This window comes from Heliconius melpomene, chromosome 16 (assembly GCF_056956725.1).
Source record: "Heliconius melpomene rosina isolate 202511_hmr_F chromosome 16, ASM5695672v1, whole genome shotgun sequence".
Taxonomy (NCBI): Eukaryota; Metazoa; Arthropoda; class Insecta; order Lepidoptera; family Nymphalidae; genus Heliconius; species Heliconius melpomene.
In genome coordinates, this window is record NC_140404.1 from 2,803,645 (window position 1) to 3,053,346 (window position 249,702).

Here is a 249,702-nt window from a genome sequence, read left to right on the forward strand (position 1 = left end):
ATTGTAAGGTATAGTGGGAAGTTCATATATTTTGATATCCATATATAAACGTTTTAAATAAGTAATATATAAAGATATTTTTTAACAATTATTATCGTGCTAGAATTCATGTCACGTTCTTTGTTATTTGTAGTAAATATTTTTGTATTAAAAAAATATAATAATATTTTTTAATAAAAATATTTTACTTTATTGAACTAGACAACACTCCGCTAGTAACGTAACAATTTAAACCTAGGATATATTTTGATCTCTCGCGGTTTAATACTTAAGAGGCTTTACGTAAGTCGTATTTTTCCGTAGCGATTTGCTAAGATAAAATCACGAGCTACAAATTCGCGTATTTAGGCTTAACAAATTGGAACAAACAACGTTTTTCGTTTTTTCATTATTATAAAATTCTATAAGAGGCCAATCGGGGCAAATTGTGGGTGGTTGTATGTTCGATTCCCACTGCGGAATAAAATATTGAATATTTTAATTTACATAATTAAGTTATTGATGGATAGATAGATGCATATAAAAAGGGTATTAGTGAAAGAAGAAAAAAATACAGTATCGAAAAAGAGACAACGGGAACTAGATGACAAATAGAATTTAAAATGACTTAATCCTCATATATCTAACCACAAAAATATATATATGTTACTTTTATTCAAAAATGAAAACTAAAATATCATATAGTACTAAATGATAAAAAAAACTAAACTTATTTTATGTAGTGTATGTTGGTACAGCACAAAGCCACGGAACCCTGTGAGCGTTGAATGGCAAAGATAAACAAAAAATTTAAGCCAGATTATCCTACATCTGCGGGCTGGCCGGGTCGTAGGCGGCGCAAATTAAAATCGAAAATTCTAATCCACTTTTATAGTAACATAAAAGTTAGGAATTCAGAAATTGAATTAAAAATGTTACTGTATTTTTTTTTAGTTAAACTAGCGTCTAAATTTGGCTTTATTTTTAAAACTTGTATAAGATGTGGATTTTGAGATATCTATCTATCTATCTAGTGCGTTAAATTTAAAAAATATATTAAAACAACATATTTTAACAGAATCGTGATATGGCAAATTGAGAATTACTAAAAAAAAAATATTTTTGTATGTTTTTCAAACGTTTAATTAGTAATTTATACTATTAAATTATCATAATAATTTTTCTTTTAATTTTCGGCGAACACTTGCAAAAAAATATAGCATAAAATATTTTATCATAAAATACAAATAAGAAACGCTACTAAATAACATTTTAAAAAATATATTAATGAATTCTTACAAAAGATATTTTGGGGTATATTATGTTATGCACACCAAAATAATAAATAATTATATTATTCCACATTAACATCAAAAATATCGACAAAAAAAAATATCATTAATACTCTGCAAATACAAAAAATAATGAATTATTGGAAACGTCAAAAGATTTATTTATACAGCGCGACACTAAGGCTGATGAAATGTTATTGTAATTATTTATCTGTGCACACCGTGGGCGTTAATCACTGGGAGCTGTTAAGGAAAATGGTGGAAAAAATCCCCGAAGTCGACTAAAGCAATTTATTTGGGGATCGATAAAACAGATTAGTTGGTTAGAAATGTCTATTCTCTTTATGTATGGAGTAACGAGCGTTGGGCGTAGGAAGTATTTAGTGGACATAGAAAATAATGTTTTACTTAGCTGTGAATAGAATTTTTGTGCTATAATTATTACTTTTATTTGTATTTGTTTTGATTTGCTTATTAAAAGAAAAAAAATATGTCTATATGAAATATTGGCAAAAGAAATACCGAAGGTCGATTTATATTTTGCGTGCATCTTTTACTAATATTAATTTATTTATTCGGCAGAAAGTGGGGAACGAAGTGTATTAACACTAGGTTCCCTCTGCCTACCCTGCTGTGAAGCTGATTTTTTAATTTAATTTTTATATATATAGATTTATGTATTTATTTATTTAATAGAGAAGATTTTATAAAATTAAGATTTTATAAAATTTGTCTACAACATAACAATAAACTTAACCAGGCGAAGCCGCGTTTCGCTACTAAAATAAAATAAAAGTTAAACTTCATCGCTAGTATCGCTAAAGCTTTATAAAAGCGTATAAATTAATCCTTTTGAGTGAATGAAGAAATTAACGCGATATACTATGTAAAATAAGAACAAGATGGAGTTCTTTTCATAGTACATTAAGCCACAGCAAACTTAATTAAACCTCTTTGACCATCAAAGCGGGTTCAAAAGGCGAGGGAAAAAACTGTGGAGTTAAAAAGCGTGATAGTAACAAACGCCGTTATGGAGGGTATATTTATATGGCAATGGCGATTACGTAAGGTAATATATTATATATTTAAATAAATTATTTATACTCTTTAAATATATATACTCTTTATTTATACTATTTTTAAATAAAATATAAAAGCATGATTTACTGTCGGTAAAGGCCTGATTTACAACCGGGGGAATTGCCTACATGTATTTTCATTTCATCACTCTGGTAAGTCAAAACGCGGTGTTGAATATAGCTGGCCAACACTCAATGTCTCGAAAATAGGACGAAAATTAGGGTACGAAATGTCTTAATATTAGGCTTCCTGCCTGCCTTGCGTATAGTGTGAAACTAACAAAATAAAGACATAATTGTGAAAATTTACATTGCTCCTTTTTTAATCGACTTCTTTAAAAGGAGTAGATCCTCAATTTGATTATATTTTTCTCGCAAAGGTAACGCTATTTCATTATATAGAGATAGATATATCGCAGATGTAAAATAAAATTAATTTAGCTTTATTTTAGTGTAGAAAAAAAATAATTACGACAAAAGATAATTATTATACAAAAATGTAATAAATCCATAATATTAACAATAAATCAGATCGATAAAAATGTATAAAAAAATAAATTTCTCATCTCTAAACTGTCAATATACCTGACAATAACAATAAATTTCGGTTTCATAACATAAAAGAAAATCAAATAAGGACGTCGCATAAAATAATAATTCTATATAATATATATGTTTAAATTATTTAAAACAACCAGTTAACCAGTTCAATGACTGGTTAACTGGTTACTGTACCATAAGTACAAAATTTTACAAAAACTATACTTTCTATATGCGACATATACGTAGATAAAAAGAGATATAAAGATATATATAAAAGAAATATAGAGATATAAAGGTAAACTAACAATATACATATTTACCTTTCGTTTTTAAGTTATCATTCTTTCATAATTAAAGTATAATTTTGATGAAGAACATCTCTAGCGGTGAAGATAATGAAGATTAACGTACCTCGTACTTTTATCAAGAGTAATTTGAGACGCGCTATGCAAATCACTGTCTTGAACCAAGTTCTAAGTTTAACCGCAATCTGAGTAAGATCTATTAGTTTTATAATTTAAAATTTGAATATTCATATCATTATACAAAAGAGTTTTAATATATTTTTTTTTTCAATTTACACGTGAACACCGCGCTTTCCCTCGAGTGGGAATCGAACCATAACCTGTCGTGTTTACAGTCACACGCTTGCACTTCTGCGACTGGCGTCTGGACTGTTTTATTATTTACTTAAAATATGTATAATTTTATTTATTTCTACTAACTGACGTCATGGAGCAGAGGCATATATGTTTTTCTCCATTTTTAAATCTAAATACATTTTATAAAAATATAAAACCCGTAGAGTAAGGAAACCTTAGAATAATTATATAACCAAATAAGCAGTAAGTTCATAATTATTTTTCTTTAAGGAACTGCAAAATAATTTCTCTTGGATTTTTTGAAATACCGCCATAGCAAAGCGTACAAATTCCTGTTTTACATAAAGCTCACAACCAACGCTCATATAAGTGTTTAAAACAATTAATAAAAGAGAGTCACTTGCCCTCAATCACGTTAAAATATTAAATTTAATTTTTACTTCACCATTTTTCTAAACAATAATCCGCATTATAATACCGATTTTCAGTGATTTTTGTTTACTATAAAAAATCTATTGCTATATTCAACAATTTTTTACGATCTTTTGGTTTATTTTATTTTTTAGAGTGCCAAGTTCAATATTTTTAATTTTTTTTTCTTAAAATATTTAGCATAAAATAAGCATTAATTATGGTTATTTTACACACAAATGTATTCGCATCTAAGCCTGATAATGAAGAAAACAAATTGTATAATATTTATAAAGTAATAAAATAATAAGTAAAAGTAGAGCACCGTTTGAATCAATGCTCAGGGCCAAAAATATTGATTCTGTCAATCATATGAATTAATGTAAGTATATGACAAGGCTATTTCGTATTTACATAATTTATAAAGTTGTTTACTATAATTTAATATATTTTTATAAATCTATACTAATATAATAAAGCGGAAGAGTTTGTTTGTTTGTTTGTTTGTTTGAACGCTAAGATCTCTGGATCTACTGGTCCGATTTATTTTGTTTAGTATGAAAGCTGCATTCTTCAGAAGTGCTATAAGCTATATAATAATACATTACACATATATACTAATATATTAAAATATTTTCTAATTTGACATGCAATTTATTTTGCCATGTTAATATCAACCGTCGCTAGGCGACCGTTACCGCGACATTTTGATATTTATCCTTATGAAAATAAATATAATAGTCCCTTTTAGCATTTTATCTAGATTGAAATTATAGTTTACTGTATAACATCTAATAAATAATTAAGGAGATGTCACTGATTCGAAATGACCTAGCCTTCGGGCGGCATAGTATGAGTATGACCGACGCGAAAATATTCATATAGTTGAAGCAGGCGTAGCCGCGTCCGGGTCCACTAGTATTTAATATTAGTGTCGTATGAGAACTATATAGACTAAAAAAATTACATTTTCATTAATTAAAAAAAATCTATAACCACACCATACAAATATTTGAACAAAATACCCTAAAGTGTTACGACACTTCGTTCCCATTAAGACAATTCGGTTTTTGATATATTAAAATATTAGTGGCCTGTAACGATGGTACAAATAAAGTACATCTGGCTTAATCTGGCATGCAGCTTAATCTCTGAATTCAAATTACCCAGGCTCCAGGCACCTAATTCCGCCTCCTCTGTCCTCTTGAAGTAATTTATATCATCAAAATAAGTAAGTACAAGCAGTTGTAACTGATAAAATAATTCACACGATTATCTTCCATATTCCCATTTAATAAAGGTCTAAATTATATACAAGATTCTGAATATCTCGTTAGTGGGCCCACCGTGCATCTTATTCCTTAAGCATCTTAAATAAAATACTTTACGTTGAACGTAACTCCGTCCAGCTCTCAAATGCAGCATCATTATGTTATAACAAGATACTGAAATATGTATTTCGAATAACTTAAATTTATATTTTACGTGTATAGTTTCTAAGTAGACGTTTGTATTGAATTAGTTAGTGCATTAAAAAAAATCTGCTTCACGCTGTATCCCGCACACGGCAGGATAGGCAGAGGTGAGCTAGTGTAGTGTAGGTAGAGACACTCCGTTCCCCACTTTCTGCCGAATTCTGAAGGCATTGCATGTTGAGTGCCAGAACTCAATCGCTGCAATAAAAGTAAGTAAATTATTATAAGAATTGTAGCAAAAATTACTTCAACGATATGAGACAATTATGTAAATATCTAAATGCTGTAAGAAGATGTACGTAAAATAATTTTAAAAGTAAGAAGACATTTTAAATTTTTCAATAAATTGGGGAACAAAGTTTCTTAATATAGGTTCCCTTAGCCTACCTTGCTATATACAGAATACATCGAAACTAAATACTATAAAATTTAGGACTACAATAATCACACGTCTTGGAATTTTCCAAAACACTTCAAATGTAGCCAAATTTGAATTTCAAATTAAGTTGCAAGTAGTTTGCATAATAAAGTAGATGAAGTTAAAAGAGACTTTTAATTTATTTTAAGCTTATTAGTTCTGAATTATGCTTTATATTTACTAAAACTAATGTAAAACTTCAGATCCTATTTAACCTTAAATTTGGCGGGCAGGTTCATTACGAATATATAAGTTGTAAATCGACCGACGGATCAAAGGAAGGCTATGTATTGGAGACCTCAGTTCCTATTCTTTTAACCACCATGTAGTATATTCAGTGATTTTTAGTGGTACAGCAGACATTAGGGAATTTGTAATTATTTGGAAAAAAATCGGATTCTTGAACCAACAAGATCGTTGAAAGAAAATCAAGCGAAATCATTGTTTTGGGTTCTATTAAGCTGATAGATACTTCTTAACAAGACACTTGCTAAGGCACTCTGTTCTCATCTCTCTGGTTTCCACCTGAATTGAATACAATAAATCGTGACTGGTATAACTTAAAGCAGCCCTATGTCTTACATTTTTATTTCACCATAAAAATAAATGAATATCCCTTTACCTCCAAAGTAATAAATTCCTATATTTAATTGTATATAATTGGAACAAGCTCCGATAGACTAGTTAGCCTGTAGACTACCTATAATTATTCTTGGAACAATCTCGTGTTAAACATGAGAGGTCTAGTAACCCCAAATTAGTTTCTTGACTTTTATTTATGTTATATAATATAATAATGGCCAGTAGTGGCACAAGGGCACAAGGTTCAATCCCCATTCGAGGAAATTAAATATTTATTTAAATTTATAATTTTCATTTCTTCGCTCTGGTGTCGAGTCGGCGTTAAGCTTTGCTACTCAACACGCAATGCCTTAAGAATTCGACAGTAAGTGGGGGAACGGTGTGTCTTAACACTAGGTTCCCTCTGTACAGCGCGAAGTTGATTTTTTTTTTTTTTTAATAATATCCCTTGATGGATACTCCTTAAAAGGAAAATCTCTCTAATACGTACAAATACGCTTCACACACACAAGAGCGTCTTGGTAAGCAGAAAGAGCTTAATAAGCTTAATAAGGAAAAAATGTTTTTTTCTACGCTCTATTAGAAGGACTGTAATAGAGCGAGGTAAAAGAAATATTTTCCGAGTAGGAATCGAACACACAACCGTCGTGCTTACAGTCACGTGCTGTGCGCTCCACTGAGATATAATATACGAATCTTCTTCTTCTTTTTCTTAATGTGTCTCTCCAACTAGTGAAAGTTGGGAGTCAACATTGCATCCTTAGTCAAATTAATCAAATCTACGGCGTTTTTAATTCCAGTCCATTCCTTGATGTTCTTTAGCCATGACTTTCTTCTACCGCCTGTTTTCCTTTTCCCAGAAACTAATACGAATATACGAATACAGCTAATATAATAAAACATTTCCCTTTACAGAAAGTCATCAACATATAAAATATGTTCTTAGTAAATAACGCGGCACTACCTCTGAGCTCCGTGCCAAACGATCCGCCAGCTTAGACATTAATATTTCTTAAACGTATAACAGAATGTTAATTTAATTTCATTATCGTTTACGGCTGCTCTCGTCTTTCGCACTTAGAAGTCACCGATATTAACATAATTTCCTTTATTATTTAACATTTATTTCTCTTGCATACATTTTGTTTTTCTGTAAACAACAATAGATCTAGCACTAGAATAGCCTTCAGGCACAGTCAGCTAGGGTTCACTTGCAAATGCTATTTAGATGTTTATTTTTACTTTTATTTTTCTGCGGTGACATCCTTTTACATCGAACAAAAGTATAATATTGTATAATTATTAAAAATATAATATTATATAGAGTTCAGGCCGTCACGATGGTTGTGAGTTCGATCCTCACTCGGGGGAATTAATTATTATTTATTAAGACAAAAGCCGGGGGTTGAGTTTCGCTACTCGTTACGCTATGCCTCGAAAAATTCAGCGGAAAATGAAGAACGGAGTGTCCTAACTCTAGGTTTCTCTGCCTACCCTGCAATGTGCGGGATACATCGTGAAGCTGCTTTTTATTTATTTGATTTTATGATAGTAAAGTTACGCGTTTATACTCACCTGGGACATTATGAAAATTGATTGAATATATGGTTTTATTTGATACGTTTTGGGACAAGGAAAGCTGGAATTGCGACTTTTGATGTGTAAAATTAAGGAAATTGGTGAATGTTGAAGAGTTGTGGGATATCTGTGTCATGTTTTTTTTTTGTATTTTTAGAGATTATTATTTTGCTGAGAAAAAAAATATTTTTAACAGTTTTAAAGTGTACGAAAGAAAAATGTAAAAAAACGAAATATCAATATTGTTTAATATTGTTAAGTGGTGGAACTCAAGTCAGAGCGCAGAAATAAAAATATTAATTGAACCCACGACCTGTCGCGTGCCAGTCACACAGTTGTGCCAGGGTCCCACGAATGGCCTCCTATTCACCATTCCGATTAGTTTACCTGAACTTTAATAATTAACAAAGCATTTATAGATAAGGTAATTGCTTACATTTAAACTCTAATTACACGAAATATGGCGCTGATTAACGCTTTTGCTGTCTAATAAGTCTTCTTGAACGAAAACCCACGAATTATTACCGACTATTCTAAGCGCATCTAATAAGACACATAAATAGAGAAAAAAAAACAAACGCCAACTACAAAAACACGTAACTACAAAAAACTCAAAAGTCAACTATAAAAAACAATGCTACATAAACAAAATAAACTGAATAAGTTCGTTTCGAAATAAAAATCCTAATAAATTGTAGAATGAATAACGTGACAGCGTATATAACTGCAACCCCAAACAATTATGCAACTGAGTTAGTATTGGCCGCGGACCAAAGAGCAGTAAATAATATGAAAATAGTCGAAAGTTTATAAAATAAATATGACCTATACTGTTTGAAAAAAATTCTTCTTTCAGAATGATTTTTGGGTTAATTAATGAAGTTATTGGGTTATTTAATTGATAATTTGTTATAATACTAGTGGGCCCCACGCGGCTTCAGTCGCTTGTAATTTGCTCGTAATATTGTCGTATTTGATAGAAAAATATTTAGTTATTTCACATATATTTTTCGGTAGGTATATGTAATTATATAATTGTTTACTTTTACACTATATCTATAATATTATCTCAAAACATATACTATATAGAATAAGTTTTATTTAATCAACTTTACGCTTTATCCCGGAAATAGTAGGGTAGGCAGAGGGCACCTAATATATAGACATTCTGTCGCCTTCTTTCCTCTGCTCAAAGCATCGCGTTTCGAGTGGCGGAACCCAACACCGCGCTTTACCTTGTCACCGTCGTAGTTTTACTTAAAATTCAGTATTTTTTAAATCTTATTCGTTATTTTACATGGAATTTCTATTTGATACATTACTCTAAGGCTTCGACAGACCGATTTAAAATGACAAACATCATCCAAAACCCTTTCCATGAACCGTCACAAATCTCAACTTGATCAACAAACGGGTAGCGCTCAAAAGTGTACAAAAAATATTTGATGAATGTAACTGGCCCGTATATATTTGTGGTTTGGTGCTTTTGCAATTCTGTTGCCTATAGTTTTTAAATGTATTAATGATATATTTTCATTATAATTTTTAAATTTTATTTCATTGAATTATATTGTTGTAAAAGCCGGTTAACCGAACCGGAACCTAGTGTTAAGACACTCCATTCCCCACTTTCTGTTGAATTCTGAAGGCGGTGTTGAATGGCAGAACTCAACGTCGCGTCGACTCGACACCAGAACGAAGCGTAGCGTAGTAAATTAAAGATTATTATAAAAAACCAATATTTTTATATTATAATACATATAATATATGTTTATTTTATCAGTCAACTATGTTATAAGATAACATCAAACATCAATTGTATGAGCCGTCACATTTCCCGGACACCCATCTCGACATCTCTATTTCCGGAATTAAAATGACTATAATGTTGTATCATGATGACCTCGTCTACTGAGATTGTACATATAATGTAGTAGAATATTAAACAAAACTCATATTTTAGGGCCATTATGGCGCAGCGGCACAAGGGTGTGTCTGTAACGCGGTAGTTGTGAGTTCAATCTACATTCGAGGAAGTGAAATATTTTTTTACGTTTATATTTCCATTTCTTCGCTCTGGTGTCGAAGCAAAACGCAACGTTGAGTTCTGCCACTCAACACGCAATGCCCTCAGAATTTGGCAGAAAGTGGGGAACGAAGTGTCTTAACACTGGGTTCCCTCTGCCTACCCTGCTGTGTGCGGGATAAAGCGTGATTATACTAATACTTTAAGGCCGTTGTGGCACAGTGTCCGGACGTAAGCACTACGGCCGTTCGTACTGGTTCGATTCCTACTCGCGTAAGGCTTAATTTAATTTCACCCACTCAAATATGTAAATTATTTTCTTCGATTGAATAAGTTTAAATATCATATCGTTATTTTGTTAATTTAGAAATCTAGTTAAGCTAAAGAGGCTTCCATGGTGCAGTGCGATAACGTTTGATAGTAAACACTACGGTTGTGAGCCCGATTCACGCTCTGGAGGGAACGGGTCTTAACACAAGGTTCCCTAAGCCTGTGCGGGATACAGTTTATATTAATTGTTAGTATATATTCCCAATTTACTACCTCAAAAAAATCTTTTAAATAAAACATTTAATAGTCCCCTATCATAGTATTATAACATTTTTGTCTAAAAGTTTCCAACACACGGCGGCGGTACACACTGTTTTTTATGAAAGGTCACAAAGCGGCTCACCTGAATATTAACAAACTTTTATATGTGCGCTACAAACTTTCCGGTACAAAGAAAACCCGCAAATACATTTTGTTTATTACACCATTCATTTTTTTGTTCCCTATTATTATAATATAATATTTTCATTTTCATTTTCTTTCTATATTTATTATTATTATAAAGGGATCTTCTGTAAATAACGTTGCCATATTTGGTAACGGTTGTAATGATATTTACAGCTCTGACTGAATAATAAATAACAAAAAAATATATTTAAAATATATGCTTATTTTTATTTTTTATATGACTATATTATTTTAAAGATAATACGATTATTAACTTAATACGTCTGAAATATAGTTTATTAAATTACAAAAATATAGACTTAGTGGATTTTTAAAAGCAGTGACGAGGTATATGTATATATTAAAAAGATATTCAAGTAATTAAAAAAAATAACTTTAAATACCCGTCAAGTATCTACCCGTATATGTACCTATATCATATATAGGGTGGTATCACATATAACCTATGTGAAATTCGGATGTGATACGTAAATATTCATATCTAAAAAATACTGAACCTATTTTGATGCAACTTGGACTGTTCCTTTATTTACAATATACCACACTTAAATCACAAAGGATTGAAATAGAATTGTTCGAATCAAGTAGTCCAATAAGTACATCTATCTCCAAAAAGACAATCAAAAACAAAGTGTCTGGTCACTACGCTCTCTCAAGCTATACCGCAAAATAATGAATGTATGAAGACAAAAAAATCCAATGCACAATTTTAAAATATATTTGTTTTCAGTAAAGTCATATAAAGCCATTATTTTGAAAAAGCTACTATAACTTACTTCAATTCTGTAGCGAGTATTGGCTGCTAATGGTCGTTATATAAATTATATGAACAGAGTTGCTCGAAACCAATTAAATTGAATGATTTTGTTGATCATTTTCCTTAATATAGATCATTAACGATAATTTCAAGAGTAAACATTTCAAATAGGTGTTAGGTACAGTGAAATATGACCCACTTTAAATGAACTTCACAGTGAATCCCGCACATTAGTAGGGTAGGCAGGGGAACCTAGTGTTAAGACGACGAAAAAATGAAAATATTAATATATAATAATTCATCTGTACACCGACTGGTTGCGGCTTCGATCCCCACTCGAGGAAGTGCAATATTTATTTAAAATTTATATTTCCATTTCTTCGCTCTGATGTCGAGGCAAAGGGCGGCGTTAAGTTCTGACACTCAACACACTATGCCTCCAGAATTTGGCAGCAAATGGGAGAACGGAGTGTCTTAACACTAGGTTCTCTCTACATACCATGCTGTATGCGGGATGCCGCGTGACCCAATAACACATACTAACCTGTAAATATAACATTTTCTTTAGAACTGTAAGTTCTTTTAACACTTAAAGAGGCGCAATTATCGCAACATCCAATCCACGATACAGGTGCAATTAAAAGTCGAATCCTACTAATTTCACGTTCTTTTATACTGTAACTCGATTGTGCAGAGATAAAAGGAGGTTAACTCTTTACATATGTTAAATGTTTTTATTTTCATCTTTAAGCTGTTTTTCGCACATAACAGGGTAGGCAGAGGGAACCTAGTGTTACTATATACTTCCTACCCATTTAGAAATTTCTGTTCCCTATTTTCCGCCGAATTCTCCAGGCATTCCGTGATGAATTTCGGACCTCAACGCCGTATGTTAACACAATATTTTTTTAATATTCACGTCTAATCTCGCATAAAACGCGGAAGGTAGAGGAAGCCTAATGTCATTGATATGCCTTCTTGCTTATTTTTCCATTTTCCGGTTAATTTTTGAGATAGGTGTTGAGAGGTGTACTCATTGCTGTCCTTTGTCTTGTTACTGGAGAGGGAAAGTAAAAATAATTAATTACCTTGAAAATGAATTGGAATTGAATCCACTACCGCCGCGTTTATGATAAAACTCTGTGCGTAGCGGCCGTCACTGCTACGCTGTGCCTCATTACCAGAGAAACTAAAAATTTTACATTACATTTCCATTCTGGGAATTGAACCCACAGCCGTCGCGCTCACAGTCACATGCCTGCGGCCTTTTTAACATTTTCTTGTTAAATATTTATATGTTTTCTTTTAATAAAAAATGGCTATTTTATAACAAAAATATTTAACTTAAGCGATGTAGGCGGTAACTGTATGGGATGACATAAATAACTGGGGGAGGACACCAGGCGGCATTGGGGGGCTGTGAGGGTGTGGGGGCTAATTTGAATTCAGAGATTAAGCCATATGCCAGATTAGGCGAACAAATTTTATTTACTCCGTTTTGTATCGTGTTAAGAGTTTTTTGATTAGGGTTCGTTGTATATTTTAACTGAAATGTCTAATTTTTTTTTTGCTAATTTAAAATATAAGAATAAATTGTTATTACAATTCTTTTTTATGACAATTCTTAACAATCTTCTCATGAATTCACTTAAAATTATTATACAGTTGCTGCGTCAACCAACAACGTATAATAGAGATTTATATTATATATTATAGAAGAACTGAAAATTATTATTATCATTGTTATGATATTTATTGATTAGAATAAAGATGTTGATGAGTGATAAGTCACTCCTCTTTCAACTTTCACTTATCTAAAAACATTATTTGCAGAACAACGGGACTGATTGTTGAATATTATCTAACTAAATCTGGGAAACTATTTGTGACCATTTTTGTGGTCCAAGTCTTTCTATTTTCCTACAGAACTAAAAGAAATGAATATATTACAATAAAAAAAGCTTTACCCTATATTCTACGATAAACAATCTAGGCAAAACACCTATTGTTAAAACTCTCTGCTCCCCATCTTTCTTCTAATTTTAGAGACAGTATATTAAGTGGTGGAACTCTACGCCACGCTCTACCATGTTACCAGACAATAAAAAAAAATAACAAAACATGAAAAAAAAAGCTTAAAAAAGTCATAAATTAATTATACGTGGTTAGCGGTCCACGTTTCATGTTGTAATTTTGTTTACTTTTATTCTCTGGTGATATTAAAATGCAAATATTTTCGTTAGCACGACTCGTTTCTGTTCCTGCATCCATGTAAATTGTTCGCTTCCAGTCGGCACGTATTTTATTTAGTTATTACTAAGTGTGGAATATGTAGTGTGAAAAATGTGAAGAAACTAAAACTGGGAGTTATTTTTAGTTTCCGTGTAGGATTTATGTAAAAAATATAATGTTGTTACGTCGTATTGCATAGGTAATGTTTGTAAAATGATTTATTTTTGTTTCCCCGCTCTAGCAAGATATAGCGCGGTGTTGAATTTCTCCGATTCGAGTGAAATATAGAGAAAAGGGTGTTTTGACATTAGGTTCTCTTGTCTACCTAAACCTTAATTTAAATAGTATTTTCGTCATGTATATATGTTCGCAAGCTTCGAATAACTGAAAAAGGCTAAAAAGACTAGTGGTACAAATCTTATTTTGTCAAAATAACAAGAAACTAAAATTTCGTAATGCAAATCGTTCAGATGTATTTGATTCTAGAACTATTTGTGCAACATTAAAACATAGCAAAAGTCACTACGGCACACTTGTATAATATTTCAATATTTTTACTCAGAAATCGATAATGAAATTTAACTAATAATAACTTAGTTATAAAAACAACAAAACAAAATACACTGTACCATTCAGTGCTAAGTTCGATGTAAACACATTTCAGTATCGAGTTTATCGTATCGCAACGTAAATAACGCGCTCCCAGAGGAACAACAAACTTTGATAAAACGGAACGGGACGATCTCTTTTTATTCTCACGATAAAACTTAGTTCATCGAGTTGGAGAATAATTTTTAATTGCACAAATGGGAGAAGCGAGCTTTTACAGTCATAAGAATGGCAGTGGAAGTCATTCAACGCGGACCTTGTCTCGTAGACTTCATAGAACTTCGCTTTACTGAAAAATCTTATTTAAAACATGTTTTTTTCAATTTGTATAGTATTTTTAGGCTATATTTTATTATGTTCTCGTACAATAATGTTTACAAACTCGGTATTTTCATTCGCAATGCTGTACATTGACCTAATTAATGTTGCTATATTCACTTTTAGCGTAGTATTGTTTTAGCATCCACTATGGAAGCTGTTCTCGTCTACAAAGAAGAATGTCTAGGTTTGTATTATTATTTATTATTGAAAATCTTCTGTGTTTTGCTTATTGATACAATAATTCTTTTTTTTTTACTAGATAGTTAAATTTTAAAAAAATGTAAAAAGAATATAATTTAATAAGAAATAAAAAAGTTCAACGTCATTGTTCGTCTCGGTATCAGTGATAAATCATTTTAGTTAAGAACTAGAATGTGACTAATATATCATAAAGTTTCGTGAGTTCGTCCCTACGAATACTTCAAGACTTCAAGTACATGAATCACTTTTGAATACTAAAATAATAATTTATGTATAAGTTTCATTTTGAAAAACAAAATAGATGGTTTTAATAGATATACATGTCATATATAGCAGAATAGGCAGAGGGAACAAGGTAATCTAATACTATAACATTTCGTTCCCATCAAGACAATTCCGTTCCCCACTTTTCTCTAAATTCAAAAAATATTGCAATGGAACTCACGCCGCGCGCCTCGTTACCAGATCAAGGAAAATAAAGATACTAAACGTCAAATCAAGGAAAATAAAGTCATTCCCGCGAGAGGGAATCGAACGCACAACCGTCACGCTCACAGTCACACGGATGAGCCCTTGCGCCACCACGATCTCTACGTGCCATATAATCGTAACATTTTTGAAGGACAAAAATAATTTTTAGAAAACGAAAATTTTAAACGTAGCGGGACTTGAGTCCTTCGTAGACGTTAAAAAATATATAACGTAAGCTTAAAAAAATAATACCAAATACAAGTAAATTATTATAAATACAAGTAAATTAGTATAATCATTTTTACGCAAACTAATAGAAATACCTGCAGTCCAAGTTCCCTGGGAACCATCTCATATAAATAATTATAATGCATATTTTTGTTCCTATATTTAATTTTATAGTGTCTATAAAAACGTATATAAATAACAAGAAGGAAGCTGAAAATTTTATTAAAATTACTTGCTCTATTTCTAACAGAGTATATTTCCAACTTCATTGTTACTGCGTAGCATTGTTCGAGAGTTATGTCAAGAAATCTCATATATAAATTTGAAAAGCACATTTTACCATATAATATGACATAGACAATATTTTGTATGATGAATACAGATTTTTGGGGATTTAGCGTTTATGGATTTGAAAAGTTTCTGTCATTTTTCATATTGGAGATTTGTGGATATCTATTTCAATATAGTTTTTAAATTTAAATTTCTTATTGAAATATAAATGAGATTGTAAACTGATAGGTTCGATGCAAAGAGATGCTTTAAGTTTCGCAGAAATTTGGCAGAAATAGTGTCTTCAAACTAGGTTCCCAGGTTCCCTCCACCTGTCCTGCTATATGCGTGATTACGATTCCTGCATAAAAATATATAAAATATTAGTATATAACAGATTATTAGTACATATTAAGGCGAATGCTCGGCTGCACGCTTCGCAACGAGTAGATACTTCGTCGGCACTAAATCAAATGACGTAGCGCTAGCGTAGCTCTCTCATACAAGTTAGTTATTTTGAAATGTATTTATGTTGGTTAGTTCTCATATAACAGGATTTTGGTTGCGGATCTATAAAAGTATTAAAGTCCATGTGGTTGTTCTTTAACATGTAGAATAAAAGTTTGACTTTGAAAATAATATTAAAATAATTGTAAAAATTAGTGGAGAACGGTGTGTATTGTCACTGCGTTCTTTTAATAGAAATTGTATTATGGTGATATTAAAAAAATATATTATTCAATTCAAATGTATTCAAAAATAATGATTCTAAATGAAAAATATCTAAATATGTACCGTAACAGATCAAAATATGTGTGTATGCAAACCACCCAATGCTCAATGTTTATAAATAAACAAAACAGTTTAAATACTACATATAAAATATACACATATTATACAAAAAAAGAGTGTAAATGTACTCTGTTGCCAATCCCTTTAGTCTTTGAAAATGAAATGAAATAAGGGCATATCATTATTTCAATAATTTCAGTACAATATCAATACAATTGTCTCTAAGCACACGGTAAAGCTATAAGAAAGACTAGAAATTTAATAAATATGTCATATGTAAGTATGTCATCATAATAAATCAAATATCCAGTAAAAGGCTTTTTATAACCGAGATCTTTATCGATAGTAAATCAAATGTCGTAGCTCCGTCGTAGCACTTCCGTAGCACTTGAGTACTTTGCAATTTACAAACGCACAATACGTTTTTCTTCATATTATTTTATATCTCAGGTATTCCTTTAGAAATAATACTTTTAGCTTTGTTTTTAACTTCTAGGTAATCTTTTATTTATTACTTGTTTTTCTAGAGTTTTCTTTAAATCGTTTTTATAGTCACATAAATCAAATTTAATACACTCGTATATTTTATAACTGTGAAAATAAAATTTTCATTTTAAAATTTTATATCCGACTAAAGCTGTAATACATTTCAATAAAAATGAAAATACAGTGCAATTTAAGTATTCCACTATATCATACTTCTTCTTATTTAGCTATTCCGGTGAATGTTAGAATTATTTCTATAAAAGTAAAATTTAAAGCTGTTCTGTAATATAAATAAAGAAAACCTTATATTATCCATACGTATTTTTAACTTTTTAAAATTTTAATTATAAAATTATTATATTATTATTAAAATGATAAGAATATTGTAAATTACAAAACAGGAAACAAAAATATCCTCTATAACTATGCATATTGCATTATAATACGAGTAAAACTAAATCGCAAAAGTAAGCGATACGTACAGTTAAAGCTATCTCCATTTCAAATGAGGCTTGGCTAAATATGTTAATTGTAGTTTAAACGATTTAAATCTAGAGCAGTTTCTTACATTCGAGTAAATTTACAATACAACACATAAATTTTAATTGATTTTGTATATTTTATGTCTGAGCATCTTCAGGAATATAAACGCAAAGGAAATTTGTTTATTTATTTATTCTTGTATTTATTGCATTGTCATTACTTCGTTAATTTTGAATGTTAATAATAAAAATACTATAGTATATAATAATAATTATTATAATATATAATAGCAGTTTATATTTTTAATAAAATATCGATAATTTAACATTAATTGTAATAGTGTTTCGTATATATATTTATAAAAACTATCCAAGAATTTTTAATTGCAATGCCTCCAGAAATCGGCAGAAAGTGGAGAACGGAGTGTCTTAACACTATGTTCCTGCCTACCCTGCTGTGTGCGGGATACAGTGTAAAGTTAAAAAATATATATTTGATTTCATTGAAATATTTTAAAACGTACGCCTTTATTTTTATCAGTAAAAAATATTCTATATTATGTCTATCTATATTATAATTACAATTACCTACGAAAATCATACTCAAAATTACCTTCTGTCGAATAAATGTCGCGGCCAGTACGTTTTGTGGCACCGAAACAATCACACCGCCCAATTAGTGGTTGAAAGTTCAGTGCAGATAATGAAAATAAAAATAAAATAAGCCTTTACGACATATATAATTATATGAGCAGTATTTGTAAAATAAAATATATTTTTTGTAAGGCACTTTGAGCATGTATATTTAGACAACGATGAAAAAGTATTTTAGATACATAAAAAATCAATTAGAATTTGGACCCAGAGACCATCAGTTGTATGTGAAACGTCTTAGCTGCATCATCAAGGCGATATTGTTGATATGTAAAAAAACCTGACTGTAAATGCGACGGTTGTAGCTTCAATTAGCACTCCAGAGAATGAGTTATTTATTTTTTAATATTGGAAAACGGAGTGTCTTAACACTAGATTCCCTTTGTCTACCCTATTTGTAGGTAAAAAATGCATATTTAAATACAAGCGGCAACATTTTAAAAATTTTGTTTTATTGTAGACAAAGCCAGACAAAATCAAATTTGTAAAGAAATACAGAATTGAATCTAGCTATTTTTTTTATTTGTTAAAAGCCGTTTCCCTGACAGGTCTACCATAGACAGAGTGTCATCGAGCGCGCAGCTTTTAATTCTTACAATGTCATCATTCCGTTAGCGGACCATTTGAAACTTTCAACGTTTGAACAGTCGAGATTTGGCTTGGTTTCAGTTTTTATACAGAAATTTTTACCTTTATTTGTGTTTTTTAGTTTCAATATTTTATTACTTTTGTGTTTTCACGCAGTATAACTCACGGGTGAATTAATGATAAACCGTTAACTAAGCAGGGAGGTTCAAGTGAAAATACAGTTCATTTTCTAGTTTTAATGTTAAGTATAAAAAATATAAATTTAATTTCATGAACAGATTTTTGAATTAAAAAATTAAGTAAGAAATATTCATACAATAACTACATTAAGTGGTTTAATATAGTTAAAATGAATAATTGATTGAATTGATATTCATGATTTTCATATAAGACTATTCTAATTTCACTGTATCTAAAGTATTTCTCGATTAAGCACTTACCTGTAATAAGTCCTTGTTTCAATGTATTTTCCAAGTGTCAATTACATTAATTCACACCCTGACGCCCGATAAATTAAGTTTTCGTTACGTTGCATTACCCTACAATTTATATTATGACTTCACCGATGAAATTTTTTTGAAAATTTTCACAGCAGGCACGGACCCTAGTGTTAAGATACTGAGTTCCTCATTTTCTACCGAATTCAGACGGCATTAGCGGATTTCAATGCACTTTGCCTCGACAGCAGAACAAAGAAAAGAAAAGAAAATATTTAATATTTAATTTCCTCGACTGGGAATCGAACCCACAACTTTTCACGTTTACAATCAACATTATACAACATAAAAACATAATAAAAATTATAATTTATGATCTGTGAACTGGTGGACCATTACGCCCTAGCTATTGTACCCCGGCGCCTGCGAGCCCGCAGATAAAACCAGCTGTTTCATTTGCCATTCCATCTCAGTCCATACTAAATAGTTACAGTGTTAAGTTTGTTGTCCACTAACCGCAGCTATAGAAAACGGTTACCGAAAAAAAAAAAACTTCTGTTTACTAGTAAAAAGACATATTAGATAAAAAGAAACTATATTTAATTATACTAAATAAAAAACTCTAGTTCCCAGTTGGCGCTAGTCGTGGCGAATGGGCACAAGCATGTGACTATAAACGTGGCAGGTTGATATCAATCAGCTGCCTTACATCGACAGACAAAATCTATTCGAATTAAGGTACTGTAGGCCTAGCTTGACAACCAACATCACATGCGAGTTGCCTTGCACACATCGGAGCCCAATGGACGTCGCCTATGCCCTCGCCGGAGTATATAACAGCATTTACTCCGCAAGCCCCATTGTCCACTCCCTAAAGGTTCTCGGATATACCGACGCGCGAATACCACACTGTAACGACGGCACCCTATATCTGGTCCACACGCAGGAGGAGAAGAGGCAGCTGAAAGACCAGGGATATGGAGCTGGAGCAGGTTCGCGAGTCATGACTATCCATGAGGCCCAGGGGCAGACCTTCGCAGACGTCGTCATCGTCCGAACCGGACGCGCACGGATCCGAGTACATGAGAGCGTCTCTCACGCAGTCGTCGCAGTGACGAGACACACCAACACCTGTGTCTATTACTCTGACGATGGCGGTGACGCAATAGGCAACTTCATCAGCCGAGCGGCGGGCGCTTCATTTACGGAGGTGGTGGAGGCGAACCTAAAAGGGGCAATGTCACAAAGAGACGATAGGGTGATAGAGGCACTGATCCAAAAACTTAAGGAAGGCGTTCTGCATAAGCCAGGCCAAATCTAAAATTCCATATACATATACATATATACATAATAATTATACAAAAGACTATAATAATTATACAAAAGACTATAATAATATATGTTAAAAAAAAAAAAAAAAAAATGTCGGTAGGGGTCTCATCCAACCCTTCTAGTATAAGCTCTAGATATAAGTACAGTTTAAATTGTCCCAAAATTAAGTACGCCACATTAAAAGAACTTTCTTAAAATAAAAAAAGGCACGGGCAACTATGCGCCCGTGGATGTAGTTTTTAAAATAAAAAAAAAAAAAAAACGTGGCAGATTGTGGGTTCGATTTCCACTTGATGAAGAGAAGTATTTAATATTTCATTTTACTCTAGTGTCGAGGCGAAGCGCCTCCAGAATTCGGTAGCAAGTGGGGAGCGAAGTATCTTAACACTAGGCTCTCTCTGTCTACCCTGCATGTTGAATACAGCATGAAGCTGTAAAAAATTAATTATTTATATGAAAGATAACAAGAAAAGTAAGATTATTTTTTTACCACAAAGTTTAAAATATAGCTTCAAGTCTTGAAGTGGACGACAGTAACAACGGATTGAGTAGAATTAAATATCAGATACCCTTTATTATTGATGCTGATTGGCCTATTAAGCTTTTGCTCGGAATTTTGTTGGATAAACTGAGCAGACAGTTTAAAACGGAATGTTTATTTAGTTACTTCATTATGTAATATTATACTGGCTCGCTTTGGATTGGAGATTTTTAGGTCATATTACTTACAGCGCACATATCACGGTAGGTAGGGAACCTTGAAGATACTGAAGTGGAAAATTAATTATAATTTCAATTTACCTAAGTTTGCTTACAAATTATGTAAAAAATAGATTATTAGATGTTAGAGTTAGAGCAGTGTTTCTCAACGTGGGGTCCACGCCCCACAGGGGGGCAATTTGATAATTAAGGAGGGCAATTAAAAAATGGACTCGACATGACTTTAACCCTTTCGCTTTAGGTTAAATGCTAAATATCGGTGACGATATAACACAACGTGGAGACGATGTTTTGATAACAATTTCAAAGTGATTTCTTCCTAAAACTTATTTATACAACAAAACAAACAAAACAATTTTTAAAGGTTAAAAATTATGTATGGGGACATAAAAATTTTAGAAATGTTAAGGTGGGGGCACGGGCTAAAAAAGGTTGGGAAACACTGAGTTAGAGTGACGTTGAGTATCGCTGCTCAACTCGCAATGCCTCCTGAATTAGGTGGAAAGTGAAGAATGGAAATTTCTTAATGGGAACGAAGTATTTTAACACTGAGTTACCAAGTTTTATCTGTCCACCCTGCTACAAATTCATACACATCTTAATAAAAACACATTTAGAAATTTTATTTTTAACTTAAAAAACAAAATAAAAAAAAGTTTTTAGTTATTCAATTCATCAATGGTTAAGCAAAATGGTTAAGCTGTATAAATTGTAGAGTTATAAACTGCAATAAAAAAATATTCAAGGGCGTAAAGGGCATAATCGTCAAGGCGTGAAATTACATTAATAATTGACACTTAAAATATACATCGAAAGTCCCAACGAACGTAATATTCTGTTCGATTATTTGAAACCAATCTACTATAAGCTTGTATATAATTCTGATTAAGCACTTATGACAGATAATTATCGAAAGATACCTGAAATACATTGAAATTGGGGTAATCTTATATGAAAATTATTACCTGATTTCAAAAAGAGCATCTGGTAAACAAATAAAATTTCGAATATCGTCTGAGAGATCTTAGAGAAATACTCGACTACCCCTTAAAAAAATAATTAACTTTTTAACTTCAATATTCAATCAAAATGAAAAACCATTGTAACGCTAAATGTACGTATATATATAAATTACCCTTTTCATAAGAAATAATTAAAGTGCATTTTCTGCACTGTAGAGCTTGTAAAAGAGCACTCTCTCTGAGATCGTGTCATCTCGCAATGAGGTCACTGAATATTGACTTTTTTTGGAAAAATCTACAAACAATGTCTCGTTGAAAAATATTTCCCTTTAATTAAGCACTTAATTATACTCCATGTGGCCAGTTTTGGCACAGGGGTAGAAGTGTGTGATTGTAAATGCTACTGGTTATGGGTTCCATCCCCACTTGAGGGAATAAAATATTTAATTTAAATTTGTACTTTCATTCCTTCGCTCTGGTGTAGAGGCAAAGGGGGGCGTTGAGTTTTGCCACTAAACAAGCGATGCCTTCAGAATCCGACGGAAAATGGGGATCGGAGTGTCTTGACACTAGTGACGAAGCGTGAAGCTGTTATATTTGTACGAAAATACTGTAAAAAACCTTTTGTTTTTATTTGGACAGACGAAATGAGTGTTGTAATGAATTTTTGAAATGTAAGGATTAACTGATCCTGTGGGATTGTACTTTATTTCGTTTATACGTCCATTGTACCGCAGACAGGAACATCAAATATGCAAGGGCATTTCCACACGACAAGTGTTAAATAATAAATGTGATATTATGAATGGTTTGTGAACCTATACGTATAGAATAAATATTTATAGATTAAATATTAAATTTATAATTTGATTTATATGGAAGGAAAATTCTAATCGTATATAATATACGATTTGAAATAAAAATAATTTTTATAAGTTTATTTTGAAACGGTCATTTGAACTGTAATTATTAAATATTGTTTTAATTACAAAAAAAATATAAAATGTAATATATTTATATTTTTTTATCCTGCAAAGCACGTTAGGTAGAGGGAACCGTGGAACCTAATGTTAAGACTCCCTTTCCTTAATATAATTATTTTTACAAGCAATAATCGAAACTAAAATCATCGCGTTTATAATTAAAAACCATTAGTTCTAAAGTACTGCCTGTTTGCATTAGTGCTGATGTGTGATTTGCAGTAATTGTTTTAGAACTATTATATATATAGTGCTCCTATAGGTCCGATCTTTTGTCTGAACTCTATAATGTTTTTGTCTCTAAATAGGACTATTAATATAAATGGACAGTGAACTAGCTCGAAAAAAAGATAATTCTGAATAGGATAATGTGCCTCTATTAGACAAACGATAGCTATTCAAATAAATACTATTTAATGGTTGTAGGAAACTTTATTTTTGTTGGAAAACAAATTCACGCTGTATCCCGCACATAGTAGAGTAAGCAGAGGGAACCTAGAGTTAAGACACTCCGTTCCCCACTTTCTGCCGAATTCTAGAGGCATTGCGGCCTCAATCATAATAGAGAATTAAAATGTCAAAGTAAACAAAATCTAATAATCATTTTGCCTCAACACAAAAAGAAATATGAAAAACATAATAATTAGCTTATACTACGTTCATAGTACATAAACCATTTAGTAATGCTAACCATTATTGTTTTAACGAAAACAGCGTTCGCCTTCATAATAAGCAAAAATGAACAAAATAAATTTAAACGTGTAACGAGAGAGACGTGATAAGAATACTGTATTGCAAAGTGAAATTTAGCGTAAAACTAAAAAATTGTTTCATCGCCCTCTTTCCAGGATAAGGTCAGAGCTTCGATTCTTAACATTCCGGATGAGTACAGCAGGCAAATACTGGCGGGGCATAAATAACGTTTTGGTGCAAGTTGTAAGCATATTGCTAAATATGTTCATTTTAGCAATATATATATAGCACAGCAACCAGGGGGAACCTGGTGTTAAGACAGTTTATTCCCCAGTTTCCACCTAATTTGGTAGCATTGCCTGTTGGTTGTCAGAAATCAACGCCGCATTTTGTTTTAGGACCTCTAAGTGGGAATTGAACCCACAAGTGTTCTGTTCACAGTCAAATCTTGTACCGCTGCGCCATATAAAAAACCACATTTTTGATTGATATGATATCGGAATCAACAATTCTTGAAAAATAAGCGTAATTCGTACGTAAAAGGTGTCAAGTTCCTTTTTAGACAGCGCGTGTGATATTATTATATAAAAAAAATAGTTTTTATCATCCTATTATATTATTATACTTGTATATACAGTACTTATGTATACTTGTAATTGTGAACATGGTACAGGTAATTAATACCTATACAATATTTTTAAAATTAGTTTTCATTAATAATATTCTGTACATGTACGAGTATCTTAACAAAGTTTTAGCGTACTTTAGCAAAATCAAAGAGAATCCTAGTCTAATTTAATATATTTATACTTTAGGCCAATCTTAAAAGCCACCTAGGAACAGATATCTAAGTGCTTAAATTACCCGCGTCCTGCAAAAGAAGCGTGACTACTACAGTAAATCTTTTCTGGAGCTAAGAATGAATCATAGCGCTGCAGTAATATTTTAAGTTTTATGGCATTACACCGCTTTCGACCACGCTTTAACTCTCTATATCATCTTATTATTATATTATTTTATGTGATAAACTTATTTTTCTTTTAAGTTATTTAAGAAAAACAGGTTAGTCAGTCAGTCAGCTTCACGCTTTATCCCGCAAGTATCAGGGTAGGCAGAGAGACTCTAATCTCTAAACGCTTTCCGCCAAATATGTGAGGCATTGCATGTTGAATGGAAGAACTCAACACCAGAGCGAAGAAATGAAAATATTAAATATTTTACTTTCTCGAGTGGGAAATTGAACCTACAACCTGTCGCATTTACAAATGGCCTCGAAACTAATAGGTTTATTTTAAACTATACTATAAATCACAATTTTTAATATTATTTTACAAAAAAAAATCGCTTTCACTAGCAATTTGTATTGTATACCAACATTCCAGAGGCGTCAAAGAAAAATCGTAACAATTTATTTGCCGCGACCGGGCCCCAAATGAATGGACTGTTATTACGCTGTCCTAGCATTAACGTTTGTTTCTACCGCAGCCTATATAACTGCTTAGTCCTAATTTTATTATTATGGCAATTATATTTTATTATATTATAGTGTAATGTAATCTCGTTTTTATTATATACTAGCGACCCTATTGCGGCTTCGCCCGCTTTTACTACTGGATTATTCATATAATGTATGTTTGCAAAGCACTTAAGATAATGTGAACATTAATTAAACCCTAATGCAACCCGCATTTTCGTAGTTTCAATAAGGATTTTCCAATTGTTTTACACAGCAAGGATTTTTTAGTAGGTACCGTAATTTTAAATCTGTGCTACTAATCTTTTCAAGTACTTATTAAAATATATTTAAATTACTACTTTTAGATAGTTAAATGACATTGGCATCTAAATATTCGTTGCTATAAAGGCAGGCGGGTTTTTTTTTTCGAGCTTGTGGTTAATGCTGAAGAGGGTATTCTGTCCCTGATGAAAAGCAAGCACTACGTGGCTGCCTGTGACGAAAATTAAATAGAATGCATCGGCCGGGAATTGAACCCGGGCTGCCCGCGTGGCAGGCGAGCATTCTACCACTGAACCACCGATGCGTGTAAGGCAAGCGGGCGCGGCGGACTCGCTTGTATAAGCATAACGTCGCGAGGCGCGTTTCGCAGCAAGGATTTTTTGTTATTGTAACAACTCCTAAAGTACTTATTAAAATGAAAAACAGAAAAGACAGTTTTGATCTACATTAAATGGCCAACGTAACTAATATACTTATTTATATGCTGAGAGTAAGGGATAAGTGAAACTTGACTCGATACAGTGAACGGCGTGATGTGTCAATAATTAAATGCGTTTTTCTCTAAAACTATTCGCAATTTCGAAATAGTTTAAAAAGCAAATTTTATTTTCGTTTAATTTAGAAATTTAATAAAGTATTTTAAAGGATAAGGATTAATACCATTATGGAAAAATATCCCTCACAATAAAAAATATATTGAAATTACTATTTTTAGACAGAAATATGATCACTACACGTTATTCTTAAAAGATACGAATATGCTATCGCGGACTTTTTTGTAGATCTTATTAAGAGGAACAATACTCCAGTACATTTTTTTCATGTAGTATTTACCATTAAAGCAGCGCATGCGCCAAAGCGTCTCAGCGGGTAGGACTTTATACACATTTATCGCATTTATGTTAATTTACATAAGAATGTACAAATAATAAACTATATATAAACCTTCCCTGAGAAATACTCGACCTAATGTTGAAAACCGCATCCAAATCCGTTGGGTGGTTTAGAAGAAGAAGAGTTAGAAAGTTCAGACAGACACAAAAAGCGACTTTGTTTTATAAGATATAGGATATATTTATAAGTTAATGTTTATGTTTAGTTTATGTTCCGAAAAAGATTTGAATGTAATTTAGTGATATTACTTTTTTAAAAGCCAAAGCCTATCTTAGTTATCATATAAAGAACGGTATATATCCTCCATTTTGCTCTACGGGGATCCTTGTGTTAATTATATGATTTTCCTCCGGTATCGTTGATAGTGTATTTTTTAAATCATAACCGAGGTCTCCCTCTGCGTCTCTTACGAGTTGTAAGTAACTCGTGTTTCATATACCTATCATTTTTTTCGTAATTCTTTCTCATTTTCGATTCCCACTCAAAAAAGTAAATATTTAATATTTTCATTTCTTCCAGTGAGAAGGCAAAGCGCAGCGTTGAATTCCGCCACTCAACACGCAATACCTCGAGCGACGGAAAGTGGAGAACAGATATTCTTAACACTAAGTTCTCTCTGCCTACCCTGCTATTGGCGGGAAACAGCGTAAAATTGAAAAGAAGAACATTATTAAAAACTTCTGCTTCACTTGAATACGCTGTTCTCAGGCTTATAAAATACGGGACTTTAAATAAGAAAATATAAATTTACAATATTTCATAGCACTTTCTAAATATTAAGCTTAAGGCTTAATAATATAATAACTTTAAGTTATTAAATTATTACTGTTACTTGGTTAAATTAAGATTAGAATTCTTAGAATCTAATACTGATATAAATAAGTAAATCACAAGTAGTTTCGTTAATTTTCCGATGTCTTTCCTACTTATCATTTTAAAAAAAAAAAAACAAAAATAACATTTTTATTTAAATTTAATTAAAATAATATCTTCAAAAGGCAGTAAGTAAAAGATATTCCTATTTGACTTCTTGAGCTCTTCTTGGAATTTCCCCAGAGCTATTTTAGGCTAAAAATTGTATGTTATCAAAAGAAAAATAGTAAAACTGTAGTTTGAAACGGCCGTGTTTGTACGAGGTAAGGCTTTATACGATGTGTTTCTCGCTATTTTAGCTATACACTTATTTTAAAAAGAAACGAATACGTACGGCTGTTTTACCTTAGCTATTTGCAATATTAAAACATTTGAATGTTGAAAGATTTTCAACTTATTTCTAGCAGCATTGAAGGGGTAGAAGCTTTTCTTAATATTATACAGCTTTATGCTATATCCCTCATACAGCATTGTAGGTAAATGTTTCATTTCTTCGAGTGGAAATCGAACCTACGATCTGTTGCCTTTTCAGTGCCACGCTTATTCAGGCCTCTTAATATTATTATTAGGTCGAGTTATCCAGTAATTGTTTAAAATGTTACTATATTTTTATATCTTCCTATAATAATTAAAAGCCATCATGGTACGGCGCGCTCTGCCCTGGTACCAGAGCGAAGAAATAAAAATGTTAATAAACAATAATTAATTCCGTGGGAATCGAACCAACGACCGTCGGATTTACGACAACCTCAAGTTATTAACATAATTGTAAAGATACGTGGCACCACCTGGATACGTGGCACTCCACTACTGTGCGGTTTCGTAGAAATTTCCTTCTACGCGCCACGTAACTGTGGAATGGCCTACCCGCGGCAGTGTTTCCAGGTCGTTACGATATGGGTACCTTCAAAAAGCGGGTCTACCTCCACCTCAAACGGACGAACGTCGTGGGCGGCGGTGATCACCATCAGGTGACCCGAACGCTCGTTTGCCTTGTCCTTTTTCCATAAAAAAAAGAAAAAGAGAATAGTCTAAGCAATTCCCATAACGGAATCCATGGAAATATTCTTATGTAAAACCTTAGAAAACATATCGTACTCCGTTTATTTTGGCGCGGAGTGACGCGGGTGCGACAGCGGTCCGCACAGACGCTCTTGTTTGCTTCGCTAATTAACTAAGCTTCTTACTGTCGACTTGTCCTTATTCCGTTATAGATCAGAATGGGGGCTAAATGTTGACATTGTTTTGATGATGAAGTTAATATAGATTGATTTTCTATAGAAAGCTTCGTTCTGATACCAATGCGCGGCGTTAAGTTTCGCCACCTATACATATAATATGTGTTAAGACACTAGAGGCTCTCTGTCTATCCTGCTATATGCGGGATATTGCGTGAAGGAAGCGAAATACTTACGTTACTTTCAACGAAGATATTTTACGAATTAATAGTAATAATTTACTCTTTAGGAATTTCAAATAGATTTCAGCTTTCCATATTAATATTAGAATACAAGTCTATTATAATCTAGTAATATATGTATGTACGAGACATTACGTTCTTATCTGAGCCTCAGGTGATCTTGTGAATGGACGTTCAGCCTACAAATTGGTTTAGCTATTGAAAGGGGTAATTTAGTTTACTTTATAGACTGGCTCTAGATGTTGAGATTAAAATATTCAATGCTTGAGAAACATTTCAAACAATTCCTAAAATAATATTTTACCAGTTGATGGGTGAAGATAGTAAATCATGTATCATCATCTATCAGCATCATCATATATCATCATCTTTTGTATAGCTTAGAAGAGACAAAGAAAGACTGGGACCACTGCAGTTATACAAAGATAGAAGTTTAGAACCATGAAACTCTCTGTGAATGGACGATCCTCTCATTTATTATTTAAATTTTATTTGCTGTGAATTCTTCTTAAGATATTTTTTTAATAAATACAACAAAAGCTTTAAATATTTTTTAAAAACCAATATCAACAACCTCATCATTTAACGAGAAATAAATCTCTAAATGTTATTAAATAATTCCCCTAGACAAATGAATCGTAACTGAGAATCGAACCCCTGCTGTCCTAAATTTGTCTCATTCCATAAGTACATTTAACATAACGAGTGCGATGCAAGCATGTATTTCCACCATTTCCCAGCATTTCTGCGGTCGCTAGTAGTGACCTGTGTGAACGTGCGGAAATTCACAAACACCGTAATAATGTTGTCGCAAGCAAAGAATGTTGCTTAATTAAATTATTTGGCGCTAATGAAGATTTATATTTGACATTACCTTTGAATTTCTTTAACTTTCTTTTTTGTATTTAAAGCAACTTAACGACGAAACTTCGAAGAATATAATGAGAAAAGAAAAATACACAATATAAAATTTCTATTATTAATCAGCTTCACGGTGTATCCCGCACACAGCAGACATAGGGAACCTAGTGTTAAGACACTACGTTCCCCAATTTCTGCCAAATTCTGGAGGCATAGCGTGTTGAATGGCGGAATTCAACGCCGCTTATATTGAACTTGTACTTATTTGAGGAGATTTGAAACAAACACGATTGAAACAATTAGTTGGCACAAAGGTTATGAATTTCATATCAGTGATTACTATTTAGTTTTTGTATTTACTTAGTATGCTTTATATATTTTTAATTCTCTACAAGTTATTTTTTTTAGCTTCACACATAACAGGGTAGCAAAGGAAACATGGGAATCCAGTGTTAAGGCATTCCGTTCCCATTAACACACTTCTGTTCTTGACGTTCCGTCGAATTCTGGAGGAACTGTGTGTTAAATGGCGGAACCCAACGCCGCACTTTGCCTCGTTACCAGAGCGAAGAAATGAAAGCATTAAAATATTTCTAACTTTTTATTCCATTGTCATTAGTTCCGTTAATTTTATATCCAATAAAAATTTCACAAAACTCCCCCCAATATACTTTAACATATAAAATTACAATATGTAAATGTTGCCAGCATCCTTTAATTACCCAATTCGTCCATTCGTACATTCGATGTTGGCAAAATGCGCAATTTCGTTGGAACTCATTCATTTAAGTAAATAACTGACTTTTGTACCGCATTTCAACAGCTGAAATGATTCATATTTTGCAAAAAGCCTACTTTTCTCATAATACATTTTGTTTCGAGGCCAAGTGTGGCCCAGGAGAATAAAGTGTAACAATAAATGCGATAGGTTGTGCGTTCCATTCTCACTCAAGGAAATTAAATTTTCAATATTTCCATTTTCTTCGCGGTGATGTCGATGTGATGCTTATAATATTAGGAACTGATGTCATGTTTAAGGTTCCGTACTTCAAAAAGAAAAAAGTGAATCCTTATAAAACCATTTTGTTGCCCGTATTTCCGTCGATGAAGACCATTTATTTAGAGTATGAGTAAAGATATTGGTCTAAAATCAATATCAAATCAACGCTACCAAAAGATATAAGCATTTATGTATCTACAGTACAACTACAGTTATGAAATTTGGAACGAAGTGACAACTTACAATACAAATAAAGGAAAAAATTCAAAAAGGGGAGGTGACAAAACCGAAAAAATAATTCGTAAAAAAACTTAAATTGACCTTCAACCTTAAATCTTGAAATTTGTACTGAACCATCATTGTGCTATTCCGACTCGCACTTGTCCGGTTTTTAGTTCTACCCTACATTTCTTTTGGTGGTTTTTTGTTCTAACCCCAACCCTATATTTCTTAAACATTTAATATCATTATCTAGAATTGCGTTTAACAATGTTCACTATTTTCTCTAATAGAAAATGGTCTTATAAAAATAATATATATTTTATTGTTCTTTCATATCTCTTAACCTAATTAATTCTATTCTCGGAGGCAATCAGGGATTTCTTGATAACTTGCAGTTGCTATTGCTCATTTAAATGAGATAATACTCACTATATTTGTTCAAGAAAATGTTCAGTAAAATGAAAATATCATCTTTAGTATCGAGGGGATATTTTATTATTTTTTTTATAATAAAAAACATTTTACTACTATATTTGCAGCTATTGCAAAATGTTTAACATTTTAATATTATAAATGTTTAATTTTTTTAGGCAGTCGTGGCCTATGGGCACAATTGTGTGACTGTAACGTGACGGTTTTGAGGTCAGAGTTCGATCCCCAATTCTCTATTCGGCAGAAACTGGGTAACGGATTTCCTCGGGTTCCCTCTGCCTACCCTGCTGAGTGCGGCATACAGCTTGAAGCTGATATTTTTATTTTTATCTAAATCCACAACATTATGACTAGCGATTACAACCAAAACAATTATTTTTAAAAAAACTAAACTGAAAACTACACCATAAACATAAATCTCCATAAACACCCAGTAATTTAATTAAGCTGGATTCCTTGCAAGTGGGCGGTGGCGGGACAAACTTATCACGCTGCCTGAGAATTCCCGTGTGCTTCCTTAACGGCGACTAACAGCTACCGCAGCGACGCTATTTAGTTATGTTGCCAAAGTAAGCTTTGTATGCTATAATTATACTACTAATATGTTTATATATAACTAATAACTTAGATTAGGTATTTTGTCAATTTTCGTGTTAAAAAGAAAAGTTAAGACACTCTCTTATCAATTTTAAAGATTACTTCTTGTGTTGATATCTAAATGTCGTCTCAGGTTGACTAATAAAACTGAGAAAATGAAAATAATTTTATATAAAATATTCCTGTGAGAGTACTGTTTTATGTACTGAACAAGTAATGTTCCTATAGGAATGGTAGAAAAAAAAGCTAAGTGAGATTTGAACCTACAACTGTATATGAGCAGGAACAGGTTTAGTGTTAATTTTATGCCTAATAAAATTTAAAAAATAATCTGTCTAGAGTTTGTTACAAGATCTCAGTCTATCTAGAGCTATCATCAGTTCATTTCTGTAAGGTGGAGAGGAGTATGGAAGGAGGAGGAGGCGAGCATTACAAGCTTCCTCTGCAACGCTTTGAGTACATTGAATTCACGGAATTCTAAGAAGTTTCTTCTCTTTCTATATATAACTAGCGGACGCGCGCAGCTTCGCCCGCTTATTTGCACCCTTAGGGGTGAATTAAAATAAACCACGAAACATGTGTTCAATGAAATATTTTTAAGACTCTAAATTTCAAATTTTATAAAAATCGGTGGCGATTTAAAGATTTTTCCATACAAACTTTCACCCCTTATTGGCACCGTTAGAGGGTAAATACTAAAAAACTGTGAAACACGTGTTCAATTAAATACTTTTAAAAATCTAAATTTCAAATTTTATAAAAATCGGTGCCAATTTGACTTGTTTTCCATACAAACTTTCAACCCCTATTTTACCCCTTTAGGGTTAAAATTTTTCAAAATCCCTTCTTAGTGGATGTCCAGATTAAGAAAGTAAATATCTGTCCAAATTTCACGTTTCTTCCATGAGCGGTTACGGCTGTACGTGCGTCTTACCTCAGTCAGTGAGGACAAGTCTTTTTATATATATAGATAGATAATAAATACAACATATAAAATACGTAAATTGGCATTTTGATATAATTTTGGTTAAAAATATAAAAATAACGTTTTTATCGAAAAGTTTACAACATAATATTCTCTGGCTTCTTAACAGATTTTTTTAAAATTAATATATTAGCTTAAGCCATACCACGTAGAAAGGGTAGTATTGTTTTTTAAAAAACTTTAATAACATGCAAAAGCTGTGTTATAGACGGAAGCTTGTATGAAAATTCTTTGAGAATATGAAAAATATAAAAATATTTTATAATATTTGGTATACCATATATTCATATATAAAACATTTTGAAATATTATCTGAATAATGTCTCGAAAATTGAACAGAGTGAGAAGACTACTCAGTTCAAGGAAAATTTACATTTTTAACACTGTATTCTGCTCATAACAGGTTAGGCAAAGGGATCCGAAGTTAACCGCGTTTATCTCATTACCAGAGCGAGGAACATGAAAATACTGAATATTTCACTACCCAGAGCGGGAATCGAACCCAGAACCATTGCACGACCATCGCGTTACAATATACCTACCTGTTTTCTAAATTTATGAAGCAAAAAGAAAAGAACTATCAACCAAAAAAACGAAATCAAATATTTTTACAGATATTTCATTGTCACATTCAAAACACTTAGCACTATGAACTTAAAAAACCAATTCAAAACGGACGTGAAAAAAACTATTATACCTCATGTATGTCAATACCATGTTTAAACGACCCAAATACAACTTTGGTTCTATAAATGTGGAAGCCATTAGGGCTATTTTCTGGGCTCGCTGGCAAAACCATATCTGCTTGAAACATCGCTTTATTTGCGAGTGGATTCAACGATAGTGAGTCTAGAGTGAATATGCTTTTCTATTAAGCCAAAAGCCAACATCTCGATTAAGATTTGAAAAGCCTGAATGACTTCGCTGAGTAAAATAAATTTTGAAATAGCTTCGCATAATGTTATTTAAGTATAGCTACATGTTATTATTTACCCCACACGCGCGGCTTCGCCCGCTTAATATAAATTATATTTTATGTATTATTCTAATGTATAAACTATATTACAGTAATGTTTAATCTAAATCTGTTCAGTAATTTTTTGCGTGAAAATGGAATGAATTTTTGTTCCATTCTCCTCACAAACTTTCACATTTATTATATTAGTAGGTTAGAATGAGTTAGTACGTTATCGTGATATAATATTAACGTGTCGGATTGAACGCAGTAGATGTGGATTTAGATTTTGCTTTTCGAGAAATTTTATATTAATGACGAAACAAAGCAACTTGAACCCATCGTGGTGCAGTGGCACAAGCGTGAGACTGTATAGCGTTGGTAGTGGGTTCGATCCTATTCGATGAAACTAATTATAATTTATTATTATTTTCCTTTCTTTCCTTTGGTACCAAGAAAAAAGAGCGACGTTGAGTTCCGCCACTCAATGCGCAATGCATGGAAAGTGTGGAACGAAGTGACTCGACACTAAGTTCCCCCTTCTGTTGAATGCGGGATACATCGTAAAATTGAAAAAACGGAATACATTTTTGTTTTATATTCCGCGTTGGTTAACTTAAAATAAGGTGTACATAGAGAAAGATTGCAATTTTCTTTTGAATAAATATATTCCACTCAATACTCAATATATCGATTTGGAATGAGGAAAGAAGTGAGTTCCTTCACTCTTGTCGCTTCCCACTGGTGCTTTTTGTAGAAAATACGTCAAAAAGATATACACATACTAATATCGATTACTTCGCACTTACTATATTACGCGAACTCGTTAATCCAACTACATACATTCGTCTACATACATAAAGTAGGTACTAGTGAAACCATTTCTGAAATGGTCAAGCAGTTAGCTTCAGATTCATACATTTATCTTCTAAACGAGTACATTCTTTATCGTTATTGGTCTTTAAATGTCTATTGACTGTGGTTCTAAAATAGTCCGTTTACAAGTATTCTCCTTTGTGTGTACTCGTATATTTAAAAAACAATTTGAATAGTTTATTTCTGGAAGGTTCTGTTTTTTTTACTTTCAGTTATATTCTGTAGATTTTTTCTTATTTTTTTTATTTAACAAAAGTAAATAAAAAATATAAATAGTGCATTTTATTTTATAAAAAATGCTTTTTATAACAAACTATTGTACAATTTTAATCTTTAAATCTTGTTAGTATCAGTGCTAATTATTCCATATATCATTATTAATTATTTTATCATTACATTATTAGCTATGGTAAACCATCGACCTCGATGACGACCCCTCGATCAAATACAACCCTTCACATATACAACCCTTAGTTAACCACAATCTTTGTGATTGTACGCTTTATTCCGTACGTATAGCAGGGTAGGCAGAGAGAACCTGGGAACTTAGTGTTAAGTCACTCCGTTTCGCATTTACAGGCACACTCTTGTGTGTGAATTAATATAAATTAGAACATGGCAGGCCAACCAACGCCTTTTGGATACTATCCAAGCGCACAAGCCAATTAGGGTGCGTTCACGTCCTGCTATGTCTAAACCTCCATACAATTTATATGTGGTTATAAATTTTGTTAGAATAACTAAAAATATTCTACAAAACAAATACAATATATTATAATACATTTTCTATTGTATTTTCTGTATACATCAAAATTATTAAAATACATAACAAAACTAAAATATTTACAATTTTCTCACAATTAAGAAGTTAATATTCCTGAAGCGTACTTAGAACTGTAGTATTTCGGGCTCGAACTTCTAGCATCTTAATTATTATATTCGACTCGGCCGCTGAGACGTTAAGCTCTTAAGCTTTTTCCACTAAACGCACAATAAATTACTGAGATTTGTTTGGGAGCTTTTATAAAAACAAAAGATTAAATTGAACTTTGGAATATTTTTTTTGTGATTTAATATTTTAAAGATTTTAAGATTGATATGGATTACCAAAAATAACAACAATGACACAGTAAATGAAAATTCTTGTGTAAGCCCCCAAACAATTTCTTTTATTTTATTAATAGATCCCTAGTATAAATATGTTTCTACTTTTAATTGCATGTGTAGCAGAAAATGCAACTTCAAGAGTTTTTCCGAACAATACGGTTTTTTATATTAAACCAAGTGTTAAGACACTCCGTTCTTCAAACAATCGAATCGAATTCTTAAGACATTTAACGTCACGTTTCACATACCAGATCAGAAATGAAAATAAATTAAATATAATTATTCCTCCGAGTACGGATCGAACCTACGACTGTTCCTACGATGCCCTTTAAACGACAAACTATTAAAATTTATTAATTATAATTAAGCAACGTTATAAAGAAAAATTAAAGTTCAGCAGTTTAAAGTAATATGAACATTTTATTGATAAAATTAAATATACCCACGAAAGCGGGCCGCAGTAATTGGTAACGCGCGAACGAATAATCTGGTCACATTCAGAGCAAGTATTGTTAATAATTGTGTGCGAAATTAATTAATATCAATGAAACGTCCTAATTGTTGGGAGTTCACTCGTTCGGAAATATCAAAATATCACATATAACTTAAACTTTATATGTTTATGAAAGTTTTCTAATATAAATATGTATAATGGCTGTATACGATTCAATTCAAAATAAAGAAAATTTAATATAGAAATTTTTTATTTATTCAAGTTAAGGACTGCTCTGAAATTACTAAATACTAAAATTAAAATAAATTAAATTACTCTCTTTCTTAATACGGAATGCCTCCAAAATTGAGCGGAAAGTGGGGAACGCGTGTGTCTTAATGGGTACAGAGTATCTTAATGCTAGACGAAACGAAAGTTAAAATTTAACATCATATTTTAATATGCCAAAAAATTTTTTTATGACATTACACAAAAAAAAACAGTAACCTAACCAACGCATCATATATACAGTATACACAAATACTTTAATAAAGAAAATAATATCTGAAACTTATCTTAATAGGTAAAGTTAAACAGCAGGCTTGTGTTTTCCAAAGCAGCCATTTAATCCAAAATGAGCGACTTGCCCAACACACATTGACGTGATGTCTTTAATAAACTCTAATATTAGCAGGTGGGTAGTTTTGAAACAACTTTATATACTCAAACAGAATTTATGAAACTAATAATGTCAGGAAAGAGGAGGTCCGTTATTAAATTCGTTTATGCTTATTACTATATTCTCAACCAAGGCTATATTCTCAGGCAGTGACGCAGCGGCACAAGGGTGTAACTGGAACGCGACGGTTGTGGGTTCAATTTCCACTCGAGGGAATGAACTATTATTTGTTAATATTTTCATTCGTTCCAAACCAAGGCAAACATCCGGCGTTGAGTTCCGCCACTAAACACGTAATGTCTTGAAAATTTTGGCGGAAAGTTTGGAATGTAATGTCTTAAGACTACGTTCCCTCTATCTGCCCTGCCCTGTGCGGGATACAGCGTGAAACTGAAAAAAATATATAAGAAATCCTAAAATAATCATTAAAAAAAATGTAATGCAGGATAATAAATCACTGCGTTCCCTTTATCCGCCTCACAAAAGAGCAAAGATTAAAAAATCACGACTAAAAATGAACGTTTCCCCAATCTTACTTCACCATATGAAACTTTCATTCGCCGAACAAGCGAACCAGTATTTACATAGCTCAAATTGCAAACATTAAGCTTATTTCACATTTCTAAAGCAGACTTCATACCAGGGTCTTTCATTTCATCCACTACATGAAGTCAGATGGCCAGTTAAGATAGCCGACGTGTCCATTCACTCGTCAATGCGTACTATTCAGTACGAATAGAGCCAGTGTAGCTCGAGCGTAAGTGTTCCTTTAGTGGTACATGTATGCAAATATGGGGTTGACCTTGGTGATGGCATCAAAGGGAATGAATATTCATATGTAAGGGCAAATACTGGGCTATGTTTATGTTAAACTTGTACGTCAGGGTGTTGGAACACCATCATTATTCAATTATACGAGTATATTCTCGCCTTTGACTCCGTTTTGGTTCATGTTTTGGTTGTCTTTCTTGGTGAACTATTTGAATATTATATTAAAGACTAGCAACCGCCAGCGGCTTCGCCCGCTTGAACTACATAATTATTTATTCAATATACTGAATTACTTTATGTTCTAATATTTCATGTTTGCAGCGCACTTAGTTATTTCTAATATGAATATTTCAATAACTTTGGTACCATATTAGCATAATTGTTATAAGATTTTTTAATGATTTAAAAGAATGCAACCTACATTACCTAAGATTTAATATCGGTTATAAGTATTTTTTTGTAAATACATATATTAACGATTAGGGATTAAGATACGATTAGAGCGCTTTGCAATATGGTTAGTTTTTTTTTACTTTCTTTTACTTTCACTATATGTTAAAAACAAATATAAGTATTAATTTGAACTATTCATATAATATACACTTGCATAAACAGACTTAAAGATGAAATAACTGGCCTTGACAGGGATTCATTCCTGATAGGGCTCTTATCATTTTTATGTAATTTTTTGTTATAGAGCATTATTAATTTAAACAAAAAAAAAATATTTTCATATACTCCCAGTATCAACATGTTGGGCTTTAACGTTTCGAGTAACTATCAGTTAATATCGCGATCATACGGAAAGCAAGAGCATCAAAGACACTGGGAGTCACCGGCAGAGCGAGACATTACTTTACGTCAAAATACCGATTGGTAATGTAAAGATCCCAAGATCGACCTCAAATGAAGTACTGTTCTCATCTCGAGGCATGCACCCGAGTATCATTTGGAACCATATGTTTGCATACAACTTAGAGCCATTTGTATCGGCGAGCATCCAATATTCTGTAAAAGGCTTGACACTTTGGTTTTGCCAGCATCCATCATACCATTTTTGCATGATTCGCGATCGGAGACAAAAATTAATTAATTAAGTAATTTTAAGCCTATATTACCGATATATTAATGGACCTAATTCTTAAGTTTTTATAGCTTTATAATCAACTTCACGCTGTATCCAGCGCACAGTGGGGTGGGCAGAAGGAATCTAGAGCTAAGATACTCTGTTCCACATTTTCCGCCGATTTCTTCATTCATTGCGTATTAAGTGGTGGATCTCAACGTCACGCTTTGCCTATGAAAATATTAATTTAAATAAATATTTCATTTCGTCGAGTAGACATAAAACCTACAACCACTCGCATTTACTATAACACTTTTGTGCTTCTGCACCACGACTGGCCTCTTTATCTTTCTTTTTTCAGCTTCACGCTGTATCCCGCACAGAGTATAGGCAAAGGGAACCTAACGTTGAGACACTCCTTTCCCCACTTTTCACTAAATTTTTCGAGGCATTGCCTGTTGGGTGGCCAAACTTCACGCCAGCTTTTGAATTGCTGCTAGAGCGAAGAAATAAAAAATATTAATGTACAATAATGCATTACCTCGAGTGGAAATCGAACCCACACCCTTGTGCCCCTGCGCCACGAAGGCCTATACTTTTCATGTGCAGATTTCGCTTTCATATCCTTTAATTATGTGTAGAATATGAAATACATTATATAGTTAATAGATGTTATAACTTATATCCCGAAAAACACATCCTTAGGGGTCGAATTTCGAAAAAAAAACTTGTTTCAAAATCCCATCTAGGGTAGAACGTAGACACTAAAATAATTCGTATGTAAAATTTGAGACTTTTGACCAGCACTTGTCATTAAGAAATTGCATATACAATATCAACCCCAAAACTACATGCTTAGGTATCAAATTTAGCAAAATCTCGTCTTAGTTAACAACTACTTCCTATAAGTAACGCTCATGCAAAATTTGAGACCCCTAGCACTTATAGTAACGAAGTTTCATGCAAACTACCAACCCTAAAAACAACCCTTTAGGGGTGGAATATTGGAAATTCCCGTCTTCGTGTGTACTTGCGTCCTATAAGTGACGTCCATAGAAAATTTAAGACTCCTAGCGCTTATAGTAACGAAGTTTCATGCAAACTACCAACCCTAAAAACAACCCTTTAGGATTGGAATATTGTAAATTCGCGTCTCCGTGTGTACTAACGTCTTATAAGTAACGTCCATAGAAAATTTGAGACTCCTAGCACTTATAGTGACGAAGTTTCATACAAACTATCAACCCTAAAAACAACCCTTTAGGATTGGAATATTGTAAATTCGCGTCTCCGTGTGTACTAACGTCTTATAAGTAACGTCCATAGAAAATTTGAGACTCCTAGCACTTATAGTGACGAAGTTTCATACAAACTATCAACCCTAAAAACAACCCTTTAGGATTGGAATATTGTAAATTCGCGTCTCCGTGTGTACTAACGTCTTATAAGTAACGTCCATAGAAAATTTGAGACTCCTAGCACTTATAGTGACGAAGTTTCATACAAACTATCAACCCTAAAAACAACCCTTTAGGAGTGGAATATTGGAAATTCCCGTCTTCGTGTGTACTTGCGTCCTATAAGTGACGTCCAAAGAAAATTTAAGACTCCTAGCGCTTATAGTAACGAAGTTTCATGCAAACTACCAACCCTAAAAACAACCCTTTAGGGGTGGAATATTGGAAATTCCCGTCTTCGTGTGTACTTGCGTCCTATAAGTGACGTCCAAAGAAAATTTAAGACTCCTAGCGCTTATAGTAACGAAGTTTCATGCAAACTACCAACCCTAAAAACAACCCTTTAGGAGTGGAATATTGGAAATTCGCGTCTCCGTGTGTACTTACTTCCAATAAGTAACGTTCATAGAAAATTTGAAACTCCTAGAACTTATAGTAACGAAGTTTCATGCAAACTACCAACCCTAAAAACAACCCTTTAGGGGTGGAATATTGGAAATTCCCGTTTCCGTGTGTACTTACGTCTTATAAGTGACGTCCATGCAAAATTTGAGACTCCTAGCATTTGTAGTAAAGAAGTTTCATACAAACTTTCAACCCCAAAAACATCCCCTTAGAAGTCGAATATTACAAATTCCCGTCTTAGCGAGCACCTACGTCCTATAAGTAACTCCTATGCAAAATTTCAGATTCCTAGCACACGTAGTTTCTGAGATTTCGTGATGAGTGAGTGACCTTTCGATTTTATATATATAGATGTCAGTATATTTATTTTGTACTATAGAGTATTATATTATTCTATAGGTTCAGGGTTCGATTCCCACTGGAGGAAATGAATTATTTAATATTTTCATTTCTTCCCTCTGGTGTCGAGACAAAGCGCGGCGTTGAGTTCCCGTTCTCGGCGTTGAGTGGCGTGCCTCTAGAATTTAGCGGAAAGTGGGATACAGATGAAATGGATTCCTCTGCCTACCCCGCTTCTAATGGGAAAAAAAAAAAGAAAAAAAAATCTTTCTTATCGAATACATGAATATTTAAAGAAAGAATATCTATTTCTCTTCTTTGTTAAAGCTATAATTATCAGAAACATTGGACTATAATCTTATAGTTAAACGTTTTCTAACGCTCTATAGTGCTAACTTGGTTACCATCGTTTTGCTTGTATAATGCATAGTTCTATAACGAAACTTACCATCTATTCAACTGTAACATGTTAATTAGTCGATTATGCTTCAAAGTTACAGATGCATAATACCTTTTGTTTATACAAACAATATGATATCGCTCAATTGTATGAACTCGAAAGTGAACTCGAAGGTATGACATATTTAATAATATCATTTGTTTAGTTCCGCCATTCCGCCATTCAGCACGCAATGCCTCCAGAATTCGGCGGAAAGTGGGGAACGTAGTTTAAATTTAAATAAATATTTCATTTCCTCGAGTGGGAATCGAACCCACGACCAGTCCCTACGCCACCACTGGCCTCAATTGAATGAATGAATTGAATGATAACATTGAATTGAAATTGGCAGAAATTCTGAGCAGAACAGCGATAATTAAAATGTGCTTGTAAAGTCTTGCCGGAAACAAAGTACCGTATGTATATATCACAGATTATATCTACTACAGAAAATGTGAGAAAATAAAAAATATATCTTAAAGAATTCTAAAAACTTAATAACGTGTGGGTTTTCCCATGTTTGAATTTTTAAACGTGAAAATACTAAAGTTAAATATATAAGATATTATAATAAAATCTTATAAATATCATAACTTAGTTGAAAACGAAGGCATATAGAGATTATTCGGATTGAAACAAGTGCTAATTGAAAATATATTATTTTTATATGACTCTTTGGTTTTTAACCCCAAAGTTTGCTATTTTCATAAATTTTAACTACGAAAAGTTGCGATTATTTCGAATTTCGCAAAATAAAATTACAACAACTCGGACTGGTTGAGTTTGTTTGAATTTTAATTAAAAACTTATGTTTCGCCAAAACACGGTGGGTGCATTTTACAAAAAAGTTACTTCTGCCATGAGTTATTACAGCTAACGTCGAATAACTATAGGTGTTGAAAATATTTTATATACATTGATAAATGATAAAATTTGCATATTGGTTTCTTGATAAAATAATGCATTGCCATATTTTTATATAAATATTGTTAGCGTACTCGTGTGGAAGTGGGTAGATGTAGGTGAAAGCAGCAAAACATGAAAGCAGCAGTTGACAGCAACGGCCCTGATTGGAAGGAAACTAGTGTGAAGTATTGTTATTGGGTGACTATTATCAATTATTGCAATTACCTAGAATTTCTTTCCGATAAGAAACATATAGACTATTGTCCATATGTTTATTTTGTTTTTTTAAAAAACGTTACCCGCTTCCTATTTCTAACAATTTAATATATGTTAGAACATTTTAAGATCTAAAGAAATGGCACATAAGCAATATTCGTTAATTATCAATAGGTACTCTTACAATCAAACAAAAAGTAAATAGAAAAATTCTAAACAGTGTTGCCAGTGCTATTTAACACGTAATAAAACGAATCTTATAAAATCTTATAAAACAAATTTACTTGCAACACATGCTATAATTTAATGTAACAAGATTGTACGCGAGACGACAAACGTATTAAGCGGAGAGTATTTACTCACGCATAGTTGTTGGTAACTAACTATGTATACTCGTATACCGCAGTACAGTTTATGTTGCAAAAGGCAACCAAGTTTAAGGAGAGTTAGCACAGAAAGTATGTACTAACGGTAATTAAACAATTTTTTTATGGAAATATGTACTTTAGCTTCAATCTACGAAATATAGAAGCAAATCATGGTAAGCAAAAAGAATATAGTGACAAGATATTCTATTCTCCTTGTTCCTTCTGAATTCTGAAACATTGAGTGTACCCATAATAATTATTGTGCATATAGAGCGAAACAAGCAAGAACTTCGGCATCGATTATTGAATATTGCGGAAATAGAGATATTAGTAGAATTTATACTTTATTCGTTATTCCCCTACTGAAGACTTATGATATTAATATACTACTTCAAAAGACGTAGGGTAAAAGAAAAATTCCAGTTCAAGCACAAAAAAAAACCTTCAAGCTTACACAAGTTATCCTGGCTACAGATCCCAACTAACGAAGCTGTTAAATGAAACTTTTACAAAGAAAGATACAAAAATGTTAAGTTTATATTTTCAAGTAAATATATAGAACAAGTACTGTGTGTGTTTCATTTGGACTCATCACCACATACCAGAGTTAATAAATAGTTATCCTAGCGCGCTCTACAATTACATTTTCTACAGTCAGCCAGTTAGACAGCCATATAACAAGAGTACTGTTGTGCTTAAAAGTATATTAGTAATCGTAATTTCGGTCGTAATTTCTCAGGACGAAAAAAAATTAAAAATAATCTGTTGCCTGACTAGGAATCGAAACTAGACCTTCGCGTTTGTAGTGAGAACTGTGCTACCATGCCCTGATCATCAATATAATAAATTTTGTAAGCTATATATATAAAATCGAAAGGTCACTCACTCATCACGAAATCTCAGAAACTATATGTGCTAGGAATCTCAAATTTTGCATAGGAGTTACTTATAGGACGTCGGTGCTCGCTAAGACTTTGCAATATTCGATTTCTAGGGGGTTGTTTTTGGGGTCGAAAGTTTGTATGAAACTTCGTTACTACAAATGCTAGGAGTCTCAAATTTTGCATAGACGTCACTAAGACGTAGTCATGGAGACAGAAATTAATAATAACATAGTTCACACGGGTGAAACCGCGGGCCGCTAGTATAATATATAAATTGATGTATTTTATTCAATATAGGTGCGATTTTTTATTGACTATCATAACATTTGTTTAAAAAAAATGTATAGTTTATGCTGTCGTCTTGTTTAAATAAAAACGTGGACGTGACAAAATATAAAACCGTATAATTTCGACATATTTTCCCTTGTTTGTATTATAATTTTTTGTTATAGAGATAGGAGGACTAAAAAAATAGTTATGGTAAATTTACCTATTATATTTACATAGGGAGTTGCTATTTTTATTATATAAAAATTTAAAAAAGCGAATTTTCAATATCATAACTGTTTTACGAGCGAGACTGTACCAAAAGCGCAGTACACACAGTCACAGTTGCGTCTCATGGCTTAAATTACTCGTCCAGGACATGTCGGCCGCGGCAGCTGGCGACTGATCGAAGTAGACTTACTTGTGGATAGTCGACTTACTGATATATTCTATTTATTTTATGTTAGCCTGCTTAAGTTTAACGAATATTTATTTAGTTTTTTTTTCATATTCTGTCCAGATAGACACGCACACGACAAACGCGGTTTTCTGGGTCAATCCCGATTTCGTGATAAATAACTTTATGCATTTAAAAAAACATTTTTATTTTGAAATCACAAACAGACACTTCAATTTTATTTATATATATATATAGCTGTATAGATTTTTTATTTTTCCTCCTACTTAAGTTTTATTATGTAGATGATTTTTCTAAAAAAAAATAGTAGAAATGTAAAACTCTTAACAATTAGAACTAACAATCATCTCGTCCATTTAGGAACAGCCTTGAACCAGCCAGTAATCGAATTTTGTTTTTTCTTTGGGTTTACATTCTGCACGTTTTCTCATATATGTATGTAGATTGTAGCTTATTCAGAGACCCAGTGCCGAATGCTCCATTCCCTGATTGGTGGCCAAATTCAAGACATTACTTGTTGAGAACCAGAACTGTATGCTTTTTACTAGAGCGAGGAATGGAACGACAAACAATTGATTGTTCTACTGAAAATTGAACCTACAAACATTGCCTTTACTTACAGACAGACGTTGACATGGTCATGGCTGGATGGTATATATTCTTTTAACACTGATATTTATTTGTTCTTATGTGATTTTTTTATCATCACGCTGTAAACGGGCAGGGGAAACAAAGGGAACCTAGTGTTATGACACTACGTTCCGCACTTTTCATCAGTTTCTTAACTGTCATATCGAAAAATCATTACGATCTAATAACTTTTTAAAAGTTAGTTAAGTTAATTTATATAAGTTACACTCATTTTATATTTTACATAAAAACAATATTTGCATACAGAAAAAAAATACCTATTTGATAAAAAAATATAAAAAAATGACAAAAAAATAATAATATATGTACCGGGATAAAAGAAATGTGAAACGCGTCTCTTTTGTTCAAAATTTTTAATTTAAATTTCGACGTGAAGCTCCGTACTGGGAATGTTCAAACGATTGTATGATGATAGTGAAAATTCGCTTAGTTCATATTTTGGTCACAATGCAGCATGCATATACCTACATGCATATGTGGATTTAACATATTTGACATTTTATCGTCCATGTTCTGGCCTCGCGCAGGCATGTGGTATGTCATTATTACATTAACAGTATTTCTAGTTAGTCATTCGTGTAGTTTTACCATATTTTCTAATTAATATATATAGTTATTTTTTAACTTTTACTTAGTTTATAAAAAAGTAGGCAAAAAATAGTAAATACACATAAAAATAACATTATTTTTCATAATAGCGTACCTGTGACCCAACCTGGACGGTATATGGGCAATCTCCTTTAAGAATATTACAATAAATTATAACTGTACTGTATTAACTTTTTAATATAAACTAAAATAGAGCTTTTCATCAAAACAACTACCTGTGCCTCATTTCAAAAGGCACGTAAGCTCAAAATTGCGGTCATCCAGGTATTTAAAAGTTTCCTTCAAGAAAATCTAAGAAGCATGCTATATGCATAGTTGGTGTGTTAGCAACAGCTGCAGTGGCTGATTAACTCATAAATATGCAGTATGGGCACCGAGAACACCCAACTCGTCCGAATAGTTTACGCCTAACATTTTATTAAATCTTTATGTTGATAGTTGAGACGTTGGTTTCATAGTTAGAATAACTTTATGAGAAATTTTCAATGCCTCTAAAGACCGTCGTGGCGCAGCGGTACAAGGGTGTGACTGTAACGCGACGGTTGCGGGTTCGATCCCCACTCGAGGAAGTGAAATATTTACTTACGTTTATATTTCCATTCCTTCGCTCTGGTGTCGAGGCAAAGCATTGAGTTCTGCTACTCAACACGCAAAGCCTCCAGAGTTCGGCAAAAAGTGGGGAACGGAGTGTCTTAACACTAGGTTCCCTCTGTCTAAAATTTCAATACTATAAATACTATAAACTAATTGGAAGCAAAACCGCGGTCCACATATAGTCTACTATAGACGTAGCATAAATTGTTTTAATATCGTTTGTAATAATTCACTGCATTACTTAATATTTAATTTTCAATTTCGAGTGCTTTCAATAAAAGCTGTCGCGCGGAAACTTTGTTAGGCTATTGTACTGTTTAATGGCATCGACGTGTTTCATTAAATTTTAAATGACATTAAACCCTAATTGAAATTTAGTAACTGAGGTAAATAAATGTTTGACACGCGGTATTTGTGTCGGAATGAGAATTAACATGTAAGAGGCAGAGTAAATATGGAATTGATTTAATATTTAATACTGAATGGGTGTATTAAAAGATTAAATTATATTGTTATTTTATTTGCTAATATCATAACTGGTTATTGTTATGATAGGTTTGTTATTTTGCGGTTATTGGTTGGGGATAAATTTTATGTAAACGCTGTTGGAATACGGAAGGAATCGGAATGTTTATTGGAAGATTTTAATATTCCGATTCTTCCATGGAAGAGTTGAATCCACATCTATATAGGTTGACTATACCAGGTTGCTTACTTAACACGCGGGGAACGTATAAAGGCTAAAATTTTCATGTTTGAGATTTTAATTTGAAATGTTTAAAATTTTAAGTGTCCGAAGAGCATTTTATGAAAATGTAATTTTGAATATTTAAAGTTAAAATTTAATTTAGTGCCTTAAAACTTTTCATGGTTTAAAATGTATTATTCAATCCTTAAAATAATTTTATAACATTTTCTTAAGTTCACACATCAGCTTTATTTTCTTTATTCGTGTTTTATAGTATTTTTATCTATATTTAATATAATAATAATTATATATTTATCAATTTATTATTAATAATTATACCGCTTTCCATATTTACAATGACAAACATTTCAAAGTAGCATTCAGTTTGAAGTCAAACGCCAGTAGCCTTAAACACGACCTGCCTTGAATGACAAATGTGTATAATTAACGAAGTCCATAATTATTTCCATTCATTTAATATGAAAACAATTAGGTGGAATTGCTTCTCGTCAGCAAATATCATCATTAAAACGAGAGCGGTCCGATATTAATTTCTGTGTATTTGTTCCTGTTGCGAAATTTCATTATTTAAATCATGTAATACTTAATGAATACTTTAATCAATGAGTACATTACGCTTAATGAAATATTTCTTATCTGTATTTATCTTATTTTGTTCCTATGCGAGTATAATAGGGAAAGAAGAGAAAATCTAGTGTTGAGACACTGTGTTACGCACTTTCCCCCAATGGTACGAAATGTCTTTGCGCGTTGAGTATTGGAATCCAACTCCACGCTTTTTTCAGTTACCAGAGGCACAAATGAAAATAATTTATTTACCTATTTGAAAATCACCCCCCCCCCCCCAAACTTTATAGTCCAACATTCCCCCATTACGAAATGATGGTATCATTTATTTACAATCGATTCACATGTAAAATGTAAAGCAGCCTGTTTGGTTCTCATGATTATACAGAGATCTTACAAGCGTACTCGAACGCGTTCAGATATAAGTAACTCTATAGGGTACATAGATCCATCTCAGAGTGCGTAATTAGCTGTCAATTACACACAGTCTGTCCTTAATTGACGTTAACGTTTTATTATGTTATTTGATTAGCTTCTGATTTCATACTCAGAAATAGGTTTACTTTAGTTTTTACTATAATAAATCATAATTTAAAAAGTCATTCTCAGTTTGTTATCGTATAAAAAAATTTCAATGATTTCTAAAATATTTTACACAGAACACGCCAGTGAATTGCTTCACGCATCATCCTCTAGTGTCAAAACATTCCATGCTCCACTTTTCGCCTGAATTTGTCTTGCCAGAGTGTGGAAATGTAAATAATTAATTCCCCCAAATAGAGATTGAACCTACAACCACCATTTTACAGACGCTGCCACTACGCCACTATGGCCCATGTGACAATGAATTATATCTATTACAATATAAAGTAAACAGGCTAAGTCCTCATATATTTAGTACTCGTACTGTAATGGTTTTCAGAATGCGATATTAAGTAAGCCATTACTGTATATTGCCATTTTATTCGCAAATTAGCTTTTACGGACGGCGTTTTCATTTACTTTATATTTTGTGTAGGCTTTAGTTTTTTTTTTGGATAACACTTATTTCAGGTCATTTGAAATAATTTTATATAAATAGATTAAATAAAGCTAATATTAAAATTGATAGGACAGTTGCTCGTTTATTTTCTCAATCTGTCAATAACCCTTAACGAAACCCGTCTTTTCGCTTCGACGCATGAAGAACGGAAAAGCGTTGGGAGCTGACGATATTCCAATTGTGCTTTCTCTTATTTTGCCTAGCATATTTCAAGAATCAATCGATCAGAAAAGCTGGACAGCAGCTACAAATATCTCCTCCATCCTCCACCACATACATATATGAGAAAATCCAAATCCTCAATACTAGTCTACACTGTAAATAAATCCAACGTAAATCTATTCGTTATGCAGGTTCTCAGGTATTATTGCATGCTTAAATCCTTTGGCAGCACCGCATTCAGTAAACAATGTTGATTCGTGTGCAACTCCAGTCGTCAAAAGGCTTATTGGACGAGCTAAGGATTGCGCTTTAAAGTTTGTTGTTATTTTGAAGTTTGAACTAGTACTAGTGGTGCCTGTTTAAGGCAGTATGTGTAGAATAGTATAGTTGTTAGTTACATTATAGCGATTGTCTAGATTAAATAGTGAAATTGCTTGATTTCGCTTTTTTTTGGTTAAAAAAATAGCTTTTCCTTGTATCTCGTATATATGTACTAATAAGGTGGTAAGTAACCATTTTTTAAAACACTTCATTTCCCATTTTTTTTTCAGTTGTTTTTTTCTGTCATTCTCAGATTATATACATTTAAGTTGTTATATTTTTGTTTATACATATATTGTATATATTTTTTTCCTATATTGTTATAGGTGAAGGCAGTATTTTAACTGGATCTCTTTTAAACGAGCATTTTTCTGTTGTATAATATTACTTCTTTTTTTACCGTACAACTTCTTGCGTGAGTTCTCCATTCAACGTGACACTGGCGAAGAGATTTTGTGCTCAACTGACACGCTCGGAACGCCATATTAGAAAGAACAGAACAGGTTTAACTAACAATTAGGCAATCCTCTTAAAATATTATTTGGGATTATCGTAAATATCCTCTATCCTCTATTTTTTTCTATTTTGTTGTCGTATTTACCTTACTTGTATGTTAATCAGTGAAAATATCACTTAAAATTATGTTTCTCTTAAAAAATATATAAGAAAAAGGAAAAAAGCCCCCTTTATTAAAAAAAATTGCCTGTTTTCTGTACAAAATTGAAAAACAATCTCTGGCCCGGATATAGCTATCTCGCGATCGATCGTCAAAACTTGATACCTAGCTTCGTTGCTACACCAAGTTTGTGAACAAGTAGGAAAACAATTAAGATAAGATATTATGATTAATTCAAAAAATATTTGAAATAAGAGTATCAAAAGTCTTTGGACACTTTTAGGGTCCCGCACTTTAAAAGGTAGAAACGGAACCCTTATAGATACACTTTGTTGTCCGTCTGTCCGTTTTTCAAGACGTACATATACCTTGACATATATAACAAATAGGTAATATTTTAATTAAATATTTGATTTATTATAATTTTTATGCCCTTGGCTATGCGGTGCATGTAGAAAATATGGAGAATCTAATAAACACTTTCACTTCAGTTATAATTCCATATTATCAGAGAAACCTTATTATTTAAAGGTAACTTAAGTACTTATTTTCAATATTAAGCCAATTTTCGTTACTAGTTTTTTCAAGGCTTTAAAACAATATAAACGGTATTTAAAATATTTACACCATTTCTATTACACTTTCGCCAAACCAGAACTATATTCCCTCTTATAGGATTTGAACCCACTAAAAGAATCTTCGATAAACAATATCCATAAGAATCAAGATCCCCACTAGGTACCAAATATATACCTGCGTAGGTACCATAGAACTTAATATTAAGTTATAACACAATGAGCTACGTAGCGTAATGGGGAAACCGCAAATTTATAGTGACCTTAATGCGTGTAACTCCAATGTATGATATTGGCCAAATGTAATCTCCCCATTTACATATAGATATGTATTGCATCATTTGCATCCTAATAGCAAAGCTGACATGTATAGAAAATTAATGTTAATTAGATATTATTTTGTCTATTTATGTTTTTACTAAGCAAAAACAGATTTTTCTTTTTTCCAGTATAGCAGGGTAGAGAAAACCTGATATTGAAACAAGGAGAATGGAGTGTCCATTCTCCTTTTTCTAAAAGCATTATGATATTTTTTTACCAAGGTGGAAAAATTAAAATATTTTTATAATTTAAGAATATATCGTTCTGAACGTTATTTCTATTTTTTCGATTTTAAATCACAACTTTGCTTTCTTTTGAAATGCTCTCCCATTGCAATGAAGATTTTTTTGTATTTTATCCCGTATATGTAATAGAGTGGGTAGAGGGAACCCAATGTTAATATACTCCGTTCCCTACATGTCTCCCAACTTTCGAGAAATTGCGTATTATGTAGTGAAACTCAACGCCGCATTTTATTTTTTACCTGAGCCGTGAAATAAAAAAAATCCCCCAAGTGAGAATCAAACCCACAGCTGTCATGTTTACAGTCAGATGTTGTGCTGATACGCCATGACGACCTTATTCTTTTGTTAATATCTATTTTCACAATACGCAGTATAAGCCTACAAATCTATAATGTTTTATAAGGAACATTTCCTTTTATTTTCATAAGAAAATAATGAATTCCCCTTCCTAACAACAAACGATGCTAAGCTCTTGAACTACTAGATTGCTTGAAAACTCCATAGTTTTAATCTGTAGAAAATTCCGTAAAGTACTGAAACGGATAGTAAAAGCTATTTTTAGCTTTAACGAGTTGTTATTTTTTGCAGATTTAATATTTAAAAAGAAAAATGTTTTGAAAGTAGTTTTAAAGTAATCAGTAATTACGTTTAATATAAATCCTAATTTAAAAAGATTGAATTACGTTAATAGAGAGGTACGTACAGAGAATATGGGGGCCTAGTGTTCTATTTGTTTCCTCAGAGCTAGGAAAGGAAAATATAAAATTTTTAATTTCCCCGAGTTGGGAATCGAACCCACAACTTTAATAAACTCTTATAACTAATTATGTTTATAGAAATATATTTAATAATTTATATTTCTGTTACACATATATTTTATATGTATAAATATAATACAAGTAAATAGCATTTGTATTAATGGTCCAGCCCTCTTGCTCGTGACAGCCAGTCCAAATACTATTTCGAATTTACCCATTTGAATATACATATATTTCGTCGATAATTATTCTCTAATAGACTGGAACCAGCTACGGTTTCCCATTTGATAATAGTTAATACCTCGCTAATGTATAACTGCAAAATAAATTAATATTTGGTTACGAGGTTAGTTAAATTATTTCAAAGATATTTATCTAAAAGTTTCTTTTTTCTTTATATGGAAAATGAAAATAACAACATTCTAAAATATATTTCTAGCTCCTACAAATTTAAACGTTTTCAAATATCAAAAAATATTAATTAAAAAAAATATATAAAAATAATTCAACAAAAACAAATTAATTACAGCAACAGCAAACACAGATTTAAATATGAAGAGCTTAAATCATTTTCTTTTATTTCATCATAACAATAAAAGGAACAAAGAAAATGAAATAAATTAAAAAAAACGTATATTGTAATTACGTGCGTTAATTAGGGACCGGGCCACTCTACGTCACGGCTTTGTCGGTTTTGTTATACATGTATAATATACGAATATTCACTTAAAAAATATACATACTAATTAAAAGTAATGATATTCATATAAAAACGCTTTGCCGATAAACATAAAATTCTAGAATATAGATAAAATATATTTTTTAAACGTGAAGTTTTTTTTTGCGACTCTAGTGTCAAGACACTTCGTTCTCCGCTTTCCGCAAGAATTCGGGACACTGCGTATTGAATGTGTGTAAATGAGGAAATGAAAACAAATAAGTAAGGATCGAACTCACAACCGTTGGTTCTGAAGTCCCATAGAATCCCATATAAATGAATTCATGAATTTGTATTCATAAGTGATAATGATAAATCAAATCTGGGCACCTAATTAAAGAATTCTTCTGCATGCAAATAGTAATTCAATAAAATTATACCTTAGTACAAAAAAAATCTTTTATTAAAAAGTCTTTCACTAGAGCTTTTGTCTGTGGCTTCAATTTTATCTCCATTATATTAAACTTGTGGAAATAAAAAAGTTCATCGCTTATCGGTGCATATTAGAAATTACTTCAACTATGATCTTTTTTTTAACCTAACACTGTACCCCACGTAAGGTAAGGTAGAGGGAACCTAGGAATAGGACGAAATTCTTCCTTCCTGCCAAATTCCGAAGATATTACGTGTTGAAGAAATGAAAATATAACATTATATTTTTAAATTCCTTGAGTGAAATTCGAACCCACTACCTACCGCATTAAGAACCACGCCACGCGCCACAACTGGCCTCTTGACATTGTGACATTTCAATACAACATTGCTATATATAGTACTGTTGCTTAAGCGCTGCCAATTCCCAGTATAATTTGATCAGGTCCTTTATACTCCAGTGTTCATTAGTACCAGTTTCAGCTAGCTCTAACTAATTTGTCTCCAGCACTACCTGTCTAAGCCACATGAATAACTAGGATTACCATCGACGATGTGGTCATTTGTTATTATATATAATTATATAATTTGGTTAGGTTTATATATAAATGTAAATTTAAATAATTAAATATTTTTTTATAGATTAAAATCTGTTTATTATTATTATTGAGAAGTTCAGCTGTAAATATTAATAAAGAATAATAGATACAGTCTACGAGGTCTAAGTTGAACTTTGCATCTGTGTGAGTGTTCATATATAGGTAAAGTAAAAGTCACTTGCCTAGCCTAAACTGGTTTATATAATACTTGCATCGTGGCGCAGCGGCACAAGGACGTAACTGTAACGCGACGTATGTGGGTTCGATCCCCAATCGAGGAAGTGACATATTTATTTACGTTTTATTTCCTTTTTTTCGCTCTTGTGTCGAGGTAACGCGCGGCGTTGATTTCTGCCACTTAACACGCAGTGCTTCCAGAATTTTGCAGAAAATGGTGAACGGAGTGTTTTAACACTAGGTTCCCGCTGCCTAATAGTATTTTCGTAATGCCTACCTTGCTATAAACGTAATACAGCGTGAAGGTGAAAAATATATATTTTGAAAAGTTTCACTTCACACTAGCGTCATGTTTTTCAAACTCCACTGATTTATGTTAAACATATTCATGACTATTAGCAAGGGAGCTAATTTCCATTAGAGGAGCTCTTGTTGCTTCGAATAATGTAATTCTTCTCGCGGTCCGGTCAATTAGCCGGAGTACAGAGTACTGATGGACTTGCAGAGTAATTGTGTTGATAGAACCTTGGTTCAGGTTCCACCTGATGGGATATTGTGGATATCTAATAAATTAAATTTGTTTTTAAGGTTCCGTACCTCAAGAGGTGAAAACGAAATCCTTATACTAAGACAATCCACTCTCCGCGTAGTGTCTAAATTTAATGCAGTCGTTGTGACGAAATTAAACTGCATATAAAATATACTTTCAAATTTCACGTTTGTCAAGTTTTAAGTAGTTTTAGTTATACGACGTTACAATGTTCCAAATTTCGCTGCAACACAAATTATATTATAGTTTCAATCTTAGCCATTTTATTTTTATGGCTGTCAAATCGTACAACTTAATTCTAAAGATTATACATCTCTGGTTGTAAAATACAATGACTTTTAGTAGCTTTAAACAAATTCGTTTAGAATTAAATATATTATTACTATACTTTCTGCAGAGTCCCTCTGCCCTCTTCCCAGTGTTAAGAAATTCCGTTCCCCACTTCCTGCCGAAATCTGGAGGTAGTGCTTGTTGAGCGCTTTGCCTCAACCTGGCACCAGAGCGAAGAAAACGAAAACATTAAAAAAATCATTTCGTCGAGTGGGTTCGAACCCCCAACTAGTCGCCTTTACAGTAAAACACTTGTGCCCCTGCGCCATGAATGGCCTCAAGCCAGTTGTAGTAGCTCAATTATATCAAAAAATATATGTTCCCGAATTTTTCAAGGTGATATCACAGCCTGTTACCGAAATCGAATTAAGATTCCCTACCCTAACTTATTCTTATAGATCACTTACTCTGTGGCACCAGCACTCAGAGCACGTAGCAATTACCCCAGTAATTAAAATGAAAATACAAAACACCAATACGAAAAGTAATTTTTTATACAATCTTTTGTTTACTTCTTTAAGCTTAAACGTGAATTTTTTTTATTTTAATCTTGTGAGAGCCCAACATGAATAAGTAAGTGAGAGATCGTAAGTGATTTTCTTTTTGGTCTGATCTTTTATTTTAAGGATTAATCGTTATAAAAGGCCCGTTATGGTATAGTAGTACATGCGTGGCATCATGGGTTCGATTTATACTTGAGGAAATGTAATATTTAATATTTTTATTTAGCCTCTCTTGGTAACGAGGCGAAGTGTGATGTCGACTGTCGATTTCCGCTACTTCTCCAGAATTTGGCAAGTATTCGTAGTTAAGAGTTTTAACACTAGGTTCCCAGGCTCCCCCTACCTGATTCTAAAATAAAATGTTACAAGAGTTTTATTAAATGCAATGCAACAAAAAAAAAATTCTTTCATTAAGAGTTACTTACGCTGACCTCAATTTTTTTTTCATTTCATCTCTCTGATGTCGAGGGAAACAGCGGCGTTTAGTTCCGCCACTCAACACCTATTGCCTCCAGAACAAAAGTTGGGAATAGAGTGTCTTAACACTAAGTTCCCTGTCTACCCTACTAAGAGCAGGATACAGCCTGAAATTGTTTTTTTTTTTTATTAAGATTAAAAAACAAAAGACATATAACAATTTGAAAACAAAATTTTGAATGAGTAATTATTTAATGAAGCAAACAGCTAGCAAGTTAACCCGACACGGTACATTCGCCATCAACTTGGCAATTCATTTCACAATGTTATTTACGCACGAAGAAAATTTTCTCTCATAAATTAGAAAACGGCTGAACAAGTAATCGTAAATCTAGCTGGCGTAGTCTTATTTTAGTTATTTAAATGTCTTTTTGGAGTTTTTGCGTGGGACATTGGAAGCCAAAATGATTTTTATTTGTTTATTATAATTATAAATAACCCATAATATATTTTTTAGTATAGGTTTTTAGAAAGTAACCATTACGACTTCAATAAAATAATACATACAGATACTATACACATTCCAAATACATATTTTTAAATTCAATTAATTATTAATAGTTTAAAATTATTAATTAATAGAAATTTCTTATTATAAATTGAAATTTTAAGGCAAATGTATTAGGCCATCGAGGCGCAGTAATCCAATCGCGCTACGGTTGTGGATTCGATACCCACTCAAGGGAATAAATTCTAATTTATTAATATTTTCATTTCCTCGCTCTGTTAATGATTGATGATACTTAATGATACTTGATTAATGCTTAGGTTCCCTCTGCCTACCCTGCTGTAGGCCCTACCCTGATACAGCCTGTATGTGGAAACAATATATATATATATATTAAAGATACATAATAGTTATAAATTGACTGTAACAGTACGTCAGTGGACGACGTTTATTAAAAAACTAAACAAATCAAAGCACTCTGTCGTCCACGCGGCGTACCGTGCACCGACGTTTGATGCAGTTTCTAAACAGCTGAAACGTGAAAATTCCACAGAGACAAAAATAGGTAGGTACAAAAATTGCAACTCTTCCAAAATAAAAGCGAAAAACCTCATGCGAAAATAGAGAAAACTGTCGAAAATTCGACGGTGTTTGTTTTGTCATCGACACACACTGTATAAAACTTTGTATACAAGACTTTTTTTGGAAAAAAAAATAGTATTTATAGCACCGTAAACTGCGCGGTGGATAAAAGTTTATAATTGTTAAAAAATTCTTTTATTTGGTTGTTTTATTGCACCAGTTACTACAGTTATTTGAAAATAACTTCGAAGCAACTAAGCTATCGCAAACCTAAAATTTTGAAGTTAATTAAAGTTGATATCATTTCGTATGTTGGAAGGGAATTCACTTTTGAAGCTACAAAGATAAAAGATGAAATTAGATTTTAAGAAAAAAAAGTCCTTATTTTTGATATTGAATATTTAATATTTTCATTTCTTCGCTCCTTAAGCTCGTTAACTTCCGCCACTCTACACGCAATGCCTCCAAAACTCCAACACTAGGTTCCCTTTGCTTAACCTGCTATATGCGGGATACAGCGTGCAGTTGTAAAAAATAACTTTTATATGAAACATGATAGTACCCATATATAATTAAAAAATCTTTTCCATACTCGTCCTTTGTATTTACTAATCTCCTTACGTCGTACAAAGCAAGGCGAACTGTATCATGCAGAAGTAGAATAATGCTTCTATCAATATACGACTTCAACTGTAAGCTCGGTGATATCTAAGCTTACTTATGTCATTTAGTCTATATTGTTGGAAGTTTGTTTGGAGTAAAGTTTATTATTTTAGTTATCTAAATATCATTTATTTTATGCTAACAACAACAATAGGATGCATGGGAAGTTTGCCTTTCTTTAGCTAGACTTGTGCTACTTTCAACAATATTAATAAATATGAACCAATTAATTCAAAAATATGTCATAATTAAATTTGGCACGATATATAAAAGGACTATTTCGAGAAAAAATGAATCACCAAATAGACTGGGATCCGACCGTTGAATCCTGCATAAACGAGTTTTCTTAATTAAACCTATATTAATGAATAATACATGATTAGTAGAACAGATTACACCTGGGTTGCCTGGAAGAATCCTGCCGCAATCACCTTTAATTACATTTTTTCGTAACTCATTTTTGGAGAAAATTGCACCCATACGTTTTTTATATGAATCGCACATCATTTGAAAGATAATCGCATAAGGAATTGGAAAATTAAGGGTTGCCAGCTCTCAGTCTGCCGCAAGTCTAGGGCTGCCTGGTTTAAAGTTGTCACTAAATGTTAATAATTTGCACTCATGTGTTTTTTTAATGAATTATATATCAAATTAAAGCTTATTTTTTTCTGAACACTATAAAACAGGGTTGCCTGGAAAATTCCTGCCGCAAACAGGGGTTGCCAACGTTTGAAATATTTTATTCCGGTTCCGTTTGATTCTGAGAATAGACGATGAAATGCGCGGTCTGCCTTATGTTTTAAAGTAAAATATTATATAATAGAAGATCAATCTTAAAATCAATGTTTATTCTAATTGTTCACCTGTTAAATGATGATTTTAATCATATTAAGTACACGGAGAAAACTATTTAAAGATCATAGGGCAGAAGAAATCATCCTTATTTTTCAAGTAAAATAATGAATCTATAATATTGAGTCTTTGCAAAATCTATTTTCTAAATACTAATATTTATTTATTAATTTAAATAACCCTTTTAAAACAACTAAATTATCTAATTAAGTAAATGTTTACAAATATCGATCTTCTATAAACTATTAATATACATACATATACATCATGTTCCCTTAATATAATGAAGGGTGACCATTATTGCGGATATTTTTTTTATTGATTATATTGAAAAATACATTTCAATGAACTCTCTCTCTCTCTCTCTTCGTCCTCTACTTGTTTGATTTGATTTGATTTGATTTTTTCTCACGCAATTTTTAATAATTTGCATAGGAAAGAAATATATATAATAGAATTATAATAAACAAAACTAAGTTAGCAAAATAAATTCGAAGAAAATCCGACAGTAATGCCGACTAATAAACGCTATTTACGGTTTATGACCAAGAGTCGGCAAATATCAATTAGTTGGCTATTTTTTACTATAGATAAACATTTTGCGGCGCCATACAAAGCAAACCAAATGCAATAAAATTATTTTCGAAGATGTATTGTTTCTAAATGCAATAAAAGTGCAGATGGCCAAATGAGTTGTTTTTGAGCATATTACCTAGTTACTTACCTTTAGTTTTGGAGTAAAGACGTTTTTACTTGACAAAAATGAAGATGTGAAAATGTGATAGAATTTAACAAGGAATCTTTCCAAAAGTGTAAAATTATCTTATTGTTTCGCCAAAAAATTAATTTTAAATACAGTGATATTTTTTTAAATAGTGACATAATGCACGGTTATCATTTACAGTGTTACAAAAAGTTCATTGTTTAAAAACAAAAATATAAAGAAGTATTTTTTAATTATTTTCTAATGCAAAACGTAAGTATACTTTAATGTTTCATATTATATAGTTTAATAAAATGTGACAATTGTGGCCGTGGGAATTGCCTCAGTTTTGATTACACTAAGTTAGGGACGTGAGTGAGTGATTACGCTTTATTATAATTATAAGGACAATTCTTTCAGACCTAAATGCCTTAAAAACTATCAGCATAGACGGACAAGTTCTTGCTAGCGACATTTTTTTATCTATATTTTTAAATAGTTTTTATTAGTTGAATAGTTTTCATTTACTTTGCAAAAACGTAAATATTCGTACCAAAAAGATGGGCGCCATAGTTCTTTCTACGGATACGGACGGCGTTGTCAAATCAAACAAGCAGAGGGCGAAGAGAGAGAGAGATTGTTTATTGAAATGTAATTTTCCATATTTTCTTAATTAATAAAAAAAATATCCGCAATAATTGTCACCTCTCATTATATTAAGGAAACATGTTGTAATTAATACCTTATAGTAGATCGATATTTGTAAACATTTACTTAATTAGATAATTTAGTTGTTTTAAAAGGGTTATTTAAATTAATAAATAAATATTAGTATTTAGAAAATAGATTTTGCAAAGACTCAATATTATAGATTCATTATTTTACTTGAAAAATAAGGATGATTTCTTCTGCCCTATGATCTTTAAATAGTTTTCTGCGTGTACTTAATATGATTAAAATCATCATTTAACAGGTGAACAATTAGAATAAACATTGATTTTAAGATTGATCTTCTATTATATAATATTTTACTTTAAAACATAAGGCAGACCGCGCATTTCATCGTCTATTCTCAAAAAAAAATATTTCAAACGTTGGCAACCCCTGTTTGCGGCAGGAATTTTCCAGGCAACCCTGTTTTATAGTGTTCAGAAAAAAATAAGCTTTAATTTGATATATAATTCATTAAAAAAACACATGAGTGCAAATTATTAACATTTAGTGACAACTTTAAACCAGGCAATCCTAGACTTGCGGCAGACTGAGAGCTGGCAACCCTTAATTTTCCAATTCCTTATGCGATTATCTTTCAAATGATGTGCGATTCATATAAAAAACGTATGGGTGCAATTTTCTCCAAAAACGAGTTACGAAAAAATGTAATTAAAGGTGATTGCGGCAGGATTCTTCCAGGCAACCCAGGTGTAATCTGTTCTACTAATCATGTATTATTCATTAATATGGGTTTAATTAAGAAAACTCGTTTATGTAGGATTCAACGGCCGGATCTCAGGGTAAAAGGCAACCAAAATTTTATAAAGAACAAAATTTGTACTTTTTAAAAAGAAATAACAAAGAAAAAAGAGCTATATAATATGTTCTGTGTTATTTGTCTTTATAGAATTTAATATCGCAACATTAAACCTTTTTAATATCAGTGTTCAAATTTCAATACAAGCAGTTTTTTGTATTAAATATTTTTATTATCATTAATTTTGTTCAAAAAAAATATTAATCATAATGAAAAAGAAGACATATTCTCTCCATTATCGTTAATATACTTCGTTAAGAAGAATCGACAATAGACAATACTAATATTCATAATAGAAATATATATGAAAAGCTGACTTCATTTAGTAATACAATATGGGTGTTATGATAGTTAATTATATTTTAATAGAGCTTTTACCTAAAAGCGTTAACTGCAATATGTTATAAATTTCAATTTGTGATAATTGTTATCGTTTTGAGGCCGTCGTTGTGCAGCGTGTTCAATTCTAAGCTTGATGGTTATGGGTTCGATTTTACTCTGACAAACGATGTGTTTACCTTTCCTCGTTCTGGTAACAAGACAAAACGCAATTATGAGCTTCTCCACTCAACACGGAATGTGAAAATCGAGCGGAAACTTCTCTCTAGGTAGAGGGGAGGTACCCTGCCGTATGCGAGACACTCGTACAGCGTAAAGCTGATACAAATAGAGTTAGATTTAAAATATGTAAAGATATCGAAAATCAGTTGTTATTATTATAAAAAATACATAATAACTTTACGTCCCTGTTTATTTAACCTTAATAAAATGCAATAAATCCAAGCAACGATGCACTACATATGGCGATGTACTAATAAAGCAGTGTCTTCAATCTTTATCGACTATCGACACCTGGAGGTCCATTTGGCTGAATGCCCAACTCTTTAATCCATTCTGTCCCCTAAAGAAGTGGCGTCGGCCGACAACCCGATAGTAATTGCCTGTAGAATCTGGGCCCTCAATTTACGCTTTCACGCGCTATTGCCTTGGATTTGTTTTTTTTTATATGGAATATTATATTTGAATTTAATGTTAAAGTTTTCGCTTTAGTCGGCTCTACTCTATTTAAAAGTTTGCTAGGTTTAAGACAAGTATTCATATAAAAACATTAACGTGATCCTATTTAGCAATTTTTTTGGAGGAATGCGTTTCAAGTGGCGGAACTGAACTCCGCGCAATGCCTCTTTACCACTGCGAGGAAATGAAAATATTAAATATATATTTTTTTTTCGAGTGGGAATTGAACTGTCGCGCTTACAGTCGTAGGCTCGTGCCACTGGGCCACAACTACTGTTATGAGATTAAAATATGAAATTTAATTATTTAATATCAAAGCGGAACTGCTTAAAAGTAGAGAAAAGAGTAACATCACTAGGTTTTCTCTACCTTCTCCGGCACAAATATTAACACAATTATTATGAATTTGAAAAATAGTATGAGAGTTTATAACAGCATAGTAAATTCATTATTATACAAGTCAAAATATATTACTACAGACGCAGTTACTTTACTCTTATTGTAAAACGTCGAAGCTAAAATCAGCTAGATGATGCATATTCCCACGTAGAAGCAGAGTTGTTAACGAGTTCTTAATGATCCTGCCAATATTACAAATTGCGTCTTGGCCCAGTGGCACAAACGTGCAACTCTAAGCGCGATGGTTGTGCCCTCAATTCCCATTTAGGGGAATTAAATATTTCATATTTTTCACTCTGATCACGAGGCAAAACGCGGCGTTAAGTTCCGCCACTCGAAACGCAACGCTTCGAGAATTCGACGGAACGACAACTGTGGGAGACGTAGTGTCTTAATATTATGTTCCCTCTGTCTACCCTGCTGTGAGCGGGATACGGGGTGAACCATTATTAATATTACAAATGTAAATTTAAGCGTTTAGTTAGGACGAACCATTGAAAGTTATACAGATACTTCAGAACTTTAATGATCATCAATAACAAATATAGACAATTTCCTGTCCAAATATATTTTAGACGTAAGTTCATCATTGACATTTCTTATATAAGCAGACAAAAGACTTTCGAATGGGGAATACAAAAAAATAATATATAATTAAATTTAACACAACCTCCAAATGAGGATATAACCCATAACCACCGCTCGTTCGATCTGACAATTTACAAATAAGCAACGCAATGTGTAATATGTATGTATATCGTTAATATAAATTTTAAATTAAAACTCATACCAATATCGTTCATGTCACAAATTGTATTTATGCAAAATGGCCTGCAATATCTCTCACCCGTCATGTGGCCGCAAAGATGAAAATATATATTATATTAAACGTAATCAACAAATTTACATATAATTTATTGTATTATTATCATATTTTATCGGCTTTCTTTCTTTATCCCCTCGCGCATGTAGACAGAGAGAGTAGATGTTAAGACACTCCGCTCCCCGCTCTGCTCTGGCGCTTTGCCTTTGCATTTCCTACAATGGGAATCAAACCTATAACCTGTCGTGTTTACACTCGTAGTTACACGCTTGTGCTCCTACACCACGACTGACCTCAATTCGTGGTATTAAAGTACGCATGAATACGCTTTAAAGTTATATAATACGTACGATCTACAAGTCGTGGTTGCCCTGAAGTTAGCCTTTATGAACTTTTGCGCATTGTTCGCTCTGGAAGATGTCAAAAGTAAGAAAAATCTTAAAATCATATTTTGGAGCAATCTACAGCTAAGTTCAAAGCTTATATTTTAAAATTATTAAAACCCCGTAACTGAAAATGTATATGAAATATTATTATTTCGTTCAAAATGGGAAAAAATTGGAAAAAAAATCGCATACTGCGGGTACGTACCACTTTCAAGATAAAGTTTCAACTCATTCTGTTTGAAATTAACTACACCTCTACAATAACCTCTACGCGTTCTCAAGATTTCTCTCGATAGATGGACAGACGGGCAACAATGTGATTCCATAAGGGTTCCATTTTCACCTTTTGGGGTACGGAACCCTTAAAAGACTAAATAAGAAGGCCGAATAAGTATATAGACAACTTACATTTAAACATTGTATCTATCAATTCAAGCATATTTCACGCTTGAAATATATATTTCAATTGGTTTTAAAGTTATAAAGCACTTAACCGAAACTTTGAGGACCGTTTCACTGAACATTGTTATATAGTTGATATGAGCTATAGTACCCGGTCTATAAATAGGAAATCCATATATATAAAATCGAAAGGTCACTCACTCATCACGAAATCTCAGAAACTACATGTGCTAGGAATCTCAAATTTTGCATAGGAGTTATTTATAGGACTTAGGTGCTCGCTAAGACGGGAATTTGTAATATTCAACTTCTAAGGGGTTGTTTTTGGGGCTGAAAGTTTGTATGAAACTTCGTTACTACAAATGCTAGGAGTCACAAATTTTGCATGGACGTCACTTACAGGACCTAGGTACTCATGGAGACAGAAATTAATAATAAAGTAGTTCACGCAAGCGAAGCCGCGGGCGGGCCGCTAGTAGTTAATATATCCAAGTTTAAAAATATGATTATAATAAATATTTTAATGTACAAATGTGATATTTTTTATTTCTCAGATACCGTTGCTACAAAATCGTTTTAATATGTATTAACTTATTTAATGTGGTTTCAATTTTATATGTATTTATAACTTATCATGCTTAACTTTTAATTCCTATATCTGCATAATTTATAGTAAGCTAAAAGAACTTGTTGACAGTCTTTGACACACACACATTTAATAGAACCACCCGTGTTCAACCAAATGTTCATAAAATGTGGCACGTCAAAACTACTCTAGAGTGAAATCACGCTAAATTAATTAGAATAAAAATAATATTGTTTTTCAATACAACCAAATCCAATAAGTTTTTTAATGTTATAAAACACGTCCGTTTGTCACCGTCCAATCGTTCGTTCACCGATACACATTCGTTCTTCCGGACGTTTATTACCGCCGGCGTCGTGCGTCGCTCGTTTCTTTATTCATTCATTCGCTCGCTCCGTCGGTTATGAAATACCAATATGGCGGCCGATTAATAATTGACACAAAAGCTTCGGGCGCGTAAAGTGATTTACATCGCTTTAGCGACAGAGTTATGGATCGGATACAACAGATATCTACCGAATCCAATTGGAACGCTAATAAACTCGCGTTGAATTCATTGTGTTTTTTTCCAAAAATACGTATACATTGATTTAAAATGTTCATATTATTTTATATAAACTTTGCTTCTTCCCTAAAAGTCTTAATAGCTTAGATTCAATGTTTATATTAAATTAGGTTTTTTTTAGTACATTCGATAAGAATCAATAAAATTTTGCGTTTTGTTATTTAACAAACAGAATCAAACGATAACAACAAAATAAGCTTAATAACATAATTATAAATCAGTAATCTGTATTAATATATCTATTTAAACTTTCCATACCCCAAACTTTATGAAATTGAAACAATCTTATTAGATTAGACCTAAATCTCGGCTTTACCCGCAAAAATTACACGAAATATATTTTGAGTCAAATTTTCTTTGAAATAACTACAAGGACGCAGCTCTGAAAGCACTTCTCAGTATAATCACAGTTCTTATCCCAAACAAACAACCCCAACTCTGTAAACAATGGCCGAAGCGACAATCTCTTGAAACTTATATTTTTATTGGTAACTACGAATAGTTAGTCCTGAATATAAAATGAGAAGTCGGTCCCACGCCTAGCCTTTGTCTATGTTGTTATAAATTTTCAGCTAATTTGTGAATTTTTAATTTAGATTTAACTCAAGTAGTCCTATTACGTCACTAGTCACATCTCTTGTACTATCGACACTTCAATCCCATCAGTAAACGAAGACCAATAAGCGCGACCATCTGTGACACCGTCACATCGATATTTAGCATTCTCCATATCTACTACCAAGTACCCTTATCTTTAATACATCCTTGTTTGTATATTCTTAGATACGCACTATATATAGCTATTATTTTTTTGTATAATAAAGATTCCCTAAATATTATATTAAATTTATATAATATTTAGCGAGTCACTATTATAAATCAGCAAAATTATATTTTATCTTGATATCTAAATTTGTTAAAAAGCAAAGAACTAACTCGCAAACTTTGAGAAATACTTATTCTTCAACGAGATTTCTTGAAATGTAATATACGGATTTCTTATGATTTCAATTCAGACTTTACATATAAAAATGATAAATTTTATAAGTATAGTAATAAAAACAAAGTTACGAAGGATTCTTTTGTATACATTTTTGACCAAATGCCATATTAAAACACCGACTGTATTGATTGTGATTTATTTGTTCGATCGAAGTTGTTGGTTCGATTCCCACCAGTGGAGATAAAGTATTTAATATTTTAATTTCCTCGCTCTTGTAACGAGTCGAGTTGAGTTCCACTATTAATCACGCAATGCCTCCAGAATTCGGCGGAAAGTGAGGAACGGACTGTCTTAACATAAGGTTATCAGGTTCCATCTGTCTACTCAGCTATGTGCGGGATACAGCTAAAAATATTCAATTGTAAAAGATAATAACTTCAATAATATCAAAATAGGACAGTGGGTTATTTAATATCCTGTTTTGAACTCCACTGCTGTGAACTAAATACGACGACACTACATTTACATTTTTAATAGAGGCGTATTCAATTCAATCTAGGGCGAACAAATATGCAACATGGAGGAAATTAGCTCTCTATTTTCTTTTTACTCGATACTACTGCGTCATAAAAAAATATAATTTTTAATATATAAAGTATATATGTAGTAGTTATACTGTCTTGAAAGGCAAATATAGTGAATTAATATACCCATATACTTTCTACTAATATATTTTATACATTTGAAATTGAAACAGTTCAGTAATAAATATTGTTGACTGTTTTCGTAGTCTGAGACTGTACATCTGTAAGGGCTAGAGATGTTATCTTGTTAAAGCGAGTCGTCTTACCGCTGTAGACCAAACTAGAGTTTGATCCCTGTATCCCTTTTCACAGTTTCTGCCCAAATTTTTAGACATCGCGTGATGAGCGAATGCAAATTATTATATATATCTATATATATAAAATCGAAAGGTCACTCACTCATCACGAAATTTCAGAAACTACAAGTGCTAGGAATCTCAAATTTTGCATAGGAGTTACTTATAGGACGTAGGTGCTCGCTAAGACGGGAATTTGCAATATTCGACTTCTAAGGGGTTGTTTTGGGGTCGAAAGTTTGTATGAAACTTCGTTACTACAAATGCTAGGATTCTCAAATTTTGCATAGACGTCACTAGGACGTAGTCATGGAGACAGAAATTAATAATAACATAGTTCACGCGGGTGTAACCGCGAGCGGGCCGCTAGTATATATATATATATATATATATATATATATATATAAGGGAACATATATTGTAAAGGATTTATAGTTACTTTAAATTTAAAAACAAAATAAAAACCCAAATTCCCATTTGTAATTTGAATCTACACCCATCGCCTTTATTTATTAAACACATACTATCAACGTCACGCTAACAAATACATTACGAAAATGTCATAAATATTAAAATTAGCAGAAATAATATAATTATAATTGAAGCGAACATAGCATATTTCGTACAACGCGAAAACCACGGCGTTCCCAAAATGGAACCCAGCGCATATTTCATCGAAACTGCGAGCCCCAGCTATCATACAAATCTGATCAATTAATCAATTAATATGACCATAGTTATGCCAATTATGAGGCACGAATGCGTCTAATTGACAAGTATTGGTGCAGTACGATATCGATTACAGCTACCTACGAGGATATATGAGGTCTTTGGTATTGAAGATTGTTGATGCCATCATAGCTCAGTTCTGTAGTTTGATTGAAAGTCGTGGTTACAAGTTCAAATGTTAGTATCCAGGTGGAACTTTGTTTTGTGTGTGACGTTGCGATTTATTCATTTTTCAGACATTATTGTTAAAGTTGAGCACATGGCAAGGGGTAGGCAGAGGGAACCCGGAACCTTGTGTTAAGATACCTCCAATTTCCGCCGAAATCCGGAAGCATTGCGTGTTGAGTGGTGGAACTTAACGCTGCGCATTGCCTCGACTAGGAGCCCAACCTATCGTGTTTGTGTTACCCCTCGGCCACGTCTGGCCTTTAAGAGGTATCATCTGTGGTGATAAGAAACTTAGACATAAATGTGTCTGTAATATATATTTTTTTGTTTATTTATATACTAGAATATACACAAATGTGGTTACCTAACTTACTGGTACCTTATATAGTCTTGTATAGCTATTTGACTAATTGCTATTGACTATTAAACTAAGGAACAGCCAATCAATCTCAATGTCCATTTGAATCTGTTGAGCCAGTAATAATTGTTGTTTAAAATATATAAAAAATATGCGTGTAACTGTTACGCGATGTTTGTGGGTTCGATCCGCACTATGGAAAAATTTTTTTTATTTATTCATATTTTAATTTCCTCTCCTTGATACGAAGAAAATTTTAGCATACCGTTACTATAAAATAGAGCAGGTTATATTATTTTCAGATAAATAGTAAATTCTTTTTACATAGTCACTAATTCGTTTTCATATAAATTATATATTTCACAAATAATAATGACTTTATATCACGAATTTTATTTTTTAATAGATATAAATTATTATTGACATAAATATGTTTCTCTCATTCTTTTAATATAGAATAAATTAAATTTGCTATTGTTGGCGCCCGAGTTAACTTTTACTTTCACTCGCGTATATTTAAAGAAAGTGAGTGATGAAAATAGAATTTGACTTTAGAAAACATTTTTCAAACGGAATTGTGTAACCAATTGTGGAAAAAAATATTTCTTACCGATTGATGCAATTTTTTACAGCAACAAAATATCCAGAAATGATCACTGCTTTTAAATCTATTCACATTTATACACACATAACATTAATTATAATATAAACTTTTTCAGAATTTTTTGAGAATGAAATTCACACCCACACACACATTCGCGGAATAACTGACAAGTGACATATATGTCACTACTGAATATACTTTTATTAAATTAGCGAATCAATTTTACATTTTTAAATATAAATTATTATAAAAAATATAAAAAACCACTCTTCCGAGGGCGGGACAAGGGTCCAAGCCATCGGTGGCTAGGGCTCCAGAGAGAGGAACCTCCGCACAATACGTGCCGTCTCAAGTAACACTGCCTTCTGTATCCGGTTCTTGATCCAACAGCTAAGCGATAGCCTCTTAAGGTGTTGGTCGAGGCTTTTCGCTATTAGACCGTTAACCGAAACCACTATCGGCACAATGATAGTCGCATTGACATTCCACATGGCGGAAATCTCATGGGCTAGGTCCAAATATTTAGTTTGTTTTTCTTTTTCGGCCTTCACGAGATTGTCATCATGAGGCATAGTAACGTCAACAATCACTGCGCGGCGCGCCACTCGGTCTACTAATACTATATCAGGTCTATTGGCAACAATATACCTGTCAGTAATAATAGACCGATCCCAGTAGAGCAAAGCACAGCTATTTTCAAGAACAGACATGGGATTGTACCTGTAGTAAGGCACCTCCAATTCTACAAGGCCATATTGAAGAGCAAGTTGCTGGTGTATTATCTTGGCTACTTGATTGTGTCTATGCAAATACTCACCATTAGCAAGATGAGAACAACCAGAGACAATATGTCTGAGGGACTCCCCAGGTCGATGACACGCCCGGCAGATGTCGATAGTGCCATCTTTCATAATATGTCTCTGGTAGTTCCGTGTCTTGATAACTTCGTCCATAATTGCACAGACAAAACCTTCAGTTTCTCCGAAAAGATCCCCGAACTGTAACCAATTAAAACGTCAACAAAAACATGTTCCGTGGCAGAGAGAATCTAGTGTTAAAGTGTCTGCCTACTGTACCAGAAATGGTATTCCATTTCTGGTAGAGTAGGCATCGTGAAGCTAAAAAAAATAAAAATATATCTATTTAGAAAAAAGAAAATTGTTTTCGCCTGAACTTCGCAGGATCACATTTTAATTTTCAGAGGTTCTATACAAAATTACTTCCAGTAATAACAACAAGCAGCGGGAAACGGCTTAAAAACTTTTTGTTGTCCGTATTTAAATCTTGCAAATAAAATTATTTGAACAGCCTCAATAAGATTTACAACATCTTTGCGTTTCCCTTCTACAGTTCAATGTGATGGAAAATATTTGAATTGAAACTGAGATTCATTTGTTAAAACTTTTTGGGAAATAATTTTGTTGAATAAATTAAATATTATTTTATTTATATTTATGATATAATGCCGCATTTCTCTTGATATCAGAAGGAGACTAGTGCCTTTTTGTTTTCCAGTTCCTGACAGTATTTACTAAGAGGCCAGTCGTATCGCAGGGACACAAGAGTGCGACTGTAAACGTGACAGGTTGTGAGTTCAATTCTCATTTGAGGTAATAAAATATTTAATTTTATTGTAATATTTAATTTCATTTCTTCGCCCTGGTAACGAGGCAAAGCGCTTTGATTTTCGCCATTCAACACGTTCCGTAGAAATATGAAGGCAAAAAATACTATTTTAAACAAGGTATTGAAACAATATATTAATTTTATTTTATGTTACCCCAAACACAGCTTTGAACTCACAACATGCACGCACCGAAACTAATTGTACTACGCTATTATAAAGACAAACAAACCACAATGAACAAGCCTGACATATTCTGTATTCTCAATCCATTATAAACATCTGTCGTATGCAGTAGATCTAACACAATGCTAATACTGTTAATTGAATACATTATTTATACGTTCACTATTACATATTCAAACTAAGATCTCAAATATCGACGTTGGCGTCGTGCACCGTCTTACTGTCATAGTAAGTAAGTAAGTAAGTAAGTAAGCAGGCTAAGAATACTATTTAACAGTTGTCTTCGTTCTGCTACATTCCCTAGGGCCTGCTTCTAAGATAGATAAGAAATCTAGTAACCAGGGTGCACCCTCTTCGTATCGCCCCATATGCTTACTAGACGAGGTTGGTAAGCTCTTTGAGCGGATTATTGCCAATCGCCTCAATGAACATCTTTCATGCGACGGTCCTAATATATCGGAGAATCAGTTTGGTTTTCGACAGGGGCGCTCCACTATGGAGGCTATTCTGCGTGTCCGCTCTCTTACAATGGAAGCTACATCCCAGGGTAGAATATATCTTGCGGTAAGCTTGGATATTGTCAATGCTTTTAATTCTATCCCTTGGGATACGATTAGCGAGTCACTAAATTACCATCAGATGCCCGTGTACCTGCGGGCGATTATTGGGAATTATTTGCGAGATAGATACATTTCATACACGAATCAAAACGGTTACAGAATCTATAGAAGAATGTTTTGTGGGATTCCGCAAGGATCTGTCCTAGGGCCACTTTTATGGAACCTTACCTACGACGCTGTTTTACGTGTAGTACTTCCTAGGGATGTCGAAGTTATTTGTTACGCAGATAACACGTTGGTGTTGGCAACTGGGCCTACTTTTGAGGATACTAAAAGGCTTGCAGAGATCGGTGTTGAAATGATCGTCAAAAAAATATATGACTTGGGATTGCGCATAGCGGCTCACAAGACTGAAGCATTATGGTTTCACAAGCTGCCGAGAAGTAGGGATCCGCCTGACACGTATGTTCGTGTAGGTGATCATCAGGTTCACGTCGGTCGGCATATGAAATACTTAGGGCTCACTTTAGACAGTCGCTGGGGATTTGAAGAACACTTTGACCGCCTAGTCCCTCGAATAGACAAAGTAGTGGGTGTTCTGCACAGTCTACTACCTAATCTTGGAGGACCGACAGAGGAAGTTCGTTTGCTTTATGCTGGTGTTGTTCGATCAATGATCCTTTATGGTGCACCTGTCTGGTCCCACAGACTGTCAATTCGGCGCTGTAGAACTAAAATTTATAGTCTACAGCGCAGAGTGGCTATCAGAATAGTACGTGGTTACCGTACGATATCCTATGAGGCAGCTACATTACTGGCATGTTTTCCGCCTTTAGATATTCTGGCATCTATGAATGCGAGAATATACAGTCAGATTCGAGAGACAGCTGGATGTTCACCTCTGAACATATTTGATATCAGACGACGGGAAAGCGATGTTGCATTCCAGACGTGGCGTACACGGCTTTGCGAAGAGCGCTATGCTCGCAAGCGTGTCGTTCAAGCGATACTTCCTTCCTTCGAGGCTTGGATGAGACGAAAACGTCGAGTTACGTACCGTCTTACACAGATAATCACAGGGCACGGTTGCTTTGGTGATTATTTGTTTAAGATCGGACGTCAGACATCTTCGATTTGTCTTCACTGCGACAGAGATTCTGATACTGCCCAACATACCCTTGAATCGTGTACCACGTGGGACACGGAAAGGCGGGCTTTAGTGCAGGAAGTTGGACGTAACCTTTCCCTTCCTGTGCTTATAAGAAAAATGTTGCGCAGGGAATCAGCGTGGACAGCCGTAGTCACCTTCTGTGAGACGGTCATGTCACGGAAGGAGGCTGCTGGACGAGAACGGGAGAGGGCCAATCGTCCTGGTCTCCCCTAGTCCTCAATGAATTAGTTTAGACCATTGGTGTGCAGTGTGGGGAATCTGCGCACCCCATTCTGGTCTATTGGTGAATTTAATTTTAAAATATAAGAGAGCTCCGTAGAGGAGCGCGTCATCTGAGGAGGGCTACGGACGCGGTTCTACCAATTTCCCGGGTCCTCCCATTGTGTCGAAGTCGGCAGCCGCAGGGGTTTTAGTGGGTAAAAATCCTACATAATCTGGTCCTCCCCAAGGATTGGATATCTTTTGAAGATTCCCCTGCCAACTCAGCTGAAATGGTTGTAAAATCGACCACAGGGGGGACCAATCGTCATATTTATTTATTTATTTTAACTTTACGTTGTATCCAGACATTGCACGCTACAGAGGTAGCTGGAAACCTAGTGTTAAGTCACCCCGTTTCCATTAAGCAACTTGCGTTGCCCACTTTCCGCTTAGTTGAGTCGTGAAGTTCAAAGCCGCACATCGTCGAGAAAATATTTTTTTAAAATATTTCATTTCCTCCAGGGGACCTCGAACCCACAACCTGTCGTTTACAGTCACGTTTGTGCCCCTGCGCCACTACTGGCCCCAATCATAAGTATTTATTTTCTGACTCTCATAAACAAATTGTATCATTTAGTTGTACCAATTAACGCACTTTGTCTCGACAATTGTAAAGAAATTGGGGAACGGAGTGTCTTAACACTAAGGTCCGTTCTACGTTAAATTTTAAAATTGTATATATACATAAACGTAAATCATTGGCAATGTATATTAAGGCCATTGCTCACTAACCGTACTACATACATACGTCTCAATTAAATCTCTTGCCTCTACAGCCATTCACGTCAAAACCTGCATTACCACAAATATTGGAACTACTACACGTTCAAAACTATACTCCATAACGTATAAATAAGTCAACCAGTCACTTTTACAAAGGAATTAACAATAATTATTATTTTAAACAATACGTGGTCGATAACGAATAACGTAAATTGAACTCGTAGTACTCTATGAGTGACACCACTTTGGCTCCGTGCCCAGCTTTCATTTAACCAATGCCCTGAAGAAGTTCAGTGACAGGCCGTTAATAATTGCCAATATGAGAATATATGGCGGTCGGTTTACACGTTAGCGCTTTTTGTTACAAAAATGTAATAGAATCAACTTTAATTGTATTTGTTAAATATATTTTGATAATTAAATTACATTTTTAAATGCTGGACTGGCAATTTAATATTTATATCTAATTTCCTGGGGTTAATAAAAAGACAGAAATTGTAATAAATTTTAAGTTTATTTACATAAAATTCAGTCTGTGACATGTTTTAAAAATTAATAATATTTATTTTTTAATTACAAACGAATATGTAGAGCAAATTAGCATGTTGTTTTTGTTTTTAAATAAAATAAGCTATACACACTGTAAAATTTGATTACAGGCCTAAATCTAGACTATAATCTAGGCTGTGACTACAATTACAATTAACAAAAGCAATATAAACCTTGATGTGAAGGTAAATTTTAATTTGCTGTATTTTTTTTCAAAATCAATGTCTTATAATCACCACTTCCAAGAAGACTTGAGTATAATTTCCCTCACACAAAAGTGCGGCGTTAAGTTTCGCGAACTAATTAGCAATTAATCTAAAATTGGACGAGAATCATAACTATTTCTGTGACGATTCTCTTGACAGTTCCAAAGGAATTTCGACAAAGTAAAACATTTTATGTAAAATATGTAGTAAAATATTTGACTGAAATTATGATAGCCAATATTTGCTAAAATATTTTAGAACCATCTCAAAGGTAAAATATTTTAACTTATTCTTATTTAATTAATATTACATGCATTAGACGGGACTTCATAGTGCTCGTAGCGTATTAACTGGTAAATATTTGAATTTTCAATATATTTTATAATTTTATTTTGGCTAGCAATATAATGTATTATAGGTATAATTTATATTTATTTTTATTGAGCAAGCATAAATTTAGAACCATAAATAACCATTTGAGGCATAAATTTTGAGTGGTGAAAATCTAAGCCACGCTCATGCGAGGAATTGAATTGCATTTCTCACATAACAGAGTACGCAGGGCGAAACTGAAAAATTAGTGTTAAAACACTCCTTCACCATTAAGGCACATCCGTTTCTTAAATTCCGCCGACTTCTGGAGTCATTGAGTATTAATTGACGGACCTCAACGCCGAATATCACTTAATATATAAATTAATCAGTCAAAGCATCTCACAACCAAGAACAAACAATTTTAAACACACACACATTTTAGATCCTATATAAAATAATACATTTACAGTATTTTAATTCAATTAGTCGGTTATTAAATTATAAAAATGTAACCTATTTCCGACAGCATCCAATCAATTTTACAAAAAACAAAGTATACACAAACATGTCAATAAAAATTTCATTAAGTACCGTTGCCAAAAAAATATTTTACAATATAAATTCGATTTAATAAATCGCTATTTTTAAATATTACGTAGTTTATAAGCAAATTGTGAAATAATATGTATTTAATGACAAAATATATTAAAAGTAACACACGTGGAAACATTATTTTATTACATTACTGGGAATGCAGGTGAGAGTTAAATCAGATCTATATACTAAGTTCTATACAAATAATAAATATTCAAACTTCTACAAATAGTATGAAAATAGCCAAACTGTTGATTTTTTTTTTAACTAAAAAAAATAGATTCATGTTTTTTCTTCAAATTACCATGCAAAGGCACAAGCCTAGTGGTAAGACACTATCTCCATTTTTTGCATATTTTTTTTGCTTTTGGCTATTTTCATACTATAATTTCATACATTAAAATCTCAACCATTAAAAATTACTTACAACTAGCGCTTATTACTAATAAACGCAAATAAATGCTTAATATCAACTTCACTTACAGTTCGCTATTCACTTATCACTAAAATAATAAATATATTTTGTACTCTCATGAGTCCATTCACCTTTTACGACTATCACAATGAAATTTCAAAAATCATGAAATATTAAAATGTTTATGTTTAATTCGTATTTTCTTGCATACGCGATACAAACCTTAAGTCTCTGGCCTCGTGCTTCTACATATTTATTAATTATTGCCAATTTATAAAAAGAATATAAAATATTCAAAAAGGTTATATATTTTATAACCTATATATTTATTTACATTATAACCATTTTTAAACGTAAAATAGTTCAAATTTGTCCGTGTAATCACACGTACTGTCTCTGGTTCTTCCTGGAGTGCGCCAAACTGTCGTCGCTGGCGGTCGTGTTCCCACAATTATTGTTGTGAAGGAATGACATTTCTACACCGTCGCCACCCTACAACAAAAAGTCATAAATTTTTTTTTTCAACCAGTTTTGGGTGTAAATTCAAAACCAAAATAAAATTAATAATCCAAGTGACTTTTAAATAATATAATTGCATCTTAATAATTTATGTAATTTTTCAACCAGTTCGTATTTTATGTTATTTTTGTTTTTATAATAAAGTTCAGTTCAATTCAGTTCGTGCTACAGATAATAATTGTACAATTACATAAAATGTATAATAAATTTACTGAAGAGAACATCACTATCATCCAAAACAGATATAATAAACGAAATAACTTAAATTGTATTCAGCGGTCCGGATCGAATATCTTACATTACACAAATTACATTAATTCCCTATAAAATATAGATATTATATGAAAATATTTAACGTATAAATATATAAATAATATTCATGATTTTCATATATAGTAAATATATGAAAATCATGAAATACCTGAATACACCGGTACAAATAAGAAACTGAAATCTTACGTGGCAGAAGATATTTCTAGACATTTCCACATAAATATTAGATGTCTCCATTACACGAAGAGGTCTAAGGCTCACACCTTCGCGCATGTGTAAGTTACAAATGAAGGTAGCCGTAATGTATATCGGTACTTAGACCTGGTATCAGACAAAAATATACTTCCCCAGAATTTACTATATTTATTAGGATAGGATGAGGTTATATGCTTGTTTTATAAGATATTTATTATAAAAAAAAATAGTTTATATTATTTTCTAATTTAAATTTAAATTTTCGACTAAAATACTGTTGTTTCTAAGCCACTTACATCAACAAAAACAATAACCTATACAGATGATATTCATATAAGTAAAGTAAACATGGTCTATATACCTCTCCATGCATAGGGTTAGCTGTAATGGTGATGGGCACTTTGGCCGGCAGGTATCCGTTAGCGCCGCCCTCCGGTGATCCCTTTTCCTCTGAAAGAAAATAATTAACAAACCCCATATATATTAACTGTGTATACATGTACATTGAAAGATAGAATAAAAAAAAACAAAATAATGTATCTTTTTTGTTCTAGGTAGGCAGTTTATTGTTAATACACTCCGTTCATTCTGGAGGCATCGTATGTTGAGTGGCGGAAATCTTAAATATTTCATTTCCTCGAATGGTAATCGAACCCACAACCGAATCGAATCAAATCGAACAAATCGAATCGAATCGAACAAATTCATATTAAAACTTGAACGTATTCTAACGAACCATATTCTAAGTAGTTATACATTGTTTGAAAAGCTATACATTTTAATCGCGTCGAACCAAAATTCTTGAGCAGTCCTTATAACTTTCGTTAGCTGCGTACGAAGCATTGCTAACTTAACATACTCTTACAGTAGAAAATACAATTATTTATCCAGAGAAAATACTGGTTCTAATTTCAACCGAAAAACCGAAATCCAAACCGAAATTTCATTGCGAAATTTTAAATGTACACGGTATATTAAACATCCAACATATGCATATTATTAACATATTTTATTAGAGCAGTCGTTACCAAGTCGTTAAGCCATTTCGTAAATAAATTTCAGATGCGATGTTTCACTCAAAGGCAAATTAAAACCAATTAGAGAAACTCAAGCTTTTAAGTTATCATACAAAATGCCATTATCTCAACTTCCTATGAAAACTTGAATAGATGAAGACTGAACGGGTACATCAATTAGAGAGTAAATCTATATAAATTTTAATTCATAATTTCAGTATTTATTTATTTTACATTTTAAAATAACGATTTAAATCTCTCTCTAATTTAAATCTAATTCTCTAATTTAAATATAATTCAGGCTACGAAATTTGGAGATCCTCGATTTCCCAATTATAACAATTCCGTTCGTCACTTTCCGCCAAATTCTTGAGATTTTCAGTAGCGAACTCAGTGCCGCACTTTGCCTCGTTACCAGAGTAATAATAAATATTATGTTCTCTCGAGTGGGAATCGAACCCATAACTTGTGGCCCTGCCTGATACGACACGTTATAAACTTTATAGTTTTAAAGTATTATTTTTATACAATAACAATGACTAAAACAATTTTATTTACAAATTTAAAAAATAAAATATTAAAATTAAACTTTAACAACATCCCCTATACAAATATAACAAACACCGCATATTTTCTTAAACTAAATATATTAATTTCGAAGGAAAATCTCAACAATATTCCCGAGGGAAACTGGAACGGAGCAAGACTCGCTTGAAATGTCTCGAAACTGAACGAGCCAGTCGCGAGCACTAAACAAAAGAAGTGAAGCGTTAGAGGTCAATAGCTACGAGAGCGATATCGTCGCCTATAAACCGCTGCCCCCATTGCTTGCTACTTGACGCTTTATGACGTCTATTTTGGTTAGCTTTACGACACAGATTTGGTATTCTTTTTCAATGATATACATAAAATTTATTATAATAATATATATAAGGGGTTTATCATTTTGTGATCGTAAAACGTTGGGTTACTTTAATGGATAAGTAAATATTTTGTGTATATTTTTGTTATTTTTATAGTAGGATGGAAGGGATATTTAGGGGTTATTTTAAAAATTATAGTTTTAGATAAAAAAATATTCGAAAAAATTTACCTATATCATTTATTTGTTTGCGTTGCATAAGTACCTGCTTGTTACTTAAAGAAGCAAACGAATAAATAAAAATAATATATTTTCATATTAATTACGAAAATAATAAAACAAAATATGTCAAGTTTGGGTATTTTCATGTAACATACTTTACTTTACTTATTACATGATCGCATCCATTAGGGAAGTTGTCATTTCAAAATTTGATTAACAACTGAAAACAATAACCAAATATAAAATAAGATTGAGCAGAATAGCCAAAAAATACAATGAAATAAATAATTGTAAAATGTCTCCTCTTGTCATCGGACAGGTTTAATGTCAATATTTTATTTTATTTGCCTTAAAATAGATTTTGATCTGCAACATAGTACATCCCTATTAATGTGAACAAACTTCAAATGAATATGCTTTCACAAATATAATTTAATAAACAAATAAACAATTTACAGAGTTATTCAAACGCAATCGTTTTACCGCAATCATTTAATTAACAAACATTGCCAACAGCGAGTTATATTAAACTAAAAAGTAAAGTAAATACGGATGTTTATATTTATTTTCCGGAAGAATGAAAATCTCATAATACTTGAACGTGTATAAAACACGTCCGTTTGTTACCGTCCAATCGTTCGTTCACCGATACACATTCGTTCTTCCGGACGTTTATTACCGCCGGCGTCGTGCGTCGCTCGTTTCTTTATTCATTCATTCGCTCGCTCCGTCGGTTATGAAATACCAATATGGCGGCCGATTAATAATTGACACAAAAGCTTCGGGCGCGTAAAGTGATTTACATCGCTTTAGCGACAGAGTTATGGATCGGATACAACAGATACCTACCGAATCCAATTGGAACGCTAATAAACTTACGATGAATGGTTACGTAGTCTGTAGCGTGTTTTTAATTGCGTTATGTGTGGTCCAGCCATTTTTTTTTAAATATATTGTTGCATTTTTACTTTAGTAAATCGTTATCAGCTGTGTAAAGGTGGCTTAAAAGGTTTTACTAAAGATTCTATAATATATTTTGTGTTTGACTTATTAAAAAAATGTTTATTTTAACAACGATTAACTATTTCTTATGGACTCAATACAAGTTTTCGTAAAATGTGACGGTATAGTATGAAACTTGAAAGGAAAACTTTTGCCAACAGTAGTAACGCTCTAATTTCTGCAGTAACAATACGAACAGCTCCAAAAGTTCCCGCTATGATCACAGCTTTTATCTCAACCAACAATCCTAGCTCGAAACAAGCGACAATCCGTGGAAAGTTATATTTTTATTAGTATTTAGTTGGTAAATGGTAATATTTAGAATAGAAATAGGGACACGGCGGGAAATATTTATTTTTGTGTTGTTTTTGTGGGCACCGCAACGTTCCTCTGCTTTGCGGCTGACAACAGTGCCAGGAGTGCACTGTGAAGCACCCAATTAGCCGCGTACGGCCGCGGCGTTAGCTTACACGCGGCTTTCACGTTGCTTTGTTAAATTTGAAAATTACAAGTGTAATCGCATGCCCGCTGGAAATTTGGAAATTGGAATTTCTGTTTCTATATGGTCTAAATTCTAAACTCTAAAGCTAAGCACTATGTATGTTAATTGGATATTTTTGGTTGCTTCCTTTACTTTTTAGCTTCGTAGTAAAGTCTAATTGAATTTGTGTTATTCTCGTTTTCGTTTACAACTCGTACCTACTAGTGAGGCTTAAAATAGCATTTTAAAATTGTATATTATAAAAAATAAAAGTGTTGTTAATATGTAGAAAAATAAAGTCATATAAAATATTTACATACAAACTAGCAACACGCTCCGGGATTCGCTCGTATGTACTACACAATTATTTATTTTTTCATATGTTATTATCGCCCAGATACTCACTTCCCGGTTCCGGTCTCTTAGCACGTCGACATAGCAGCAATGTGACGATCAGTACAAGCAGCAAGGCCGCGCCGGCCGCCCCTCCCGCTGTGACCAGAGTTGGAGGACCACCACCAGTCTCTTCCTTTGCTGATGCTTCTGTGCTTGTACTTGCTGTGTTGGCCGCTCGCTGGGTTTTTACCATCTATTTAAGTATTAAGAAATATAATTATTTGTCAGTATAAGTATTTATTTTATAAAGTTATTTTACCTACTGTAGAACTAGGGAAAGTTTTAAATAAAATAAAATACAATATTATCTATGTTATTATTCAAACTAAGGTATGATTACCACTCGGGAACGAGTTGATTTTACACGTAATGCCTCGAAAAAATTTGGCGGAACGTTTGGATGGGAGGATGGATGGGACGTTAACATTAGGTTCCCTTTGCCTACCCTGCTATTTGCGGGATACAACGAGAAGCTGAAGCCATCTTAATTGTATATTTTTATAGTCAGTAAATATATTAAAAGTTTGGTCGTATTTACCAGTCTAGAGGCGGGCAACCATGAATGTTTAAATGTTCATTTCTAAAGTAGTCATAAAACAAGCGGATGCGACGCTATATGCAAATTACTCTTATGGGACAACCTAAGAATATTACCTTCCCGCCTACTTTAGTACAAAATAATATTATATACCTAAGTTATATTTGCAAGTTACCATTAAGAAATCCTATCCTACTAACATAAATATTAAAGTTTGTGAGGATGGATGTTTGTTCCAGTTTTACACAAAAACTACTGAACGGATTTAGATAAAATTTTATTTTACAATAATATACCTATTACATCAGAATAATACATAGGCTACAATTTACGTAAAGACTTTGTACGATTTCACCATAACAGGAAATATAAGCGGGCGAAACCGCGCGAGAGTTGCTAGCAACAAAATAAATTGACTAATCAATTTGTCTAAGGAAATAAAAAAAGACTATAACTAACAAATACGTTATATAGCAAACTAAGTCTACAGTACTAAAATTAGCTTTGCAATTTAATCAAGTTCGAGGGATTTTAGTATTATTAGACTAGACTGATGAACTGGTGTTCAATAACAATTAAATCCTTCGACACTGTAGAACAATTAAAAACCTGTAACGCATATATAAGCAGCTTGCAATATATAAAAATATACAATAAACTCAATCAACAATAAAATAATTTTATTTGGTAGTTGACTTTATGATTTTATTTTTCATGCTTTTTTAAAAAAATCTTTTTCGTGACACAGATGACATGTGGATGACACAAGATGATAGTTGTAGGGTCGAATCTAACTCAAAAATAGAAATCTATTTAATAGTACCTACAGCTGTTTCGTAGTATCGTTTGATGAAGTGCGGCGTTAAGTTCCGCAAACACGCAAAAACTTTATTACTTTAATGAACGCAATATAAGACGGATGTATTGGCAAATTAGCTTCAGTATTCACAAGAATTATTTGATAAGAGGCAATAAGCTCGATCGGTGCTTTGAATAGAGATATCTGAATTACCTCTCGCTATAGGATATAATTGAGAACTCAGTCGTACAACCAATTCATGTTTCGTACGGACTTTAATTTGCTGGCAATTTTATATAACGAATTAGAATAGAGGCCAGTCGTGGCGCAAGAACATAAATGTGGAGAAAAAAAGAGGAGAACAGCACGATTTGTAGCACTAAAGACTCTTTGAGTATCCTGCGACGAAAGATAACTGAACAAAAACAATAAGAACTGCTTACCAATCTAGTACTAAAATCTGAGGCAGCCTGAGAGTTGTAGGCTTGTATCTTCACTTCATAAGCGGTGTCTGACGCTAAGTGAGACAGGACCAGGCTGCGTGCGTCTGCACTCGCTACCACCTTCTCATACGCCCCCGCTGAAGACACCGCGCGATAGTACATGTAGAATCCATCAGCTTCCACTCCACCGTCACTGGTCCACTGTAGGGCGAAATTATAATCAAATAAGATATTTGATGATGCCTCCAGAATTCGGTTGGGAGTTGGGAACGGAAGTGTCTTAACAGTAAGTTCCAAGGTTCCCTTTGCTCACTGCCTGTTGTGTGCGAAATACAATGTGTCAATAATTAAAACTGACAAATATTAAAGTTAAGAAAACAAGTTAAAACACATACAAACCACTGATTTAACGGTATTCAATAGTTATTTAAACGATGAGTTAACATCAAATAATATATGGATTTAAACAAATAGGTTTAATCAGCAAATTGTTGTCGATATATGTACGTATAGTTTACATACACAAGTTAAACAGATCGTGTAAGCATATAACGATAGTCCGCTGCTAAATAAATATTTGGACATTTATTATCTGATCTTTTAAAATGAACAGTATTATAAATTCCATTTACTTAACAAATGAGAAGAAAGTGGAGAAAAAGTAATAATTTTCTTAAAGCATAATAAAATGAGGCCAGGAGGAAATTAATTATTTATTCATATTACTTGTTCTAATAAATAGGCAAAGCGCGGCGTTAAGTTCCAGCATTCATCACGTAATATCGAAAATAGAAATAAACTCGCACCTTTTTAAAAAAACTAGCTAACATAATAGTTTATATATACCTTTGTATAAATAAAATGAAGCCAATAGAAAGTGAGTTTGAATAAACAATAATATTATAAAAACGCATAAAATCGTTTTACTCTCTATTCTCCACTTAATTCTCAAAATGTTTTCCAAATAGGTTCAACAGTTCGTACTACTAAGAGCTTTAAAACGTAGTGCGGGCTTTATCCACAACATCCGTACAAATCCTAAATTTTAGTATCGAATAATCCAGTACAGAAATAGAAAATCCAAAATATGCTTTTATATAGTTGGTTTTACAGAATATTTATTACTAAAATTAAATTAATATCATTAAAAGCATTCATTTATTCAGACGGCAATCGTCATTTCCAAGTTCGTTGATTTTTATCAATTTACAATGAGCCGATCTAAGCTTTAAGGGGCTTCTGGTGATAGCAACCGAGAGCTTTTGGTAGAGGTATTTTTTATCATTTTAATTTGCTTATGTACCAAACTGATGAGTAAAACCATTTGGTATCTAACTATTGCGTTAATTATGACAATTCTACATAAAAAAATACTTAATATTTATCAATATTACTATACCTACTTAAACATATAAATACTATACTTATATAAATATACAGAAATATAAAAATATATAATGACATAAAGGAAACATGAAAAAGAAATTAAAAATAATAAAGGAAACGGAGAAGGCAATTTATCGTTCGTTTCCTACGAAATATCTAACATTTTGGTCGAGTGAATTAATCAAAATTATATTATGAAAATAACCTAGAGTAGTAAGTCAAACAAAAAAATATATAATTTATTGCTAAAAAAATATATAACTTACTGTCCAATTAATTTGCACGCTGTAAGGTGACAACGCAGAGGCCTTGTCGATGACAGGTGCCCGAGGACTTGGAAAACCTCCTTTTTGCAAGTAGAACTTGGCACTACTTTTACCTAATTTGTTGTCTTGATTTGAATATACGGCTGCTATTCGAAACCTATAAAATATTTTCATTTCACTATTAATTAATCAACAAATATCTTTATTAAATATTTTTGAATCGATAGGACTATATAAAATAAAACATTCATATAAATGATATTTCTTTATAATTTTATAAGAATTATTCGAAAAACTTAATACTTAAACTAACTTTTAGAAGATTTAATACTGAGTTCTGTACTTTCCTCCTAAAAAAAGAGATGAGCTTAAATTTTCACCAAGTTATATTTAAACCCCCAATCTTCTTGGATATAATTTATTAAAAAATATAACGTAGAAGCGTTCTAAATTTAAAGCATTTATATGTGGTTTTCACCCCCACAATGGTGAAATAAATAATAAATATCGCCCGTCTTTATAAGCCGCTCTCAACTCTGAGATCGATTTCGGGAACGATATATATATACTAAAATGTAGCTTTATAATTCACGGTGATTATATCCTCAAATACAATAGAAAGGAAATTTAATTATAAACACAAATAACGTTAGTATCTGAGTTTAAAAATAAATCAATTTACTTTCAAAATTGCGGTTTCGACAAATATTGGATTGTAATTAAATTTTCTTATTACATTTTAATTTAACTAGAATGGAAACAATAAATTATTTCGGAAATTCGCACAACAAATAAAACAAAAGCAAAGTAATTGGATTTATATAAATCATTTTACTATATATGTTAAATCGTAAAGAAAATAGAATTGAAATTATGTAATAATATTTTAATTAAAATAGGTAGGTGATATATAATGTCAAAACTAAGTTTTTTTTTATTTCAACTAAACACTACAGACATGCGTTCCGTACTTTTTATTTACTTTTCATAAAAACTAAGTTTACAATAAATATAAAACTTAATTTCGTAAATTGACATATGTATTGACATATCGTATGTATTAAATTAAATTATTCATATTATTCATATTAATTGAGTTTATAGTTTTTCTACTATTCCTATTAATTGAGTTTATAGTTTTTCTCTATAGCCGTAGGAAGCGCTGGTTGGATGTCGTGATGCAGGACATGAGAGCCAATGGTCTAACCACCGAGGACGCAAAAGACCGTGCAAAGTGGAGTAGGTAGAGTAGGAAGGCAGACCCTGGTAATAGCCGGGATTAATGCCAGGAAGAAGAAGGAGTTTTTCTACTATTATAAAGTGATTGAAATAATACATACTTGTAATATTTATCCGGAACCAGACCGTCGATTTGAAACGAATGAATGAATGCTGGTATATCATAGTTCTCTGTGTGCCATTGGGAATTTGGTGAATTCGTCATCTCCTTGTACTGAACCTGCAAAATATAATTAAAATTCAAATATTTCTAGCATTTCAAACTATTTAGCGCTCATATAGCAATTCATAAATGAAACTAACCGCAATTTCGCGTATAATATGAATATTTATTTAATGCCACAAAACGATGGATTCTACGTTGATAGGTCAAAATAATATGGCTTTAATTAAAAATATTTCATTTAGTTTATGTATGAAATATGCATGAATTTGGCATGTGCGTATTTCATTATTCGTATTAGTATTTATTAGAAGTGAATATACATTCACTTCTAATTAAAAAACAAGCTATTATAAAAAATATTTAGGTAACTTTTAATGAAACCATTCTCATTCCTCATTTTTCACCGAATTCTGGAGGCATTACGCGAGGCGACTGGCCTCTTGTGTGGCTTTACAAACAAATACTTTATATAAATGATCCTAATATATATTTAAATACTTGCCTTAAAGAATTGTATGGCAAGGCCCTGGTTGTCGTGAGTCCAGGACACCATCACACTCTCGTTGGATAATCTTGACACATTCGGACGAGACGGAGGTATCAAAAGCGCTGAGTAAGAAAATCTTATTTAGAAGGCTTTTATTTTAATAACGTAATAACTTTGCAGTCGGGTAAAAAATATTGTGTTTATCATTTTTACATGTACATATACATACTCTTTATTTCACTTAATACAATACATACTCGTATATGTATCTATGAAAATATTTATGTAGGTACCTTTATTTTTTCTAGAATTTTTCTTGCTGTGCCTTTTTGGAGGTTGTGACGGAATGTGCTGTGTTTTTGGTGTTTCAGCTGCGTAATCCTTTAAAAAAAACAATTGGAATGAACAATGATTCATACTTGTTTTTGAAAATAGAGGACATAAGAAAATAGACGTTACCTGATCCGATATCTGGACAGGCACCACAGTGAGGAGGGCCCCGTCATACGCGCAGCCCAGGTCGTTGCACGCGAAACACTGTACAATACCCGCATGGCGTTTTTCTACATGTTCGATCACCAACTCTGAATCTAAAAATATATACCATCAATTTAAAAAAATAAATACTAAAAACCGATATATATATATATGGAGATTTAAGCAATTGGCACTAGTCTTTCTATTAGACTATACTTGCAGTAGTATAGTACGCGACAGATTGCGGCTTCGATTCTCATTCCCGGAAATAAAATATATAACACGCTCTGGTGTCGTGGCAAAGCGCGGCGCTGTGCTCCGCCAATCAACATTTATTCAGAAAATAGGGAACGCAGTGTCTTAACACTGAATTCCTTCTTCCTATCCTGCTGTGTGCGGGACAGTGTAAAAAAAGCTTTCTGTTAATGATTCTGTAATCAGTTTCACGATTTACCGCGAATGTAACAAGGTAGGTTGAGAGAATCTAATGTCCAAACTCTCCGTCGAAATTCGAGATATTGCATTTATTCCTCTGCAGGGTGAACGAACCTACAATCACCGCGTTTATAGTCATTGCGCTTCAATAGCCTCGGACGGATGGATGAATGGAAAAAATACTAACTAAAATTAAATTTTGCTGAAGGACCAAAACATTACTCATCACGACATTACAGTTGTATATTTTTTAATTAAAAATTAACCGATATGGAGATTATTTAACATGTATGAATTGATTGGATTCATTAATATCGGCGGATTTACGTGGATTTGAGTAAAGAACTAATAGGATTGTCGTAAAATGTTTTTTATTTTTTTTTTCATAGCACTACTAACATAATTGTATAACCTTAGTTTCATTCAGTCCCTTGCTTTTGCCAAATATGTTAAAAAAAACTTTTTTTTGCGATTGTCATCCTCTGAGCGAAAAAATATATATAAAAATCTAACAGACATTGTATTTAAATCTACTCTATTATTTGTGGCAGTGAAAACAAATGAGTGAATATATGCTAACATTAATTAGGGAATACAAGCCATCGTAGCGCAGCAGCAGGTACAGTATGTGACAGTTTTGGGTTCGATTCCGACTCGGAGACGTGATTTAATTTCTTTTCCTCGCTCTGGCAACAAGAATAACATCATGTTCCGTCACTTTATACGCAAAGTATCGATAATTTTATGGAAAATAGGGGACAGACCTACCGTTCTATAAATACATACACATATATATATTATTTATTTTAAAGAATTAACAGGTTCCCTTATAGATTATTATAAAAAACATAATTAGAAACACTAAAATGTTTCGAGAAACGATGAAATAATTAATCACACGACGGCAAAGTTTTAACAATCATTTTCCGTATCGCTGTTGACAATGTTCTTTGTGAACGCATTATAGTCCATAGGTCAAAGGCTGAAACTTTTTAATTACTAAGAAAGCTTCAAAGTAAGAAGCTAGCTTGAAAATAAAGTTCAAATTTTATATAGCTGGAGATTTAAAATGAATATTTTTTTTTAGTGCACGTGGACTAAAGAGTTGTTACTCTTTCACCTCGTCCTCTATCAACAATCTTTATTCCATCATTCCTCAATCCTGGAGGTCTTTCTACTTTCTACGTGACCTTCCTCCCCTATCGTTGATTCTGGAGGAAAGGTCTATTGAGGCTTCCACTTGTCACTCTTACCATTCACGCTTGCTTCATAAAACAAAAATATATCCATAAGTTTAATTAATGTGAGGATGAAAACTATAAAATTATTCATTTTGATCTCAATAATATTATGGATTTCGTTTTCCATTCCAGTAAATTGGTTGATCTGCATATATTATTTCCCTCGTATTAATAATTAAATTAAAGTAATTATGACTTTACATATATAAAACCTTAAGCCCTATCAAATTGTCTATTTGTGATTATTTTTCTGTTAAACCTAAACCCAGTGTCATGTTATTTGAAATATTCAATTCAATATATTTCTAATGCATTCTGCATTTAGTATTTTAAAATGAAAATTGATGATTAAACAAATGTTAAGCCCTAAAAAGATGATAATAAGACGATTAGCCGTACGATTTTTTTAGAAAATATATACATTTCAACCTAGCGCCATACACACAGATCGACAAACATACAGACAGATGGACAAAGTGATTCTTTATACTAACCTGTAGCCTTAATTCCTTTTCCAGATTTAATGAGCTCAGCATTCAAAACCCAGTGGACGTCAGGCGGTGGTTGACCGTGAGGGGTCCCACATTCGATTCTCGCCTCGGATCCTTCCCTTACAGTGTCTTTGGAGGCAGAACCCTCCCAGTGGGGAGGTTGTAAAGCTAAAACTTTCCAAGACCGATGAATTCCACCTGCTGAACACGTGTATGCTCCCTGAAACATGTGTTTTTATCAATGGGCACATATTAATTAAATTTATATTAAATACTCGTATATAGAGTCTCTCGGTCTTGGCAACGTAAACGGGTAAACGCTACAGGTTGCGGGTTCGATTTTTACTCGAGGAAACGAAATATTTAATTTAGGTTGATTTTTATTTACACTATTTTTTACACTTATTTTTTATTATCCTTCATTTTTAGATTTTCTCATTTCTCTTTCTCGAGTCCATGTTATCTGATCTACGAAAGTCAAAATATAACATAACATGTACTTATTGTTAACCTAACACTATACTAAAGTAAAACTAACCTCATGTTCAACAGTAAAAGACTGTATCACCAACAGTTGAGAATGTTCCTGCAAATCATTTCCATTCCTAGTCCAAGTAACTCTTGGCGGCGGAGTACCCACCACGCCGCACCAAAGCCGTAACGCTTCGTCTGGGTGTACTGACACTGTTAGTACTTTCTTGTTTATAGTCCCCACATAATCTTCTGTTTCTAGAAATCTATTGGAAATTGTATGAATTAAGTTATTTATGATTAGTATTTCTGTTTGCTATTTTTTTTATTTGTGCAATTTTATTATATATTTATTTATAATTATAGATAGATCATAACTTCAAAGTAAGAAAGGATTCTGTAATAGTAATAAAAAAATAGATATTAGTAAATATAAGATAACCTATTAACTTAATGATTACCTTAAGTTAATAGGTTAAGTAAAGTAGGCAGGAAGAAACCTCGAGAATTCGGCGTAAAATGAGGAACGGAGTGTCTTAAAAAAAGTCATTAAAAATTGAGGTTGATGTGACATTCAAGAACATAACATTTCGAACAACGAATTTATTTTTACTTCTAAGAACAATGTATTAAATACAAATATACATTTCTGAAAAAAAATATAACGTTAAGAAAAAGAAAATTAGTTTTTGCGTAAGAAATATACAGAAGACAATTTTAATTCATAATCCTCACCTAATTCCTCCTCGACCTTCATGCTGTACATTCAAATAAGTGGTCTCCGGTAAGTCGATGGATTTCTCGCTGATATCATTAGTTGCTGTACACCCATACGTGCCGCTGTCTTCCTTTGTCGCGTTACGTATGACAAGTACTCCATTAGGAACATCTAGATTTTTTCTTGAGCCCTAGAAATAATACAAAACATGAATATATTGTAAACTAAAACTAGAGCTACTTTTCTAATATATCAATATATTTTTAATAATTTCTCACTAATTCATTATAAATATAATATTTTCAGTTGTTTGCGAAAGTAAATTGGCACGCCTTCAGTGAAACCACATCGAATCTCATATGAGTAAATACAATATTAGTTAACATTTAATTAAGAGGATTAATAGTCAAATGTTACCTTTTAAACATTAATGAAGGAATACCACAATCATTAAAATTTTAACCAAAGGGATGAAAGTCTTTCGTTCGTCAATAACTGTAATAATATTTTTTAATATTTATACTAGACTAGCGACTCAAACGCGGCTTCGCCTGCTTAAACTTATTGTTATATACTATACAAAATGTTTACATAATATGCAACCTATATGTTATACTGATATTTATAAGCTATATTACTGTAAAATGCCTTCTAAATCCGTTCATTAGTTTTTGAGTAAAAATGGAACAAACATCCATCTTCACAAACGTTCACATTTATAATATGAGTAGGATTAAAACGAAATATTAAGTTACTTTTACTTATTCATATAAATATTTATCATATAAATTATATGTGGAAATACAAATATATAAATACCTTAGTTTCTTTCCACCAATTCAGTCTCGCAGGTGGTTCAGACAAGGGTTCCTTACAATGCAGTACCACTGTGTTATATAACGGGGCTGTTATTATACGTTTTTCTGGAGTATTCCTGCTGAGGTCCACCTTAGCGATGGCTAGACGAGCAGGTATAGACACTAAGCTGATTGCTCCATACCACACTACGCACTATAAAAAATATATCATTTTTAAAGTATCTCAAGGTATATTTTCAAGCAATCTCGCATATAGCCAGGTAGGTAAAAGGAAAAATAGTACTACGACACTGCGATCACAACTTTCCGCTGAACTTTATATTTGAGTGTCGAAACTCAACGCCAAGCTTTGCCGTCTTACTACAGCGAAAAAAATGAAAATATTATTTTTATATAATGTTTAAATATATACCTACTAACTCCAACATCTTCATGAATATTTCAAGCTAGTGTAAATTTATTACAGTATTATTTATTAATATATTAAAATTATATTTTTATTCGTTATCTCACCAGGTTACCACAGTAAGGTTCTATCTTAAATGGAATTGCATAAATTTGTCACATTTATATTTGTGATGTTTCATATCGTTTCATACATTTTTGTATGCAACCAGAAGATAACCAACTTGAGGTCAATCTTGGCGGCGGAGCACAAAAGTGTGACTGTAATCGCGACAGATTGTAGGTTCGATTTCCAGTCGAGGAAAAGAAATTATTTTTTTCATTTCCTGTCTCTGGTACTGAGGCATAGCGCGGCGTTGAGTTCTGCCACTCAACACGCAATTCCAATCTACAACAATCACTCACAAAATCTTTCAGCTTTGCAACGTATGTCACGTTTGTCCACGGTTAACCTTATAAAAGACAAAAATATCCTTGCAGTGTTTAAAAAAGACTTCGAAGGATTCCAAAGAATCTTACGTTTTTCTTACAACGTTTGTCCTTTACGTACCATTCATATCTAACATACATTCAGCTAATTATGACTAAAAACTAAAACTAAACTACACATACAACTTTTAATTGTTTGTAGTTTTTATAAGGATTCCCAACAGGAAATATTTTCAGCAGGCCATTCTTTTCGTCTTATATTGAATCAATAGTATTAAAAGTCATTCTCAGAATCGATTTTAATTTGTGGTAACATTCATTGGCTTCTGTTCGCACAGCACCGAAATATTTAATCAAAAACAGCCATATTCTCACGTGAAATAATTAATTAATAGATTCTATAATCAATGACAAACAAGGGCGAATTTGAACACAGGTTATCATAACACCGACAATTTAAGGTAAAATTATATTTTTTTTTATTCTTAGCAAAATTAAAAGTAAAGAAAAATAGAAGGCTCCTTAAATTACCTGATAAAAGGCAGTAACCATGTCAGGTTCCACCTGGACGACCAACCGCGTAGACATGTTTTCCTTGACGCTAGTAGCGTTGATGTCACGCCAGTGGCTCCACTGCTCGTTGTCTGGTCTCCATCTCCACGTGAGCCTTTCACCAGGAACTCTGACTGAGCATTCGAAGGTTACTTCATCACCCACCGGCGCTGTCACCGATTCAGGGTATTTATCGAACTCCATGTCGATTTCTGTGAGAAAAAGAAAATTTCTTTAATAGTTAAATTTTCAATGAATCTTTCATATTTTCAAGTTAAAATATTTATAGCTTGGACTTGTCAACCGTGTGACAAAATATTAATGGAATTATTTAATACCGCTTTTATAAAACTCATTTTTATTATTTACCCCCCCGAAATACAATAATAAAAACTAGGTAATAAAATGGACCTAGGATTTCAAACTATAATCGATAACTATAAATAAGTATATCAGTTTTAGGGTTAAAACACTCCGTTCCCCACTTTCTGCCAATTTTTTGTGGCATTGCGTGTTGAGTGGCGGATCTCAACGGCGGGCGGGACTTGGTGCCAGAGGGAAGAAATGAAAATATTAATAAATAATAATTCATTCCTTCAATTGGGGATCGAACCCAGAACCGTCGCGTTACAGTCCTCATTAATATTGCAATAAAATGTTTAATATATCAACATAAATAATTTGGGATCACGTATTTTAACTGTTAAATACTTATAGCCTATTTGGTCCCGTTAGATTAAATAATTATCATAACAATAAAAATAAAGCGAGTGAGCTTTATCACCTTTAATTATAGCCGAGCTCTAAACGAAACAGTATGAAAAATATAAACATATAGTTTTTGTTTGCATTCCACTAGTCCTACGGCCAGTGAGACATACCTTGGCGTCCTTGAAGCGCAAGACCAGAGTATTGAAATGTGAATGACGCATTTCGACTGTCGCATAGTCTATATTTAGTACTAAGATTCAAATCTTAAAGGCCTGCCGCCGTGACTGTAAAGGCTATGGGTTCGATTTCCATTCGAGGAACACGCAATGCCTAAAGAGTTCGCCGCAAAATTGGAAACGGACGTGCCCTAATGGGAACTGATGGACTGTCATAACACTAGGTTCCCAGGTTCCCTCTACCTACCTCTACCCCACTATGTGCAGGATAAAGCGTGAAGCTATAAAAATATTAAATCTTAGAGCTTATAGCTTATTTGTCTACAAGATCCAATGTAGTACTTACGTCGTTTTAAATCTAAGAATACTATTATCAGATAAATCTCGAAGCAAATAGCAACGACCGTTTGGAATATTCAAAGCATTTTAACATATTTATCTCTACGTCGGATCACTGTTCAAGAATAATTTCATCGTGGGATTTATTTTTCTGATTCATTTTTCATATTATTTTTAATACCTACATAATAACTTGTATTACTATTACCTAATTTATAATTCGAGGCCGTCGTAGCGCAGCGGCACAAGGGTGTGACTATAACGCGACGGTTGTGGCTTCGATTCCCACTCGAGGAAGTGAAATATTTATTTACGTTTATATTTCCATTTCTTCGCTCTGGTGTCGGGACAAAGGGCGTCGTTGAGTTCTGCCACTCGACACGCAATGACTACAGAATTCGGCAGAAAGTGGGGAATGGAGTGTCTAAACACTAGGTTCCCTATACCCACTTTTACTTTATGGCTACTAATTTTATTTATTTAATTGATTTATTGTTCTAGTGGGAATCAAATCCACAACCTATCACGCTTATAGACACACGCATATGCTCCTACGACCTCATCTTTAATGTAATTATTAGAAATTCAACTTTAGATACTTTTTTTCTCAATTTGAGAGACTATAACAATAAATGGATTGAACTGAAAAAGATACAGCAAACGTTAAGGCTATTAACATTTGCTATAAAATAAACATTAAAGAAAACAGACGGCAATTCATTCTTAAATAAAACGTAAAAAGCTTATTTTATTTTGTAATATTATTTTACACCGCACTTTACAATCGAGTCGAAATAAAAACTCATCTTTTGAAAGAATTACGAGCGCTCCTAATTTAGCTAAATGGTTCTGTCCATCAGTGTAATTATAGCTGTTTCTTAATATACCGTGTTCAGCTGTAGCTGGTGTACCAAATTATTAGTAGATTATTTATTCTTTATTTATTTCATTTATATAAAAAATATGTTAAATTTTATCAAAATTGCATGACCGTAACCGAAGCCTTCGGAATAGGAAAACAACGTAAATTGTTATTTTTTATACTTTTTGCCAGAGGTTAAGTTAACACTAGGTTCCACTTTCCGCCTTCCCTATTGTATCCCGGAGGATACAGGGTGAAGCTGATTTAAGTTTTTATTCAAATAAATCTGTTACTTGGTTTATTTTATTGTATTGTCTCATTTGTTAAAATACTTATAAGTAAAAATGTATATTTATGACAATTTCAAAGTCTATGAGTAATTTAACTTCAAATGTAATTTGATTTAACTTAACATCATGCATCAATTTAAGCAATACGTAGGACAACACGGAGTGTCCTAACACTTCGTTCTTTCCAATACATCCAAAAAAATAGGAGATACACAAAATAAAATCGCTAGTTAGCACATAATGATAAAACCCAATAAAGGAGACAGTGTAACGAGTTACCGTGAAATTGCTGCATAAGAAAACACAAACACACTCATGCACACACAAACACACTACACACACGCACACACACAAACACACATGTTGAAAGATACACAAAAAACTATCTATAAACATAGTACACCCACACGCACATATTAGAGGTTTCGAAGTTCCCGGTCGCATTCACAAGTTTTTTTTTTTGAGATCCGTAAGTAGCTTAACAAATAATCCTCGCGCCTTTTATATACAGTATTTTTATTTCAATCTTGTACGTATATATACAAATTTATTTGTCGATGTTTTATATAAAAGTCTGGTATTTCTTAAGTTGTAATACTTATTTCTCTTTATTCTAACTTTTTTATTCTTTCTAAACCATTACATTACTTAAATATTGATATTTAAAAAAAAACATTTCACTCAATCAACAAAATATTTATATACGAGTAAATATTTGTCTATTCCTTAAGATTATAATCTTAATATAATTTTTACACAAAAAGTACTAAAATAGTGGAAATATATTAAATGTATTATTTATTTTTTTCTATAAATGTATAAAATCCACATCCAAAAATATAAAATACACCATCTTTAACTCCACAGCATCACCTCTATATCAAACTAAAAGCTGTTAATTTGACAACATACTAACTAAACATTAAGTATAACTTTATTAATACATCAGTTTACTGAAAACTGGTTTTGAGACCGAGCCGTGAAGCATACTCGTATCTCCACACTTATCTACGGAACCTGCTACTGTATTAGTGTTCTTTATTTGCCCGACAATAAATGAGCTGTCAGTGTGTGCGCGACTACCTGCCGCATCCGCCGGGAGCGTCGCGGACCAATTCAAATACAAAAAATCTGGTCAAGTGCGTTTAGTGCCTATTTAAATTAGGTTCTGGTAGCTTTACGGCATATCCCATAGCAGGGTCGGCAGAGGGAACCTAGGAACCTAGTGTTAAGACAGTTCATTCCTCATAAAGTTCCGTAAGTTACGTTCCCCACATTAGGTTCCGTGATTATAGTGATATAGGATTATTGTAATGCTTTTCATTTAATGGGAAATTTTATATACACGTCAATATTTTTATTTAACGTCTAAATTTCTTATTTTCTTTAACTAAATAAATCTTTAAATTAAGTTTTTGGTGGTTTCACTCCAGTCTTAATAATTCTATTCAGATAAATTTTATTCGGGGTGACAAAAGTTTCTACACGTTGTCTTATCAGTCTAAAGAAATTCTGTTTCAAAAGCATTGAAGAAAGTTGAAGAGTTAGTTTAGTTGAATACGCTAATCTGAGGAACTAGCGACTCGAATTAACAATTTATTTTTGTTTTGGATTTCCCCATTTAATTTCATTCATTGGCTACAGGAAGGCTGTACCTGCGGTCAGAGTCACCTCAGGCACTTAGAATGTGTCATACTACACTTTAAGACACTTCCGTTCCCCAGTTCCCGCCGAAGAGGAGACATTGCGTGTTGAGCTGCGGAACTCAACGCCGCGCTTTGCCTCGATACCAATTAAAATATTAAATATTTCATTTCGTCGAGTGGGAATCAAACCCAAAGCCTGTCGCGTTTACAGTCACATGCTCGTGCCCCTGGGCCACGTCTGGCCTCATTTTTCCCATTTCTACGAAAAAGGCATATACTTATATAAGAAACAGTTTAAAATAAAAAGGATCTTCTTTAAAATTATATAATACGAAAAAAAACTCGTTTCAAGCCACAGCATCCTAAAATAACAAATTATACTCTATTTACCACTTCAAAATACACAGCCGCTACACTGACAGGCGTAAAGGAACGCACCCGAGTCCGCGCGGCAATGGACCGCGCGGCATTCGAAAGTAACAAGAGATAGTTATCGAAGGGACAGACGGAGCCATCAATCTATTAGGATCAAACACACTGATTGTGTTGGCAATTAATTTTAATGAATAAACAAATGGTGCTCACGTGAATTATTCGTTTGTAAGAATTTTATGTATTAGAAACCAATATATTTTGGTTGTTTTTTTTATTTTTACGGTTCCGTACCTTTTAAAAAAGGAACCCTTATAACATTAGTTGTTTGTCCAAATTTAGTATTAAAGGTTGTGTTGTTCTGCAACACGTTACCTGTTAGTTCTGCAACACGTTAAATGCCTTAAAAATTCAACAGAAAGTGGAGAACGCCAGTATTTTAGTGGAGAACGGCGTGGCGTAACACTAAGTTCCCAGTTTCCTTCTGCCTACTCTTCTATGTACGGGATTTGGCGTAAAGCTAAAACCAAATTATTTTTCCGCTCTGCTAAGACAAAGCGCAGCGTAGCACCACTGAAAACACTATGTAGATTTGGGGCGTTGAGAACGGAGTATTCGGACACTCTCTCCTTGAAGAAAGTATAATATCCAATAGTTGGTGGATTACTTGAATATTCCTGGCTTATTCCAGCACATGTCTCCAGACTAAGTTATTCTACTTTAGTTTATCTTATTCGATAAAATTGCTCGCTCACTATAGCACTATAGCATAGATAAGATGTTAATTAAAAATGCGTAAAGTGGCCGCCCTATTAGCATTTCCACATTAATATTTCTACAATATATATCTACATATATGTATATTTTTGTTCTTTTTTTTTTTTATGGAAAAAGGACAAGGCAAACGAGCGTTCGGGTCACCTGATGATGATCACCGCTGCCCACGACCCCGTGCAGCACCAGAGGAGCTACAGGTGCGTTGCCGGCCTTTGAGGTGGAGATAGACGCGCTTTTTGAAGGTACCCATATCGTACCGACCTGGAAACACTGCCGCGGGTAGGCTATTCCACAGTTCGGTGGCGCGTGGAAGGAAATTCCTACGAAACCGCACAGTAATGGAGTGCCACGCATCCAGATGGTGTGGATGATATTTAAGTTTGTGACGTTTTCATTCATTATTCAATTCAACGCACACAAAACTATTTTAATTAGAGATTTTTGACAATTAGAGAGCTTTGTAAAAATATACAAATTTTCATATTACAATTAGCCCCCTTGGATTTGAACCGACAACCAAATTAAGTGATAATTATATAGTTACATACCTACTAGCTGTCCTACAAAAACGTCGTAATTAGGCCTGCGTTTAAAAAGCATGAAAATTGCTTTGAACTTTATAACTGACGGTAGTTAACAAATAATTTTAAAGCAATCAACATTCCTCATAGGAATTGAAGAGAACCAAAGGTTTTTATCATTATAATTAAAATCCAGTCTGCCTTAACGCACCCGCCGACTTCATTCCAGTTTTAATTCAAAAATCTAATTAGAGGGCGTCTTGTGCCCCTGAGCCAACGATTATACTGTAACGCGGTAGTTGCGTGTTCGATCCCCACACGAGGGAGTGATTTTTTATTTATTCATATTTTCATTTCTTCGCTGTGACATCAATGCAAAAACCAGACGTTCAGTTCCGCCATCCCACACGCAATGTCTTCAGAATTTGGGGGATGTAATGGAGAACGGAATGTCTCAACACTAAGTTTTACTCTGTCTAAATGCTATACGGGGGATAAAGCGTGGAGCTGGTAAAAAAAATAATCAGACAGCTTTTTCCAGGACCTACAAAATTGCAAATAATTTCTGCGATCAAAACTTTTACTTTAATTAAGTTTTGTAACAACGTCATAGACAAAGAGAAGCTAGTGTCAAAGGAGTCATTTAATGTTTTCGATCCATATAATATGTAGTTTCTTAAAGTGTCAATATCGTTATACAAAAGGCGTCGTAGCGCAGGTGCACTGTAAGCCCGAGGGTTGTGGTTTCTATTACCACTTGAGAAATAAAATATTTATATTAATTTCTTCGCTCTGGTAACGAAGCAAAGCGCGGCGTTCAGTTCCGCCATTTAGCAATCTATAGCCTTGATGCAAATGCATAGCGTCTGACTGTAAAAATGTTGTGGATTCGTTGAGTTTCGCCGTTCAACATGCAATGTTTCAAAAAAAGAACGGAAAGTGGGGACGGAGTGTCTTAACACTAAGCTCACACTAATCGCTATAAGCAGGTGTCAGGGAAAAGATAATTATGTACACTTGAAAGGTACTTTAAACAAATACATTTAAAGAAATTGTAGAGAAAATTTCTAGTACTTGGCAAATACGTATTAGATATTTACGTAATAAAATTTATATTAAGCATATGGATCATACTATCTAGCTAATAAAAACTAATATTTGTTTATTTTCTCATTAAGATGCAATTATATTTTCAAATCTTCAATTAAAGTTATATATTTTATGTATTAAGTATTATAATGCTATACACACCTGCTATCACGGGCACGATAACCACGACGACCACGTGAAATAGCCACATCATCACCATGTTTCCTGTAAAATAAAAAATAAAAATAATTAAACATATGCGAAGAAATCTAAATAGTAACGTAGGAAGTACGTGTGCAGGACAAACGCGATTTTTCCGCTTCATTCCGGAATTAAAAGCAATATAGGTTGCTTTGCTGATCCAGAATTCCTCTAGACTTTCTCTTTCCTCTCAGAGCTTATATGCTGACCCAGATCTTCAATTTTTCAATGAAAGTCCCATAAAAATCGGTTCAGCAATCATAAAAATACTCATATTAACAATAATAGTTTGATATTTGAGACAAGTAAAAACTAATTGCTAAGTAAAAAGACATCAACAATATCTTATATTGATTTAACGGTATAAACAGTGTATCTCAGGTAATTGATTCCGAGCTTGAAGTGCTTCGAGGTGAAGGTGGAGATAATAAATATTTAATTTCCAGCACTTTGCAATCTAAAATAAATGTGGAAAGTTAGCTACGATAAAATCTAAATAGAATTTGTTATTGCTAATGCTAACTAAGTAAACTCCTCTTTATATCCAGTTACAATTCTAAACAAGTAAAATGTTTTGTCATCCTTAATGATACAATAGAGAAAAAATATCGTTTAAATATATGTTCAATATATGTAGAGCACGTTATGGCGCAAGGACACAGCAACTAACTATAAGCGCGAGGGTTTCGAGTTCGATTCTCGCTTGAGGGAATCGTTTTCATTCAAACGTGTATAAAAATAAAAATTACAACAAAACAAGAGAACGTACAATAGTGCTATGCTTTTTAATGCAAATTATTTTCGTCCTAAATATTTATATTTAAGTACAAGTCGTGGCGTAGCGGTGTGACTGTAATGCGAATTAATACTATAATAACTTAAGTGGAGAACGTAGTGCCTTAACACTAGGTTCTCTCTGTCTACATTGATGTATGCGAGATTCAGCGTGAAGCTACTATCACTAGTCAAAATCCCAAGCAGATTTTGTATTCTAATTAATGAATATTTGATATATTCATGTATTCGTCATTATAATTGCCTATATATTCACGAGCGAGCTTTATTACTCATGATAAAAGTATGTAAGTATGACTCACCGCGCGCTATGCACAGTTTTTGTATCTAGATCCACCTGAGATCTATCGTATAACCAATTTAAAAAATCGAAATTTTAATCAAATTGTAAGCGGTCTACATTTGAAGAAGATATTTAAAAACTTAAAATTATGTTTAAAAAAACAAAAAGTTGAAAATGAAATGTCAGCGACATATAAATATGTTATTACAGAGATTATATATTGTCCTCGTAGTTTTTTTTCACAGTGTCACCTGTATTCCGCATGTAAAAAGATAGAGTGAATCAAATGTTAAAACACTCCGTTCTACTCTTTCCGACAAATTCCTCAAGACATTGCGCGATGAGTGACGGAACCCAACGCTGTACTAGAATATATTTAACAGTGAAATATCAATTTTTAAATCAATTATTATATTAATTTCAACATATTCTTCTTCGGGAATTACATAAAAAATTACAACAGAATTACATACATCGGTACTTTTACCTATATTTAGTGTAAAGTTTAATCTAGAACATTTAAACATGCCTAGACCAAATATTAGTGCAAAGCCGCAATATTAATTCGATACTAAATCATAATCATATCATTATCACATGTTCTATTAATTGAATGCATAATTAATTCTTTAGCTGTTCTGTTCGCATTATGCGAATGTAAATGAACTAATAATTTAGCGATAACAACAAAACTTATATTTGTAACATTTAGCCAATATATGTTATTAGAGCTTAATATTAATATTTTATTATGATTTCAAAATGTAGACATAATTGAGATAAAATAAATTGGTCAAGTGAGAGTCGGGGTTGCCCGCAGGATTTTAGGACTTTAGATCAACGTGAATTACAAATCGTTAAAGTTGAGACACTTAAGTTATTGTTTGCGTATTTACTTTCATTACACTCGTATAAAATTAAATACAAACAAACATTATGTTTCTTTTTCTGATATATAAATTTTCATGTTTCTGTATATTTTCTTTGTTAATATTGTAACAGGAACGCGAAGTACTCTATAGGTTTTCGGTACGCGCCAATTTCAGAGAAAAATATGATAAAATCAATCCATAAAAAAGATGATGGAATCAATCCATTTATATTATATTTTGGAGCTTCTCGTTTCGCAAAATATTTGATTTAATTAATATTTGAAACATTTTATTTTTATTGAAAATGTAAAATCGATCGATCGAAAATGTGAATATTTTGCAATGACGTTTCCATTAAGAGTTATTAAAATAATGTTTACTTTTCATCGTACGATGTTTACAACGAAATTGATGAAATTTAGCATGGTAAAAGATTATAAACATAAATACAATAACGATATGAATTTAGATTATTTTTTTTCTATACTTTAGCAAACGTAGACCCGACAAAAAATGAACCCATTGTTTTGATATACGGAACCCTTAAGAATCTATTGAACATTACTTAAATATTCTTTTACATTCTTTTACATTCTTTTACATTCTTTTACATTTAAATATTCATTTACATACATTTAACCGACTGAGGCCATTGTGACGCTGTGGGTCTGTGTTTAAGCAAACGCTATATTATGGTTGTAGATTCAATCCCATCTGGAATAAATTTGAAGGGATTTTACTTTGGTAAGTCAAAGTACAACATGATCGAGAAGGGAATTTCTTAACACTTAGGCCTGTACACCAACCCAGCTATACCAAAAACGTGAAGAGCTTTATCCCGCATAGGCACGTCTTCCAATATACTACTTTTCAGCTTTATACTAATAACATCACGTCACTAAACGCTGCAAGAAAATGAAATGGATGGCAAAAGAAGTGGAAAATACACAACATATAAACAAAAACATAAATATATGAAATTACAGCCTCGTATGTGTCGCAGCTGGGCGCCGCAAGAACTTGTACAGTGAGTTGCAATGGGGAAAGCTCCGTTAACCAGCTAATACGTTAATCGGTATTATCGATATATCTTAGGAACTTATTGGCAAGTTAAATGGTAATTTACATTTAAATCATGTGCCTGAGCGTGTGACTGAAACGCAACGGCTGTGGATTCAATTCCTATTCGGGAGAATGAAAAAAAAATAACAACAACCGCTACTTGTAACTCATCCACTTCCACTGGTTGGCTGGAAGAAATCTTTTACAGAGATAAGTCCACCTTTGTGAACTAAATGTTTTTTATTGTTTTCTTATGTATATTTCGTGGAATAAAGAATATTATATAACAATTATATTTGAAATATTTCATGCTATACTTCATTATTTACCGTGGTTGCATAAAACTCAAGCACTTTGCCCCTTTATCAATTATTAAATGAAAATGTTAAATATTTCTTTTTCCCAAGTGAAAATCGAACCCATAACCAGTCGCTTTTACAGTCAAACGGTTCTGCTTCTGCACCACGATTAGACCGACCACGAAAGCTTAAAATTGTAAAAGTATGTAAAAAATTACATATTTATAAAATTTCGAGCTTACAAAGAAATCTTGAAAATGACGATCTTAGAAAGATCAGAAGAAACATTGCGTCAGCAATTGGGGTGGCCGAAAACTGTACTATATTCCGGCAAGGCGAGTCTTTACAACGAGAAGCAAAAGAAAGTGGACTGTATTTTGTGAAATTCTGTGTAAAATACCGAGTCTTGCAATCACCCATCTACGTTGTACCTTCAAGCTCTTCTAGCGTAGGAAATGTTCTCGTTTCTCAGAATTGGTCAGAAAGTGAGGAACGGAGTGTCTTAACACTAGATTCCCTCTGCCTATCCTGCTCAGTGCGTAATACAGCGTGAAGCTGATTTTATTAAAGTGAAATTATTAAAGAAACATTTAATTGTCATCGTATGGTTTTTGTTCTAAAATTAATGAAATCTAGCATGATAAAAAAATATAGACATAAATTATTCACGTAACTTGTATAAATAAATATAACTATGCAATTGAAACTCTCAAATACAATACAATACAATACAATATCCTTTATTGCACAAAAACAAAAAAAATTTACATAATTTATATACAAAAATTAACAAAAACATGTACAATAAGGCGGCCTTATCGCTTGAAGCGATCTCTTCCAGGCAACCTTTAGTTGTTGGAATTGTATAAAAAAGAAGGTGGTGGGTGGTGCATTAAATTATAATATAAGGAATTTAATAACAATAATAATATAAATAAATAAATATATATAACTAATATACACTAAAATACACTAAATAAATAACACATACATATACGTAGATAAATATACATTACTATACATTCAAATAAACATAATAAATAAATAATACATATAGTACACATAGTATTTAAAGATTTGTAAAAAAAATAAATATAGCCAAACAATAAACATTATCAAATAGCCAAATAGCCAAACAATAAACATTATCATTACTATAGGATACTGTATTGAAATGTTTAAAGACATTAAATTAAAGCTATTTGGTTTTATCGATGATGACAAATAAAATTATTTTAAATGGAAAATGCCAACTTAATAATATTATTTTTCAATATATAATGAACTAGTTGGACTCGAACGCGGCTACGCCCGCTTGAACTATACGAATATTTATTAAATATATTTGTGAAATTAATTTCAGTTTTCAATAGAGAGATGCGTTAAGCAAGCTCATTTTGGGTGACGTTTTCTAACAACAACATTCTTTGCAAATCGTTGCTTAGCAACGGTCGCATAGCGACGGTTGTTATTAACATGGCGGAATAAATTGCATGTCAAATTAATAAGTACTTTAATATATTATTATATATCGACAATATTACAAATATGAGAAAAAAAGTATCGTATGTTCATCCCGAGACCCTCAAGTATCTCTGTATGAGTATTTTATCACAATTAAATTAGCGGTTTGGCCCTGATTGCGTAAAAGACAGACAGACAGAGTTACTTTCTAATTTGATAATATAGGTATGGATAGTAAGTTTCTGGACATTACCACACATGACTATAGAGTACCTGTTTTAAATCTCTCGCCCAATATATACGAGTATATATATATATATATATATACTCGTATATATATATATATATATATATATGTATATTTTTTCCTTTCATTAATTCTTATAATCACATATAATATATGTGATGAAAAAATTCCTCACGCTTTTCATATTACATTATATAGAATATTCTATATGATTCTTCTATAAAATTCAATTTCACATATAGCTGTGTATAAGTTATTTCAAAATACAAAAGCCGAAGATAACTTCGACAGAGGGGATTTTAAATTCCGCGTGAAGTTTGTATCTAGACAAGAAATAAGGCGAGAAAAACAAGGCTGGGGCGCAACAGCAGTTGCTCTACGTTCTATATATATAGATGTAAGATGTTAACGTGTCAATTTGTTTAGTTTATATAAAATAATGAAATAATCATATTAATTTTTATTAAAATTGATACAATTTACTGTCGTAAAAATGTTGACAACTGTCTTAGCCTCGTCATACATCGTCAGCCTTAAAAAAATTGTGAACGAAGCGAAGAGAGGGCGAAACCCTAGTTTGAAAAATTAAATGTTTATGTTAAAAAAAGTTATAAAAAAGAAACATAGTGATACTAAGTGAAAAGTAAAAAAGGCTTTTTACGTAACTGAAACCGAGAAAAAGAAAAAACAATACACATTTAGTTGTAAAATAAAACGCGGCCATTAATGCTTCAATTGAGTATATAATATCAAAACAAGTAAAACACGCAACTTAAACCGTAAAACTCGACAGAAACGTATAAAAATCACAAGCTTTTAGTTTCAAATTTAAATTCGCCATATTCAATTTATTTTCGAGCTCCCGATATACTCCGTTCAGCACAATGGAGAGAAGCATTAGGAAATTGAACAATTTATTTCATATGATCCAGCCATTCCGCTCGTAGCATTTACTGAACAAAACCAGCGGCCGATTCGTTGTTTGTACGGAAGTAGTTTTTAATTACTAACTTTTCAGAGCAACTTGTCGGTCCGTTGGACGTGATATGAGTAGATAATAAGGCATTCTATGTTTTCAGGTCATATTTGTTTTTCCAAGCCGGTTTATATTATATAAGGCAATTGTGTTGTAAAGATATAACAGAATTCAAATTCAAATTCATAATATTCTTTATTCAAATAGGCAATTATTATAAGCACTTTTGAATCGTCGAGTTTTTGTTCATATACAAAAAGCTACCACCGGTTCGGAAGGCAGTTCTGCTGAGAAGAGCCGGCAAGAAACTCAACAGTTGCTCTTCTCAAAATCAATGGTACAATCTATTATATTTGCTGGCAGCTATCCTGCATTACATTCAATAGCCATTAATTCCATACATGTTTATCTTCTAGATATTCTTGAACAGTGTAATACGCTTTACTTGTTAGAATTTTTTTTACAGATATTTTAAATTTTTGTAGTGGCAAACTAAGAATACACTGCGGAATTTTATTATATACACGTATACTCAGAATGTAAATATGCGATAGTTAAGAGATCCTTTTCTATTCAATTCATATATTAAGATCCAAATTTATAAATCGCTCTCAAGTTTAAGATCGGTTTTGAGATGCCTTTCTATTCCATAGATATAATTTGTAAATGAAAACAGTATCTCAAGATCGATCTCTGACTTAAGAGCGACTTATAAATATGGGCCTAAGTGGTCTTTTAGGTATTTTTAGGTATAGCTATAACGCTAATATTGAGGCCAGCTTCGCCCTAGAGTCGAGGCAAAAGTACGGCGTTAAGTTCCGCTACTCAAAACGACTCCACCATTCGGCGGAAAGTAGGTTGCAGACTTTCTTTACACTAGGTTCATTCTGGTTTCCTGCTATGTGCGGTGCTATTTAGCTTAACTCTGTATAGAGTTAAGCTAAAAAATGTATATATTTTAATTTTTACATCTATAATATTCCACAAGAAAACAAATACTTCTTTAAATATTACGAATTGATTTGACGGTATTTCATATATGAACGTTTCGAAGAATTTAGATACAATTTGTTAAATGTATACTAGGTAAGCTAGGTATAATTTAAACTTTTAATCTTGTTGGGTTTTTAATTCAAAACTTCAATTAATAATTATAATTAAAAAAAACAAAGCACTCAACCTTCTTGATAAGTCATTTTAATGCCAACATTTACATAGTAATAAATATAAAGCCATTACAAGCCGTGTTTTTGCGAATTTCGGTCAGTCAGCCAAATTAAGTAATTATCAACATGAATGGGTGACGCACACGTCATAGGTTATCGAGGGGAATGTTCTACTGACATTAATGATAAGTGATTACAATTTGAAGTGACATCATACACTTTATGCTTTGGAATTTGGAAATGCATAATAAAATATATTTTTTGCCCAATGAACTCTACCCCCTATTCCCCCTTTTTCGAATTCTGGAGGCATAGCGTTGTGAGAGATGGAACTTAACGTCACCCTTTGCGCATGAGAATCGAACCCATGCGCTACGGCTGGCCTCATAATATTAATATCTATAATATATATCATTTAAATTCCCAAATAAAATATGAAACAAATTGAATACATAAAAATCAAATAAAAGCCAATATAAAATTACATTTTAATAAGCGTGGAATTTCCACACCATTGTACAAAGCACGTGGACTTGAAAGCTAATTGTGTTCTAATCGTCTCCCACTTCGTGCTTCAATAGTCATTCATAAAATAAGCATTTTTAGGGTCCCGCACCTCAATAGGAAAACCGGAACGTTTTTAGGATCACTTTGTGCGTCTGTATTTGTGGCTGTCTGTCAAAACTATATAATTTATAGGTATTTCTCATAAAAAAATCATTAAAAGCTTACAATTGTTGTTCTCATAAAATAAGTACTTACGCCCGCATTCCTAAGTTTGTTAACTTTATAAAAGTGTCGTGCCCTACAATCCTCAAATTTATACGGAACCATCGCTGTGCGAGTCCGTCTCGAACTTGACTAGATTTTTTTAACAAGAGCTCATTGCTTATTATTCAACATTCGGTACAACGTTTTAATAAAGCAATTTAATATTCCAGCCGCGACGTCGGAACCGAACGTAATTCACACTCGTATTGACGTATCCTATCCTCGCTAATCCTAACAGTTTATGTACGACTTACTTTAATACATCCTTGGACTGACTGACTGACTCATTGCCACGTCGGGCACTAGCTATATACGGTGCTATGTTTTTTATTGATCGACAGTGGGACACCAGTCCTAGATCCTTACTCAGCTATGGAATAATTGTATTATAATATATTAGCATACCTTAACATATCTGGATATGCTAAGAGTGCTTTTATGGTCAGTCCTCCAGACGCTAACGACCCTTCTTCAGAAATTCCTTACGTACTAACTCGATAAAATTATTTTGAATATTTAATACTAGCGGACCCGGACGCGGCTACGCCTGCTTGAAATATAAGAATATAATTTCTATAGAAATATAATTTCAATCTAGATGAAATGCTAAAAATGACTACTATATTTATTTTCATAAGGATGAATATCAAAATGACGCGGTAACGAACGCGGTCGCGTAGCGACGACGGTTGTTATTAACATGGCAGAATAAATTGCATGTCAAATTAGAAAGTATTTTAATTTATTAGTACATATTTGTAATGTAATGTTATATAGCCTATAGCACTTCTGAGGAATGCAGCTTTCATACAAAACAAAAACAAAGTAAATCGAACCAGTAGATCTAGAGATCTTAGCGTTCAAACAAACAAACAAACAAACTCTTCCGCTTTACTATATTAGTATAGATTCAACTTACGTCAAATATATCTTACGTCAAATGTCAACGTCAGTTGAATATTTAATTTAACACAATACAGGCACACGAATTCGATTACTGTCATTGCCGGTAATATAAATTAGACAACCAACCATTACATATGTTAAATATTTTTTTAGAAAACATAAAATATTATACATACCTTTGAATATATTTGGCTTATGAAAAGAATAATTAAAATTGATGTTAATAGCTAAATCAAACATCAATCCTTTTATTTACCCAATATTGTAGCTTAATAATCTTCTGCCTCCAGAATTCGACAGAAAATGAGAAATAGAGTTTCTTAACACTAGGTTCCGTCTGCCCTGCTGTGTGCGGGATGCAGCGTGAAGCTGATTTTAATATTCTCATAAATATAAATAATCATCAAAATAGTTTTCCACAATTCAAATTTACACGTTGTCAATAACTAAATATATTAGATACGACGATACAAATACATAATATACTAGTAACAAATGCGCCTGCAATATGCAACAGCGCGAATGCAATATGAAACAATGTTAATAATATGCAAAACAAATCATATAGTAATCAAACAATAGTGCCACGGGCGCAGGACTCGCACTATATAAAATCAAAATTTAATCAAAATATTCTTTATTCGATTAAACCTTTACAAGTACTTTTAAATCGTCAAGTTATACAGAAATGTCAGTATTGTCAGTCCTCCAAGAACCTACCACTGGCTCAGAAGGCAGTTCTGATGAGAAGAACCGGCAAGTCTGACAAGAAACTCTACAGTTGCTCTTGTTGAAATATAGTTGACAATAGACGTTTCCCTAGTGAGCATCAACAGCATTTAATTCCATAAACTATTATTATTATGATAGTCTTGGCTTGCATAGTAAGCTTTGCTAAATAATAAATTTCTCATAATTCAATTATTCTTTAAGTATAAAAAGTTTTTATATTTATAGGAAATGAATAATTGACTACCTTGCTTCATAGCATAATGTGAAGGTAAATAGCTGAAGATAAGTACATACACGAAATTTCAATTCACTAACTACAGCCAACTTATAAATAAAAACTTTCATATAAGAAAATGATAAAAAAAAAACTTTTTCAGATATATTTTTAAGCTCCCATTATAGTATTTTTTATTAAGTAAAATATAAAACAGAACGTATTTTAGAACCAACTATATTAATCGTAAAAGTGGATTTAAAAATGAAATCGTTAACAGCAAACGACCATTGTCGCCACAGACGTTATTTTAACAGCAGTTTCTTTAGACTATAAACTATAAAAAGTTGAAACACTCTTATATTATTATAAAGATATTTTAAATGTACTTTGCATTGGTCGTTAAAAGTATAATAGTTCATTATTATTAACTAATTTCACTGAATTCGTAACTAGGCTATATTTTATAATATATATGTATCTGAATTTAAATACAAATTCATATAACAGGTACAGGAATGAACGATTCACCAGTAAAGCCTCAGATTCACGATGTCTTAATGGTCCAAAAATGCATCCAGGTGGTGCTGATGATATTTCCTTCTGTGGTGATGATAAAAAGAAGATGATGGCACCATTTCGAGTTATTCACGGGAGCATGCTTCATGCTAAGCATACCACACACCAGAGGGAATCTGGAAACATAGTGTTAAGACACTTTTCCCATTAAGCTACTTACGTTCCTCACTTTCCGCCAGATTCTAGAGGTATTGGTGGAACTCAACGCCGCACATCGCTTCGTAACCTTTAAATGAAAAAATAACTTAACGTTCCTTATAAGACATTTTATGAAGACATCCTTTTAATATGTTTTTATAACGACGACGTCTCAAAGATTGTAAGCCCGCATATGCCTTGAGACCAGTAATTATATCTTTATTAAGTTGACATAAAGAGATTGAGAGCATTTTAAATTCTCTTAGGCATAGTAGTCTCATTGTTCTTAATTTCAAAGAACACAGCTTCATTACATTTGACGGTTGACAGACTCTTTAAAGCAGAAATTAAATGATTTTGTTTTATCGAAATCTATACTTACTTATAAAAAAATGGTAACTGATTGGTATCTGTTTACAGAAGATATATGAGAAAAATTAAATATTAAATAAATATTTTTTTGGGGACATTTGACAATGTAATAGAACCCAAATTTAGTTTTTAAATGTTTTGTTTGTTTGTCTGTGCGCTTGTTCACGCTAATCTCAGAAACGGCTTAGCTGATTTAATTGCCATTTTCACAATTGTCTTTTGGCTAAGTCCGCTTAACATATATCATAATGTTTATTTTATTGCAATCGGTTCATAAATAAAGTAAATATTTCAATATAAATAAATGTACGCCATAGTATTGCTACAAAATTGTATATTTTATATATATACATAAAAATTTCTTATATTATTAGATTATGAAAATAATTCAGATGAGAAACAGAAAATAAATAATTATGAAATACATGCGGGCAAACCCGCGGGCGGAGCGCTAGTACTACATAAAAAGGGCTAGACATAACAAGCATAATTGCCTTTGAGAATTATAATAAAATATAACATTTTAGAGCTAAGGTCTTTAAATTATATGTTTTTAAGATGAATAATTTCATAGCTTTAAGTTATAGGTTTCGGTGTAATTAGACATAATTGTACTAAATAAATATTTATTATATAAATATTTCCCGAAATAAAAGTAAAATTGGCCGATATTCTTACATTATTAAGACCAGCCGTGACGCAGGGGCACTAAGTGTGACAGTAAATGCGACTGGTTGTGGGTTCGATCCCGAATAGAGGAAAAGAAATACGTAGTGGATTCCGTTCAAAATACGCTTTGCCTCCAGAATTTGGCGGAGAGAATTAACACTAACTTCCCTCTGCCTATCCTTTGTGTGCTGTGTGCGGAATACAGTGTGAAGCTGATTTTTTTTATTTTTAACATTATTGCAATGTCTTTAAGTAACTTAATGACGACATAAATAATTGTAAGTTATGCCAACTTGTATAAGATACCAAAGCAATTGATCAAATCGACCCGTTGATTGGACAATTGAAAGTTGAAAGCTGAACGTTTAATGACTATTGCAGCTAGCATCGTATGAATATGAATAGATATGAAAATTTAAATTAATAGTAATATAGAAAAAAATACGAAATATAACAGACGACATAATTAAATTTTACTTATTTTTAACCCTTAACTGCTCGCATGGGGTCAAAGCACTTTCGCATATCGAAAAAATGCACTTGCAACGGTTGGAACCTCCCCGCACGCCCGCTAGCCTCTTAATATGCGCTAAAGAATATACTTTATTACCGTTTAGGCCACTGCAGGTGAAGGCTAAGCCTCTGCTCTCCTGAGCCGTGACCCCGTGCGAGTACTTACGTAACTTTTTTGAGAAAGGTAAGCTTTTTATATTCTATTGTTTTTAATTAGATATTGATATAACTTTGAATGAAATATTACAGTGAATGATAATTTCTATCGTTTTACTGGTTTAGAATTATTTTTTTTTGTATTTTTCGTACAAATATGTTATTTACATAGGTCTTTTTTTATTCCTCAGTTATCAAACATTCTTGCGACAACTTGCAACGGAACTTGTTGAAAGTCATTAAAAACGTCGAACCACGCGGCTATTGGAAGTACATGGTTTGGAAACTCCACCTGCTCCACCTACCACTAAACGTGGGCGGTGCTGGGCGTGGGCGTGGGCGGTGCGGTGCATGAAAAAGAGTGACCGAAAAGTATCCACAAAATGCAGTTAAGGCAAAAAGTTTTTGTGTAATGAGCACTTCATTGTTTACTGCCAAAACTGCAATAACGATGATTGCCATAGTTCCTAAATATTCTTGAAATTTTAATGCATGATCTCATGTTGTGCCAAAAATGTTCCTTATTGTAGAAGTTTATATTTTAGTTATTTTTATGCCTTAGAAGATTTTATTTTAAGTTGTGGTTTTTATGTCTTATAGATTAAATAAAGTTATTTCATAATTACTATTTGCTTGTTTCATTAAAAAAAAGGAATCATCAAATTTTATCCATACAAATTGGGGTCACCACGGACCCCGTGCGAGCAGTTAAGCGATTTTCTTCGTGCGAGCAGTTAAGGGTTAAGACAACATTAACTTAATAAAATTAATTGAATATGTTCAATTTAGTTTAATTATAAGAATATTAGAAATTCAATGGTTCGATGGTTGTGTGGGTTCGATTTCTAGTTAATGAATTTTCATGACTTTCTTCTCAATCTCAATACAAAAAATTAAAAAACAGCTGCTTTAGACTTTCGTATCTTAAATACCACTTTATCTATCTTTTAAAAGGAATGTTTTATATTTAAAAAATATTATAAAATATATATTCTTTTTTTGCAAAACATTATAATATTAATTATTTATTTATCTACAATACAATTTACAATTATTAATACGCATTACGTAATTGCTCTCGTTAAACATTTCTCAGTAAAACGATCAATAGTTTACATTACAAATAAATACCACGATCGGTGGCGAGACTACGGAACGTGCCTCCAATCTATTTGTTTCTGTTAACAGTAAGCACAGTGTTACTAAACTTAAATATTAAATTAAACTTGCTAAAATAAGAACCATGATGTATAACATTGTTTACAGTTATTTCTATATCATATATGTATAGCAGAGAGAGGAAACTTAGTGATAAGACACTCCGTTCTGCAGAAACCGCCCAATTTTCGCAGCATTGGTTGTTGACTGGCAGAAACTCAGCACCACGCGTTATCTTGTTACTAGAGCAAAGTATTCAAAATACTCATTCCCCTAAGTGGGAATCGAATCCATAACAGTCGTGTTTACAGTCAGATCCTGTAATATTCCGTCAGAACGACCATAATTTATATTAATTATACCTAATAAATGTCTTTAGGATTTAGACCATTGTGGCGCATTCAACAAGTTTCTTGTTCGAGCGAAGAACAGAGAACGAAGTGTCTGGACACTTGGTTCTCTCTGTATTTTGTGCGAAAAAAAAAACAAAAACTTCTATCTTCTTTAAACGCCAGATTATTTACTTAACTAATGTATATATGGAAACCTATAAATAGAAATATCTGTATTGTATCAAAAAGTAAACGATACATTTTTTTTATAATAAAGCAGGCACAAATACGTTCTAGGACATATAATAACAGCAATTTTAAAACGATCCCCAAGATAGAACTATTTCCATCAAAACTAGTCCATAGAAAACTATTTGATCTAACAATAAATTCAACTGAAGACAGCACTTGTAGCGGAACCAATCATCGATTAACTCGTAACCTGAATACCCGGAACCGGAGACCGATGAAATGAGTGTCTAGTGTCCCGAAATAAACCCTGGAAATTGTATTATTGATTTAGAAATAGATTTAGTAACAGGATAGCCAGAGGGACCCTAGTGTTAAGACATAAAAATATTAAAAATGTCATTTCTTCGAGTAGTAATCGAACCCACAACCTATCACGCTTTTACCCCTGCGCCACAATTGGTCTCGCAAGGATATTGCGAATAGACAGAGGGAGGCGTTGAGTTACGTCATTTCACAAGCAATGTCTCGTTTGAGTGTGGAAAGTGAAGAATGGATTTTCTTGACATTAGATTTCCTCTGATCTTTGGAAAACTGGAAAATGCAGGTGTAATGTAATACGCAACGACCATAAAAAGATTTAGATAAAGATTTTTACTTAAAGTGCTATACCTGTAAGCTGATAACTACTTACTACTTACTCTATGTTTATGGGTTCGAATTCCATCAATATTAAAAATAGTTACAAATGAAAATTTTCTCATAGTATAACAAAAAAAAAGGTTTAATAAGAACAGCACTAATAACACTATAAACGAGTTTCCAATTAATCACTACGTCACCTTGGATACAATTGTAATTTCATCACCTTCGAACACAATACCACGAGAGCACTCCAATAATTTGCAATTGGAGGTGAAGCCCTTTGTATAGGCAAAACTGGGTGAGCCGTGGAAATACCACTATTTTCAATAAATTATATATTTATTTGCTCTTAATAAGTGAGGGTAAATACGGTTCACATTTTTATTTCTTAGTATGAGTTTATTATTAAAATGGTGGTTGATTTTATAAAATCAACTGATAATTCGTGCTATTTGAATTTTATTATGATTTAGTAACTGAAAGAAGCCGTCTTGGCGCAGCGGCACATGTCTGTGTTTGATTACGAACGAAATGGTTGTGTGGGTTCGATTTCCAGTTGGGATAATTAATGAATTTTCATGTCTTTGTTCTTGTAACAAGATAAAGTACAGTGTTAAGCTCCACATCTCCTCCTCCTTAAGCGGATAGAATATTTTAAGCATTAGGTTGCCTCTACCTACCGTGCTATATGCGAAATATCTCTTATTGCCTAATACAAGCTGCTACCAAAACAAGCAACAAGTAAAAAAATTGTAAAATACATAAAATTGAAAATAATAGTTTAAGTAAGTTTAACAAAATATTTATTATTTTCCATAAAGATATAATATGTATATGTAAAATAATATAGGTATTACATAAGTACTGAAAAACAATACACAGCCAATAACGCGTTCTTAACGCCTTTACTACTGTGTCCAACGAGTCAATAAAAGCTAAGCTAGCTGGACTTAAAAGCTGCTTACGAGGAATCAAGTACGTGATACAATGTAAACAACACTAGAAAAGCATACGGAACTCTGTTCCTAGTGATAATTACATTTACATAGCCACCATCACTAGTTGAATAGACTTGTAGTATGTCAGCCGTAAAAGTAATGTTTAAATATATTTACATATTCAATTGGGTAAAGTCTGCTTGTGTTTGCTGTGACAAATTATATATTATTAATTTTATTGTTTGTAATAATGTTAACTTGGCATCTTTTCCTTTATTTATGAAAGAATCGAAAAACGAAATATATTGCTAAGTTAATATATATAAACAATTAGGACTTTTATACACTTTTATTTCAATAACTGTGATATATCATTACATTTCTACTATAAATCTTTGCAAATACTGTCTAAACGTCTAAACAGACTTTAGCTAAAATTAATATTTACAAAAGTTATCATTATCGGTTAGTTTAAATACTAAACTATTAATTTCATTTAAAACCAAATATTGTTATGAAATAAGTTAATTTTAAACACGGCGGTTAGCCCGAGCCACACTTTTATAGTTAAAGTTGAGCTAATTTTGTTGAGGAAGCGACAGAAAATACCGCAGTCTGTAACAATGAACACGTATTTTAAATTTTACGTGCCTTTACTCACTTGCCACCGACTGGCCTTTCAAATGCAGAATATAACAGATGAAAAATTTCTAGGAAACTTCATATCGACCATTGTGAGCAACGTCGACTGGTGCTGAGTTATTGGAAAATTGCGATGTTAAATAAATTTTATTTTCCGCTGCATTCATAGTGTTCTGAAACAACGTAACTTGTGTACAAGATTTATGTGCATGCACATAAATCTTGAGGCCAGTCGTGCAGGGGCACAAGTATGTGCTAAACGTGACAGGTTGTGAGTTCGATTTCCCACTCGAAGAAATGTTAGGAGGAGGAGGGAATATTTAATATTTTCATTTCTTCGTCTTGGATCTTTTACGCACCAAATTCGTAAATTTTCATCGTTCTACACTCACTTATTTTTACATATTTTTGTAATACTTATTAAAAAAGGCAGCAAAAAAATATTCAAGGGCTCTAACTCGCCCTTAATATACAGCCTGCTTCCATACAAGAGACAGGATTTTCTTGATATTTTTAAAACAATTTGTATGTGTTAATATAATAATTTGTTGTTTGTATGTGTATCCGACTCACACTTGGCCAATTTTATTTAACATATATTGATATAAGTATTATATATGACATCAAACTTGCTACATTTCAAATAAAAAGTTAAAAACAACATGACACTAAGAATGTCCGTCAACGATATCAGATTTCTGTTTTATCTAGATCTACTAATTAAATTCTTGGTATACGTACGCCATACCATAGCATAGTACCATGTGGCTTGTGTAAGCTTCTCTTTTACTTGTAGCTTTTAACCTTTATTGAATCAAGTCGTAGTGCTGTAAGAGTATTTACTCCGACTGCCTTACGAGTATGATAATTGAGTAAAAAGGCACAGGTTAATGGTGAAACTCAACGTCACACTTTGTCTTCTTACCAAAGCGAAGAAATGAAAATAATACATTCCCCCTAACGGGAATCGAACACACAACTGTCGCGTTGCGCCGCTGCGCCACGACAGGCTTATATTATTTTATAATTTTTAAATAAAAAATGCTAATAAATAACATGGAAACAGCTTCAAAACACTAAAAATCAAATCGAACTGAATCTTTCGAATACATTATTAGTGTGCACATAAATATAGATTAAATATATTAAACATATCTACTCAGACCTTTAACATAAAGTGGCATATTTTCAAAATTCATTTAATTAATATTTAAATAAATTATTGCAGAAATGAATAAAATCTTCAATTTATGTTTAAAACGTTCAACCAGTTATCTATACGAGTATATTAAAACTAGCTTCTAAGCATTTATACTAAAAAATTTAAATGTATTAATATTTAAAATACATAATTTATATGATGAGTAAATTGAATTTAATGTGAAAATTATTGAGATAACCTTACAACTACTCGCTCCGATCGCGGCTGCATTTTTAAATTGAATCGATTGAATCTGGGTATAAATTAAAAACCTCAATTGGAATGCGTCGACACTATTCACGTTTCAAAACATACCTATTCGTATTAATTGAACTTCACACGTTACTGCCAATCAGGTGAGTTTATGAGCTTTAGGGTTTGTACACACTATCAACATTCTAAATCAAAAACTGTATTTAAAAGAACCTGGTGTAGAGACACTCCGTTCTCCATTTTCCACCGAATTTTGGCGACACTGCATATTCAATGGTGGAACTCAACGACACCAGAGTGAAAATATGAAAATATTAATTATTTCATTTTCTCGAATGGGAATCCAATCCACAACCCACGTATTTATATTTTTTTCTTACTTATTTCTTTAGTATGTATCAAAACTAAAGCTTCGAAAGCTGCACGTGTGAATGGTACTTAAGCACGTGCTGAAAAAAACATCGCTAATATTAGAACGTATGGCACAATTTCGACTCTACGTGTATAAGCGGAAGACTTGCTAGTTCCCGTTTCACGGTGGCCTTTTAAAACGAGGAAAAGTCAAAGTGGCTGGATCTGAATGGGGAGAAGTGCTTAATGATGGCCTGATCTACGTGGTGGGTCGGGAAATGATGTTTTTTTTTATCATTATAAAAACTAGATGTATATCATCCTCCTTTCCAAGTTTAATGTTAATATAATGTCAATTTAATAACGTTACATAGTTATTTACTTAGTATTTACTTACTTTAGCCGCCACTTCGATATCTTATTACTAATATATAATAACCATTTTTCTAATACACACGATTAATCTATATATATAAAATCGAAAGGTCACTCACTCATCACGAAATCTCAGAAACTACAAGTGTTAGGAATCTGAAATTTTGCATAGGAGTTACTTATAGGACGTAGGTGCTCGCTAAGACGGGAATTTGTAATATTCGACTTCTAAAGGGTTGTTTTTGGGGTTGAAAGTTTGTATGAAACTTCTTTACTAATGACATTTGTCTTTGTCATTCTTTACTAAATGCTAGGAGTCTCAAATTTTGCATAGACGTCACTAGGACGTAGTCATGGAGACAAAAATTAATAATAACATAGTATACGCGGGTGTAACCGCGAGCGGGCCGCTAGTATTATATATTACGAAGAAAAAAGTTAAATTTCAATCGCATTTCGACCTCATATTTTTTTTAGTTATTCAACGAGGGCCGTTTGTGCTTAATTTACTGTAACATCAACATGGAACCTTTGGCGTATTTTGGAAACTTTTGGTTAATATCCCTTAAACTGTGTACTACATATACTGTGTATATGTTATATATGTTTACATATATAATACATGCTGTATCCGAATATAGCAAGGTAGCCAGAGGGAACCTATGCTAAAGGCATTCCGTTCCCCAATAAACGACTGGCCTCTAAACTGAACTGAAAAATACTAGATATTTAATAAATTATTGGAAAACGTGTACTAGTTTCAAACGAATGCCGCGAGCGCAACAATGAAGAGAATAAAGCCAAATTGTTAACTAATGTATACTCGTAGGTGTTAATTAATATTTCCGCATGTTGAATCCAATAACATGTTGAATGAGCCTACTAATATATGCCATATTATAATATATGTACATGTTTGTGGCCTGATTGCAAATTACTTTGATTTGTATAATATATATTAGTTGCTATTATAATTTTAAATAAAAAAAACTAAGGTTTAGGTTAAATGCGAGTCGGATTCCCCCACCGAGGCTCTTTTGCCTTCAGAATTGTACGAGTATGTATCTCAATGGGAGTATAACTTATAAAAGTTTACAAATTTAGCGAACTTACAACAAAAGCGAAGAAATGGAAATATAAATGAAAAGAAGTTAGTGATACTTCTTTCACATATGACATTGACGTCTCTTAAAAACTAAGAAGAAAAATATAATTTAATATTTAATTAATTCGAACTGGTGAAAAAATAGCTTTAAATGTTGTTTCTCTTTTCAGGTGAGTTTGTGATAGATTAAGGTTAAAGAATATTTGTAAAACTGTGAACATTTATTTACGTAATAAATCTCTTTTCAGAGCAACTCAATTCTAGTTATAGTTTTACTGTTCACCCTAATATCCAAGGATAATTATAACACACATTATATAAATTTAAATAAATATGTCATTTCCTCGAGTGGGAATCGAACCCACAACCAATCGATTTTACTGTCACACTTTGAGCCCCTGCGCCACGACTGGCTTCGAAAATAAGCTTCAAAGAGCTTTAAAGGAAACCTTACAGCAATATTATTCTGAGGCAGTATATTTTTATATTATAATATAATATACTACAAAAATACCGCTATACCTCGTATATCTTTATCCGCAGGTGCAGTACGAACAGGTAACAAGGATTACCATAGTAATTTATCGGCTGTTCCCAGTTATTACCAGATTAATTGAAATATACGACGCCATAGCACACAATTAGCAACAAGCATTTCAACAATTACCATCGATTCAATTAATTTGTATATATTATTTTTAGTATGGAGTTGACTTTTGGTCAGTTCGATTTTGTAATTCGGATTTAATGTTTGATACATTGTGGTTATAAAATAGATAAATTTATATCTAAGTAAATTACAGTTAAGATATTTAAAAAATTGTATGCATTTTTAATAGACATTACAATAAAAAATAATAAAGTATACTTGGGTCAAAAATATATTTTTTATTTTTTTTAAATTCACATTGTATCTCCCGCACATAGCAAGAGTAGGCAGATTAAACCTGGGAACCTAGTGTTAAGACACTGTGTTCCCCTATTCACGAGGAATCTAGAGGCATTGCATGTTAAGTGACGAAACTCACATCCACGCTTTGCCTCGTTAGTAGAGCGAGAGCGAGATTAAACATTTGATTTTCTCGAATGGAAATCGAATTCCAACCTGTCACGTTTACATTCACACGCATGTGCCCCTACACCACGATTGGCCACATTAAATTTAATAAATTTTATATTAATAATAATAGGTTTTATATAGAAAATATAATATAATATATATGGAACCTATAAAATAAATCCAACAAATGTGAATGTCGACATCATAAAACCTGTAATCGGTAATCGGCGCTAAGTAATTACTTTATTGTAAATACGACACCACGCCAGCATAAATTAGCTATATTTAACATCGGGTAACGGCTTTTAGTGTTTCTTTTATTATGATTGTTCAAAAAAAATCAGCTTCACGCTGTATCCCGCACACAGCAGGGTAGACAGAGGGAACCTAGTGTTAACTCCATTCCCCACTTTCTGCCGAATTCTGGAGGCATTGCGCGTTGAGTGGCAGAGCTCAGCGCCGCACTTTGACACCAGAGCGAAGAAACGAAAATATAAACGTAAATTAATATTTCACTTCCTCGAGTGGGCATCGAACCCACAACCGTCGCGTTACAGTCACACCCTTGTGCCGCTAATAGTGGCATTATGATTGATGGCACGCGAAATTAAAATATTTGCTATTTACTTAACGTTTGTGTACTCTTTGATTATACAGTTAGTTATATGATACCTATAATATGTGTTATTTTTTATCAGTATGTATATATTTGTTTTTTAACATATTAAATATTCTTTTAATATCTAGAACTATGTCAGTTCAGAAAAGATTGAACCTGATGGTAGTTGGTTCAATAATAACACAGCAGAAATTATATAATTAAAGCGACGTTAAGCTCTACCATTCAATACGAAATGCCTCCAGAATTCAATTGAAAGTGGAGAACGAAAGTATCTTAATGGGAACGGAGTGTTTTAACACTAGATTGCCAGGTTCCTGCTACCCTGCTATATCAGAAATAAACTTAAAAACACAAATAATAAATTAATAAAATTTAAAGCGACGTACGAAAATCTTGCCTATGTCCCAGAAATCACGTAGGCGATCGTTTATCACGAGAAATAGTTTGCACAATCTTCACATATATACATATATTATATTGAACTAGTACTTATATTATACACACAATTATTAGCAAAACAATGGCACATCTGTATTTACAATAAGATATGACCCTAATACAAATTTACGTACAATTTACGTACAAGTTACGTACAATTTACGTACAATTTACATAAGTTACGTACAAGTTACGTACAATTTACGTACAAGTAGGTACCTAACTATACGCTATTAGAACTACTGAAGTGTTAATCGAGTGACGAAAATGTATATTAAACAGCATTGAACTGGAAATGACTTTGATATCCTCTCCAATAATAATTAAGTCTAGTTCTAGTGAAGGTAACGTGAATTGTAATTCTTAAATTTATAAAGACAATGTAGCTGGGACATGCTCCAAACAATGTGCTTATTTTTAGAATGTTTTAATATCCATGATATTAGGCCATCGTGACGCAGGTGCTTGTCTCTTTAATGCGACAGTTATGGGCTCGATTCCCACTCAGGGGAATTAATTTTTATTCAATAATATTGGCGGCGCTAAACACCACCATTGAAAAGGCAATGCCACCAGAATTCAACGGGAAATGGATAACGGAGTGTCTTAACGTTATGTTGCCTTAGCCTACCCTGATATACCCTGATATTCCTAATTCAAAAGTGCTTATAATAAGTTTATTTGAATAAAGAATATTTTGAATTTGAATTTGAATATATAGGGAATACAGCGTAAAGCTGATTTTTTTAAATATTTTTTTTGTTTTATTAATGATGCTAAAAGAAAAACCGTGAACAATTTTATTTGAATAAGCTTTACGATTCAATGTGTGTTTTTATTAAAAAAAAATAAAATTCATAAATATCAACATCAGAGTGTAAAAAGACATCATCTTCTATCTATATATATATAAAATCGAAAGGTCACTCACTCATCACGAAATCTCAGAAACTACAAGTGCTAGGAATCTCAAATTTTGCATAGGAGTTGCTTATAGGATGTGGTGCTCGCTAAGACGGGAATTTGCAATATTCGATTTCTAAGGGGTTATTTTTGGGGTTGAAAAATTGTATAACTTCGTTACTACAAATGCTAGGAGTCTCAAATTTTGTATGGACTTCACTTATAGGACGAAGGTACTAATGGAGACAGAAATAATAACGTAGTTCACGCAGGCGAAGCCGCGGACGGGCCGCTAGTCTATATATATAAAAGGACTTGTCCTCACTGACTGAGGTAAGACGCACGCACAGCCGTAACCGCTGATGATAGAAACGTGAAATTTGGACAGATGTTTACTTTCGTAATCTGGACATCCACTAAGAAGGGATTTTGAAAAATTTTAACCCTAAAGGGGTGAAATAGGGGTTGAAAGTTTGTATGGAAAAAAATTTAAATCGGCATCGATTTTTATGAAATTTGAAATTTTGATTTTTAAAAGCATTTAATTGAATACGTGTTTCATCGTTTTCTAGAATTCTCTCCCTAAGGGTGCAAATAAGGGGTTGAAAGTTTGTATGGAAACATCTTTAAAACGCCACCGATTATTATAAAATTTGAAATTTAGACTCTTAAAAATATTTAATTGAACATGTGTTTCATGGTTTTTTAGAACTCACCCCCTAAATACGCAAGCGAAGCTGCGCGCGTCCGCTAGTACCTAATATATAAAATTTATTACAAAAATACATCTCTCAAATAGTAACCGCTACAAATATTTTTGACGTTCATTAAAAGATATTGTGCAATTATAAAGCTACGTATGCGGTCAATGACGTGAGATCGAGGCGGTGGTCCACGGAACATGTTCAATTTAGCTGATCATCGACATATAGATTATTCGGATAACTTGTTCCGGATTATTCGCTTACGTAATCTCTATCCGCGTGGAGTTTGTTCTTTTATCTTATTTATAGTCTTCAAGTATCTTTTTCTAGAAATAAACTTAAAATTAAAACACTAAGAGTGCTAGAAATTAAGAAATGAAAATAACAACTAAATTGTCTAAAGATTGATGCTGTTAGCCTTTATGATTTTTACAGGGACGCCAGTTAAAAGTAGGAAAGAGGATTTCTATCCCTGAGAAATTGCAAGCAAGGATCGGCTTGCGGCCATCAATCGGACTAGCATCTAGTTCATCATTTTCTAACCTATTAGGAAATAAGTATATATACCTTCTAGCTGTGATGGTGGTAGTTCATAGAAGAAAATATATTTTATAAAAATATATTTTAATTAGTAATTCCCAACTTTTCAATTACGCAACTGTGCCCATAGACCTTGTTTAATATAACAAATTTACTTTTTATTTCAATATAAGATGGTAAAATTCCAATTTGGGCATGCAAAGCATTTTGCACGATGCCCAATTGTTAAGCAGAATTGTTTTGATCGATCAGTCAAACCTATACACGGAATATTCGACAGTGTTTACCAAACAATAGAGACCACAATAGCGTTCGTCAATAACCGTTACTGAAACGTTTGTGTACTACACTTTGGTAATTTATCGCCTGGACGCGTTCCGAAAATGGTTTGAAAACAAAAGAATAGCTGGACGGTGTCAGCGTCCGTGCAGCATTCCGCAGTGAGTGTTCGCTAAATCGACTGACGATTAAAATTGTATTATTTAACGATACATATTACATGTGGTGTTAACAAGGAAATATGTACATTTCTCTCACTTGTTAGGGTTCCGTACCTCAATAGGTGAAACAGAACCCTTGTAGAAGCACTTTGATGTGTGTCTGTCCGTCTGTCAAGACTGACAAGAGAAGAGACAAGATTGACAAGAGAAGAGAAGACAAGACTGACAAGAGAAGAGAAGACTAGACTGACAAGAGAAGAGAAGACAGAGATAAAATTAATATCAAACATTCAGATCTATGATCTCTAGCGATAATTTCACAGGTGTACTTAAACACCTGTGAAATTACCAGTGCCTTATTTCTGTAGTTATTCTTCTTACCCTGCAAAACATGAAGGATGCGTACTTATAAAAAATGTTAAGAATCTTGATTCTTTTATCACATGCATAAACCGGCTCCTCGGAAACATGGAGATCGGATTGCATGGTTCTTCTTTCGTATGAAAGCTGATATTATATAATAGAATTGGCCACTATATTGGCGTTTTATTATAGTATATTCAAGACTGTATGGAGACCGTCGTGGCGTAGAGGCTCAGCGTGTGACTGTAAGCGCGACAGGTTGTGGATTCAATTTTCACTTGAGGAAATTCAATATTTAATTCATTTCTTCGCTCTGGTGTCGAAGCATAAGTGAGATTGAGAGTGAGAATTCGCCAGAAAATGAAGAACGGAAGCAAGCAAGCTAGATATAGATTATATACTAAAAAAACTTATCAATACATTTATCAAGCGTATCTTTCCATTTTAATTATAACTGACTTAGATTAATTATAGGCGAGCTTTGTTTGAGGGGGACCGCTGCTTAACGATGTGCGACTTGCGGAGTTGGCTGGCACGAATCTAAGTCGACGAAACAAATTGATCATTCATATAGATTAAATATCCTTGTAAAATCATGTAGCTGTAATGTTACAAAAATATTAGTGTTAAGAAACTCCATTCCCCATTTTGCCTCGCCCCACTTTGCCCTCGACACCAGATCGAAAAAATGAAAATATTAAAAATAGCATTTCCTCAAAGGGGAATCAAACCTACAAACCTATTGCGTTTATATCCCAACTTTGTGATCCTACTGACAATATATGTATCTAGTTTTAATATTTGTAGTCGCCGAGCCCTCATAGCTCCTCAGGCCTTTCTGTCAGAGCGAGGTCGGCTTAAAAGATAACAATAAACAATGCATCTTATACCTTATCCCGTCATCGTTCTACCCCGCATACTTGTCTAACTGGTATTACTTGAATACTATACTATACTATACGTTTTATGCTATTCTACTACATTTAAGTTTTAGAAAAAAAACTTTAAATTTCTTTTTAAATTTCCTTTTTCTGGTAACGAGGCAAGCAATGCCTCAGGATTCACCGGGTAGGAAACGGAAGTGTCGTAATGGGAACACTGGGTTCCCAAATTCCCTGCCTACCCTGCTAGGCCAACTGCTGTAACTATACTGTCTAATTCGTCGCACACGTCACTAAAATAATTAAATCAGCTGTACAAACAACCAAGTATAATACTGTCTGTCAATATTGGATTGTCTTTTTGTAACAAGGTCGACAATTGTTTTGTACACAAATTAAAAACTCCGTTCTTGAACTTGATACAACGTACGCTTACAATTGACTTTAATTAGGTGATATACGTTCATATTACATTAAATATACAGATAGTGTCGCTTTTAAGTAGATATAGTACGCTTAGGGTTCCATACGTTAAAAGGAGAAAAATGAACGGACCCTTATAGGATCTCTTTGTTGTCCGTGTGTTCGTCTGCCAAGACCATTTATCTCGAGATCTCGTGGAGGTATTAGGCTGAAATGAATATCATATACTGAGGTATACAGCCCCTGGGAGCACAGAAAAAAAATTAAATCAACTAAGATACGATCAGCCTTTATAATCGTTTTTGCTGCATTTTATATGGAATTCACTGCGTTATATGAAACCTGAGAGTTTAAATTAAAGAATATTCCCTGGGATCAACAATTTGGCACGAAGGGAGAACTTTAATGCAAATAAAGAAAAAACTTTCGGGGAATTTCACGTAGACCTACAATTAAAAAATTTGACAAGAAGTGAGAACTTGCAGATAGCTTGTAAATAAAGGAAAAAAAGAAATTTAATTTACAGAAAACCATTACAAATTTATAATAATAGTACAATAGTAGTTTCGTAGAAAATAAGTGTAGACGATCGATAACTCAATATGTCAACTTTTAGAAGTTGTACTTCTCGTTGAACTACAATCCTAAAACTGATACGGAACCCTCCTTAGGTGAGTCTAACTCACTCTTAAGCAATATTTTATTATAAATTAACATATAAAGAAAAATAAGCTTAAGAAGTTTGGACATAACGCGATAGATCCAAAGTTCCGCAAAACCGATATGGTTCAAAAAATCTTGGTACTATCCAATGTTTCTCTGACAGACAGACAGACCAAAAACAAAAGAATAAAAATAGAGTTCTTTTTAAAAAAAAAACAGATTCATACGACGTAAAAATATAAACAAAAACATAACAATACAAACTTATTTATAACTATTACGTTTATCGTTAAGGGTTAATGCTCAGATTGAAATGCAACCCGAAGCCGACCTGCACTCGTAACAATCGATCAAGGGCGTTATTTTATTGATCCACTAGTTTCGGGCATGCAAGGTGCGCCAGAGACGACCACGATGCACTACATTCCTCCAAGAGGGACGGGAGGGATTATTAACCTCCCAACTCACCTTTTCCCGTCGTAACACTGAAAAATAGTAAACACTTAACACATGTTTTTGTCACAACTTCAACTGTTTTCAAACACACACGACCAAATCTTTTGTTTTACATCCCTTCCGTATTATACTACCGAAATACACGAGCGTGTTTCTAGAGTTTACAGAACAAACTGGATCTGGTGGATCGGCTTGTTCGTCCGGCGCGGAATGCTATTGTTTTTGTCTCTGTCACACATATGCCATTATTATCGTTGTCTCTCTCGTTTAGAAAGGCGCCAATGCGCGGGCGCCGACTTCTTCCTCTGGGATGAGATTCAACAAAACAAAAGCTCTATTGAAACAAGTTACTGGTAATGCCTCAGGTGGTTAAGAACTGTGATCTTGATTTTACTACAAATGAGCAAATACAATGATTTTTCAACTATAATAAACAATTATACTTCTCACATAAGATGTTTATTTTAGATAATAACATGTGTTGCTTATATTAATTAGGCGTTAATAACTAAAAGTAAGTTAATAATAATATTTTTATAATAAAAAAAATGTTGGACAAGAGCTTTTCAAGCTGTCTCTTTAAAGCGTCAGCGCGCGGAGGCGTACATCAGTCCACACTTCGTATTTATTTTAATAACGACCCGAACTCCGAATTCCTTTCCTCTTAAAACGTTTAACTTGTTATTTAATTCTATCTTCACTGTTTTGAATTTACATATTTTTTTGTAGCTACAGTTTTGATAATTCCAAATATGTATTTTTTTTATCGGAGGGTAGGCAGAGGGAACCTAGTTTTAACACACTCTGACCCCTATTTTCTGCTGAATTCTGGAGATATTGCAGTTAGTACGTACTACATATATCTACTCGTATGTATATAAATAAACATTTTAAAGCAATAAACTTTGATATTTTTATTATAATTTATTCATCATGTATATCATAAACACTGATAAAGAAAAAAAACATCTACATTTATAATGGCAGTCCATCTCAAAACCGGTGTACTCATATGTTTCGCGTAATAACTCGTGTTTGAATCAGAGTTGTTCACTTTTAAAAGAATTTTGATTGCTTTCAATGGAAAACCGAGTGTAATATAAATCGTTTTGGTAATGTTTTACATGAGTTGTGTCTTGTAAATCATATTTAAGAAACAGCAGTTTAATAGATTAATGTATGATTAAATAATAAAACTATTGAATACAGAAAATTTTCATTCAAAAAAGTTGTTTATTTATAACATGAAATTAAATTAAATCACACATCGCTGTATCCCGCACACAGCAGGTAGGCAGAGGGAACCTAATATTAAGAAACACCGTTCCTCATTTTTATTTTAACATTAGCAAAGAAAAAATAAAAGTATCAAGTAATAAAATACTTTTAAAAAATAAGACCCTAACAAAATAACCAGAAAGAGCTTAAAGTTATATTAAGTATAATTCCTGAAAGTCCAAGAAAAAATTAGTTTGTTAATTTTATTTGAAAAGTAATAACAAAAAGTTCATGGTAATAGAGAAATGTTAGCTTATGAAATTTATATTTGATGGCAAAAGTTAGATATACATTTTGACAATGGACTATCATAATTTATAAAGATTTTATTTTTATTTTCTTCCTATGGTATATAAAACACGGCGTTGAGCACCGCAAACTCTGGTGGAAACTACTACTATATACTGGACAACGTGTGAATCTAAAAAGACCGGCTAAGTGCTGGTTGGACTCGCGCACGAAATATTCCATACCATTATCCATATAAGCAAACAAAAAATTCACATTTGCTATATGGGAGCCCCCTTAATTATTAGTAATTGTCGTTATAGCTGCAATAGAAAATTCCACTGCCTATCGCGGTTCATGAGGGTTTATCTAGTGACAAACGGACGGACAGAGAGCAGTCTTAGTAATGGGGTCCCGTTTAACCCCTAAAAATAAAAAAATGTATTTACATATCTATCTATTCTTTAGTAGGTATATGAAAACATAAACATCTATTAACAACATAAATAAAAGCTCAACTCAGTTCTCATAATAAATCATTATAAAAATTGAAAGCTTAACCTTATCTAACGATTATAAAGCTACAAACGTCGCCATTACGATACAAAAAAGCAACCTATCATATCCTTCTAATGAATAAATATAATGCAATTATTTCCTTCGATTTCCGGAGCAATTTTTTTATAAGATTTATGACATTTCTCGTATCTTCATTCTTGTTCTATCATTTATCTCACATTTAATTTAGAATCGAGTTCTCGAGCTACATTCCGTACAGGTGAACGGAAACTAGGGTTTATTGCTTCGATAAAACAAAATATAAATTATGAATTACTAAGAAAATAACTTTTTACTAACTCCTAATGGCTCTCACGTTATAGATGTCGTTAAACTAGACAGATTTTTATCTAAATTTTGTTTTACTTTTAGTGTGTATTTAATTCCGTAGTCAACGAATTAAGGTATTTAACGAGTTGTTATTTTTTATTCATAAATGGAAGTTTACACTATTATGAGATATTGAGGTACAAGTAGATTCATTAAAATAACTACATATATTCCAAGTAAGTTAGTACGTAGACGATCGAATCAAGTTTTTAATTTTAATCTTTTCTATTTATTTTTCAGCTTCACGCTGTAAGTCACGCAGTCTAAACTCGTCTTTGAAAATTTACATATTTCACATTTCCTTTTACACGTATAGACCGGGAACCTATATTACAAATATAGGTGCATTTCTTGAAATAAAACTAGACCCATTTAAGAGACTGGCAAATAAAAAATATAATGGCACTTTCTAAAGGAAATTGGAATACGTGTAACTAATAAAGCTTACCGCACGCAACGATACTTATGGAATCAAATCAAAACGTGTTGTTTTTATAGAACATTAGCTCCCATGGCGGCTAGCTGTATTAGATTTATTACACCAAGTTTTAAAATGTACCTATATACTAAAAAACTTCCGTACCAATTCGAGTACCCCACTTTCCACTGAATTGTGGAGGCACTGCATGTTGAGTGGCGGTTCTCAACGCCGCGCTTTGCTTCGACACCAGAGCGAATAAATGAAAAACTTAAATATTTAATTTCCTCGAGTGGGAATCGAGCCAACAACCTTTCGCGTTTACAGTCGCACTTTGTAGCCCTGCGCCACGACTGGCCACTGTTATTCAATTAGATTATAATTCTTTATCTCATATTAATCAAAATAATATCTAAAGGGATATATTGAAAATAATAAAACAAATTAATTTTATTAATTTAATAATTTATTTCCGTTTATTTGCGACTGGTTATTGAATATATCTCACATAAAACTTTACATAATACCATAAAGTTTCCCGGTACACATAGCGACATAGTACTTAACGCTAACACGACAAACATACAAATTATACATACTCAGGTATTTTTTTTGTTACATCATTCATCCGTTTTACGTAGTATACAAAGTGACTCAACTTAGTGACGCTTCACTCTGCTCTCCACTTTCCGTCAATTTAGACATTTCATCGTGAAACAATAGTCAATACACCGTTTCTCTTAGACCACAGAAATAAATATATTTTGAGTGTAAACGTTTTTTAGATGGAACTTGAACCCACAACCGATTGCCTAATAAATATAATATTTGTGTAGTTCAAATGTCGAATTGTAGAGTCGTAGTAATTAATTCATTTCAATAACATATTACATCAATGGCCAGCAAGTACCAGAACAACTAAACAGACCTTACATTCGCTACAATAGCACATAAAATTTCTCAATAAACATTTAGTTATTCAATGAAATAATAATGAACTAGCTCCTATCTTGGGCTTCGTCCGGGTTTTCACGAAAATAAATAAAAATGAACGTAAACATGACACTGGTGTTAAACTCCGTTCCACAAACAATGTCCAATTTTTGGAGCATCATGTTGAGACGGCCAAATAGACGATTACATTTTAATGCCTTTCTATATTAATTCTTTAATTATTTCATTGATTAACCAATATTATAATCTCATATGATTTGAGGCAAAAAGTTTTCCGAAATAGCCGCGTTCATAACAATCCGATAACAAACTTGAAATATTAAAAAAATCATTTTCATTAACAACCAAAAATAAATATACTGTTTTTGTATATCAGAACTAATTTGTATTTTTAATTGTTGCAAATAGTAACTTTGGACTTAAGTACTTCATTTTAATTTGAAATGAAATATTAATCAGTAATTTCATTTAATGTTAAAATCCATTTTATTACAAAATTAACCACATTAAAAATACAAATTAATTGTATTGTTCTAAATAAGAAATATTCAAAAAAAAAAAAGGAATTGCGGCCAATTGAGATTTTATTAAGAGTCAAAACGACGCGTTCGCTTTTTGCACTAACGTTTTCTATTATTATTTCAGTACATGGTATTAAGTATATTAATATTAAATGAGAGCTTTGAAAATCTATAAATATAATATATATAAGGGGTAAATGACACACATACAAACTTATACTGTAATAACTTAATTGTAGTTAAGCCTCCATTCCATAGGGGTATGACACTATTTAAGAAAGCATATTAAAAATAATCATGACAAATATTTTATAGTATCAATTTTTTTATATAGACAAACTTTTAAATTCGTTGCTTTCAGTAAATAAAGGGCTGATGTCACTATCAGAGACATCAATTATTATTTAACTGACAGAATAGTATAGTCAAACAATTAAGTAACCAATAACATTAACAAATAACAAAATATACTTAGTAAAATTTCAATGAGTTATAAGCTAATTAAAGTTTCTAAATACTGTTATGTGAAATGACTTAAAAACTCTAAAAAAATATATTTAATCATACCCCATAACTTATGATTGGGACTTTTTTTATCTAAACTTGTGCTTTGAATTCAGTACAAAAAGGGAACACACCTATTTTCAAAGTAAAAAACTAAATTAGACTAAATAAATTAAATTTTTCCACACATCACTATTATAATTCGGAATGTTCAACATTTTCTTCTAGCTGTGGTATTTCCGTAGTTTCCTCGGCAGCTTCCGCTTGGCCATTTTCTTCGACCTCTTCTGCTTCCTCAATAACTGGTTTAATGTCTTCTTTATCTTCTATGGTTTCCGTTTTGTTTTCATCTTTCTTAACTGGTTTCTTGGGTTTCCAAATTTTCATTTTGTTAAGTAAATATTTCACTTCCCTGTCGAGATTGGTTATTTTTTCTCTAATACTATCTACAGACAATTTGATATCATCATTCTTTTTCAAGGCATTCTGTTCCTCAATAGATTTATCCAACCATGATTCGGTCTCTTCAATTTTCTTTTCTAGAACATTTATTTCGACTTCCGTAAATATATCTCTTTCGGAATTTGCTTCTTTTGTGAAATTTTGAGCCATTTTCAAGAATTCCTTTGAACTATTAATGAGGTTACGTACAGCATTCACTGCATCTGGTCTCTCTCTATGTTCCCAGTGCTTGTAGAATATGGGATTTGTTTTTTCCTTCAATATGTTAAGCTTCTCCTCATACATTTCTGTTTCGGCATCATATCCATCATCGTACAGCCATTCAGAGATTTCAGCGCAAATCCTTAGTATTTCTTCTATTTGTTCAGGTGTACCGCACTCTGCGTACTCATCCATATTGATTTTCAATTGAGCATCGACGACGAAAGCTTCCAGATTATTCAATGCCGTTTCTCGTTCTATACGTTTCTTATCAACATTATTCAATTTATTTATTTTTGTTTTGGAAATTTTAAATTCGTCCGATGTTAGCGGCAATAGGGTTAGTATCTGTTCATCTGTTTGAATTGGCTCCTTCATTATTACGATTTTTGGTTTAGGTTTACTTTCAGATTCTGTCGCATTTTGTTTTTCCGTACTAGTCTCATTTGCTTTGGCCGTATCATTTCTTGCCTCTTTAGGCTTTTCCTCCTCCTTTTCTTCGGGTTTTTCTGGTAATTCAGAATCCGAACTAAACAATTTGCTAATAGTGCTACCTATTTTGGACAAAGTACTATCTTTATCGTCATCTTCATCTGTAACAGTTTTCTCCGCAACAAATTCTACATTAACTAAGTTGAGTATACCAGAATCGTCCATATTGAAATGCGCTTTAATACCCTTATGTTCGATGTTTTCTCCTGTATTCTTAGCTAATACATCGCTAACACCAGACAGTACTACTTGTGATAGGTTCAATGACCCGATGCTCATTATTTCAGTCGACGGGATGTGGTCTAATTCTGCATAGTTAACATTAAAACTGAAATCATCTGAATGTTTGTTGAATGTGATGACTTTCTTTTGAGGGTAGGGATTCATTGGTCCAAATAGTGTTCTCTTTATCTGAAATATAGAAAATATATTTAATCCTCTAATTATTGTTAGCAGTAATCAAAATGTATGATGGAAACAATAATTAAAAGTAAATAAAATATAAATAAATTTAAGGTAACCCAAAGAAAACAGAAACAGAACAGAAAGCATTAAGACATTTAAACAAGATTTTGTAATAAAATTTTAAGCTTACAGTTTCCTGAAATGAAAGAAAAATAAATCAATATTTTAAAAAATCTACCATAAACTATTGTTACTTTCATATTTTCATTAATTATTTAACCAAATGAACTCATTTATTATGTAATTATTAATATACATAATATACATTGAGGCAGTCAGGGTACAGTGCGATGGCTGTGGTTTCAATTTTCACTCAGGGAAACAAAATAATTTCCTCGCTCTGGTAACAAGGCAAAGCGCGATTCTGGCTTCCGCCACTCAATACATAAAGCCTCAAGATTTCGGCAGAGAGTAGAGATACAAGAGTGTCTTAAAGCACCTATAAGCGACATATAGCGTAAAATAGAAATTTAAAAAACTAACCAATTTATCATTGCCTTCAACATGTCTGGTGAACACAACTTGTATGGGTAGTATGACTGCATCTCGTACATTGAGGGGAGCAACCTTATATCCAGTTGCTAAAGATGCTGCCCTATAAAATATAACAAAATTATACATAATTATTACCATTATACAAGATGTACATCAGATCCACACAAATATTATATTCAGTAAGCATATAATTATGATTTATCTTCTAGTTCACATACACTAAATTTACAAATCCATCCATCAAGAAAAAAATATATAGTCTTAAAAAATATCTTAAACACAAGCGCTATATAATGTGCTAAGAGCTATAAACCATATGAACCGTAACATAAATGGTTTACTAGTACCCTCTGAAGAGATTTTATGCTCAAGTCCTGAATCCATCACCACACCAGCTCGCTATTAGCATGATGTTGTATTTTGACCTAAGCTACAATTATTACAAATGGTTCAAATTCTGATTGTGAATCTTTAATACAAAATTTACTAAGGCTCGACCTAATAACAATGTGTAAAACACAACAAAGAACACACGCTTCCAATGTTTTACATCAATAATTCAATAACTGAGACCCTATTCTACTTAAACAGAATGGAATTTTGGGTTATGCCATCCAACAACCTATGTGAGTGATGCATCATGCCTACCTGTAAACCGCTCCCATAGTAGCAGCTTCATCAGCATTGATAGATCGTGAGAGCTCAAGTCCACTCGTGGACTTTAGCACTTCCTGTACAGCAGGCACTCGGGATGCTCCACCGGCCACTACAAGACGAGCTCCGGTCCCTGAACCAGCTGCTGCGGCCACTGCGCGTTGAATTACGGCTGACACTCGTGGGTAGAGATCGGCGCACATTGATTCCAGGTCTGCCCGGGACACCTGTTGGTATATTTTTTTTTTAATGAAAGCATTAAAAGTAATTTTACATTTAATTTTGCCATATGTTTTGTCTACACTAAAGTAAAACTTTCAAGATGTAAGTATTATTTGTATGGCAAACAGACAGTATTCTTCTTTTATTTTATTTATCCTGTATAAGTAGATAATGTACAGGAAACTATTTATTTATTTTGTCTATTATCATATATATCAAATATATGATCTATATATAATCGAAACTCTACAGATACATACTCAAAAAAACATCATTGAGATGTGGGATTTTAATTTTGGAATTGCCAAACTGGTGAAGAATATTAATGATATTTAATATGGTACGTTATTTTCCATTTTTAACCGACTTCTGTAAGAAAATAATTAGGTTATCAATTCAACTGTATATTTTTATGTTTATGACCTTTACTTTAAAATCAAACTTGACTTCAAAAATACACTTTGCTTATAGTCACATAAAAAAATACACTTTTTATAATATTAAACAAGACAACTATAGACAAGACTTATTTGGATAAATAAAATAAGTTAAACTCACCAAGTGTTTGAAATCTTTATCATCCAGCAGGCTCTCAATTTGGGCATAATGTTCAGTATTGGCAGACAATACAATTTTAACTCTCTCTGCCTCTCTTAGTAACTTCTCCATAGCGCGTGGTGAAGCCCTGACGTCGCCGCCGCCATTCGCTTGCCACGCTTTGATTAGATGTTCCCGCAAACGTAATGTCATTTCTAGTCCTCCGAGTGTTCTTGAAATATAATTATAGATAGGAGTACGGAATCTTATGAAGACACTCTGAAGTTCAGTTTCCGCTGAATTTTCGAGACATTGCGATTTGCATGGCGAAATTCGACGCCGTGTTTTGCCTTTTACCAGAGCGATAAAATGAAAATATTGTGTATTTCATTTCCTCAAGTAGGAATCAAACTCACAACTGTCGCACACGATAATGCCACTCCGCGACGACATTCTCATTATATTTTTGGATAATACCAGACTCACCATTCTCAACTTTGTTTTCTTTCTATAACTTTTTTCAAAATAATAGTAGTAATTCGATTGGAGTAGCTGCTAAATCCCCATTCATAGAAATTATTACAATTAAATTATTTTGATTTCCTTGCTCTACTAAGATAATAAAGGTTGTGTAGTTATGCCACTCAACACACAATGCCTCGAAAATTGGCAGATGGGTGAAGTTCTGTGTCTAAACCCTCTACCTACCCTAAAAATCCTACAGAAAGAAATTTATATAACTTTTTATACCTATCATATCCAACACCAATGACTTGCAACTGTGGAACTGTCTCAACATAGCCTTTGTCCTTTATTTTAACTGTTTTGAATTCAACTAGGGCAGCTTTGGTGGAAACTGCTCCCATGTCAAAGAAGAGTGTGTACCATGCGGTTTCATTAATTTCCTGTATAAATTATTGTATTTTATATCTTTTTTATATTTAAGCTATATAACTTTGGTATTAGTGAATGATGTATGAATAAAAGCATTTTCCAACTAAGATTAAGTGTAATTAATATTCCTATTACAACAATCTATGCAAAATCTTATCAAATTTAAAAGAGCCATTATGATAAAATTAAAAATAAGATCTTAAACTTAATAAAATTAAAAATAACTTTTTAAAAGTGTAATTCATTAGTAAATAAAATTTCACATTGTAAAAATTAAATTTGTTCCAGTACATTATTATATGAAAATTAAATCTTAAGATATCCCAACAAACATATTTCTTGGGATATCTCAGTAGTTCATAGTGTAAAATAAACCCACCTTTCTCCTAAATATACCATAGTTTATGGCAATAGCTGTATAATCATTGATCAACTGCAGCACATTGAGACCAGCGAGTGCCGCTGCCTCTTTCATAGCTCTACGCTCAACTTGGTTGAAGTAACCAGGGATTGTTATGACACATTCAGATATAGGTTGACCTTAAGGAAAACATATAGATTAAAGATTAAAAAACTAAATAACACATACTTCTACACCAAGTACTACTGGTGCTACATAATCCTCCTGTAGCTGTAAATTATATGCTGAATGCAGGTGGCCTATTGAACCACCGAAGAGTTACAGATAAATCTAATAAAAATTGTTAAAAAACAATTATTTTTGTATTAAAAATATGTAATTACCAATTTTTAAACAGTCACACTATATCACAATATTTGTTAAAAAAACATATCAATGCCAAAAAGCAAACTTGTGAAAGCGTGAAGGGCCTTCTTTTGAGATATGACAATTTTGCTTTCTGGGGGCTATATATTTAATCACTTATGATAGTAAATGTAAGAGATCTATATCTAATATCATACCATGGCTTATTTCAGCAAAATCTTTGGCCTTCGCCAACAATTGTGCAACAAGCTCTTCAGGTGTATATTTAGTGTTGTCATCATGAACAAACTCAGGTGTCCCTCTGTCTGTTGGTAGTATATCATAGTATGGAAATCTTTCTCTAAAAAAATGAACAAATAATAAAGTAATAATTAACTCTGGCCTATGCAATGCTAGTTAAATGTTACAACAGGAAATATATTTCCCATATTTCATTATAAAATTAGAAAACTATGACATGCAGCCATTCTGACTTTTAAAATGCTATTACAAGCAGGTTTGCTTTATTTTTAATCTAACTTGAAGTATAATAAAGTATAGGATTTCGAAGCAGCAAGTATAGCACTTGATAAAAAATAAAAATGTTTTTAAAATCTAATTCGCTTATAAATTGCATTACACTTACTTGTATGCTTGCACTAAAGGATGATCATATGGTTTTCCTAAGATGTCCAGGAGATATTTGTATGAATTCTTTGGGAATCGCACGCCTACTGTAACAGCGTCTTCTCCAAATGTCCTAACATCATCTCTAAATGCTACAACAGCTGGCGTTTTCCTCTTAGATTCTTTATTAAGGACAATTTCCATAGGGACACCAGGTGACACGATACCAACTTTCATCCATTCTGATCCGAAATCAATGGATATAACTGCTGCTGCATTTACTTCTTTGCTTATAAGTATTGACAATAATGCCAAGCACGTTACACTATACATTTTCTGTGAAAAAGAAGTATAATATTCTTTTTACATGATATGCCGAAATTTACTTAAGTAAATGACTTTTACCTGTCAATGCGGTCTCATGTTTTATAAATATATGTGAACTTACGATAAATAGAGCCATTTCCCCTTATAAATTCACATCCAGTCACTTAAACTTGTATATTTTCTCTGTTTCGATGCTGAAATAATTAGAATGTCTTGTACATTATTATTTTACTAAGTGGGCCAGCTACTTTAGTCCACGTCAAGTTTAACGTGTTTTCTTCTTTTTGGCTGATGACGTTGTTGCCAGAACATTGGTTAAAAATCTATAAATTATAAAACAATTAATGCGTGTTATTATTACAAGGTATATTAAATATACTTAATATTACGACATTTAATTTGTAATATGTACCAATAACGATAAGTTACTCACTTGTAAATTTTGTTCTATAAAAACTCAAAAAGTGTGATATTTGAAAAAAAAAAGTAATAAATTTTTAAAGTTATATTTTGTAATTAAATCCGTTGTAGTAGGGATGTAAAAAAATATTAAGGAAACTCTTATATCATAAATTAAAATTAAATTGTAATTATTTTATTTAATTTATTTAATAATTATCCATATTTTTTGGTACAATTAAATTACTTCTTTTCTTTTATGATAATTATCAATAAATAAATATTTTTTTATAATAATGCCATGCATGTCCATCCCAGCAATGAGCTGTCAACAAAGTCATAGTAAAGACAAGTATAGATCATATGTTTATTTATGTAGGTTACTCTTTAGTTTATGGTTTGATTGGGTGTTTAAGGTGTTTGTTGAGTGTTGATTTCAAGTACGGAGGCCGCGGAATGCTGTTTATTGTTTTTAATTTCTAATTTGTGCGTAAAACATACATCTCATCTAAAAGGTGAGTTTATATTTATTATAATTCTCCTGAAATATTTACTTTTCTTATTGTAAAAGGTTCCGAAAGATTTGAAAATATAGTCATTTATAAAAAGACGACGCATTCATATCTATGTGCGCATTTTGGTACTGCTTCCTTGAATAACAACTAATGAATATCACGTTGCGACAGCTTAATATACAAAAAGCGTTTGGTATCGTTTACATGCGGTTCTAAAAATGTGACGGGGCGCATGACGAGCGCAGAGAAGTGGAAGCTGGCGCTCCTTCTAAATATGGAACTAGTGGTACTTGAAGCGAACTAGCAGTACGTTGTACACAGTAGTGGTAGACTAGGGTCCCTCTAATTATGTAATGTCCTTCAAATTGCGCTTCGGCACGTGCATACGACGTTGCACGCGGCGTTCCACGTAGAAGGTTCAGCGCGCATCGCGCACGCGGTCACACTCTGAAATCCAGTTTCCTAGCAACACGCTGTTGACGCCACTGCTGACCCAATGAATACAAAAACACATGGTAATCATTGTTACATCACACAGACCACGCGTCAGTATTTTCGCATGTTACGTGCTGATAGGTATTTATAATTATCAAGACTACAATTTACAATTCTATCCTCGACTGCTTTTTGTGAACTTTGTGCCTCTCCTTGTAAGTATATGATTTATTTATGAATAAAAATATGTTTTGTAACATAATTGTGACCTTCATATTTATTGTCTATTACACAACTTAGTTTTTCTTTTTGATAAATACAAATCTGACACACTTATTTGGCCTATATTGTTCATCATAAATGAAAGAAAATTATTAATACATAGTTCAACCAAGAAATATTCTGCTTCTAAGTTAAAGTATATTTAACTCTAAAATTTTTCTTGCACATTATCAATTTGACTTTGTATATTTGACTTAAATGAAAAACAATATATAAAGCTGTATCAATATCAGTGATTCCAAGGCCACATAATCTCACTGTGATAACTAGATGCCAAGATACAAATTAAAGTTACTTTTGTATATTTACATGATGTAATCAAAACATAAAAAATTGTAATAATTGTTTTATTAATTGCTATGTTGTGATATACATACAAGTTAATAAATAAATGCCTAAAGATTAATAAAATGAAATTTTAATAAAGGAAATTTGGAACAGTTTACATAGCTGCCGTATGTATGTATCACTTACTTTCAGCTTTGCCCACATGGCACAGTAAAAATTAACTAAATTACTAATAATACTTACTAAGTGCCCAAGGTAGAAGTAGAATCTAAACATAGGTACACCGAGATAAAGTAAATGATTGGAACCAGCACTTCCTGACGTTGGCACAATCAACCAAACAATAATCAGGATCTTATTATAAGTATAGATTAATGTTGCTACAAGTAGTTTGAAGTTTAAGGTCTACATTGAAAAAAATGATAAAATGAAAAAATTGTATGAAATTCCCATAACTTCAAAAGCACTTGAACATTGTGAAAGCTAAACAATAAAGAAGCAAATCTAGGTACCATTACACTATATTTATGAATAATTTTGTTTGTTTATTACATGCATTTTTTATAGACATGACAAGTTACTGCAATTTTGGCAATAAAATTGTCTAGTCATTCAAATAATATAAACAAATTGCTAAAATAAATAATTTTATTTTTAAACATTGCAAAATGGACTAGTTTCTTTAATTTAATGTTAATATTATTTACTTTAATTTAATGTTAATTTTAGTAATAAAATTATTTATTTCATTTACATAAGGAAGTGATCGTAAATCACGTTTCGTATCAAACGCATTCTGTTGGTACTTACATCCATATAATATTGGATACACGCCATGTCACTTTCTCTCTAGTGGCACCTTGTACAAGAAAATTGCTATAAGTTCTTTTTGTTAAAATCTTTCGACTTATTGCTTACAATAAACCAAAATAACATTAATATGGAAGAACTCGAGGCACGTCGTGACCCAGGGGCACAAAGTGTAAATGCGACAGGTTGTTGGTTCCACTTCCACTTGAAGAAAGTAAATATTTAATATTTAATATTTCCATTTTCTTTGCTCTGGTGTCGAGGCAAACCGCTTTGATTTCGTCCATTTAACACGCAATACCTCCGGAAATCGGCGAAAAATGGGAAACGCAGTGTCTTATCACTAAGTTCTCTCTACCTATCCTGATGTGTGCGGAATACACCGTGACGCTAAAAAAAATGGAAGAAATCATTGTGTACTACTAATATCACCATATTGCCTGTTGACTACACGAATAGTCTATTTTAATGTCGTGACGAATAATTCTTGTGTGTTTATTATACGTCGTAGTGAGGGATACATGTTGTGCTTGACTCGTGTTTGACTAAATACGGAACAGGAAAAGGGTCCTCTCCTCCTCCCATTAGCACAGTTTCGGCTCGCACGGGATATATTACTTAATAACTGTTAAAATACGAGTATATTACTGACAGCCTCGCGTCTATTTATTTTGTTTTATATTTTATAATGTAATATCATATTTAAGTGTCGTTAAATAATCTATGCGAAATCATTTTTTAATCAGATTTAATGGTTTTAAAATACGTTCCCCCTGATAGTTGGTGTTGGGTAAGTTAAAACCGTACCGTAAATATATTGTTTGCTTGTTAATCTTTTCTTGTCATGACTTTTCTCACTAGTTCCACCTTAGAAGTGACGTAAGCATTGTAAATTCTTATGATCCGGGCAGTTTGGATCCGCAAGATTGACGCAATACAATGAGATTAGTAAATGCCTGTAACATTATATCTACATATTTTTTTTTTATGTGCTTTACGATATCCTACACATAGCTGAGTAGGTAGAGGGAACATGGGAACCTAATATTAAGATACTTCGTTTCCGTTAAGACACTTCCGTTCCCCATTTTCCTGCGCATTCTGGAGGTATTGCTTGCTGAATGGCGGAACTCAACGCCGTAACGTCCATATCAACTAGAGATCTTAATAGATCGTTCGTCAATAATTGATATCTGCCTTACGTTCATTAACGCGTCTTTTATAATTTACTCAAGTATATTGTTGTTTGTTGTTCACGACCATCGATGAGTAATCGTTTATGACAAACTACTTGTAGTACTTGTAAATTTTCATATTCATGATATGTTTATAATCTGTACAGTTCGTTATCACTTTTTTTTTCAGCTTCACGTTCTATCTCGCATCTAGCTGAGTAGGCAAAGGGAACCTAGTGTTGAGACTAGGAGACTAGAGTTTGCGCCGTATTTTCCGGTCATTGTGTGTTGAGTGTTCATTGGTACCAGAACGTAGAAATGAATATATTAATAAATAATATTTTCTTCTGCCGAGTCTACCAATTCGTTATCAAAACATAAGAATATTTTTCTTTCGAATTAGATTCAAAATTATTTTTTAGAATCAAATGTTAGTATGTAATGTAGCGCGACAATTAGGCTCCCAACCTATTCCGAGACGCGTCGTTTAATTTTATCAAACGCTGCCCACGGGCACTGCAGATCCCAGTGCTGCAATATCGTACATCTGCACCAGGCAACTTTATTTTTTTTTAATATTCTGGTCTAAATTATCAAAATGTTTTAAATGTTATACATTTTAATATTTCTATTTTCATCGATCTGGTGACGAGGCAAAGCGTAGAGTTCCAGCACACAATACGCCTACGGAATTCAGCGGAAAATAGGAATCGGAGTGTCTTTAGACTTCCCTTAGGTTCCCTTTTCCTACCATTGCTGACGCTAAAAATATATACATCTTATCTATAAAATAACATCCACTATAATAATTTAAAAGCTGCACTCAGATTTGTACTATATTACATCATAGAAATATAATATTTTAGTGCATAAGTTTACCTTTTCAATGCTAGACTAGACAAATGCTAATAGTTGTCTTTTAGTTTTGCTGAAAGAAGCCTAATGTATAGTGAAGTAACGGCTAGTACTTATATTCTCATAATATATAAAAGTCGGAAATAAATTTATATGGTATTTTATCTCAATATGTAACTCGTAGAAACCCGGCGTTCAATTCCACCACTCAACACGCAATATCTCAAAAAAATCGACGGAAAGTGGGGAAAGACATTCCGTCTTGACACTAGGTTCCCTCTGTATACCATGCTGTGTGCGGGATACAGCGTGAAGCGGATTTTTTAGCTTGTAGGTTGTCTTGTGTGTTTCTGAATAAGCAGATAGAGAATATGACTACAACGCTGTTTTTTCATCATCTTTTTTAAATTTATTGTGTTATCATAATAGAGTTATGACAATATCATATTAACCTAGTTTTCAAAGATTTTTATTGCTTAAAACTTAAACTTTGCGACCGTAAACGTGTTTCCAACTCGAGGAAACGAAATATTTAATATTTTCATTCCCTAGCTCTGGTAACCCGCTCTGGTCCCGCCACTCAACACTGAGAACGCAGTGTCTTAGCAATGGGTTCCCAAGTTATCTCTGCCTTCTATGCCATGTGTGTTATGCAGCGTGGAACTAAAAACAACAAAGATTATAAAATGACATTTTTTTTATTGAATAGTAACCTATTTACGATTGCTTCATTACACTTCAATTACAAAATGGGGGAAGCAGTTACTATAGTCATCATAGGATCAATTGGTCTGACACTCGTATTGTATGACATATGAATATATCTATATTGTTATTATTTACATTAATGATTATTTTATATTGGTATTTTTAAGGCCAGTCGTGGCGCAGAAGTGCAATTGTGGCTATAAACGTGACAAGTTGTTGGTTTGAATCCCAAATCGAGGAAATTAAATATTTACTATTTGCCATTTTCTTCGCTTTGGTGTAAAGACAGGGCGCGGCGTTGAGTGCCGCCACTCGCAATGCCTCCAGAATTCGGAGGAAAATGGGTAACGGGGACTTAACACGACGTTACCTCTGCTTTCGCTGATGTGTGCGGGATTCAGCGTGAAGCTGTATTTATACTTCCATTTTGAACCACCTATGATAAGGAAAGTTATTTATTATCAGTGTGTTATATAACGCAGAAAATATCTAAGAGATCTCGATTTAAAAATTGTATTATCAACGTCGCTACAATTTGTGCCAACAACTAGGAATGTCAGTTAGTCGGTCAGTGTGCCGTAAATATAGACAGTTGGAAAATAAATAGTAATTCAAAATGCTCATTTGAAAGAGATTTATATTTAGGATTCCATGGATTTATTTCAGTTCTGTAAACCAAGGTGAGGCAGTGCGCTTTTGTTTTGCAAGTTTTTCTTCAGCTTCACGCTTTATCCCGCATAGAGCAAGTTGGGCTAGGGTACCTTGTGTTAAGACACTCCTTTTCCCATTTTACGCTGAATTTTCAGGGCATTGCATGGTGAAGGGTGGGTTAACGCCGCGCTTTTGACATTGGTTCCAGAGCGATGAAATGAATATATTAATAAATAATAATTCATTACTACGAATAGGGATCGAACCCACAATCGTCGCATTACAGTCACCGCTCGAACCCCTGCGCCACTACGGTTGTTTAGCGATGATACACAAAATTTCAGTAGCGGCGTCTGCTGCTGATCGTTTGTTTATAGATATCGTACCGAGTCTTCCTACTTTTATTTGCTCTATCTAGTATACTAACAGGCGTTTACTATCATATAATTTCATCAAAATATATTCTGCTTTTTGACTTTAGACAAGTTTAATATATTTTTTTTAGAATGCCAATTTACATAGATTTGGGACGAAGGCGTGTGTAACTCTATTTATAGACATCGAACGATATTTATTTTTAACTGCCAATTATTGTCGGTGTCCGGTTCACTATTAGTTTTCCTAACAATTTTTCTTCCGTATTTCTGATGACCTACTTTCTAGGGAGAATATTTATTAGTAATAATATCTCTACAATTAAAAGAAGGTAGAGAAAATCTCTACATTCCGCCCACTTAAGGTTCATCGCATCTTAAATAGAGAAACCCAAACCCGCGAATATTTAGTGAAATACTTTATCTAATTTTAGATGGCGCCGATGCGCGGCGAACGCGGGGGCTCTCCAGCTCGAGGAGCCAGGGCTTCCCTACCTTTGCCCCGTCGTCTCATACGACAGATTGCGAGGCACGTGGCCTCCAGTGGTCGGTCTCTCCGTCGCCTTGAAGTGTCCGGACGGATCATAGACAACTTCGACGACCTGGACGACGCCTCTGATGACTCTGATATGGATACGTTACAGCCTGCGTAAGTATCGAATATTCTTATTAGAAATCGACTTTTCCTTGTAATTAAATATTTATTTAAATTTATATTTTTATTTCTTCGCTCTGGTGTCGAGGCAAATTTTCTTAGTTTTAATTTTAAGTTTCGAATTTTCCTTATTCAGAAGGTAGATAGGCTTTAATTTTGCGCAGGAATTTCTGCTTCCTTATCATTTTAAATTCATAATATAATTGTAAGCCGTTTTATCTAATTTACACTATTCGTCCGCATCATGCCATCAATCAATGACAAGTGGCCAAAATGCGTAGAGATAATGTTCCTTATCAAAATTTAAAGTAACCGAGTAAGACGGGACCTTGATAAGTTGAAATCGTGATGGATGTCGCTCGGTGGCTGATTGGTCGAGTGTGAGCGTAGGTTTGTAGGTCATAAATGTGGTATGACCTATATATTAAAACTAGCGGACGCGCGCAGCTTCGCTTACGTATTTAGGGGTGAATTCTAATAAACCATGAAACATGTATTCAATGAAATATTTTTAAGAGTCTAAATTTCAAATTTTATAAGAATCGGTGGCGATTTAAGAATTTTTCCATACAAACTTTCAACCCCTTATTTGCACCCTTATGGAAAGAATTCTAGAAAACCATGAAACACGTGTTCAATTATATACTTTTAAGAGTCTGAATTTCAAATTTTATAAAAATCGGTGCCGATTTAAATTTTTTTCCATACTAACTTTCAACCCCTATTTCGCCCCTTTAGGGTTAAAATTTTCCAAAATCCCTTCTTAGTGGATGTCCATATTACGAAAGAAAACATCTGTCTAAATTTCAAGTTTCTACCATGAGCGGTTACGGCTGTGCGTGCGTCTTACCTCAGTCAGTGAGGACAAGTCCTTTTATATATATAGATTATATGCTAGCCCTTATCTTCTACATCATTTTTTTTCTGCATTTTCCTCAATTCGAATAAAAAAGAAAGAGATTCGCTGTTTTCTTTTTCGTTTATTTAGAGATGGCTTAACTAACGTCATGCGTTATTCTGTCTGACCAGTAAAATATTGATTTTTTTTTTCCAAATAATAAACCAGGCCAGGCGGAGTAAAATGCGACTAGTTTCGACTCGGGAAGTAAAGTATGTAATATTTTCGTATTCTTCGCGCTCGTGTCGAGGCAAAGCAGGCGTTGAGTTCCGCCACTGAACACACAATGCTTCCAGAATTCAACGATAAATGTCTTACCTCTGGCTACCCTGCTGAGTGCGGGATACAGCGTGACGATAAAAAAATAAACTAACCAAAGTTCTCAATTATTTCATTAATTCAAATAAGGTAATTTAATTACAAATGTATTACAATGATTGAAATGTTAAGGAAAATTTTGTTTGTTATTTGTATTACAAAACGAACGCAGACGTGCAAGTTGTAGTATCTACAATTAAAAATCTAGAGAGCCGGCCAGGCTGACTCAGTTGCCTAGGCGCTATATTTAGCTATAAAACTTCAATCTTTTTAACTTTACTGTCGTTTTTACTATCTAACCGTTGCTAGAATTAAACAGTTTTAAATAAATTTATTATTATTAAAACAAAAACCTCGAATGGAAAAAAATCGCTTCAAAATAATTAAAAACTGAATCTCAACATTTATTTTTGAGCTGTTTCGTTTATTACTTACTCACACAGAATGAACAATACAATGCATGTGCCCCCTCAAGTTCAACTTTGAGGGCAGGCATAGAGGGATGCCGAGTGGTTCGTGCCTACCTTAGAAATTTGACTAACAAAAATTGGGTCTGAAAAAAAAAAACTATAGAAACATATCTATCATAACTTTTCAAAGCTAAAATCCAAATCCTCCCCAGAAAATATATCTAGATAAGCCCGTAAGCCTCTTTTCAGTTCATAAGCAGTCGGAGTTTTTATTTCAATCTATATAATATTTTTTTATTAATCTTGTATTAAAACGTAATAATTGAAAGATTTTCGTATCATTCTCTCGTTACCATGTAATACTTAAGAGTGAAAGTACTATACAACGTAAACATGTTGGACTTGGCAATTGCTTTTGAATGTCTTTTCCTTCCGTTTATTGGAAAGTAATTATTATGTCATTTTAAATTTAAATGGTTTTTTTTTATAACCGAAGGCATATTTAGTATTAATGACAATAAAGTTGTAAGTATTTTGAATATAAAACAAGAAAGTAAATAATTTTTCTGAAAATTACAATTTTTAGGAAATGTCGGCCTGTTCGCGATCGTTGTGATTGGAAATACCACTTAAGATAAATTTTATTTTGAAGTTAAAATGTATTCTAGTTTTTCTGGTTTGATAAGATAAATTGAAGCGTTGGGCCACGCCTCCCCCCAAACACAATTTGTTTAAGGTAACGAAAAGAAGTAGACAGTAGGATTTAGGTTCTCCCTGCTTACGAAAAATTATAACGCTATATATATTTCTTAGATCAAAAAAGGACCTTAAAATAAAATGATAAGAATAAATTTCGAAGTAAGCTACTAGTTTAGTACATGTATGTTTCTCTGTTAGCGTTGCATGCGGCGGCAACGCCGGTAACCTGCCACCTGCGGACCACGACGACGACCTGACCAGCCTCAGTTGGTTGCAAGACAGAAACTTACTCAGAGGTATGTGGAGACTTGAAAATTATAGTTAATATATTTATTATATAAGGATTTCAATATAACATCTATAGCTTTGTATAATAAATTGTAGGTAGAATAAAGTAATTATCTCAAATATACCTATAGTTAATCTAAGCAACGTGACAGCTATATAATATCAACTTGTAAATTTAATTCCACGAAGATTATAAAGTTTACTTAATTAGAGCAAAATGTGTAGAGTGGAGAAAAATTAACTAGAGTCTACCGTAGGTATTGAATCATACTAAATAATTTAGTAATAAAGGATGAAATTAAGAAGAGAATTTTCTAAAATAAACAAACCTCCAAAGCAAATAAGATCCTAAGAATACCCGTTTAATGCAGTTCTAGCATCACTTATTATCTAATGTATGGCATTAGCCTATTTCCAAGTGGAAATTTGCGCAATTTCACACGGTCACGAATCGCAAGTCGCCGGTCACGCGAGCTTTTTATTGTCAAACGTTTTATGTCGCGTGTATTGCTTTGAAGAAGATATTAGTTGCGAAATAGGTAATTCCTCATATTATAACATTTATAGGAAATAATTGTTTTAGATACAGGTTGTCGAGATTTGCATTGAATAATGTGTGTCTAGAACAGTGGTTCCCAAGCAGTGGTCCACGGGCAACCAGTAATCCGCAGAAGCCTAGAAATAATCCGCTAACAATTTTAATATTAGTGCGGTGAGGCGTCGGACGTGGAAACGCTCACTTCATAAATAAATATTTCATTTCCTCTAGTGAGGATCGAACTCACAACCGTCACGTTACAGTCACACCCTTGTGCCGGCTGCGCCACGACAGCCCCAAAATTAAAATTTGGGTTTCATTATCACAGTTTTTATTGATTGTACCTACAGAGTGGTCCCTGCTAGCAATATTGATATAAAAGTGGTCCTTGAGTTAGAAAAGGTTGGGAATCTCTGGTCTAGAGCTATCAGTTTTTCTTAGTGTTAGGTTGTTCTATATTGTTTCCTTATAAAATATTTACTATTTCAGGTATAAATCTAACAAAAGGCGATATGGAAGACAGTAAAATAATAAGCAGTCATGTTATAGTAAAGGTATGTCGTATTATTTTGGATGTCGTCGTTCTTTTCTTTAAATAAGTTGTTTTATACCTATTTGGAAATTAATAAATATTTTAGCAAATAAAATAACTACTGCAATTCGTGTACGCAACTACAATAGATTTAAAATCATGAATAACGCAATTTTTTTTAGACAACCATTATAAATATCTCTCCGCTTTCTCTCTCTCTCTCTCTATTTCCATAAAGTGAACAAAATGAAAAATTATAACTAGAATTTATTATATAATATTTATAGAAAGAAATTATAACAAGATAATGTGCAATAAACTTTTCATATATGAATAATGCGTACGTAAATAAGATCCAACTTAAATATTATGTTAATTAACTTATTAACTCCGTGAAATATTATTCGGAAACAATGGACAACCTCCAATCTAAATTTTAATAAGAATTTTATTACTGAAATATTATAATTATTTCATATACATCACATAAGTAATAAATGTCTGTTTCGTTTTCTTACGGGTTATGATATTGTGGTTTTTTAATTTGGTTGTTGACATTGAAAAGTAATAATGCTTTATTGTGATATGTTTTATTGCAAGGAAATCTTACTAGTATGTGAATTTAATGTGGACAGTACATAACAGTGTTTGAGCCTTTCCATCACTTTGTGCTGATGATATCTTTCTGGGATATAGATAGATTATTTATATGATGAACCTACCACGGCTTTTTCAAATAGCACTAAGAAGTAATTTTGGATATTGTAGTTTTTTATAATATTGTTCTTTTCAAAGATTGAATGTGTAATATGTTAGTTATAGTATTAGCTAGTAAAAATTAAAATGGTTATTGATTTTTAGAGACTAAGTTAGTTAGTAAGTAAAATATAGCGAGCGAATCGTATATTATAAATGAATTATTAAACATTCTGAATAATATTTGAAACTACTAATATTGCCTACACATTGTAGGTACACGTATCGATTTTGCAATTTAGGTGAAATAAATATGTGCTTTAATAGATAAAATTGCCATTTGTCCATTATATAAACAAATATCGATAAAACAGCCAAAACTACACCATTGAACTTGACCTTCCCAGTTCATAATAGCGTACGTTTTCTGTGTCGTATTATAGTCGTATAAATTTCAAAGTAACGCAATAACAATAGTAATATAGCTTGGTAGTCTCGACGGCTTGTTGTTAAATCAATATACTTACTTACTGCCAACCGCCCCGCAAAAACATGTGACCGATACAAGATTAAGCAAGATTTATTGATTTTTTAAGAATTTCTGTAGAAAATTGTATTATTATAATAGATATAGTAAGGACACATGGCTCGCTTAATTTGCAATGACTCGAGAATTTCGCGGAATTAATTAAGTGTTTTAACACTATGTTTTAGCTTCTTTAGGTTCACTCTGCCCCCTTCCATGTGCGAGATATAGCGTGATTAAAAAGTATATGTATAATAATCTTTAGGTAGTAGGTCACTTTGGCAGGTCTATTGGATAGTTAGCGCGTCTGCCAGCTGAGACATGATTATATATAGGCTTATTATACTATATTGTATTGTAAAAATGTAAATTCGTTTTTTATGGTATCTTCATAATAAATATTATTTTATTTATTATGACTTACAACATTATATCCAAATTTACGTTTCACAAAAAAAAAATGTGATGATATTTACATTTTGTATTGTTTTTTTATAAATCAAATAAATTCCAATAATTTTTATTCCGTTATAAAATTCTAACGTTTACAAGAGTCCGTTATACGTTTTTAAAGATAATATTGTAAAAAGTTAAATGCGCAATGAATAATTTATTTGTTTATTACGAAACAAAAAAACGCACCGACGCGACGTCTCACCTCGTTTTGTATATATTTATACAAGTGATTTACTCGTAATATATATTTAAGTATATATTTTTTTAGCTTTACGCTTTATCTTGCACTTATTGTGGTAGGCGCAGAGGGGACGTAGTATTAACACACCGTTTTCCATTTTCCACCGAATTCTTGGGGCATTGTGTGTTGACAGGCGGAAACCAACGCCGCGCTTAGCCTCGTTACTAGAGCAAATAAATGAAAATATCAAATACTAGCGGCCCGCTCGCGGTTTCACCCGCGTGAACTATGTTATTATTAATTTCTGTATCCATGGCTATGTCCTAGTGACGTCTATGCAAAATTTGAGATTCCTAGCACATGTAGTTTCTGAGATTTCGTGATGAGTGAGTGACCTTTCGATTTTATATATATATAGATTTAATTTCGTCAAGTCAAAGAAATCAAATCCACAACCTGTCGCACGCTTGCCTCAACTAAGCATTAAGTATATATAACGTATATCTATGTACTATTACGTAAAGTCGTTGTTTTTAACGTAAATCGTCTCTACAAACGCGAAACACTTAAATATATTTTATCAGCTTCCTCTACAATTTATCTTATATTCTTTATCTTGAGTTGTCACTACGCAATAGCCATCAAAAGGTTGTTTTATTACGATTTTAATAATATTATTAATTATACTTAAATAGTTTATATGTGTTGTTATATTTTGTTTATTTTGACATTAATAATAATAATATAATTATTTAAATTGCACGAAATACTTTTCGATTCCGATATTACACTTTCCGATGAATTCTTGAGGCAATTTTGAGCTTGTTAAGTGGGAATCGAATCAAGTACCATCGCGTTTACAGTTGCACGCCTGTGCCTCTACGCCATAACGGTTTCGGACGGTTTATTCAAATATGTACACAAGTTTTACCGAAAAGTCATATTCTAAGATCCATTTTAAATAGAAATCATGTATAATATAAATTAAATTATATAATACATTGTGTATAAATAATTAATGTGTAATTTTTAACGCAATAAAATGCTTCAGATATGAAAACATAATTAATTTAATTACCAGCAAGCAGTTGTAGGTCACGGGTATAGAAATAAAATTCGACTGTCACAGCCAATTAGATAACTGAGACCTGACCGCTATCAGTCGTGAATGTGGCAGGAACGTGACTAATATATTTTGCGTTATTTTAATTTAAAATATTACTCAAAATTAAATTATCATAAGTAATATAATATTTTAAGATATTACTATTTATGAAATAGCGTCCTTTCTTTCACCAAATAATCATTCTACGTAATAATTTTTAGAGAATTAAGTTTAAAAAAATATTATATTTTCTAAAAACTTTATAAAGATTTGGTCGGCCGTAATAAAAATGTAAATTAGTTAGGTATAGCGTATTCATTTATAATTTTTTTTTTTTCAGAACGAATCCAAAACGCCACCGCCAATATGTCGCGTGCCCTCCCCTCCCCGCACCCCCTGCAAGGCTCCCCCCTCCCCACCCGCGAACACACATACAAAACCCCCCTATTCCTTCTCCTGCCTAATCTTTATGGCCATAGAAGCGGCCCCAGCGAGAGCTTTACCCGTAAAGGAAATATATGCTTGGATTGTAAGACACTTCCCATACTTCAAACACGCACCGCAAGGCTGGAAGAACAGTGTCAGACACAATTTGTCACTAAATAAATGTTTTCACAAGGTAATGTTTATTATACATACATACATAGCTTCACGCTTTATCCCTAGCGGGGTAGTCAGAGAGAACGGAGCGCCAAATGCTACGGTCTCTACACACCTATTTCGCCTCGTCCACTGTCATAAACCTCTTCATACATGCCCTCTGGAGGGTCCACATTCTTTTTACGTGATCTTCCTCCAGTATCTTTGATTCTGTGTTTTCGAAGGTCAACCGACGTCTCCCCCTAACTCTCCTTCCTTTACTAGTTTTCCGTCATAAATCTTTTTTTGCCATTCTTTGCCACTCCCATATCACTTTGTTTCACTCCTTTATTATAAGCTGTTCTTTTTTTATATTTGTATGGTAAACTCATTTTTTATTAAATTGAGGTATTGCTTTTTTTTCTTTTTAGGTGGCAGCAGCACCAGGCTTAGGCAAAGGGTCGTTATGGACGGTCGATCCACAACATCGTTCAACGTTATTACAGGTTGGTTTAACTTTTGTTATTTATAGGCATACTATATTAGTACTAATATAATAAAGCGGAAGAGTTTGTTTGTTTGAACGCTAAGATCTCTGGATCTACTGGTCCGATTTACATTGTTTTTGTTTTGTATGAAAGCTGCATTCTTCAGAAGTGCTATAGGCTATATAACATTACATTACACATATATACTAATATATTTTAAAGTACTTTCTAATTTGACATGCAATTTATTCTGCCATGTTAATAACAACCGTCGCGTCGCTAAGCAACCGTTACTGCGACATTTTGATATTCATCCTTATGAAAATAAATATAATAGTCACTTTTAACATTTTATCTAGATTGAAATTACAGTTTACTGTATAACATTCTAATAAATAATTAAGGAGATGTCACTGATTCGAAATGACCTAGCATTTGGGCGGCATAGTATGAGTATGACCGACGCGAAAATATTCTTATAGTTCAAGCAGGCGTAGCCGCGTCCGGGTCCACTAGTATTAGTATAAACTTATGTTTTTCTTAATTTTATCATAATTAATTATATAATAATACAAAACTTAAATGAAACAGTAGTAGGACATTAGCAAAAATAGAACGAAAGATTGCGATAACACTCGCTTGTGTCAATATGAACCATGAAAATGCAAAAGATTAAAATGGTAAGATAACAGACTTATTTCATCGACGCCAGATAAATTATTGCGAAATACTCGACGAAAACCTATTATGTTATATGTTGCTGATTGTATTAATAAAAAGGTATCATAGTTATCTTTATGTATCTAACTAGGAAATCATGAGAATTAAGTAATAAGTGTGCGATTAATGCTTATTTAACGAAAATAATTTTATTTTTCTCAAAGAAAATCGAACCTACAACCGCCAAGTTTACTTTTAACACTTCTCAAAGCCTTCGCCTCTGTGGTAAATGGAAATAACCAAGAATAAATGATATATCCTCGGCTTAGAGGGTAAACCTGTTAACAGCTTATTAAGCAAACATATTATACATAATATTACCAGAAGGTTTTACCATTTCAAGAATTGATTTATAATATATGAAATAAACTAAAAGTCAATTTGTTATATTTTTATATTTTATTTATTTTATTAGTATAGAAGTATATCATATGTATAATAATTTAACAATAACAATATAACTGTAAAGCGTTGTCCACAGGCGTTTGGCCGACAGCCTGTGCCGCCAGTAGAAGCAGAGACGACGGAAGTGGCCGAAGTCGGCAAGAACGCGCCCGACCCGCAGCTGTTCCCGTACCTGGCTCGCCGACTGGCCGATACACGGTCTCCGCCGGGCGCCGCGCCTGGAGCTGATGAGTACCTAGCGGCTGCTACTGTGCTGGCTATGAAGTATGGGCCGGCTGTACTTGATCAGGTAATTTTTTTTTCTTATTTTATTAAATACTAGAGTAATTATGATTTACAGGTGGATTTCGGAATTATTTTTAAGATATGAGATTTGATAGATTTAAGTAATATTGTATATAGAATTTGTAAATTTTAATTCTGATCATCTGAAACATAGAATTACTTAGCAGTTACCTACCCTGCCCATATGAAACCGTCTGATCTTAGTGGGACCCACTGTTATACGTGATACGGTGCTGAGGATTCTTTTGAAAGTACATATTCACGACGGCCAGAACAGACGTAATATAAGTTCTTAATATATTTTCTCCCTCTGTATTGCGAAGATCGTATCCAAACCCCTGAAGACACGTTTATACGCCTTTGCTTTAGCGACCTGACCGTTGACCGTTTACGTTCCCCCAACTAAGATTACTTCGGTAGACTGTATAGTAATAAGTAGAACCTGTACATACTGCTCCCAGAATAACTTATTTTTGTCTGCGCTACGTTATGTATGCTAAATTTGTAGTGACACTCTTAATCAGCACCCTTACCCGCATCAAGCAATCGTAGTGACGATTAACTTTAAAAAACCCATCCTATCTGGGTGGGTGTCCGGGATCGTGTACCTGTATACCCAAGAACAAACATAGGATAGATATTAGTCAGGGCACCTTTTAAATAATTCTCTCTATGTAACAGCTCCCGCCCGAAGCCCACCTGGTGATATCGCGTTGCGCGCGAGACGAGCACTCCTATGGGCGCAGTGGCTGCGAGGAGCGGCGCACGGCCGAGGCGCTGCTCAACCTGGCCGGCGTCACGCCCCCGCAGGCCGCCGCCGCGCCCGCGCACAGCTAGCGCGCACAGGTGCGTGCACATACAGACACACATATACGTACCCCATACACACTTATCCTGTTGATACACGAATACACACACATCGCAGGTTTTTATTACACTACATTTAGGCATATACATTTTTATGCAGGCACACACTCGCACGTATATATATAATAACGCACGCATTAGTAACTTTCGAGTACGCACACCTTTACGCAATTAACAAACACATACACACAATTTCTACCTCAATGTGTACATTAAAACATACTTAGTGAGACCTATGTACATAGTAGTTCAACATATTTTTGAAACTTTAATTTTATCATACAAATGGAAGGAATGCTTTTCATTTCTTTCTCAATTAAATTAAATATAAAGAGCTAAATAATATAAAATTACTTACGTACAGTACGTGAGGGACGAGGTTTCGCATCACTACGGTCCCTCTGCCTAAACTGCTATATGCAGAATAAAGCGTAAAGTTTAAAAAGAGTAATTATTTATATACATAATTTATACTATTAGAAGTAACAAGAAAATAAAATACAAATAGCGCTTTAAATGCTAAAATTCAAAACTAAACATTTCAGGGGGGCATTGGTTGTTGACGTTTCAGACTACCCGGTAGTGAAGATCGGGTATACGCTGAGAAAGGAAACATCAAGTGTAAGTCTTCCCAAGTAATGCTTCTCACCACAAACAAATAACATTATATTATATAATACTACCGACTAGTACTTTATGTACATTTAAAATTTACAACTACCCTCTATTATTTATTCCTATCGAGATATGCATATTATAGTAAATTAATATAATAAATAGCATTGTTCTGTGTGTACTGCTCAAATGTTTAATTTTTTATATATCTAAGTTATGTATGTATATACTTTATAGTGAAAACCTGCGGGCAAAGCCCCTTCGACATATGTATGTGCGTTCCTAGAACAAAAATAACATAAAATTTGCTCGAAATCGTCTATTTGTGTAGTCATAGACAAAAGTTTACCATTCTCTAGTCCAATAAAGACAACACTAACTTTCAGTACACAGATGTCTATGGTATTTAAATTATGTAAATTAATATGAAATATCACGCTATCATAGATTAAGTCTCACTTCTTAGTTAAGAACTGACTATCTCCATTCTACTTTTTATATACATCACATTAGTATTTCTTACTTTTTAGAGGCCATTCATTAATAACGTCACACACATTTTCATGACTCTTTCTACTTTTGCGTGTAACTTTACATATTTTGCAATTTTTCACCAAAAAGTTATTAAATAAAAACACCAATTCGGAAATTTATTTTCGTTTATGGAAATTTCGTGTTTTAATTCTTATTACATTTTATAGTCACATCACGAAATTTAAAACTCCCCTTTCCTCCCCCTATGTGTGACGTAATTTATAGATGGTCCTTTATATGTTCGTCCGTTAGAAATTTAAAGCTTAAAACGTCGTCTAGCCTTGAGTTTTCGTGATATATAAAAAACTTCTATTGAGCAATACAAGCCAAGTAAGTAAACGGCGTTTCCTCTTCTAAACTAAATATTATAAACATATGTAGTCAAATTCTTAAATATCTTTTAATTAATTAACTAAAATTAAAAGAAATTAGAAAATATTAGTAATAGATGTGATACATAACATATTTAAAGAATGGAATAGTTAAATAGTTAATACCCCGCATTTAGGTTCCCATTTACTATTTAGAACATTCATTATAATAAGAAAACTATTGAAATAAGCAAAGTTGTTGTATTTCCGTGTCCTTAAATTTAATAAAATGCCAGTGTTGCCAACGTGCAAGAACGGAAACGGAAATATAGCATAGGTTTAAGTTAATATAATTTATTTCGCTTACAAAACGACTTTTATATAGTAATAATATACTAAAGTGAGCAATTCAATGCGTGTTATGTGATCTAAGCGCAATGCATATGTATATATATATATATTAACAATAATATACTTAAAAGTTCATCTAACCAGTTGTCTTGTGTTTCATTATTACATGATTGTTTTACTGAATAAGATAAATTGCTAACACCTTTTTTTACTTGAGATAATTATTAAAAGTAATTGATCATCAATTTTGGTAACAAATTTGTATAAAAACTATGTGGAATCTTTGTATTTGATTTTCTGGTTCAGGGTGATATGAAATAATTTTTAAAATAAAAGAAGTTAGCAATTTAGAATATTTTGTCGATGATTTTGCTGTGACATTAAATAGAAATCATATCAATACAATCCAAAGCGATTATTATGGGTTGTACTTCTACAACACTTAATGAAATCTTTACATTTTCAATATTTCTCCATATTTTTAATTTAAATAACAGTTTATTAATCAACTTAATAATATTTAATGTCACAGTAAAATATAAGAATACTCATGAAACATTATAGGAGTAGAATTGATAGTTTAAATAAAAAATATATATCAGATCTTCTCCTATGATACATCTTGCCTAATAACAGAATAAAGCAATACAGTGTTTATTTGAAAAGTGATAATTCAACCATAATAGTTTAATATTATTATAAATTATAAGATATATAATATTAGCTGTAAGCAAGTGGGTTTTGTGTTCATGACTTTGTGATCTATCGACTATCATTGCTTAAAATTTAGAAACTAAAGTTTCCTATAATGTCTTGCATATGATTAAAATAAAATATATGTTAACACCAATTAATATAAATTTATTGGAATTTTTAAATTTAATTCTGTCATAATATAATTTTTAATTTATTTTTTAATAGGCTTTACTTTATTTAAGACTCAGTCGATATTGAATTTTAATAAGTAATATATTACATATTTTTGAGAACTAAATTTATAAGATGATCATAAAGTGCCTATTGTATGTGTTGCCAGTTTTAATGTGGTTTATTACATTTAATTATTCAATGTTAAAATTTATTTTAATTGCTAATTTTCATCTATCTACATTTTAAAATGCAAGCGATACATGGTAGAGAAAAATTGTTAATGAATATTATATCAACAATGTTAAACATATTGGAATTGCCTTTTATTTATTATATGAAAGAAGTGAAGAATATTCTGGAAATTATTCGATATTTCAATTTTGTGGCTTCGTTTTGGTGTTTAGTGTAATTAAAGAAAGTTCTCTAGACTGAGCCATGACTGATTTGTAAAGCAATATTATTTATTAGAAAATAAAATTTGCGTTTTATTCTAAATGCAATATATGAAATTTTATTCTATCTATTCTTTGAAACTCTTTGATTGCAAGACATTACGTTGTTTCGTATTTGAATAGGTGTCCTACACTAATGTTCGCTGCGTGCCAAATTATAATAAAAATAAATAGTAAACTTTACCATAAACGAGCAAATCCAAATACAAATATGTACCATAAATGTGAGCGTATTTATAAAAAGAATATATAACACATAGTTAGATTAGGCGATAAGTGATATTATAAATATATAATTTAATGCTAAATTAAATACATACATTTTTGCTGTATTTAGAAGCGTCTTCCATCTTACTCATGATCTATTAGATAAGTGCGGTCGCGGTGACGTCAGTGATGCGATTCGACATCGATACTGGATCACTCCAATCGATACGTGATCGATTTAAAATATCAATACTAATCGATGGATTAACTTGCTGTGTTTTATTACGGGTTATTGTTTCGACATTATCGCGACCGTCACCTCACTAGCCTTTCTTTTGGTGGTATAAATGTGTAGTTAAAATTTTACAGCAATAATTAGTACCTAATGTAGGACTTGGCTGGTAGATGCTACGTGTATAATTGTGTGATACATTGCGATTTATTTACTGATAAGTGGTATATTATAAATGTAATATGGTTTCCAATAACACCGCGTAGTTTATTTAATAAACAAAGTTCAAACTGTCGAGCGGCAAGCTCAGTATTGGTGTAGCAATGTGATCAAAATTACCCGAGTTATATCGATATGATATTAAAATTGTTGCGGCTCATACTTTATCGGATATAATTTATCGATTAATTTATTATAATTAGTTTGTAAGTTGTTATCGATTTTTTTTTGTATTAATCGGATTGTAAAACGATTCTTTCCAACTAGTTTTTTTTTTGGTATTGGTTTGTTTTGTTTGAGATGATCGTTTTATATATGTTTTTATTTTCGGCGTTTCTCATGTTTATTGTGGTTTAAAGTGAAACTTTTTTCTTGTGATTTTTCCTATTAATAATAATCAAAAATAATGAAATTAATATAAATTATTATTATTTAAAAGGTCTCCTTATTAATGTATTAAAATGTAGTACATTTTTGTTTCACACAATGATATGGGGGACGTCGTTTTAGCTAAAATTTCAATACCAAATGGTATATCAAGTTGGTAAATGTAAAATGATTGTTGTTGTTATATTTAGTGCGGCTTGCAAACATTATTATAGCTATTGTTGAGAGTTATGCCAAAATTTTTATTTGTCCTAAAATATTTTGTCTGTACATATCCATTTAATAAATTATGTACTGAAGATCAATGAGGTGTTTTATTCATATCCCGATTTATTTTAATTATTATTAATTACTGCCGCCCTGTAGTGTGGAAGGGGCGCTATTTGTTATTAATTATTAATAATAACCTCTTTATTCGGATATTACATTCATGCTACAGTATCAAGAATATATAAATACAAGAAAACAAGTTATGCAGGTTTAATTAAGAAAAATCACCACTTTTTAATGGTTTTTTACGTGTGTATTGGCAAGGCCTCCACATATTTTCTTCATTTTTAATTTTTAAAAGTGTTTCTGAGCTCTGACTTGCATTTTGAAGAATTTTAATCAACATATTGTAGGGTCAAGCGTGTAACTAAACGCGACAAATTTTGGATTCGATTCCCACTCGAGCAAATAAAATATTTAAGATTTTAATTTTTTTGCTTTGCTTTGCACGCAATGCTTCCTTAACACTAGGCTCCCTCTGCCTACATTGCCACATGCGGGATACAGCATTTAATTGAAATTTGAATTATTTTCAAATTTAAAACATTAGTAAAGGATTCGAATGTTATGGCTTCAAATCATTTGCATACAGTGGTTTTCATCGAAACGACTAAAGTGATGAAATATGGCCTTATAGCCATTTTCGGTAAATAGACGACTATCCAAAATAAAATTATTTTTTCTATTTAAACCAGAACTTGCTGGGATTAGCGTTCAACCAAACAAACTTTTAAGCTTAAAAAATACTATGGAGAGACTTATAATAGATAATTATTTTATTATAAGCCATATTTGTGTTTTTAACTATACATAATATTAAAGCTCGACTTATAATTACTCGGAAATAAATAATTAAAAAAAATAATTAACCATATTTTATTTAAAAATTCTATATAAATCACTTAACAATTCTAATTCTACATAAAGTTATATTTAAATTTAAAACTATGTAGAAAGTAGATTACAAGATTTTTAATAAATTTACTTTGAAGCATTTATTACATAATGTAATAAAATGAAATAATAAACGTATTAATGACATTTAATATACATTTAATAGTACTACTTTAAGAAGAGACAAATAAATCTTGTTGGCAAGATTTACTTTTTTAATATTGAAACATTCTAAATAATATTTTATATTCTATATCTCTGTACATCTCTGTACTACATTATTTGATAACTATCTTACATATAAACATTACAGTTCCTAAGAATTTTAATCAATTCTAACAGCATTTTAATATTGACTTTTAAACTGTCTGTCAATAACTTAAATATAGGTTTGGCAGTTAAATATTAGATATTATATTGAAATTAACGGTTTTAGTTACTTTTATATGTCATACTGTATATAATATGTTTTAGGAAACAGAGAAAATGAAAAAAAAAAAACACTCAAATGAAAAACGGACCTACAACCGTCGTGTTTACAATCCGATACACTAGGTTCTCTGTCTATCCTATAGTAGGATCGATATACAATATCGAAAAATCATACTTAGTAAGTAAATAATTAATATTTTATATATATGTAAGAATCTACTAGTAGTAGTTAATTGCTTGTATATTGCTTTTATTTTTTTATATTTTCTACTGAAACTAAAATTTATCAGCACACTTTTTCTAGTGCACTAATTTAGATCACTACAAATAGAATGTTACAGTTAATACTTTTAAAGTTAGGGACCTACATGACTACATGCATTTACACTGCTCGACGTTTAGCGTCCTACATTAGGTAATGCACTAGAAGTAGTGTGATAAAATCGCCGATACAATTTTAACAAGAAAGATTGTTGGTTCAAATGTTGAAAAACGTTTTTTTTTAATATGCGCATTTATTATATCCGTAGCAGTCGTGGCTAAGTTGACAAGCAGCTTGCATATACATTTTTTTTTAATCATAATCAGCTTTTTTACTCTTTAATGAGAGAATTATTTAAAATTTTACAAGTTTGATTTGTGCAGTAATATAAAACCTCCATCCATTTAGTCAAAAACATTTTTTTTAGCTTAACGCTGTATTCCGCACATAGCAGGGTAGGCAGAGGGAACATAGTGGTAAGACACTCCGGTTCCAGTTAAGACATTTCAGTTCCCGCACAAAACTGAATTGAATTTGATAATAAAATATGTATGCAAGTCAATTAAAAATTTATATATTTTAATTGCATAGTGATTGTTAAAATAAAATGTTAACAAAATTTTACTTATTAACGCCTGATACTAATATATTTATTTAGTGATCATTCTAGTTATACCATGTTTAGACGTCTGTTATATTGCCCATAGTTGAACAAAAAAATGGCCAACAAAGCATTAAAACTACTACATAAAGCGATTTAAACAATAAAATATATGAAATAAGCAAAAAATAAAAAAACCCCCTGTATTCAAACATATAGTTTTGTTTGTATTAGTTTCATTATTAAAATGACAAATAATATTAATAATAGTCTTGATTTTGAGTATTTTTCTTTTTTTAGGAAAAGTATATTTGACGCGCTTCAGAAGGTGACTGCTCCATTGGACAATATGGACACTTTAATCTGAAAAAAACCAGTAATATCAAAAACAGAGTTGGTATATTACAATTAAATTGCAAATTATAATTATTGTATAAGTAATTATTTTTGATAACATATATTTCAAATTTAATTTTGTTATTTTCATTGCGTTATAGACCTTTTATATGCTTTAGAAAACACGACACTACAAAAAAATGTCTTTTTTTTGTTCCATGTCGTTCATTAAATATATGCCATACGTAAAAATAATGAAAAATATTAGTTTAAGAAGCTTTTTCGTCAGGTCCTTATCAACTTATGGTATTACATTATTAAATCATCATCTGATTAATATGAAAAATAAACTAAGGACAAAATTTCTTAGATAGCATCTCTTTTTTTATCTAGCAAGGCCAATTGAAAATCGTTCAAAACGTTTCAAGTTAAGTGGTGGAATTCAAAAGCTCGCTTTGACCTCTAACCAGAGCAAAGAAATGAAAATAATTCATTATTGAGCTCTTACAATTGCCACAATACTAGAATAGTCTAATAACAATATTATATCATAATGAATAGGCGACGCACTTGAGCCCCATGGCGAGCTTATTGAGCGCGTCCCGCGATATAACGTGCCCGCAGAGCAGGCGCATTGGCGGATTGTGGTCGGAGGCCTGCTGGCGTAGGATGGGGCACGCGAACACGGAGTGGTAGGCGCCGCCCTCGTCGCCCAACTCCACCTCCAACGGCAGTTCGTCGTCGGCCCACGCGGCCAACACGTGCGGGTGCGACATTTTCTGGCGCACGTCGAGCAACGCAGGCAGCACACGCGCGCCCGCTAACACGGCACCCGCCAGGGGGGATGCAGGCGCTAGGCGTAGTAGCGTGCACGCCTCCAATACGAACAGCTCCGCCGCCTCCGCACCTGCGACCATCCCCCGCACATTTATTTATTTGTGTTGAGTTTTAAACCACAAAAACTTACGAAATACTTATTTCACTTTATTTCCGTCTGTTGAAAAATATCCTCAAACATACATTATGCATGTTTAAAGTTTCGTCTTATAATATTAAACTATATATGTAAATGGCCAGTTATTTTTTTTTATCTTTACGCCGTATCCCTCATATAACAGAGTAAGTAGATAGAATCTAGTGTAAAGACACTTCCTCCCTCATTTTCCGCTAAAGTTTACTCTTTGAATGTCGGAATTCAATGTCACACTTTCCCAAACCAAAACAAAAAATGAAAATATTTAATAATCAATTTCCCCGCATAGGAATCAAACTTACAACTGTCGCATTTACAGTCAGACGTTCGACTACTGCGCCACGACAGGTTCAATTTTCAAATATTCAAAATTTGCAATTTTTATAAGTACATCAATAATAAAAGCACATCACGCTGCTCTTCCTCTTTATAATATCAGTAGAGAAGTATGGACGTGACGTACCCAGCGCCCTCACGTCGAGCAGGTGCGCGTAGTGCGCGGGCGGCGGCGGCGCGGCGGGCGTGCACCACGCCAGCGCGCACACGGCTGCCTGCAGCGCGCGCTCGTGACGCGCCGCGTGCGCCGGGAATTGTGCACGCGCGTACGCGATGGCCGCTGCCACGCCCTGCGTGCGCGCCAGCTGGAGGAAGGAATTACGGGTTTGATGAATAAAATAAAGTAGAGAACAGTGTCTTAGACATATATTTCTTCTACCTACTCTGCCATATACAAGATTGAATTGAAAAAAAAAACAATACCTTAAGCGCTTGCATCCTATGCAGTGTGAAAGGCAGCGGCGAATGCACCAACTCGTGTTCCCTGGCATTTGCCCATGCCAGAGCTGGGCCCGGGTCGCCCTCAGTCAGAGCTGCGGCACAACGCTGTAACTGGGCAAAGGTGCTCCCACGCTCTGCTGTCACACCCGCTTCGGTTACTAACGCATCACCTACTTCGTCTAGACCCTGGAAATGGAAAAAAATATTACTTTTCATTCATTGAATTATGTTTCTTTTTTTATTTTGGATGTAATATTTTTTTTTTATTGTAAATTTAAATTATGGACACCAAGTATTTTTTTCAATTAAAGATAACGGCAAATATCTTGTGCAGAACAGAAGCGACAATGTAGATGACATATCATTCTATGACTGACCTACCCAGCCCAGTTGTATTTTCAAAGCACCCAGGGACATATCAGAATATTGTTTATATTTATTACGACAATACATCACTGCCTTCAAAAATTAGGGTGTGAAACACACAAACAGAAGTTTATTTCAAACACAAGATTAATAAATTATTAAAGGAAGGTACGCTTGTAACTATTATTCATTGAATAACTACTTTTAGCTTCACTCTTTAAAGACCCTGGGAACTCAGTGTAATGATACTCTATTCCCATTAAGATACTTCCAATCCCCACTTTCCACCGAATTCTGTAGTCATTGCATGTTGAGTAGCCCAACTCAATATAATAATAACAACTTATTTAACAAATAATAGACCAATATAAATAGAAATTAAAAATTATTTATAGGATCATTGTGTTTACACCCAGACTCTACACCATAATGGCCTTGGCAATTCACTTAAAACAAAATAGCACTTTGAATGTTTCTAAAAAATCTTATTCACCTGTCTATACAAATGCTGAGCAATAGCTTGTTCCATGATAGGTCTATTTGTGTCAGAACAAAAAGATTCTGCTTTCGGTGCTACAGCTGCATAGTCAGCTATGAAGTGCCTGTCAATTGATTTACCTACTCTTGATACTGTTGCATGTAATTCACGGTGCTCTGAAAATCGCAAAATTTATGAAAATATATAGTTTTAAAAATTACATCAATGAATGTGATGCTTATGGGTTTGATTCCCATTCAGTGGAATGAGTTATTTACATATATTTTTCGGCGAAGACAAGACTAATGGAAATGAACTCCACCCTATCACACACAATGCCTCTTAATGATTACAGCGGTAAGTGCAGCACAGAGTCTTAAAATTAAGTTCCTTCAGTCTATTCTGCTCTATTCCTGATAATAAAGCTTACAGAAAGAAAAATATAATTCGTAAATAAATAAAAAATAAAGTATATAAATAATTAGGTTGTAAGTATATTTGATAAGACATCATACCTGTAGACAATTGAAAAACTGTTTGTTTGACAGAAGCAGCCAGGTCATTCACAATTTTTGTTTGGCCTTGTGATAGTGGTATATTTGGAGTTTCTGAAAATAACAATAATCATCATCATCAGCCTGTCCGTGTACAGTGCTGGACATAAGCCTAACAATAATAATCAACTAACAACATCTAATTTAATATTTAATTTCCTCATATGTTTTATATAGTATATGTATTTATAAAATGTTAGTTGCATTAAGGATGCTTAAAAATAATAAAAAATAAAAAGGGCTATCAAAGTAACATAAATTATAGTCAAGCAAATTCATAAGCTATAATAAAAAGCTAATGCAATGATTTTGCATTTTTATTGTGCATTCTTTGAACTAGTAGAATCAAATTAATTTTAATTAATTTTACGTACCTTTAGAAATTTCATTTCTTAATTCTTCTACTTGAGTTATTAAATCTTCCAATATTTTGTTAGCATGGTCATTAAGAGTGGTGAATTTAGAAGTGGCTTTGTCCAAGTCTTGTTCTACTCCCATACAAGAATCCATTGCTATATAATAATAAAACTTTTGAATATAGTAGGTAAGTTACTATTCAAATAAATGAAACATTTAATAAATAGTTTGTGAAGACTGAAGTCTAAGAAAATAACTAATGCTTACGTTCAAGCAATTTTTTCTTTGACAAATCACAAGTCAAATTCACAAAACAAAGGTATTTTCTTGCGTTTTCGCACTGCTGTTGACACAGACAGCGTATATATATAATTATCTAATCTATTTATTTTATTTTGTTTATATTAACATGTTCGTTTTATTATGCTATCATTTTTGATGAGTGCTTAATAAATTAAAAAAATATATATGACATTTAAAACTAAAAAATAAAATCTCACTTTTATTATAAGAATTAACAATAGATATCATTCAACCATTCATTCTTTGCTATGAATCAAACCGATATTTCAGTTTTTCTTAATTAATTAATATGACCATTAAAAGTAGAATATATATGTTATTATATTTGGTATTCTCATATAAAAATTGCTTGGTGCGCTATTTTGTGTTTAGGAATTTAAATTATATAAAATAATGATGATTTAGCCAGATTTAATTTTTATCTGTATAGGGTATAGACTTTGATATCGTTCATTCATCATTGCACAATTCGTAGTGTTCGCCGGATAGGTTAGAAAATTTATTCTTTTTTAAATTCTTTGAAATTTTCAAAGCTTTTTTGTCGTAAAGATGGCCCAAAGTAAATTAAATGATATGGCGGGCAAGTTTGCTAAAGGGGGCCCACCTGGACTTGGTATTGGATTGAAAGTAGCTGCTGTACTAGGCGCAGGGGTCTACGGTATTTCACAGTCCTTATTTACTGTCGAGGGTGGTCATCGTGCAATTATGTTTAACAGAATAGGAGGAGTGCAACAGCATGTTATGTCTGAAGGTCTACATTTTCGTGTTCCATGGTTCCAGTATCCTATCATTTATGACATCAGGTCACGACCTCGTAAAATATCTTCTCCGACCGGCTCAAAAGATTTACAAATGGTAAACATTTCGTTGAGAGTGTTATCTCGTCCTGATTCTAGCAACTTATCTACTATGTACAGACAATTGGGTACTGATTATGATGAAAAAGTCCTTCCATCAATTTGTAATGAAGTGTTGAAATCAGTTGTAGCCAAGTTTAATGCATCCCAACTTATTACCCAACGTCAGCAAGTGTCATTATTAATAAGAAGAGAATTAGTTGAGAGGGCAGCAGATTTTAATATAATTTTAGATGATGTATCTCTAACAGAATTGAGTTTTGGTAAAGAATATACAGCTGCAGTTGAAGCTAAACAAGTAGCCCAACAAGAAGCTCAGCGTGCTGCTTTCGTTGTTGAAAGGGCTAAGCAAGAGCGCCAGCAGAAAATTGTACAAGCTGAAGGAGAAGCTGAAGCAGCAGAAATGTTGGGTAAATCTATGGGAATGAATCCTGGGTACTTAAAGTTGCGCAAAATCCGTGCAGCTCAAAGTATTTCTAGGATGATTGCTCAGTCACAAAATAGAGTCTTCTTGCCTGGTAATAGTTTGATGATTAACCTGCAAGACCCATCCTTTGACGACTTATCAGAGAAACTCACAAAGAAGAAGTAACATACGGCGGAGGAAGAGTATGAAAAAAGCCTGGAGCTAGTGACTACTCTTTCTGAAAATAATGAAACTGCAGTTATTTTAAGTGCCACTGCTTCAGTTGCTATATAAGTAATTATTTCTTTAGGCATATTGTGGTGTTTAATATACACTTAACATTATAAAATTCTTTATTATGCATTTTATGTTAAATAGTTTGTAGGTTTAGTATGTATGGAGATCAGTTGGAATAAAGATTATGAAACATTATAAGATCTTTGATTTTAATAATCATTAAACATTTTAAATGTAAAACTGTATTATTTGCATAAATTAAAAATAAATAAAGAAAAAAAAAAAAAAGAAATTTCAGCCTACTGTGTCACTTTACTCAACTTGCTATGCCTTAAAAAGAAAGGAATAAGAAAATCATTTAGCAGAAAGTGGGAATCAGAGTGTTTTAACGCTAGGTTCCCTCTGCTTACCCAACTATATGCAGAATACAGCATAAAGCTCGTAAAAAATATTCAAACACTGCAGTAGTCTGTGTTCACAGATGAGTCTACCTGTGAACAGACTATTGGAAGGTGTTCAAACATTGGTTTCCAAAAATATACAAAACTAAATATTTTTAAAATTATATATTAGCTTCAAAGTAATAAAATTAACAATAGAAATAACTATTTCCTACCGAGAGATATTAATTATTCTGCTACACAAATTAATAAATGTGATTAATTTCTTTTTATACCAATTTGACTGTTTCCAATTTAACATTAAAAATATATCTTTATGCATCTTCTTTGTAAGTAACATATTAACTCCTATTGTGCTAAGTTTGAGGCATATTAGATTAGAATTCTTAGAGGGCTTAATACTATTGAGGGTTAAAGGATTTTGTTGCCTTGATTTTTCAGAAAAATACAAATAAGGTTTGAAATTATAATTTATTAACATATATTTATGAGTTACCTAACACAAATAATATAAATATTTTTTCTATTATTCTACTTCTTCACAGCAGAAGGTTGTGGTAATCTAAATTTCGCCATTTCTATTTCTGCTTCAAAATAACTCATATTGTCGTAACAAAAATATTCCGGTACTTTATATGGGCCACTTTTATTGGGATCTACACCTGGGCCTAACGGTTCAGAGGCCTGATGGATGACTGCAGTGCTAAGACCAGGAACATTGGCGTTAACTTTAGCCTGTGATAGTGGTGCCGACGATGAAGTATCACTTGGATTTTGGCCAGAGATTTCGCTAAGAAATCTCGGAGAAATTTTGAGGATATTTCCTCTTAAAATCGTTCTTGGTAACATTAGAATCATATTACACAATCGTATATCGAAAATACAAAAACTAGAATATCTGTCAAAAATGAGATTAAAACTTCAAACTCAAAGTTGAAATTACCAGTGCCATGATTTTTAAACTTTAGTATGACATTAACCTTTAATAAATAAAGAAATATTTTATAAACATATTTTTCGTAAAAAAATATTATATATTTAAAATTATAAAGAAATATAAATATATAGATATTTAGAAACTCTATGTAGTTTATATAAAAATAATATAAAGATAGGTAATAGGTAAAATAACCATTTAAGAATATTTTAAATTTCAATAAATGTGTATCATTATGAAAGTAAAAATTTTATTGATTTCGTGATTTTAATAATTCAAGCGAATCGTTACATGGAGGTTTACCTTCCGTCTCTGTTTATACTGCAATCTCGCTTTCGCACAGTGCGTCTACATTCTCTATGGACCTTTTTCACGACTGTTTTGGATAGTTTACCTACCTTGCTTATTTCGCCGATTTTTCAGAATAAGAGTGAAATATGTGTATGATTTAACATTTGTTATGTACTTTGAGGTACAATAATGTGTTCAGATTATAGTTAAGTTTTCCCATTTGGATATATCACCGTAAAACGCTAGATCAGCCATTTACATGAAAGGTAAGTATAAAAAATTGGTAGCGCACGATTTTTTGTTTTGGTATATAGGGATAGTTTTACCTTTACGGCTCGAATGCTAAGATTTCTTAACCTTATTTTTAAATTGGTGCTTATAAAAGTTTATGTTATAAGAAAACCGTGCGTAATTATGCACAACTTATAGTATATTATATTATTCTTATATATTACATTGCCGCTATTTTGTAGTATATTTGTATATAGTTATACATATAACCCGACCAAGTTAAATAGGGCTTGTGCAAGCTACGTTCCTATTCACGCAGCATACGTCTACAATATGTGATAGTTTCATCAGATTTCACGGTAACTTAGATCTTATACCTCTATTTAGTGCATTGAAGATTAATTGTAGGTCGAAAATCAATACATTAGAACTATAATATTTAAGTTTATCTTTTCCACATTTTAATATTTACATGATGTAAATAAAGAATAGTCTGCATAGACTGGAAAAAATGTGTCAATGCTAGCCATAGTTTTAAAAAATCGTTTTTACTCTGTGGGTATATTTCTATTTTTGACTATTGCTGCCGCGAATTTGTTATTCCTGAAAAGAATTTGTAGTCTTACTATATCCTTTTTTTAATATTCTAACCAAATTTCTTATGACGACAATACAGAAATACAATAGTATATTACAAATTATTTTATGTGAACTAACTGATAGTGAAAATGGCGGATGCGGTGCCTGTTTGCGATGCCTTGTGTGAAGCGATAGAGTATTTGTCTAGACTTGGATCGAATTTACGAGTGCGCTCGGAAAATTTTAAACAAAAAAAATTACGGAAAGACAGACTTCGAAACACTCATGCAGTGCAAAAAGCCGCTAATAAAGTACTACTGATTTGTGAGCTATCCAAGAAGTCCATATTAAATGTTGAAGATGGAGTAAAGCAAATACTGACTCAAATTGACACTGCCCAAGGATCTAACAAATTTAAGAAAAATGTACATAAAAGCACTAAAAACATTGTATATGAATATTTTGAGTATGATTCACAGATGTTAAAAATACGCAATAAAATTAATTTAAAACATTTTACATCTGTTAAAGTGGTTACTAAAGCTATGCCTCCTTCAATGCAAGATAATTATCCGCTATATTATGTTTGCAACTTATACCATTTAAGAGAAAAGCGAGATAAACAGAAATGTGATCATCAATTAACTGAAATTGAAATGTTAAACAACAGTAGCAATGAAGATGAAGAATGTCTTAGCTCAATCAACTCTTCGAAAAAAAGTGATGATAACATTAATAATTGTGAAGTTGCTGATAAATCAAATAACATAGAAAAGAGTGATTCTGCACCAACAAATGAAAAGGGTCATGTAGAAAATACTGGAATAAGGAAGAAATCTTCACTAATAAAAAATAAGAAATATAAACATATTAAAGTTGTGGATGATGATAGTTCAGATAGTAATTATAATGTAGACAATTTACAAACTAATGAAAAAATTATACCTATTAATGATGCTGCAAACACTGAATCAGTTGATGCGAGTAGCACAAATAAAGAAATTAACATGGAGGTAGAAAATAGACAAGAAAGTAGTAATTTGGAAGATACTTCGGTTGATGCGCCTGCCCATGTTACTAGAGTAGAAAATACTAGTAAACTTACAAGTGCGAGAAACACAGAAGAAAATAAAAAAAATGCTGAAGATGTATCTTTAGATAGAACTGAGAAAATAGATACTGATATGATAGACACAAACAAAAAAGAAGACCAAATGTCAAGCCATTCTGATAAAGATACAAATGAGTCCAAAATTGAAATTAGTAATAGTAACACACATGCAGAAAAATGTGCGAACACCAGTTTACTTAATGACTTCTGTACTGTTAGTAATGTTGTATCTAATACAAATATAGCTATAGAATCAAAAAGTGAAGTTAAATCCATTTCAGACGATAATAGCTGTTGTTCTACAGAATCAAAGCCATTAATAAAATGCGTAAATATAAATAAATTGCTCAAAAAAGATAAAATTCCAAAGACAAGGGATTCTGTTATTGAATTAATTGATAGTGATACTGATGATGAAATGACTGTAAAAAACAAAAAACATAGACATATTAAAAAGAATAAAAAATATGAATCCAAAAGAAAATCACTAATAAATTTATCACTATTATCACTAATAAAATGTACCAAAGACTCAAATACACATAGAGGCTCAAATCCTCATATATGTGATGATGAAGAATTTTGTGAAAAAAAACGAAAAGAGTTAAAAAATTTTAAGATGAAACAGTTTACAGTAAATATAGTTAGAATGCCTAAATTAACAGAGCAATTTTTATATAAATATGGTTTGAACAGAATAATCCAAAATGGTTCTCCAGTATGTCAAATACCTTTTGAAAATGGAGGCACAAGGCTTAAACAATACAAATCTAATGCGCAGCGTACTCTAGATTTAAGGAACTCACAAAATGAAATAAAAGAGGTAAATGTGGTTAAAAGTGCATTACTTAATGATTCTGAATCTGATTGTGAGAGAGAAACAGGAAAGAAAGCTCTTTTACATGAATCAGACAGTCTTGAACAACAAGAAAAAGCAAAGTCTGCAGATTCTGGAGATGATAAAAATTGTGATAAGATTGTGAATAAAGATAATCAAAGGAGCGCGACACCAAGTGAACAGGAATCCCAAAATAATAATGATTCCTCAGATACAAATACCGAATCTAGGAAAAGAAAGAGAAAAAGCAGAAATAGCACATTTCCTTTAGCCTCTAAAAGAAAACGCATTATGAAAAATGTGAATGCAAAAAATATGTTATTAAACTGTACGTTGAGTTCAGATACAGAAGATGAAGAAGTTAAAGGTGTCTTAAAAAATATAAAGAATTCCTTACTTAAAGAGGAATCAGATAACGATATTGAAATAAAACAAAAGTCCGATTCTGATGGAGAAGTAACTAAGTCAAATCAAGACCAGAGTAATTCAGAGTGTGATATATCCACTAAAGACACTAATAGCCAAGAAAATACTGAAGTGAATTCAGATAACAATTCAGAAATTGTTAGGAATGAAATTAAGAACATTGAAAAATCCGAAACTGATGGATCTGAAGATGATAAAAACAGTAAAAAGAGGGTTAAGGAAAAGCGTAAGAGTGAAATACCAAGTGAACAAGAATCAGAGCATAATAATGATTCTTTGAAATCTCCTGTACTCTCTAAACGAAAATGCATTAAGAAAAGGCAAAAATATGCAAAAAAGAATTTATTGAACTCTTCCTCAAGTTCAGATACAGAAGATGAAGGAGGCAGAAATGCATTAAGAAACATGAAAGATTCCATACTTAAAGGGGAATCAGATGAGGATATTGAAAAAAAATCTGGTTCTGATGGAGAAATAACTAAGTCAAATACAAGCTTAAAAAGTCAAGATAGAAGTAATTCAGAGTGTGATATATCAACCAAGGGCACTAGTAGTCAGGGAAATGAAGTTGATACAAATAGCAGTTCTAAAAAGGTTAGGAATTGGTGAATTTTTTTTAAGTAATTTCCATTACAACATGTAAATTATAATTGTAAATATTTCATATGTTAAGATATTAGTGAAAAAAAAAAAACTTTAAAATTTCTTTTTAAAATACACTTATAAACATATTTATTGATAGGAGATAAGGCTTTGTTCACTATTAAGTACACAGGAAACAGGTAGGTTTCCGCTAATTGTATTTAGAAGCTGAATGAATTAATGGTTATATACATTCAGTAGAAACTCAATTTACAGGACTTGTCATTGTGCTCCAGTACATTATTATTTGGATAATCAAATATGTACAAATACCGGGCTTAATATATTTTCAAATATTTTATAATATAAGTAATGGTCTTATTTTTTCAAAATTTTTCTTTTAATCAATGTCATATGTCTGTGTAGTGGATAATACTAAATCTGTATAATTTAGGGCCAAATAATCAAGTCTCCACTAATTTTTGGATAATGATTGATAAATTACAAATGCCATCAGACATTTTGTCATGGTTTTTATCCAAATAGGAGAGTAATATGGTTCCAATATGTCTATGGGTGTATTTTATAATAATTTAATATAATAATAGGTAGTAAAATATTGTTATTCCATATAATAACAGATATTAAAATTAATGCAAACATTTGTCTTTTATTTTTACATAGCATAACAAAAGTAGGAAACTATCAAAGAAATTCAACAAACATTCAAACAGAAGTTACAATGATTACAGATGGGCCGCTCTAAATCTAAATCAGACGGTAGCAGCAGTCAAAGCTCAGATACACAAGAGTCGTATGAGAAAGACATAGATCGGTAAATATTTTAATGGGAAAGGGATAAAGCTTCTTATACTCATATAAAAAATATAAATATTTACTTAATTGAAAAAAATAATTATGAATTTGACTTGTTCATCTTTGATTGTTAAATTTTTTGCATGCTCCTAGCATGGTGTGATATGTAGCTTCACGATATATGGAAAAGGGGATTTAAATACATGAACATATTACTTATTTTTGATTTAAATTAACAAAATTTTTAAACACATTTGAAAAAAGTTGCGTTTGAATACTGTGTAAATTTTAAAATATGTTTTTTTTTTAGATATTTTATTGTAAACAGATAGCAGTAGATATTTGAAACTGGAAAAACATAAAGCGGCAAATTACGACTATTCCTTTAAAAATAATAAAGTTAATAAAAAATAAAAAAGGATTATACATACAAACACCATAACATATTTTTAAAAAGTTTTGAAGGCACCAACCTCTTTTTGGTTTTATGTTATAAATCGAGATATTGCAATATTAGGTCAATGTAACAAAAAAAAAGAGTAGGCACTGAGTGACCAAAGGTTCACGGCTTATTCCATACATACCAGGAATTGCAGAGGGAACCCGAGAACCTAGTGTTAAGACCACCCTATTTCTATTAAGACACTACAGTTCCTCACCGCTTTCCGCTGAATTCTGGAGGCATTACGAGTTAGTTGCGGTACTCAACGTCGCGATTTGCCTATTTCTAATCACGGTTCATGAGACGCCTAGTGACAAGTGGACAGACAGACAGCGGAGTCTTCAACAGGGTCTCATTTTAAGATTTAAATCTTAAAACGGGACATGGATTAGATAATTAAAGAGAAATGGAGGAGTTATAAGGCGATGTGCCCTGCATCGTGAAGGCGTGCGTGCAAATGCGTCGGATCGGATGCTATTCATGATACTTAATATTAAGGACCTGATGGCATTTATCAACATTTCCCTATGAGTATGCCCAAAATGAAATGTACCTACCTGAAATTATTTGAATGTGAAAAAAGATATATAAGTAAATTTGATATGGCTTATTCTGGTATCGACCTGATTAAGAAGTTACTACAGTTCTCCAGCGTACAATCGGCATTGAACCAACATAGAAATAAAACACTTAAAATATTTACAATTTTTTTTGTTTAACATAAAAAAAAAATCCTTGTTTTTCAATAAAATTCATATCTGTTAATTGCGAAGTCTATGTGTTATTGTTAATTTTTACATTATTATAGTAGCAGTAGAAGTATTGGTAAAAATGTAACACCCTCAAAGTCTTAGTAGTTCAGTTAGTAGGGCTACTCGGAAAAAGCATATGCAGGAAGATAGTAACATGAAAATATATACCTTAATGAGTATTAAATAATAATCATAATTCTATGCTATGCTATACAGACTGATGATTACAGAAATGTAAGTATTTTTGTTACCAAAAGTTTTGAAGGTTGTTTATTACGCTGCAAATACTTGTTTCTTTTAATGTTCTTATTAGAATTTTAATAGAGCAACCGCTGTCAATCATTGATGACTAATTATATCTATTTTTATTATATGCAATATTTTTACGAATATGGTAAATAAGATAGATATACTTTTTCTGATTTTAACATAACAGTTAAAATATTCTTCATATGTGAGCATGAAAAAGAAACATTTTAAATTCATTATCATTCATTCTAAATGATGAAATGAAAAGATATTGGTTTTATATTTTGAAATGATCAAATCATATAGAACCAGTGCAGAAGAGAAGAATGATAATTATATTTATTTATATAATAGCCATAATTCAAAATAAATAGAAAATAGATCTGTCAATTTATTTAGTTTCACGCTATATCCCGGAACCTAGTGTTAAGACATTCTGGTTTTCCACTTCCCGCTGGAGGCTTTGCGAGTGGCAGAACTTAACGCCGCGCTTTGCCACGACCCCAGAGCGAAGAAATACAAGCAACATTCCTCGAGTGGAAATCGAACCTACAGCCTGTCGCTCGCATATGCCTGTGCGTCTCGAGTGGCCTGTATTATCCTAGCTAAATGATAATGAATGATATTCTCAAAAATAAGAATTATATTCGTATCCATAAGTTACAGCTTTACTTATTGGTATAGAGAATTTTAACTACCTATCTCTTTTGTTTTGTTTTTAACTTCAGGCTTTTTTCATTCCTAGTGTGGAACTAGATTGAACGGAGTGCCAAACGTTACGGTTCGAATCTGTATTATTTATTATATTCAATATTAAGTAATAATCATATTAATTTTACAATGTATTAGAAATAAGACCCACAGAATAAAAATAATTTAGCTTTACGTACTTTCAACTTGATAGGAGATGCAAAATCTTAATTTTCATTTACCTTCTTAAAATAAATAATTCATTATAATATCGCAGCGGCTCAATAGTTTAGCGGCTTATTTAATTCTGTTTATTTCTCCAAATAAAAAATATTTAATATATTTCTTTATTTTATTGTACGTAATATGGAGTTTAAATGGTTCTGACAATATTGTATTGAGATTGTAAGCGAAGGAACTAATAGCTTCAATTACATTTTTAGCTTTACACCTCTCTTACATGTAGCATAGAGGCCACAAATGGTAATAATATAATGTTAGACGAACGAGTTATTGAGTGGTGGAACCCAACGCCGCGTTTTAACATACCACGGGACAGAAATGGAAATTATTTAAATCAAATCATTTCCTAGGGTAGAAATCAAACCCATAAATATCGAGCTTACAACCAGATCCTGTCTCGACATTAACAATTATATAATGTCCTAATCACCTTGTTCTAGGCTAACAAATTTAAAAACATTAACTAAAAAACGTCGGCTGCGACGACGGCGGCGGCGGCGTTCCACCTCATCTGACCACTCTCAGAGTACCAGCTCGAACAGCGTAAACAAAATGCCGAAGGTGCCTCTTATAAGTGAAGAAGGCTTTTTGAAAGCCGAAAGCAGTTCTGATGCAGCATCGCTCGCTGATAGCGACGTTGGTGAAGGTATATTTCTAATTATTTTAATGACATTAAGGATCAAATAAAATTAACACGTTATAGGTAAGTACTGTATTTTGCTATCCAGAGGATTGCACACGCATTGCACATTACAGAGTGGGCAGTGGGAAGTTGAGAACCTAGTGTTAAGACGCAGACGACTTTTTGTCGAATTTTAGAGACATTGTTTGTTGAGTAGCGGAACTCGACGCCTTGTTACCAGAGCGAGGAAATCAAAATATTTAATAATTCATTCCCTCTAATGAGAATCGAACTCACACTCAGTTACACATTCGGGCCTCTGCGCCACGCTCGTGCCTGACCTCAATTACCTAATCTTCGCCTTAATTCTTTTTCTTAAAAATGAAAACATTGATAAATAATTGAGAACAAATGTCCGCTATTTATCCGTATGTACATCTATCTTATGAAGACTTAGCATGTAATTTTTAATATTTTTTCTTGTTTTACAGAGGTAGAAATACCAGCAGTTAGTATGTCGGGGCTTAACGGCGACTCCATAGACCATCTCGCCAAAGAAGATCTATTGGAAGAGAGTAATTCATCCGATTCACATGAAAAAAGTTCTAATGTAAGCATTATTATGATTATTCTGAATTTTCAATTTGGATATTTAATAATTGTTTGCAACATTTTTTAGTAGTATTATATGTTAACATACTTTTGTTTGTATTTCAGGATATTAAAAAAGAGGATGAATCAGAAGAGGATAAGTAAGTTATTCAACTTATCTTTGATCAAATTACGTCACATATAAATATTAAGTTACTTTGATTTCATGATCCATTTTATCTCGCCTTTCGACCAAATTCGAGGCCGATTCCGTATTGTTTTACTAGAGCAAAGAAATAGAAATATTTCATTGCCCTGGGTCTGAATCGAACCCATAACCACTGAGTTTACAGTTAAACGCTGTCACGGCCACAGTCTCATTTCTATCTGTATCGTTTTACAGATTACAAAGACTTACAACCATCATCCTTTGTTTTGCTGAAATATTGATTAAAATTTCAGTGTAAAATCAAAACGTCGCAAAGCGAACGCGATATCGTCCGATTCGGAGGCGGGCGGATCTCGTAGAAAGAATCGCGGCGTTAAACTCAGCGACTTTGAAGATTCGGAGGATGATTTCGAAGCCACTAAGAAGTCTAAGAGGAAGAAAAAGAGTAATGATAGTGATGCCTCAGTCTCTTCGTCTATAGATGGAAGGTATATATTTTGTTATATTGTATTATGAGACTTTTGTCCCGATGATTTCGGATTATTAATTATTTTATTTTACATGATTTTGATCTTGAAATGGCAAAAAAATTGAAGGTACAAAATGTTCATCCCATAGCAAATACCCAGCAATTGGCGTCTTGCTTATACCAGGAAAGGCACAGGGAATTTAATGTTAAGACACCTCCTCACGCATCGTCCAATTTTCGAGACATCCTGTGTTCAGTAAGTTGAGTGTTGAAACTCTTAAAAAGGAATACAACCTACAACCGTTGTCTTTATAATTAGACAAAGTATTGCTTATGAATAATTCTTAATTTTTTTAGCTTTACGTTGTATCCCGCATGTAGCAGGGACAGCCTAGTGTTAAAACACTCCGCGCCACTTTGCGTCGAATTCTGAAGGCATTGTGTGTTGAGTCCACACCAGAGCAAAAAATTAAAATATCAATATTTTATTTCCTTAAGTGAGAATCGAGTCGTAGGTCTTGGCCATAAAGTTGAACGTTGTTTAGGTTTATTATATAGAAAATAGGTAATTGCGTAAAATAGATCAACAGATATCCCTTCCTAGTCCTCGTATGTTTTTTGAGAATGAAGAGTGGCAGATCGACAACGTTTAGTAGTGTTTTTGTACTTTTGTAGTAGTAGGCGTTTACCTTATTGATATCTATTCTTAACACGTAATAAAGTATGGATAAAAAATATGAAATTAAAATAATAATCCTACGTCTAAACTGTTGACGAATCTTGATTAATTTGTCTAGGTATGGGTTTGAAATATTTTACCCAATATGCTGTTCTCGTAAAAAGAGCGCAGTCGCTATCACCCTGTATACACTCAAGAACAATTAGGTTTTTTTTTTTTAATAAAGTGCTACTTTTTTTTAAATAACAGTAAAAAGAAACGGCGTCGAATAAAACATGTAGACGACAGCGAGGACGCGTCCGGCTCCGAATCTGAAACGGAGGGTAGAAATAAACACGGCAGAAAGAATATACGGAAGGTAATGTATTTTTTTTATTTAAATTTTTTGTTCACCAAAAACCCATTAATCCATATTAAGCGTCGAAGTAATACGGATATCGATACAAGAGGGCACCACTTGAATCAATTAGAGCCATGGAAGATATCATGAATGCACTACTTAATATACAAAAAGAACTAAATCAACAAAAAATTGAGATAAGAAAAAGCGGTGAAAATGTAACGGAGCAAATATCACTTAATTTAAACAAAATCCTTGATGAGAAATTCGCGATTTGGGAAGAAAAATACCAAGTCTTGAATGCAAGAGTGGAAAACCAAGAAAGAAGAATTCAATTTATAGAAAGACAAGCACGGCAAAGGAATATTGTCTTCTTTGGTATAGAGGAGAAGGAAACATCATATGTCGACTTAGAAAACAACTTAATTAAATTTATAAGCGATCATCTCTCCACAAATTTAGAAAACAGAGACCTTGAAGCGATAAAAAGAGTGGGAAGAAAAGGAGAAAAGCCGCGCCCATTGATTGCAACTTTCTCAACTCTCGGCATAAAAAATAATATTTTTAAACAGAAAAGGCTTTTGAAAAATACTTCGTTTTATATAAATGACGACTATCCAAAACATATACTAGAAAAAAGGAGAGAACTAAACAATCAAGCAATTCAAGAACGCGAAAAAGGCAATAGAGCAGTAATAAAATACGATAAATTAATTATACTCAAACCAAACAATAAAAGGTCACGTTCAAATTCAGCTGAACCTATACCTCAAAAATTAAGTGATACCAGTAACAATACAAAACCTTTAAAGAAGAACAAAATACAACAAGGCCATCAGTCTAACGCAGTAGCACGCAGATCAAACAGTATCTCGGAAGGAGCTCTAAAACCAGGAATTCTGAACTTCCTAGTTAACAAAAATGTCAACAATATACACAAACAAGATAACGATAGCCACAATAAACACAACCTATAGCAACCAATGCCCTCCTCACATACGAATACAAAACCTAAAGGAATATATTTAAGAAACAAAAATCATCTTCCAAGACGGCTGGTCACCGAGGAAGATAAAGACCAAAACCCTCCAAATACTCCAAAACAAAAAATGAAAAATCCCAAAAATAAAAATAATAATTTAAAAATTGCAACATACAACGTCAGAACACTCTCTAACACTGAAAAGTACATGGAACTCATGCATGCTATACGGAGCGTAAACATAGACATACTTGGCCTAGCGGAAATAAGAAGAACAGGATGCAAAATAGAAGAATACAATACACATGTACTATGTTATATAGGGGAAACACCGGGTCAATATGGGGTAGGATTTCTCATTAGAAAAGAATATAAGAAAAACATCATTAACTTTTGCGGCCTATCGGAAAGGGTCGCACTCATTCAGCTGAAGTTCGGGGATACAAATCTATCAATTATTCAAGTTCACGCACCGACCGCAGACTCAGATGACGAAGACTTAGAAAAATTCTATCATACGCTACAAGAAGCTCACAGTTTACTAAAAAGTCACGACAACATTATGGTAATAGGTGATTTCAATGCCAAAATAGGAATGCCGAAAAGAAACGAAAGCCTTATCATGGGTAAATTCGGATACGGAAAAAGAAATAAAAGAGGAGAAAGGCTAATACAATATGCTCTTGAATATAAACTATCCATCATGAACACTCATTTTAAAAAGAAAGACAATCGGAAATGGACATGGATTTCGCCAGATGAAAAAACAAAAAATGAACTAGATTTTATTACATCTAATAACCCTCAGAATATTGCAAACATAGAGGTTCTAAGCAATGTAGATTTCCCATCAGACCATAGAATAGTTAGAGCAACATTAAACTTAAAAAGTCCGAAAAAGTGTAGAAGAAACTATCGAAATTCAATGTCGTCACTGAAATCACAAGAAGAAATAAAAGTATACCTACACAAATTAGAATCGAACATTACAGACCTAGCCAACTTCGACGAAAATGACATACAAAAAACCTACAATAAATTCGAACTATACTTAAGAAACAGCTTAAAATCAGATAATGCCGACAAGAAAAACGAACATACTTGCTATTTTTTCAGTGAAACAACTAAAGCTTTGATCCAACGGCGCACTGAACTTATAAAAACTAAAAACAAATCACGCAAGATGAAAAAAGAGTTATCAAACCTTTACAAACAAGCCAACAAGTCAATAAGAAACGATTACAAGCAGCACAGGCAGAGGACAATAGAAAATAGCATAACACGCTATAGAAGCGCAAAAAGAACCTACAAGCAACTAATTACTCATACAGACTGGATTAAGGGCTTTAAGAACGAACAAAAAGAAACAAGATCAAGAAAAGACTTAATATCCTGCGCCACAAAATTTTACAGAGCTCTATATTCGCATGAGCCACAAAACATAACCACGCTCACAGAGTTACACTCAAATAGCTTACAAACCAACATCGAAGAAACGACTATTATAACGGAACAAGATGTCTTAGATAACATTAAAAAGTTGAAACGAGAGAAGAGCCCAGGACCCGATGGCTTAAAGAGTGATGTATTAATTGAAGGAGCCAAATTCCTCACCGGACCACTCACTTGCATATTTAACTTGGTACTAAAAACAGGCATGATACCGGAGCAATGGCTGAATTCAGACATAATACTAATATACAAAAAAGGGGACCCTCTGGAAATCACTAACTACCGCCCGATTAGCCTACTATCAAGTGTGTACAAGTTATTTACATCTACAATTCTAAGCAAAATTAGCTCAATAATTGACAGAAAGCAAACAGTAGAACAAGCAGGATTCCGCCCTGGATTCTCGACTATAGATCATATCCATACGCTGGAACAAATAATGGAGAAACACTTAGAATTTAACAAGAATTTGTATATAGGTTCATCGATTATACAAAAGCCTTTGACAGTCTCTATCATAGCTCTATCTGGGAAGCTTTACACAACTGTAATATAGACCTAAGAATAATAAAAACTATAAAAAACATCTACCTGAATAGCGTGAGCAGAGTTAAACTAGAAACTCGAGGCGAGAAGATCAGAATAGCTCGAGGTGTAAGGCAGGGCGACCCATTATCTCCAAAACTGTTCATAGCTGTTTTGCAGGACGTTTTTTCTAAACTGAACTGGGCATCTGACGGCATCCCTATCAGTAACGAACGCCTTACCCATTTGAGATTCGCTGACGACATCGCAATCTTCGCTGAGACTCCCAGGAAACTAGAAAATATGATATCACAACTAAACAAAGAGAGCAAACTAGTGGGATTGAGTATGAACCTCAGCAAAACAAAAATAATGGCTAATGGATCAAAAAGTAAAATATCGCTAGAAGGGGTCGAACTGGAGTACGTAGAGCAGTATTTATACTTAGGAAAGCAAGTGTCATTTCTTAAAACAAATAACGAAGACGAGGTCAACAGAAGAATCACGTGCACCTGGAACAAGTACTGGGCTCATAAGGAAATACTAAAAGGCAACTATGAATTAAATATGAAAAAAATCATAATGGACACTTGTATTCTCCCCTGCTTGACCTATGGCTCCCAAACGTGGACAGTAACAAACACAATAAAGAATAAGATAAAAACCTGCCAGCGAGCAATGGAAAGAAGCATGTTACACATAAGAAAAATCCAAAAGGTCAAAAGCGATGAAATAAGAAAAAAGACAAAAGTGACCGAAGCACTGTACAAAACACTAAAACTAAAATGGGGCTGGGCTGGCCATGTCGCGAGATCCACTGACCAGCGATGGACTCTCAAAACCACTAAATGGATCGGCCCACAAGGAAAAAGAAAAGTGGGCAGGCCACAAAAACGATGGGCAGATGACATAGTGTCCATTGCAGGGAAAAACTGGATAAGACTAGCACAGGATAGAAAAACATGGAGAAAAATGGAGGAGGCCTATACTCACCAAGAGGTTCCTATAATTTAAACTTATATATAATTAAAATAAATAAAATTAAAAAAAGAAAAAAAAAATAATAATAAAAATAAATAAATACATGCATATATATAAAGAAAAAGAAAAAAGAAACTAATAAATAAATAAATAAATAATAATAACATGTGAAAATTGTATTTCCAATTTAATATGTATGTAGTAAATTTCACTGTAAATTTTATTTATTTTTGTAAGATGTTTATTTTTGTGAAATGTGTAGAATTTTATGTTTATAGGAAAATAAAAGGCTTTATTATTATTATATTATTATTAATGTATTTTACTATAAAAAAAGAAATAAGATTTTATTTTTAAAATAGCTGTTTTTTTATTTTGAGAGTCCCATTTGAAGGCTATGTGATAAACAGTAGACATGTATTATCTTTGTTAAGTGAAAACAATATTTTGTAGTAAACTATTAAATTAAAATAAAATATTTTTTTTACTAATAAAGTTTTTTTCTCTAAAAGGTTATGGGCAAAAATCAATTAGAAGAGGCAACCAAAAAAGCGGCACGTGAAGAAAAAGAGAGAATTGCTCGTATCGCTGAACGACAGAAACTGGTAAGGTTTTTACATTAACTATCTTATAAGAAATTAATAAATTATTTTATTAAAATGTACAAATGATGAAATTTCATGCGTTTTTCTCAACATTCTTTTTAGTATGTACTTAAACAACATACCCCTTGTAATTAAAATATCATCTATTCGAATTCTATTTTGCTAATGTATAACAGAAAATAAGAACTATTTTTTGGACAAAAATATAAGGATTCCTACTAGAGGGGTTCCAGAGAAACATGGGTTCAAATTCATGACGTCCCAATAGTTACACTTTTTTTAAATATTTTACATGTACATTCACCATTGAAATATACTTTTTATTCATCTTTCTCCGCTAATTGGAATTTAAAAACTTTAAATTCTCATAATGCACAATTTGTGATTTCCTAAAATTACATTTTTCGACTTTATTTTTTTAATAAATCACTCAAACACTAAATCTTAATGTAACATTTAATACTTACAGTACAACAACCTACAATTCGATGAATCTGGCAAACCCGACGAAGTGGTTCTCGACAAAGTGGTGCTCGACTTTGATCCAGAGACAAAGGAGCCGTTGATAGAAGTCGATAAGGGATTGGTGAAGAAGTTGAAACCTCATCAGGTGTTTATTTTTATATTTAAACATAAAAAAACACATGTAGTATAATTATTTAATTTAGAAATTCCGTTAAAGCAAAATTGTCATTATATATTTCCAATTCCGAATACTAATATTACGATATTTAGGTAGGTAACTTTAGTTTTATTATTAATATCAGAGTTTAGATGACAACTGTATTTGGTTTTGCTGGCACTTGCTTCTTATAATTGTGAACACATTTAAGGCTCTCGTTCTCATATGGGTGCTCCCTTCTCTCCGACTACCCTGCAGAGATAAAGCGTGAAGTTAAGTTAAGACAAAGTGTAGTTTTGAGTTCCCCCACTCAACACACAGGGTCACAAATACAGGCAAAAAGCATAGAGTTTTGTCAATAGGTCCTCTCTGCTTACCATACCATACCATATAGCAGATACAACAGGGGGCTATAAAAAGCCAGTCTTTACTTTTCATCTCTTACTCGACCATTTTTACGCTCTCTTTTCTCATTGCATATCAAATAAAAAAATAACAAATTTCAGGCCAATGGTATTAAATTCATGTGGGATGCGTGTTTCGAGAGTGCAAAGAGGATCAAAAAGGATAAAGGCTCAGGATGTATATTGGCGCATTGTATGGGTCTCGGGAAGACTTTACAGGTGAAATACTTTAATAGTTAATATTAAATATGACGTTTTTTACAACATATTACAGTTATTTGTTTTAGGTATGTTATTTTATAAGTTTTTAAAATTAGTCATACGAAAAGCCAATGTTTTTTATAAATATACGACGTTTTGAAACAAGACGTAGCAACGACTTTGCAATAGTACATATTTTAATATTTAGTATTAGGTCTGACAATTGCATACCACTATAGTTTTAAATAAAACTAAAGTGATATACTATATATCAGTATTTGCAAACTTTCAAACTTTTGTTTTCTTTTGATGTTTATACTGTGACATGTCATATCTCATTTTTTGAGGCTGACAATGCAAATCAATATAGTTGTAAACACTTAAAAATATTGATTTTAGCAAACTATGGCCATTCGTGGCTAGGTATGACTGTAAAAGCGACTGATTGTGGGTTCAATCCCCACTCGAGGAAATGAAATATTTATTTAAATTTATATTTCCATTTCTTCGCTCTGGTATTGAGACAAAGCGCAGAGTTCTGCTAGCAGCATTGATAAAAAAATAGCAAACATCGATGTTGTCCTTATGTTTTTTTTTAAATTATTTACTTCAGCACTACAGACACTTGGTCCGTACCCTTTTTTATTTTATTATTACATCTAATTTTCTTATCATACATATTAATTACATTATTGTTTTTATGCATACCATTAATACCTATAATAAGAAAATATTATTTTTATCTTCACATTATTTTATAAATTGTTATTGTGTTACATACATTTTCCATACAGGTAGTGTCGCTGACGCACACGCTGCTAACGCACGGCGCGCTGACGGGCGTGCGTCGCGTGCTGGTAGTGTGTCCGCTATCAACGGTACTCAACTGGGTCAACGAGTTCGGTATCTGGTTGAAGCACTCCCACGCTGATTATGAAGTTGATGTTTATGAGCTATCTAGGTTGGTCGTTAGTTTTGTAGATAGACTCGCATCTCTCTGGGCTTTATTCCATCTGAATCTCATGCATATATTTTTTAATATAAATAATGACATTAATGTGTAAATATTATTAATATTTTTTTTTAATTATAAATAGGTATTTTAAAATATATATTAGTATATTTTTTTAAAACTTTTTAGAAATATATTCAGACTAAAATATGTTTTGAAACTAAAATGGAAAACTTTATTTGTGAAAATCTTGTTAAAACCAATTCAATTCCCATTTCCGATATATAAAGTGTTCAGTTGTGACTGCATATCGTATTTTGTTATTTGTATGAGTACGAGGATATGAAAATAATGCAGTCTCATGTGGGACACGAGTCACACGAGCGGGAATAGAACCTACAACCTTCGCGTTTATAAACAAACATTAATAAAAACAATACATTAAAAAACATATATTTTATAACAACAGGCATAAACAAAACTCAGAACGCGCATGGCAACTTCAACAGTGGTTTAGTGGCGGCGGTGTATGTGTCCTCGGTTACGAGATGTTCAGGAACCTCTCAGCTGATAACTCTAAGAAGTTCAAGAAGAAAATGCTTAAGAGCTTCCAGGAGAGCCTTGTGGATCCTGGTGTGTTCCGAGTTGTTGATACAGAAGAATTTTTTTTGCTTCACCTGTATTCCGTACATAGTAGTATTGTAAAGATCTCCATTAATGATATAAGAATAATTTTATTGTATTTTTTTTGTTCATTTTATATAGAGGCTGCAAAATATAATAGCATAGTTGTTTAAGTTGAGCAAAACTATGTATCATTATCAAGTCTTATATTGACATATTTGATTAATTAATAATTAGTAAGTTTAGATAAACTTCTATCAGTATAATCTTTTTTATAAAAAAATATAGATCAACTGTTTCCTTTTTCGTTAAAAAAATATATATTTTTTTTTTGTTTTTAGAATATTTAATTATATTTCTACAATTATTTGATCAGGTCCAGATTTAGTAGTGTGCGATGAGGGTCATTTACTAAAGAATGAAAAGACGAGTCTCTCGCAAGCAATGAACCGTGTGAAGACGTTGCGTAGAATTGTACTTACCGGCACACCGTTGCAGAATAATCTCAAAGAATGTAAGTTTATATTCTTTTTATATTAATATTCTTTATTAATATCGACTGTACTTTTTTTTATATATTCTCTTTTTTAATTAATAAATTAATAATAAATTGAACTTTGAAGTTGAGTGTAGTTATAATCAAATGGTTTAAATATAAAATTTAATATTTTATAATGTTATTTCGTGTTTAGAAGAGATAATACTCTGTAGAAAACATTTTAACATAGCTATATCACAGCTCATTAAATTTACTTTTGATAACAATAAAGAGAAGCGTTAAGAATTTGATGGAGCCTGACTAGAAGATATGGCTTAAGGGTCAGCATTAGGCGTAGGTCCAAATCTGGCTTCGTTCAACTTTTATTAAAAAAATATTAGTCATAACACATTTTGTTCTTCATTGTTCACCTAAATTCTCGACCCTAACTAATTAATATAAATATGAAACCAATATAATTTTCAATAAAACCTTACTACTAATATTTATTATGTTTGCTCCCAGATTACTGCATGGTACAATTTGTGAAGCCGAACCTCCTTGGTAAATACAACGAGTATTTGAATCGTTTCGTGAACCCGATAACTAACGGACAGTACACGGATTCAACGGAACACGATATAAGAGTTATGAAACGACGTTCCCACGTCTTGCATAAAATGCTTGATGGGGCGGTGCAGGTTAGTTTAGTTTTTCGTTTTTTTTTCTTCCACATATTGCAACTTTTTTTGCCCGAACTCAACGCCCCGTTTTTTGTTCTTACCGGAGCGAAGAAATGAAAATAATGTATTCTGAGCAAGTGGGATCGTTAAAACTCACCTTGTTGAATAAAAAAAAATGTTTAACGAATAAATTATAACATTGAAATCTACGGAAAAACACTGAATTGAATACTATAATTAAAGAAAATATGCATAATTTACAGAGGAGGGACTACGGAGTGCTGGCGCCATTTTTACCTCCGAAACATGAATATGTACTGTTCATAACTCTTAGCGAAGTGCAGATTAAACTTTACGAACACTATTTAGACAACTATTCTAGAAGGTAACTTTTGAAATAACATTTATTAATTGTTAATATTTATATATTTTATTGTAATTTTTGTATAATTTGTTGGCCTTATAAATGTACAAATTCTTAGAATAAAAAAATTTAATATTGTATATTTTTTATGTCACTTATGGAAATGGCTACAGAAAAAATATATTATGTATATCATAGTAATATTACACATATATTTTTAGGCCCTTACCAGGAAAGTCGTCAGGTTTCCTATTCCCAGATTTCCAGTCATTGCAGCGAATATGGACACATCCACTTGTACTGAAATACAATTCTGAAAGATATGAAATTATGCAACAGAAGAAAGTAAGTTTTATGTAGTTTTAAATGATTATATTTTGACTGAAATGTATGAGTCCCATATATTTTAGAAACGGCGCATTTTACAGTAGGTAGACCATAACTCTTGTTTAAAAATGTGTAAAAATCGTTAAAATTATTTTCAGTAAGACATTCAAATAAGACATTATAAATTTTCTTTGGTATTATAAAAACTGTATTTCCTAATAATTCGCCTGTTTAGTGATACTGTAACATTCCGTATACAGTATGGAATGTTATATGTAAATACCTATGTTTTTTATATTTGTTTGTTTAGCGCGAAAGAGAAGAAGAAGATTCAGAAGGTTCGATAGCTGATTTCATTGATGACGACTCCACACCTGATGTAAGTAAATTTAATTTACAAGACTTTAATTTTCATAAATTTTAATTTAAGTAATTTTGAAAGCTGTAAATATGAAAATATATTTGTGGATTTCTAAGATATATGAGAAAAACTATTATTTAAGGCATGTTCTATGAAATAAAACCCAAAATAAATCTTTTATAAGCTGACGGAAATTCTCAACTTCTTCTTAAATATTAGATGTTAATTGTTAAACTATAAATTGGAACCCACAATACAGATATACCTAGTTTGAGTACCATCAGATGTAAAAAAAACTATAAATGTTGTTTTATTAATAACTATATTTTAATTTGTTTTTTCATATTGTTTCACAGGAATCCTCAACAGAGGAATCAACGGATAGTTTGTCGGACATGAGCGATGACAGTCGAAAGAAAAGCAAGAAAAAGAAATCAGCTAAAAAGAGTAAAGGAAAAGATACTAAAATTACCACCAGAAGAGGGACCAGAGCTAATCCAAGTAAATAAGGTTTTTATTTACCATATCAACTCTGAAATAGGAGATAAAATACGGAGTTTGGTTTAACACGCAATGTCTGAAATTGGGGTTAAAAGTGAGAACGAAGTGTGTTAATACACATTTATCTCTTCTAATCTTTCTTTATGCGAGACTAATACGCCACTAGGTATACTAAAGTTGTTTTTTAAAAAAATATAAATGTATATGTTCTTATAATAAAACTGTTACTCGTCGCTGTCTGTATATGGAAGATATATAAAAGAATCTATTAATGGGGGCATTTTCGTCTTCTTGTCTAAGCGTTTGTTCAAGCTAATCACAAAAACTTATTAACCGATTTAATTGCAGTCTTAACTACTGTATTTTAGCAAACTTCTCTTAACATTTAGTGTTTGTTTAATTTCTACTTATTCATAAGTAAAAGTTATGTCAATATAAACAATAACATGCGACGACAAGCTTTAGAAATCAATGTTGTCTTTAAAATACCTTTTAAAGACAATATGCATAATCTTTAAAATGTTATAGTTATTATATCATGTTATTAAGTTATTCATTCAGATGAGATAATAAATATTTGTATAGTACTACTATAAATAATAATTGTATAGTAGTTTAACATACACACAAATACACAACATACATATTGTTTTATTTGAAAATAAATTTATTTAACTTTGATTTTATTAATGTTTAATTCAACATCAGTTGAAGCAGACGACGATGACGTCATACTAGAAGACGAGGTTCAAGCAAAATCAGAAAACCCGACAGAATGGTGGATGTCACTCGTTACTGAGGACGAACTGGACGATTTGAGACATTCACATAAATTAGTATTATTATTTGATATATTGAGACAGTGCGAAACTATTGGGGATAAATTGTGAGTATTGTAGTATATTAAAGATATATTATGGTTATTTATTAAATTAAATCAGCTTTACGCTTATCTCGCACATAGCAGGGTAGGCAAAGGGAACCTAGTTTTAAGAGACTCCACTACCCCCACTCTTTGAAGATTTCTGGAGACATAATGTATTGAGTGGCGTGGCCCATTGCACGCTTTGTCTCTACACCAGAGCAATGAAATGGAAATATTAAATATTTCATTTCCTCGAGTAGGAATCCAACCCACAACCTGTCGCTTTTACTGTACACACTTGTGGCCCTACGCCACGATTAGCCTTAAATTATTAACCTACTATAAAAAATATGTACAATTTATTTGTAAAGTAAAATGCCAATAATGCTTAAAATGATTTTAAAACAGTCTAATTATTATTAATTATTATTATTAAATATTAAAATATTTTGCAGATTGGTTTTCTCACAATCGCTATACTCATTAGATCTTATAGAGCATTTCCTTGGTAAAGTTGATGAAGCGACACAAGAGGCTCGCGTTGATGAAAAATTGAATGGACACGTTGGTAAGTCTGTTTTTTTTGTTTTAAGGATTTTATACTAGTAATGTGATATAATGTCAAGTTCAAAAACTATTCTTTTTTTTTCAATTTCACGCTTTTTACTGTATTATGTATCACAGAGTAGACAGACGGAGCCTAATGTTTGGTCATTCTTCTCTTTTTGCGTTATTTTATAGACATGCGTGTTGAGAAGCGAAACTCAACGACGCACTTTGTCTACCAGACTTCTATGAATAAAATTAAATATAATTGCCATCACACTGTTTCACTGAGCCGCGACGGTGGCCTCAACCCAAACTATTGATTTGGTAATTTCCATTTTTAACTAAGCCGATATTTAACATAATTATTTTCTTACATCAGGTTCGTGGTCGCCGGGTGTGGATTATTTCAGATTAGATGGGTCGACGTCGTGTGAAAACCGCTCTATTTGGTGTAAAAATTTTAATAGAGAAGATAACCCTCGAGCAAGGTGAATCAGTTGTTAAATTTTTTCAACAATTCTTAAAATTTCTTTTGTGGTCTAACTTTTGATTAATTTTTATTTGAAAAGAACATGTGTATTTATTTATAATTATTTATTCTATGGAAATGCAGTTAGGTTTCACTACAATATTATAAATTTATTATTCAATTGTAATTTCAATTGTAACAAAATTGTAATTGATATACATAAAAAATGCTAATTCTAAAAAATATATAACGCTCGGTTTTCAAAGGTAAAGTTGTGTATCACACATGAGGCTTGAGCCTTGCTGGAGGTAAATCGCTACAATAATATGATTATCATAATGTATTAAAGGCTATATTGCCTTCTGTAATAGACTTTTCAATTCGAAACAGTAGTTTCTAAGATAAATGCATTCAACCAAAACAAATTCTTCAGCTCTAGAACTGTATTCCAGGTTGTTCCTTATATCAACTCGTGCTGGCGGTCTTGGTATCAACTTGGTAGCGGCCAACCGAGTGGTCATATTCGACGTGTCCTGGAATCCTTCACATGATGTTCAGAGTATATTCAGAGTGTATCGCTTTGGACAGAAGAAACCGTGTTATATTTATAGGTTTTTAGCTATGGTAGGTCTGAAGTCATTTGTTTTTAGTTGCTAAGAAATAAATAATTATATGTATTAGGTTATATCTGCTAGTGTTGATAACATGTAAATTAGTACTGTTTTGTTGTAGTTTAACAGTTTATTATTATTTCATTAGACTTGTTCTTTAAGAACTTGTGTAACACTTGTTTATTTAGTTTATAGGTAATATTTTAAATTAAAAGAGAACGTTAGCTTCTAATTGTAATGTTAATATGTTTAAATCGTCATATCCGATACCTTTGTAATTTTAATCTGAAGGGTACAATGGAAGAAAAAATCTACGAGCGTCAAGTGACGAAGCAAGCGATATCAAAACGCGTTATAGACGAGCAGCAGATAGACAGACACTACGCGGAGAACGACCTCGCAGAGCTATACAAGTTCGAGCCGCGACCGCCCGCGCCTCGCGAGCTTCCGCCGCTGCCGAAGGACAGGCTTTTCGCGGAGATGCTAAGGGAGCATGAAGCACAGGTATGTTATTATTTATTATTTAATTTCTTTAGCCGTTAAAATGTGCGTTTAATGTGGCGGAACTTAATGCCGTAGTATGTCGTAGCAGAGTCGAGACATTTTTATCATTTATTCCCACAAGCTTCGCTTATAGTTTGTGTTTTATTTTATACTTTATTATTAGCAGTGTAGCTTATGAGAATGAAACACCAAATGCTGTAATCTTTATCTCATTGATAGTCAATATATATTGTTTAATGAGGTGCTGAAAAAGATAAGTCACAAGCATTTATTATATACACCCATAAATATTTTTTTGCTTTACTATTTTTCCATATATCTTTTATATCTATATGCTATATAGAAAAAAAATAAAGTGAACATTGTAATCGTTTTTTTCCAACACAACAGATATACAAATACCACGAGCATGATTCTCTTCTTGAGAATAAAGAAGAGGAAACTCTGACGGAGGAGGAGCGTAAAGCGGCGTGGGAGGACTTTGAGAACGAGAAAACTCGCCCGCCGCCCGCGCCCTTCTCCGCCTATATGCATAATGGGATGAGTATGTTTGGAAATGAGATATTTATTTTATTTTAAGCTTCACGCTGTATCGCGCATATAGCAGGTTATGGATGAAAATCCAAAGAAGCAGTGTCTTAACATTTGTTGGCACCACCATTGAGTGGCGCAAGTGCTGTAATGACAGTTAAGAAAGTAGAAAAACTTTACCAAAGTGAAAATTAAAACACTTCAATTCCCGAAGTGTAAATTGAATCTGCAACCATTTTTTTAATGATATTTTACATAATTGTATACCTATTTCCTAGGCCATTATATAAAGAACGAAATATTAAGAACAGAGAGTGATAGTTCTCTTCAACTGTTCTCTGATTTCTTAGTATCGTACCAAAATACGTTTCAGAAACCAAACAAATTCAAATTCAAACAGTGAGTGCTCATCCATTTTGCTCAACCACCAAAACCCGTATTAATAAATAACTCTCAATTCTTTTGGCCAGTGCCAGGTCTACTGCAGCAGCAGCAGCAGCTGGCGTACGCGACGTTTGCCGCATTACTACATAAGGAGATGCCGAATGCGAGCGACGCTCAGATACGAGAAGCTCTATATAGATCTAATCCAGCGGTGAGTTTTTAGCATTATTTATTCTTTCTTTAGAGATCAAATGTGTCAATTAAATATTACATAGGAATATATAATAAAATTAAATTGTCTGTCTGTGATACCAATACAGCAGTGTTTTTCTAAGTATAATATGTATAGTTATATATTCTATACCAAAACACAAATTGTCTGTTTGTCCGGACTTATCTCCGGAACAGCTGAGCTAATTTTTTATGCGATCAACACTGATGATAGAGGGGACTATGGACCAATATATAGGCTGCTTTATATCCCGAAATTTCCGCGGGATCGGAATATACTCAGGAAAACCCAAAGGAATAACTAAACATTTATCTAATACAACATAGTATTAGCAAACAAAATCATAAAAGATATGATTTATGAAGTTCTTAATACTATGCCAAACAAAAATATTTTCTCTAAATAGGGCACAGGTATATTTTTTTAATTTATTTACTTATCATTATTGTGGTGTTTTTTTATTTAATTTAAAACTAATACGAATGATTGTAGAGACATTGGGTACATTTCACCCTTCTTCACCATTTTTTTTTATTTAAAAATATTTTTTAAATTTAATTATTTATTCTAAAACTAAGTGATGCCTAAACAAGTATATTTTATATAAAATCTTTAAATTAATTTAATTTCTTAATAAAATATAACATTATGTTGTTAGAATTTGTATGGTTCTTTTTTAATTAATTTATTTGGGATGATATTTGTTAGCATGCATTAATTACATACAATAAAGTTTACATTATAATATTACATATTAATAAATCAAATAAAAGAAAAAAACTAAAGAACATCTTAAAGAAAATTCAAAGCAATATAATATTCTTTTAAATAATACACAATATTAATATTTATTATACATACAAATATTATTGCATAATATACATGAAAATTTTAAGTTTCATATGAAATAATGAAACATTTGTCTGTTCAGATGTTCGGTGGATACGACTACGGCGTAAGTTTATAAAGATACTATTTAGAAATTATATTTTACCTTTATTTACGCCACGTCCAAAATTTTTTTTAGCGCATGTCGTTATTTTTTTTGTATTAATGTAAAGTTATCATGTTTTTAAATTATAGTATATTAAAAGGTTGTTTATCTTTACAGCTTTTGCAGAAAATGGGTGAACTATATAAATATGCGCAGCCGGGGATGATGAATCCTGCAATGATGAATCCGGCTATGAATGCAGGTAAAGATATATAAAATTTTACTCTTAACCATTTAGTAAGAAACACTTAAAAAATTCATTAGCGTCTTTATTACTTATATATTATAACAAGGTTTTGATTAAGGTTTTTTATATATATATAATACAAACGTTAAAGTTACTTTTATTATATATAATTATGAAATCTTGAAAAAAAAATTAATTAGGCAATTTTTATAATTTTTATATAAAATCGTATAACCGAATATTGAATAGGTGGAAGAGTTGAGCGCTCATTTCTCCTCGGCTATCTTTGTTCATAGCGGCAAAGCAAATATCTAAGATCTTATTAATTTAAATAATGTATTTAATAATTGTTTATTTTTTTTTAGCGGGAGGTATGGCTCTGGGCGGCAGCAGCGGGCTGCAGTACGAGCCGCCGTGGCAGCGCCAGCAGCAGATGCGTATGCAGCAACTGTTGCAACAAAATGTAATACATTTTATTATAATCATGGATATCATATTGTCAAACATTAAGCCCACAGCTATGTTTTTATTTATTGCACTTAAAAGTGTCGCCTAAAATTTTAACAGGATTGATGCTCCTCGGGCCCCTTCTGCATATATTCGAAATACTAAATACAGAATTTATTTATTTAATTTATTCAAAATACAGAATTTTGCATATATTTATAAAATATATCCATTAAATTTCTAGCTATTTCAAACCTGGGCTATTTCTGGGACCTGTTATTGCTGAAATATAAAAAAGCTTATGATTCAAAATCTTTATAAATAAAAATTAATGTTTGTCTGTATATTTATAGAATCTAGAATCGTACACTATGAATTTGATCATGTGATCATTTGATGGTCTTTAGCAAAGTTGTGCATGAGCCCACGAAAGTTTCGGAGTTGGCACAACCAATTTGTTTTCTCGAAATGAACATAAACAATAAAATGAATTGAATGTTGTGTAATGTCTTTCCTTCAAATTTATTTTAGCTCGTGTGGCGAAGCTAGGCACATGGTACAGTTAGTATCATATAAATGATAACATATATGCTTATTTTAGTGCACAAAAATCTAAACTACTGCATATATTAACAGCAGCAAATGGGTGCCAAGTTCTACGCAGGAGGCCTGGGCAGCCGCGACCCGGTGGCCATGGCGCTGCAGCAGCAGCGCGCGCGCGAGATGATGCTGGGAGAGAGGGGGCGCTCGCGGGGCCGCCCGCGCCACGACGCCGCGCCGCCCGTCGCGCTCGCGCCCACCGACGTCGTCAACCTGGACTCTGATTAGGGCCTGCGAGGTGGAGTTGGGTGCCAAGTTGTAATTAAAATTTATATAACATATATTCCGATCACAATATATTCCGTTCCGTACTAAGATAAATATAAAAAAAATGTAATTTACTAAGTTACTTTTCAACTTCTTTCTAATAATAAAATCGTCTATTTCAGACGCTCCACGAATAATAGACAGATGTGTACAGTGACTGTTTTAAGGTGCTACGTACCAGCGGGCTGGAACTGTGTGACGCAGGTTACGGCTTCAATATTACACAAAACCTTTCATCATTTTAACTTTACCTGCCACATTATATGAAACGGCCTTATTTCCTTACTTATTTACGACATTTTTGAATCTCATTTTCATTATTTCATTTATATTTGTTATATTGTGCTCTCGAACATGTTATATTTAGTAAGCAATTGGTTGAACAACGTGATTGGATTTAAGGATAATTTTGACGTAACGACTTATTTTGATATTTAAGTTTAATGCATAAAGTGATTCATTTTTAACATGTTTAGAAATGTTGTTCCACACTAAGAATAGAAATAGTATAGAAAACGTAATAAAGTTTGGACGGTTTGCAAGAGGCGCGGGTTAGAATCCTGCTACAATAAAAAAGGTTATACTTTTTCTAAATAATATTCATAAAACAACATTATTTAAAGAAACATAAGCCGCGGGCGGTTGTTAATAAATAAACTTGTCCAACTTTAGAAATGTACGTACAAATACTTTGTTTTTTATTTCGTATCGAGGTGGTTGCAAGCACATATCAAAAAAAATCTCCTCCAGACTCTGTGAGATAGTTTTATCTGCACAAACAAAATATATACGAAAAAAAATCGAGAAAAGTTTGTTTAAATCATAAATATATAGTTGCACTGTAATCAGTGCTATCAGTTTTAGAGCTAATAAGGCGGTATAACTAATTTAGATGAGCATTAGGCAATTGAAACCATATATGTGTGGATGACATACAAACCCATTCAAAATTATTTCAAAACAATAGATGTAAATACATTATCGTGTAAGGATATCTTGTTTGTTTAATTTGCTTTTAAATTCTAAATAGATATGTACAGACAGCATTGGAATGTGGGTTGTGTGTTGTTTACACACTTAGCACCTCACTGGCATTCAAATGGAATATAAACTATCCATAGAAATTATGTCGTTGAGAGGCTTTAGTGTCGGCTTGACAATTTTAACTATATCTCTCAGTACAGGAAATTAGTATTAAGCTATATAATATTATATCAGTAGGTAGTAACTGTGTGGTGACCATCTCAAAACATGATGTGTACATGAGCCGCAATCAGGCATTGGCTATATGTGAAAGCTTATAATATATATATATATATAAATACTATAATTATATATAAATATGTAACAAAATTGTTAAATTCATTATTTTCCACCTTTAAATGAACAATATTTTTGTGTTAAATGTTTATTTAATTATACAAATTTAAACTTTCAAATGCTTTAAATATTATTAAAAAAATAATGTTTTAGTGCATCCCATACTTGCTTTCAGTATCTTAATATATTAACAATCTTTTTCATTACAAATTGTTAGTTTCTGTGCAATATTCCTGTCGATATGAATGACATTTTCCAATAACCATTATACAACTCCCAAGTTGTGTTTTTATACAATTTAGCTCTCTTTATTTGTATATTATTTACTGTCACAATCTACTTATTATTAGAACTTATCATCATAACTACAATATTTTTTTTCTTAACATAAAACTCCTGGATGAAGGAATATTAATTTATTAACAATATCCTTGCAATAATATGTTAAGCAAGCATTCCAAATTTATAATGTTATTGCACTATAATATTCCTTATTAATATTTATATAATTTAAAATCTATTATATAGGTATCTTTATTTCGCACAATATCTACTATATGCTTTTTAACATATTTAATATATTGATCCTAATTTTTTGATATATCTACTAAATCAATCTGTTCTCGGACATTTTATATGAAATATTTAATTAAAAAAATAATTATTATATTTTTATCAATTATTTCTGCATTCTTTCTGAAACAATGGTTAACACATACATTTATAATAACCTATTTTAACACAAATGTAAAGAAAAATTCAATATACTAGGATCATTTTCAATTTGTTTGTGAAATAAATAATATATGTAAAATTCACATACTTCACTAATATTCATTAATGATGAAAACAAGTACTTTATTTATTGTTTTTAACATTTTTAAAGAAAAATATTTTTTTTAGAAAATATGGAAATTTTAAGTACCAGAACTTGAACCACAGAGTAGAGTAAATTTTTTTATGTTTTCTAAAAAATTTTTTTACTTTATTTATTGGCCTGGATTTCAGGTGTTTTAGTTGTGATATTGCCTAATCTTAAAATTTTTGTATACGTTTATTTTAATGGTCACCATTGTGACGCTAATGTTAGAATCAGCAATTTATTATAATTATATTTTAGATGGGTAAATACCACAATAACAGATAAAAGTGTAACATTTAATTTTAAGTGATGTTATAAGATTTTTTTTTAACTTGGGACATTTTGAATGTTGATTTTTTTTTTACATATTTCTTAAATTTTATGCTTACTCTATGTTATTTATAGTTTTACACAAAATATAATAAATAAACAGTATTTCATCTAGAATTTAAGATTATTTTCTATCTGATATATCAAAGTGACCTATGGACATTGTGAGATTTCTACTTCTACGTGAGGACTGGTATATGATAATGTAATGATTTACTTATTTATGTAAAATATAATTGTAACTGTAGAAAACTTCCTATTATTTTGTAGTACAATTGAAGTATAAATAAATGATTTGGAAATGTGTAATTGAAGTATTTATTTTTAGTTAATAATTTTTATTTACAACTTAAAAAACACTTAAATATTATTTCTAACATATTAATGCAAATTCTTGATCAAATATTTATATTTGGAATACCTGTTTTTAAACCTACAGATACTTCAATATATTTAAGTATTCTATTAGACACAAATTGAGCATCTTCCCTTTTAGATACATTTGAATTTAACATGTCTATTCTATTTTCTGAACAAAATGTTAATAAATCACTTGCATTAACAGCCATTGCGTTTACGGGTAAACCACTTGCGTTCACTATTATTACACGACGAACTCTGAGGTCAGGATGCACTTCTTCTAATACTTTACTTGCCCATTTTAAACAAAACATATTGGTAGTATCCATAGCAATTACTACGAAGTCTATAGCCTGTTTTCCTGTTAGATCTGATAGTTTCGCAATATTTTCTAAGCTGTGCGACCGTAAGACTACTAATTTCCATCTAACATTTCTTTTAGTGTGAACATCCACTAGAGCTTCTGAAAGCTTGTCAATAAAATCACCGTTTTCTGAAAGTACCACAACAGTTAAGCTGTTTTTATGACTTGTTAAACCGATCCATGGCACTATAGTAAAATCTTCAACAGAGGGACGTGCGTCGTCTTCCAGAACGGACATAATTATGACCTTATCCAAATATATACTTAAACGTACTAGTAAGCTACAACTATTAAAAAGTTGTTGTGATTCTTTATTTATGGCGTTCTGAGATTAAAAAGTTATTTTAAATTATAAATGTGACAGTTGCAATATTTATTTTTTAAAATTTGACTACTATTGACAAACTGACAAATGTTTCGTAGACCACAGACTATTATTTAAAATACAACACCACTCAATTTCATTTCAAACAAAAAAGATACCGTACCGTGTCGTATATAAATTGTGAGGACAAAAATATTATTTTCTTTTTTAATTCCCAAAATAATTTGTAAATTCTAATAAATCATAAGTTCTTTTGTGTACTTTGTCCTTTTTGGATACAATATTTTATAATTATTTTTTATATTAGAATTTAAAATATTCTAAATATTTAAGAAAAATTATTAGCAACTACGTACAACATATTATAATATACTAGCGGACGCGCGCAGCTTCGCTTGCGTATTTAAGGGTGAATTCTAATAACCCATGAAACATGTGTTCAATGAAATATTTTTAAGCGTCTGAATTTCAAATTTTATAAAAATCGGTGGCGATTTAAGAATTTTCCCATACAAACTTTCAACCCCTTATTTGCACCCTTAGGGAGAGAATTCTGGAAAACGATGAAACATGTGTTCAATTAAATACTTTTAAAAATCTAAATTTCAAATTTTATAAAAATTGGTGCCGATTTAATTTTTTTTCCATACAAACTTTGAACCCCTATTTCACCCCTTTAGGGTTAAAATTTTTCAAAATCCCTTCTTAGTGGATGTCCAGATTACGAAAGTAAACATCTGTCCAAATTCCACGTTTCTACGCACAGCGGTTACGGCTGTGCGTGCGTCTTACCTCAGTCAGTGAGGACAAGTCCTTTTATATATATAGATTATAGCGATTATACCGTAGGATACAAAAAAATATATACAGAAACATCACGACAGATCTCTTATCTGTTGTCTATGATTTACTTGTCAAAGGCGATTTCGAACAAAATTCGAATTTCGAAAATAAATTTATTAACTTACCTTTAATATACTAAATAAGTAAATATTTTATGGCCATAAGACATTTAAATATTTTGAATATATTACAATGCGACGTCGAGATGAACAATTTCCGGATAATGGTTTTGAAGCTTGGGGTGGATACATGCAAGCGAAAATTGCAAAACTCGAAGAACAGTTTTCTTCTGGAGCACAAAAGGAAGGAAAATTGTCAGATATCTTTAATGGAGTTAGTATTTTTGTTAATGGCTTTACTATCCCATCATCAGAGGAATTAAAAGACTTGATGGCGAAACATGGTGGAGTTTACCATACTTACCAAAGAAGCGAAGACTTTATAATAGCTTCAAATTTACCCGACACTAAAGTAAAAAATATGTCATTAGTAAAAGTAGTTAAGCCTGAATGGATTACAGATTGTATAGCGTCTAAGCAATTGCTAGATTATAAAGATTATTTATTATATAGACACTCAAAATCTCAAGGAGTACTTAAATTTGAAAAAAAAATAAAAAATGAAGTAGCATGTAAGTCGGAATATAAATGTCCTGAGGTTGACAATATTACCACAATATTAGAATTCTCTGATGCAGACATCTTCAATCAAAACAACAAAAAGGAGATGTCTGTGAATGCTAATGATTCTTCCTCCACAAATGCCTCAAAAAGTGATAATCACATCGCGAAAACAGCAAATGATCCTAACTTTATAACAGAATTTTATAATAATTCTAGATTACATCATATTTCACAACTAGGAGCTTGCTTTAAGCAACATGTCAATGATCTGCGAGAAACAGGCAATTTTAAATACCCAGTCCGAGTTGACTTAAAAAATAGAATATTAAGGTCAAAGGATACAATTAAGAGTATGTCTCAGATAAATTTCAGTAATGGCAAAACTATTATGCATATAGACATGGATTGCTTTTTTGTTTCAGTAGGTTTACGTAAACGGCCTGAACTTAGAGGCAAGCCTGTCGCTGTAACACATTCAAGGGGTGGGCAAAGTCGGGCAAAAAGATCTGGTGTTGATAGAGAGATAGAATTTAACTTATACAAACAAAAACAAGTAAAAAAAATTTGTAAAGCCACTGGAATTACTGAGAATGACATTGAAATTGAAACTAGAGTAGACAACATTGCTGATGAAGATGATAAATTTGGATCTATGAGTGAAATTGCTTCATGTTCATATGAGGCTAGAGCTAATGGTATTAGTAATGGTATGTTTATGGGTGCTGCTTTAAGACTATGCCCAGATTTAGCAACTATACCATATGACTTTGAAGGATACAAAGAAGTGGCATATACATTATACAACACTATTGCCCAGTATACATTAGACATAGAGGCTGTTTCTTGTGATGAAATGTATGTAGATTGCACAGGGCTATTGCAAGAACTAAATGTAAGTGTTGATGATTTTGCTACTGCTCTAAGAGATGAAATAAAAGATAAAACTGGATGTCCTTGTTCAACAGGTTTTGGTGGTAACCGCCTACAAGCCAGGTTAGCAACCAAAAAAGCCAAGCCTGATGGACAGTTCTTTCTAACATCTGATTTAATTGAGGATTTTATGTTTAATATTAAACTCAGTGATCTTCCTGGGGTTGGAAGGCAGACTGCTCAGAAATTAGAATCACTTGGACACACAACATGTGGATCTCTTCAAAATTTATCATTATTTTATCTTCAACAACAATTGGGCAATAAAACTGGTGAACAATTGTACAACCAGTGTCGTGGGCGTGATCCTAACCCATTAACATACCACACAATAAGAAAATCGGTTTCAGCAGAAGTTAATTATGGAATTCGTTTTGAAAACCAAATACAATGTGAAGACTTTTTAAAGCAACTCTCAGCTGAAGTAGCTTCCAGAATGTCTCAATTTAAAGTAATAGGAAAATGTGTGACATTAAAATTAATGATAAGAGCAAAAGAGGCACCTGTGGAAACTGCAAAATTTATGGGACATGGTTTTTGTGATGTTGTCAATAAATCAACTAATTTACCGACTGCGACTAGCGATGTAATTATAATAACAAGGGAAGCAATATCACTTTGTAAAAAATTAAATGTAAATCCGGTTGAAATGAGAGGCGTTGGAATTCAAGTAACCAAATTAGAATCTATCAATACAAAGCCCGGTATTGGATCTATAAATAAATTTCTGAAAGCGAAAAATGCTGTGCAATCAGAAAATGTTAAACCACAGAGACCTGTTAATGTTCAACCTGTATTTGAGTCTAGAACTCTTCATACTACGCCTATTAAAGAAAAAATCAGAAAAAAAGATAAAAAGTCTCCAATTATAGGTATCATTAAATCTCCTACAGGAAAAAAGAGAGGCAGACCAGCTAAAGCTAAAACCCATGCTGCCACTCAAAACTTAATGAACAAGTTTCTGCAAGGGCAGCACACGTCAAAAGAAGTTTATATTAAAAAGGAAGTTATACAAAAAGAAAAAATAGAAGAAACAAAGCCAAACGTAACAGAGAAAGTAGTTAAAAATTATGGTTTATTAGCTCTTCCATGGAATAAAGTACGAGAATTATTACGCGCGTGGTTCGACAGTGGTCAGACACCAAAGCAATGTGACGTCGATCTAATCTCACAATACATGCGTGAAATGGTAGCTGATAAGAATATTGATAAGTTAAATATTTTACTCAACTTTATGAGACGGAGAATACATGAACTGAATAATGGAATGTGGAATGAAGTTCAAGATAACATCCTAGAAGAAATACAAAAGGCAATGCTGGCAGTGTATGGAAAGAAATTGTGGATATCTGAAGAATATTGAAATGAAATAAATCTATAGATAGTTTAAATAATAAAGAAATAAATAATTTATATAATATTGTTAATTTTAATCTCCAATTTTTATTTGCAACTATTCATATTAGATTTCAAAATCCTGAATAAGTTAAAATACAAAACAGGCACCGTCGTGGTGCAGTGACATAACGTTGCCTGCAAACGTGACCATTGTGGGTTCCACTCCCATTTAGGGAGCGAGTATATGAATTGGATTCATATCCTAGTTCTAGTTAAAGTCAAATAATTTTATTCAAAATAAATAGTTCATCAAATGAAGAATGTAATGTAATGCTTCATTTTATGAACGTCGAATAATCTACCACCAGTTCACTAAAGTTAATGCCTCAGACCTGAGAAGAACCGGCGCAAGAAACTCAGACTTTTTTGGGACTTTTTTTTACACAACAACCATACAAGACTAGCCATAACACAGCGTAAAATTTTATTGGAATTGCAGGTATTTATAGCCTTTATTTATTTATAATTGGTAATTTAAAGTGATTCAATATGGAACCAGAGAGGCAGCGGGAGTAGAAGGAGAAACTAGGAAGATAAATCTTTTAGTCAGCATAAAGGATAAGGATACAAAGAAAAACAATATTTATAATCCCATTGATTTATTTTTTAATTTGCTTCTATTAGATCTAAAAGTTGTGTCAAATTAAAAAATAACTTTTGAACGTTTAGCGAACTGCCCAAATCGAAATGCTATTTGTAAACTATCAAACTACATACATCGCTTGGCAGATTTCTCACTCGTATTATTAAAATAAAAATAATATTAATAAAACACAACAGCTAATAGTCCACGTCCCACTGAAATATGAAAAAAAAATCAAATAAAAAGACCACCTTAAATCGTGGCAAAAATAATCTTATTGTATTTATGACTAATTTTGCAAAATGGCAGTTAGTATCACTTTCGTTAATAAGCATTAATTGTATTTAATGGCCGATGATTCGTTCACAATAAATAACACGCATTGGATACATCGAGATACAAACGTTTATCGAAATTTGATCTTGGTTTTAGTCATTTTATCTATAATTTACTATCACAGATGCTTATTGCAAAAAAAAAAACATTTCATTTTCAAATTGTGTTGAATATACGTACTGAAATTGAAGTTGCAAAAACAATCTTATAAAGCTTTTAGCTTAGAAAATAACTTAAAGAACTAAATTGTTTGCGACAACCATTTATTTGTTACAATACATATAAAACAGTACGATTTGTCGTACAAAAAAAATGGCTAAAATACTATTAGGTTAGTAGGTACAAGGTTTATATCATTATAATTTATTTTCAGACAAAATTTGTAACTACCGTCAAATGTCTGGAGTTTGTTTCTTTGTGTAAAACACAAATAGTGAAAAATCCAGAAAAATGTCCAATCATTTTTAATACTTTAAATAACAAGTTTTGGCCAATTTCCATATATTTTGGCACAATTGATATTAAAATTTCAATTTAATCCATCTCATTGTCCATCTCATGTCCATTTTATTTTATGTAATAATGCGTTACATCTATATAATTCGTTACATCTATATCCTAATATAAAAGGCAAACGTCATAACATATGAAAAAAAAATTTTAAAAAGTTTATTTAACCATCACTGCATAATGTTAATACGATAATTAATCTCTCCATAAGTAGAAAATGAAAAATACACCTACCCTATACAATATATAAAAATAACAAAAAAAAAAAACAAAATCCAAACAAATGACGGTAGTTTCACAGATAATGTATATTTATATTACACGTAAACAATCTACGCGGTGGATCCGACCGAAACGGTGTGTTTCAATTTAGAATCTATGATGATCTCGTCTCCGGAGCGTATGTTGTACGAGTAGAGCTGCTTCGTGGGGTACTTCATCTCCTCGGGGCCCTGGAAGAACTCCATTAGTACGGTTTTAAGTTAATATAGTGCGTGTTTATTTTTAACTTAAAAAATATTACAATAATAAAATCTATTAAATGTTTGCTTTCCATATCGATATAAATTTAAGAAAAAATATAGGCCAAAACTATACAAGGAGGGGCCTACTTTAAGGTCATCGGTAACGCAGCAAGGACCATCGTCTAACTATAGACGCGACAGTTCTGGGTTCGTTTCCTACTCAGAGGAATTAATTATTTTCTTTCATTTCCTCGCTCTGGTAAGAAGACTCCGACGTTGAGTTTCGTCACTCAACACACATTGCGAACACGCGAACGGAGTGTTTTAACACTTGGTTCTATTTGCCAATAATGCGATAAATAATCAGTCTATTTGAGATATTTCTTTTATATTTGAATTTTTAATTAAAATGATGAATTTAACATTCACCTGTGTGTCTCTCAATTCTTGGTCGACGTAGAAGAGACGCATCTTGGAAGCGGGGAATCCCGCGAGACGCTCCAGTCGGGACTTCAAATCTGACACGGTCCTATAAGAAATAAAATGTATTCAAATAATAAATAAATAAAATTATTGTCACATTTTTGAAAGTATGGAAATGGAAATAAACATCGAGGCTTTTAATTTTTTTTCGCTATTGAATATGGAGCAACACAAAAAATTGTTAAAAGTTAGGTACATTTTTGCAAAAATATAACTTCACATTTTGGTTCCACTCCTTTACTACGAAAATATATATTTTTATAACATTAATATAAATAGTATTAATTTAAAATTATTAATATATAATACGAAATTGAATATTTACCTAGTTTTAAAATAGAAATCGACAAATATGGCATCTATTAATAATGCAGGGAGGTTTGATTTGGCTATAATGACTAGATTGATTTATTTTATCCAATTCCTAGAAAATGTATTATAAGTAATTACATAAATCCATTTAATATATTAAAAAATTAATAAATGACTATTGTTTTAAAACAAACACAAGGTCTATACTTGTGGTTCAATTCAGACCTTAATAATTTACTTTATTCAATAATCTTAATTACAGTCGGCCACATACTCGTATCTAATGATTATTATTATTCACAGAATGTTATATAGTATAGTATAGTGGGCTATGGTAAGTAAAACTGTAGTTTTACTTAATGCATGGTTGTGAATTCGTTATGATTATATATCAATTATTTACATATTTCCTCTCTGCCAAGACATCGTGCGGTGTTGTATCCAGACATTCAGCTCGCAATATCTTAATTAAAAAGAGAGAGTAGAAAACGGAGTGTTTTAATAAATGTGTAAATATAAATAAAATACCTGTAAACATCGACGGTGCGCACTTCGCTGTTATCGCCGCAAGTGAAGGTGATCTGCACGCGCTTCTCGGGGCGCAAGTCCACAGATACCAGGGGATCGAGCTTGCCGTGGACACCCACCAGCTCCCAGTATCTGTAGGAACAATATGTAATAATGTTAATAAATTAAATTATTTATTGTTATTGTTTAGTTTGCTCGACATTTGGTGTAATAATTAAGAAAATATTAATATTTAGATAATAGGCATGTCGATTTTTTTAGATGAATAAATTATTTAGTGGTTTTCTCTCATTAGTTAACTTTAAACCTTAAAGCTAACCGTCGGCATTTTGAATGAAATCAAATGCGATTGTTCCTTGTACTAAATGATCTTGTAATTAAAAAAAAAACCGTAGACAATGAGAAGTACTTCAAAAATGGAAATAAAATACGACTTTAAATTTCTGGAATATTTTTTTAAATAATTGATACATAAAAGCTTACCAGATACATATAACATAACTATATGTGGGTACCTAGTATAAAATAGATTACCTATAGGTACATTTTACACAGAATAAACAATGGAAAATCATTTGAATCGATTTAGAAATTAAGGCTAATTTAATTTGGCACTCGCCACCTACAGTGCTCCTTATAAATACGACCTTCGTATTACTTTCCTAAAGCAGATGTGTCCTTTCTCATTTTTCTCGAACAAGTTGTTATTTGCAACATAATAGCCTAACAGGGTCAGCCGTAGATTTCTTCATATAAATATATATATATATATAATATAACGAATTATCTTGACCAAATACTTAAATGAACTAAAGTTTATCAAAAGAATAGACTTAGAGTTAATTTTTAAAAATACAAATGTTGCAATTATTTTGCGATGAAATTGTATGTGCTAGGTATTCTTCATCATCGAATTGTGTTATCTGTATTTTATTTATTAACTCGTATAATTTCTCATTTTAAACAACGTTGCCGAAATTAATTATCTATGTATAAAATAATTTAAAATCTTTAAATTATAGGTATGTAGGTATAATAATAATAATTCATTATTTTAAAATAGACGCAACACCCATATCGCTACCTACATATCTACATTCAAAAATTTTATTCCAACAATTTATTTCAGCAATAAACTTAGCAAAACCAGTTTCCAATATAACATGAAACAAAAACCATTGTCCATACATTTCATCCTCACCTGTCAGGTCGATCCGACTCGGGTTTCTCCATGTAATATCTAATGAAGGCTCTCTCAGCAGCGTCCCGTTCCTCCGGAGGTACAGTCCCTCCGCCGTTCAGGGTTCTGACGTGAGGTAACCTGGCCACGAGCAGAAGTCGCCTTTCGTGCTCCGTCGACTCGAATCGCTCCCATAGCGGCCAGCCCTGAAAGTATGAGTCATTTTGTTATTATGATATATGAATATGTGACATTTTCTTAATTACTTTATTCGTTGTTGTTTATATTTTACATATTAAAATGTTTACTGGTTTAGTTTTTTTGGTTTTCGTATCTTTATAAAAATATAATATTATTAGATCACGAAAGTAATTCAGATGAGAAAATAAATAATTGTGTAGTACAAGCGGGCGAAGCCGCTAACGGTACAGTAGTATTTTAAATATTTAATCATATTACTGCATATGCACGTACAATCTTCAATATTTTAAAAATCAAAGTAAAATGGGTTTTTACTACTAGCGTAATATAAAAAATCACTACATATTAAAAATTAGTAAACACTTAATTAGTTGATTGTAACATTTCCTTTTAGCACAACGATTGGCTTCGCACTGTTAATTTTAATAATTCAACAGAACTATTGTTTATTTACATCTTATAAGAAACTAGGAGGAAGAAACTCCATGCTTATATGGTAAAACATTATAAGAAAGAAACCAAATAAGTGATTACTGACTACTGAATTAAAGAGTCACGACTCTCCTTGTCGCGACGATACACTTATTTGTATTGTAGTGGAAAAAACTGGCAGGTGCTGTATTCTATAGGGGTTTTTGTTCATCTTATTTTCAAGGCTCAATACTAGTTTCCATGTAAAGCGAAGGTGAAATAATTTTCGTATATATCTACTCGAATCTATGGTGTTATGGTTTTCATTTTAATACAATATTTAAAGCAGATGTTATAAAAAAAATTATTGTTATTATATGTTCCAAATTATAATAACGCGTAAATTTTGAGCCTAATTATGGCCTAAAGTTGTGTGCGTAGTGTCTTGACACTAGGCTCTCTGCCCACCTTGCTACATGCAGGGTACATACAGCGTGAAGCCGAAACAAAGCTAGGAATTAATTTTTTTTTTTAATAGCCATAAGAAACAATTCGGTAATTTTACTAGTGAGTTAGGTGAGTGTTCGTCTTAAAATAGCCTTATTGTAAAGACTACCAAAGCTAATTGAAATCAATTTATTGGCACAGACTTATTGTGATTAATATATGAGATCAATGTTTAAAAATAACATACCAATGGCCTTTATTTGGATTAAATTCTTCTTATTAATTATTAAAATAGTGCAATGAATTCTACTTGACAAGCCCTTTCATTTGATACCCATATTGATGGGATTGAAAAAAAACGAAGTTGTCCGCCATCTTGTAGCGGTGGTCATCTTGGATTCACAATAATATTGAATATGGATAATTGTATTGTCACCAGAATCAAAGGCGTATACCAAATTTCAGATCAATCGGTTAACGGGAAGAGAGTTAAATTTCAATTACTAAATTTGACCCAAACAAATAAATAAATAAACAAATAAACAAACGGGGTGAGCTAAATAAAACCGTTTAATGATGTTAAGAATCGATAAATGCTTACTTAAGAATCGATAAGTGAATAATAATTTACATTTAATCAGGCACTAGCTTAGCATAGTATCGATTAAGGCTATAAATGGATTTCCTAAGAATCGTTGCTAAACGAATAATTTCTATGATTCAACAATAAACATAATAGTACAGTGAGATCAACTAAATAAATATAGTATATATACTCCATCTACAGCTAAGTCGGCCACGACTGGTTGACTGTACTGTACTTCAGCAGAGCGAAAAGTGTAATAAAATCCCCCTTTGTTCGCTGCATGCGTGCGCTCAACCTTGCCGGGGCTTGTTTTGCCCGAAAACGGAACGCGGAAAATGTACGTTGCATACATTAGACCCAACGGAATTTAAGATTACCGCATTATACAAATCTAATTGCATTTTATTTTAATATGAAGGACATTCATTTATACCTACTGTATTTTTTAAATAATCTAGTCGAACCCACAAGGTTCGATTCCCATCAAATATTCAACACGCAACGCCCCAGAATTCCGGGGAAAGTTGGGGACGGAAGTATCTTTTAATGGAAACGGAGTAACTGAACACTAGGTTCCCTCTGAATTCCCTGCGGGTTACAGCATAAAGCTTAAAAATTTAGTATTATTCCAAAGACCAGGAAAAAAAAGAACCTGCATTATATTACTTAAATGTGAATCACTGTGTTAAATAAAAATAATGCTTAACGCCATATTTAATTATTATATAACGGTAAGCGTAGTTTTATAAAACGTCTAGACCTGAATTAAAATTCAAATAATATAACAAAAGTAACGCTGGCAGACCAGTTTTAAAGTAGACAGCAATTGTGTAAAACATTTAAAATATGAAGTGGGCTACCTTGCCTCGCAAAATCCCGGCTTGGACATTTCAGAACTTGAAAAGGTGCAGAATTCTGTAGACTAAGTACAGGATTTGGGGCTTTCTTCTTCTTTATGGTTTGCTTGAAAACATTTTAAATTTGCTACTGCTTTACATTTTAATACAGTAATGCATCTTTTATAAATGAAGTATACATTAACGTTTAAACATTATCTCCATTAAAACATCTCATGTATAATTTCAGCTTCACAGGCAGGGTACCTAGTGTTGAAACACTCCACTCCTCGCTTCCGTTAAATTCTGATGTCATTGCTTGTTGAGTGGTGGCATTCAACGCCTGCCTCGACACCAGAGCGTAGAAATGAAATATTCCATGTCCTCGAGTAGGAATCGAACCTGTCGAGCTTACAATCACACGCTTGCCTCATACATTATATTGAAAACAAATTTATTATGTGTGGGGAAAAATACTACAAATAAAATGGGAACATCTGCTACAGGCAATTTAACCCACAGGATGTATAGGGCACACGCAGTACCAACCCCAATTTATCGGCAGTTCGTGTAATGAAGTGTATGTACATATGTAGTGTGTGTGGCCAAATCTAAATTTCACCAGCACAGCGTCCGCCCGGTACCGTACCACGCTGGAGTGGAACCGTTCTACATCATTAATTACGATATCGATTGTAAGTCAAATGCATTGGGTGAAGGGAAATGTGTTTTGTTTTATAATAGGAAAAGCCAATACCTTTTAGTTTTATAAAATAAAAAAAATGTTTTTTACAATGCCATTTTTGAAAAATCGGGCAACAGAAGTGCCATTCCTTATTTTTCGCCGAAATCCGATTACTGGAGAGTGGCGGAACTCCGCGCTTTGCTTCGTTACCAGAGACAGGAAATGAAAATATTATACATTTCTTTTTTCCGAGTGGAAATTGAACCAACAATAAAATATTTAATTTTCTATAATATAATTTAAATGAAACTTTTTTCTCATGATAAAAGTAACTGTAAGTACATTTCACTCGTAAATACACAAGTACAATAAATATATATAAACAAAGTGTAGTTGTAGTTGACCTAACTGCTATTGCAGTAATGCATGCATGGGTCACCTCGTTGTATGCGCGACACTAACTGGAGCTTTAGAAATTCAATAGTTAAGCTAGTTTTCTAAGGGTTTGCTATACCTACCTATATGTACTTTTTTTAGCTTTACGCTGTATCCCTCATGAAGCAGCTAGGTAGAGGGCACCTAGTGTTAAGACACTCCATTCATATCTAGATAGTTCCTCTCCCCACTTTCCGCCGAACTCTGGACGCAATGCGTGTTGAGTGACCAGGCTCAACGCCGCGTTTTACCTCGTTACTAAGAAATGAAAATATTAAACATTTTATTTCCTCGAGTGGGAATCGAACTCACAACCTGCCGCGTTCACAGATACAAACCTGGGTACTTGCACCACGACTGGCCTCAAATATAATGGAATATACAAAAATAAAATTATTGGCTTATTTCAACTTAACTAGAACTATATGTAATAAAATATAATATATGTAATACTTTAAGTATAACATGCGTGCGTTACAACAACTAAATTATATCTTATTGGAATAACCAAAGTTATGTACAGACGGTAGGTCTCACAATGTTCTACTTAGACAGCTATGTGGAAACGAGTGTGGAGTGTGGAGTGGGAGACAAAAGATCAGGAGTGACTGCGAGTACCTACCTACCTATGAAGGTATGAGCTGTGGAGTTCAACATGCATTTGAAAGGTGACAACACAAGAAGTACGTTTCAATATTTGACATTGTTTTTGACAAAAATGACGTTAATTGTTCTTTTGAGAAAGTAAGAAAATATTTAAATTTTAGTTTTATTAACAAAAAAAAATACAAGTTTACATACAGTAGAAACTCGTTGCTGCAGTATTTTAGTATGTATGTATTTTAAGAAAATATGCATATACTCATGTACAATGCGCATATTTAAATAAGTTTATTCTCTGTATATGTATTTAGTACTATATATCACACAAAACTCGCTTTTCTTCATACATTGGGAGTTAAAATCCAAAATTTTATTTCCTTTATGTTAAATATTATAAATTTTAACATTACCTACAGTTCCGTACAAAATAACGCATATGGTGACACTAGTACGAGGTATTATTTCTTAAAGCCGTCGACACAACGCGAGGGGAGTTTTTGGGTCAAGCCCGTCTACGATAGTAGCGACTGTTCCTTGATTTGCTACCTTTGACAAAGTTTATTGGCTAGTGTGAATCACGTCATTTGCTGATGACAATTTTTAAAAAAGGCTTTTAAAAAGGCCAGGCCGAGGCGGTACAATGGTGTGACTGTAACGCGACGTTTGTGGGTTCAATTCCCACTCAAAGATATTAAATATTCTTCGCTCTTGTCGAAGCAAAGAGCGGTGTTGAATGGGAAAGAACACGAATATTGAAAAAAATATATATGACACATGTTTTTTTTCAATATTCGTGGTTTTTTTTTCGCTTATGCGTCACATTTCGGGAAATTAGTAAAATTTTTAATTGTCATTGTTCTTTTCTGTTTAATTTTTCCTTATGCAGGAGGCGTTCGAAATAAATAAATGTTTTAGGTACCTACCTAAAAATATTCCATTGAATAAAGTTTGCATCATCTACATATATTTATAATTGCTTTTAATAATTTGGAATCTTTGTGCACTCGATTATTTTCATACAATTAAAACTAAATTTCATCCGATAATCGTACAACGAAGGTTAACAGAAATAGTTAAAAAGTTTTAAATTATAAAGACGATGAACGTCGTGTCAGTGGTAGTTGCGTAACAGCAATTAACCTGCATACAAATTAGGTATCTACGTTGAAGTAGACGCATCATTAAAAATAACGTTATACTAAACGAGCATCTGTAACCTAATGAACTATGAATAATTTTAATTACAAGAAGAGATAGCCACGTGAATTATATTAGAGAGATATTTAAATATTTTTTATATACTAGAAGAACAAGTAACCCTAAGAGATAAATGATTTATTAAGTTAAATTTCATCAAATTTAATTAAGAAGATTTAGTTAAAGACAGACGGACCAAGCGTCAAGTTCCTCGAGAGAGAATAGAATCCACAATCCATCGCTGGTCTCAATAATTATTTTATAACAATAAGATCATTACAACAACAAATAAAATAAAATAATCCATTTATAAAATAAAGTCGAATTTTCCAAAAGGTGAGGACAAAGAGGTTGGCGGGGAGCAGATGGGTCCGAAGAGCTGAGGATGGAGTGTGGTGGCGAGAATTGGGGAAGGCCTATGTCCAGCAGTGGACAAAAGATGGCTGTTGATGATGATGATGATTTATAAAATAAAACCAATACATGAAAAAACAAATCAAAATCACGACAAACCTTTAATGATTAATAAAAAAAATCCTCATAAGAGTCATCGCAAGTGTTTGGAGGGGGTGTGTGTGGGCGTACCTAATGGAAGTAACCGTTGTCTGGTCACACGTGATTCATATATATATATATACCGAATACCGGTTACAATGAACTTAACTTTAATCTTTCAATTTACTAAAACGCAATTTATGTTTATGGATTTCCTTCAAAAACATAATGCGCATTTACATTCATTGTATTCTTACATAGCTTTTCGTAATAAACATACTTGGTTATTATATTTGAGGCCAGTCGTGAAAGGTTGTAACACATTGCGGGTTCGATTCCTACCAAAAAAAAAAGAAATATTTAATATTTTCATTTCCTCGTGCTGGTAACGGGGCAAACCAAGCTTCGCCATTTATCACGCAATGAAACCGAATGCAAAGAGAATATATACACTCTAGGTTCCTAGGTTCCCTTTGGTTACACTATCATGTGCAGCATGCAGCTGAACCTAAAGAAATGATCTGTTTTACTTTTTTTCTTCCATCTTATGTGCAACGTCTGCCTTGTCTGCAACAGCAACCAGATCAACGAAATAAGTACAGTAAATTCCCACGGATGGGAATCGAACCTACGACCGTCCAATTAGCAGTCAAACAATAATCACAAGCAACATATAAATGTTATAAAATACTTAAACTTAAATCCTATACCTCGGTATTAGGGCATGACAACTACGCAATTACAAAAACAAATAATGTAAATGTTATGCTAATCCCGCCCTAGATGTTTGCATAGAGAGCTCTACTGCGTTCTCGTTTGTCAATTCCTGCTCCCCAAATGTCTCGTGGGTCAGGGGTATCTACGTCATTATTTACTATATCTTTTTTGTTATCTTTTTTATGGCTTCACGCTGTATCCCGCATAAAGCAGGGTAGGCAGAGGGAATCTATTGTCACGACACTCTATTCCCTATTTTTCGTTGAATTTTCAAGGCATTGTGTGCGAGTGGCAGAACTACTTTGGTAACAGATAGAAGGAATAAAAATATTAATAAACAATAATTAATTTCCTCAAGTGGGAATAGAACCCACATTCTCTATGGGTGTACAATATAGATTATTTTTATCATCAACAATTTTATATACAATTTAGGTCAATGGAATTTTAATTGACGTTCCAAATATTTGAGACTAGTTCGTGGTCACGAGTTCACTTGAAAGTCGGTTCGGGACTGTCTATGCGTGGCCATGGACTACTTGTTTAGTTTTAGAAATAATGGGTTCACATTTTGAACCCATTATTTCTAAAACCTATATGTAGATAAATATATCTTAATAAATTATTAAATATACTTCAATTAAGCCATAAACAATCAATTCAAACAAGAATTCACACTTTACTGTCGTCACTTACTTTACACTTTAGAGTCAGTAATTTTCCAACAAAATATTCCAATAAAAATGTGGAAATGAAGGTTAAGCTTTCTATCCTTACACGTTTATTAAAACAAGGACACCAGGCACTTTAATGGCGTGCAATAAAAGTGACTGCAGTGCTGGTATATAGGTCAAGTGCGAGTCACAATGACTACGAAACGTAACGTTCCTTGGATTGTTTGATGAATCTCAGCAATTTAAAAGCGTTTTGCTTCACGCTTTATCCCGCATGTAACAGGGTAGGTGGAAGAAGCCTAGAGCTAAGACACTCTACTCTCCACTTTCCATCGAATTCTGGAGGCATTGAGTGGAGAGTGGAGGGATTTGCTCGTTAAAAACATTATGAAAAACATTTGTCATGCTAAATAAATATTGTTACATTTGAAAATGTAATTTCATCAGATTTATATAAACTAATTTGGTTAGTAAATTGAGGCAACGCGGATTTGCAATTACAGTAGACTGCAGCCGAGATGGAAGTAATTACTGGAACGGCCTTTACCAGTTAATAATGTAAATCTTAATCCAATTCAGTGTCGAACACAGTAATCATTGTATTATAAATTTGTTTTTGTTTTCAGCATCACGCTATATCCCGCATGTAGTGGGGTAGGCAGAGGTGGAGGCAGTGTTAAGAAACTCCCCACTTTTTGCGTGATGAGTGGCGGAACGTCGCGGTTTGCCTCGACACCGGCTCCAGGGCGAAAAAATATTAAAAATAATTAAATATTAGATTTTCCCGAGCGTGAATCGAACCTATCACCTGTTGCGTTTATAGTTACAAGCTTTTGCCCATGAGCCACTAGACTAGGCTTGCTTCACTGGTATATTAATAATTTTAAAAATGTTGTAACAATTTTTTAATGATTTTTCATCCGGAGAACTCTACACACTTGGGTTTTTTGTACAAAAAAATGTCTCTAAAGTCTGAAGCTCCAACTCACATACATGTTTCTAACTGCTAAATATTATACCTACTTGCGCGTTTATAATTTTATATTTTTCTCATATTAGAATTTGAATAACTGCCGTGGTTTATATACCATTAGATAAATTGGCTCATTCACGGGTCTGGATGAATGTATGATGATGAAGCGATGTATGAAATTATCTATATATATAAAAGGACTTGTCCTCACTGACTGAGGTAAGACGCACGCACAGCCGTAACCGCTGAAGGTAGAAACGTGAAATTTGGACAGATATTTACTTTCGTAATTTGGACATCCACTAAGAAGAGATTTTGAAAAATTTTAACTCTAAAGGGGTCAAATAGGGGTTGAAAGTTTGTATGGAAAAAAATGTAAATCGGCACCGATTCTTATAAAATTTGAAATTTAGATTTTGAAAAGTATTTAATTGAATACGTGTTTCACCGTTTTCTAGAATTCACCCCCTAAGGGTGCAAATAAGGGGTTGAAAGTTTGTATAGATTTTTTTTAAATCGGCACCAATTTTTATAAAATTTGAAATTCAGACTCTTAAAAGTATTTAATTGAACACATGTTTCATGGTTTTCTAGAATTCTTCCCTTAAGGGTGCAAAATAAGGGGTTGAAAGTTTGTATGGACAAATTCTTAAATCGCCACCGATATTTATGAAATTAGAAATTTAGACTCTTAAAAATATTTAATTGAACATGTGTTTCATGGTTTTTTAGAATTCACCCCCTAAGGGTGCAAATAAGGGGTTGAAAGTTTGTATGGAATAATCTTTAAATCGCCACCGATTTTTATAAAATTAGAAATTTAGACTCTTAAAAATATTTCATTGAACACATGTTTCATGGTTTAATAGAATTCACCCCTAAGTACGCAAGCGAAGCTGCGCGCGTCCGCTAGTGTAATATATTGGTACACTGGTATAGTAATTTTAAATATTAAAATTTACAATCTATTATATAGCTTTTCAAAATAAATAATATAAACAGTGGTAAATCTATTTTTTTCCTTTTAATTCTCTAATTAATGAGCCTTAGAACTAAACGCAGCTTTATGGTACATTTACATATATTAACAAGCCCGAAATGTGATTTGAACCAAAAACCATCACGTCAACAAACAACCATACACTACTGAGACCACCGAATACGCAAAATTTAAAAAACTAGCACAATTTAAAGATTTAATCTTTTAATCCACTGTTGCAATCTCATAATTCTTAAGATGAACACATATATCGTGAAAGGTAAGTAGAGAGGGTGGGAGAGAGAGAGGAATACACGGAAGGTTAAAACATAGCAATGTAGAGTGAAGTGAACGAACTGCATAGTGACGCATAATTACATTTCAGAATGAATCACCAAGCGGACCCCTTGACGTTTATTTTTCTTTCCTATTCGCTTAAACAATACACGTTTCATGCATTTATGGAATAACTTGAAAATATTCGAGTCAACATATCTACTCGTATATATATAACTTTTTATTCTGTTTACATCCGTTTTCTTCCTAGCAAAAACTGTATCAAGAGGCCAGTCGTGAGATGGTGAAAGCTACAGGTTGTGGGTTCCAGTGGGAACCCTCGAGGAAAAAAAATATTTAATATTTTCACTTTCTTCGCGTAAACGTAGCCTTGAACTCTGCCACTCAACATTTTTCCAACAATTCCTCAGTATTTGGCAGGAAATGGGGACGGAATGTGGGAATAGAGTTTTCTAACACTAGGTTCCCAGTTTCCCTTCCCTTATTCTGCTATATGCGGAATAAAGCTAAACAAACAACTGCATTTACAGGTGTTGACGTCATCAGCCACTGCACTAAAGCTCCACTAGGGATTTCTAATTTTGTGGCGTAGTAATTAAATTTCAATCCACCTTTATAATGAAGTATTAGAATATTAAACATGTTATTTCATTTACCAATTAATTCTGTATGATATATGAAAATGAAAATAATAACTCTCTTTGACATTTTTGTCATAATATGAATTTTGTTATTATTTGTAAATAATAAGAATATTTGTTCATTTAAAACTTATATTGTTTAGTTTTTTTTAGTCAACGTAATAAAGGTACTTCTTAGATTAAAATCTTTAATATAAATCTATACTTATAATAAAATCGGAACCATATTTTTTTGTCTATTTATCTATTTACCTATGCGTTTGTTCACGCTAATCTCAGAAACGGCTTAACTGATTGACTGATGTTGTCTTAAAACTGATAATGTTGATATTAAAACACGAAAATGATCCAGGTAGAAACATAATTGTATAGATCAAGCGGGCGAAGCCGCAAGCGGGTCGCTAGTTAATAATATAATTAATAATTATATATAATATAATAATTGTGAATTAGATAGAATTTCGTACAATTACATAAGTCGCACGCACTAATAACGTACCTACTCGTATGTCATTCAGAGCGGATATGATAAACACACAACGCTACGTGCAAACAGAAACACTTTCACGTCCCCTCTGGCGTGACGGTCAGCGCTGTCGAAATACTAATAAAACATACTTTAATTTTTTTTAGCTTCACGCTGTATCCCGCAACTCTAGCAGCCCGTGGGGAGATGTGGGAATGATAGTGTTAAGACACTCCGCGCCTCACTTCCCGCTGAATTCCTTTGCCTCGTCACCAGAGCAAAGAAATCATAATAATAATTATTTCATTTCTACGAGTAGGAATCGAACTCACAACCTATTTTACAGCCGCACGCTTGAGCCCATGCGCCACGCCTGGCCTCGTATTATTATTGTATGAAGCGTTTAATCAAATTGAGTGAACAGGAAGTACCCATGTGCATAGTCTATGCTAAAGGGCATAAAACGCAAGGTCTCGTGGAACCATATTGTAAATTGAACGATATAAAACTTTTCTGAATTATCTGTACGTAACATTTTAATACTAAACTTCCGGTTATCATTCGAATTAATGGTTTATTTTATACGTATAATAAAGATAATGAGGTCAAGCACGCGAACTAATTTCTCAATCGCTTACCAACATAGATTTTAAGCAATTTGTATACAAAAATGTTATAAAAAATACAAACATACATATATTCTATAACGTCAAGATACCTACGTAATATTGCAAAATTATTTAAACGAGTCTACTTTAACAAAGCTGATGAATTCAAAAAACATAAATAAAAACTACTGGACCAAACCGAATGGACAACTAATATGGGGAATCGAACAAAAAAAAGAATGCGAGAAGAATCTTTGGGTAATCTGTGAACATACATAAAAACACCAACAGAACAGATAACCTCCTCTTATTTGAAGTCGGTTAACAACTAAAACAGAGACCAAGGCTATTAATAGTTATATTACAAAATTTAATGATAGATAGAAGCAAATGCAGTGTAATCTACAGTCTACAACACACGGTTTACACAATCCTCATCACCAATGATGGAACAGAATGTAAGGGGGGGTATCAGATTCGGCGAGGTTGCGAAACCGAGCTAGCACTAAGTGGGGCGGTGCTATATGCAGAAGACCTTCACCTATATGATTTCGTGCTCCCGAGGGACGTTACGCCTTGTGCTATTCAATGTTTGATTCACGGTACAGTTGCCATGTAAAGTGTAAAGTTTAAACTTTGGATTAAAAAGTTTACACTGTAAACTATAGAGCTTCTTTAGCTTCACGCTGCATCCCGCAAATGGCAGGGTAGGCAGAGGGAAGCGGGGAACCCAGTGTTAAGACACTCCGTTTCCATTAAAACTTCTGCTGCCCACTTTCCGCCGAATTCTGGAGGTATTGCGTGCTGAGTGAAGTGAGTTAATTATGCAAAAATACGTCTTTTCAACTGTTTTTTTGAATATCTTATTATGTGTTATTAAATTGAGCTCATATATATATATAAACTAAATAGAAATAAATACATGTATTTTTCAAACAGGCTTTCCTAATGGCATTTAAAAAGATACGGAAATAATGCAGTCATTAATATGTAACGTCATTAAATGTTGTATGTTATATGTATATTTAAATTATAATTATTGTGATATCCATTATCCATACCGATACAAATTGACCTTCGCATTTTATTGTATTACACAATACACCTTAAACAATTTGGCTTCCTTACGTTGTAATAGAAGTTTCATTTAAATCTATTTTTTTTTAAATTAAAAACAGTAAATTTAAAAATAAAAAAAATAAAAAAAATTGAGAAAGTATATAAAACAATCTAAAACATTTACTAGGTTCAACATTATAGTTAATTTCACTTTCTATATTTCTTTATTCTCTACGAAATTAAGTCTCAAGTCTAAGAGTGTAGTCAGAAAGTCTCTAACAAAATACGAAAAATATTTAAAGAATTTCCTTTTTTATATGAACTAACAAGGAAACTGTAATAAATTATTAAGCTAAGCTAAATATTGTAAATAGTGTAGTAAAATATAAACAAAAAACAAACTATACTAACAAAAATAAATTTATAACAATTGTCCAAACGACTGTACCGGGGACGTTCTAAACGCATAATGATGATGTAATGATTGGCGCGAGTGATGGAGTGTACATTTGTGTGCAATAATAGATGCAATACAATTATATAGTGTACCTATTGCTATGAGAAAGAGTTAGAAGTATGCATTTTATACATAATGGGCATTTCAAAATATTTTATGATAATTATTTCTTACTTAAAAAAATTAGAACTATTACTACTAGACCTACTAATACTTACTTACTTCGAATGTAGAGCATATTTTTTGTGTTTGTACTTAATATTTGTTTAAAGTATGTTATTATATTTTTTTATCACGCTTCACGCTGTATCCCGTACACAGCAGGGTAGGCAGAGGTAGCCTAGTGTTAAAACGCTCCGTTCCCCAATATTCCGAGGATTTCTGAAGGCATTGTGTTAAATATTTAATATTTAATTTCCTCGAATGGAGATAGAATCCACAATCAGTCGCGTACAGTCACAAAAAAATGTGGAATTAAAACGGAGTATGCTGCCACTAAATCTTTCTGTTTATATCTATTGTATGAAAATACGAAAATAAGAACGATAAAATTCTTTTAGAGAACATAAAACCTTTACGCCACGCTTTAATATAACACAAGGATAACGTTTGGTATTAGTAACTGATTATACGATGCGAAACAACTGCGATCTACAAGGTTCTTGTTGTACAAACATCCTAGACTGTACGCGGAAATATTTCAATGAAATAGCTTTAAAAAATCTATAAGTAATGTATTTAATTTTAGCAAAATAATATAAGAGTTTTTTAATTAAAATTCAATTGCGTGGATTTCTGAATAATTTAAGCATTTTTTCCTGCTATTTACATATATGTATTGTTTGTATATATATTTGATATTTGAATTGCATTTGAATCTAGTTAAAAAGAAAAACTATTACTATTAACTATTATATATTTTAGGAAGAGTAGCTAAACATGACAAATACAATTATTACTGAATTCATGAAATAAACAATGAGCAGTAGGAAAAGATAAACGTTCGCATTTCATATAATGATACTGAGATTCCACTGGCTTAATCAAAAAAGATCCAAGATCCAAGATAATTAAGATACTTTTTCAAGGAATGTGAACTCGGAAGTGACAGTCAGTTCCCACTGCAACATCGTGTTCGTGACTATCATTAGAGTTGGCAAGTAAGTACTATCTAAGAGAAATCACTTACTTGCACTCGTAAACTCTTGAGAGCGGGGAACTTGGCAAGTCTGTCAACCTCGTCCCACGTCGCGAGACCTGTGTTGTTTAAATTTAAAAATCGCAGGTGCCTGAAAAAGATTAAAGAATTATTTGTATATAATACGTTTCTATATATGTATTTTTTTTTTAAATCGTTTTTTTTTAAATTAAATAAAGGCTATATTATGACTTTTTTTTGAAATGTGTAAGAATAAGAGTAATGTTTTTGAAGCGTATTTATGTATGTATGTCTAGTTTTTTGGTACTCCCTACAGCCTAAATCGTTTTTGACATATGAAAGGTCGTTCAAATAATACAACTAAAAAGTCAGAAATTAAATTATAAAAATAAATATCCAAATATGGTAACTCTGATATTTTTAATTTTAAAAGAATACTATATTTATTAAATTTATTATTATTTATAGGCTTAATAAGTATTTTTTAATATAAATAAATATTACGCGGCTATTTCTCTGTTGTACACGTCCGTATCACGTCAAATCATACAGGTCCAGTGGGTCAATGATAATTATGAAATAGACTTATTACACGCTGATAAATATGACATTGAAATTTAGATATACGTCATTTGTAGCTTCAATTGCTGTTTGGGTTAAAGACCAGATGATTAGTTGCATAAAAAATACAGTCGAATTGATAACCTCCTTTTCTTACAGAAGTCGGTTAAAAATAAACGAGACAGGCATTATTTAGTCTGGAGTATATTATATTATTAGAGTAATATTTAACCATTTAACTAATACAAGGTAGTACAGACCGGCTTTGGGATTTAAGATATTATATGAAATTTTATAAATGTGTGTTTTTTTTAATTAGGTCAGCCAATTTTAACATTGTCATTGAACGATTGAGCAACGAATATAGAGCAGTTCGAATTTTAACAGATAATAAAAAATAGTTTCATATTTGTTTATTTTTTTGTATAATCTATTTTCTGAATTGTAATGTACTTATAATACAGGAATTCGTAACACTCACGGAAAGGCATCATGGCATTTCTTGTTTCCATTAATATCATCGCATTTTTCACATGGATCTGGCTCTAGCGTTGCTAAGGGACAGTCGTTGACCAAAAGGGTTTCCAAATTAGGAAAAGCATAACCCAGCTTTGCAATTTCATGCCAGCTATTTATGGGATTTCCGGAAAAATGTAGCTGTTTCAGCTGTTCATGGACAGGTTCAGTAGCTTCAATGTTAAGTCTCGAACACCCTTCGCATACATCTTTTTCCACCACTTCTTTACCACTCAAATTCACATACGAATACTCATTAAGACTCAAATGCAGTTCTTCTAGAGCTGGTAGAGCCTTGAGTAGTCCAAGAACACTTGGCCAACCGACGTAAGTAGAGTTCAGTACCAGATGACTGAGACTGTCCCAGCGTGGATTCAAAGCTTGTGCGGCTTGTATTTGTGCAGAAAGTCGGTTGAAACTTAAATTAAGAAATCGGACACGAGGAGTCTGTTCTAGCACTGCAAACACCTAAAAATACAAGCAACTATAACGCTTTCGTCCTTGAAGTTACATCATTAAAACTTATAATAATTATGTGTCGTTGTGAAGTGACGTGACAAGAAAATGGTGTAATAATAACTTAATTTCATAGTTTTACATACAATTTACTATATTATTACATCTATTTACAACGACGTGGTACAATTTTCGTTAAATATACTCTTTATTTTCTAACCGTGTCTTACGTTATGTCCAACTACTCACCTCCTCCCAATCTGTCAGTTTATTATTGGCAAGATCTAGCTCCACTACATCAGCGCATTTATCAGCTAAGGCACTGGCGTCTCCCGCGCAGTCAATGTCGCAGTCATTTAGTACCAGTAACGTAGGTACACTAAGTCTGGGTGAACGTTTGGGCACGAATATAGCCACTGGCATATCATCTATAGACGGGTTGACTTCACCTTTGGCGCCATACTTGCGCTCCAGTGCTTCCAAAAGCGAGGGCATTTTTATCTGGCAACAAAGATTTATTTTGTTAGACTTTAGAATTCATAATTTGATAAATGTCAATAATTTTTTAACATTTTTTAAATAAATCTATTTAAATCTTCTCTCAACAACAACTTACACTCTATATATTTTTAATTTACTATTCATATTCAGGCAGAAAACAGATTACGAGAAACATATTAATGAAAAAGCTTTTGATCTTCCTGGGATTCAAATCAGGACCTTGAGTTTAGCAAATAGTCTTACTTGATAAAACCATCAAACTAAATAAAAATACAGTATACTATACAGAATTTGAATAGCTGTTTTGTTTATTAAATTAACATTTATTTGTATCATGATTAAATGTGCCGCAATTACTGATTGCAATCGTTTCCTTTCAAAACTATTGCAGACTGGTTGGCAATAAAAGGTTATAATGGTTAATAGGGAACACTTCTTTCCTTTCTAAGGTTGAGGTTATGAGGTACAAGGCGTTTATAAAAAGTCAATCATAGACAAAGGTCAGGGTTATTCCTAAAAGGCAGTTAAGTCTGTTGTTTCGTTGGTTTGGTAGTGAATGAGTCCATTGTCTAAATTACGGATTTTTACGTCTTTGGTAAATGAGTGTATATCAATTTACTAGTGGGTACGCTTCAGGTACGATCAGTATTTTAAATATGACAGATATTTTAATAAGAATTTATAATTGACTAGTTGAACTATACGAATATATATTAAATATATTTATGAAATTATTTTCAGTTTTCAAAAGAGAGATGCGTTAAGCAAGCTCGTTTTGGGTGACGTTTTCTAACAACAAAGTTAGCAAATCGTTGCTTAGCAACGGTCGCAAAGCGACGGCTGTTATTAACATGGCGGAATAAATTGCACGTCAAATTAATAAGTATTTTAATGTATTGGTATATATCGAAAATATTACAAATATGAGAAAAAAAAAGTAACCTATGTTCATCCCGGGACCCTCAAGTATCTCTATGTGAGTATTTTATCACAATTAAATTAGCGGTTTGGCCCTGATTGCGTAAAAGACAGACAGACAGAGTTACTTTCGAATTTATAACATAGGTATGGATATCACTATAAACATATTGAAATAAATCACACCTACAGGCTATACTGCACATCAGCTATAGAAGCAAGAAATAAATTATAATCCAATAACTATAAATTTGCTATTAGATGATACGCAATATATCTACTTATTATTCATACTTATCATTATCTACAATGATGCATTTAATACTTTAATGATACTTAAATAGATTTGCATAACGTGAGAAGATAACAATTGCATATAATGTACAAGATTATTTATGCACTTTACTACATATTTACATTATGATAAAAAAACAGGCGCAGTGGAACACCATGTGAATGTAAACAGTGTGGTTGGGGGTTTGATTACGAATCAGGAAAGGAAAGTCAAGAACAGAGGATCTGCAGGATAAGAATTAAGAACACAGTAACACCAGGTTCTCTCTGCCTATCGTGTTATAAGCTGGAAACCTCTCACTCATTAACATGAGTGAAAAGTATAAATAGAGAAAACAAGCGTACGTTGATAACAGTATCCTACCAATTTATCACACTGCGACACTTCAATTAATAATTTATCTGATGATGACCAGGCTATCTGACTCGCAGTTTTCAACAGAGTGAAATCGGAAGCGGGTTTTCAATTAAAACTAATTAATATTGCATTTTAGTTAAAATTAATGTATAAATTGTTGGAAATTTTTAATGACATTATTATTAATGGTAATGTTCAATTTTAAACTGTAATTAGACGATTCTTAACGACTCACTGATTGCAATTTAACATTCTTTAAGTTATACATATTTCAGGGATAGATATATTATGAGTTAACTAATTAATGAACTATTGTAATTAGTTTTAAAATTAATATTTTAAAGTCAGAGGCCAGTCATGGCGAAGGGGGTACAAGTGACTGTAAACGCTAAAAGTTGTGGATCAATTGACAATTCCCACTTAATCAAATCTTAATTGGTATTTATTGGGTTACGTAGAATAAAATCGAAAAAAAATATAATTAAGAACTTTTATTTGTAGTTCATACAAAATGATTATTTTTAAACAAAACTCAATTAATGTTATTAATAATAAACAATATGATAGAAGGATTTTATTATAGAGAAAGTGTTAAGGTCGTGTCTGAAATCAAGGTTGCTATACCTGTTTAATTAACCACTCGGCTATTTGCGGTTTGTACTTGATAATATAATAAAAGTGACCTTTTAATTGTTATGTTTCAATTTATATACTAAATATATTTTTAAAACAATCGACATTTTGCGTAAATAAAAGATTTGAATTAAAATCAGATCCACGCTGTACCCCGCACTCGGCAGGGGAGACAGAGGGAACCTAGTGTTAACACACTCTACTCCCCATTTCCCGCCGAATTCTGGAGGCATTGCGTATTGAGTAGCGGAACTCAGCGCCGCTCGTCACCAGAGCGAAGAAATGAAATTATTAAGTTAAATAAATATTTCACTTCCTCGAGTGGAGACCGCATCGACTACCACAATTTACAGTCACGCCCTTGTGCCTCTGCCCCACGACTGGCCTCCATGAGTTTTTGAAACACTATTTCAATTATATAATAACGTTTAATTGACCAAACTTTTAGTAAGTAATGCAAGCAATAAAACGTTTATTCAAAAAAAAACTATTTTGCATTCAAAAAGTTTAATTTAATCATTTAATAAAAGACAACCAAGCAAAGCCTCTAGCAAGTCGTAAAAAATAATAATTTCTAAGCAGATGCTCGTCTCAGAAATGTTAAGGCGATGATAAAGAATTCAATTAGTTGGTTCGGCGCGGACTAGACAATAGAGTCGGTTTATACTTTAGAGATAATAATCCTATTATACGTGTAGACCTTGACATGCAATTTCTGTGTGCAAATTAGATTTAAAATCATATGTTAGAATATATATTAATATAATTATAATATATAATAAATAAAGCATAGTATCGTTTTTTTCTCACGCTGTTTTCTGTAGATAGTACATAGACATAGGGAACCTAGTGTTAAGATACACCAATCCCCACTTTTCGTTGCTGCGCTTTACCTCGATACAAGAGCAAGAAAAAAGAAAATAATAAAAATTTCATTTCGTAGAGTGAAAATCGAACCCACAACCAGTCGCGACTGGCCTCAAATATACCTATATTTATTAATATAAATACGTGTTATGTATATAAATATGCAAATTCATATACTTTTACAAAAAAATATATATATTAATGTATGAGTAATTATTAAAATGTCTCTATCTATTCTTATTTAAAAAAAAAACTGTAATTCTAATCATAAATAAAAACTATATTATGGTAAAACATGATATAATCAATTAGGTCATATTAAACCATTCATTCATATTAATTCATTCATTACCTACAACTAACGCATCTGGTATATGCACTTTGAACTTACATTAAGCCTGGAAGATATTAATTATTAAAAAGGTACTCGACCATGAAAATGCTAATGTTGTATTTAAGGATATAGATATATGCATGTATAATAAATGTTAAATATTTCTAATAAAATCTAATTTGAGGTAACTTGAGTAAATAAGGCAATGTCCCTGCAAATTGGGCGAAAATTGGGGAACAGATTAACTTAAAATTAAGGTTTCTCTGTCTACTGCCTCTACTATGCGGGAAAAAGCTGTATTTTCCTTAAATAGTTAAAAAAAACCTAAAATAAACGTAATGGAAATACAAACATAATAGTCAACTCTATACTACAGCTGTCTGTATAACAAAAAAAATAGTGCTAGTGCCTACATAGAGAGGAAATGGCACCTTTTTGAGACTCAAAGGAAAAGTCACCGACTTTGCTGAATAGTGCTCTTAGCGAGATGTCGCATGGACGGTGGAGGGATATAGAACTGGAAATAAATATTTTGTTTTGCATTCGCTTGACAAGTTATTGTACTTACTGTATTGAAAAACAAACAACGAGGGAATCTTTTAATTAGAATTATTGTATAATGTACTTACTGTATTGAAAAACAAACAACAAGGGAATCTTTTAATTAGAATTATTGTATAATGAGGTAAAAAATCAGCTTCACGCTGTATCTCGCACACAGCAGGGTAGGCAGAGGAAGTGTTAAAACACTCCGTTTTCCACTTTCTGCCAAATTCTGTTGAGTGACGGAAGTTAACCCTGCGCTTATGCTATATGCGGGATACATATCATAATTATTAAATATAAGTGCCTATTTTTAATAAAACATGATTAGATGAAAAAATATACATATACAGATTTTTTTTATGAATATTATGTGTATCTGTGACATATACAAAGTTAAATTTATGGATGTAATATTTTAATTTTTTTAGCACGGATGACACATGCCCACGCCTCTTGTTCCATAAAAGATATAATGATAAGTATACTTTTAGGTATAATCTTATCTTTGACTGCGTCGTAGTCTCGACAATAGTTTTCAACAAAAAATTTCAATGCCACTTTAATATCAATTAAATAAATATAAGAGAATAAGAAATTTATTTAATATTTATTTAGCATTAAAAAATATATATTAGTCATATTATTATACGTACTAAGACTTTGAAAGCTGACCTCAATTCGTTATTTAGTTAACGCAATATCTTATTAAAGTTTTACAATATATCTCACGCTGTAGAGAACTTTACGGATAATTAAGTTTCATTCACGAGAATGTTACGTCTAGAAGTTGTTAATATACTTTAGTAAATATAAAAGGATAGATCATAAGAATTTAATAAACAACATTATTTTCATATCATAGAATTAATTTTTAACTAAAACTATTTTTTAAATTGTAAGTATACGATATACGAATGACTCTCTAAAAGATAGTAAACTAAAATATTTCTTCTGATACTATTTTTCATCTCATTTTAAGATATGGTAGAATTTAAGTAAAATCACGTCAGCCGCACCCCGACGCGACGGCGGAGGGCGGAGGGCGGCGAACCTCTCCGTCTCGACCTTTGTTCTGCGCTCTTGCTCTTTAATAATTCGATTATGGATATCGTCGTCAAATATTAATTAACTTTGATGATAGGCTTGTTAGCTGTCTGAAATAATTTTTCCTATTATAATATGGATTTTAGTCCGTATGATGAGTACGAAATTTCTTCGCCATATTTAATCTTCTATATGTAAATTATAAGTTATGATTTGGAACCATAACAACATCATTTTACAGATTTTTCTTTGACATTTAATTGACGAAGAACTAAGAATATCCATACAATAGATCGCCTTTAATACGCGTTGCCATAGCAACGTTGAAGAGTTTGTTGGGTTTAACGCTCCAAGCTCAGGAACTACAGGAACTACTAATGAAAAATTGCGTCTTCTGGATAGTTTATATATCGAGGTAGGGTGGTAACTGGTCTATACCAGCTAGCTATATTATCATTAGGAGAGAAGAAACAAAGAAAAATGTTGCAAAAATGGGAGAATTTCAGGGCTTCCGAGATCTTCATACACAAGTCTTAATTAGTGCCATAATTAGTGCAAAGGTAGTACTATATAAACAGAGGCTGGAAATACATAGAATTTAAATATTTAGTTGCTATGTAACAAACAAACTATATAATTACGTTAGTGATTTTAAAATCACAATACGTTGCTAATAAAGTACAATCAAAACGGGCTTAGCTAAGAACAACAAAAAAAAAAAAAACAAAAACCCGTTTGCCCAACACAAACAAACACTAATCGCACGTGCTTAGCTGTGACGACGCGTGACAAAATCGTCCTATCGTCCTTCACTACAGCTATTAAAAAACTGTTTGCGAACTATTGCGATAAACATATAATAACTGCGCAGCGAAATACAACTAAATATTAATATAGGCTTATTGTGTTCGTATATGTTTTTCTTGTGTCAAATTAGAAGACGTACCTACCTAGCCCGTATTTTTAAATTGCTCTCAAATCTGAAATCGATCTTCATACCATTTTCATTCATAGATATATTATAATTCATGAATGAAAACAGTATCTCAAGATCGATCTCAGAGTTGAGAGCAGTGAAAATCGTAATCAAGTTTCTATGTAGGTGAAATAAAGTAATAAACTTAGTCGATTATTGCTAAGTACACTACTAGTATTAAAATTGTTTTTATTTTCAATTATACGTATAGGAAAAGCAGTACGACAAAAAAAAAGTATCTACACTTAGTTAAGTAAATAAATAATTCACTAAGAAAAGAAGTATAATTTATGTAACTATAATTTTCTAGATTATCGAGTCCCTAACAAAATGTACGTCTAACAAAACATAACAGGCTTAGAAAATGCCAAGCTTCTTAATATATATAAACGTCAATATCAAAAGTATGCTTAGTTGGAAAGTAAACAAATTTAGCATTTTATTTCTTTTCAAAGGCTGGAAACTTTTAAGCGTGGTCGGAAATTTCAACAAAGTTGGGTAAAGCGATAGGAACGAGACCGCAGTAATAAAACAAATGGAAAGTACTTACTCAGTTAAATAAATGTTTTAATTTTATATACTTACATTAAATTTATAGTTAAAACTTTTTTATTTATAGTTAAAATTTTATCACAATTAAATTAGCGGTTTGGCCCTGATTGCGTAAAAGACAGACAGACAGAGTTACTTTCGAATTTATAACATAGGTATGGATATCACTATAAACATATTGAAATAAATCACACCTACAGGCTATACTGCACATCAGCTATAGAAGCAAGAAATAAATTATAATCCAATAACTATAAATTTGCTATTAGATGATACGCAATATATCTACTTATTATTCATACTTATCATTATCTACAATGATGCATTTAATACTTTAATGATACTTAAATAGATTTGCATAACGTGAGAAGATAACAATTGCATATAATGTACAAGATTATTTATGCACTTTACTACATATTTACATTATGATAAAAAAACAGGCGCAGTGGAACACCATGTGAATGTAAACAGTGTGGTTGGGGGTTTGATTACGAATCAGGAAAGGAAAGTCAAGAACAGAGGATCTGCAGGATAAGAATTAAGAACACAGTAACACCAGGTTCTCTCTGCCTATCGTGTTATAAGCTGGAAACCTCTCACTCATTAACATGAGTGAAAAGTATAAATAGAGAAAACAAGCGTACGTTGATAACAGTATCCTACCAATTTATCACACTGCGACACTTCAATTAATAATTTATCTGATGATGACCAGGCTATCTGACTCGCAGTTTTCAACAGAGTGAAATCGGAAGCGGGTTTTCAATTAAAACTAATTAATATTGCATTTTAGTTAAAATTAATGTATAAATTGTTGGAAATTTTTAATGACATTATTATTAATGGTAATGTTCAATTTTAAACTGTAATTAGACGATTCTTAACGACTCACTGATTGCAATTTAACATTCTTTAAGTTATACATATTTCAGGGATAGATATATTATGAGTTAACTAATTAATGAACTATTGTAATTAGTTTTAAAATTAATATTTTAAAGTCAGAGGCCAGTCATGGCGAAGGGGGTACAAGTGACTGTAAACGCTAAAAGTTGTGGATCAATTGACAATTCCCACTTAATCAAATCTTAATTGGTATTTATTGGGTTACGTAGAATAAAATCGAAAAAAAATATAATTAAGAACTTTTATTTGTAGTTCATACAAAATGATTATTTTTAAACAAAACTCAATTAATGTTATTAATAATAAACAATATGATAGAAGGATTTTATTATAGAGAAAGTGTTAAGGTCGTGTCTGAAATCAAGGTTGCTATACCTGTTTAATTAACCACTCGGCTATTTGCGGTTTGTACTTGATAATATAATAAAAGTGACCTTTTAATTGTTATGTTTCAATTTATATACTAAATATATTTTTAAAACAATCGACATTTTGCGTAAATAAAAGATTTGAATTAAAATCAGATCCACGCTGTACCCCGCACTCGGCAGGGGAGACAGAGGGAACCTAGTGTTAACACACTCTACTCCCCATTTCCCGCCGAATTCTGGAGGCATTGCGTATTGAGTAGCGGAACTCAGCGCCGCTCGTCACCAGAGCGAAGAAATGAAATTATTAAGTTAAATAAATATTTCACTTCCTCGAGTGGAGACCGCATCGACTACCACAATTTACAGTCACGCCCTTGTGCCTCTGCCCCACGACTGGCCTCCATGAGTTTTTGAAACACTATTTCAATTATATAATAACGTTTAATTGACCAAACTTTTAGTAAGTAATGCAAGCAATAAAACGTTTATTCAAAAAAAAACTATTTTGCATCCAAAAAGTTTAATTTAATCATTTAATAAAAGACAACCAAGCAAAGCCTCTAGCAAGTCGTAAAAAATAATAATTTCTAAGCAGATGCTCGTCTCAGAAATGTTAAGGCGATGATAAAGAATTCAATTAGTTGGTTCGGCGCGGACTAGACAATAGAGTCGGTTTATACTTTAGAGATAATAATCCTATTATACGTGTAGACCTTGACATGCAATTTCTGTGTGCAAATTAGATTTAAAATCATATGTTAGAATATATATTAATATAATTATAATATATAATAAATAAAGCATAGTATCGTTTTTTTCTCACGCTGTTTTCTGTAGATAGTACATAGACATAGGGAACCTAGTGTTAAGATACACCAATCCCCACTTTTCGTTGCTGCGCTTTACCTCGATACAAGAGCAAGAAAAAAGAAAATAATAAAAATTTCATTTCGTAGAGTGAAAATCGAACCCACAACCAGTCGCGACTGGCCTCAAATATACCTATATTTATTAATATAAATACGTGTTATGTATATAAATATGCAAATTCATATACTTTTACAAAAAAATATATATATTAATGTATGAGTAATTATTAAAATGTCTCTATCTATTCTTATTTAAAAAAAAAACTGTAATTCTAATCATAAATAAAAACTATATTATGGTAAAACATGATATAATCAATTAGGTCATATTAAACCATTCATTCATATTAATTCATTCATTACCTACAACTAACGCATCTGGTATATGCACTTTGAACTTACATTAAGCCTGGAAGATATTAATTATTAAAAAGGTACTCGACCATGAAAATGCTAATGTTGTATTTAAGGATATAGATATATGCATGTATAATAAATGTTAAATATTTCTAATAAAATCTAATTTGAGGTAACTTGAGTAAATAAGGCAATGTCCCTGCAAATTGGGCGAAAATTGGGGAACAGATTAACTTAAAATTAAGGTTTCTCTGTCTACTGCCTCTACTATGCGGGAAAAAGCTGTATTTTCCTTAAATAGTTAAAAAAAACCTAAAATAAACGTAATGGAAATACAAACATAATAGTCAACTCTATACTACAGCTGTCTGTATAACAAAAAAAATAGTGCTAGTGCCTACATAGAGAGGAAATGGCACCTTTTTGAGACTCAAAGGAAAAGTCACCGACTTTGCTGAATAGTGCTCTTAGCGAGATGTCGCATGGACGGTGGAGGGATATAGAACTGGAAATAAATATTTTGTTTTGCATTCGCTTGACAAGTTATTGTACTTACTGTATTGAAAAACAAACAACGAGGGAATCTTTTAATTAGAATTATTGTATAATGTACTTACTGTATTGAAAAACAAACAACAAGGGAATCTTTTAATTAGAATTATTGTATAATGAGGTAAAAAATCAGCTTCACGCTGTATCTCGCACACAGCAGGGTAGGCAGAGGAAGTGTTAAAACACTCCGTTTTCCACTTTCTGCCAAATTCTGTTGAGTGACGGAAGTTAACCCTGCGCTTATGCTATATGCGGGATACATATCATAATTATTAAATATAAGTGCCTATTTTTAATAAAACATGATTAGATGAAAAAATATACATATACAGATTTTTTTTATGAATATTATGTGTATCTGTGACATATACAAAGTTAAATTTATGGATGTAATATTTTAATTTTTTTAGCACGGATGACACATGCCCACGCCTCTTGTTCCATAAAAGATATAATGATAAGTATACTTTTAGGTATAATCTTATCTTTGACTGCGTCGTAGTCTCGACAATAGTTTTCAACAAAAAATTTCAATGCCACTTTAATATCAATTAAATAAATATAAGAGAATAAGAAATTTATTTAATATTTATTTAGCATTAAAAAATATATATTAGTCATATTATTATACGTACTAAGACTTTGAAAGCTGACCTCAATTCGTTATTTAGTTAACGCAATATCTTATTAAAGTTTTACAATATATCTCACGCTGTAGAGAACTTTACGGATAATTAAGTTTCATTCACGAGAATGTTACGTCTAGAAGTTGTTAATATACTTTAGTAAATATAAAAGGATAGATCATAAGAATTTAATAAACAACATTATTTTCATATCATAGAATTAATTTTTAACTAAAACTATTTTTTAAATTGTAAGTATACGATATACGAATGACTCTCTAAAAGATAGTAAACTAAAATATTTCTTCTGATACTATTTTTCATCTCATTTTAAGATATGGTAGAATTTAAGTAAAATCACGTCAGCCGCACCCCGACGCGACGGCGGAGGGCGGAGGGCGGCGAACCTCTCCGTCTCGACCTTTGTTCTGCGCTCTTGCTCTTTAATAATTCGATTATGGATATCGTCGTCAAATATTAATTAACTTTGATGATAGGCTTGTTAGCTGTCTGAAATAATTTTTCCTATTATAATATGGATTTTAGTCCGTATGATGAGTACGAAATTTCTTCGCCATATTTAATCTTCTATATGTAAATTATAAGTTATGATTTGGAACCATAACAACATCATTTTACAGATTTTTCTTTGACATTTAATTGACGAAGAACTAAGAATATCCATACAATAGATCGCCTTTAATACGCGTTGCCATAGCAACGTTGAAGAGTTTGTTGGGTTTAACGCTCCAAGCTCAGGAACTACAGGAACTACTAATGAAAAATTGCGTCTTCTGGATAGTTTATATATCGAGGTAGGGTGGTAACTGGTCTATACCAGCTAGCTATATTATCATTAGGAGAGAAGAAACAAAGAAAAATGTTGCAAAAATGGGAGAATTTCAGGGCTTCCGAGATCTTCATACACAAGTCTTAATTAGTGCCATAATTAGTGCAAAGGTAGTACTATATAAACAGAGGCTGGAAATACATAGAATTTAAATATTTAGTTGCTATGTAACAAACAAACTATATAATTACGTTAGTGATTTTAAAATCACAATACGTTGCTAATAAAGTACAATCAAAACGGGCTTAGCTAAGAACAACAAAAAAAAAAAAAACAAAAACCCGTTTGCCCAACACAAACAAACACTAATCGCACGTGCTTAGCTGTGACGACGCGTGACAAAATCGTCCTATCGTCCTTCACTACAGCTATTAAAAAACTGTTTGCGAACTATTGCGATAAACATATAATAACTGCGCAGCGAAATACAACTAAATATTAATATAGGCTTATTGTGTTCGTATATGTTTTTCTTGTGTCAAATTAGAAGACGTACCTACCTAGCCCGTATTTTTAAATTGCTCTCAAATCTGAAATCGATCTTCATACCATTTTCATTCATAGATATATTATAATTCATGAATGAAAACAGTATCTCAAGATCGATCTCAGAGTTGAGAGCAGTGAAAATCGTAATCAAGTTTCTATGTAGGTGAAATAAAGTAATAAACTTAGTCGATTATTGCTAAGTACACTACTAGTATTAAAATTGTTTTTATTTTCAATTATACGTATAGGAAAAGCAGTACGACAAAAAAAAAGTATCTACACTTAGTTAAGTAAATAAATAATTCACTAAGAAAAGAAGTATAATTTATGTAACTATAATTTTCTAGATTATCGAGTCCCTAACAAAATGTACGTCTAACAAAACATAACAGGCTTAGAAAATGCCAAGCTTCTATAATATATATAAACGTCAATATCAAAAGTATGCTTAGTTGGAAAGTAAACAAATTTAGCATTTTATTTCTTTTCAAAGGCTGGAAACTTTTAAGCGTGGTCGGAAATTTCAACAAAGTTGGGTAAAGCGATAGGAACGAGACCGCAGTAATAAAACAAATGGAAAGTACTTACTCAGTTAAATAAATGTTTTAATTTTATATACTTACATTAAATTTATAGTTAAAACAAGTATCTATCTATAATAATCTATACATAATAAAGTGCATAAGCCACAGCAATCTTTTATAATAATTATTTATGAAAGATAAATTGCTCCCTTATGCAATGTGATTCATAATTTATTTTCATATAATAATATTGTATATTATTAAATAGACAGTTAGATAGTTTAAATATGTAAGCGCGAATATGTCTAATCTAAAACGACAAAGGGAACCTGGGAACCTAGCGATAAGTCACTCACTCCATTTCCCATTAAGACACTTCTATTTTCCAATGTCCACCGAATTCTTAAGCCATTTCATGTTGAGTGGGAAAGCTCAGTGCCTCGCTTTGCCGTGTTACCTACCAGAACGAGGAAAATGTAAATATTAAATAATTCATTTCCTCGAGTAGGAATCAAATCCATGACCTGTCGACCGACTGTATACACACTTATGTCTAAGCACCACGACTGTCTTCAACAATACTGTTTAAAAGTAAAAACAAAAAATCCAAACAATATGGACATCCTACAGGTTCCCTTAGCAAATAATATATAGTAAATGCTGTCTCGGTAATAGTAAATCTAGAGACATTAAAAATAAATTGACATTCTAATTACAAACCGCGAAACCTAAGATTATCTGTAAAACAATGAGATCACAACGATTAACTATTGAGCGGCTGTGGTAAACCGTGTTTCGCTCGAAACTATACCTCGGCAAGGACGGCTCTCTATTTCTGAACAAGTATTATGAAATGAGCGGGATTTTACGCTTCGCGCGTCAAAATCGAAATGTTACATTAAATTTTGGCTAATCTTTGTTTTAGTAATAAATAAAAAAAACAAAATGTACTTTTTAATTTGTTTAGGGAAGTGGATAACTAGGTCACGGTCGAAATCGATACAGCTTGACAAGCTTTATTGCAACTTCTATTTGTATAGGTGCACAATTGAAATGTATGAAAAAAGTATTTTGAACTTTGAAGAAATTATATAATTTTGAAGATTTTGTATTTAAAAAAATATTTTTAAGTGATATGTTTTCTGGCCCTTTAATAGTTTAAAAAATTAAGGCTAACTTGTTTATCTATATATATAAAATCGAAAGGTCACTCACTCATCACGAAATCTCAGAAACTACATGTGCTAGGAACCTCAAATTTTGCATAGGAGTTACTTATAGGTCGTAGGTGCTCGCTAAGACGGGAATTTGCAATATTCGACTTCTAAGGGGTTGTTTTTGGGGTCGAAAGTTTATATGAAACTTCGTTACTACAAATGCTAGGCGTCTCAAATTTTGCATGGACGTCACTTATAGGACGTAGGTACTAATGGAGACAGAAATTAATAATAACGTAGTTCACGCGGGTGAAACCGCGAGCGGGCCGCTAGTACATACATATGTACATGAGACAAAAGGTAGCGCTATCTTAGATATTACGCATCGCAATATAATGTAATTCTAAGGAAAACACGTTTTAAAACATATTTTATTGTTTCCAATTTAGAATACAACATAATGTTCTAAATTCAAAATAGCAAAAAAAAAAATGTTAACAGCCTACATTTTTATTAATGAATGAAAAAATTTTATTAATGAGAAATCATTTACCTACTCTACAAGTTGTCAAAAAAGGAAATTGTATAAAAAAAATCATACCTACTAAGTTTTTATTACTTTTAAGGAATACAAAAATGTTATAACATTTTTTTAAATAGTTATGTAGTAATTACACTGACGCTATACTATCAAATATTATTTTAAAATTAATCAAGACTAAAATTAATAGAGAAAAAAAAGGAAAAGATGTACTTACAGTTTCTTTTACCGCCGCTGCTTATTCATTTATATACTAAATTTCCAGTTATGAATTTAAAAAAATATACTATTTACAAAATTGCATAACAATGCAAATAAACAACGTTTGTGGTAAATATTATAAACAGAAACCAGAGCACTTGTAAACAAAGGATATCGCACTATTATTTAGCAAATACTGTTCAAATATTGGCAAAAAAACTTGAATCGTGGTCACTTATCACAAACAAAAAAATTAAAACCAATTAATTTATAACATCAGCTGTTTACATTTTCATTAAGATTCGTCTTAAGGATTTTCCATACGTTCCTCTAAACGCTCTGAAATGTGACAAGAGAATGTTTACATCAATACATGTCCCCGTGAATTGCACAGACGCGGGACGCCAGCAATACCAGTTTTCACGCACACACTAGCTAGCCATATTGTACATGTGTGCGTGAATGCAAATATTGACTTGTAGGGGGGATGGACGAGGTCAGTGACGTTACCAGATGAAAATTATGTAAAGTGTATAATTCATTAAAAATTATTGATAAGTGATAAGTATTATATTAAAAGAAATGGTATTAAAAGGACACTATTAAATTAAATTACGTTATCAAGGTATTTATAATCCAAGTAATCAATTTTTACAATATTTGTTTACTAACCAATCTTGAATATCTCATTTAGTGAATTCTTATCCAACTATTAATTTTTTAAACTATAATTTACGCTTATTCACATTGTAACTTTGAATTTATTTCAAATTACTCTTTCTGTGACAATGATAAGTCAAATTACATTTTACAGCCAGTTATAACTGGCAGTAAAATGTTGAGTCAGAAAAGACATACGATACATAAATACGACATCTCTTAATAGTGAAGCAATGATTTAGATCGTAAAAAATATTAACTATTATTAACACGAAGTATAGTCCCTTTTTGTAAATAAAATCTGTTAAAAGAATATACATATTTATAACATTTGATTAATTTTTCGGTATATGTATGTACTGGGGTTAATTAATGATTTTTTTCATTATAATCTGTGCATACAAATGATAGCAACACACGATGACAGAATTCAAGAATTTAAGTCATAACAAAAACAAAATTTGTCCTTTGTAGTCTTTATCACAATATTTAAAAACAATATTAGAAATTTAATAACTATAATATAGAATTAATATTTTATGTAATACATTTGTAAAGTATGTAAATGCATATTAAAATTTAAGCCCTTTTTAAATATATATCCGAGAAAATACTTTATTTATTTTTGTATTGAGAGCTTGTTGTTATATAAAATATTTATTTTTATATCTAATCAGAACGTTATCAAAGTGTTGATTACTGAAATATTATATCAATACATAGAAATAATTACAGTTGCTAAGACACATTTATCAAGTGAGTATTTTCATCATTTATTCTGGCACTCTGTTAGCTTTGCATAATATCCTACTAAGGGTGTAAAGCTAAAAATATATATATTACTAAACGTTTTCCATAAATGTGTAATAAATAACTAAATATACGCAACTAATCCGGTTTGTTTCATTTAAAATGTGTAATAACTGTGGAAACCCAAGATTTTATTATATTAGTAAATTTATTTGCTTTATTAAGAAGATATATGAACCTTTTTACTTGTATATAGCATAGATGTGCTAATAGAATAAGATCACTTGAGTTAGCAAACAATCAACTGTGTACTTTGTCATTCACATAGCATCTCATACAATTTAAAGTGAGTCTATTTGATTATTTTCCAGAATGATTCTAAAGCTTTCATTTAAAACTGTGAAGGTTACTGCTTTGACCTGCAATGTAGGAAAAGTTCGGAAGTTTTCTACTGGATTGCAGAAAGGATCAAATTTCTTTTTTAGACAGGTAGAATTTCTTAGTTATAATATAAAAGTGCACCTCAAACTTTGCAAGCTAAATGAAGTATAACTTTATTATCTGTTTAAAACAAATAAATTTGGTATGATATTTTTGTTTCTCTGCCAGATAGCATGGTATTGAGTTCTATTGCTCAATGCGGACGAAATCTCACATGCAGAGAATAGTGTATTGATACTTTTGTTTTTCTATTTATCCTTGTACATGCAAGACAAAAAATGAACTAGAAATAAAGTATAGGTCTTAAACACTTTTTTGTTCACTTTTAATTATTTACTCACATTAACAATAGTTACTTTTTGCTTTAATTAAGTAATAGACTAATGCATATTTGCTGTATATTTCATGCAACTTAATCTATTTTAAAGAATATTTTCCTAATAATAATTCATATTAGTTTTAATTTAATAATAGTTTTTTTAATATAAATTTCAGCTCTTTGACACAGTGAGTAGTACATACACATATATATTAGGAGATGTAAATTCAAAGGAAGCAGTTTTAATAGATCCAGTTTTAGAACATGCAGAAAGAGATGCCAATTTAATAAAAGAGCTTGGTTTCAATTTGGTTTATGCAAGTAAGTTAATAACTTCTGTTTTGCTACCTTAGTTAACACTTTCAGAGGTATTTATATAAAAATCTATTCTCTTTTATCTGCAGTTTGTCATTGCCAGGTATTGTCTGAATCAACCGGAGCATAAATCAAATCATTCCCCTGGCGTGGATAGAATGTAGAACTGTCCCATTATATAATTTTTTGTAAAAAAAATAATTGTTAGAGAAAGTGTTGAGTTTGCTGATGTGGTAGATTCCACAATTCATATAGTATAATAATTTATTAGATAAGCAAAAATATATTGAAAAAATGATATTGGCAAATCATTTGCGTTTCATTTACTACATCTCTTGTTTTCATTTTAAAGTGAATATAAAAAGCAGTAAAATAACAGAAGTAATAAACTGCTTGCAATTTTCTCATACAATGTTTCATAACAGTGTATTTGTGAATACACTATTATTTATTTAAAGATCATAAAATTCATAAATAATAAAATGTTGTATGATGAACTTAAAAACAATAGACTATTATAGCCTTATAGCCATACAGTGAAGAAACAAAGTTGTCAATAAATTTCAAAATTTATATATGTAATTATATAACCATTGTGTAGTAGCACATTGTTTGATTGCAAATGCGATGATTGTGGGTTCGATACCTACTGAGGAACATTAAATATTTTTATTTACCCACTGGATAAAGGAAAGGATAAATCATGGCTCTTATAGTGAGTGTTATGACATTCAGACAGACTAATTTATTTGCATAATTACTTCATTGAGTTCATCTAATTTTATATGTAATGCCTTTAAGTAAGTAAAATATATGACAGAGATATTTTAAAAGAATTTCTCTCTCTCTACTTTCCAATATAAATATTAATATATTATACACCAAATTGACGTCCAGAATTCGGAAGGTGGGGAGCAGAGTATCTTAACACTAGACTTCTCCTGCTTCCCCTCCTACACTCAAACATCATAAGTATTAATGCAAATATAACCTTTGCTTAATTTTAGTGAACACACATATGCACGCTGACCATATAACTGGTACGGGAAAACTAAAATCTCTAATACCCAATACAAAAAGTGTAATTGGTAAGGCGTCAGGGGCTAAAGCTGATATACATTTAGTTGATGGAGATATAATAAAATTTGGATCGAAGCAGTTACTAGCAACTGCAACCCCTGGTCATACTAATGGTTGTTTAACATATATATGTCATGAACAAGTGAGTTTTGTTTTTAATATATATTTTAGGCTTGGATATTTGATGAGAGCTAAGAGGCCAGTCGTGGCACAATCGTGTGAGTGTACGCGTCAAGTCGTGGGCTCGATCCTCATTCGAGGAAAATGAAATATTTTCATTTCCTTCATCTTGTAACGAGACAAAAGTGCGGCGTTTAGTTCCACCATTCAACACATCTGTAGAATTATACGCAAAGTGGGGAACGGGATGTTTTATCACCAGGTTCATCTGGCTATCTTGCTATATGCGGGACACAACTAAGTTATAAAAGAATACTTATACTTACTTATTATAATTATTTATAATAATAAAAATTTCAGGGTATAGCCTTTACAGGAGACACTCTCTTAATAAGAGGTTGTGGCAGAACAGACTTTCAGGAAGGTTCTTCAGAAACATTATACAACTCAGTTCATAGTAAAATATTTAGTTTACCAGATTTCTATATATTATACCCGGCCCATGATTATAGAGGACAAACTGCAACTACTGTGGGAGAAGAAAAGAAATATAATCCAAGATTGACTAAATCATTGAATGAGTTTATTAATATAATGGATAATTTGAATTTGCCGTATCCTAAAATGATAGGTAAATTAAATTTAACTTTAATGTTTAGAAAAATAGAATAAAAACTAAAAATATATTATTTTCATTTCTTCGCTCTGGTACGACAGAGCGCGGCGTTGAGTTCCGTTACTCAATGTTTCTTGCTTATTTTGCTAAACGAAAAACTTAAATAAAAATGATGTCCGTAGAAAGTTTAATTAGTACAAATATAATGAACATGGTTATGGTTTTTTTGTATAAAAGAGCATTAGTTACTCAACTTATCAAAAATATGTAGACAAAATTAAATATCTGTATCCATACAAAGAAGCAAAATATGTGTTAATTATATAATAACCACTTTCTTCAGTATGGGAGAGTTAATAATTTTGATAATACAGCATTCTTGGTACCTAAAAAAATTATTGTGTAGTTTAAAGTACTTGGATATGTAATCGTCTCAAATGATTTTGATAACAATAACTTTTTCCCTATTTATCTCTTATATTATCTATTTGTCTTTCACTGCCCAAATGCCCCAATATGGCCTCTATTATTGTTACTTTTATTAAAGTTAATAATAAAATTTAACCAATATTTACTCAGAGCATTTTTTTATATGTACATGTTATTTTTTTTCAGACAAAGCGGTCCCTGCAAATCGAGTATGTGGCTTATACTAAAGGATAGTATAATTTAGACAAACTAAAGAAATGTATTTTTTTATTTATTATAAGGATACTTGAAGCAATATAATATATATTCTTAATATATTATAATTGTGTTCATAGAGTCAAAAGTAAAAAAATATCTTTATTATTTTCTATTTTCATTATACATTTTGCAGTAATATGATTTTTTTATATTCTTGTTAAAAATACGTATTATATTTAAAAATTTTGTCTTTAAATCTAAATTAGTAGAAAAAAAGAAGCCATACAATTAAAGTTTAAGTGCTAAATGTTATCTATTAGTTTATAAGTGTTAATTATCTTTTGTTAAATAATTTAGATTTTTTTTATATGTATAATGTATATTGTGAATCAAATAGTTCTCTTAATATAGGAGTGTCAATAAAAATGTATTTTATTAAGAAATTGTTTTATTTTGTTGATTTTGTTGATATTGTCATTTGACATGTGTTTGTGTGTTTAAATAAATAACAAAACGACAATAAGTTATGAAATTAAGATTTTTTTTTAAATGAATGCCATCTATAGTTAACTTAAACAACTATTTGTATGTTTTACCTTTTTCTTTAAAAGAAGTGTAAGATGTCGCTCAAATTACGTATCCTCTTCTCAAAATATTTTTTTCCTTTTGTAGTGAATTAAAGACTTCTATAAATCTATTGAAATCCACTGCGAAAACAGAAATAGAATCAAGTTCAGAACATAAAAATAATAAATACAAAAAATATTTCACTACTATAAAATACAAGCATTATATTAGTAGTTTTAGTTAATTTAAAAAAAAATCTATCGTTGAAAACCGTAAAGTTTTACCAATGTATCCCGTCATGTCCCCCGGGCGGGGTCCCGCGGGTAGACAATCATTGGTAAATAAACTATAAAGATATTATTAATGCTAGCCTTCACTGTTACTCAGTATTGGTTGGTAAAAGATAGTGGTTTTATTTAACATCGATCCATTGTTGTAAGAATTCAAGATTTCGCTCTGGTGTCGGGGCAAAGCGTGGTGTTGACTTCTGCCATTCAACACGCAATGCCGACAGAATTCAGCGGAGACCCGAGCCAAGAAATATTAAATATTTAATTTCCTTCCCGTGTGGTGGTCGAACCCACACACTTGTGCCGCTGCGCCACGACTGGCCTCTGAATTATATAGGATAGCCCTTGTCTTTAATGGTGAAACCCAATCTGTACAAAAAATAAATTAATATGAATAGCACAAAAAAAATCACTTTATGGAATTGAACCTATCACTTTGTGTTGTAAATCACTGTTTAATTTAATTAAGTGTTATTATTTATATTAACCTAAATCTTTGTAACGTTATATCAATTTAATATTAGCAATTTCCTTGGGAAATATTTCCATAATTCATTAGGAATATTTCTAAGGTCACAGTGAAATTTTGCCGGCAAGTTTGACATTTTGCCAACTTTGGCTCGTCGCGTCCCCTGGGTCCTGGGTAAAGAGCCGGCATTAACACTGGCGAAAACACAAAATTATTAATGGCTGCCTTGAGCGTTCGTTAGTTTCGAATTGCTTAATTAGAAACTGATTTGTGTTGAACTAAAAGTTAACTTATATGGTTGTGAAATTATTGATGTAGTTTTAATTAAACACCTATACGTTATATGTGTAAAAAGTTCCACATTTGTCTAAGGAAAGTAAGTTAGAAAGCGAAACTGAACGCCGCACTTGTCTCACCAGCTAGCGATACTATGTTACAGAACGAATACGGGGACGGGGGGGACAACGGGGGACAACGGGGACACCCCTATTGTGCCTATATTTTCATCCATTTCCATTTGTATTTTATGGTTACATCATATCATCATCATATACCGCATTCTGAATTTATTTTTACTAATATTTAGCAGCTGAGTGGTGGCCATAAGTCATAAATAATTTTGAGTATCACCAAAATTTTTCCTTAACAAAGTACCTAATAAAGAAAATTAAAGCGAATTGTGCTCTTATGGACATTTATAAAGTTCCATTTATATAAATGTAGCTTACAATAACCATGGAAAATTTTAAATTATTCAACAAAAATATATTCAATGAATCCAAATACTGCCGTAAGTTGGTGAAGAGTTGAATATTTTACGAAACTCTCCATTTAAACAAAACAATCACTTTTCAAACACAAAAATGGATAAAAAATATGCGTTTGTGAGCTATTATGCCACAGACAGGCAAGCAGATTTATTAAAGTCACGTCTAACTTAATGTTTTTTTTATTTTACTTTTTTTAAATATACATGTATAAGGGTCATAGGTATGAGGTGAATTCTTATAAAAGGAAAAAATCAAGGATCTTGGTAAAGTAGGTTAAAGTGCAAGTGCAGAAAGATAAAATCAATATCGAGTTCACACGAATTCAAACAAAAGTATAAAGTTTTGTGCGAGGAACCTCCAGCGGGCTTGACAAATAGACAAAGTGATTAGATACTTCCCACGAGCTTTAGTTTGTTTGTATCGATTTTTTTATAAAGAAACGGCAGGTATTTTACTTTTGTATTTTATTTTTTTATTGTATACGAATAGACTGCCAAATACCTAATGTGCTTTAAATATTTTTACTTAAAAAAACCTTATTTTCTAAAAATTATTTTTAAATAGCTTGCTTACTAGATCTACTTAAAACGTCGCGGAGATTTGGGATTCGAAACCCCAATGATATTCATATATATAATATTAATAACCCCGATGAATATTTCCATTTTTCGCTCTGGGTACGAGGTAAAGCGCAAAAGCTCCAGAATTCATCAGTAAGTGGGGAACGAAACTGTAGTAATGGAAAGAAAGTGTATTAACTCTAAGTCCTCAGTTTTCCTCTGCCCTAAACTACTAAGACACTGGCAAATATTTAGAAACATATAAGACTCTTTAATATAATAATATACATATATACGTAGCCATATAATATACTACCCTAGTACCATTATAAATGTATTTAACAAGTAACGTTCATTCGTTAATTAGTAAGAGATCCTATCTGAACTATTCAAATAACTTGTTTGAACAGACAGACATAACTATCGTTGTATCTTAAACAAGACGCACAAGAGAAACTTGGCAGTGGCTATTATTATTATGTGTTTTATAGCTTTTCCGTTTCCTTTTTGAGACTCGAGTGCACCACGATGACGCCCATTGATAAGGTAAAGAAATTACTAGTATTCGATATACTTAGTTGTGTGCGTTGTTTATAATTAATTTAAATGATAACATTACAACGAGGCCAGGCGTTAGTCAGTTAGTAGTGGCACAAGTGTGTGACTGTAAACGGGACTGGTAATGGGTTCGATGTCCATTCGAGGAAATGAAATATTTAAACATTTTCATTTCTTCGATCTGGTGTCGAAAGAAATGCGGCATTGTATTCCGCCTCTCAACACGCAAGTGCCTCCAGTTTTTGGCGGAAAATAGGGAACGGAGTGTTACTTAACACAAGGTTCCATCTACCTTCCCTGTTGTGCGAGATATAGCGTGAAGCTGATTTTTTTTTATAAGATTTCCTTAACAAACCCTACTACCATTATTTTTAGATAGCGATCGATACTGATTCATTTGTATATTTGGCCATTCTATTTTGTTATTTTGGCACATTCTGGCGTTTTATTCCTGTTCCCTGTTATTCGGAAGCTTTCTTTCTTTATACCAGTGGACCCGAACGTGGCTACGCCCGCTTGAACTATTTTCCTAAATATATTTATTAAATATATTTATGAAATTATTTTCAGTTTTCAATAGAGAGATGCGTTAAGCAAGCTCATTTTGGGTGACGTTTTCTAACAACAAACTTTGCAAATCGTTGCTTCGCAACGACAGTTGTTATTAATATGGCGGAATAAATTGCATGTCAAATTAATAAGTATATTAAAATAATATTGGTAATATATCGAAAATATAACAAATATGAGAAAAAAAAGTATCCTATGTTCATCCCGAGACCCTAAAGTATCTCTATATGAATATTTCATCACAATTAAATAAGCGGTTTGGCCCTGATTGCGTAAAAGACAGACAGACAGACAGACAGACAGACAGACAGACAGACAGACAGACAGACAGACAGACAGAGTTACTTTCGAATTTATAATATAGGTACAGTAATATAAAAATAGGTACAGTAATAATACAGTTAGCTAATTTCTCTTTAGTTTGCCGTATTTCTTTCTTTCACCCATTTAGTTAATCCATTTTGTTCCCTATTATGTATCTAAAATATATATATATCCCGACAAGGAGATATTTCCATGCAACGCCATTTGATTCAGGGAAAAGTTGAAGGTAGCAGGCCACGCGGTAGAACCGCCATGCGATGGACAGATCAAGTGAAGGCTGCCCAGACTGTGTGGCGCACCACCAACCTTTAAAAAGGACGACCACGACTGCTCTGTCAAGAGTGAAACGACAAAGAAGAAGGAGATCTATTAAAAAACGCAATGACCACTCATTCTCGTTTTTACCTACAACGGAAAGTGGAGAAAATTCTGAAGGCATTGTATATTAAGTGGCAGAACTCAACACCGTGAAACTAGAGCAAGGAAATAAAAATATTGAATATTTCATACAAAAAAAAATGTAAATATATACAAAATCACATACAAATAATTAAACAAATACATACATATATTGTATTTGTAATAACGTGCTGCCGTAATAATGTAGTCGGGTTAGCTCGCCCTCTTGGTTGAACTTGTACGTTAATTGCGGTATTATTGATTCGTGGGTGACTCATACAGTTGAATTACTTTGTATGAATGTAAATCTACTTGTTGATGATGTGTGAAATATTAATTATTTATGCCTTAGTACGATTTTATTACGAGTCTATAGGCTTGCGACAAAAAAAAAAAAATGACCATAGTATGAAAAATCTTTTGTCTTAAAGCCAGTCGTAGCGCAGGAGCAAGCATGTGTTAGTAAATGCAGCGGATTTTTGGTTCGATTCCCACTAGGGAAATTAAAATAATTAATATTTTATTTCCTCGCTCTGGTGTCGAGGCAAGATCGCGGACTGCCTCCCGAATTTAGCGAAAACTGGGGAACGGAAGTGTCACACTAGGTTTCTAGGTTCCCTCTATCAATACTGCTTTGTGGGTGATACAGTGTGAAGCTAAACTAAGCTTTTTTCTCTTCAGTTATAGCAAGTTATATATTTATAGATATTTTTTCTTTTTCCAATTATTTTGATAAATCGTATATTACGTAATCTATATATATTAAATCGAAAGGTCACTCATACATAGGAGTTACTTATAGAACGTAGGTGCTCGCTAAGACGGGAATTTGCAATATTCTACTTCTAAGGGGTTGTTTTTGGGGTTGAAAGTTTGTATGAAACTTCGTTACTACAAATGCTAGGAGTCTCAAATTTTGCATGGACGTCACTTATAGGACGTAGGTACTCATGGAGACAGAAATTAATAATAACGTAGTTCACGCAGGCGAAGCCGCGGGCGGGCCGCTAATGTTATATACAAATTGAAAAAAGCATTTACCGTTTCCTTTACTAACCTTCAAATTATCATTAATATAAGAATGTTACAAGAACAATAAAATTACAATTAACATGAAAAAAACATTTTATTCTAAAAACAAGCAAATATCTTAAATAACGCCATACACATCCTCGCTGGCAGCTTGCCCGCGGCCCGCGTCTCCACCCGTGTACTGCGGGCCTGCAACTGTGTCAATAGCTCATGTACTTAATGTTAAGATAAATGTTCGAGAGATGCGCTTTAGAATTGCTTTTATCTACCAAATAAGTATGGAAAATGGTTATTTTGAGAATGTTTATTACTTTTTTTATTGATGCTGTTATATAATGTTATCTATTTATCAGCTTCACGCTGTATCCCGCATACAGCAGTGCAGGCAGAGGGAACCTCCGTTCCCCATTTGTCCTAAATTCTGGAGGTATTGCGTGTTGACTGGCGGGACTCAACGCCGCGCTTTGTCTTGACACCGGAGCGAAGAAGTGAAAATATACATTTTAAATAAATATTTCCTATCCTCGGGTGGAGATCGAACACACAACCAATCGATTTTGCAGCATACTTTGTGACCTCGCGCCACGACTTGCCACGAATATTATAATAAAAAAAAAAATAGCTTTATTCTCATAGTTTTTTAAGAGTCAACAATCTTTTATATATCTTTTGCTATTTTATAATATATACAGCTTCACGCTGTATCTCGCGGAGGCAGAGGGTACATAGTGTTAAGACACTCCGCTCCCCACTTTAAATATTTAATTCACTCGAGTGGGAATCGAACCCACAATCTATCATGTTTTTAGTGACACTGGAGTTTATTATAAAAATCTTCTATCTGTTAGTATCATCTACTTGATATAAAATAGTTATGCAATATGCCGACTTAACATTTTTATGGAGGAATATTACATAATCTACATGCATATGAAACCAGCAAATATTTTTAGTGCTATTATTATATTTTGTATTTAAAAAATATAGAGACACTGTTTAAAAATCTTTGTCTTTGAAAACATTTAACTTTATGTATATGTATAATATATGCTCGTATTGCATAATCAATTTAATAGCGTTCATTTTAGTACACAGCAGAGATGAATATATTGAAGTTTAATCATTTTATCAAAAAAATCATATAAATGACTTTTAGTTCTATAACGCCAATAAGTTACATAACGAAATGCATTTGTTCCAAAATAACTCTGAAACTCTAAACACAAACAAATATCACTGCACAAACTATTTTCAAACTAATTTAACCAAATCTCATATAAATGTTAAAACGAAATGACATATGTATGTAATTATGAAATCTAATCAAATCGGCTTCAAGCTCTATTCCACGCACAGCAGGATAGGCAGAGGAAACCTAGTGTTAGGACACTCCGTTTTCCACTGTCTGCCGAATTTTGGAGACATTGCCTGTTAAATGGCGGATCTCAACGCCGCATTTTGCCTCAACTCCAGAGCGAGGAAATGAAAATATAAATTCAAATAAATATTTTAATTCCCCGAATGGGGATTGAATCCAGAACCAGTCGCTGGCCTCTGTCCGTTATATTTCTGTCCGTATGTTTGTATGTATGTATGTATGTATGTATATTATTCAGTAGTTATGTCCTAATAGTCTGCACACGACAAATCGATACGAAGCACTCCGGGCGCGACGTAGCTCGTAGGCGTGGAGCGTGAACGTGGACTAGATCAAACGCGCGTTACACGTGATTGAAATGTATATAATTGAATTGCAATTCTATTGGTTGTAGATTATGGAATTGTATTCTTAAGATTTTCTGTTTTTGAGGTAACTTTGATAAATGCCATTATTACAAGCCCCAAGAATCTAATGCCAGTCGTGGGTCGTTTCCCATTCGAAGAATTGAAATATTTAGTATGTTCCCATTAAGACACTTCTATTCCCCATTTTCCGTCAATTCCTGGAGGCAATGAGAGTTGGTACACAGATTGACACCACAGCGAAAAAATAAAATATTAAATATTTAATTTCTTCGAGTGGGAATGTGGAAATCGAACCCAGAACCTGTCGCCTTTGCTCCACGCTACGACTAGCCTCAAAATGAAAAAGTCTTTAATTATATACAAATAATTAAACAAAGCTTAAGTAAAATCAAAATTATATCTTAAACTAATCTAAAACCAATATCTCTATTGTATGCAATCTATCAATGTTTCTCTAAACCCAATCAAATCAATCATGGGAACAGCCGTGCACTAACTAACATTGTAGATGCTAAAATATATACGAGACAAGAATGTATAGTTCCAATAAGGTACCCTGGGCTATGGAGCCTCAATAATAAAGCAGTTAAGGCGGAGGCAGACATGAGGCAAAATTTGCGTATGCATTTTATATTTTGCGGATATTATATGTAAATTTTTTTTTTTTTTGTTATTTATTCTAATTTAATTTATAAAATAAAGGTTATGAGGTAACACGACGCGTTCAGTTCCTCCTCTCAATGCGCAATGCCTCTAGCATTTGGTGAAAAGTGGGGAATAGAGTGTCGTAACACTAGGCTCCCTCTGCCTACACTGCTGTGCGACCAAAGTGCTACTTTTCATGCAATATGCATATTTTACATATAAAATATAACAACGAATCTACAGCTTGTCTTGACCTTTGTGCTGCAATCTACCTACACCCACTTTTCGTTAAGTCAATAGAGTGCTGAGATTGTATTATATTTGCTATCTATTGATCGTGTTCGCTTCTCAAGTGCAATTTTAACCAATTTCAAAAATAGGGGGTGTTTTTTTACTATCATGTTTTCTTAAAAATAATAAGAAATGTTTATAATGTTATGAAAAAAACATCTCTAAATAAGTTAAAAAAAATGCCTAATAATGCCTTTTTTTTCACTCTATTATTTCACTTCAACACGTAACCCCTTCAAACTTCGACGGAAAGTGGGGAACGGAGTGTCTCAACCCTATATTTCCTCTTCAAAATTCAACAAATCCCATACATCCGTTCTAACAATATCGTTAAATTTATCGCCGTCAATATTACACTTGACACCGTTTACAGTTTTATTACATATCTGTATGAGAGAGTGCTTTAAAGCTTTTAGTAAAGCTTGTGTCAGTTTAATGGAAATGACATGTACTCCAGAATGATTGGCGAAGTCTGCACCGGGGTCTCGTCCAGGATGTACCGGTTCGTCTGGCGAGTACGTGACGTCACTCGCCCCATATGCAAATATCTGGAACGATTTAGTTAAGTAATATGCTTTATTGCAAATTGTAATTGTAGTCTGTCACTATGTTCTACTGAACAGGACGTCGTGGCGCAGCATCACATGGGTGTGACTATAACGTGAAGGATGTGGGTTCGATCCCCACTCGAGGAAGTGAAATATTTATTTACGTTTATATTTCCATTTCTTCGCTCTGGTGTCGAGGAATGCCTCCAGAATTCTGCAGAAAGTAGGGAACGGAGTGTTTTAACACTAAGCCTACCCTGCTGTATGCGGGATACAGCGTGAAGCTGATTTAATTAAGTTTAATTTTTAATTTAATATAATTAATCGAATTTCATCTAAGTTTACCTAATAATAATTATGTATAAACAGTCTATTTGTTTATTTGGATATTACTGATCTCTCAATATTAAGCTATTGTATTACGCGAGGGAACATAATAATCCTAAGCTGGGAATATTATTGTATAGATATTGTTAGCTTTGTCCATCTCACGGGAGATAAGAAATTAATATCAGCTAAATAAATATAAAAACTATTAATAACATGAATATAATGGTACACGTTGTTTTTCTTAATGTTGTAACTCTAGGCAGAGGGAACGTAGTGTTAAGACATTCCGTTCCCCACTTTCCGCTGAATTATGAAGGCATTATTTTGTTGAATGGTGGAACTTAACGCCGCGATGTAACTAGATGGGAATGTTACAATATACATGAATGCTATCTTTTATCTTTTTTTTTATTTTTTTTAATCGAATTACCAGTTTTTCATAATCATTAAAGTATTACATAATAAATTAAAATGAATCCTAGTCTAGACTTACATAGTAAAGTGCTTTAGAACAGATTTATGTATCTCCTCTGAAGGATATGCGCAAAATAATAGTTTTAATTTCCAAGTAAATGACCTGAGTGGAATACAAAGCGACAGAGACAAGGAGATTGCGGCTAGACTGTACTGGCCCTGTAACGGGCTTTGTGCCAGAGCCTCGGGTGCCTTCCCTCTTTAAAAGACCTTCGATA

General features: G+C 32.4%; 12 protein-coding genes across 19 annotated transcripts; 6 read left to right on the forward strand and 6 right to left on the reverse strand.

Moving 5' to 3' along the window:
- Nucleotides 1-73,101: 73,101 nt before the first annotated feature.
- LOC146530685 (interference hedgehog-like) lies at nt 73,102-125,011 on the reverse strand. Its single transcript, XM_085199301.1, has 16 exons — nt 124,865-125,011; nt 97,958-98,020; nt 90,992-91,224; nt 89,628-89,819; nt 88,826-88,998; nt 88,158-88,356; nt 87,623-87,839; nt 85,435-85,565; nt 85,269-85,356; nt 84,991-85,097; nt 84,424-84,542; nt 83,084-83,240; nt 81,432-81,632; nt 79,661-79,844; nt 76,034-76,122; nt 73,102-75,177 (listed from the first exon to the last, which is right to left on the reverse strand). Exons 2-16 carry the CDS (start codon nt 98,013-98,015, stop codon nt 75,067-75,069), a joined length of 2,259 nt encoding a protein of 752 aa, XP_085055427.1. The 5' UTR covers nt 98,016-98,020; nt 124,865-125,011; the 3' UTR covers nt 73,102-75,066.
- A 3,101-nt stretch (nt 125,012-128,112) lies between these two features.
- Nucleotides 128,113-136,047, reverse strand: LOC146530686 (hypoxia up-regulated protein 1-like). The gene is made up of 9 exons (XM_085199042.1): nt 135,847-136,047; nt 135,418-135,734; nt 134,990-135,132; nt 134,445-134,605; nt 133,922-134,076; nt 133,193-133,403; nt 132,407-132,639; nt 131,747-131,858; nt 128,113-131,209 (listed from the first exon to the last, which is right to left on the reverse strand). The coding sequence occupies exons 1-9, from the start codon at nt 135,859-135,861 to the stop codon at nt 129,839-129,841; spliced, it is 2,718 nt and encodes a 905-aa protein (XP_085055168.1). The 5' UTR covers nt 135,862-136,047; the 3' UTR covers nt 128,113-129,838.
- A 438-nt stretch (nt 136,048-136,485) lies between these two features.
- On the forward strand, nt 136,486-157,346 carry LOC146530687 (forkhead box protein N3-like). Of its 2 annotated transcripts, none has more exons than XM_085199171.1 (9): nt 136,486-136,639; nt 142,652-142,866; nt 145,396-145,493; nt 146,513-146,577; nt 149,860-150,138; nt 150,530-150,604; nt 151,776-152,000; nt 152,678-152,842; nt 153,409-157,346. In XM_085199171.1, the coding sequence occupies exons 2-8, from the start codon at nt 142,652-142,654 to the stop codon at nt 152,831-152,833; spliced, it is 1,113 nt and encodes a 370-aa protein (XP_085055297.1). In that variant the 5' UTR covers nt 136,486-136,639; the 3' UTR covers nt 152,834-152,842; nt 153,409-157,346. The 2 variants fall into 2 exon arrangements, with proteins under 2 accessions (XP_085055297.1, XP_085055298.1); XM_085199172.1 differs by having other exon boundaries at nt 151,788-152,000.
- An 822-nt stretch (nt 157,347-158,168) lies between these two features.
- Nucleotides 158,169-163,790, reverse strand: LOC146530688 (E3 ubiquitin-protein transferase RMND5B-like). Of its 2 annotated transcripts, XM_085199111.1 has the most exons (8): nt 163,609-163,790; nt 163,359-163,496; nt 162,946-163,038; nt 162,446-162,606; nt 161,569-161,772; nt 161,273-161,450; nt 160,407-160,743; nt 158,169-159,863 (listed from the first exon to the last, which is right to left on the reverse strand). In XM_085199111.1, exons 2-8 carry the CDS (start codon nt 163,492-163,494, stop codon nt 159,797-159,799), a joined length of 1,176 nt encoding a protein of 391 aa, XP_085055237.1. In that variant the 5' UTR covers nt 163,495-163,496; nt 163,609-163,790; the 3' UTR covers nt 158,169-159,796. The 2 variants fall into 2 exon arrangements, with proteins under 2 accessions (XP_085055237.1, XP_085055238.1); XM_085199112.1 differs by lacking the exon at nt 163,609-163,790 and having other exon boundaries at nt 163,359-163,602.
- Nucleotides 163,791-164,100: 310 nt separating this feature from the next.
- Nucleotides 164,101-165,339, forward strand: LOC146530689 (prohibitin-2-like). Its single transcript, XM_085199114.1, has one exon. The coding sequence runs from the start codon at nt 164,194-164,196 to the stop codon at nt 165,091-165,093; it is 900 nt and encodes a 299-aa protein (XP_085055240.1). The 5' UTR covers nt 164,101-164,193; the 3' UTR covers nt 165,094-165,339.
- A 658-nt stretch (nt 165,340-165,997) lies between these two features.
- On the reverse strand, nt 165,998-166,478 carry LOC146530690 (uncharacterized). The gene has a single exon (XM_085199115.1). It carries the CDS (start codon nt 166,401-166,403, stop codon nt 166,077-166,079), a length of 327 nt encoding a protein of 108 aa, XP_085055241.1. The 5' UTR covers nt 166,404-166,478; the 3' UTR covers nt 165,998-166,076.
- A 1,004-nt stretch (nt 166,479-167,482) lies between these two features.
- LOC146530691 (uncharacterized) lies at nt 167,483-193,568 on the forward strand. 3 transcript variants are annotated; one of them, XM_085199116.1, is made up of 30 exons: nt 167,483-170,552; nt 171,293-171,375; nt 174,173-174,378; nt 174,846-174,964; nt 175,072-175,106; nt 175,408-175,602; nt 176,512-176,620; nt 181,055-181,147; nt 181,617-181,757; nt 182,276-182,392; nt 183,169-183,335; nt 183,796-183,959; nt 184,327-184,464; nt 184,954-185,129; nt 185,375-185,496; nt 185,697-185,820; nt 186,113-186,181; nt 186,520-186,664; nt 187,373-187,550; nt 187,985-188,097; nt 188,458-188,566; nt 189,000-189,171; nt 189,450-189,662; nt 190,053-190,206; nt 190,664-190,788; nt 191,741-191,764; nt 191,921-192,005; nt 192,356-192,453; nt 193,074-193,295; nt 193,427-193,568. In XM_085199116.1, the coding sequence occupies exons 1-29, from the start codon at nt 167,733-167,735 to the stop codon at nt 193,263-193,265; spliced, it is 6,486 nt and encodes a 2,161-aa protein (XP_085055242.1). In that variant the 5' UTR covers nt 167,483-167,732; the 3' UTR covers nt 193,266-193,295; nt 193,427-193,568. The 3 variants fall into 3 exon arrangements, with proteins under 3 accessions (XP_085055242.1, XP_085055243.1, XP_085055244.1); XM_085199117.1 differs by having other exon boundaries at nt 193,092-193,295; XM_085199118.1 differs by lacking the exon at nt 191,741-191,764.
- LOC146530692 (uncharacterized) lies at nt 176,664-178,951 on the forward strand. The gene has a single exon (XM_085199119.1). It carries the CDS (start codon nt 176,737-176,739, stop codon nt 177,577-177,579), a length of 843 nt encoding a protein of 280 aa, XP_085055245.1. The 5' UTR covers nt 176,664-176,736; the 3' UTR covers nt 177,580-178,951.
- Nucleotides 193,569-196,133: 2,565 nt separating the features above from the next.
- Nucleotides 196,134-196,922, reverse strand: LOC146530693 (uncharacterized). The gene has a single exon (XM_085199120.1). The coding sequence runs from the start codon at nt 196,776-196,778 to the stop codon at nt 196,215-196,217; it is 564 nt and encodes a 187-aa protein (XP_085055246.1). The 5' UTR covers nt 196,779-196,922; the 3' UTR covers nt 196,134-196,214.
- Nucleotides 196,923-197,744: 822 nt separating this feature from the next.
- On the forward strand, nt 197,745-200,674 carry LOC146530694 (DNA repair protein Rev1-like). Its single transcript, XM_085199121.1, has one exon. It carries the CDS (start codon nt 197,901-197,903, stop codon nt 200,622-200,624), a length of 2,724 nt encoding a protein of 907 aa, XP_085055247.1. The 5' UTR covers nt 197,745-197,900; the 3' UTR covers nt 200,625-200,674.
- Nucleotides 200,675-201,241: 567 nt separating this feature from the next.
- LOC146530695 (tubulin-specific chaperone cofactor E-like protein) lies at nt 201,242-235,406 on the reverse strand. Of its 4 annotated transcripts, none has more exons than XM_085199126.1 (8): nt 234,996-235,406; nt 220,764-221,015; nt 220,024-220,526; nt 219,012-219,111; nt 205,077-205,261; nt 203,876-204,007; nt 202,982-203,081; nt 201,242-202,540 (listed from the first exon to the last, which is right to left on the reverse strand). In XM_085199126.1, exons 2-8 carry the CDS (start codon nt 221,007-221,009, stop codon nt 202,421-202,423), a joined length of 1,386 nt encoding a protein of 461 aa, XP_085055252.1. In that variant the 5' UTR covers nt 221,010-221,015; nt 234,996-235,406; the 3' UTR covers nt 201,242-202,420. The 4 variants fall into 4 exon arrangements, with proteins under 4 accessions (XP_085055252.1, XP_085055249.1, XP_085055250.1 ...); XM_085199123.1 differs by having other exon boundaries at nt 201,242-202,549; XM_085199124.1 differs by having other exon boundaries at nt 235,000-235,405.
- An 854-nt stretch (nt 235,407-236,260) lies between these two features.
- LOC146530696 (persulfide dioxygenase ETHE1, mitochondrial-like) lies at nt 236,261-240,443 on the forward strand. Its single transcript, XM_085199464.1, has 6 exons — nt 236,261-236,399; nt 236,765-236,882; nt 237,330-237,474; nt 238,476-238,690; nt 239,029-239,299; nt 239,900-240,443. The coding sequence occupies exons 2-6, from the start codon at nt 236,766-236,768 to the stop codon at nt 239,938-239,940; spliced, it is 789 nt and encodes a 262-aa protein (XP_085055590.1). The 5' UTR covers nt 236,261-236,399; nt 236,765; the 3' UTR covers nt 239,941-240,443.
- The last annotated feature ends 9,259 nt before the right edge of the window (nt 240,444-249,702 follow it).

Coding starts and splice junctions, on each gene's coding strand:
- LOC146530685 (XM_085199301.1), bottom strand. CDS start 98,015: ATGGTGATGATGTGGCTATTTCACGTGGTCGTCGTGGTTATCGTGCCC. Junction 84,543..84,990: donor TTGCCATACAATTCTTTAAG/GCAAGTATTTAA, acceptor TATATTTTGCAG/GTTCAGTACAAGGAGATGAC. Junction 83,241..84,423: donor GTTCCGGATAAATATTACAA/GTATGTATTATT, acceptor AATATTTTATAG/GTTTCGAATAGCAGCCGTAT.
- LOC146530689 (XM_085199114.1), top strand. CDS start 164,194: ATGGCCCAAAGTAAATTAAATGATATGGCGGGCAAGTTTGCTAAAGGG.
- LOC146530687 (XM_085199171.1), top strand. CDS start 142,652: ATGGCGCCGATGCGCGGCGAACGCGGGGGCTCTCCAGCTCGAGGAGCC. Junction 142,867..145,395: donor ATGGATACGTTACAGCCTGC/GTAAGTATCGAA, acceptor TTTCTCTGTTAG/CGTTGCATGCGGCGGCAACG. Junction 152,001..152,677: donor GGCCGGCTGTACTTGATCAG/GTAATTTTTTTT, acceptor TCTATGTAACAG/CTCCCGCCCGAAGCCCACCT.
- LOC146530690 (XM_085199115.1), bottom strand. CDS start 166,403: ATGATTCTAATGTTACCAAGAACGATTTTAAGAGGAAATATCCTCAAA.
- LOC146530688 (XM_085199111.1), bottom strand. CDS start 163,494: ATGGATTCTTGTATGGGAGTAGAACAAGACTTGGACAAAGCCACTTCT. Junction 163,039..163,358: donor AAGAAATGAAATTTCTAAAG/GTACGTAAAATT, acceptor TGTTATTTTCAG/AAACTCCAAATATACCACTA. Junction 162,607..162,945: donor AGTTTTTCAATTGTCTACAG/GTATGATGTCTT, acceptor TGCGATTTTCAG/AGCACCGTGAATTACATGCA.
- LOC146530691 (XM_085199116.1), top strand. CDS start 167,733: ATGGCGGATGCGGTGCCTGTTTGCGATGCCTTGTGTGAAGCGATAGAG. Junction 175,107..175,407: donor GATGAATCAGAAGAGGATAA/GTAAGTTATTCA, acceptor TTAAAATTTCAG/TGTAAAATCAAAACGTCGCA. Junction 185,130..185,374: donor TGCTTGATGGGGCGGTGCAG/GTTAGTTTAGTT, acceptor CATAATTTACAG/AGGAGGGACTACGGAGTGCT.
- LOC146530695 (XM_085199123.1), bottom strand. CDS start 221,009: ATGCCCTCGCTTTTGGAAGCACTGGAGCGCAAGTATGGCGCCAAAGGT. Junction 220,527..220,763: donor AACTGACAGATTGGGAGGAG/GTGAGTAGTTGG, acceptor TTGTATTTTTAG/GTGTTTGCAGTGCTAGAACA. Junction 202,550..202,981: donor AAGAATTGAGAGACACACAG/GTGAATGTTAAA, acceptor GTACTAATGGAG/TTCTTCCAGGGCCCCGAGGA.
- LOC146530693 (XM_085199120.1), bottom strand. CDS start 196,778: ATGTCCGTTCTGGAAGACGACGCACGTCCCTCTGTTGAAGATTTTACT.
- LOC146530696 (XM_085199464.1), top strand. CDS start 236,766: ATGATTCTAAAGCTTTCATTTAAAACTGTGAAGGTTACTGCTTTGACC. Junction 236,883..237,329: donor CAAATTTCTTTTTTAGACAG/GTAGAATTTCTT, acceptor TATAAATTTCAG/CTCTTTGACACAGTGAGTAG. Junction 237,475..238,475: donor TTTCAATTTGGTTTATGCAA/GTAAGTTAATAA, acceptor GCTTAATTTTAG/TGAACACACATATGCACGCT.
- LOC146530686 (XM_085199042.1), bottom strand. Junction 134,606..134,989: donor TTTTGCTGAAATAAGCCATG/GTATGATATTAG, acceptor GTTTTCCTTAAG/GTCAACCTATATCTGAATGT. Junction 132,640..133,192: donor ATAAAGATTTCAAACACTTG/GTGAGTTTAACT, acceptor ATATACCAACAG/GTGTCCCGGGCAGACCTGGA.
- LOC146530692 (XM_085199119.1), top strand. CDS start 176,737: ATGGAAGATATCATGAATGCACTACTTAATATACAAAAAGAACTAAAT.
- LOC146530694 (XM_085199121.1), top strand. CDS start 197,901: ATGCGACGTCGAGATGAACAATTTCCGGATAATGGTTTTGAAGCTTGG.